The sequence below is a fragment of the Triticum urartu genome, chromosome 5A (assembly GCF_056163025.1).
Source record: "Triticum urartu cultivar PI428250 chromosome 5A, HENAU_Tu73, whole genome shotgun sequence".
Classification (NCBI taxonomy): Eukaryota; Viridiplantae; Streptophyta; class Magnoliopsida; order Poales; family Poaceae; genus Triticum; species Triticum urartu.
In genome coordinates, this window is record NC_141877.1 from 261737861 (window position 1) to 262026218 (window position 288358).

At 47.3% G+C, this 288358-nt stretch overlaps 2 protein-coding genes and 1 pseudogene across 2 annotated transcripts; 1 reads left to right on the forward strand and 2 right to left on the reverse strand.

Moving 5' to 3' along the window:
* Positions 1 to 55422: 55422 nt before the first annotated feature.
* On the reverse strand, positions 55423 to 58811 carry LOC125506908 (uncharacterized; annotated as a pseudogene).
* On the forward strand, positions 58639 to 60518 carry LOC125508343 (uncharacterized). The gene is made up of 2 exons (XM_048673043.2): positions 58639 to 58842; positions 58944 to 60518. The coding sequence occupies exons 1-2, from the start codon at positions 58810 to 58812 to the stop codon at positions 60342 to 60344; spliced, it is 1434 nt and encodes a 477-aa protein (XP_048529000.2). The 5' UTR covers positions 58639 to 58809; the 3' UTR covers positions 60345 to 60518.
* Positions 60519 to 77069: 16551 nt separating this feature from the next.
* LOC125508344 (V-type proton ATPase 16 kDa proteolipid subunit) lies at positions 77070 to 79525 on the reverse strand. The gene is made up of 3 exons (XM_048673044.1): positions 79225 to 79525; positions 78702 to 78987; positions 77070 to 77494 (listed from the first exon to the last, which is right to left on the reverse strand). The coding sequence occupies exons 1-3, from the start codon at positions 79301 to 79303 to the stop codon at positions 77362 to 77364; spliced, it is 498 nt and encodes a 165-aa protein (XP_048529001.1). The 5' UTR covers positions 79304 to 79525; the 3' UTR covers positions 77070 to 77361.
* Positions 79526 to 288358: the final 208833 nt, after the last annotated feature.

Consider the following 288358-nt stretch of genomic DNA (forward strand, 5'->3'; position numbering starts at 1 on the left):
CAGAGATGTCCCGCCACGCCATGAATGCAGCAGAGATGTCCCGCCGCGCCACGGCGGCCTGGGAAAATTTCCCGCGGGCAAGCGACGACTGTTACAGGCACATGCATGCGATCGTCCATAGCCAGATGGATCAGATCTCCGGCTCGGCGAGGTTGCGGGATGACATGATAGCCTCGTTTGAACAGGCTACCAACGTCATCCGACAACTAAGGGAGGGCAATGAGAGGCTCCAGGCCGAGCGCGACCTGCTGAGGGAGAAGATCGTCCGAAGTGCAGACCTGCAGGAGGAGACCAATGCCTTGTTGAAGAAACTTATGGATGAGAATGACATGCTCCGCAACGAGCGCCAAAGGCCGGTGGAGGAATCCGTGGATGTTCTCAAGCAGCGTCTTGAGGACACGAAAGAGCTCATCGCCGCTCGCCACGAAGACTAGTTTCCTGGTTTCTTTTGATGTAATAATCGGTTTAGGATGTGGATTGTGTCGTCGGTTGTGAAATGTTGGGTTCTAGCACGGATGTTTGGCCTTTGTTGGCCTCTTGGGATGTTGCGATTTCAATCTGGTAGCTTTTAGTCCTTCGTGTTAGGCTAGAGTTGTGTTGAACTTCTTGTGAATTGTGGTGGTTTTCATTAATGAAAATCGGAAGGGGCAAGCCCTTCTTTGATCAAAAAAAATTAATCGTCCTTATATATTCATCAGTCTTGCTATAAGTCGCAGTAGATGCTATATAGGTCCGTCGGATCTTACATCAAGATCCGTGCTTTCAGATTTTCTTTTCTCTCTCTTAAATCTCAGTCGAGTGAGACATAGCCACGCCATTAAACAGAGGCTCGGGCGCCATTAATGGAGACCTTGGGAGAGAGGTGGACGGCAGATGGAGGTCAAAGGGCTCTCCTCCCGATAAGCACGCGCAGGGGTCTGATCGCACGCCTCTCGTACTCAAATAGCTACCCTGCACGGTGCCTCCTAGCTAATAAAAAATGGGGATGCATGGCGGCACGTAAATGGTACTAGTAAGTAGAACGCCCATGGTTTCAATAATACTTGTGTTTCCAATTGTAACATCACAGCACTTGTTCCAAAACGACTGTGTTGATTGTTAATGTGTGCGCCTTCGCAAACCGGACTGCAAATTTACCACAGCATGTTGGTGCCATGTCATGGCACCAAGTCAAGTTTCATTATTTTCATGCGTGTTTTGGATTTACAGGAATTAAAAAACTAAGTTTCTCAATGTTTCCAACCCAGCCACGACGCCCAGAATTTTGAATTTCATTCCCATTTCTTGCATGGAACCTAGAAATTTACCCGAGGACACACATGTGATTTTTCAACCAACTTTGGTGCACTGAAACATGTGCTTGTATTTCAAATTTGAATTATGCACACAAAGGTGACATGTTCCCTCCCAGAACCACGAGCCTTCTTGAGAGAAGCTTCGATTTGCAAGAAGCTTATACCAAAATTTGTTCCTATTTGGCCAATTTTTTTTACCACGGCATGGTACTACCATGACATGACACCATGCCAAGTTTCATGATTTTAAAACCAAGTTTCTCAATGTTCTCGACCGAGCCACGATGCCTAGATGTTTAAATTTTATTCTCAGTTTTTGCATGGGACCTACTCCCTCCTTCCATCTATATAGGGCCTAATGTGTTTTTCAAGACAGCCTTTGACTATTGACAAGATTAATAGCACATGAGATGTATACTATGAAAATTATATTATTGGAAGCTCCTTTGACATACAAAATTGAAGGTATGCTTTGTGTAAGTTGCATGTCATATATTATTGCTCTAACGTTTGGTCAAAGTTAGCCTCGAAAAATGCATTAGGACCTATATAGATGGAAGGAGGGAGTAGAAATTCACCCGAGGACACAAATGTGATTTTTCAACCAACTTTGGTGCACGGGAGCATGTGCTTGTAGTTCAAATTTGAATTATGCACATTAAATGACCAAAAACCCAATTAATGTGTAAATAAGGCCAAACGAAGCCGGAATAATTCCAAAATTTAGCAGGGCACTCATGTAGTTCTATGTTGCCTTTGTAAATAAACTCAAGGGGGACAATGTATATCGTTTCACACTCAAAGGTGGCACGTTCCCTCTCAGAACCACGAGCCTTCTTGAGAGAAGCTTCGGTTTGCAAAAGCTTATACCAAAATCTGTTCCTATTCGGACAATTTTTTTTACCACAACATGGTACTACCATGACATGACATCCATGCCAAGTTTCATGATTTTCAGACGTGTTTTGGATTTACAAGAATTTTAAAACCAAGTTTCTCAATGTTCTCGGCCGAGCCACGATGCCCAGATGTTTTAATTTTATTCTCATTTCTTGCATGGGACCTAGAAATTCACCCTAGGACACAAATGTGATTTTTCAACCAACTTTGGTGCACGAGAGCATGTGCTTGTAGTTCAAATTTGACTTATGCACATTAAATGACCAGAAACTCAATTAATGTATAAAAACGACAAACGAACCCGGAATAATTCCAAAATTTAACAGGGCACTAATGTAGTTCTATGTTGCCTTTGTTAAGAAACTCAAGGGGAGCAGCGTATATCGTTTCACACTCAAAGGTGGCACGTTCCCTCTTAGAACCACGAGCTTCCAAATCGGCCCAATTTTTTACCACAACATGTTAGTGCCATGACATGACACCATGCCAAGTTTCATGATTTCCAGGCGAGTTTTGGATTTACATGAATTTAAAATCAAAGTTTCTCGATGTTCTCGGCCGAGTCATGACGCCTAGATGTTTGAATTTCATTCTCATTTCTTCCATGGAACCTAGAAATTCAACCAAGGACACACATGTGATTTTTCAACCCACTTTGGTGCACCGGAGCATGTGCATGCAATTCATATATAAATTATGCACATTAAAAGTCCAGAAACTCAATTAATGTATAAAAATGCCAAATGAACCCGAAATAATTCCAAAATTTAACAGGGCACTCATATAGTTCTATGTTGCCTCTGTAAATAAAATCAGGGGGGAGGCAGCGTATATCGTTTCACACACAAAGGTGACACGTTCCCTCTCGGAACCACGAGGCTTGTTGAGAGAATCTCCGGTTTTGCAAGAGGCTTATACCAAAACTTGTCCCAATTCAGCCCAAAATTACACGTATGAAAACAGGGTTTAGATTATCCCAAACATCTCGCTACCTAGACCAATAATGTACTATGATTTGAATTCAACATAAAATGGATACAAATATTTGAATTGGAGAGCGTATGGTACATGTAGTTCATAGTGAAATATGATTACTGCTATATGTATGTTTTTTGTTATCAATATAATATTTAAATTATTGTATAACTTGACAACAATCGTATTCAAATAAGGAAAATTGATTCAAATTTAGTCCATATGGCAGACAACAATATATATGTTCACATGGTGGAGTAAAATGTTCATATATGATGGAAGATCAAAATGTACGACTACATCAATTATAAACCACAAGGTCGCCTAACGATATATTTGAATTCAACATAACGTGGATTCAAAAATTGAAATTCAAGATCATGGCATCTGTAATCATATAAAAAGGGACATTACTCTTTCTTTGGTGGGAATTGATTTGTTTTTTGTTGTTGTTGAGGGAAGTGCGAATCGATTTGGTACTGTCCAGGGTAATCTTGTTCTCCCGATTTTTTTTATATTTTTCTTGTAGTTTTTTCAATGGCATCTATAGCAATATAGTAAAAGGGGACATGACTCTCTTGTGTCTTGTATGAATTGTTTTTTTACACGTTAAGTTTGTTCTGCCGACAAGGAATCCGCACCTTGTTATCCCAAAATTTTCAAGCTCGAGTATCTTTTTTCTCACCTGCTTTGAAACGCTCGCTTCTTCAACCCGCGTCGCGCCTTGTTATCCCGAAATTTGGACGCACGCGAGAACTCCCTCCTCATCTGAAATCGCTCCCGCAGCCCAGACACGCGAAATCCCCCTTCTACCCCTCAGCCGGAAATGAAGCTCCACGTCGCGGTGTCAAAATCGATGGGGGTACGCTGGTAACTTACCATACATTTCGGACAAGCGCGTCCCTAAGCTTGGCTCCCCCTCCCCCTTCGCCCCCTCCCCCCATTCGTACACCGAGGCCGCCAAAACCCGCGAAACCCCAAGCTCCTCCGTCGGCCTCCTGACCGCTGCCCAGCCGGAGACTCTTCCCCGACTACATCGGCCACCGCCACAGCTCGTCGTCCCTCATCCACCGCACCGGATGAGGATCTGTTGTCGATCTCATCGTCCCGCCGAATCAGCCACCCTGTCCTCCACCTCCAAGGAGCTGCCCCAACGTTCGCCTCATCTATCGCGCCACCTCAATCCCCACAGCGCCGTCTTGACCTGCCCCACCGGAACCGCAGCACCCTCACCAATTCCTCCGATGAAGCTGAGGCCAACTCGGCGCAACCAAGGAGGTTCTACACTCACCGCTGCATTTTATCTTTTATTCGATCTCACGGGGCTGCCGGTGCTCGATACCGAGCAGACATGGCGTGTCTCCATCGATGGCACCGTCGCCGGCCACATCATCCATGGTGTCTCTCCCCCATGTCGTTGCTTCCTCGGCGGCGACTTCCACAACGGCACTAGCTGCAGCTGCTCCGGCTCTCGCTCGCGCTGCAGCTCTGTTCTTGCTATCGGTCGCGCTGCTGCACTCCTCCTGCTTTCGTTGATGCTGCTGCTCTGCTCTTGCTCTCGCTTGCGCTGCTGCTACTGCACGACCTCCGGCAGCTACATGAGTTGCTGCTTTAGCACTCGCTCGCGGTGCTACTGCACGACTTGCTCTCTGCTAGTGTGTTCCCTGCTCGAGCGTCTGCTGATTTAGATCACTGCTTCTCTGCTACTAGTGCTCAAACGCCCTAAACATCTATTGCAATGCTCTGTTACTAGTTCAATCAGTTTCGACAGTAAAATTCAGTTTTGACTGTGAAGTTCATTTTCTTCAGTTAAGTTCAGAGTGAATAGTACTTACAGCATCTGTCGGAGCGGCCGTGGCGCGGCTGATGTGTTTTACATCTAGCACTTTTTGGTGATGTATTTTACATCATCTATTGCAGATGATATTAGGGGCCCACTTCAGATTAACGTTGTATGTCTTGTCATGCTTCAGCATCATCACCATCCTCCACGTCCAACCCAATGATGCTGAGGTCCACAAGGCTATGCCAAAGAGGTTGTACACTCGTCACATCACTTTGTTTCTCCATTCCTCTGTTCTTCCAATTCATGTGAGCCAAACACCCAGGTTGACTGAAAACCTATGTTTCCAAATGCTCTGTTTTGCACGTGCATTCCTACCCAATTCCTGTGTTTTTCCTGTCCCTGCGTTTATAGAATCCTCCAATTCTAAGGAGCCCTTACAGATTTACTTCATTTTCAGATAGGCGTCAAAGAAAACTCTGTGTGTTACGTCCTGCTCCTGTCGTGCTGTCATCCACCCCACCTGAGGTGCACCATCGACAGAAGCGTTCACTGCAGCAGAGATCCCCCCTGCAGACTTCCTTTCGCCGCCTCAGATCATCTTCCCCGTTGCCGGTAGCCACGCCAACTGCATTACCATCATCGACTGAGCAGATGAACCTGAGGACTACACAGTTCCGGAAGAGAGGTCGCAGTCTTTCGTGTTTGCTTACGTTATACATCGGTTATTATTACCTGCTACTTTATCATTCAATCTTGAGTTTTGAATTGCCCATGGGTCTCATATCGAGCTAGCAACGAATAGTACCTATCTACTATCTGGTTCATCTGGGGTATTCTATGTGGTTCATGTTGGGTGGGCAACAAACAATAGATGATCCATTGTCTATCTTTTTAAACCGAAGCTATAATCTACCTGCTATCATTAGTTTTGAATCCATCCACTCATTTGCTACCATCAGTCTTGATTTTTTCATGCACCCCTTAGGCCTTACAAAATCTAACTATTTTTTATTATTATGCATGTCAGATATTGTACACAATCGTACTGAACATGTAGAGAAAAATAGAAGACTGCTGCGTGCGAATATAATGTCATGCAGACGCTGCTCCATGGTGGGCGAAGTGCCCCCCCCCCTCCTGCATTTCCAGATTGTATTCCAGAGGAAGATAACTGTTCAGATGGAGATTCAGAAGGATCCGACCACGCCTGTTTACCACCTGAGGTGTTTGCTCTAACCTGGCATACTGATGTTGGTCATATCATGCATATGGCGCCTTGCATTGCTTACATTATACATCTTATATGTCATCATCTTAGTTTTGATTTGCTTTGTGTGAATGCCACTTGTTTGGTTTCTATAGCATACTCCCACCATTCCTAAATATTTGTCTTTTTAGAGATTTCAACAAGTGACTACATACGGAACAAAATGAGTGAATCTACACTCTAAAATGTGTCTATATACATCCGTATGTGGTAGTCCATTTGAAATCTCTAAAAAGACAAATATTTAGGAACGGGGGGAGTATATGGGAATTATGCAATGCCATCTTCTTTAGCCAGGCATCATATACGTGAATCATGCAACGCCATCCTGTTTAGCCAGTCATCATATATGTGAATTGTATCGTGCCATATTTTTTTCCATAATGTATTCCATTTGTCAACAATGTTTATACATTCATCTACTCTTCCTATGCATCATCCATTTGAGTCGGTCATGGGAAAATCTGGAGTGAAAACAAGGCCTTCTGAGCAGTCAGTGCTACCTGTCGATGCAGATTTCTTGCTGGTTACAGATAGCTCCTCGGAGGAGGATTCAGAGAGAGATGACCAGTCATATTCCCCCCACCCCCAAGGTGCATGCTCTAACTTGGCTGGGTTATATTGCTCATATCATGCATATGGTGTCTTGCATTGCCATGCCATATGCTTAGATTAGACATGCTTTGTGTGAATGCCTCTTGTTTGCTTTCTATATCAGATATGTGAATTATGCAATGCCATGTTTTTCAGCTAGTTATCATATATGTGAATTATGCACCGCCATGGAGCCAGGCATCATATATGTGAATTATCTCATGCCATCTTTTTTTCATTACGTATTCCATTTGTCGACAATCTGTGTATATTGAACTACTCTTCATGTGTATCAGCCATTTGAGCCGGTTATGGAAAAATCTGGAGTGAAAACAAGGTCTTCAGAGCAGGCAATGGTACCTGTTGAAGCATATATCTCGATGGTTACAGGGAGCTCCTCAGAGGAGGATTCAGAGACAGATGACCAGTCCTATATCCCACTTGAGGTGTATGCTCTAAGTTGCAATGTTTATATTTCTCATATGATGCATATGGTGTCTTGCATTGCTTAGTTTAGACATCGTATGCACAATATTGAATTATATCTGCTTAGTTTAGAGATCATACATGCGAGTGCCAGCTGCTTAGTATATGAATCAATTATGTCGATTATATCATGCCATCCTGTATACTTAGACAACATGTATGTGAATTATTTCATCCCAACCTATTTTAGAAAGACATCATATAGTTTTGTCATGTCATCCTGTTTAGGTACTCATCATATGTTGAATTATGCCATTATATCTTGTTAAGTTATCCATCATATATCTGAAACTGTGTCATGCTATCCTGTTTAGTTAGGCATCATATATGTGAAACTGTGTCATGCTGTCCTATTTGGTTAAACAACATATATGTGAATTACCACATCTGTCTATCATACAATGTCTGTACGTTCAATTTCTTTTCTTGTTTATCAGCCATTTGAATTGGAGGGGGTGATGGCAGTATCTAAGGGAGCAAAAACCCGTTCTTCACAAAAGACAGTGCTATCCGTCGATGCAGATAGAACCATGGTTGTACTGGCCCACAAACTAGACCCACCAACATAATCGAGACTCTTCCAGATTGCACACTTACACCGTTGGGCAGAGAACCAGCTACAACCCATCTAACCGCAACCCCAGCGGATAGTAACCCACTTATAGTTGACAAAGCACCATGTCCACCACAGAGTACCCCCACACGAGCAGTTTGTAAAGCTACTGCAGTGCCCAAAGCACGAAGACCACCATAGCTAACCCAAACTCCACGTTTAAAGCAGAAGAGCAACTGTTCTTAGGTCAGATTCCGTAGCTATGGTCCATACTCCTTTGCTGTTGCATCACTGTATTTACTCATACCAACTACTTTCGAATTTGAAGGATCCAATTGAAACTCCAATGGCGCAACAGGTATGTTTTAAACCTATTTCTTTAACTGGATTGCTGTTCTAACTTCTTGCTCTATGTTGATTTCAGTTTAAGTTGTATAAACAGTTATGTTCTCATGTGATGCACATTACAAGTGCTGCCAATGTTGTGTAGTTTCTCACACTTATATTATGTCTATGCTGCTGTGTCTTAAAAATATATGAGTTGAACTGTGTCTCTCTCTTGATTAGGGAACATAAACTAGAATGATATGGACAATACAGTGACCATAGTACATAGATATATGTTTGTTTCATGTTGTTATCCTATCCACCTTACTACTGAACCGGTTTACCAAAATGAGTTTCGTATACTACAAGTTAAACCTGTGATGTGTCTGCTTGTTTCTCTTGTAGTATGCAAACAGAATATTGGAGAAGAGCACCCCACTATGCAATGGTAGAGAAAGTAATGCATATAAGGTTCAAGATAGTGAGACAACCATGTTGGTCTCCAAGAAAGGTGATAAAAACGATCTTGTAGACAGTGAGAAAACCCCACAGTTATGCGTTGATGTAGTGTTCAAGTTACTGGCCAGTACTACTGGCACAAGCTCTTCGAACTCGCTGCCTGAATCACTTCGGCTTCTTCAGTCTCAGCTACAAGCTGAAAGGCATCAGTCAGCTGTGTTGCGGCAAGAAGCCGACGGACTGAGGAAGTCCCTGCAGAATTCAGATGCGTACTTTCTTGTGCAACAGCAAGCGCTGGAGGATTTAAGCGCCAAACAAGAGAAAGTTAATAAGCTTGCTAAGCATCTTGCCAGCATTATGGGTACCCAGGATATTGTTTCTTGAACTCTTCTGAAGTGGTTTCAGTTCTGGACTTGTTTTGCTGCGGCGTTTATATGCTGCTTTGTTCCCTATATTTGCACTGGTGGCGAACTTTGATGCCCAGTGGATGTAATATGTGTAATAGCCGTGATAGCCTAGCATAAGTTGCTTGCTTATTTATTTCCTTATTGTCTTGTTTATTTGTGTGCTTGTAGTCAGTGCAGTTCTTTTTCCGCGGTTTGCTAGTGGCTGCAATAACCTATTTTTTAAAACTAGGCCACAATAACCATGGGCTAATATTTACTGTAGTGACACCGGGCCGCCTACGGGCCGTAGAAACAGTGGGCCTTCTATGGGCCGTAGAAACAGTAGGCCTTCTACGGGCCGTAGAAACAATGGGCTTTCTACGGGCCATAGAAACAATGGGCCTTCTATGGGCCGTATCATCAATGGGCCTTATACGGGCCGTATGATTGATTGGCCAAACATGGGCTAATAACAGGCCGCATAATGGCCGTAAACGGGCTAGAGTTGGAATCGTCCGTTCATGGGACGACCATAACGGGCCATCATTAATAGGCCATATTTGATGACACTATGAAAACGGCCCAACGTATTAACGGACCACAAACGGGCCGACTATAACCACGAGCTGAATTTGGCCCACAAGCAGAAAATGATAGTAACGGGCCGTAAGTAAACGAATGCTGGAAATGAGCCCAAGAATAAATGGGCTCTGAGAAGGCCGAAAGATAACATGGGCTGGAAACGGCCCAACGGAATAACGGGCCGTTAATGGGTATAAAGTGATACACTGTTCATTATGGGCCAGTTTCACCACGGGCCGTTAATGGGTGTAAAGTGATATACTGTTCTTACGGGCCAGTTTCACCATGGGCCGTTAATAGGCCAAGAGTTACATAGGGCCTCATATGGGCCGAAAGACGTCATGGGCCATAATGGGCCAGAAGTGAAAATGGGCTGGAATCGTATTGGATGGCCCAGATGACGCTACTGGGCCTAATTCGGATAGGGCGTAACGGGCCTTGGGTTAGCAGGTTGTAAACAGGCTATATGCGAACAGGCCGTTAACATGCTTTCCATGGGCCGGCCCGCCACCTTTTGACCAAGCCAAACGGGCCGGCCTTTTCACAGGAATGGGCCTCTGTTGGGTCGTGCCACGTGTCGACGTATCATAGGCGCCTTCTGTCCAATGAGTGGATGACATCTGTCCCAACGATGAGCCAACACGTGTTTCCTCCAGCCAATGATGATTTTACACATGGAAAATCCCCATTGGTCGGGGCTGTTAACGGGTTATCGGATCCAAAACCCGACCCGATAGCTTAACAGCGTTCCATTACGGTGGATGCCACGTGTCGGTCACCCTTAACGAAAGCACTTTTGTGACGCGCGATTTATCGTCATGGAAGTGCACACTTTCGTGATGATAATTTTGGTAATGTCATGGAACACTTCTACGACAGCACAGGTATGACTATCTTGATTCTGTCATAAAATCGTCATCGATGTACATGCATGACAAAAAACGCGACCTACTTTGACAAACACGTATCATCACGGAAGTGTATTTTTTTGTAGTGCAGGTTCCGTGCCAGGCTCAAGATCGATGATGAATTCAACTGGCCGGTGAGGAGGCATTCCTGGAAGCTCTTCTGGAAAGACGTCTTGATATTCACAAACGACTGGAATCTAAGAGATGGCATTCAACTCGCCCTTCTCATTGAGAGAAAACAACCGAATGGTTTCGTCACGAGCGGCATAGATGATCACTTCCTCAGAAGAGTGTGTCAATTGAATTTCTCTAGCAGCACAATCAAGTAGAGCCTTGTGCTTAGAAATCCAGTCCATGCCAAGAATTAGATCAATATCCGAATCAACAAGAACAATAGGAGAAGCCAGAAATCTATAGTCGCCCATTTCGATACCGACATTCGGAACCATCATGGTAGATCTCAAATGCTTAGCCGGAGAAACAACTTGCAATGCTTTAGGTAATGCCTTAGTGTCAAAGTTGTGCTCCGATGCTAATGGGAATGACATGAAAGAATGGGATGCACCAGTATCAAAAAGAACTTTAGCAGGAATGGAGTTAACTGGAAGGTTACCCATGATCACTTCTGAAGAATCCTCTGCATGAGCTATGTTCATCATGTTGACCTTAGCATGCTTGGGATTATGCTTTACCATTGCATTGCTGGCAGATCTCACAGGAGGAGGAGGCGGAAAGCGCCTTTGGTTGAAGAATTTGTTTGCATAGTGCCCTTTCTGCTGACACTTGTTGCAAGTAACCTCTGAGAGTGGACGGTGATAAGGAGCACTTGACCTTGGAGTATGAGTCTGCACTTTGCTCTGATAGCCTGGGTTGGGTGGGTGGGAAGATCCATTGCCACCTTTACTCTTCTTCTGGTAAGGCTGACGGAACGGAGGAGGAGGAGGCAACCAGAACTTCTGTTGCTTAGCTGCCACTTGAGTTGAAGAATAGGATTGAGTTGCATCCCTGACTCTCTTCTTAGAAGCATCACACTTGAGCTGAGCAGCTTCTTACTTTAGTGCCATGTTGTAGAATTCATCATACTTGGTCGGCTCAAAAAGCACGAGAGCTAATTGCAGATCTTCTCTGAGGCCACCTCTGAATTGATAAATCATGCTCTTCTCATCAGGGACGTCTTGTTTAGCGAAGCAGGCGAGCCTCTGAAATAGGATATTGTATTGGTAAACAGACATGATGCCTTGCTTGAGATTGTGGAACTCCTCATGCTTACTCTCAGCAACACTTTGTGGAATGTGGTGAGCTTTGAAGTCTCGGCGGAAATCATCCTAGGTAATCACATGACCTCCTCTGGAACCTTTGTATTGTTGATACCACTCAGCAACTTGATCCTTGAGTTGAAATGAAGCAAACTTGACAAAGTCCTCAGGCCTGACATTGCTACACTCAAAATGTTTGCAGATATCCACGAGCCAGTCGGCAGCGTCTGTGGCCTCGACACAGTTACTGAAGGACTTCGGCTGGTTTTCGAGGAACTGATTGAGGGTAGCAAACTGAGGTTGATTGTTGCCTTGGCCTTGGTTGCCTTGCCCTTGGTTGCGCTCTTGCAAGAGTTCATAAGCATCTGAGTGTTGGCGTTGGTGGCTGCCATGACAGCTTGCCATGCCTCCGGAGGTGGAGGTGGTGGTGGAGATTCTGGATTCTGACGCGTTGGAGGAGCCATCCTGAAGAGGTTGACATCCGTTAGCATCTTGAAAGACATATATTCAGGCTGAATCAATGGATTGATCGCAACGTATAGCCTTAACATTCGAACAAGAATGAATGAATGAATTCCAAAGTAAACCGTTACACTTCCATAAAGTTGAGAACCCACTTAGATAAAGGTAGATGAATAAAGCAACAAGGTACGGATATGAACAAATAATTGGTAAGGATTGCCCAATCACAAACCAAGTATCTGCGAGAAGAAATACTAGAGCTACATGAATTCCCACCTATGAAACTCTCGAAACTTTCTGGTTATGCAATCAGGTGTTGGGGATACAGGGGAAGCATAATATCTCACCCAAAACTAACAAATCCTACATCCAGCTGTATCCATCCTTCAACACATAACCAAGAAACCTTTGGAAATAATTTACCTCAACCTTCGAAAAGCATCCGTCGTTATACGTGTTATGGCAATACTCCCGAACTCCCGCCCTAGTACTAGGTGGCGTCGAGGTTATCTCACCAACAACTGCATAAAGGAGATTTTCGATGTCGACGAACTCAGGTATTCCAGAACTGCAACGATAAAATTCTGACGACAACACCTCGGAGCTCAACTCCCGGGGTGTAGCGCCCCGAGACCGATGTGCCAGTTGTCCTCCGGTTATTTTGCCGTTGTTGCCTTGTCATTGCTTGCATGTCATGCATTGCATATCATGTCATCATGTGCATTTCATTTGCATACATGTTCGTCTCATGCATCCGAGCATTTTCCCCGTTGTCCGTTTTGCAATCCAGTGCTCCTATGTCACCCGGTGTCCCTTTCTACCTCTTTTCGTGTGCGGGTGTTAAACATTTTCGGATTGGACCGAGACTTGTCTTGCGGCCTTGGTTTACCACCGGTAGACCGCCTGTCAAGTTTCGTGCCATTTGGACTTCGTTTGATACTCCAACGGTTAGCCAAGGGACCAAAAAGGCCTCGTGTGTGTTGCAGCCCAACACCCTTCCAAAGTGGCCCAAACCCCACTTAAACCCCTTCCATCCTCTCGGTCGTTCGATCACGATCGTGTGGCCGAAAACCGCACCTCATTTGGACTCTCCTAGCTCCCTCTACCTATAAATATGTGATCCCCTTCAAATTCTCGCACAGATGAAACCCTAATCTCCTCCTTCACGCGCCACCGGACATGTCCACTCCGCCGCTGGACGCGTCCACCCCGCCGCCACATCACTCCGACCAATCGGAGCGTGCCACCTCAGCAGCGTCGCCGTCCCGCGCCAATCAAGGCGTGCCACCTGTCCACCACCGACCTTCTCTCTCCTCCCCGCCGCCACGGCCCGCGGAGCCCATCCGGGGCCCGCGCGGGCTCGAAGCTGCGTCGCCATTCGCCCGCGAGTATCCGCGCCCGCCGCCATGCGCCTCTGGCCGGAGACGCCGCTCGACGGCCACCGCGCCCACGCGCCACCCTTCGCCGGAGTTCTCCGCCACCGCCTGCAACCTCGCCGGAGCACCGTGCTCTCGTGTCCTCGCCGCCCGAGCTCCATGCCGTCCCCATGGCGCCGCCACCCTCTTGCTCGTCGCCAGACGGGCCGGACCTCACCGGATCTGCCGCCTGTCATCAGTCCCGGCTTCCCCGCCGTCCTCGAGCGTCCTCGCCGGAGCTCCATGGTGCGCCGCCGCCGCCCTGTCTCTCGCTCCCGATCGGATCGGGAGGAGGATGAGGAATCAGCCCCGTGGGCCCACATCGTGACCGGCCCACCTCCAGCCTCAGCCCGCTTCCTCTGGCCCGCGCCGCATCTCCGCTGAACTGGGCCAGGCCCATGGTGAGCGCCCGCTATCATCCGCCCCCGTGCGATTTTACTATTTGACGCTCACTGAAAAACTGCTAAGTCCCCAGATCTGCTACTTTTTCAAACTTATTCATCGCATCGTAACTCTGCATCCGTAGCTCCAATTTGTGCGTGTAGCATATCAAAATGCTCGACTCGACGAGTACATCATTTCATCTCATTGCATCATTTTCATTTGAGCTCATCTTGATGCCCGAAATGTTGTTGGAATAGGGCTATGTGAGTAATTTGTCAGATCTGTTTCAGCAAGTAGCTATTTGTCATTTTTGCCATGATTAATGTGTGCATGATATGCTCCTGAGCTCTACATGTGTTTTGTTATATGCCATGCCATCTTTACCGGGGTGCTTGCCACGTATTTTTGTGATCTTTGTGGTGACTAACACAAACTTGCAAAGTAGCGTAATTGGTAATGCTGATTTCAGGGACTTAGAATTTCACCAAGTCCTTGTCCTGATTTTGTTGTTATGCCATATGTTCATGTTGTTTCCTAGTGATCCGTGCCTCTTTTGAGGATGATCAGTAAGGATGTTTTGTTAATATTGTGGTGTTCTATCCATCCATGTCTTTGTTTGCAATTATGGAGCACCCTAGCTTGAGTCAATTGGGCTCTACTTTTGCTATAAAATGATCCTGGCAGATTGTTGACATGTTTAGCGATTTTGCCGAGGATGTTGCTATTGATACATGCATGATATGTTGTTGTTCTTGTCATGTCTAGCTTCTATGCCATGTCTTCTTGATGGGTGTATGCTTAGTTTGTCATGCCATGCTCTGTAGTGAGTGCATCGAGCTCGTAAACATGCCTACTCGTTAACTGATTTGCATGCTCCAGTTTTTCACTAAGTCTGAGATCTGTTTATGTTTTTGCCATGTTCCCATGCTTGCAATTGTATTTTCTGATCCCTTTTGGCTCAAGGTAACTAAGGGACTTTTGTTAAGTGCTTTGAGTAACTTCATTCCATGCCTCGCTTTGCCATGTTAACTTCTTGTAGCTTGTAGTTTTCATGCTCCAAAGTGTGCTTCCTGATGATAAATCCCAGACTTGTGTTAATTTCACCAAGTCTGAAACCAGTTATCGTTTGCCCTTTTACCATGCTTGTTTGAACCTGTTAATGGATGAATTAGCCATAGCTCAGTGTTCATCTTTTTTCAAGCATTATGAGTGGATCCCTGCCATGTATTTTTTGTCATGTTTGAGTGTTGTAGCATATTTATCTTGTTGCATTTAGATGGTTACTTGCTGTTTATCGCAGACCGGTGCCATATTTGTTTTGCTTGCCATTTCCAAACCATGCATCCGATTCCGGTGATATTTATATCGATTTCAACCAAAATCATCTCACCTTTCCAGTGGCACTCTTGTATTTCTAAGTTGAGGCCAGGTTCAATCATTCCTTTCCAAATCATGCATATGCATCACATACCGCATCCCGCATATCATACCATGTTCATGTGTTGGTTGTTTACTATGTTGTGTGCTTCTTTCCGGTGTTGCTTCTTCGGGTTGGTTCCGATGACGCCGTGTTTGTGAGGATCCGTTCAACTACGTCCGTTTGTCTTCTTCATGGAATCGTTCTTCTTCCTTGCGGGATTTCAGGCAAGATGACCATATCCTCGAAATCACTTCTATCTTTGCTTGCTAGTTGCTCGCTCTTTTGCTATGCCTATGCTACGATACCTACCACTTGCTTATCATGTCTCCCATATTGTTGAACCAAGCCTCTAACCCACCTTGTCCTAGCAAACCGTTGTTTGGCTATGTTACCGCTTTGCTCAGCCCCTCTTATAGCGTTGTTAGTTGCAGGTGAAGATTGAAGTTTGCTCCTTGTTGGAACATGGAGATGTTGTTCCTCGTTGGAACATGTTTACTTGTTGGGATATCACAATACCTCTTATTTAATTAATGCATCTATATACTTGGTAAAGGGTGGAAGGCTCGGCCTTATGCCTGGTGTTTTGTTCCACTCTTGTCGCCCTAGTTTCCGTCATATCGGTGTTATGTTCCCGGATTTTGCGTTCCTTACGCGGTTGGGTTATAATGGGAACCCCTTGACAGTTCGCTTTGAATAAAACTCCTCCAGCAAGGCCCAACCTTGGTTTTACCATTCGCCACCTAGCCTTTTTCCCTTGGGTTAGGCCAGCCCAAGGGTCATCTTTATTTTAACCCCCCCCCCCGGGCCAGTGCTTGTCTAAGTGTTGGTTCGAAACAGAGCCACTTGTGGCGCCACCTCGAGGAAACTTGAGGGCTGGTTTTAGCTGTACGTAGTGTTCATCCGGTGTTGCCCTGAGAACGAGATATGTGCAGCTCCCATCAGGATGTCGGCGCATCGGGCGGTCTTGCTGGACTTGTTTTACCATTGTCGAGGATGTCTTGTAACCGGGATTCCGAGTCTGATCGGGTCTTCCTGCTAGAAGGAATATCCTTCGTTGACCATGAGATCTTGTGATGGGCTAATTTGGGACACCCCTGCATGGTTATGAACTTTCGAAAGTTGTGCCCGCGGTTATGGGCAGATGGGAATTTGTTAATGTCCGGTTGTAGAAAACCTGAAGTTGACCTTAATTAAAATACATCAACCATGTGTGTAATCGTGATGGTCTCTTTCCGGCGGAGTCCGGGAAGTGAACACGGTGTTGGAGTTATGCTTGACTTAGGTTGTTCTAGGATCACTTCTTGATCATAGTTTCTCGAACGTGCTTGGCCTTCTCTTCTCGCTCTCATTTGCATATATGTTAGCCACCAAATATGCTAGTCGCTTGCTGCAGCTCCACCTCATACCTTTACCTTACCCTTAAGCTTAAATAGTCTTGATCGCGAGGGTGTGAGATTGCTGAGTCCCCGTGACTCACAAATACTTCCAAAACTAGCTTGTAGGTGTCGTTGAACCGAGCAGGTGACGCAACCAAGATCAAGGAGGAAGTTGTTGAAGATCTTATCCTTTGTGTTGTTTCGTTCTAGTTGATCAGTAGTGGAGCCCAGTTGGGGTCGATCGGGGATCTGTGTAGCTTTTGGGGTAGTCTACTTTTATTTTGGTTCCGTAGCCGGACCTTGTTTGTATTTGGATGATGTAATGCTTTATTCATGTATTGTGTGAAGTGGCGATTGTAAGCCAACTATGTATCTCTGTCCCTTATGTATTACATGGGTTGTGTGAAGATTACCTCACTTGCGACATTGCTTTCAATGCGGTTATGCCTCTAAGTCGTGCTTCGACACATAGGAGATATAGCCGAATCGAGGGCGTTACAAGTTGGTAATCAGAGCCTTCCCCGGCCTTAGGAGCCCCCTGCTTGATCGAATCGCTGGCGTTATTGAGTCTAGAAATGTTTTGAGTCATTTAGGAATTATATATATCGGAGAGTTAGGACTTCTTTTTACTCCCCAGTCCCTTCATCGCTCTGGTGAGGCATCCTGACATAGAGTTTTGACTCTTCTCTTCTCAAATTTCACTAAAAAAATTTAGGATCACGCGGGTATCTTGGAATCGTTCCGATGGTTTTGTGACGAGAACATTGTTCTTGGTGCCTCCTGTCATTTAGGGGTTGTGGCAGTGTCCCGGGGAGTTGAGCTCCAAGGTGTTGTCGTCACAATTTTATCGTTGCGGTTCTGGAATACCTGAGTTTAGTTTCGCCGACATCGAAAATCTCTTTTATGCAGTTGTTGGTGAGGTAACCTTGACGCCACCCAGTACTGTGGCGGGAGTTCGGGAGTATTGCCATAACTCGTATAATGGATGCTTTTCGAAGGTTGAGGTAAATGATTTCCGAAGGTTTCTTGGTTATGTGTTGAACGATGGATACAGCTGGATGTAGGATTTGCTAGTTTTGGGTGAGATATTATGCTTCTCCTGTATCCCCAACACCTGATTGCATAACCGGAAAATTTCGGGAGTTTATAAGTGGGAATTCAAGTAGCTCCTAGGATATCTTTCCGACAAATGTATGATATGAAATTGGGGTTCGACATCTAGTGGTCCGCCTATTCACGGTTGGTTTTACAGTGGTCTCGTTGTGTCTTAAAGAGTCCTTGGCTATGCCGACTCGGGGATGCTTCGTATGTCATGTGCACTGCCTTGTACATGATGGTGCTGTACGATCGAGCCCGTGTAGGCCCCACCACGAAAACTTTGGACGAAATCTCTATCATATGTTTGTTCTGGCTTATTTTGCAAGCCAATCCTTATTTTGTTTTGAGTTGTGGTATTCGAGTTGCTTCAGAGACAAATGTGGATTCCATCCCTTTTCTAAGCGGTGTTCTCATATTTCTCTATGAATACTAATCCTTCATGATAATCGAGATTGTCATGTTAATCCTTTTCAACCGGTGTGCTTCTCTTCAAGTGGATCCGATCATTTTAACATCGCAAGATCACCTCTCGGTTTTTCCCAACGTGTCTGTTTCATCCGTCCCCAAGTTGTCTTTGTTTTTCCCTCCCTCCCACCCTTTTTCTTCAAGGACTCGGAATTCTTAATCAAGTATCCTTTTATTCATATGAAGTCTCTCCATTCTTTTCCGTCAATATTCTTATCCGGCGATTCCCATGAATATTCTAATGGAGCTTCAAGCGCATCATTCTTCGTTTCTTTTATCTTCTCCGGTGGATCTAATTCAAGCCTTGGTGTTAATCATATCCCTTTTCCTCGTTTTAAATACCTTCTCATGCCGGTGCACCTTATTATCATCCACTTCTCGCTATTAAATTGTTCCGGAGTGTTCAAGATATCTCGAAGACTCGTGTTTCCACTCTGCTTTCGTTCAAGCTCTTTTGAGATTGGTTTCTTATTCTAGCCATTTAATTCAACCGGTGCAATCTCTCTTTTGAGCAATCATTTCAACGGTGTATCTTTTCAATGGGCCCTAACCCACAGGTCTTTTTCCAGGATCTTACCTGACTCTTCTTTTCCCAGATCTATCCTCAAATTTCTTTTCCATGTTTGACGTAAGTATGAATTATCATAAGTCAAATGCCTTTCTCCAAGATCCTTCAAATTATTTTCATCGTTGGCTCAACCTTTCTATTCTTCATCACGGAGTGTCTCAACAATTCATGGTGGTCTTTATCATCGTCATTCTCTGCAGCTGAAGACCGAAGAAGATTTGCTCTCAATCCTATCCATTCTCTTCAAGATTCATGGTTCTAGCTTGTTTCCTTCCTCTCATAATTGTTTTCGATTGTGAGAATTCTTTTCACCCATCCGGACCAATTCAGGAGTCTTTTTAGTTCGATCATCCGGAGCCCATCACCTCAGAAGTATTCATTCTCAGCTTTCAGCTCTCTTTCTCTAAATCTTACTGGGGCATCATTCAAGTAGTCTCTAATCAGTTCATGATCTCTTCGTTTCACTGGTATCTAAATCCTCTCAAGCATCTTCGTTCATTTCATAATTCTTCCCGGTGTTTCTTTATCTTCTATTCGTTCATTTTCAATTCTTACGGTGGTTCGTTCAAGAGTTCTCTTTCTGGGTTTTCATATCAATTCATTCGTGCTTTCCATATGCTAACGGTGGTTCGTTGAAGTCTTTTCTCAAGTTTGCAGTATATCTATCTTAATCCTTTCTACGAGAATAAGTAGTATGTCAAATCCGTTGCTTGTCATCAATTTGAATTGGTGAAGGATAAGCATAATGTAATTCTTATTCTTGTTTCATCCATATGTTAATATTTTCTTCTGGAGTTTGTTCACGATGATTAAATTCTCGGTTTCACTTGATTCATCTTTTCTTTTCCAGAGTTCCAAGTTTCAACTTATCTCATCGCAGAGCTTCATCCAGTCATCGCAAGGTTTCACCTTGTGTTTTCAACTTCTATTTCTTTTCGTTATCCTTTTGTTACCGGAGTTCTTCATGGAGGTCCTACATGATGGTTCATCAAGGATTTATTTCCTTCTCGAAGTTCTCATCGGGATTCTTTTAAGGAGCTCAAGCATTCTTCTTCTTGTAATCCGAAGTGCAATTCTTCCTTCCGTACCATTGGAGGTGATATTACATCATTCTTGATAATTTGAGTTCATGTTTCATGAATCACATGTTGTTAAGAATGAGGTATTTTAAATCCATCAATCTCTTCTTTGGAATTACCTTGGGTTATATTTCACCTAAAGCCTTCCGTAAGGATGTTGCTATTTATGGTGCTTATAAACGATCCAAGTTCTTCATTTATCCTCACGGTGAAATAGCTTTCGCGTCTCCTTGTTGATATCAATCCAATTCTTTTCCCGTAAGTGGCAGGTCATCACCTCATAATTTGATTTGTATTCCATAAGACCATATCAAGCTTATCCTTTTCGTTGTTGGTTTTCCAACAACTCCGTTCAACCCTTCTCCTAAGGATACCTTTTCAAGCTCTTTTGTAGCAGAAGTTGGCATTTTCTTCTACATTCTTTTATCTCAATGATCTATCTTCTATTTCTCTCTTCCGGAGGCATTGCGATGTTGCTCTTTTCAACCCATCATTTTGTTTTGTCAAGATCATGCTTCTTTCTTTTGCTTATCCATTTAACCGGAGTGTCATGTCCTCTGCTCAAGTTCTTTTCATCTTATCAAGTCTTGTATCACTTTTCAACCGGAGTGCTGACCGAAGTTGTTCTTCCTTGTTCCTCTTTTCTAACGGAGTGCTTTCAACTTCATTTATCTCCATTGTATTCTTTTCTCGAAATGGCTTAACCTTTTCAAGGTTCTTTGGTTTCACTCGTTTGTCAAAGAAGCAACTTAGTTTTACCTCTTCTCTTTCAATTCCGTTTTCCCTCCGGTGCCATTCTAGATCTCGGGACGAGATCCTCTCGTAGTGGTGGAGTGTTGTAGCGCCCTGAGACCGATGTGCCAGTTGTCCTCCAGTTATTTCGTTGGTGTTGCCTTGCCATTTCTTGCGTGTCATGCATTGCATATCATGTCATCATGTGCATTTCATTTGCATACATGTTCGTCTCATGCATCCGAGCATTTTCCCCGTTATCCGTTTTGCAATCCAGCGCTCCTATGTCACCCGGTGTCCCTTTCTACCTCTTTTCGTGTGCGGGTGTTAAACATTTTTGGATTGGACTGAGACTTGTCTTGTGGCCTTGGTTTACCACCGGTAGACCGCCTGTCAAGTTTCGTGCCATTTGGACTTCGTTTGATACTCCAACGGTTAACCAAGGGACCGAAAAGGCCTCGTGTGTGTTGCAGCCCAACACCCTTCCAAAGTGGCCCAAAACCCACTTAAACCCCTTCCATCCTCTCGGTCGTTCGATCACGATCGCGTGGCCGAAAACCGCACCTCATTTGGACTCTGCTAGCTCCCTCTACCTATAAATATGTGATCCCCTTCAAATTCTCGCGCAGATGAAACCCTAATCTCCTCCTCTGCGCGCCACCGGACATGTCCACTCCACCGCCGGACGCGTCCACCCCGCCGCCACATCACTCCGACCAATCGGAGCGCGCCACCTCAGCAGCATTGCCGTCCCGCGCCAATCAAGGCATGACACCTGTCCACCGCCGACCTTCTCTCTCCTCCCCGCCACCGCGGCCCGCGGAGCCCATCCGGGGCCCATGCGGGCCCGAAGCTGCGTCGCCTTTCGCCCACGAGTATCCGCGTCCGCCGCCATGCGCCTCTGGCCGGAGACGCCGCTCGACGGCCACCGCGCCCGCGCGCCACCCTTCGCCGGAGTTCTCCGCCACCGCCTGCAACCTCGCTAGAGCACCGTGCTCTCGTGTCCTCGCCGCCCGAGCTCCTTGCCGTCCCCATGGCGCCGCCGCCCTCTTGCTCGTCGCTGGACGGGCCGGACCTCACCGGATCTGCCGCCTGTCATCGGTCTCGGCTTCCCCGCCGTCCTCGAGCGTCATTGCCGGAGCTCCATGGTGCGCCGCCGCCGCCCTGTCTCTCGCTCCCGATCGGGTCGGGAGGAGGACGAGGAATCAGCCCCGTGGACCCGCACCGCGACCAGCCCACCTCCAGCCTCGGCCCGCGCCGCCTCTCCGCTGAACTGGGCCAGACCCAAGGTGAGCGCCAGCTATCATCCGCCCCCATGTGATTTTACTATTTGACGATCACTGAAAAACTGCTAAGTCCCCAGATCTGCTACTTTTTCAGACTTATTCATCGCATCGTAACTCTGCATCCGTAGCACTGATTTGTGCGTGTAGCATATCAAAATGTTCGTCTCGACGAGTACATCATTTCATCTCATTGCATCATTTTTATTTGAGCTCATCTTGATGCCCGAAATGTTGTTGGAAGAGGGCTATGTGTGTAATTTCTCAGATCTGTTTCAACAAATAGCTATTTGTCATTTTTGCCATGATTAATGTGTGCATGATATGCTCCTGAGCTCTACATATGTTTTGTTATATGCCATGCCATCTTTATAGGGGTGCTTGCCATGTATTTGTGTGCTCTTTGTGGTGACTAGCACAAGCTTGCAAAGTAGCTAATCGGTAATGCTGATTTCAGGGACTTAGAATTTCACCAAGTCCTTGTCCTGATTTTGTTGTTATGCCATATGTTCATGTTGTTTCCTAGTGATCCGTGCCTCTTTTGTGGATGATCAGTAAGGATGTTTTGTTAATATTGTGGTGCTATATCCATCCATGTCTTTTTTGCAATTATGGAGCACCCTAGCTTGAGTCAATCGAGCTCTACTTTTGCTATAAAATGATCCTGGCAGATTGTTGACATGTTTAGCGATTTTGCCGAGGATGTTGCTATTGATCCGTGCATGCTATGTTGTTGTTCTTGACATGTCTAGCTTATATGCCATGTCTTCTTGATGGTTGTATTCTTAGTTTGTCATGCGATGCTCTATAGTGAGTGCATCGAGCTCGTAAACATGCCTACTCGTTAACTGATTTGCATGCTCCAGTTTTTCACCAAGTTTGAGATCTGTTTATGTCTTTGCCATGTTCCCATGCTTGCAATTGTATTTTCTGATCCCTTTTGGCTCAAGGTCACTAAGGGACTTTTGTTACGTCCTTTGAGTAGCTTCATGCCATGCCTTGATTTTCCATTTCAAATTCCTGTAGCTTCTAGTTTTCATGCTCCAAAGTGTGCTTCCTAATGATAAATCCCAGACTAGTGTTAATTTCACTAAGTCTGAAACCTGTTATCGTTTGCCCTTTTACCATGCTTGTTTGAACATGTTAATGGATGAATTAGCCGTAGCTCAGTGTTCATCTTTTGTCAAGCATTATGAGTGGATCCCAGCCATGTATTTTGTTGTCATGTTTGAGTGCTGTAGCATATTTATCTTGTTGCATTTATATGGTTACTTGCTGTTTATCGCAGACCGGTGCCATATTTGTTTTGCTTGCCATTTCCAAACCGTGCATCCGATTCCGGTGATCTTTATATCGATTTCAACCGAAATCATCTCACCTTTCCAGTGGCACTCTTGGATTTCTAATTTGAGGCCAGGTTAAATCATTCCTTTCCAAATCATGCATATGCATCACATACCGCATCCCGCATATCATACCATGTTCATGTGTTGGTTGTTTACTATGTTGTGTGCTTCTTTCCGGTGTTGCTTCTTCGGGTTGGTTCCGATGACGTCGTGTTTGTGAGGACACGTTCGACTACGTCCGTTTGTCTTCTTCATGGACTCGTTCTTCTTCCTTGCGGGATTTCAGGCAAGATGACCATACCCTCGAAATCACTTCTATCTTTGCTTGCTAGTTGCTCGCTCTTTTGCTATGCCTATGCTACGATACCTACCACTTGCTTATCATGCCTCCCATATTATTGAACCAAGCCTCTAACCCACCTTGTCCTAGCAAACCGTTGTTTGTCTATGTTACCGCTTTGCTCAGCCCCTCTTATAGCGTTGTTAGTTGCAGGTGAAGATTGAAGTTTGTTCCTTGTTGGAACATGGAGATGTTGTTCCTCGTTGGAACATGTTTACATGTTCGGATATCACAATACCTCTTATTTAATTAATGCATCTATATACTTGGTAAAGGGTGGAAGGCTCGGCATTATGCCTGGTGTTTTGTTCCACTCTTGCCGCCCTAGTTTCCGTCATATCGGTGTTATGTTCCCGGATTTTGCGTTCCTTACGCGGTTGGGTTATAATGGGAACCCCTAGACAGTTTGCTTTGAATAAAACTCCTCTAGCAAGGCCCAACCTTGGTTTTACCATTCACCACCTAGCCTTTTTTCCCTTGGGTTAGGCCAGCCCAAGGGTCATCTTTATTTTAACCCCCCCCCCCCGGGCCAGTGCTTGTCTAAGTGTTGGTCTGAAACAGAGCCACTTGTGGCGCCACCTCGAGGAAACTTGAGGGCTGGTTTTAGCTGTACGTAGTGTTCATCCGGTGTTGCCCTGAGAACAAGATATGTGCAGCTCCCATCAGGATGTCGGCGCATCGGGTGGTCTTGCTGGACTTGTTTTACCATTGTTGAGGATGTCTTGTAACCGGGATTCCGAGTCTGATCGGGTCTTCCCGCTAGAAGGAATATCCTTCGTTGACCGTGATAGCTTGTGATGGGCTAAGTTGGGACACCCCTGCAGGGTTATGAACTTTCGAAGGCCGTGCCCGTGGTTATGGGCAGATGGGAATTTGTTAATGTCCGGTTGTAGAAAACCTGAAGTTGACCTTAATTAAAATACACCAACCGCGTGTGTAACCGTGATGGTCTCTTTTCGGCGGAGTCCGGGAAGTGAACACGGTGTTGGAGTTATGCTTGACATAGGTTGTTCTAGGATCACTTCTTGATCATGGTTTCTCAAACGTGCTTGGCCTTCTCTTCTCGCTCTCATTTGCGTATATGTTAGCCACCAAATATGCTAGTCGCTTGCTGCAGCTCCACCTCATACCTTTACCTTACCCTTAAGCTTAAATAGTCTTGATCGCGAGGGTGTGAGATTGCTGAGTCCCCGTGACTCACAGATACTTCCAAAACCAGCTTGCAGGTGCTGTTGAACCGAGCAGGTGACGCAACCAAGCTTAGGGAGGAGCTCGTTGAAGATCTTATCCTTTGTGTTGTTTTGTTCTAGTTGATCAGTAGTGGAGCCCAGTTGGGGTCGACCGGGGATCTGTGTAGCTTTTGGGGTAGTCTTCTTTTATTTTGGTTCCGTAGCCGGACCTTGTTTGTATTTGGATGATGTAATGCTTTATTCATGTATTGTGTGAAGTGGAAATTGTAAGCCAACTATGTATCTGTGTCCCTTATGTATTACATGGGTTGTGTGAAGATTACCTCACTTGCGACATTGCTTTCAATGCGGTTATGCCTCTAAGTCGTGCTTCGACACGTGGGAGATATAGCCGCATCGAGGGCGTTACACCGGGACACTGCCACAACCCCTAAATGTCAGGAGGCACCAAGAATAATGTTCTCGTCACAAAACCATCGGAATCTTTCCAAGATACCCATGTGATCCTAAAAAAAATTAGTGAAATTTGAGGAGAGAAGAGTCAAAACTCTACGTCAGGAGGCCTCACCATAGCGACGAAGGGACTGGGGAGTAAAAAGAGTCCTACTCTCCGATATATATAATCCTAAGACTCAAAACATTTTCTTCTAGACTCAACAACGTCAGTGATTCGATCAAGCAGGGGCTCCTAAGTTGGGGAAGGCTCTGATTACCAACTTCTAACAATCACGATGCGGCTATATCTCCCACGTGTCGGAGCACGACTTAGAGGCATAACCGCATGGTAGGCATGTCGCAAGAGGGGTAATCTTTACACATCCCATGTACTGAATAAGAAAGGGATAAAGAGTCGGCTCACAATCGCCACTTCACACAATACATAAATATAGCATACATCATCCAGGATACAATCAAGGTCCAACTACGGAACCAAAATAAAGAAAGACAACCCCAAATGATAGATCCCCGATCGCCCCAACTGGGCTCCTCTACTGATCATCCGGAAAAGAAACATAGTAACGGCCCGAATCCTCGTCAAACTCCCACTTGAGTTCGGTAGCGTCCCCTGTACTGGCATCATCGGCACCTGCATCTGTTTGGAAGTATCTCTGAGTCACGGGGACTAAGCATTCTCACACCCTCGCGGTCAAAACTATTTAAGCTTAAAGGTAGGAAAGGTAGTGAGGTGGAGCTGCAGCAAGCACTAGCATATATGGTGGCTAACTTACGCAAAAGAGAGCGAGAAGAGAAGCAAAGCACGGTCGAGAAGCTAATAATGATCAAGAAGTGATCGTGAGGCTACTTATGTTCAAGCATAACACGATACCGTGTTCTCTTCCCGGACTCCGCCGAAAAGAGACCATCACGGCTACACACGCGGTCGATTCATTTTAATTAGATTAAGTGTCAAGTTCTCTACAACCGGACATTAACAAATTCCCATCTGCCCATAACCGCGGGCACGGCTTCCGAAAGTTCAAAACCTTGCAGGGGTGTTGAGGGAGTCCTGGATTAGGGGGTCTCCAGACGGCCGGACTATATCCTTTGGTCGGACTGTTGGACTATGAAGATACAAGATTGAAGACTTCGTCCCGTGTCCGGATGGGACTCTTCTTGGTGTGGAAGGTAAGCTAGGCAATACGGATATGTAGATCTCCTCCCTTGTGAACGACTCTGTGTAACCCTAGCCCCCTCCGGTGTCTACATAAACCAGAGGGTTTAGTCCATAGGACACATACGATCATACCATAGGCTAGCTTCTAGGGTTTAGCCTCTACGATCTCGTGGTAGATCAACTCTTGTAATACTCATATCATCAAGAACAATCAAGCAGGACGTAGGGTATTACCTCCATCAAGAGGGCCCGAACCTGGGTAAACATCGTGTCCCCTGCCTCCTGTTACCATCCGCCTTAGATGCACAGTTCGGGACCCCCTACCCGAGATCCGCCGGTTTTGACACCGACATTGGTGCTTTCATTGAGAGTTACACTGTGTCGTCGCCATAAGGCTTGATGGCTCCTTAGATCATCGGTAGCGATGCGGTCCAGGGTGAGGTTTTCCTCCCCGGACAGATCTTTGTATTCTGCGGCTTCGCACTACGGGCCAATTCGCTTGGCCATCTGGAGCAGATTGAGAGCTACGCCCCTGGCCATCAGGTCAGATTCGGAAACTGAAACTACACTGCCGACATCCGCGGAGACTTGATCTTCGACAGATTCGAGCCCGTGTCAGGTGCGCCACACAGTCACGACGAGCACGACGTAACTCTGCCGTCGGACAGTGTTCGGGAGATCGCATCTGCAACTACTTCGACCTTCAATCCGGAGCAAATTGCGCCATCCAAGGATGGAGGGATAGACCCCGCCATGGAGGTCGCACTCTCAGTGGCGATGGAGCCGGATACTGACTTCACCCCTTACGAGAGCCGTGTCGCCAAACCACTGGATTCGTCTCCGGCCACGGACTCTGAGCCGCCTGCATCCGTGCCCATCGAATCCGACTGGGCGCCGATCATGGGTTCACCTCCGTGGATATCTTTCAGCACATCGCCTTTCGGCGATGTGCTAAATTCATTAAAGTCTCTCTCCTTGTCAGGAGAACCTTGGCCGAACTATGTCCGGCTAGAATGGGATACGGACGACGAAGAAATTCGCTGCCCGCCCACCACCCACTTAGTAGCCATTGTCGACGACTTAACCGACATGCTCAACTTAGACTCCGAAGACATCAACGGCATGGACGAAGATGCAGGAGATGAACAGGAACCAGCGCCCACAGGGCGCCGGATAGCCACTTCATCACATGACATATACATGGTGGATACACCCAAAGAAGGCAATGGCGAAGAGACAGCGGAGGATGGCCCCTCCAAGAAGCAACCCAAGCACCGACGTCAGCGGTGCTGCTCTAAGTCCCGCCATAGCAAAAACAGCGATAACAACGCAAGAGAAAATAACACTCCAGTCGAGTCCAGAGGAAACGACGACCACATTGCCCCGGCGGCAGAGCACGATAAAGCTGCAAGCGGCGAACATAGTACGGATCCGACGTTCGAACATGGCGACACCGAGTATAAACCTCATCAAACCCCCTCTGGGGAGGAAAATAGTCCGGACGAAGATGCACACATCATCCTGGAAACGCACTTGGAGCAAGAGAACCTCCGCAGAAGGCTTATTGCCACAGTGAGGAGTCTGAAGAAGCAGAAGCAAAGGCTTAAGGCCGCACAAAATACACTCAACAGCAGGTGGAACAAAGTTCTCGACAACGAAGCAAAGTACGGTGGAAGTTGCCACACAAAGAGCTATCCAAAGCGCAAGTTGTTACCTGAATTCAACGACGAGGCCTTAGAGCCCACACAGCCAAAAAATGAAACGGTCAACCAGCCGGATCCACCACCTTGTGACCGCGATAGAGCGGATAACAAATACGCACATAAGTCAACACACGATGTACGTGAGGACTTGCGCCAAAAATCCGGTACGACCAGATCCATAAAATGGATCTAGGAAGCATGCTCCGGCACAAAATCAAAAGCAAATACCACAACCATCCGAACACCATGGTACATCCAAGTACAGGGGTGCCGCACACCCCCTATGTTTCACCGATGAGATGCTGGACCACGAAGTCCCAGAAGGATTCAAACCAGTGAACATAGAGGCGTATGACGGGACCACAGACCCTGGGGTCTAGATTGAGGACTTTATCCTCCATATCCATATGGCTCGCGGAGACGATCTCCATGCCATTAAATACTTGTCAGTCAAGCTTAAAGGACCAGCTCGGCACTGGCTGAAAAGCCTCCCCAAAAATTCAATTGGAAGTTGGGAGGAGCTCGAGGACGCTTTTCGGGCTAATTTTCAAGGAACCTACGTCCGACCTCCGGATGCAGACGATTTAAGTCATATAATTCAACAGTCCGGAGAGTCCGCCCGAAAGCTTTGGAATAGGTTTCTCACCAAGAAGAACCAAATTGTCGACTGTCCAGACGCCAAAGCCTTAGCAGCTTTCAAACACAGCGTCCGAGACGAATGGCTCGCCAGACACCTCAGCCAAGAAAAACCGAGAACAATGGCAGCTCTAACAAGTCTCATGACCCGCTTTTGCATGGGCGAAGACAGCTGGTTAGCCTGCAGTAGCACCAGCGACCCAAGCACATCCGAAGTCAGGGATGGCAATGGAAAACCATGACGCAATAAAAGCAAGCGTCGAAATAAAGAAGATAGCCCAGATAATACGACGGTAAATGCCGGATTCAGGGGCTCTCAACCAGGTCAGCGGAAAAAGCCTTTCAAAGGCAGCAGAGATGGACTGCCTGGCCTAAACAAGATTCTTGACAAACTATGTCAGATTCATGGCACCCCCAATAAACCTGCAAATCACACCCACAGAGAATGTTGGGTCTTCAAGCAGGTAGGTAAGCTCAACGCCGAACACAAGGGGGGAGACACCAAGCGAAGACGAGGACGAGCCTCGCCAGCAAAGCACTGGAGGACAGAAAAAATTCCCACCAGAGGTTAAAACAGTCAACATGATCCATGTGACGAAGAGGAGGAGCAAACATGCACTCTGAGACACACGCGCCATAGAGCCCGTCACCCCTAGGTTCAACCCCTGGTTGGCCTGCCCGATCACTTTTGATCGCAGGGATCACGCGACAAGCATCCGGCATGAAGGTTTGGCGGCCTTGGTGTTAGACCCAATAATAAACGGATACCATCTCACATGAGTCCTCATGGACGGCGGCAGTGGTCTAAATCTGATATATTAGGACACAGTCTGCAAAATGGGGATAGACCCGACAAAAATAAGCCACCGTACTACTACCTCCAAGGGAGTAATACCATGCCTAGAGGCCCGTTGCACGGGCTCTCTATTACTAGAGGTTGTATTCGGTTCTTCCGACAACTTCCGAAGCGAAAGGTTAACTTCCTGCATCGCTCCATTCCGAAGTGGCTATCAGGCACTACTCGGAAGAGCGGCTTTTGCTCGTTTTAATGCAATCCCGCATTATGCTTCTCTCAAGCTTAAGATGCCCAGTCCACGTGGCACCATCACAGTTAGCGGAAATAATGAGCGTGCTCTATGCGCGGAAGAATGTGCGGCGGCTTTAGCCGCCGAGCACTAGACAGCCTCACCAACCAGGAAAAATGACAGGTCATCAAGACCACGGACACGGTTAGACGAGTCCGGTGCACCACTACATATACATGAGATTGGTTTGATGATCAAACCCTCCTAGATGGTACCAGGGGCTTCCCGCATGTAATCAGGGCTAGTCCGGCTCAACTTGACTTATCTTGAATTTTAATGGTTTATTGATAATAACCAATTTTCTGGCATGGCAACTTTCACCTAAGTTCTTCTCTTTTACAGATGACAATCGTGCTACACCCATCCAGGACACGGCACAACGGAGACACAGGCGCAGACGTGCAGCAGGGACCCACTCAAAGGTTTCTTTTTAGATTAAGACCCTGTGTAAACCTTTTTTACTGTCTCTTGTTGTTCACATCCTCCGGATACTCAATACAACCGAGAAGGATGCCGACGTATTGGCATGTGGCCACGTCAGGATATTGCACGTACCTGGTCATCCGTGGTTTATTATTAAGGGCCTTGTTTAGCCCGGCATATGTTATAAAGACCGAATACCTTAGGGAGTGTTCGGCGTCGTGAGTTTGGCCTTATATGCATCAGCTCCGAATCATGTCTTTGGTCAAATGTTGGGTTTGCCCGGCTCCCACGTTTTGGTACCTTACATTCCACTATATCGGCTAAGGTAGCACTGGGAGAACTACTGCGATTGTGCCCTGGTTCATCCGGATGAGCACCTCAGTACAGAAAGCCGAAAACTGACTGTCATGATAAAGCGTGAGACTGGTCAGCCACTTGATGACTCAACGGAATCTTCGGGATTCCTCCGCATTAACGAAGAGCCGTTTCCCGGTCATGTACGTACGCGCCCCGTATTCGGACAAGCGCAGAAGTATCAGGGGCTATATAGTAGCCCCACCGTCAAACTCCTATGGCTAAGTGAAAGTGTTAAAGCAATATAGTCTGATTGCCTCGTTCACTGCGCTACCACCTCCTTAATGGACCAAGACGTTGGATCAAGTGTGAATACGCGTTTTTTGCGAACACCCCCGCATTATATGCGTGGGGGCGGAAGCCGACGATTGCAAACTTTCAGATTATATACATATCTACATAAACGGCCGCACAGGAGGCATCATAATACTTTCACGCAAAAGTATAAATATAGCCTTGATAGCTCAATAAAACATTGTTTTTACAATGGGAGTACATGTCACTAGAACATAATATTCTTTGAGCACTGAGCCTCTATCGAACGAGCACCTTCAAGAACTTAAAAGTAGTGCTCAGCAGCCACTCGGCCCACGGCCGAACCCTGTGTTGCAACAGTGGTGGCCTCCATCTCCGCCCAGTATGCCTTGACATGGGCAAAGGCCATCCGCGCACCCTCTATGCACGCCGACCTCTTCATAGCATCGATGTGCGGCACAGCACCAAGGAATTGTTGCACTAAACTAAAGTAACTATTCGGCCTTGGCCCTCCCGGCCACAGATGATCCACAACAGACCTCATGGCAAGTCCGGACAACCTATGGAGCTTGGCCCACTCAGCCATTTGCTCATTCAACAGCAGCGGACACACTGGAGCATGGAACTGTGAACAGAACAGCTTTTCCACTTCGCGATCTTTTTGATCCTTGAAGTACTCGGCCGCATCAGCAGCGCTTGCCGCCAAATCCACATAGGCATCCACAGAACTCCATAGTTGATCAAGAGGTGCATACTTCGGATCTCCGAACTTAGTCCGCAACAAAAAGGGCTTCCTAGCTACGATATCTCCAGCTTGATGCAGCTCCTCCTTCGCCGCTCGTATTTTGGAACGGGCTTCCTTGGATGCTACCATGGCCTTCTCCAGGTCCGTCGCCTTCGCATGGTTTTCTTCTTCAAGAAGCTGGTAATGGTCGGCGGCATCTTTCAACTCAACGGCCATCTTGGCCATTCTTTCCTTGCTCTGGCAATGTGCGGCATGTTCGGCCGTCAGCTCTTCGATCGCCTTTAGAGCGGCCGCATCGCTATTTCTGGCTTGCTCCTTGGCTTGGGCAAGTTCCGCCCGAAGGGTCTCCACGGTGGCAGCTCCATCTGCAGTCACAACATATTAAAGATACTGGCATCATGCTCCTCTTACTATGTGTTGATCACCGGAGAAATCTCTTACCCTGTGCCTCGTCAAGCCGCTTGTTGACAAGCACGATGTCGGCATCGGCCGCATCAAGTTGCCGCTTTAGCTCAGCAAACCCATCAGTCCGGCTAGCCACCGGAGCTTCAGCCACCTGCACATAAAGGCGGTCTGGTCATTACCTGGGACTATGATCCTCTGTTTTCCATTGTTTTCGACGACAACCAGAGTCTCAGGGGCTACTATCTACATAGGGCACACCTAACGTGTGCGGTACTGTCAAAAACATAAACTATTTCACGTACCTCAAAGCCTTTCAGCAGACTCATAAAAGCTTCATGCAATCCGCTTTCAGCGGATGAAATCCTTTCAATTACCATACCCATTAGCATACAATGCGCTTCTGAGATGGCCGCTTGCTCCAGAAGATCCTTCAGTGCGTCCGACCGCACACTGTACAGTTCCGGACGCTTTCTGTCGCTCTCTTTAGGACCCGAATACTGAGGACTCCGGGTGGCCAAGGGATTACCCCCTGGCCTTGGCAGATCAGGAGAAACCCTCCGCGACGACACTTCAGGGTCACCCGCCTCATGAGGCAGGGTGGCAGGGGGAGGTGTTTCGCTCTCCATCATCTCCGGAAGAAGATCCCCCGAAGACAAACTCTGTCGAGAAGGGCTACGATCCGAACTACAAGATATAAGCTTCGGTTATTGTCTTCAGAAGTAAGGTAGGATATTTTCACTACAAAGTACTTTTTGATTATTTACAGCTCGGTAGAGGGTTGATTCCCTTGTGGACAATGTGCAGCAAGGGTACCCCAGGTAGGATCCTCTGGCGAAGATTTCTTCCCCCGTTTGTAAACCTCTGTTTCCGGATCTTCAGAGGTAGTCCTCTTCCTTCCTCGGGGAGAGGGAATGTTAGATTCTTCTCCTTGGTTATCCTCCTTCGCTGAGGCGCTCGTTCCCCCGGTTGGGACGAGTAGTGAGTGAGGCTCGCTTCCAGACTCTTTATTCCCCCCTTCATCTTCCTTCGGGGGCACCTGATAAGGCGTCGGCTCCAGCATTCTGTCTAGTACTGGATTTGCCAAGCCCTCGGGAAGGGGGGCGGACACCTGATCATCTTTGCCTTTGTTATCCAATCCTGGTCAAAGAGCGACTTTTCAGCATGATGTTGTGATAAATAAGAGAAACAGTGTGTTCGGCCATGGGATTACTTACTTGGGTATCCGGGCGATTACAGCTTAGACCCGCGTCCTCGGTGGTGTCCGGACACTTTATTTGTGGTCCGAAGAACAACTTGTACATCTCCTCGAGTGTCATGCCGAGGAAGTGTTGAATGATTCGCGGTCCCTCCGGGTTGAACTCCCACAAACAAAGAGGTCTACGTTTCCAAGGCGGGACCTGGCGAACTAGCATGACCTGCATCACTGTGACCAGGTTGACGTCTCTCTCAATAAGATCTCGGATGCGACTTTGCAATATCGGCACATCCTTTACTGGACCCCGGTTTAGCCCCTCACTGATCCATGATGTCCATTGTGGTGGGGGGCCTGAGCAAAAGGCAGGGGCAGCTTCCCACTTGGCACTCCGGGGAGCTGTGATATAAAAACACTCCCGCTACCACAAACTAGACACCTCTGGGAAGGAACCCTCTGGACATGGAGCATCAACGCTTTTGCTTATTACGGCACCTCCGCACTCTGCGTGCCGCCCCTCGATCATCTTCGGCTTCACATTGAAGGTCTTGAGCCACAGGCCGAAGTGAGGGGTAATGCGAAGGAAGGCCTCACATACGACGATAAACGACGAGATGTGAAGGAGGGAATCCGGGGCCAGATCATGGAAATCCAGCCCATAATAGAACATGAGCCCCCTAACAAAGGGGTCCAGAGCGAGGCCTAGTCCTCGGAGGAAGTGAGAGATGAACACAACACTCTCATTGGGTTCGGGAGTGGGGATGGCCTGTCCTCAGGCGGGCAGCCTGTGCGAGATTTCGGCAGTCAGATATCTGGCTTCTCTTAGCTTCTTGATGTCCTCCTCTGTGACAGAGGAAGGCATCCACTGACCTTGGAGGTTGGATCCGGACATGGTTGAAGGTCCGAAGCACCTGACCTGAGGCTAGCGTGTTGGAACTCGAGGTGGGGGAAGGATTCGATTGAGCACGAGAGGAAAAAGTGACAGGTCTTGGCCTCTTTATAAAAAGGGTGAATGTCAAGCGTCCTCCTCGGGCCGTCTTGGACTCGCCTAAAATCGAGGAGTCATACCAACGGGCACGAGTGGGTTACCCACGTCCGTATTGATGAGAATCCCGTAATAAGGGGGACACGATCTCTGCTTCAACAAGACATGTCGAGAAAACCGCCTCGCGATATGTGCAGTGCTGGTTGAGAAAAATGGTTCGAATAATGACCAGGCCATGACGTAACGTCGTGCTGTCAAAACGCGTCAGCAGATTAGATTTGTGGAAATATTATTCTCTCTACGGTGGTAGGTGGAAATTATTTTGCAGGGCCGGACACTATCCTTGTGTTCAAAATCTTCCATGGAGTATTTGGAGGAGGAACCCGCCATGCAATGCCGAAGACAATACTGCGCGCCGGACTCATCGTCATTGAAGCCTAGTTCAGGGGCTACTGAGGGAGTCCTGGATTAGGGGGTCTCCGGACAGCCGGACTATATCCTTTGGCCGGACTGTTGGACTATGAAGATACAAGATTGAAGACTTCGTCCCGTGTCCGGATAGGACTCTCCTTGGCGTGGAAGGCAAGATAGGCAATACGGATATGTAGATCTCCTCCCTTGTAACCGACTCTGTGTAACCCTAGCCCCCTCCGGTCTAGATATAAACCGGAGGGTTTAGTCCGTAGGACACATACAATCATACCATAGGCTAGCTTCTAGGGTTTAGCCTCTACGATCTCGTGGTAGATCAACTCTTGTAATACTCATATCATCAAGAACAATCAAGCAGGACGTAGGGTATTACCTCCATCAAGAGGGCCCGAACCTGGGTAAACATCGTGTCCCCTGCCTCATGTTACCATCCGCCTTAGACGCACAGTTCGGGACCCCCTACCCGAGATCGGCCGGTTTGACACCGACAGGTGTCCCAACTTAGCCCATCACAAGATCTCACGGTCAACGAAGGATATTCCTTCTCCCGGGAAGACCCGATCAGTCTCGGAATCCCGGTTACAAGACATTTCGACAATGGTAAAACAAGACCAGCAAAGCCACCCGATGTGCCGACAAATCCCGATAGGAGTCGCACGTATCTAGTTCTTAGGGCAACACCGGATGAGACAGGCTACGAGTAAAACCAACCCTCGAGTTTCCCCGACATGGCCCCGCAGGCGGCTAGGTTCGGACCAACACTCAGAGGAGCACTGGACCGAGGGGGTTTAAAATAAAGATGACCCTTGAGTCTGCAGAACCCAAGGGAAAGGTATATGGTGGTAGGTAGGAAAATGGTAAAACCAAGGTTGGGCCTTGCAGGAGGAGTTTTATTCAAGGCAAACTGTCAAGGGGTTCCCATAACACCCAACCGCGTAAGGAACGCAAAATCAAGGAACATAACACCGGTATGACGGAAACTAGGGCGGCAAGAGTGGAACAAAACACCAGGCATAAGGCCGAGCCTTCCACCCTTTACCAAGTATATAGATGCATTAAAGTAAACAGTATATAATAATGATACCCCAACAATATCCATGTTCCAAACATGGAACAAACTCCAACTTCACCTGCAACTAGCAACGCTATAAGAGGGGCTGAGCAAAGCGGTAACATAGCCAAACAACGGTTTTCTAGGAAAGGTGGGTTAGAGGCTTGACATGGCAATATGGGAGGCATGATAAAGCAAGTGGTAGGTATCACGGCATAGCAATAGAGCGAACAACTAGCAAGCAAAGATAGAAGTGATCTCGAGGGTATGGTCATCTTGCTTGCAAAATTCTCAGAGTTGACGAAAGCTTGATCCTCGTTAGCATACGCAACGGGTTCCTCGATGACGTACTCGTCTCCCGGCTCTACTCAAAGCAAGAACACAAGCAAATGACCCGCAATCAATCATGGTGCAATGCACAATCAACATGATGCAAAACATGACATGACATGCAGGATGTGATATGCAATGCATATGCGTGCTCCGAAGGGAAAGATTGAACAAGGCATCAACTTGGCAAACCAAGTGCTCCGCTGGAAAGATGAGTTGATTTCGGTCGAAATCGATATAAAGATCACCGGAATCGGATGCACGGTTTGCAAATGGCAAGCAAAACAAGAATGGCACAATTCTGCGATTAACGGCACGATGCCATCTAGAATGCAAAAAGAAACTAAGCTACTACACTCCAACATAGCAACAAAGCACATGGCAGTGATCTACTCAAGATGCTTGACAAAATATGAACACTGAGCTACGGCTAAAACACACTATAACAGGTTCAAACAAGCATGGCAAAAGTGCAAAAGATATCAGCTTCACAGACTTGGTGAAAATACTAACATGCCAGAAATTAACATCAGGAAGCAATGTTTAGAGCAAGCAAACAACATGCTACAGGAATAGATCATAGCAAACAAAGGCATGGAATGAATCTACTCAAAGCCTAGAACAAAAATCCCTTACTGACCATGAGCCAAAAAGGCACAGAAGATATGATGGCACCCATGTAAACATAACAAGTTTCATTAACAGATTTAGACTTAGTAGAAAACTGAACATGGCATAAATAGAGTTATGAAGGCCTCTTTACGAGCTCGATTCACTCACCACAAGGCATTGCATGACAAGATAAGCATAGCATCAGCAAGATGGCATGTGTATGAAGCTAACCAAGGCAAGAGCAAGTTCATAGCATGCATGGATCAACTACAAAAACCCTGGCAAAATTGATTAACATGTAAACAATCTGCCAGGAACATTTTATAGCAAAAGTGGAGCAAGATTGAGACATGCTAGGGCACTCCATAATTGCAAACATGGGCATGGATGGATAGAGCATAACCATATGTCCAAATCATCCTTACTGAAATAACTCAAAACAAGCATGGATCTCACTGTAGCATCATGGTTACATGGCATAAAAATAACAGCAGACCAATGACTTAGCAAAATCCTAAGTCCCTGAAATCAGCAATATCACGAAGGCTACTTTGCATGCTTGTGCTAGTCACCACATTGATCACAAAAATACATGGCAAACGCCCCTGTAAATATGGCATGTCATAGATCAAAATACATATAGAGCTCATGACCATATGATGCACACAACAAATGTGACAAATATGACAAATCCTCATAATCTGCCAAGTAACAGGAGCTAACATTTTATAGCACTCTTGCATCAATTATTTGGGCATCCAGATGAACTCAAACAAGCATGTCATAATGGAACAAAATCAAGAGCACATCATGATGAACATTTTGATATAGTATGCGCATGAAACAGAGCTACGGTGAAGAAGTTATGATGCGTTGAACAAAGCAATAAAATATGAGGGGGAAATGACTTACGGAAAATTAGACCTCCGAAATTCCCAAATCTAGGGTTTCGACTTGCATGGATGTCGAGGTTCGACTGGAGTGGATCTCGCCGGAATACGTCGCGGTGGCCGGAGTCCAAAGCGGAGGAGAAGGGCGGGGAGGCGGCGCTGGTGCGACGGAGTGGCCCTGGGTTGGCGAGGTGGCGCTGGTCGCCCGGCGGCGAGGCGGTGCTGGTCGCCAGGCAGCGCTGGTGACCGGGTAGCGGCGCAGAGGAGCAGGGAGGCGCGGCGGCGCCGGGTGGAGGAGCGGGCGCGGGCACGTGGCGAGAAGAGTGGCCGGGCAGCGCGGGCTTCGAGGGCCCGCCGTGGGCTCGGGCGGGCCGGCGGCGGTGGGCGGCGGCATTGCCACGTGGCGAGCGGAGAGTGGCTGCGGGCGGCGGCGGATCCTGTCCGACGGCGGCCGGACGTGTCTAGTGGCGGCGGGGGCGATTTGATCTAGGTTTTGACCCGAATTTTGGACGGGGGGGACATATTTATAGGTAGGAGGAGTTTGGAGTGTCCAAATGAGGTGTAGTTTTCGACCACGTGATCGTGATCCGACGGTGGAGGACATGGGAGTGGTTTGGAAGGGTTGTTGGGCCGTTTTGGAGGGGTGTTGGGCTGCAACACACACGAGGCCTTTACGGTTCCCCGGTTAACCGTTGGAGTATCAAATGGACTCCAAATGACACGAAATTTGACAGGCGGTCTACCGGTGGTGTACCAAGGCCACTTGGCAAATCTCGATCCATTCCGAGAACGTTTAGCACCCGCACACGAAAAGAGGCAAAAAGGGGGCACCAGAGGACGTGGGAGTGTCGGAATGCAAAACAGACGATGGGGAAAATACTCGGATGCATGAGACGAACATGTATGCAAATGCGATGCACATGATGACATGATAAGAAATGCATGACATGAACAAAATACAAAGCAAAGACAAAACCCAACCACGAAGGGAATCTCATAACTTAAAGCCGAAAATGGAAGAGTCGGAGTTACAAATATGGCAAAATACATCCGGGGCGTTACAACACTCCACCACTACGAAAGGATCTCGTGCCGAGATCTAGGACTGAAAGAACTCCGGATATTTGGAACAGAGGTGATCCTCGCGTTGCCAGGTGTCTTCTCGGTCAGAATGGTGTGACCACTTCACTTTTAGGAATTTGATAGACTTGTTGCAAGTCTTGCGCTCGGTTTGTTCAAGAATAGCAATGGGATGCTCATGATAAGACAGATCTTCTTGGAGATCAATCTCTTCGAAGTTGATGGTGCTGTCATGAGTCTTGAAGCACTTGCGAAGCTGTGACACGTGAAACACGTCGTGCACATTCACGAAGTTGGACGGAAGCTCAAGTTGATGGGTGAGGTCGCCTCTTTTGCCAATGATCTTGAAAGAACCCACGTATCTAGGGGCAAGATTCCCTTTGATACCGAAGCAACGAGTGCCTTTCATTGGAGAGACGCGGAGGTAGACATGGTCTCCGATCTCGAAAGCCAAGTCACGATGCTTGCTATCATAGTAACTCTTCTGGCGCGATAGCGCGGCTTTGAGATTTTCACGAATGACTTTGCACATTTCTTCAGCTTCTGTGATTAAGTCATTACCAAGAAGTTGGCATTCACCGGTCTCTGACCAATTAAGAGGAGTATGGCACTTTCTGCCATAGAGAATCTCAAATGGGGCCTTGCCCGAACTCGCTTGGAAGCTGTTGTTGTAGGAGAACTCGGCATATGGAAGACAATCTTCCCACTTCATACCGAAGGAAATGACACAAGCCCTGAGCATATCTTCAAGAATTTGATTGACTCGCTCGACTTGTCCACTAGTTTGAGGATGGAAGGCTGTGCTGAAGCGAATGTTTGTGCCCATGGCCTTCAGGAAGGAATTCCAGAACTTAGAAGTAAAGATGCTTCCACGATCTGAAGATATCAACTGCGGAATGATGTTCAAAGAGACAATCCTCGAGGTGTATAGCTCTGCCAACTGAGCTGCTGTGATAGATTCTTTGATAGGAAGAAAATGAGCCACTTTAGTAAGCTTGTCGATGACGACGAAGATAACATCATTGCCACGCTTGGACTTGGGAAATCCAGTCATGAAGTCCATCTCAATATGGTCAAACTTCTATTCTGGAATGGCAAGAGGTTGGAGGAGACCGGCTGGCCGTTGGTGTTCTGCTTTCACTCTTCTGCAGACATCACATTCCTTCACGAACTGAGCAATTTCTCGCTTCATTCGAGTCCACCAATACGACTGCTTGAGGTCATGGTACATCTTCGTACTTCTAGGATGAATGGATAGAAGGGAATTGTGAGCCTCGTTCATAATGACTTTCCTTAGGTTGCCTTTAGAAACCACAATTCAATCCTCGAAGAAAAGAGTATCTTTGTCATCAAGGCGATAGCACTTGTACTTGGGTTGGCTCTTGGCAATCCCATTTTTTACCTTCTTCACCATGGCATCAAGAAGTTGTGCCTCACGAATTTGATCTTCCAAAGTAGGAGAGACTTGGATATTGGCAAGAAAGCCTTGAGGAACAACTTGGAGATTAAGTTTGCGGAAAGCTTCCCAAAGATCTGGTTGGAAGGGCTTGAGAATTAAGCTGTTGCAGTAAGCCTTCCTGCTCAAAGCATCAGCAATGACATTGGCCTTGTCTGGAGTATATTCAATACTCCGATCGTATTCCTGAATCATTTCGACCCAATGAGTCTGCCTGAGGTTGAGGTTGGGTTGAGTGAAGATGTACTTGAGGCTCTTATGATCCGTGAAGATGTCCACTTTCCTTCCCAACAAGAGACGTCTCCACATTAATAAAGCATGGACAACTGCCGCCAACTCGAGGTCATGAGTGGGGTAGTTCTTTCGTTGGGCTTCAACTGGCGAGAGGTATAGGCCACAACTTTCTTCTCTTGCATTAACATAGCACCGAGACCTTGCAGGGAGGCATCACAGAAAACTTCGAATGGGTTGGATTCATCAGGAGGAGTCAAAACAGGAGCTGTGACTAACTTCTCTTTGATGGTGTTGAAAGCAATGTCACATTCAGGCGTCCAGACATACTTGACATGTTTCTGGAGGAGGTTGGAAAGAGGCTTTGCAATCTTAGAGAAATTCTCAATGAATCTTCGACAATAGCTTGCAAGCCCAAGGAAACTGCGGAGCTGTTTCACATTCTGAGGCGGTTCCCAATTCACAATTGCAGACACCTTCTCAGGATTAACAGCTATGCCCTTGGCGGAGATGATATGGCCAAGGTAGAGAACCTCAGCGAGCCAAAACTCACACTTTGAAAACTTCGCATAGAATTGATGTTCTCTGAGTTTGTCGAGTACCAATCTCAAAGGCTTGGTGTCGGTGTCAAAACCGGCGGATCTCGGGTAGGGGGTCCCGAACTGTGTGTCTAGGCCGGATGGTAACAGGAGGCAGGGGACACGATGTTTTACCCAGGTTCAGGCCCTCTTGATGGAGGTAAAACCCTACGTCCTGCTTGATTAATATTGATGATATGGGTAGTACAAGAGTAGATCTACCACGAGATCAGAGAGGCTAAACCCTAGAAGCTAGCCTATGGTATGATTGTATGTTGTGATTGTTGTCCTACGGACTAAAACCCTTCGGTTTATATAGACACCGGAGAGGGTTAGGGTTACACAAGGTCGGTTACAAAGGAGGAGATATCCATATCCGTATTGCCTAACTTGCCTTCCACTCCAAATAGAGTCCCATCCGGACACGAGACGAAGTCTTCAATCTTGTATCTTCATAGTCTAACAGTCCGGCCAATGGAGATAGTCCGGCTGTCCGGAGACCCCCTAATCCAGGACTCCCTCAGTAGCCCCTGAACCAGACTTCAATGACGATGAGTCCGGCGCGCAGTATTGTCTTCGGCATTGCAAGGCGGGTTCCTTCTCCGAATACATCACAGAAGAATTTGAATACGAGGATAGTGTCCGACCCTGCAAAATAAGTTCCACATTCCACCATAGAGAGAATAATATTTTCGCAGATCTAATTTGCTGACTTGTTTTGGCAGCATGACGTTATGTCATGGCCCGGTGATTATTCGAACCGTTCCCTTTAACCAGCCCCGCACATAACGCGAGGCAGTTTTTCGACACGTCTTTTCAAAGCAGAGATCGTGTCCCCTTATTACGGGATTCTCATCAATACGGGCGTGGGTAACCCAACCGCGCCATTAATTATGGCACTTGGGGGATAAGCGAGTTTTACCAGGCAAGTGGGAACGCTCAGTTTTGTCCGCCCATATAAAAGGATAAGGATTCACCTTCCTATCCACGCCTTCTTCCTCCTTTGCTCATCATTTTCGCACACTCGAGCTCTAGCGCCCAAGTCCACACTTCCCACCTCAACCTTCTCCAACCATGTCCGGAGCGAGAGGCAGGTGGATGGTCTCCTTCGTCACGGAGGGAGACATCAAGAAACTGAGGAGAGCCGGATACCTGCCCGACGACATCGCGCACCGGCTCCCAGATGAGGGGCAGCTCATCCCCACCCCCAGGCCCCATGAGAGGGTAGTATTCCTCACCCATTTCCTCCGCGGACTGGGATTCCCTCTCCATCCATTTGTCCAGGGGCTCATGTTCTATTACGGCCTGGATTTCCACGATCTGGCCCCGAACTTCGTCCTCAACATTTCAGCGTTTATCATTGTGTGCGAGGCCTTCCTCCGCATCAAGCCCCACTTCAGCTTATGGCTGAAGACCTTCAATGTCAAGCCGAAGGTGGTGGGCAGCCGCCAGGCGGAGTGCGGAGGCGCCATGGTGGGCAAGATCCCCAACGTAACATGGCTCGAGGGATCCTTTGTGGAAACCATAAAGGGGTGGCGATCGGGGTGGTTCTACATCACCGAGCCGCGCGAGCCTGTATGGGCAGCGGCCCTCGAGTTCCGATCTGGCATCCCCACGCGGCTCACCTCCTGGAAAGAGAAGTGCATGTCCTGGGGTACTTCGGAAGAGCTGACCGGACTCCACACATGTATTCAAAACATGGTGAACAAGAAGCTCAAGCTTGTCAACATAGTCCAAGTTATGCTCATCCGTCGGATCCTCTCGTGCCAACAACGGGAGTTCAACTTGTGGGAGTTCGACCCGACGCAGCACCGAACTCTGAACAGGCTCTTCGACACGACTCATGAAGATGCCTGGAGGGTGCTGTTCAAAAGTGCCGAGGTCCCCCCTCCTATTACTGAGGATCGCGGATTTGGCGCGAAGCGCCAAGCCAGTGCGGTAAGCTGCTTTACCTTTCACGGGATACTTATTTTTTTATAGATTAACTCTATGCGGGATCTAAACTCCCGTACCTTTGACAGGACTGGCAGAAGATGGCCGGACAGATCGACTGTCCAGCTCCTTTTCCTGAAGGCCCCGCAGACGCTCTTCTGGCGAAGATGTTGACTCCGGCCCCTTATACAGTGTCAGAGAAGACCAAGAAGGCCAAGGGAACCCGAAAGAGTTCCCGACACCAGATGTCGTCGGACTCACCGTTCGATGACTCTGCGGCGCACTCTTCCCCCGAAGAAGAGGAAGAAGAAGAAGAAGATGCTCCCCCACCGACTGGGGGAGACAGGAAAAGGAAGGCCGCCCCAACTGGGGAGGCCGGAGGGTCCAAGAAGGGAAGGACTCTCCTTCCGGACAGTTCCACCGCCGCCAACGAAGGCGAAGACGAGTGGTTGCCCAGGGCCAAGCCCCCGGGGAGATCGTAAGTATTCGGATACTAGAGTAACTCATGGAATTCCTTTGTCGCACTGTTTTCCCTAATCGCCAAACATAATTATGCAGGCCGCCATGAGCCAATATCGAGGTATCATCGGACGGCTCCTTGGGCTTGTCGGACATGGATAGCGATCCAGTCCCGACTGCCACCTCCCCTCATCCTGCCGACGACGCTGAGGTGTTGTCTCAAGAGGCACCGGATCGAGGGGAGACAGTCCCGGAGGCGCCTCAAGGCGACCTTCCGGACTCCGGGAGCCGAGGGGACAGGGCCCCTGAGAGCTCTGAGTTCGGCCCTCAGCCGAACACCGCGCCGGACCCTCCAGCGGTTCCGGACTCGGGCAGGCGGCCTCCTTCTAAGAGGGGCAAGACGCCTGTGCCGGTGACCTCTGTCCATCCAGAGGCGCCGGACAGTCTGCTGGAAGCGCTTCGCAGCGCTTCCATCAACGAGGAGCACCGCACTTCATGAGTGCGGTGATCCAGAAGGTTCAGTCCACCAAGAGCGGATTGACTGAAGCCTGTGCCAGCCTTCTAACAGGCTTCGAGGTAAGTGTTTTAAAATGTAGTAGAAATATTACCGCATAGACAGTAGCCCTTGATGCTTTGTTCGGTGTTCACAAAGAAAAGCCGAACAGAGGATCAAATAATATCGCAGGAGTCTAATATAAGTGTGTCAATATGCATATGCAGGCTTCGCTGCTGGCGTGCGCCGCACTGACTGCGGAGGTCGCCGTACTGAAGCAGGACCTCGAGGGGTCCAGGAAAGAGCTCAGCCTTGCCAAGAGGCAGCTCGAGGAGAACAAGGGTAAGTAATACCCTGTCTATAGATATGTATATATAAAAGAAGACGCGATTGCAAAATGACGGGATCATCGTATATTTGCCAGGGGCCATGACTGAGGTGGCGACCCTGAAGCAAGCGCTAACCAAGGCCGAAGATAAAGCGGCCAAGGAGCGCACCGAGCGGGAAAAACAAGAGGCTCGTGTGGGCGAGGTGCAGCAAGAGCTCCAGGCTCTCGTGGCGAAGCACGAGGCATTGGAGCTTGACTCAAAGACGCGGGAGTCTGAGCTTGCCACGGCCCTCGAGAGCGCAAAAAGTGCCAAGGCTGAAGCCCAAAAGGCTCTCCAAGAGATCGACGCGATGAAGAAGATAGCGGCGGGTAAGGCTTTCTATATGCAAAGCAAGCATGTAAAAGTAAATTACCGATTACTTACCCAGATCCGGAGCTCTTCAGGAGCATTCGCAGATTTGCCCCGCAGCGTGTCGGATGCCGCGCAGTTTTACCAGGCCGAGGAGGGAAGCTCAACGGAGAAGTTGTTCTGGTCTCAGTATACTGGGACCGAACACCCGATGCCTCTGAGCGACCAGCTAAAGTAGTTGGTCGAGCTGCACAAGGCGGCCGAACAGGCCATGAAGGGCCTTATAGTCCGGCTGTGGCCTGGCGACGCCCTTCCGAACAGCTACTTCGGCCTGGTGAGGCGGCTTGTAGATGCCTGCCCATGGTTGGAGGTCGTCAAGCGGTCCGTCTGCATCGAAGGTGCACGCTGGGCTTTCGCCCGTGTGAAGGTGAAGTGGGCCAAGCTAGACGTCGTGAAGCTGATCAAGGAAGGGCCGCCGCAGGGCAAGGAGCATCGCACCCCCGAAATTTATTATGAGAGTGTCCTGAAGGGTGCCCGTCTTGTGGCGGACGAATGTTCAAAGGATGTAATATTTTAGTAAACTTGCTCGTGTGATCCTGTATGATGAAAACTTGTTTCATATGCGCTACGCAACGCTTGTGTGAATTTAAAATATTACCTTCTGTTTGGTTGTTTATCCAATCTGAGAGATGGCTAGTCCTCGGCTTCTTCCCCCATGCCACTAGTGCTGAGGTGTTCGGGATAAACCTGAGCACTCTTGTTCCCATGTTTGGGTCCTTCGAGGGAGGTGCTCAGCACAACGAACCAGGCAACCGGACTAATAATGCTTTATCACTCTCACTTAGCCATAGAATTCTATAATTTTAAATTTCGGCGAAGCCCCTGGTATTCGGAAGGCCGAATTTGGGGCGCGATACACGCCTTTAAGCCGGACAGGGTCGGCCCCTCGCCCTAAGCGGCATAAGTCTTTAGGGACTCGAAAACCTCACCGAATAGCGACCAGTCTCCCGCCTTATCATGATAGTCAGTTTTAGCTTTCTCTACTGAGGTGCTCAGCCCGGCAGAACCGGGGCACAATCGCAGTAGTTCTCCTAGCGCTACCTTAGCCGATAGAGCGGAACATAAGGTGCCAAAACATAGGAGCCGGGTGACAGTGTCCTGGACTAGGGGGTACTCACCACGTCGTCTCCCGATCTATTAGATTGGGCCGAGGACCCCCGTGGCCGTATACTTATGGGCCAGTTCGGACGGCTACCGCATACAAGGAAGATTCCACAAGACTTGGCGATCAAGACAAGGACTTCTCCCCACCGGTGTATTCGGCTAGGACTCTTGTTATCCTAGGCCTCCGGTGCATTATATAAACCGAGGCCAGGCTAGTCGATAGATATACAATATATACAACAATCATACCATAGGCTAACTTCTAGGGTTTAGCCTCCTTGATCTCGTGGTAGATCTACTCTTGTACTACCCATATCATCAATATTAATCGAGCAGGACATAGGGTTTTACCTCCATCAAGAGGGCCTGAACCTGGGTAAAATATTGTGTCCCTTGTCTCCTGTTACCATCCACCTAGACGCATAGTTCGGGACCCCCTACCCGAGATCCGCCGGTTTTGACACCGACATTGGTGCTTTCATTGAGAGTTCCGCTGTGTGATCGACAAAAGGATTGATGGCTCGCCTGCAGATCAACTGCGACTTCGGCATCTTCGTCACCAGCTCGACTGGTCACCTTGGTTCGACCAAGAATTGCGCCCCGTGTTCGGATCACCATGTCCGGATGAGGGCCTTCATCAAACATCAACTCCGATCTCTATCAAGATCACGAAGGAATCATCTATGGAGCTCGGGGGCTCAACGTCAACATTGCCCTCAAGCGACCGTGCTGTTTTTCTGGACAGCGAACTCGTATCTGCCACCACCACCTCCTCGAGTATCGCTTTGACGATCGCTTTGGTGGAATTGTGCGGAATTGAGTCTACAACAACCCTGGAAAATTTCGTCGAGTTCCGATGGAGGAATCTCTGGCAATCCACGATATACCGGAGCCCTGTCAAATCTGGACGGGAATTTGGATGAGTTTAGGGCGTGGTGTCCAACTTCTAGATCGGACGTCCTTTGGAAGATCCAACCGTTGATAGGCTGCGGAATTCCTATATCTACCACCTCTCAAAATTTCGGCTCGATCCGACCGTCCAAACTCCGGGAACCTTCCGATTAGTGCATCACTTTTCGGATCTGTTTTCTGCGCGAAAACGAATCCGACCCGAGTTCATCTTTTTTATGAACAGGATTTCAGACATCCCTTTTGAAGGAAGTTTTGTATGGGGTATTGTGTTTTGTTCCTGAACACATCCCACTAACTGTAAGATCTTTTGAACATGATCTTCAACATCATGCTGGTGTCAAACCAGTCCGGCAATATTACTCCACGGCTGCCGACCTGCGCTAGACACGGCGTCACTTTGTTGAGCCGAGCTCAACTTCTTTGGATCATCATCTCGGCAAGACGAACAAGAGCCCGGCATCACGAAGGATAAATCATCACCAACATCGCCGCCCCACGGATTACACGGAGCGGGCATACCGGCATCGCCGCACGGTCGCTTCATCAAGCCGGCATCGACCACGTCACGACCTGCATCGACGGGGCCGCACTATTGCTTCTTCAAGCTGGTGTCCATCACGCCGACCTACTTCGACTCATCGGCTGACATCGAGGCTTCGACATCTCGGCTGGACCTTGGGCTTCGCCATCTCTTCATCAACCTACTCCGGACACTTCGGCGTCACTAGCCGACCAGCTCCATCATGTTAGCTGGGCCGAGGGCTTTGCCTCGGCGAGTCAACCTTTACCAGCATTGCCATGCCGTCGTTTTATCACCCATCAGGCAATGGGTGTGCGGAGCGGGTCCCAATTTTAGGAATCACCTTCCTTCGAATTGCTACAACAAATAAACCAGGTGTTATTAATCCCAGTATTTTTTGCTTGTTTGGGTTCATTTTTCCCAAGGAATTATTACTCTGTTTTGTCCGTCATATGTACACAGGTCTATCAAATGGTGGCTGCATTAACGACAGTCGCATGGTGGTTCGGTCAGTTTCCGTACATAGTCCGGCGAACGCCGCACTCGGAGCTCGGACCGACCTGCGAATTCAGGCTTTGCCACGCCTTTACCGCATCACGCCGACGCCCTGCATCGACTTGACTTCGGCGCCACGCCATATTTCTTTTATTACTCACTTTGCATAAATTATTTATTATGCAACGATTTTTTTTAATTATCATTATTACTATTATCTCCGGTTTGCACTATTTTTTGTGCACACGAAAATGACCCGGGGACTTCGGCGTCACTCTGCCGGTCTGCATTGATCGTGCTATGTCACCACTTCGGCGTGTCAAGCTCTCCGCTCCGCCACCTCGGGACCGGCTTGAGGGATGGAACCTTGCCCCGCATCAAGCTCGGACCGCGTCATCAATACCGAACACATTAACCAGCTAAGTCGCTTTCATGCTCAAAGCTTTAATTTCTAACTTGCGTTCGGTTCGACCAAGCATTATACTTTTTTGGAAAAAAGTTGCTTCTAAAAAATTTCTTTGTCCAAACTTTGTTTGTGACGCATAAATTCAAATACCCCGTTTACTTGGGGGCTTCCTTTATGAAGCTTTTCCTGTTGCATATGATTATACTTGTACGGCTTCGTTCCTTGTTCGTGTATTACGCCACAATATGCACCACATTGACTTAAGCGATTTGCAAGCTGGGTTGCCTCGCTCCTGTGTTTACCCCTACGTTCCTGAGTGTTCGGCTAGGGAGTAAAGGGAGCACCTCTGCGATTGTCACGATCGGGTCACTCGAGCCGGACCTCAGACTGGGTGAAGCCGAAAGCTAGCGCTCTTATAGTTATTCAATGATGGTCGGCACACAATGGAACTCATGAGTACAAAAAATATATTGCACAAGTCTCATAATAACAATGAGCACCGAAGAAAGGTATCGGTGGGGGTACTATTTTCTTCGAAGATGCTTCTTACTCTTCGCAGTAATATAGCATAAGTTCCCTGAGCGCGCTTTGTCTGTTACAGCCTTATGGCCTGATTGCCTAGTTATTGGAAACACCGTCGATATTCTCGACCGATGGAGTACATAACACTTTTCGGTCCTTAACCGAAGAGGGAGAAGCCGGCGGTCGGTTAAGACGCGTTTAAAGTTCGGTTGAACATAGATATGATATAAGTACTTCGGTACATGCAATCATTCTTCTACCCAAGTCACTTGGGGGCTCTTAAGTTTATTTGAGCCATTTTATAATAAGTGTTCTTCTTCTCAGTCGTTGCAAAGTTCTATTATTATTATTTATCACTCCTTTTTTTGACGCGAGTGTGCGGTCACTAGCCGGGGAGCCTAATTTCTCTCTCAAAGCCGCTAGAGTTTAGTTTGCTAAACTGGCCTAATGAGAAGTACTCCGCCCTCGGGATAGGAGGTTGAAGCTGTAGGCTGGCCCGCTCGAAGTCTTGAGATAGGATGTGTCATGTTAAAGGACGACAGAAGCACTTCTTTTTTCTAAGACCAATTTTCGGATTGGCATCGAACACTTGATCTTGTTCGGACGTCATGTTTTTACTGACGTTTCTTGGTTTTCCAAGATTTTTGGCACTTTTAAACTATTTGTGCTTTTCCAGCATTAGTCTCGCAGTGCAACGCCGGACACCTTTAGGGATTCGACAAAAACATTCTCAGATATTGCTATATATGCATCGGTTTCGAATTGTGTCTTCGGTTAATAGTTGGGTTGCCCGGCTCCTGCACTTGCTTCCTACGTTCCGTTTTGTTCGGCTAGGCGTGCAAAGGGAGAACCACTGCGATTGTGCTTCCAGCTCACATGGTTAAGCACCTTAGTGGAGAAAGCCGAAAATTGATTGTCACAATAAGCGTAAACTGGTCAGCGATCCGATGACTATGACGGGCCATTCATAACATTGGCCGAAGTGTTTACGGCTTGACCTCGACTGTCGCCGAACACTACCGGGGGCTATTAACTGGCCTCCCAAACTAAAACCTCGATATTTTGCTCTTACATTCGAGCTGAGGTTTCATGATCATGCTTAGCATGACAACCCAAAGAAAGGAATCGATAGCGGGACTATTTTCTTTGGAATACATTTCTTCTGTTAAACAGTAATATAACATATCTCTCTGCGTACCTTTGTTTATAAAACCGTGTGGCCAGATTGCCTTGTTTGTCGTAAATCTTTGCCCTCATAAAGGCTTTATAAAGTAGGACAAACACTCCTCGGCTACTGGCCAAGGAGGTGGAAGCCGATGGTCGGTCAACAAAGTTTGGTACAATGCGGATCCGAGCATTAATGACGTAAAGTACTTGGATACATAGAGTCATTACACATAATTTGTGATTTTACTATGGATATTGATCCTTAATTCGGCCACCCGTGCCCGCATTAAGGCTCGGGGGCTACTGGGCTTCGGGCTTATTATTTACAAATATTAAAGGGGCACATCGATCCCCTGATCTGGTGTTGCCACCCGACCAGTGTCTCGGGGGCTACTGCATTGCTTGTCCAATGTAGAAAATTTTATGTGCAATATAGTTTCCGAGGAGATTTTGATCCTCAGGTTGGTCGGCCGCACCCAACCTGAGTCTTGAGTACTGATCACGCCGCTTTTGTGTCCCGAAGTATTCTGCCGAGCTAGGACTTGATCCTCAGGCCGATTTTGCAAATCAACCTGAGTCTCAGCGGCTACTGGGATCAGCGGTCTTATGTCATCCTTCATGTGCATCTCGGGTTTTAGACCGATACACACCTTGAGGGCTACTGGCTATATATCTCGGCAGAGAATAAATTGCACCAATAAAAAATATTGACAAAAAATCGGCCCATAGTCGGGGTGGTGCACCACCTCGGAAGCAGTCCGGCATAAAGCTCGGGCGCTAGTGGCTGGCTCCATAGAGGGCATTTCTAGCATTAAGCTCGGCTAAACTCCTTCAACTTTTTTGAACCAAGGTGATATGACACCTCGGATATAGTCCAGCATTGGAGCCTGGACACAGTCCGGTGTTGGAGCTCGGATATATTTCGACGTTGGAGCTCGGATATACAGTCCGGCGTTGGAGCTCGGATACATAGTCCGGCGTTGGAGCTCGGATACATTCCGGCGCTAGAGCTGGGAAGCGGTCCGGCGTTGGTGCTCGGCTGCAAAAGATACCTCGAATGCAGTCCGGCGTTGGAGCTCGGACGCAAGAGGACCCTGCCTCCCGGGAACAACTTCAAACCCGAGGTGTGGCATAAAAATAAACAAGGCATTGATAAAGGCCGGAAACTTAAAGGGGCTCCTCGGATACCCGACGTGTAAACTCGTCGAATGCATTTCAGCGATCCTCAAGATCGAAGATAAAGAAGATTTGTTGAACCAGTTTTCAAGATCGGCAACCGAAGATGAAGAAAAGTTCGGAAGAATCGAGGAGCGTCCCTAACTTGAAGACCGGTTCAGGGGGCTACTGACGGTGTCCTGGACTAGGGGGTACTCACCACGTCGTCTCCCGATCTATTAGATTGGGCCGAGGACCCCTGTGGCCGTATACTCATGGGCCAGTTCAGACGGCTACCGCATACAAGGAAGATTCCACAAGACTTGGCGATCAAGACAAGGACTTCTCCCCACCGGCGTATTCGGCTAGGACTCTTGTTATCCTAGGCCTCCGGTGCATTATATAAACCGAGCCAGGCTAGTCGATAGATATACAATATATACAACAATCATACCATAGGCTAGCTTCTAGGGTTTAGCCTCCTTGATCTCGTGGTAGATCTACTCTTGTACTACCCATATCATCAATATTAATCGAGCAGGACATAGGGTTTTACCTCCATCAAGAGGGCCCGAACCTGGGTAAAACATTGTGTCCCTTGTCTCCTGTTACCATCCGCCTAGATGCACAGTTCGGGACCCCCTACCCGAGATCCGCCGGTTTTGACACCGACACCGGGCAAACCCAACATTTGACCAAAGACATGATTCAGAGCTGATGCATATAATGCTATAAGTTCGGGGTGCCGCACTTGTGAAAGTGTTAGGACTTTTCACACCATATTGTGGGGTACGCAAGCCACTAGTGTATTGGCCGTACCAAAGTGTACGGTTGCAAGGCGTCGTTATTGAACACACACATATATATAACAAGAATGCAATAATAGTCGTAATGTCATGCATTGTTTATTAAAAAATTGCGTTAAAGTAGATTGATACAGATAGTGCGATAAGCAAAGACTAGGACTATGTCCCTTCCAAGGGCAAGCTGAGGAATGATATTAAATCGAATATTTCGCTCGTTACTGTAATCAACCTGGGAATTCCGTGGTATGACGTAGCTGTCTGCCTCCTTGGTTGCTGCATCATGTGTTCGGCAATAGTGCTGCCGGACAGTGTTTCCAGAGATTAAGGTCCTAAAAAAAATAACCAAACGGGAAGCCCCTAGTGCGGTTTAAGCCGCGTCTTGGGGCGTGCCGCAGTTGTGCCCCCCTCCCCACCTGTGCCCATGGTATTTTATGTACGCGCGACACGAGTTTCGCCATTGGGCTGGGATTGGGGTGGCTATCGTATTGCTACGCGAGCTCAGATCGCGCCAGGCGGTCTATTTGCCGATTGCCCCGAGCGCGCTTGAAGGTGTCCGGGCTTTGAAGCGCCGAACTGGTTGATTGCCTTGAGAGGCTGCTTTGCGCTTCTACTGCGAGGGCCGCGGTGTGCTCCTCTGTTCGAAGAGAGCGCTCTATGTTTTCATTGACTGTAATAACTCCGCAAGGTCCTGGCATCTTGAGCTTGAGGTATGCATAATGCGGTACCGCATTGAATCTAGCAAATGCGGTTCGCCCGAGCAGCACGTGATAACCACTGCGGAACGGGACTATATCAAAGATTAACTCTTCGCTTCTGAAGTTATCCGGGGATCCGAAGACCACCTCCAGTGTAATTGAGCCTGTGCAATGGGCCTCCACACCTGGAATGACGCCTTTAAAGGTCGTTTTTGTGGGTTTGATCCTTGAGGGGTCTATACCCATTTTGCGCACTGTGTCCTGATAAAGCTGGTTCAGACTGCTGCCGCCATCCATAAGGACTCGAATGAGGTGGAATCCGTCAATGATTGGGTCTAGGACCAGTGCGACAAATCCGCCATGACGGATACTAGTGGGATGGTCCCTGCGATCGAAGGTGATCGGACAGGAGGACCAAGGGTTGAATTTTGGGGCGACTGGCTCCAACGCGTATACGTCCCTGAGCGCACGCTTCCACTCCCTCTTGGGGATGTGGGTTGCGTATATCATGTTCACCGTCTGCACTTGCGGGGGAAACCTCTTCTGTCTTCCAGTGTGCGGCTGCTGGGGCTCCTCTCGTCATCGCTATGCGGCCCCTTGTCCTTGTTTTCGGCAATTAACTTGCCGGCCAGCTTGAACACCCAACATTCCCTGTTGGTGTGATTGGCTGGCTTGTCTGGGGTGCCGTGTATTTGACACGAGCGATCGAGTATACGTTCCAAGCTGGACAGACCCGGCATACTTTGTTTGAATGGCTTTTTCCGCTGACCGGGTTTAGAGCCTTTGAATCCGGCGTTGACTGCCGTATCCTTAGTATTTTCACTGTTAATGTGGCGCTTATGTTTGTTGCGACATGACCTGCTATTGCCATCCTTGGTATCTGAGGTACCATGGTTCTTTGATATGTTATTACTGCGAGCCAGCCAGCTGTCTTCTCCCGCACAAAAGCGGGTCATGAGCGTCGTGAGAGCTGCCATAGATTTCGGCTTTTCCTGACCAAGGTGCCGGGCTAGCCACTCGTCTCAGATGTTGTGTTTGAAAGCCGCTAAGGCCTCCGCATCCGGACAGTCGACGATTTGATTTTTCTTTGTAAGGAACCGAGTCCAGAATTGCCTGGCCGACTCCTCTAGCTGCTGAATTATGTGGCTCAAGTCATCGGCGTCTGGTGGTCGCACATAAGTGCCCTGAAAGTTGTCGAGGAATGCGGCTTCCAGATCTTCCCAACAGCTAATGGAGTCCGCTGGCAAGCTGTTAAGCCAATGCCGCACTGGTCCTTTGAGCTTTAGTGGGAGGTATTTGATGGCGTGTAAGTCATCACCGCAGGTCATGTGGATGTGGAGGAGGAAATCCTCAATCCATACTGTGGGATCTGTTGTGCCGTCGTATGATTCAATATTTACAGGTTTGAAACCTTCTGGGAATTGATGTTCCATTACTTCGTCTGTGAAGCATAAGGGGTGTGTGGCGCCTCTGTATTGGGCTATATCGCGACGCAGCTCGAATGGGTCTTGCCCGCTGTGTTCGGCCCGGCCGGATTTGCTTTTATTGTATCCGACATGACGTTTATCGTCTCGCAGAGTGGTGCGCCGTTGTGATCCGTAGATCGATCTTGCATGCTTTGCTTTGTCCTCCAATATGTCTCGCAGGTCTGGCGTATCTCCCCATGCCTTTTTATTTGAATGGCGTCGGGGTGGAGGCTGAGCTTTTGGCTGGAATACCTCTCTATCGCGGCCACGAGGTGGCCGATCAGCCGTATCATACGCTTCTTCCTCCAGTCGGGGTAGTAACCTGCACTTTGGGTAATTCTTGGAGGGGCGCTCGAGTTTATATTCCTCGGCCGCGAGGACTTCAGTCCATCTGTCAGCTAGCAGATCTTGATCAGCTTGAAGCTGCTGCTGCTTTTCTCCAGGCTATTTGTCGTGGCCATAAGCCAGTGCTTGAAGCGCTCTTGTTCGACGGGATCCTTTGGTACGGCGAATTCACCGTCGCCGAGGCTTGCCTCGTCTTCGGAGGGGGGCATGTAATTGTCATCCTCCTCCTCTCCGTCTGCCGCTCTCTTAGGAGAGCTGGCTCCGTCATCCTCCTACTCTAAATCTTGCTGGAGGGGATTGTTGTTGTCTTCGGCACTATCCGGAGTGTTATTATCTCCTGTGTCGGTATCACCACTTTTGCTTTGGCGGGACTTAGAGCGGCGCCGCTGACGTCGGCGCTTGGGTTGCTTCTTGGAGGGGTCATCCTCCGCTATCTCGTCGCCATTGCCTTCGTTGGGTGTATCCACCATGTATATGTCATATGACGAGGTGGCTTTCCAGTGCCCTATAGGCGCTGGTTCATGTTCGTTTCCTACATCGCCGTCCATACCGTCGACGTCGTCGGAGTCGAAGTCGAGCATGTCGGTTAAATCATCGACAGTGGCTACTAAGTGGGTGGTGGGTGGGCGTCGAATTTCTTCGTCGTCCGCACCCCAATCCTGTTGGCCATAGTCCGGCCAGGGCTCTCTTGACAAAGAGAGAGACCTTAGTGAATTCAGAATGTCGCTGAAGGGCGAGTGCTGAAAGATATCCGCGGTGGTGAATTCCATGATCGGCGCCCAATCGGATTCGATTGGCAGGGGCGCGGATGGTTCGGAGTCCGGAAAAGAGTTCGGCACCTTGGAGTCACGGGCTGCGCAGAGGGTTAGGCTGGTGTTCGGCTCGATCGCCGTTGAGACTGCAGCCCTTGAGGCGGTGTCTAACCACCCGTCCTTGATTGGCGCAGTTGGCTCCGAGTTAAGGGTCGGAGCTGATGCGGGCGCGGCCTCTGGGGGGCGTATACTTCAAGGCATATTCAAACAATCGGCATGTTTATCCCTAGATGTAGCCAACATACTTGTAACCCTAGATAGCCCCGGGTGCCTATATAAGTCGAGGGGTTTAGCCTGTAGAGGCATGCTAGAACATTTAGAACTCACTCATACGATCTCGAGGTACATCATCTTGTACTTTGTATCCCATCCACAATCAATACAATACAAGTAGGACATAGGGTTTCACCTCTTCGAGAGGGCCCAAACCTAGGTAAACATTGTGTTTTTCTCTACCTCCTGTTACCATTTGGCCAAGACCACCAGCTCGGGACCCCCTACCAAGATCCACCGGTTTTAGCACCGACAACTAGTTTGATCACTGCTAGGGCTTGTGCAGTGGCCTTTAGTGATTGAAAGCTTAAAATTATCTAAAGAAACAAAGTAAAAAAGGATCAATATATGAAGAAATGATGTAAAAAGGATCAGTATCTCATCTCAACTGAATTATTCTTCATAGGCTAGCTAATCACAAAATCATCACTCTCTACGATGAGCAGTGTCGATGGCCCATCGAGGAGTAGCGACTCTAGTGACATCGGCATGTTGTTTGGGTTGTCGGTGTAGCCCGATGAGTCGGTCAGGTCCTCACTAGCGAGACCTGCCATGTTTGTCGGGCGGTCGTCACGGATCGGGGGCAAGGCAGTGGCACTGTCGACAGGCAGCGATGATGGATGCTCGTCATTGCTTTGCTTGCTCCGGTGCAACTCGAGCACATTATGATGGAAATTGGCATTCTTTGATGGTACAAACATGGGGCTCTCCATGGGATGATACTCTAGAAGCAGCCTCCCCTACCTGTACCGCATGTCGCACACGTTGCATAGTGTGCCTCACTCCTTTGGCACCTCCCCCACCCTAGCATCTCTAACGGCCCATAGTGCATGTAGCTCTTCCCATTATTTGTCGGCCATGGCGCCGAAGGGGATTCGCTTATTGGACGCTTCCTCTCTTATTTGAAGGCTTTCTCGGCGGGTGCACGGACGGAGGTGTCTCAGGCTCCCAGATGGGACTCTCCAGTGTGGAGTTGATGCTTGGGCGCTCCCGTAGGAATCCGTCACTGACCACCCTGCTGGACGGCACTCCTGTAGCATCATCCCCTTCTTGTACCACATTCCACAGGCGGTGCAGACCTCCCTCCGCCCCAGCAACCCTTTTATCCACAAAGGTGGCTCCACGACCCATAGTGCAAGCAGCTCGTCCCCGGGACTGGCGCTAGAGCAACTTCTGTCCTGGGAAGCCTCCTCTCCGTGGCCGACTTTCTAACGAGGTAAATAGTCCTATGCACCTTGGGCTCCCACATCGGGCTCTCCAGTGGCGAATCGACGATTGGGCTTGCTACCGGATGGTGCTCCAGTAGCGTCTCAGTCTTACTGTACCAGACCCTGTAGGCATTGCAGAGGATACCCCGCCCCATCGACCCTGACCTTCGTTGCGACATCTCCGCCGCCTTGTAGTGTAGGCACCTCCTCAACCTCTTAGGCGGCTTATCGATCATGCTTGGATCGATAAGTAAGGCCACCTGCACACGCTGAGGCGGGAGAACCTTCTCCTCTCTTCTTCCACGGGGTGGGGCCCTAACCCACGTCCACACGTCATGTTAACTATGGGGAACGAAGATGCCATGTGGACTTGTGGATGGGATTGGGTTGTGATGATAGAGGTAGGCCAGATCGTGAGCCCAAATCGAGCACGAGAATTCTTTGCAGCTAAGAATGACTACATGGGAACATTATCTGACATGCTTGCATCACGGATAAGGCAAGATACTTGTCGAGAGATGAGATGGCCCTGGACACCTCAGATTTAATCTGATAAGCCATGCTTGCCTTCGAAAGGAAGATTCATTGAACCTGTTTGAAGACTGGCGACCCAAGAAGAAGAATAGTTTAGATGGACTGAAGTGCATCTAGACTTGAAGACCAGTTCGGGGCCTACTGGCGGTGCCCGGCTGGGGGGTCTCTCAATACGCCATATCCCGACCTGTCGGGCCGGGCCGAGGACCCCTATGTCGTTCCACTAGTAGGCCATGACGAAAACGACCCATGGCGTATGAAGGGAAGGCTCCTGAAGACTTGTCGTGTACTCCAAGATGTTGGAGGTCATCCACAGCTCATCCTCTTTGTACATAGCTAGCTTAGATGCAACCCTAAACCCTCCGGTACCTATATAAACCAAGGGGCAAGGCTCGCAAAGGACACGCAACGCGCCCGCGGTAGATCATATGTACTTTGTACTCCACCCAAAACCAATAAAACACAAGCATGGCGCATGTTTTATCTCTCTGGAGAGCCCGAACCTGGGTGAAAACTTGTGTCCTTGTGACCATCGTCTCAAGAGCCTTAGTTCGGGGGCCCCTACGCGAGATGTGTCGGATTTGACTCCGTCACTACCCGCCCCCAGCAGCCACCCAGCGCCGAAGGATGCTCCTCGCAGCAGCCCCCGCCAAGGGTTGTTGGTGGTGGGGCTGCTCCTCGCCACCAGTATCTCCTCCCCCGCGAGTCGCAAGCCCCACCGCTGACTGGTGGTGGTGGGGCTGCTCCTCGCCGCCAATTTCTCCTCCCGTCAGGCCGCACTCCTGTCAACGGTTGTTGGTGGTGGGTTGCTCCTCGCCACCGATTTCTCCTCACTATCGGTGAAGGGAATGAATAAGGAAGGGAGGGGAAATAGGATGGGTCGTGCTTAATGAGTGGGTCGCTTTCGCGCAAGGATGTTTCTTAACAAACGGACTGATTGTATGACATGGCAACACTGCCCACATTAAGATTCGTGTTCAGATGATAGCCGAAGCGTCACGTCAGGAGATTAAAAATGTAACGTTAGATTTATAGTGTTTTCGAAAATCGATGCAGAAACCAGTTCCCGGGCTGCAAGATTTAAAGAACATCCCACTCTATTTGCGCAGAGGATCAAAGAGGCTCATAAACCTTTCCTCTTCACCTTTGTAGCTTCACTCCCTTAGAACTTCTAGCTTTCTGTTAGCTCTATCTTTTGAGTTTATTTCTTTTTTTTAGCATCAGTACAGACACAAGCGCTCATATACACGCGCATACACTCACATCTATGAACGCACACACGCACACCCTATCCTTATGAGCACCTCCGAAAGACTAAGCCGGCACATCATCTTGAGATTTACGAAGTCACCGTAGGCGTCTTGTCGTCGACGGGAACGTCTCCTCCCACTTTAATGCGAGCACCAGGATTTGAACCCTGGTGGGTTGGGAATATCACTGTCCATCTAACCATCTCAACCACAGGTTGATTCGCTCTTTTGAGTTTATTTCGCAACATACCCAAAGTGGTATGCCTTGCCTTGTAAAAATGTACAGTGTGGACACGTTGCAATGCAGGTAAGCAAATGGCGGTGGATGTATGGTTGGTTGCGGCGTGCGTGCGCAGGCGCGTCTTTTGCTGCAGTCGGAAAATATTCAGTCGTAGCGTGGCCGAGCATCCGACTCTAGACACTACTAGGTTGTCCGGTCACAGAAGCTGGCAGTCACGCCCCCGGGCAGATCGTCTTTTGTCTGTCATCCTGTCATCTGCTGCCGCCGCACGGTCGCAGCCGCCGTCCATGGCGACGGCGGAGGAAGGCGAGGGAGGAGAGGTACAAGTATCGGCTTATCTTTCTTCACCTTCCGTGGGTGGGCGGGTCGATCTACATCTTTAACACGGTGACCTAAAGATAGTATTTTTTTTGCTGAGCAGCCACCAGGATTAGGGAGGGGGAGGTGTCCAAGATTCCGGCGATCTGAGGCGACCCGCGGCATGGCCGGAGGCGGCGGCGTTGGGGGGAAGGAGGATGGCGGCACGGAGCCCCTACTCCTGTCCGTCCTCGCTCTCCCCGCAACGGCGCTCCCCGCCGTCGTCTCCCGCCTGGAGGCCGCCGTCCCGCGGAAGGCGCGCAGCTACCTCCCCCGCAACGTCCCGTCGGCCTGGTGGTCACTCAGGATCCCCTTCATCCAGCCGCTGCCGCCGGCTGGGGACCCGGCAAACGAAGAGGAGGGGAGAAGGTTCCCCCGCACCCAGCGCGTGCAGGTGGCTCCGTCTCTCGATCCAGGCACGGCCGATAAGCCGCCCAAGAGATTGAAGAGGTGCCTGCACTGCAAGGCGGTGGAGACGCCGCAGCGGAGGTCAGGGCCGATGGGGCGGGGTACCCTCTGCAACGCCTGCGGAGTCTGGTACAGTAAGAACGGGACACTGCCGGAGCACCGTCCGGTGGCAAGCCCAATCGTCGATTCGCCGCTGGAGAGCCCGATCTGGGAGCCCGAGGTGCCTGGGGCCATCTACCTGGTCAGAAAGTCGGCCACGGAGAGGATGCCTCCCAGGACAGAAGCTGCGCCAGCGCCACGGCCGGGGACGAGCTGCTTGCACTGCGGGTCCTCGGATCCACCTTTGTGGATAGAAGGATCGATGGGGCGGAGGGAGGTCTGCACCGCCTGCGGCATGCGGTACAAGAAGGGGAGGTTGCTGCCGGAGTGCCGTCCAGCAGAGTGCTCAGTGACGGATTCCCAGCAGGAGAGCCCAGTCAACAACTCCCCGCCAGAGAGTCCCATCTGGGAGCCTGAGGCGCCTCCGTCCGTGCACCTGCCAAGAAAGCCTTCAAAGAAGAAGAAGAGGAGGCGGTCTAGAAGCGAAGCCCCTTCGGCGCCATGGCCGGCAAATAAGGGGAAGAGGTGCCAGCACTGTGGGTCGTCAGAGACGCCACAGTGGAGGGAGGGGCCAAAGGGGCGAGCCACGCTGTGCAACGCGTGCGGCGTGCGGTACAGGCAGGGAAGGCTACTGCCGGAGTACCGGCCCGTGGCGAGCCCTACATTTGTGCCAACAAAGCATGCCAATACCCACCGCAAGGTGCTCCAGTTGCATCGAACCAGGCAAAGCAACGACGAGCATCCATCACCGTTGCCTGCCGACAGCGTCACCAACCTGCCCCCAATCCGCAACGAGCTCCCGACCACCAGCATGGCAGGTCTCGCCAGTGAGGACCCGACCGATGCACCGGGCTACACCGACAACCCAATCAATGTGCCGAGCTCACTGGACTCGCTGCTGCTCGACGGGCCGTCGGCGCCACTCATCGTAGAGAGTGAAGATTTTGCGATTAGCTAGCCTATAAAGAATAATTCAGCTGAGATGAGATACTGATCCTTTTTACTTCGTTTGTTCAGATACTGATGCTTGGAAATTTTAAGCTTTCAATCACTGAAGGCCATTGCACAGGCCCTAGCAGTGATCAAACCAGTTCTGTGAATTCAACCATTTAGGTGGAGGATTTTCGAGTTCCGTTTCTGGTAAATTTTTTCCCTTTTTTCTTTTCATGACTCCAATGGAAAATTAGTGGGCATGAACCAGCTTATGGGATGTGCATTGAGAAGACAGATATGCATAGTTTGGCAGAAGCATCAGATATTTGGCAAGATGGTTGCGTAGCTTGTTAACCTAGATTGCTCAAACCTCCCATTTCTGAAGCTCCAGATTGGGCAAGATGATGCTTGTGCTTTATGATGCTGCTTCCGGCCATACACACCAAAGGCACAAACATGTCACCCGCCTTTTACATTCTGCATGCTTCCTAAGATTTGCAAGCTGCTGCTCTCCCTGAAGTTTTTCTTTCAGTTTTGCTAAAGCACATCTAGATGTGCCATAAGTATTGCACATCTAAGTCATATGTCATTGATCTTACATTGAGATTCGTGTAAATATTTTCTTTCTCTTTTTTCTTTTTCTCTTTATACTTGATTCACTCACTTAGATGTGCAATAACTAGAGCACATCTAGATATGCCCTAGACACACCCTTTTTCTTTTGGCACAAATGCACATCCATAGGGGGGGACATGAGAGTTGCAGTAGACTGAGAAATTCCTGTGAGGATGTGTTTGACGCAATCCGTTAAGGTGGAGATGGACCTAATCTGGGTTAATCTGTCATTCCGAATCTGCATCAGCCAAAAATGTTTGTGGATTTATTTGTTTTTCAAGTTTATCGTGGCCACAGATGTGTGAAGGAATCGTGGGTTTGTTTGGTTTCCAATTTCTAGCAGCCAAATGTGTTTTGGGCGAGCATTGTGGCTTTCTTTTTATATCAGGGCGTGTTATAGGTTTGATTCTTGAGCTGCAGAACTGGGTGTTTCATGCATTGCGGATTAAAGAATGGACTTGGCCTTGGCACCCCCTCGACACCGTTGATGTCGAAGACGATCACCTTGAAGCTATCGGGACTCAGCACCTTGTAGGTGACGTGGTACTGATCTTCAGCTGGTGAGCTACGACGAGGGGGGCCATCCTTCAAGGGTGATCCTGCCGTTGACCACCTGGACCGTGATTCTCTCGGCATATAGCCCGTGTTCATCCTCAGAACGAGTTCTGGTGCGATGGTGGTATGTGCTTGATGAAGTCAGTGGGCATCGACAGGTACTCGAACATAGGTGCAAGAATGATCTTGCAGAAGTGACTTGGGCCTGAGTTGTAATGGAAATGGTCGTAACTGCGGGGCCTCTTGGGGGCCTTGCCGTCAACCTCCGCCTTGCCGTTCCAGCAGTTGGCTGAGGCTACCTCCTTGTCCGAAGCAGCACTGCCGAGGATAAGCTTCTCGGCAGAGCACTTCATTGAACTCCGGCAAAAAAAAAGCACTTCATTGAACACAAATGAACAAGATTAACATAGCTACCATGCTAGCAGATCAAATAAGTGAACAAGATCAATGGATAAAAAGACCAAGAGCATATTTTCATCCTCACTCACCTATCGCAATCACTCCTGCCCCCCCCCCCCCCCCCCCCTCTCTCACTATCACTTCAACTTCCAAAAACCCTATTTATCTATCACCGCATTCCACTTCATCTTCCACTCATCTCTATCTTGCTCTTCTACTACCTCCTCTTCCACAGCTCTCTCTCTACCTCTCTCTTTCTTACCACCGCTCGATCACCATGAACCCCTTCCCCACTGGCCATGGATAGACGGCAATGCTCCTTGAGTGCTCAAGTGGCGACTACCTGGAGTTTGTGAGGATGATGGATGTGTGCTCCCTGTTCAACACCGTGGACGAGATGATCAAGGAGGTAGGAGTTGTGCTCTTGCAGGCAACAGAGATGAAGACGCTGATGCATGACCGAGCCAAAGGCGCTATGTCAATGAACATACTGTTCTGGGCAATGGAGGAGGCCGAGTCGGCCGATCAGGTCAGAGAACTAGATGGGCCAAGTAAAGCTCTGTCGTAGCTCCTGCTGACCAGGAGATCGTTGCGGTGACGCCGCCCACAATTGTTCTCGAGGATGACGACGAGGAGGAGATGGTGGATGCTGGCAATGCCGATGCGGTCGAGATGGTGGCTTGGGTTACTGAGCCTAGCTGCTCTACAATGCCGTTGGAGGTCAATGACTACCAGCGTCAAAGCTACTATCGCTCGAGGCGCCTCCAGGCCCGTCGCGCATAGTCAAAATCAAGGGATTTAAGGGGATTGTCATTGATTTAACCTCATTTTACTCCAAATCCTTCCCGATCCCCTTGTGCGGACTAATCGAGCAAGCCCCAGATCAATGACTAGATCTCTGTGTGTGTGTGTGTGTGTGTGTTTAACAAATTGATTTTTCTCCATTTAGTCTATGCTTAAATCGAACTCTCTCTATTTAGTCGAAGGGTAATTAGATGCCTACACTGATCCCTGCGAAGGCATGGAGAGATGGCTTACCACCATTGACGAAAGCGTGGCGGAGAGATGATGAATCGGTGATGAAGATAGTGCTAGTCAAAATCAAGTGATTTAAGGATATTTTCATTGATTTAACCCCCTTTTAGTCAAAATCCTTCTCAACCCCCTTGTGCGGAACTAACCGAACAAGCGCTAAATCGATTACTAAATCGATCTCGCTCGGTTTAATCGATGCCTAAATCGCTCGAATTAATCGATGCTTAAATCGATCTTTCTCCATTTAATCGATGCCTACATCTATCTCTCTCCGATTAATCGATGCGTGTAGTTTAATCGATGGGTAAATCGATGCCTAGATTAATTCCTGTGAAGGCATGGAGAGATGGCTTACCGCCATTGACGAAGGCGTGGCAAAGAGGTGCTGAATCAGTGATGAAGGCGGTGCTAGTCAAAATCGAGGGATTTAAGGGGATTGTCATTGATTTAATCTCCTTTTAGTCAAAATTCTTCCCAACCCCTTGTACGGACTAATCAAACAAGCCCTAAATCGATCTCAATATGTTTAATCGATGCCTGAATCAATCTCTCTCCACTTATCTGATGCCTAAATCAATCTCTCTCCGCTTAATCGATGCCTAAATCGATCTCTCTCCGTTTAATTGATGTGTGAAGTTTAATCGATGGGTATATCGATGCCTATATTGATCCCTACGAATGCGTGGAAAGATGGCTTACCACCATTGATGAAGGCGTGGCGGAGAAGTGATGAAGCTGGTGTTCGCCATGCAGATCTTGCCTCCTACGATGGTCACCGCCGTCGGTGAGAGTGTGGAGAGAGGGGGAGGGGAGTGGGAGGTGAGAGGATTTATGGCCGCATCGGGCAACAACGCGACGTCTCTCGCGTGACCCTGCGCGTCTAGCCGCCGTCGGTGAGAGAATGGAGAGAGGGGGGAGGGGAGTGGGCAGTGAGAGGATTTATGGCCGCATCGGGAAACAACACGACGTCTCTCACGTGACCCTACGCGTCCAGCCGCCTGTAGTCACGTGCAGTCGCTTGCATTGTGCGGGCTTGACTTGCTGAAAACGAGCGACTTGGTTGTTCCTCCAGATCCAGACCCATCGATATTTTAATTTTCATGTCATGCAGGCCTAACAATATAAGCATGGATTCAAACAGGCCAAATTTGGTTCCGGGAGCCTGTATAGGCCTCATGCAACCTACCAAACATGACATAAATTTTAACATTTTCATGATGAGTCTAGTTGCTACTTGATGGGAATACACCCTCAGAAGAGTTGTCGTACCATGTATGCATAGTCTCCTCTCATTGTCGGGAAGGATTTTGGAATGGTGATAAGTCGGCTAACTGTTGGTTGTTGCTATAGACAATGCAATTACATATTTATATCAGGCAATATATTAGTTGCATGCGAATATTAGGTATGATATCACGTTGAGTATTCGTCATTGGAGCAATCTATGTCACTGAATTGGTGTGGATTGATGGCCGATTAGATCTGTCCCTTATCTTTTTATATTTGTATATCAATTTAGAAAAGTCAAAATAATTTTGAAGCTTTTTGGAATCAAACATGATAGGGTATTACACGTGCGAAAAGTAATTCTCAAGAATCAAACATGAACATACACTTGTGCGAAAAGTAATTCTCAAAACTTTTCATATGAGCGTAACACCTGATGATGCTTGATTCCAAAATAATTCAGAAGTTTTTACTTCTAAAATTTTCTAAATTATTTTACAGTTCTGGTGCATCGGCACCCAAGTATCAAACGCCACTATATTTGAGCCCAGTGGAGCACACCATTCCGTTTAGTACATCTCAACCGCGAAGCATTCAGACCTCCTTTGGTGTGGAGCAATTTTGTAAGACAGAATTTCTATAGGAAAAAACCATTTACTGTTTTTGAGAGCGGCGATAGAGCACACGGGCTCGCCTGCTCCCGCTAGATTTTAGGGGAGGAAAAGGTACGCAACGTGCAACAGTATCATACGGTGACTTTGCCGTTTGATATAACGTTGGCTTGACGGTACACCATGCCGTTTCATACAGACGCAGCTATTGGAGGTTCCGAGCAGTGCTGGTGCATGCATGAAAAATCGATGGATTCCAGCTTTTCCTTCAGGCATGTGGTGAAACTACGTGCATGCATAGCTGATGCATGATTTTTGTCCACTACTTCGTACTTGATCTGGTCTTGACAAGCTTTCTTTTATCTCTATCCTACTCAGGTGTTCTTCGCGTGGATTTCAAAGACGATAACGTGACTGCAAAGTTTAGCCGCTTACACCACGGACAACCTGAAAGAATTGTTCACTTTGGCAAGCCATAGTAGCCTGAAGTTCAAAGTGAGTATCTCGCCTAAAAAATTCTGTTTTACGTCAGGCTAATCGTGTTTTTAGTTGCTAACTCTAGTTCACATCTTTCGCACACATGAAAAAAAGACAATGCCGATACAATCTGCCGAACAGTTTATTAATTCGGAAGTGTGCTGAAAGATTCACAATGATGTACTGTATTTTGCTACAAATCACGCACCAGCAGGCCTGGAGTTGTCCCATGAACACCAACCTCAGTGCAGCGACCTTGTGCATCAGATATTTGGCGCCTTGATGAACATGTTGGAGTCTCGTACAATGAATTCATTGACAGGCTTGCCGCTACGCAAGGTGCCAGCCCAGCCACACAGGATGTGCTTGTTGTTGCAAGTCCATTTCACCCGGACACACTTGATCTCTTCAGGTCTGCACTGGTCGCCCCATTGCCCGCCAATGCCTTTCCACTTGCGCAATCGCAGCTACATGACAGGCACAACAGATCAACCCACCTGGACGAAAAAACGTCTGTGATCAAGCGTTACAAAGAGGCTGGATTGGAAGAAACAAAAATATCACACATATTGGTGGTCGATGGACAAACTACTGCATAAAGTAGCACGTCGGCCCCAGTTGTTGATCTTCCGATAGCTACTAACCATCAGCAAACAGAGAACACTCCACTGGCAGGTTAGTGTAGCAAAAAACTGCACGAATATACCTGAGTGTGTGCTCTCCTGTGATGTTGTGTGAGACGGTTTTATAAATTTGTCGTTGCCTTGCAAACTTGCAGTGACTGCTCATGCACGGGCCTCAAGATCAGCAGTACCATTAATTTCATACCACTGTCATCGATCTCAGCGTTCCATTTGTGCCTTGGATTTACAAAAATAAAACTTAAGTGAATCTGTGGCTTTTTGCTAAATTGGTGATCTGACTTTTACTTAAATGGTATCGCACGAAACAAATGAGGACCATGCATAGACCAGCCATGGTGCCATCAGCTTCTTATGTGAGCACACCAGCCATGGTAACCCCATCAATGAACGCGCCATTCATGGATCCAGGTGCGTAGTTGACACCTGTTAAGCAACCCGTTGCAAAATGAATCCACTGACTAACTTGTAAACCACAACGCTTGTTTTAGTTTTTATTTATGCTGACATAAGTCCCTCCCTATAACTCTTGAATTAAGAATTCCACAATAACAGGGTCTACTCGATGTTAATTAGGCGTAAATGAAACTTTAGCAAAAATCTCGTAAAACAAAAAGGATATTTAATTTATATAATATCAACTCATTAATGAAAATTGAGGGCATGCCTTATTGTCTTGATACACGGCTGTTGTTGGTGTGGCATGGAGTGAACCAATCTGGGATACGAGTCCAAGGTCAGCTCGATATGATGCAACACATGGCATCATCTTGTTGGCAGTAGGTAAATCTTGATTTGAATTATCTTTGTCTTTTGCCCACACCTGAAGTAAACAAAAAAACTTGAACATGCCAATGACAGTCACCACAAAACTAACTTGAGTGTGGCTGGAAAAATTGCATGAACAACTGTCTCGCACCTGTCTGAAACTATTGAGAAGATCTGAAACTTCTGTGGATACCTGACTATACCAAAAATCTGATGATGAGTCTAGCCTTGCATATATATGAAACTTCTGAATCAACACGCAGTTGCCACAGGCGCCTCCCCTACCCTGATCGCACCTCCAGCAAGAAGTGGAAATCACAACATGCTTGCGACTGCTGCTGTTCATGCACCATTTCCATGTGAACGGCAATAGCAACTCGCCTTTTAGCCTCCTTGGTGTACCCGGGAGAGCATGAGTCTATTGAAAAAGAAGAAGAAAAAGATGCGAACTGGGTGCCCTGCAGCGGCATTGACTGATGATGCGGACTGGGTGCCCTCCGGCGCGCTATTCTGCTGCCCCTAGGCCCCCTACGGTACGTGCGGCAGCTACAGATCTTGAACTCCCAAGGCTTGGGCACCTTGCTCCTGTGGTGGCTCGATTTGCGCCAATGGGGGTGCGGCTGGACCAAGCAAGGCGAGGTGGTCGGCGAAAGCTTGCTGCCACCTGTAGAAATCGCATCAACCACCTAACGGCTCACGTTGATCGGCGAAAAAGGCCACGAAATGAAATATTAAATGTTGGAAATATGCCCTAGAGTCAATAATAAATTGGTTATTATTATATTTCCTTGTTCATGATAATCGTTTATTATCCATGCTATAATTGTATTGATAGAAAACTCAGATACATGTGTGGACACATAGACAACACCATGTCCCTAGTAAGCCTCTAGTTGACTAGCTCATTGATCAATGGATGGTTACGGTTTCCTGACCATGGACATTGGATGTCGTTGATAACGGGATCACATCATTAGAAGAATGATGTGATGGACAAGACCCAATCCTAAGCCTAGCACAAAGATCGTGTAGTTCGTATGCTAAAGCTTTTCTAATGTCAAGTATCATTTCCTTAGACCATGAGATTGTGCAACTCCCGGATACCGTAGGAATGCTTTGGGTGTACCAAACGTCACAACGTAACTGGGTGGCTATAAAGGTACACTACGGGTATCTCCGAAAGTGTTTGTTGGGTTGGCACGAATCGAGACTGGGATTTGTCACTCCGTATGACGGAGAGGTATCTCTAGGCCCACTCGGTAGGACATCATCATATGCGCAATGTGACCAAGGAGTTGATCACGGGATGATGTGTTACGGAACGAGTAAAAAGATTTGCCGGTAATGAGATTGAACAAGGTATCGAGATACCGACGATCGAATCTCGGGCAAGTGCAATACCGCTAGACAAAGGGAATTGAATACGGGATTGATTGAATCCTCGACATCGTGGTTTATCCGATGAGATCATCGTGGAACATGTGGGAGCCAACATGGGTATCCAGATCCCGCTGTTGGTTATTGGCCGGAGAGTAGTCTCGGTCATGTCTACATGGTTCCCGAACCCGTAGGGTCTACACACTTAAGGTTCGGTGACGCTAGGGTTATAGGGAATAGATGTACGTGGTTACCGAATGTTTTTCGGAGTCCCGGATGAGATCCCGAACGTCACGAGGAGTTCCGGAATGGTTCGAAGGTAAAGATTTGTATATAGAAAGTATGGTTTTGACCACCGGAAGTGTTCCGGGCATCACCGGTAATGTACCGGGACCACCGGAGGGGTCCAGGGGTCCACCGGGAGGGGCCACGGGCCCCGGAGGCATACATGGGCCAAGTGTGAGAAGGGACCAGCCCCTAGGTGGGCTGGGGCGCCTCCCCACCAAGGCCCATGCGCCTAGGAAGAAGAGGGGGCAAACCCTAAGGCCCATGCCTGGTGCGCCTCCCTCTCCCCCCCACTTGGCCGCCACCCCAGATGGGGATTGGGGCTGCCGCCACCCCTAGGGTGGAAACCCTAGGTGGGGGCGCAGCCCTCCCTCTCCCCCTATATATAGTGGAGGCAAAGGGGCAGCCCAACACCGAAGTTCTGGTGCAACCCTCCCCCTCTCCCAAGTCCTCCTCCTCTCCCGCGGTGCTTGGCGAAGCCCTGCAGGATTGCCACGCTCCTCCTTCACCACCACGCTGTCGTGCTGCTGCTGGACGGAGTCTTCCCCAACCTCTCCTTCTCCCCTTGCTGAATCAAGGCGTGGGAGACGTCACCGGGCTGCATGTGTGTTAAACGCGGAGGTGCCGTCCGTTCGGCACTAGGATCATCGGTGATTTGGATCACGACGAGTACGACTCCATCAACCCCGTTCACTTGAACGCTTCCGCTTAGCGATCTACAAGGGTATGTAGATGCACTCTCCTTCCCCTCGTTGCTAGATTACTACATAGATTGATCTTGGTGATGCGTAGAAAATTTTGAATTTCTGCTATGATCCCCAACAGTGGCATCATGAGCTAGGTCTATGCGTAGTTTCTATGCATGAGTAGAACACAAAGTAGTTGTGGGCATCGATTTTGTCAATTTACTTGCCGTTACTAGTCTTATCTTGATTCGCCGGCATCGTGGGATGAAGCGGCCCGGACCGACCTTACACGTACTCTTACGTGAGACAGTTTCCACCGACTGACATGCACTAGTTGCATAAGGTGGCTAGCGGGTGTCTGTCTCTCCCACTTTAGTCGGATCGGATTTGATGAAAAGGGTCCTTATGAAGGGTAAATAGAAATTGGCATATCACGTTGTGGTTTTGGCGTAGGTAAGAAACGTTCTTGCTAAGAAACCTATAGCAGCCACGTAAAAATTTGCAACAACAATTAGAGGACGTCTAACTTGTTTTTGCAGCATATGTCGTGTGATGTGATATGGCCAAAGAGGATGTGATGAATGATATATGTGATGTATGAGATTGATCATGTTCTTGTAATAGGAATCACGACTTGCATGTCGATGAGTATGACAACCGGCAGGAGCCATAGGAGTTGTCTTAATTTATTTATGACATGCGTGTCAACATAAACGTCATGTAATTACTTTACTTTATTGCTAAACCGTTAGCCATAATAGTAGAAGTAATAGATGACGAGACAACTTCATGAAGACACGATGATGGAGATCATGGTGTCATGCCGGTGACGATGATGATCATGGAGCCCCGAAGATGGAGATCAAAAGGACCGAAGTGATGATGGCCATATCATGTCACTATTTGATTGCATGTGATGTTTATCATGTTTTTACATCTTATTTGTTTAGAACGACGGTAGCTTAAATAAGATGATCCCTCCCTAAAATTTCAAGAAAGTGTTTTCCCTAACTGTGCACCGTTGCGAAGGTTCGTTGTTTCGAAGCACCACGTGACGATCGGGTGTGATAGATTCTAACGTTCGAATACAATGGGTGTAAGCCAGATTTACACACGCAATATACTTAGATTGACTTGACAAGCCTAGCATGTACAGACATGGCCTCGGAACACGGAAGACCGAAAGGTCGAACATGAGTCGTATAGAAAATACGATCAACATGAAGATGTTCACCGATAATGACTAGTCCGTCTCACGTGATGATCGGACACGGCTTAGTTGATTCGGATCATGTATCACTTAGATGACTAGAGGGATGTCTATCTGAGTGGGAGTTCATTAAATAATCAGATGAACTCAATTATCATGAACATAGTCAAAAGGACTTTGCAAATTATGTCGTAGCTTATGCTTTAGTTCTACTGTTTTAGATACGTTCCTAGAGAAAATTTAGTTGAAAGTTGATAGTAGCAATTATGCGGACTGGGTCCGTAAACTGAGGATTGTCCTCATTGCTGCGCAGAAGGATTATGTCCTTAATGCACCGCTCAGTGAGCTGAACCTCGAGCGTCGGTTGTGGATGTTGCGAACATCTGACATACGCGTTTTGATGACTACATGATAGTTCAGTCCATAATGCTAAATGGTTTAGAATTGAGGCACTAAAGACATTTTTGAAACATCATAGAACATATGAGATGTTCCAAGGACTGAAATTGGGATTTCAGGCTAGTGCCCACGTCAAGAGGTATGAGACCTCTGACAAGTTTCCTAAGCCTGTAAACTAAGGAGAAAAGCTCAATCGTTGAGCATGTGCTCAGATTGTATGAGTACAACAATCACTTGAATCGAGTGGGAGTTAATCTTCCAGATGAGATAGTGATGTTTCTCCAAAGTCACTGCCACCAAGCTACTAGAGCTTCGTGATGAACTATAACATATCAGGGATAGACATGATGATCCTTCAGCAATTCGCGATGTTTGACACCGCGAAAGTAGAAATCAAGTAGGAGCATCAATTTTTGATGGTTAGTAAAACCACTAGTTTCAAGAAGGGCAAGGGAAAGAAGGGATACTTTATGAAACGGCAAATCAGTTGCTGCTCTAGTGAAGAAACCCAAAGTTGAACCCAAGCCCGAGACTAAGTGCTTCGGTAATAAGGGGAACGGTCACTGAAGCAGAACCACCCTAGATACTTGGCAGATGAGAAGGCTGGCAAGGTTGACAGAAGTATGTATTGGACATACATTATATTAAATGTGTACTTTACTAGTACTCCTAGTAGCAGTAGGGTATTAGATATCGGTTCGGTTGCTAAGTGTTAGTAACTCGAAATAAAAGGCTACAGTATAAACGGAGACTAGCCAAAGGTGAGACGACGATATGTGTTGGAAGAGTTTCCAAGGTTGATGTGATCAAACATCGCACGCTCCGTCTACCATCGGGATTGGTGTTAAACCTAAATAATTGTTGTTTGGTGTTTGCGTTGAGCGTAGACATGATTTGATTATGTTTATCGCAATACGGTTATTCATTTACGGAGAATAATGGTTACTCCGTTTATTTGAATAATACTTTCAATGGTCTTGCACCTAAAATGAATGGTTTATTGAATCCCGATCGTAGTGATACACATGTTCATGCCAAAAGATATAAGATAGTAATGATAGTACCACATACTTGTGGCACTGCAATTTGAGTCATATTGGTATAAAATGCATGAAGAAACTCCATACAGATGGATCGTTTGGGCTCACTTGATTTTGAATCACTTGAGACATGCAAATCATACCACATGGGCAAGATGACTGAAAGGCCTCGTTTCAGTAAGATGGAACAAGAAAGCAACTTGTTGGAAGTAATACATTTTGATGTGTGCAGTCCAATGAGTGTTGAGGCATGTAATGGATATCGTTATGTTCTTACTTCACAGAAGATTTGAGTAGATGCTGAGTATATTTACTTGATGAAACAAAAGTCTGAATTATTGAAAGGTTCAAGTAATTTCAGAGTGAAGTTGAAGATCATCGTGACAAGAGGATAAAATGTCTATGATATGATCATAGAGATGAATATCCGAGTTACGAGTTTGGCACACAATTAAGACATTGTGGAAATTGTTTCACGACTAATGCCGCCTGGAACACCATAGTGTGATGGTGTGTCCGAACATCATAGCTGCGCCCTATTGGATGTGGTGCATACCATGATGTCTTTTATCGAATTACCACTATAGTTTATGGGTTAGGCATTAGAGACAACCACATTCACTTTAAATAGGGCACCACGCAATTCCGTTTGAGTCGACACCGTATGAACTATGGTTTAGAGAAACCTAAGCTGTCGTTTCTTAAAAGTTTGGGGCTGCGACGCTTATGTGAAAAAGTTTCAGGCTGATAAGCTCGAACCCAAAGCGGATAAATGCATCTTCATAGGACACCCAAAACAGTTGGGTATACCTCCTGTCTCAGATCCGAAAGCAATAGGGATTGTTTCTCGAATCGGGTCCTTTCTCGAGGAAAAGTTTCTCTCAAAAGAATTGAGTGGGAGGATGGTGGAGACTTGATGAGGTTATTGAACCGTCACTTCAACTAATGTATAGCGGGGCACAAGGAGTTGTTCCTATGGCACTTACACCAATTGAAGTGGAAGCTTATGATAGTGATCATGAAACTTCGGATCAAATCACTACCAAACCTCGTAGGACGACAAGGATGCATACTACTTCAGAGTGGTATGTAATCCTGTCTTGGAAGTCATGTTGCTAGACAACAATGAACCTACGAGCTATGGAGAAGCGATGGTGGGCCCGGATTCCGAAAAATGGCTCGAGGCCATAAAATCCGAGAGAGGATCCATGTATGAAAACAAAGTGTAGACTTTGGAAGAACTACTTGATGGTCGTAAGGCTGTTAGGTACATGTGGATTTTAAAAGAAAGACGGACAATGATGGTATGTATCACCATTAAGAAAGCTCGACTTGTCGTTAAGATGTTTTCCGACAAGTTCAAGGAGTTGACTACGATGAGACTTTCTCACTCGTAGCGATGCCAAGAGTCTGTTGGAATTATGTTAGCAGTTACTGCATTATTTATGAAATCTTACAGATACGATGTCAAAACATTGTTTCCTCGACGATTTTCTTGAGGAAAGGTTGTATGTGATACAACCAGAAGGTTTTGTCAATCCTGAAAGATGCTAAAAAGTATGCAAAGCACCAGCAACCCTTCTAAGGACTGGAGTAAGCATCTCGGAGTTGGAATGTACGCTTTGATGAGATGATCAAAGATTTGGGTTTATACAAAGTTTATGAGAAATTTGTATTTCCAAAGAAGTGAGTGGGAGCACTATATAATTTTTGATGAGTATATGTTGTGAACATATTGTTGATCAGAAATGATGTAGAATTTCTGGAAAGCATATAGGGTCATTTGAAAGGTGTTTTTCAATGGAAAACCTGGATTAAGCTACTTGAACATTGAGCATCAAGATCTATAAGGATAGATCAAAAACGCTTAATGGTATTTTCAAATGAGCACATACCTTGACATGATTTTGAAGGTGTTCAAGATGGATCAGCCAAAGGAGGAGTTCTTTCCTGAGTTGTAAGGTATGAAGTTAAGACTTAAAGCTCAACCACGGCAGAAGAAAGAGGAAGGACGAAGGTCGTCCCCTATGCTTTTGTCATAGGCTCTATACGGTATGCCATGCTGAGTACCGCACCTGATGTGTGCCTTGCCACATGTCTGGCAAGAGGGTACAAAGGTGATCTAGGAGTAGATCACCAGATAGCGGTCAAAATTATCCTTAGAGGAATAAGGATATGTTTCTCGGTTATGGAGGTGATAAAGAGTTCGACGTAAAGAGTTACATCGATGCAAGCTTAACACCTATCTGGATAGCTCTGAGTAGAGATACCGGATTCGTATAGTAGAACAGTTATTTGAAATGGCTCCAAATATAGCGTAGTAGCTGCATCCACAAGATGACACACATACGGATCTGAATGTTGCAGACCCGTAGACTACAACCTCTCTCACAAGCATAACATGATCAAACCCAGAACTCATTGAGTGTTAATCACATAGTGATGTGAACTAGATTATTGAACTCTAGTAAACTCTTTGGATGTTGGTCACATGGCGATGTGACCCGTGAGTGTTAATCACATGGCGATGTGAACTAGATTATTGACTCTAGTGCAAGTGGGAGACTGTTGGAAATATGCCCTAGAGGCAATAATAAATTGGTTATTATTATATTTCCTTGTTCATGATAATCGTTTATTATCCATGCTATAATTGTATTGATAGGAAACTCAGATACATGTGTGGATACATAGACAACACCATGTCCCTAGTAAGCCTCTAGTTGACTAGCTCGTTGATCAATGGATGGTTACGGTTTCCTGACCATGGACATTGGATGTCGTTGATAACGGGATCACATCATTAGGAGAATGATGTGATGGACAAGACCCAATCCTAAGCCTAGCACAAAGATCGTGTAGTTCGTATGCTAAAGCTTTTCTAATGTCAAGTATCATTTCCTTAGACCATGAGATTGTGCAACTCCCGGATACCGTAGGAATGCTTTGGGTGTACCAAACGTCACAACATAACTGGGTGGCTATAAAGGTACACTACGGGTATCTCCGAAAGTGTCTGTTGGGTTGGCACGAATCGAGACTGGGATTTATCACTCCGTGTGACGGAGAGGTATCTCTAGGCCCACTCGGTAGGACATCATCATATGCGCAATGTGACCAAGGAGTTGATCACGGGATGATGTGTTACGGAACGAGTAAAGAGATTTGCCGGTAACGAGATTGAACAAGGTATCGAGATACCGACGATCGAATCTCGGGCAAGTGCAATACCGCTAGACACAGGGAATTGAATACGGGATTGATTGAATCCTCAACATCGTGGTTCATCCGATGAGATCATCGTGGAACATGTGGGAGCTAACATGGGTATCCAGATCCCGCTGTTGGTTATTGGCCGGAGAGTTGTCTCGGTCATGTCTACATGGTTCCCGAACCCGTAGGGTCTACACTTAAGGTTCGGTGACGCTAGGGTTATAGGGAATAGATGTACGTGATTACCGAATGTTGTTCGGAGTCCCGGATGAGATCCCGGACGTCACGAGGAGTTCCGGAATGGTCCGGAGGTAAAGATTTATATATAGGAATTATGGTTTTGGCCACCGGAAGTGTTCCGGGCATCACCGGTAGTGTACCGGGACCACCGGAGGGGTCCAGGGGTCCACCGGGAGGGGCCACGGGCCCCGGAGGCATACATGGGCCAAGTGTGAGAAGGGACCAGCCCCTAGGTGGGCTGGGGCGCCTCCCCACCAAGGCCCATGCGCCTAGGGAGAAGAGGGGGCAAACCCTAAGGACAGATGGGCCCTAAGGCCCATGCCTGGTGCGCCTCCCTCTTCCCCCCACTTGGCCGCCACCCCAGATGGGGATTGGGGCTGCCGCCACCCCTAGGGTGGAAACCCTAGGTGGGGGCGCAGCCCTCCCTCTCCCCCTATATATAGTGGAGGTAAAGGGGCAGCCCAACACCGAAGTTCTGGCGCAGCCCTCCCCCTCTCCCAAGTCCTCCTCCTCTCCCGCGGTGCTTGGCGAAGCCCTGCAGGATTGCCACGCTCCTCCTTCACCACCACGCTGTCGTGCTGCTGCTGGACGGAGTCTTCCCCAACCTCTCCTTCTCCCCTTGCTGGATCAAGGCGTGGGAGACGTCACCGGGCTGCATGTGTGTTGAACGCGGAGGTGCCGTCCGTTCGGCACTAGGATCATCGATGATTTGGATCACGACGAGTACGACTCCATCAACCCCGTTCACTTGAACGCTTCCGCTTAGCGATCTACAAGGGTATGTAGATGCACTCTCTTTTCCCTCGTTGCTAGATTACTACATAGATTGATCTTGGTGATGCGTACAAAAATTTGAATTTCTGCTACGATCCCCAACATTAAACAGATCGGAAGAAAACGCTGCAAAAACTGGACACTTACATTGTGATTTTGGCACTTGTAGAATCGCTCGCCGGCGTTCTGCCCGCGACGGGCTAGGTAGGTCCGCAGTCCAGGCAAGGCACGATTGGCAGGGCCGCCGGATCAGCACCTTCATTCGTGTTTGTCATGTTCTGCAGCTGATATTCCTTACTCCGATTTGGGGATCGATTGAGCAATTGTGCGGCTAGGGTTTCTTCCTTCGATTTGGGGATCAAGTGGGCTAGACAGAGCCGCCGTGGTGGGCCGACCTGAGCCGTTTTCATCCACCAGCCGGCGTTACGCCCCGTCTACACCTCCGCTACAAACGTCGGCACTTCCCATCCTCATCTCACATTAAATAAGTCGCTGAAATACCACGTCCATTCCGTATCCCGACGCGAGTCGACGCCCAACTATACAGTGAGCACACGAGCTCGTCCACGCCTGCGAATTTCCGCATTTACTGTTCTCTAGTTTGTAGGAATACAAATCCTATTCTTATGAAGGAATTCTGTATCTCCACATTTCATAGGAAAATAAACATTAGCAAGGACATATCATTTTCTATTCTTTGGATTTGAGATGTATGGCATCTTATTTTTACAAGTTTCCTATTTCTATGATATTACTGCCCTATTAATCAAATGAGGCCTCAATATAAGTATTAAGCGACAACTGTGATTCAGAGGATTTTAAATTCGTAGGGATAGCAAGACATAGTACTGCAATGCAATTCCCAATAGAATCCTGCAGTACTTTGGTGGCATCAATAGAAAAACAAAGGAATTTAATCCTACAAATCAAACTATTTTTAATGACCCTTTTAAACCAAAGGGTCCCATTCTACTCCCTCCGTTCCTAAATATTTGTTTTTCTAGGCATTTCAAATAACTACTACATACGGATGTATGTAAATATATTTTAGAGTATAGATTCACTCATTTTGCTCCGTATGTAGTCACTTGTTGAAATGCCTAGAAAGACAAGTATTTAGTATTTAGGAACGGAGGGAGTAGTTTCAAACCATGTGTACTTCTCCTTTGCGACACAAGAAAGGATATTGGGGGATGAATGGACAAAACTCAATTGCATTGCAAGTTCTCGCTTATTCACCAGATTACACCGTCCAGCCAGACCCAAAAGGTAAATAACTGTGCATACATAAGCATCAACCCCCTCCCAGCATCTTGACGGGAAAAGAATGGTACATCAAGGGCAAAACTCCCTTGGCTACAGATGTTTTTTTCTCCACCAAACAGAAGAATGAAAACTAGACATGATAACCTCTAGAGCTCAGTTTGCTGTCTGAATAATATAAAACAAGAGGGCACACAGGGCCGCGTGTGTGGAACATGCCTAATTGGCTAATCGGCACGAGACTGGCCAGCTCGGGATGACAGGATGATGCCGACAATGAGACCGTAGAGAGCGAGCGCCTCTGCGAAGATGAGGATGAGGATCATGCCGACAAACAGCTTGGGCTGCTGAGCATTTGCCCTGCAGACAATGACGTTTGATCAGAACGGGGTACAATTTAGGCAAGTTCCAATTGACCCTCCGATGGTAAGGCACGCATGTCAAATCAACAGTATATACAAGGAAAAAGAATTAAATTACATAATCTTTGTACTTAGCAATTATCAGGTCTTACCCAGGGAGCAACAAACCTGTAGAAAGGGAAGAGCTAACTAATAACATTGACAAATACTAAACCCTTAACAAGGAATTAGAATCAGCGTAGCTTAGTTCCAAGTTTGGGAGTTTCATTTACAGATAGCAGTACGCATACATATTGCCAAAACTTAACAAGCAGAGAGAATCATACTAGTAACTAAACATATAGGACATCACACTAATAAACTACAAAGACCAGAACAAATACAAAGTATACAGTTCAGAGAGTATCATAAATCCACAAAGGCGGTTCCACTGAAAAATGTTTTTGCCTGGTGAGCAGCATATATAAAGTAAATCCACCAATAATAGACCGACCTACACAAAATTCATGGTGAAAGAAGTAATTGACATAACAAAGGCTCATCATCTATAGTACGTAGGTGAGGGAAGAAATAGCCAGCGTCATTTTTCTAAAACTCAAGATTGTTTCCTAAGATAATTGGTACAACAAGCATATCATGCCTAGAGTGTAGTACTAATAAGAGCTCGTATATGTTCATCCTCAGATTTCAGCTTATTGATGAATTGTTAGTCTAGTCATAAACAACCTAAGTGGATTTGTGTAGAGAATGATCCATGCTGTAACTGAAATTTACTTCTGTTAAGGCTATATATTGGAGTATACGAGACAACTAAATAAATGAAACTTGAACAGCGAGCCTACAGAGATTCGAATCTCAAACAGAATCCGGCCTATGACATATTGGGTCAGAACCATCCACCTAAATGCATCCCTTCAAAGGCAACACGTGCGCCCTACTACTCCCTCCGTTCCTAAATATAAGTCTTTGGAGAGATTTCACTATGGACTACATACGGAGCAAAATGAGTGAATCATACTCTAAAATGCATCTATATACATACGTATGTGGTCTACAACAAAGACTTGTATTTAGGAACGGAGGGAGTACTATGTAGGCACAGGCGTGAGGCATGTGCATTAACAATGCAAATTAGTCATAAACAAACCAACATACCAGCAAAATCAGTGCGCATAACACAGTAAGAGATGATAAATTGAGCTTACCTGACTCCAGCATCACCAACAATGCCGATGGCCATGCCAGCAGCAAGTCCGGCAAGGCCACAGGCGAGCCCGGAGGAGAGGTGGGCGTAGCCGTCGAAGAGGTAGTAGGGCTTGGCCTTGGGGTTGATCCCGGTACTGATGATGACAGCGATAATAAGCCCGTAGATACCGAGCACTCCAGCCATGACAACGGGCACGATGGACTTCATGACGAGCTCCGGGCGCATGACTCCCATGGACGCCACGCCGACGCCGCTCTTGGCCGTCCCGTAGGCCGCCCCCATACCTGCAAGCATGGGACACGGAAAGATCTCGTCAACGATCGCAGGGACAAACCCAGACCAAAGCGCGCGCTTCGTCTCGGCTGCTAAACGAATCGAATCTACGGAATCGAAGGACCAGCGCGCTAGAAGGGACAACGCTCCGCCGATCCGGGCGGATCAGAGCTCCAACCATATTCCCCCAAACATATGTAAGCTACACAAGAGGCTGGCAAGTTTGAGAGAGATGGGAGAGGGCGTACATGAGAAGACGAGAGCCGCGGCGGCGCCGAGAAAGCCGAAGAAGGGGGCGGTCTCATCGCCGCTGAACACCGACGACATCTTCCTCCTCCTGGTGCTACTGCTGGGATCGGGGTCTGCTCGCTCGACCACCCAAGCAAGAGCTCGAGCTTTTCTGTTGTCGCTTTGGGATTTGGCCTGGGCTTCCACGATCTGATCTGAGGAGGAGGGCGTTGGAGATTGGGGAAGAAGAAGACGTACGGGGTGGGGCGGAATGTTTTTTACTGGACGGTTTTGCCCCTCTGGATGTAGGAGCCGTGTACCCCGTGGTTGCCCGGTCAGGAGGGGCACCGGTGCCCTTGCCTGGGTGTAGATTGTAGAATTGGTGTCTCGCTGCTCGTGGGCCACGTGGAAGGAGCGTTGCGTGGTTGATGTTGTTCCAGCCTCTCTCTTTTTTTTTTGCATTCATGTTGTTCCAGCCTTTCGCGTGCCCATGGGTCGTGCTCTGGAAGCATTGTTAAGAAAATCGTTAACTGGTAGTTGCTTGGTGGGCTGGTGAGTAGGAGATTAATAGGCTAATCGGCAAGTTAATCGACCATTTAATCAATTAATCGGACGATTTATCGGGTAATCGGCTACTCGGGGACCCTATGAGTAGGGATTAATCGGCAAGTTAACTGGTTAATCGGATGAATTCTTGAACAGGGTCTGGAAGACGATTTCTGGCAAGCAGGAGGGGTGAAGTTCGTGTGTCGCGAGTCGTCCATCTGCGTCAATATTCCTAAAAAAAATTAGGGTTTCAATATTCGCAAATTGATTTGTGAATATAATGTTGTGTTGTTAATGTGCGTAGTGCACTTGTAGATCGAGATGGTATACTTGTAGGAGTAAGGTCGGGTACCTCTTCGTGTGCGGTGTGCCGTCTAAATAGTGGATTACAGATTTTTTTTGAGGGGACTAGATTACAGAATCTAACCTATACAAATAGTAAGGATGAGCAAAAACGATTCATTCTGCCGATTGTTTGTGTTGTTCTTGTTACTTGTTGTATATTATTATTATTTTCGAGAGTACGCGAATGCGTATCATATTTTTATAGAAGGCAAAATTTAAAATACAAAAAGAATATAACTTGTTGCGAACAACAAGCGTAGTTTAGACACCACACCAGGCTAGTCCGAAGATAGCGACCATCGACAACACAAACTACAAAGCAAAAGGTGCTTGTCCAAAACAGAGCAACATCGCCGCGTCTCGACCATCGCCCGACACCTCCGAAGACAACACCAACTCCCGGTGAACTTCCCTCGTCGACGCACCATCCACCCTTCAATGCCTAAAAGAAAGTGGCAAGTAGATGGCAGAACTTGATCAGTTCACAAAAGACACCGTCTTGGATTCACCGGCGATGACGTACATTGCGCCACTGAAGATCGTCTTAGACAACGACGAGCACCGAAATAGCTCAACATGGAACCTCGAGACTGTGTCTTCAAACGCGATGCTCCCAACAGAGTAACGACGTAGAGGACGCCGCCATCACGCCGATTCAACCCGAACCTAGGCTTTCGCCCGGAGACCGCTACCAATCACAAGCGCGAGAGATGGAGATGCCGACACACCTTGGCGGAGCCTCCAAGGAGGGGAACGACGCCCACGGACGCCGTCGCCGCCTCACGGGCAGGAATTTCTTCCGGATCACCCTGCACCTCCATCCCTGCCCTCCAAATTGGGGCCACAACATCCAAGTTGGCCAGTCCACCGCCGCCGCACCACCTCACCATCATAGCCGAGAAGTCGTGGTCCCTCCAAGACCCACACAGCCAGGAGCACACAGCCATACCACCAACACCTCCACGGCAGAGAACTCGCCGAGCTCTCTTCATGCCCGACCAAGGGTCCCCGGACCGCACACCAAACCGTCAGGCCAACTCTCGGCAGACGGCTATGTCACGTCCCTACAACCCAGATTGGACCCATCCGGCCCACTCCACCGCCTCCAACGCCCACGACCACGAGGGCACCATGACGGAGGCATAAAGACTGCGCGTGCTCGGCCGCCACAAGCGCAGCCGCTCTTGGCCGAGCACCACCACGCCACCATGCCCTAACCGCGCCGCAGCCGCCTTGACCCGCCTAGTCATGTGTTGTCGCCTCCAGGAGGGGCCACCGCGCCGCAACCAGCTACTCCCGCGAGCCCCAGCCACGCTCCTCCACCCCACTGCGAGGCTCCGACGTGCGCCGTTACTCCAGCTCTAGATCTCGCAGCCCAACCAGCGCGAGGGGCATGCCCGACCAGCACGAGCGCCAGATCCTGCCACCGCCAGCCGCCCACGGGCTTTGCCCGCCGACATGCGCCGACGGCGGCGAGGGGGTGAGGGAGAGGGGGCGGCGGCGGCGATGTCTAGGGTTTCCACCCGAGCCTCCCCTGGGGGGCGACACGGGGGCGAGAGGTGGGGGACGGAAGGTCCCTTCTAATGTGTGGTTTCTCACGACAAAAGATACCATTGTTCTCATGCAAGAACTATCATCTTCGACCAACATTTCTATAGAAGAAATGGAAGACAACGGTTTTTTCCAAGCGATTGGAGCATATCAACAATATCAACAAAGAGGAGCAGAGTTACATCCAAGGAGTTTACTAGAAAGGTTAGTTCTTCTTGTATATTTGGTCTTGATACATGTTTCCTGTTCTAGACCCGTTAATCTCTCTAACACTTTTTGAATTTAGCACTCATGTTTATGTGCTAGCTACTCCCTCCGTCCGATGAAAAGTGTATATATAGAAATTTCAAGACAGATTATGAAGTGAAGTAAATAATGCATTGGAAAGGTGCAAGTCACTATCTCTCTACTCTTTAATTACCCAACCTCCAATGAGCTAAGTGCATGTAAAAATTAAGAAGGCCAAGTGTAGAATGTTATTGGTCTTGATTACCGTGTGATGAGAGAGGCGTATTTTTTATTTTAAAATACATTGGAAAGATAAAAATACACTCTTTTGTGGACAAATTTTAAAGCCAAACGTACACTCTTCACCAGACGGAGGGAGTATGTGTTTTTGTACTTGTTTGTTTCCTACGAATATCTCTGTTGTCGCACATATTAAGTCTGTTTAGTATGAGATATTATGATCTAGAATCTTAAGATACAAATAAAAATCATCACAGTTACTTTATGTGTGTAAAAATTGTTGCATTAAGTTACAAATGCTCAAAGTTAACATTATGATGCTAAACTTGTTAGTTACAATTAATGAAAATTTAATTAATTAATCATTTTGATTTATTTATGGGTCAACTTCACAATTAGAAATGTTACAACAATTGTGATGTAGAATTCTTCCAATTTAAATGAAAATTTATTTCAATATTTTTGTGTATGTAATTTTTTTATGTTAAGTCACTGACACACTAAAACTTAATATTGGCATATAGTATCTTACAATGGAAAAAAAAGATGGCAGCAGCTAAAAGTGTTGTGTTAAGTTACAAGGCTGAAACTTAATATTCTAACGCATAACTGCTTTTGGTGCTCCCTCCTGCCACATACCACGTGATGTAGGGTGGAACCCTAGGGGCCAATCTTTTACGATTTGGAGGGGGAATCCCGAAGAACACGACGAACACACGAGGGAAATCACGAAGGGAAACAAAAGGAATCACTCAAATCAACGAGATGTGCTAGATCCATGAACACAAAGAGGGATACATGATTCAAATCCAACAAAGAGGGATACAAATGGTAGCAAACTCTTCTCCTAGAAGGAGGTCTTGAATCCACTAGGGGATCTTCCCACAAGAGGGTCTTGAATCCACTTGGGGGATCTTCTCCTAGGAGGCCTCAGTCTCCAAACGGAGTAGTATCAAGTGGATGAGCAATGCTCTATCTGTAGTATGAGCTAAACCAATGCTAACCCTAGAAAGAGGGAGGATGAGGAGTATATATAGTCTAGAGGGACGAATGGGGTACATGGGCCTCGGCCCTAGTCATTGTGTGCACACAGGTGTCGGACGTCCGACGGGTTCCAGACGTCCGGAGGCTCGCAAGGGTCCGGTCGTATGGAGGGCACCGGTCGTCCGGTGATTCTGCGCTGGTCAGGCACCATCAGATGTTCGGAGGGCTCGGTCGTCCGGGGCTCGGTCGTCCAGAGGGCTCGCACTTCTGTTAATTTTCGTTCTGTTGGGTGGCACCGGATGTCCGGAGGGGCTCGATCGTCTGGGCGCTGGGGGTTGTCGGACGTCTGGCTGTTGTAGGACTCGCTGGCTAGGGCTTGGGCTGGTTGGTTGGTGCTCCAGTCATCGGACGTCCGATGTGGTTCGGTTGTCCGGAGGCTGTAGACGTCTGGCAGCTTCTTCTCTTGGTCCTCGTACTTGGTGTCCTCGCCATCTTGGTCATTGGGTGTAGTTGCTCCGTGGCTATCCTCTAGGTACCTGATCACACATAGGGTTTCCGCTTGAGGTAGTAGCCATGCTTCATATGAAGAAAGGGTAAGTTCGGAGAGGAACGAGTACACCTTAGTTTCAATAGCCCTCGCTCGATTTCTAGTCATTGGTTCACATGGTGTTGTAGGAGATGTAGGTAGATCCATGGGGATGACCGTAGGATGCTCCGCATCATCCCCCTCCCCCCCCCCCCGGGGAAAGGTCTGACCTTGGGTCGAAAGCCTCATCGCCATGGTAGGGAGAGAGATCCTTGACATTGAAGACATCGCTCATATTGTACTTGTTGCACGGTAGGTCGATCTTGTATGCATTGTTGTTGTAGCATGCTAGCACCTTGAAGGGTCCGTCGGCTCGAGGTAGAAGTTTGTACTTGCGTTTGTTGGGGAAGCGGGACTTGCAACGGTGTATCCACACAAGATCTCCAATGTTGAATATCATGGGTTGCTTGTTGATGTTGATCTTGGTCGCGAGGCGTTGTACATGGCGCTCGATGGTGTGCCTTTTATCTTCATGCACCTTCTTGAGATATCTCCCTCATGCGCCCGCGTCCATGTTGATGCGCTCTTGTGGTGGTAGAGGTAGGATGTCCAATGGGGACAACGGGTTGAATCCGTAGACGACCTCGAAGGGTGACTTGCCGGTAGTCGAATGTCTTGCGCGACTTTAGGCGTACTCGGCGATGAGTAAGCACTCCTCCCACTCCTTGATGTTCTTATTGATCAACACGTGGAGGAGAGTAGATATCGTCCGGTTCGTGACCTCCGTTTGCCGTCAGTTTGTGGATGGTATGCCGAAGAGAACAAGAGCTTAATTTCGAGCTTGGCACATAGGGTCTTCCAAAAGTAACTTAGGAACTTGATGTCGCGGTCCGAGACAATCGACTTTGGCACTCCATGTAGACGCAAGATTTCTCTACAAAAGAGATTGGCAACATGTGAAGCATCGTCTATCTTATTGCATGGAATAAAATGTGCCATCTTAGAGAAACGGTCCACGACAACAAACAATGAATCTTTGCCATTTCGAGTTCTAGGTAAACCAGGCACATAGTCCATACTAATATCTTCCCATGGGTGATACAGAATAGGAAGTGGCATATAAAGAGCATGGGATTGAGCTTTAGACTTAGCTTTGCGACATGTAGAGCATCGGTTTGTGAAGCGTGAGACGTCACGGAACATCTTGGGTCAAAAGTAGTTCTTAGAGAGCGTGGCAAATGTCTTGTCGCGTCCAAAATGACCCATAAGTCCTCCATCAGCCTCTTGCAAAAGTAACAAACGAAGAGAAGACTCGGGGATGCATAGTTTGTTAACTCTCATAAGATAATCATCCTTGATGTAAAAGCGTTCCCAAGATGTATGCGTCAAACATTTGGCATATGGAAAAGCAAAAGTAGGATCATGCACATACAAGCCTTTTATGTGCTCAAAGCCAATGACATGCAATTCAAGTTTAGTTACAAGCATGCATTTGCAGGATAAAGCATCCGCCACAACATTTTCCATACCTTTGATGTACTTGATAACATAAGGATAGGATTCAATAAACTCACTCCATTTGGCATGTCGCTTATTCAGTTTAGTTTGACCCTTGAGGTATTTAAGCATTTCATGGTCCATATGGATGACAAATTCATGAGGGCGAAGATAATGTTCCCACACATGCAAGACTCTCACTAAAGCATATAGCTCTTTGTCGTAAATGGGGTAGATAAGTTATGGGGCAGTTAAGTCGCTCATGAAGGTTTCTCACTAAAGTAAGCTATGGGGAACTTCTCTTGCATTAACACACCTCCTATATCGTTGCCACTAGCATCGCAATGAACTTCAAAGGTTTTGCTAAAATTGGGCAAGGCAAGCAAAGGAGCATGTGTAAGCAAATTCTTAAGCTCATGAAATGCGGTATCTTCGGATGGTCCCCAAACAAATGGTGCGTTCTTTTTACTCAAGGCATGCAAAGGAGATGCAATAGTGCTAAAGTCCTTAACGAATCTACGATAGAAACCGGCTAAGCCAAGGAAACTACACACTTGTTGCAAGTTGGTTGGTTGTGGACAAGGTTTAATAGCACCAATTTTAGCTTCATCTACATGAACACCCTTAGAAGACACAACGAAACCCAAGAAAATAAGCTTATCAACACCAAAAAGGCATTTGTCCATATTAGCATAAAGGCGCTCTTTTCTTAGAGTGTGCAAAATGGTTCTAAGATGGGTGACATGAACTTCTAGAGACATGCTAAACACGAGGATGTCGTCAAAGTAGACCACAACAAATACGCCAATGTAAGGGTGAAGGACATAATGCATCACACGCATAAAAGTGCCGGGTGCTTCGGATAAACCCATAGGCATGACCAACCATTCATACAAGCCAAATTTGGTTTTGAAAGCGGTCTTACATTCATCACCTCTTGGATGCGAATTTGGTAATAGCCACTCTTAAGATCAATCTTAGAGAAAATGGTGGCTCCGCTAAGATCATCTAGCATATCATCAAGGCGTGGAATGGGATAGCGATAACGAACGGTGATAGCATTAATGGGATGGCAATCGGAACACATGCAAAAACTACCATCTTTCTTAGGCACAAGAATAACCGAAATGGCACAAGGACTTAAGCTTTCACGTACATGCCCATTGTCAATGAGTTGTTGCACTTATCGTTGTATTTCCTTGGTTTCTTTGGGGTTGATGCGGTAGGGTGCCTTGTTCGGTAAAGGTACACCAAGGATGAGGTCGATTTGGTGTTCGATGCCGCGAAGAGGAGGTAGTCCCGGAGGTAGCTCATCGGGAAAAATTTCCTTGAATTCCTGCAATAGAGAAGACAACACTAAAGGTAGATTGTGAGAGGTGTTAGTCCTTGCCACTTCATCTTTGCACAATAGGACATAGTGCACAACACCTGATGGGTTCTCACACACTTCTCTCATCTCACTTTTGGTAGCAAATAGCACTAACTTTTTTCTTGTCTCTCATCGTGGTGGCACTCATTTGGGGCTTGTGGCTCTCACTCCCTTTTTGGTGGCTCACTCTCTCACTATTCTCTCCACGGTGGGTGGTTGCTTGCTTGTCGGTGATACGTCCATTTTGCATCATGTTTACCTACTATTATTTATAATGTTTTTATTTATAATAATGCTTTTTGGAGTAATTCTAATGCCTTTTCTATCATAATATGCAAGGTTCACACAAGGAGGGAGAATATCGGCAGCTGGAAATTTGGACCTGAAAAGGCTACGTCAGGCTACCTATTCTGCACAACTCCAAATGAGCTGAAACTTTATAGAGATTTTTTATGGAATATATAAGAAATAATGGAGCAAATAAGTACCATAGGGGGCCCACCAGGTGGGCACAACCCACCTAGGCGCGCCGGGAAGCCCAGGCGCGCCCTGGTGGGTTGTGCCCTCCTCGGCCCACCTCCAGTGCCCCTCTTCTGGCATATAAGTCATTTTGACATAGAAAAAAAAATAAGGAGAGGACTTTCGGGATGAAGTGCCGCCGTCTTGAGGCGGAACTTGGGAAGGAGCACTATTGCCCTCCGGCGCAGCGATTCCGCTGTGGGAACTTCCCTCCTGGAGGGGGAAATCATCGTCATCATCATCACCAAGAACTCTCCCATCTTGGGGAGGGCAATCTCCATCAACATCTTCAACAACACCATCTCCTCTCAAACCCTAGTTCATCTCGTGTGTCCAATATTTGTACCGGAACTATAGATTGGTACTTGTGGGTGACTGATACGTCTCCAAAGTATCTATAATTTATGAAGTATTCATGTTGTTATATTATCATTATTGAATGTTTTACAATCATTTTATAGCAACTTTATATCATTTTTTGGGACTAACCTATTGACCCAGTGCCCAGTGCCAGTTGCTGTTTTTTGCTTGTTTTTTACATCGCAGGAAATCAATATCAAACGGAGTCCAAACACCGCAAAACTTTTTGAGGAATTTTTATGGACCAGAACACTTCCAATGGGCCAGAGCAGCACCTGGGGGGTGCCCTGAGGGGGGCACAACCCACCAGGATGCGCCTGGGGGCCCAGGTGCGTTGTGCCCACCTCGGTGGCCTCCCGCACCCCCTCTTTATCCTATAAATTCCCAAATATTCCAAAAAAAAACTCGGGGTAACCCTAGATCAGAAGTTCCGCCGCCGCAAGGCTCTGTAGCTACAAGAAACCAATCTAGACGTCACTCCAGTGCCCTACCGGATGGGGGAATCATCATCGGTGGCCATCTTCATCATCCCAGCGGCCACCATGATGAGGAGGGAGTAGTCCACCCTCAGGGCTGAGGGTTTGTACCAGTAGCTATGTGTTTAATCTCTCTCTCTCTCTCTCTCTCGTGTTCTTGAGATGTCACGATCTTGATGTATCGCGAGCTTTGTTAATATAGTCGGATCATATGGTGTTTTCCCCTCTCTATCTTGTTGTGATGAATTGAGTTTTTCCCTTTGAGATTTCATTGTTATCGGATTGAATACTTTTATGGATTTGAGAGCACTTGATATATGTCTTGCATATGAATACCTGTGGTGACAATGGGGTATCATATCGTTTCACTTGATATGTGTTTTGGCATTCAACTCGTGGATTCCCGCGGTGACATAGGGGCAATCTATGCATAGGGGTTGATGCACGTTCTCGTCTTTTGTTTCTCCGGTAGAAATCTTGGGGCACTCTTTGAGGTTCTTTGTGTTGGATTGGGTATTATGAATCTGAAATTATTTTGTGTCATTTTAGTACGAACTCTTGGATAGATCGATTGGAAAGAATAGCTTCGAGGTGGTTTCGTACCCTACAAACGATTTCTTCTTATGTTCTCCGCTAGATAGGAACTTCAGAGTGATTCTTCGTTGCACATTGAGGGATGGTTATATGATCCAATTATATTAGCATTGTTGAGAGATTGCACTAGCAAAAGTATGGACCCTAGGCCTCATTTTCAAGCATTGCAATACCGTTTTTGTGCCTGTTTACTATCTGCTACCTTGCTGTTTTTATTCATTCATATTATAAAAATATATTTCTACCATCCATATTACACTTTTATCACCATCTATTCGCCGAACTAGTGCACCTATACAATTTGCCATTGTATTGGGTGTGTTGGGGACACAAGAGATTTATTGTATTTGATTGCAGGGTTGTTTGAGAGAGACCATCTTCATCCTACACCTCCCACAGATTGATAAACCTAAGGTCATCCACTTGAGGGAAAATTGCTATTGTCCTACAAAACTCTACGCTTGAAGGCCCAACACGTGTCTACAAGAATAAAGTTGTGCAGTAGACACCAAGCTCTTTTATGGTGCCGTTGCCGGGGAGGCTAGGTAAGCGGCACTCACATCCCGTCAACGAAGCTCTTTTCTGGCGCCGTTGCCGGGGAGGTGAGTGCATGAAGGTATATCCTTAGATCTTGCAATTGAATCTTTTAGTTTCTTGTTTTATCACTAGTTTGGTTTATAAAAGAAAACTACAAAAAAATGGAATTGAGGTCGCATCATATTATTCATCTTTATAATGTATTTCATGAAAATGGTGGAAAGGAAAATTGTGTTCAATTCATAGAAGAAGAATTATATACAATGTTTGACAAAAACTCTTTCAATGATGAGTATGATTGCAATGTTGTTGGTATGAACTCTTTGAATATCCATGATGCTAATGATATGCAAAGCCATAAGCGTGGGGATGCTATATTTGATGAAGATGATATTTTTAGTCCCCCAAGATTTGATGTGAATTTTTTTATAATGATTGCATGCCTCCTATTTATGATGATTATAGTGATGAAAGTGCATTTGGAGAGGTCATGACTTTATTTAGTGATGAATCGACCATTTTGGATGAGGCTTCAATTGACTATGATAACAAAGTTGCTATCTATGATGATTATGGTGATGACATGTATTCTATAAAGAATAATGATAAGCATGAAGTTTGTCATCATGATTTAATTTTCACTCTCATGATAGTTATTTTGTTGAGTTTGCTCCCACTACTATTGATGAGAAGAAATTTGCTTATGTGGAGAGTAATAAGTTTTCTATGCTTTTGTGTCATGAAAGGAATGCTTTATGTGATGGTTATATTGTTGAATTTCTTCATGATGCTACTGAAAATTATTATGAGAGAGGAACATATGCTTTTACATATTGCAAAAATATCAAGTTTTCCCTCTATGTGTTGAAAATCTTGAAGTTATGCTCGTTTTGCCTTCCTATGCTAGTTGATTCTTTCTCCCATAAATTATTAGCTCAAAAAATCCCTATTCATAGGAAGTGGGTTAGACTTAAATGTGCTTGACATGTGTTTCATGATGCTCTCATTATGTTTCAATTCTTTACTTGTATGTGAGCATCATTAAAATCACCATGCCTAGCTAAAAGGCATTAAAGAAAAGCGCCTGTTGGGAGACAACCCAACGTTTACCCCTACTATTTTTATGTGTTAACATGATTAAGCTACTGTATTAATCATGTTTTATAGCCTTTGTTTCAATAAAGTGCCAAGTACAACCTTTGGGATAGTGTGGATGATAGTTGACTTGATTCTGTGCAAAAACAGAAACTTTTGCTTCCAAAAACAGAATTGATCTAATCTGCTGGAATGTGGTAAATTATTTAATTTTTTAAAGATGATTGACATAAAAATTTCCCATGTTTTCCTAATTTTTCAGAATTTTTTGAGTAGCAGAAGTATGGTAGTTTTCCAGATCATTACAGGCTGTTCTGTTTTTGACAGATTCTATTTTCAATGCATAGTTTGCTTGTTTTCTAGTTTCTATGGCTTATATTGCTCAATATAAATTGTGGAAATGATAAGTTACAGTAGGCATTGTGTGAAAACAATTATGAATCTTCTCTTTGACAGTACCAAAGTGAAATGGTTTGCTCTTTATCATACTAACCTATCTCACGAAGTTCCGTTAAGTTTTGTGTGATTGAAGTTTTCAAGTTTTGGGCGAGACATCGATATGAGGAGAATAAGGAGTGACAAAACCCTAATCTTGGGGATTCCCAAGGCACCCCAAGTTAATATTCAAGGAAGATCCAAGCAACTAAGCTTGGGAATGCCCCGGAAGGCATCCGCTCTTTCGTCTCCAACATTATCGGTAACCTCACTTGGAGCAACATTTTTATTCGTCACATGATATGAGTTTTGCTTGGAGCGTCATTTTATTTTGTTAGGATTTTCTTTCTGTTATTTATAATAATGTTTTGCATCTTTCATTTCAATAAAATTATCAACGATAGCCTTTACCATGCTTATTTTGCAAATATACATGTTGCTGTTTCAAAACAGAAAGTTTATCGCTGTTGCAAAAAATCCCTAGAAAAGTCAGAATCTGTTAAAATGTTGAAACTTTTTGCAAAATAATCTCTGATAATTTTTCTACAGTGTGGTAGATTTTTATAATATTTGGAGTTAAAGAAGTATTGATACTCTTGCATTCTTTACAGACTGTATTGTTTTGGCAGATTGCTGTTATGTTTGCTTGTTTAATGATTCTATTTGAGGATAGGAGTATTAAATATGCAGAGGCATTTAGTATGCAGTATTGAATAAATTTTTAGTTATTTGCTATAGTAGAGAATGATAAGGTTTTTGCATTGGTTTATACTAACTTTTCTCACGAGTTCTTGTTGAGGTTTGTGTGGATGAAGTTTTTAAGACTTAGGGAAACCGTGATATAAAAGGAATTAAGGAGACACATAAGCTCAAGCTTGGGGATGCCCTAGGCATCCCAAGATAATATTTCAAGAAGCCTCAAGCATCTAAGCTTGGGGATGCCCCGGTAGGCATCCCATCTTTCTTCATTAACAATTATCGGTTAATATCGGTTGAGCCTAAGTTTTTGCTTCTTCACATGAGTTGTGCTATCCTTGAAATGTCATTTTATTTTCATTTTTGCTTGTTGTTTTCATAAAATACTTAGATCTGAAAGCTTTTAAATAAGAGAGATTCCTCAAATAGCTACCCATTTACATAAGTACTCGCTTGATCTTCACTTATATATTTTTGGAGTAGCTTGTCATTTACTCTTGTGCTTCACTTATATCCTATGAGTAAATTGTTGAATGAATTAAATATCATGAAGTTGAAATTATTGTTGGGGAACGTAGTAATTTCAAAAATTTCCTGCGCACACGCAAGATCATGGCGATGCATAGCAACGAGAGGGGAGAGTGTTGTCCACGTACCCTCGTAGACCGAAAGCGGAAGCGTTAGCACAACGCGGTTGATGTAGTCGTATGTCTTCACGATCCGACCGATCAAGTACCGAACGCACGGCACCTCCGAGTTCTGCACACGTTCAACTCAATGACGTCCCTCGAACTCTGATCCAGCCGAGTGTTGAGGGAGAGTTTCGTCAGCATGATGGCGTGGTGACGATGATGATGTCCTACCGACGCAGGGCTTCGCCTAAGCACCGCTATGATATGATCGAGGTGGATTATGGTGGAGGGGGGCACCGCACATGGCTAAGAGATCAAGAGATCAATTGTTGTGTGTTTGGGGTGCCCCCTGCCCCCGTATATAAAGGAGTGGAGGAGGGGGAGGGCCGGCCCTCTCTATGGCGTGCCCTAGGGGAGTCCTACTCCCACCGGGAGTAGGATTCCCCTTTTCCTAGTAGAATTAGGAGCCCTTCCATGTAGTAGGAGTACGAGGGAAGGAAAGGGAAGGGAAAAGGAGAAGGAAGGAAGGGGGTGTTGGAAATATGCCCTAGAGGCAATAATAAAAATGGTTATTATTATATTTCTTTGTTCATGATAATTGTCTATTGTTCATGCTATAATTGTGTTATCCGGAAATCGTAATACATGTGTGAATACATAGACCACAACACGTCCCTAGTGAGCCTCTAGTTGACTAGCTCGTTGATCAAAAGATAGTCATGGTTTCCTGACTATGGACATTGGATGTCATTGATAACGGGATCACATCATTAGGAGAATGATGTGATGGACAAGACCCAATCCTAAGCATAGCTCAAAGATCGTGTAGTTCGTTTGCTATAGCTTTTCCGAATGTCAAGTATCATTTCCTTAGACCATGAGATTGTGCAACACCCGGATACCATAGGAGTGCTTTGGGTGTGCCAAAAGTCACAACATAACTGGGTGACTATAAAGGTACACTACAGGTATCTCCGAAAGTGTCTGTTGGGTTGGTACGAATCGAGACTGGGATTTGTCACTCCGTATGACGGAGAGGTATCTCTGGGCCCACTCGGTAATGCATCATCATAATGAGCTCAATGTGACCAAGTGGTTGATCATGGGATCATGCATTACGGTACGAGGAAAGTGACTTGCCGGTAACGAGATTGAACGAGGTATTGGGATACCGACGATCGAGTCTCGGGCAAGTAACGTACCGATTGACAAAGGGAATTGTATACGGGATTGATTGAATCCTCGACATCGTGGTTCATCCGATGAGATCATCGAGGAGCATGTGGGAGCCAACATGGGTATCCAGATCCCGTTGTTGGTTATTGACCAGAGAGTCGTCTCGATCATGTCTGCGTGTCTCCTGAACCCGTAGGGTCTACACACTTAAGGTTCGATGACGCTAGGGTTGTTGAGATATTAGTATACGGTAACCCGAAAGTTGTTCGGAGTCCCGTATGAGATCCCGGACATAACGAGGATTTCCGAAATGGTCCGGAGGTGAAGATTTATATATAGGAAGTCAAATTTCGGCCATCGGGAAGGTTTCGGGGGTAATCGGTATTGTACCGGGACCACCGGATGGGTCCCGGGGGTCCACCGAGTGGGTCCACCTATCCCGGAGGGCCCCATGGGCTAAAGTGGGAGGGGAACCAGCCCCTAGTGGTCTGGTGCGCCCCCCATGGGCCTCCCCCTGCGCCTAGGGTTCAATCTCCTAGGGCCGGCGCCCCCTAGGGGTCCTATATATAGTGGGGGAGGGAGGGCAGCCGCACCCTAGCCCCTGGCGCCTCCCTCTCCCTCCCGCGACACTCCTCCCTCTCCTTGAGCTTGGTGAAGCCCTGCCGAGATCACCGTTGCTTCCACCACCACGCCGTCGTGCTGCTGGATCTTCATCAACCTCTCCTCCCCCCTTGCCGGATCAAGTTGGAGGAGACGTCTTCCCAACCGTACGTGTGTTGAATGCGGAGGTGCCGTCCGTTCGGCGCTAGGTCATTGGTGATTTGGATCACGACGAGTACGACTCCATCAACCCCGTTCTCTTGAACGCTTCCGCGCGCGATCTACAAGGGTATGTAGATGCACTCCTCTCTCCCTCATTGCTAGATGACTCCATAGATTGATCTTGGTGATGCGTAGAAAATTTTAAAAATTCTGCTACGTTCCCCAACAGTGGCATCATGAGCTAGGTCTATGCGTAGTTTCTATGCACGAGTAGAACACAAAGCAGTTGTGGGCGTGGATATTGTCAATTTGCTTGCCGTTACTAGTCTTATCTTGATTCGGCGGCATCATGGGATGAAGCGGCCCAGACCGACCTTACACGTACGCTTACGTGAGACTGGTTCCACCAATTGACATGCACTAGTTGCATAAGGTGGCTAGCGGGTGTCTGTCTCTCCCACTTTAGTCGGATCGGATTCAATGAAAAGGGTCCTTATGAAGGGTAAATAGATTGGCATATCACGTTGTGGTTTTGGCGTAGGTAAGAAACGTTCTTGCTAGAAACCTATAGCAGCCACGTAAAAACTTGCAACAACAATTAGAGAACGTCTAACTTGTTTTTGCAGCATGTGCCGTGTGATGTGATATGACCAAAAGGATGTGATGAATGATATATGTGATGTATGAGATTGATCATGTTCTTGTAATAGGAATCACGACTTGCATGTCGATGAGTATGACAACCGGCAGCAGCCATAGGAGTTGTCTTAATTTATTTATGACCTGCGTGTCAACATAAACGTCATGTAATTACTTTACTTTATTGCTAAAGCGTTAGCCATAGTAGTAGAAGTAATGGATGACGAGAAAACTTCAAGAAGACACGATGATGGAGATCATGATGATGGAGGTCATGGTGTCATGCCGGTGACAACGATGATCATGAAGCCCCGAAGATGGAGATCAAAAGGAGCAAATGAAATTGGCCATATCATGTCACTATTTGATTGCATGTGATGTTTATCATGTTTTGCATCTTATTTGCTTAGAACGACGGTAGCTTAAATAAGATGATCCCTCGTAATAATTTCAAGAAAGTGTTCCCCCTAACTGTGCACCATTGCGAAGGTTCGTTGTTTCGAAGCACCACGTGATGATCGGGTGTGATAGATTCTAACGTTCGAATACAACGGGTGTAAGCCAGATTTACACACGCAATACACTTAGGTTGACTTGACGAGCCTAGCATGTACAGACATGGCCTCGGAACACGGAAGACCGAAAGGTCGAGCATGAGTCGTATAGAAGATACGATCAACATGAAGATGTTCACCGATGTTGACTAGTCCGTCTCACGTGATGATCGGACACGACCTAGTTGACTCGGATCATGTTTCACTTAGATGACTAGAGGGATGTCTATCTGAGTGGGAGTTCATTGAATAGTTTGATTAGATGAACTTAATTATCATGAACTTAGTCTAAAATCTTTACACTATGTCTTGTAGATCAAATGGCCCACGCTAATGTTGCCCTCAACTTCAACGCGTTCCTAGAGAAAACCAAGCTGAAAGATGATGGCAGCAACTATACGGACTGGGTCCGGAACCTGAGGATCATCCTCATAGCTGCCAAGAAAGATTATGTCCTAGAAGCACCGCTAGGTGACGCACCCATCCCAGAGAACCAAGACGTTATGAACGCTTGGCAGTCATGTGCTGATGATCACTCCCTCGTTCAGTGCGGCATGCTTTACAGCTTAGAACCGGGGCTCCAAAAGCGTTTTGAGCGACACGGAGCATATGAGATGTTCGAAGAGCTGAAAATGGTTTTCCAAGCTCATGCCCGGGTCGAGAGATATGAAGTCTCCGACAAGTTCTTCAGTTGTAAAGTGGAGGAAAATAGTTCTGTCAGTGAGCACATACTCAAAATGTCTGGGTTGCATAACCGCTTGACTCAGCTGGGAGTTAATCTCCCGGATGACGCGGTCATTGACAGAATCCTTCAGTCACTTCCACCGAGCTACAAGAGCTTTGTGATGAAATTCAATATGCAGGGGATGGAAAAGACCATTCCTGAGGTATATTCAATGCTGAAATCAGCAGAGGTAGAAGTCAAAAAGGAACATCAAGTGTTGATGGTGAATAAAACCACTAAGTTCAAGAAAGGCAAGGGTAAGAAGAACTTCAAGAAGGACGGCAAGGGAGTTGCCGCGCCCAGTAAGCAAGCTGCCGGGAAGAAGCCAAAGAATGGACCCAAGCCCGAGACTGAGTGCTTTTATTGCAAGGGAAGTGGTCACTGGAAGCGGAACTGCCCCAAATACTTAGCGGACAAGAAGGCCGGCAAAACTAAAGGTATATGTGATATACATGTAATTGATGTGTACCTTACTAGTACTCGTAGTAGCTCCTGGGTATTTGATACCGGTGCGGTTGCTCACATTTGTAACTCAAAGCAGGAGCTGTGGAATAAGCGGAAACTGGCGAAGGACGAGGTGACGATGCGCGTCGGGAATGGTTCCAAGGTCGATGTGATCGCCGTCGGCACGCTGCCTCTACATTTACCTACGGGATTAGTTTTAAACCTCAATAATTGTTATTTAGTGCCAGCTTTGAGCATGAACATTGTATCAGGATCTCGTTTAATTCGAGATGGCTACTCATTTAAATCCGAGAATAATGGTTGTTCTATTTATATGAGAGATATGTTTTATGGTCATGCTCCGCTGGTGAATGGTTTATTCTTAATGAATCTCGAGCGTAATGTTACACATATTCATAGTGTGAATACCAAAAGATGTAAGGTTGATAATGATAGTCCCACATACTTGTGGCACTGCCGCCTTGGTCACATAGGTGTCAAACGCATGAAGAAGCTCCATGCAGATGGACTTTTGGAGTCTCTTGATTACGAATCATTTGACACGTGCGAACCATGCCTCATGGGTAAAATGACCAAGACTCCGTTCTCAGGAACAATGGAGCGAGCAACCAACTTATTGGAAATCATACATACTGATGCGTGCGGTCCAATGAGTGTTGAGGCTCGCGGTGGCTATCGTTATGTTCTCACCCTCATTGATGACTTGAGTAGATATGGGTATGTCTACTTAATGAAACACAAGTCTGAGACCTTTGAAAAGTTCAAGGAATTTCAGAGTGAGGTTGAGAATCAACGTGACAGGAAAATCAAGTTCCTACGATCAGATCATGGGGGAGAATACTTGAGTCACGAATTTGGCACACACTTAAGGAAATGTGGAATAGTTTCACAACTCACGCCGCCTGGAACACCTCAGCGTAATGGTGTGTCCGAACGTCATAATCGCACTCTATTGGATATGGTGTGATCTATGATGTCTCTTACCGATTTACCGCTATCATTTTGGGGCTATGCTTTAGAGACTGCCACATTCACTTTAAATAGGGCTCCGTCGAAATCCATTGAGACGACACCGTATGAATTATGGTTTGGGAAGAAACCTAAGCTATCGTTTCTAAAAGTTTGGGGATGCGATGCTTATGTCAAGAAACTTCAACCTGAAAAGCTCGAACCCAAGTCGGAAAAATGCGTCTTCATAGGATACCCTAAAGAAACTATTGGGTATACTTTCTACCTCAGATCCGAAGGCAAGATCTTTGTTGCCAAGAATGGATCCTTTCTAGAGAAAGAGTTTCTCTTGAAAGAAATAAGTGGGAGGAAAGTAGAACTCGATGACGTATTACCTCTTGAACCGGTAAGTGGAGCAGCTCAAGAAATTGTTCCTGAGGTGCCTGCACCGACTAGAGAGGAAGTTAATGATGATGATCATGAAACTTCAGATCAAGTTGCTACTAAACTTCGTAGGTCCACAAGGACACGTTCCGCACGAGAGTGGTACGGCAACCCTGTCCTGGAAATCATGTTGTTAGACAACAGTGAACCTTCGAACTATGAAGAAGCGATGGCGGGCCCAGATTCCGACAAATGGCTGGAAGCCATGAAATCCGAGATAGGATCCATGTATGAAAACGAAGTATGGACTTTGACTGACTTGCCCGATGATCGGCGAGCCATAGAAAATAAATGGATCTTTAAGAAGAAGACAGACGCGGATGGTAACGTAACCATCTATAAAGCTCGGCTTGTCGCTAAGGGTTATCGACAAGTTCAAGGGGTTGACTACGATGAGACTTTCTCACCCGTAGCGAAGCTGAAGTCCGTCCGAATCATTTTAGCAATTGTCGCATTCTATGATTATGAGATATGGCAAATGGACATCAAAACAGCATTCCTTAATGGTTTCCTTAAGGAAGAATTGTATATGATGCAGTCGGAAGGTTTTGTCGATCCTAAGAATGCTAACAAGGTGTGTAAGCTCCAACGCTCGATTTATGGGCTGGTGCAAGCATCTCGGAGTTGGAACATTCATTTTGATGAGATGATCAAAGCGTTTGGGTTTACACAGACTTATGGAGAAGCCTGCATTTACAAGAAGGTGAGTGGGAGCTCCGTAGCATTTCTCATATTGTATGTGGATGACATACTGTTGATGGGAAATGATATAGAATTCTTGGAAAGCATAAAGGCCTACTTGAACAAGTGTTTTTCAATGAAGGATCTTGGAGAAGATGCTTATATATTAGGCATCAAGATCTATAGAGATAGATCGAGACGCCTCATTGGTCTTTCACAGAGTACGTACCTTGACAAGATATTGAAGAAGTTCAAAATGGATCAGTCAAAGAAGGGGTTCTTGCCTGTATTGCAAGGTACGAGATTGAGCACGGCTCAATGCCCGACCACGGCAGAAGATAGAGAAAAGATGAGTGTCGTCCCCTATGCCTTGGCCATAGGGTCTATCATGTATGCTATGCTGTGTACCAGACCTGATGTAAACCTTGCCGTAAGTTTGGTAGGAAGGTACCAAAGTAATCCCGGCATGGAACACTGGACAGCGGTCAAGAATATCCTGAAGTACCTGAAGAGGACTAAGGACATGTTTCCCGTTTATGGAGGTGACGAAGAACTCGTCGTAAAGGGTTACGTCGATGCTAGCTTCGACACAGATATGGATGACTCTAAGTCACAAACCGGATACGTGTATATTTTGAATGGTGGGGCAGTAAGCTGGTGCAGTTGCAAGCAAAGCGTTGTGGTGGGATCTACATGTGAAGCGGAGTACATGGCAGCCTCGGAGGCAGCACAAGAGGCAATCTGGGTGAAGGAGTTCATTACCGACCTAGGAGTCATACCCAATGCGTCGGGCCCGATGACTCTCTTCTGTGACAACACTGGAGCTATTGCCATTGCCAAGGAGCCCAGGTTTCACAGGAAGACCAGGCATATCAACCGTCGCTTCAACTCCATTCGTGAAAGTGTTCAAAATGGAGACATAGATATTTGTAAAGTACATACGGACCTGAATGTGGCAGATCCGTTGAGTAAACCTCTCCCTAGAGCAAAACATGATCAACACCAGAACTGCATGGGTGTTCGATTCATCACAATGTAACTAGACTATTGACTCTACTGCAAGTGGGAGACTATTGGAAATATGCCCTAGAGGCAATAATAAAATGGTTATTATTATATTTCTTTGTTCATGATAATTGTCTATTGTTCATGCTATAATTGTGTTATCCGGAAATCATAATACATGTGTGAATACATAGACCACAACACGTCCCTTGTGAGCCTCTAGTTGACTAGCTCATTGATCAAAAGATAGTCATGGTTTCCTGACTATGGACATTGGATGTCATTGATAACGGGATCACATCATTAGGAGAATGATGTGATGGACAAGACCCAATCCTAAGCATAGCTCAAAGATCGTGTAGTTTGTTTGCTATAGCTTTTCCGAATGTCAAGTATCATTTACTTAGACCATGAGATTGTGCAACTCCCGGATACCGTAGGAGTGCTTTGGGTGTGCCAAACGTCACAACGTAACTGGGTGACTATAAAGGTACACTACAGGTATCTCCAAAAGTGTCTGTTGGGTTGGCACGAATCGAGACTGGGATTTGTCACTCCGTATAACGGAGAGGTATCTCTGGGCCCACTCGGTAATGCATCATCATAATGAGCTCAATGTGACCAAGTGGTTGATCACGGGATCATGCATTACGGTACGAGTAAAGTGACTTGCCGGTAACGAGATTGAACGAGGTATTGGGATACCGACAATCGAGTCTCGGGGAAGTAACGTACCGATTGACAAAGGGAATTGTATACGGGATTGATTGAATCCTCGACATCGTGGTTCATCCAATGAGATCATCGAGGAGCATGTGGGAGACAACATGGGTATCCAGATCCCGCTGTTGGTTATTGACCGGAGAGTCGTCTCGGTCATGTCTGCGTGTCTCCCGAACCCATAGGGTCTACACACTTAAGGTTTGGTGACGCTAGGGTTGTTGAGATATTAGTATACGATAACCCGAAAGTTGTTCGGAGTCCCGGATGAGATTCCGGACGTCAGGAGGAGTTCCGGAATGGTCCGGAGGTGAAGATTTATATATAGGAAGTCAAGTTTTGGCCATCGGGAAGGTTTCGGGGGTAATCAGTATTGTACCGGGACCACCGGAAGGGTCCGGGGGTCCACCGGGTGGGGCCACCTATCCCGGAGGGCCCCATGGGCTAAAGTGGGAGGGGAACCAGCCCCTAGTGGGCTGGTGCGCCCCCCATGGGCTTTCCCCTGCGCCTAGGGTTGGAAACCATAGGGGTAGGGGGCGCCCCACTTGGCTTGGGGGGCACTCCAACCCCCTGGGCCGCCGCCCCCTTGGAGATTCAATCTCCTAGGGCGGGCGCCCCCCCTAGGGGTCCTATATATAGTGGGGGGAGGGAGGGCAGCCGCACCCTAGCCCCTGGCGCCTCCGTCTCCCTCCCGTGACACTCCTCCCTCTCCCTGAACTTGGCGAAGCCCTGCCGAGATCACCGTTGCTTCCACCACCACGCCGTCGTGCTGCTGGATCTTCATCAACCTCTCCTTCCCCCTTGCTGGATCAAGTTGGAGGAGATGTCTTCCCAATTGTACGTGTGTTGAACGTGGAGGTGCTGTCCGTTCGGCGCTAGGTCATCGGTGATTTGGATCACGACGAGTACGACTCCATCAACCCCGTTCTCTTGAACGCTTCCGCGCGTGATCTACAAGGGTATGTAGATGCACTCCTCTCTCCCTCGTTGCTAGATGACTCCATAGATTGATCTTGGTGATGCGTAGAAAATTTTAAAAATTCTGCTACGTTCCCCAACAGGGGGCGCCCCCCTCCCTAGTCCAATTCGGACCAGCCCATGGGGAGGGATGCGGCCACCCTTTGAGGCCTTTCTCATCTTTCCCGTATGGCCCATTAAGGCCCAATACGAATTCCCGTAACTCCCCGGTACTCCCGAAAATACCCGAATCATTTGGAACCTTTCCGATGTCCGAATATAGTCGTCCAATATATCGATCTTTACGTCTCGACCATTTCGAGACTCCTCGTCATGTCCCCGATCTCATCCGGGACTCCGAACTCCTTCGGTACATCAAAACACATAAACTCATAATATAACCGTCATCGAACTTTAAGCGTGTGGACCCTATGGGTTCGAGAACTATGTAGACATGACCGAGACACGTCTCCGGTCAATAACCAATAGCGGAACCTGGATGCTCATATTGGCTCCTACATATTCTACGAAGATCTTTATCGGTCAAACCGCATAACAACATACGTTGTTCCCTTTGTCATCGGTATGTTACTTGCCCAAGATTCGATCGTCGGTATCTCAATACCTAGTTCAATCTCGTTACCGGCAAGTCTCTTTACTCGTTCCGTAACACATCATCCCACAACTAACTCATTAGTTGCAATGCTTGCAAGGCTTATAGTGATGTGCACTACCGAGTGGGCCCAGAGATGCTTGCACCAGTCCATAGATGGATCGCTGGAGCTTGCATATTTTGTTAGCACCTTTAGGATTGACAAAACTTTCTTGTTGCATCATATACAACTCTTCTTTAATAAATCCATTAAGGAATGTAGTTTTGTTTATCCATTTGCCAGATTTCATAAAATGTGGCAATTGCTAACATGATTCGGATAGACTTAAGCATAGATACAAGTGAGAAACTCTCATCGTAGTCAACACCTTGAACTTGTCGAAAACCTTTTGGGACAATTCTAGCTTTGTAGATAGTAACACTACTATCAGTGTCCGTCTTCCTCTTGAAGATCCATTTAATCTCAATGGCTCACCAATCATCGGGCAAGTCAATCAAAGTCCATACTTTGTTCTTGTACATGGATCCCATCTCATATTTCATGGCCTTAAACCATTTTGCGGAATCTGGGCTCATCATCGCTTCCTCATAGTTCGTAGGTTCGTCATGGTCAAGTAACATGACCTCCAGAATAGGATTACCGTACCACTCTGGTGCGGATCTCACTCTGGTTGATCTACGAAGTTCTGTAGTAACTTGATCTGAAGTTTCATGATCATCATCATTAACTTCCTCTCTTGTTGGTGTAGACATCACTAGAACTGATTTATGTGATGAACTATTTTCCAATTCGGGAGAAAGTACAATTACCTTATCAAGTTGCACTTTCCTCCCACTCACTTCTTTCGAGAGAAACTCCTTCTCTTGAAAGGATCCATTCTCAGCAACAAATATCTTGCCTTCGGATCTGTGATAGAAGGTGTACCCAATAGTTACTTTTGGGTATCCTATGAAGACGCACTTCTCCGACTTGGGTTTGAGCTTATCAAGATGAAACTTTTTCACATAAGCATCGCAACCCCAAACTTTAAGAAACGACAGCTTAGGTTTCTTGCTAAACCACAGTTCATACGGTGTCGTCTCAATGGATTTAGATGGTGCCCTTTTTAACGTGAATGCAGTTGTCTCTAATGCATAACCCCGAAACAATAGTGGTAAATCGGTAAGAGACATCATAGATTGCACTATATTAAATAAAGTACGATTACGACGTTCGGACACACCATTACACTGTGGTGTTCCGGGTGGCGTGAGTTGCAAAACTATTCCGCATTGTTTCAAATGTAGACCAAACTCGTAACTCAAATATTCTCTTCCACGATCAGATGTAGAAACTTTATTTACTTGTTATGATGATTTTCAACTTCACCCTGAAATTCTTTGAACTTTTCAAATGTTTCAGACTTATACTTCATTAAGTAGATATACCCATATCTACTTAAATCATTTGTGAAGGTGAGAAAATAACGATATCTGCCACGAGCCTCAACATTCTTCGGACCACATACATTTGTATGTATGATTTCCAATAAATTTGTTGCTCTCTCCATAGTTCCAGAGAACGGCGTTTTAGTCATCTTGCCCATGAGGCATGGTTCGCAGGCATCAAGTGATTCATAATCAAGTGATTCCAAAAGTCCATCAGCATGGAGTTTCTTCATGTGCTTTACACCAATATGACCTAAACGGCAGTGCCACAAATAAGTTGCACTATCATTATTAACTTTGCATCTTTTGGTTTCAATATTATGAATATGTGTATCACTACGATCGAGATCCAACGAACCATTTTCATTGGGTGTGTAACCACATAAGGTTTTATTCATGTAAACAGAACAATAATTTATTCTCTTACTTAAATGAATAACCGTATTGCAATAAACATGATCAAATCATATTCATTCTCAACGCAAACACCAAATAACACTTATTTAGGTTCAACACTAATCCCGAAAATATAGGGAGTGTGCGATGATGATCATATCAATCTTGGAACCACTTCCAACACACATCGTCACTTCACCCTTAACTAGTCTCTGTTCATTTTGCAACTCCCGTTTCAAGTTACTACTCTTAGCAACTGAACCAGTATCAAATACCGAGGGGTTGCTACGAACACTAGTAAAATACACATCAATAATCTGTATATCAAATATACCTTTGTTCTCTTTGCCATCCGTCTTATCCGCCAAATACTTGGGGCAGTTCCGCTTCCAGTGACCAGTCCCTTTGCAGTAGAAACACTTAGTTTCAGGCTTAGGACCTGTCGTGGATTTGTCATGGTAGATGTCCTTAGTGTCAGGACTTAGTCGTGAGGCCAACGCATCTATGTGGTAGCTTGAGAGGGGTTGAGCGGAATCGAGAGATGCAACACGCAAGACAAAGATTTAGACAGCTTCGGGCCCCGGGAAACATCATCCGGTAACAACCCTACATGTTGTTTGTGGCTAGGTCTCATTATCATCACGAGAGAGTCGCCGGTAAACCGGCTCTTTGTGTCTAGCCCTAGAGATTGTTTCTTCTTGCTTGTCACCCTTTTGGGAGCCATGCCCCTCCTTATATAAGTTGAAGGGGCGGGTTACATGTGGAGTCCTATTAGGATTAGGACTAGTCTACCTTCTAATACAAACCGGATACAAGTCCGGGTCTTAACTCCTTGTAAGATAAATATCCTTCATGCCTTTCCTCTTAAACCGGCCCACCATTAATATAAACCGGCCTTCTGGGCCTTGGGCCTTGTCATCCGTCTGTCCCGCCTGTCGGGTTACCAATGAATCGTAAACCGCCAGGTCCAAGCGGGTCGCCAGTGAATCGCCAAACTCTAGCCGGGTCATACATCCGGCGGTTTATACCACGAGGTATATCCCCGACAGGACCAGACTTGGGCTTCTTCACTTGAGCAGCAGCTTGCTTGCCGTTCTTCTTGAAGTTCCCCTTCTTCCCTTTGCCCTTTTCTTGAAACTAGTGGTCTTGTCTACCATCAACACTTGATATTTTTCTTGATTTCTACCTTCGTCGATTTCAGCATTACGAAGAGCTTGGGAATCATTTCCGTTATCCCTTGCATATCATAGTTCATCACGAAGTTCTACTAACTTGGTGATGGTGACTAGAGAATTCTGTCAATCACTATCTTATCTGGAAGATTAACTCCCACTTGATTCAAGCGATTGTAGTACCCAGACAATCTGAGCACATGCTCACTGCTTGAGCTATTCTCCTCCATCTTTTTAGCTATAGAACTTGTTGGAGACTTCATATCTCTCAACTCGGGTATTTACTTGAAATATTAACTTCAACTCCTGGAACATCTCATATGGTCCATGACATTCAAAACGTCTTTGAAGTCCCGATTCTAAGCCGTTTAAGCATGGTGCACTAAAATATCAAGTAGTCATCATATTGAGCTAGCCAAAAGTTCATAACATCTGCATCTGCTCCTGCAATAGGTTTGTCACCTAGCGGTGCATCAAGGACATAATTCTTCTGTGCAGCAATGAGAATAAAACTCAGATCAAGGATCCAATCCGCATCATTGCTACTAACATCTTTCAACTTAGTTTTCTCTAGGAACATATCAAAAATAAAACAGGGGAGCTAAACACGAGCTATTGATCTACAACGTAGATATGCTAATACTACCAGGACTAAGTTCATGATAAATTTAAGTTCAATTAATCATATTACTTAAGAACTCCCACTTAGAAAGACATCCCTCTAATCTTCTAAGTGATTACGTGATCCAAATCAACTAAACCATAACCGATCATCACGTGAAATGGAGTAGTTTTCAATGGTGAACATCACTATGTTGATCATATCTACTATATGATTCACGCTCGACCTTTCGGTCTCAGTGTTCCGAGGCCATATCTGAATATGCTAGGCTCGTCAAGTTTAACCTGAGTATTCTGCGTGTGCAAACCTGGCTTGCACCCGTTGTAGATGGACGTAGAGCTTATCACACCCGATCATCATGTGGTGTCTGGGCACGACGAACTTTTGCAACGGTGCATACTCAGGGAGAACACTTTTTATCTTGAAATTTAGTGAGAGATCATCTTATAATGCTACCGTCAATCAAAGCAAGATAAGATGCATAAAAGATAAACATCACATGCAATCAAAATGTGTGACATGATATGGCCATCATCATCTTGTGCCTTTGATCTCCATCTCCAAAGCATCGTCATATTTCCATCGTCACCGGCATGACACCATGATCTCCATCATCTTGATCCATATCAATGTGTCGTCACATGGTCGTCTCGCCAACTATTGCTCTTGCAACTATTGCTATCACATAGCGATAAAGTAAAGCAATTATTTGACGCTTGCATCTTATGCAATAAAGAGACAACCATAAGGCTTCTGCCAATTGCCGATAACTTCAACAAAACATGATCATCTTATACAACAACTTATATCTCATCACGTCTTGACCATATCACATCACAACATGCTCTGCAAAACAAGTTAGACGTCCTCTACTTTGTTGTTGCAAGTTTTACGTGGCTGCTACGGGCTTTAGCAAGAACCGTTCTTACCTACGCATCAAAACCACAATGATAGTTTGTCAAGTTGGTGCTGTTTTAACATTCGCAAGGATCGGGCGTAGCCACACTCGGTTCTAGTAAAGTTGGAGAAACTGACACCCGCTAGTCACCTATGTGCATAGCACGGCGGTAAAACCAGTCTCGCGTAAGCGTACGCGTAATGTCGGCCCGGGCCGCTTCATCCAACAATACCGCCGAACCAAAGTGTGACATGCTGGTAAGTAGTATGACTTATATCGCCCACAACTCACTTGTGTTCTATTCGTGCAGATGACATCTACGCATAAAACCTGGCTCTGATACCACTGTTGGGGAACGTAGTAATTTCAAAATTTTGCTATGCACACGCAAGATCATGGTAATGCATAGCAACGAGAGGGGAGAGTGTTGTCCATGTACCCTCGTAGACCGAAAGCGGAAGCGTTAGCACAATGCGGTTGATGTAGTCGTACGTCTTCACGATCCGACCGATCAAGTACCGAACGCACGGCACCTCCGAGTTCTGCACACGTTCAACTCGATGACGTCCCTCGAACTCCGATCCAGCCGAGTGTTGAGGGAGAGTTTCGTCAGCACGACGGCGTGGTGACGATGATGATGTCCTACCGACGCAGGGCTTCGCCTAAGAACCGCTACGATATGATCGAGGTGGATTATGGTGGAGGGGGGCACCGCACACGGCTAAGAGATCAAGAGATCAATTGTTATGTGTTTGGAGTGCCCCTGCCCCCGTATATAAAGGAGTGGAGGAGGGGTAGGGCCGGCACTCTCTATGGCGTGCCCTAGGGGAGTCCTACTCCCACCGGGAGTAGGATTCCCCTTTTCCTAGTAGAACTAGGAGCCCTTCCATGTAGTAGGAGTAGGAGGGAAGGAAAGGGAAGGGAAAAGGAGAAGGAAGGAAGGGGGCGCCCCCTCCCTAGTCCAATTCGGACCAGCCCATGGGGAGGGGTGCGGCCACCCTTTGAGGCCTTTCTCTCCTTTCCCGTATGGCCCATTAAGGCCCAATGCGAATTCCCGTAACTCCCCGGTACTCCTGAAAATACCCGAACCACGCGGAACCTTTCCGATGTCCGAATATAGTCGTCCAATATATCGATCTTTACGTCTCGACCATTTCGAACACCTCGTCATGTCCCCGATCTCATCCGGGACTCCGAACTCCTTCGGTACATCAAAACACATAAACTCATAATATAACCGTCATCAAACTTTAAGCGTGCGGACCCTACGGGTTCGAGAACTATGTAGACATGACCGAGACACGTCTCCGGTCAATAACCAATAGCGGAACCTGGGTGCTCATATTGGCTCCTACATATTCTACGAAGATCTTTATCGGTCAAACGCATAACAACATACGTTGTTCCCTTTGTCATCGGTATGTTACTTACCCGAGATTCGATCGTCGGTATCTCAATACCTAGTTCAATCTCGTTACCGGCAAGTCTCTTTACTCGTTCCGTAACACATCATCCCGCAACTAACTCATTAGTTGCAATGCTTGCAAGGCTTATAGTGATGTGCATTAATGAGTGGGCCAGAGATACCTCTCCGACAATCGGAGTGACAAATCCTAATCTCGAAATACACCAACCCAACAGGTACCTTCAGAGACACCTGTAGAGCACCTTTATAATCACCCAGTTATGTTGTGACGTTGGGTGGCACACAAAGTGTTCCTCCGGTAAACGGGAGTTGCATAATCTCATAGTCATAGGAACATGTATAACTCATGAAGAAAGCAATAGCAACAAACTAAATGATCAAGTGCTATGCTAATGGAATGGGTCAAGTCAATCACATCATTCTCCTAATGATGCAGTCCTGTTAATCAAATGAAACTCATGTCTATGGTTAGGAAACATAACCATCTTTGATCAACGAGCTAGTCAAGTAGAGGCATACTAGTGACACTCTGTTTGTCTATGTATTCACACATGTATTATGTTTCCGGTTAATACAATTCTAGCATGAATAATAAACATTTATCATGATATAAGGAAATAAATAATAATTTTATTATTGCCTCTAGGGCATATTTCCTTTAGTCTCCCACTTGCACTAGAGTCAATAATCTAGTTCACATCGCCATGTGATTTAATACCAATAGTTCACATCACCATGTGATTAACACCCATAGTTCACATCGACATGTGACCAACACCCAAAGGGTTTACTAGAGTCAATAATCTAGTTCACATCGTTATGTGATTAACACCCAAAGAGTACTAAGGTGTGATCATGTTTTGCTTCTGAGAGAAGTTTAGTCAACGGGTCTGCCACATTCAGATTCGTAAGTATTTTGCAAATTTCTATGTTAACAATGCTTTGCATGGAGCTACTCTAGCTAATTGCTCCCACTTTCAATATGTATCCAGATTGAGATTTAGAGTCATCTGGATCGGTGTCAAAATTTGCATCGACGTAACCCTTTACGACGAACCTTTTTTGTCACCTCCATAATCGAGAAACATATCCTTATTTCACTAAGGATAATTTTGACCAATGTCCAGTGATCTACTCCTAGATCACTATTGTACTCCCTTGCCAAACTCAGGGCAGGGTATACAATAGGTCTGGTACACAGCATGGCATACTTTATAGAACCTATGGCTGGGGTATAGGGAGTGACTTTCATTCTCTCTGTATCTTCTGCCGTGGTCGGGTTTTGAGTCTTACTTAACTTCACACCTTGTAACACAGGCAAGAACTCCTTCTTTGACTGCTCCATTTTGAACTACTTCAAAATTTTGTCAAGGTATGTACTCATTGAAAAACTTATCAAGCATCTTGATCTATCTCTATAGATCTTGATGCTCAATATGTAAGCAGCTTCACCGAAGTCTTTCTTTGAAAAACTCCTTCCAAACATTCCTTTATGCTTTGCAGAATAATTCTACATTATCTTCGATCAACAATATGTCATTCACATATACTTATCAGAAATGCTATAGTGCTCCTACTCACTTTCTTGTAAATACAGGCTTCACCGCAAGTCTGTATAAAACTATATGCTTTGATCAACTTATCAAAGCGTATATTCCAACTCCGAGATGCTTGCACCAGTCCATAGATGGATCGCTGGAGCTTGCATATTTTGTTAGCACCTTTAGGATTGACAAAACTTTCTTGTTGCATCATATACAACTCTTCTTTAATAAATCCATTAAGGAATGTAGTTTTGTTTATCCATTTGCCAGATTTCATAAAATGTGGCAATTGCTAACATGATTCGGATAGACTTAAGCATAGATACGAGTGAGAAACTCTCATCGTAGTCAACACCTTGAACTTGTCGAAAACCTTTTGCGACAATTCTAGCTTTGTAGATAGTAACACTACTATCAGTGTCCGTCTTCCTCTTGAAGATCCATTTAATCTCAATGGCTCACCAATCATCGGGCAAGTCAATCAAAGTCCATACTTTGTTCTTGTACATGGATCCCATCTCATATTTCATGGCCTTAAACCATTTTGCGGAATCTGGGCTCATCATCGCTTCCTCATAGTTCGTAGGTTCGTCATGGTCAAGTAACATGACCTCCAGAACAGGATTACCGTACCACTCTGGTGCGGATCTCACTCTGGTTGATCTACGAAGTTCTGTAGTAACTTGATCTGAAGTTTCATGATCATCATCATCATTAACTTCCTCTCTTGTTGGTGTAGACATCACTAGAACTGATTTATGTGATGAACTATTTTCCAATTTGGGAGAAAGTACAATTACCTTATCAAGTTCCACTTTCCTCCCACTCAATTCTTTCGAGAGAAACTCCTTCTCTTGAAAGGATCCATTCTCAGCAACAAATATCTTGCCTTCGGATCTGTGATAGAAGGTGTACCCAACAGTTACTTTTGGGTATCCTATGAAGACGCACTTCTCTGACTTGGATTTGAGCTTATCAAGATGAAACTTTTTCACATAAGCATCGCAACCCCAAACTTTAAGAAACGACAGCTTAGGTTTCTTGCTAAACCACAGTTCATACGGTGTCGTCTCAATGGATTTAGATGGTGCCCTTTTTTAATGTGAATGCAGTTGTCTCTAATGCATAACCCCGAAACGATAGTGGTAAATCGGTAAGAGACATCATAGATTGCACTATATTAAATAAAGTATGATTACGACGTTCGGACACACCATTACACTGTGGTGTTCCGGGTGGCGTGAGTTGCAAAACTATTCCGCATTGTTTCAAATGTAGACCAAACTCGTAACTCAAATATTCTCTTCCACGATCAGATGTAGAAACTTTATTTACTTGTTACGATGATTTTCAACTTCACCCTGAAATTCTTTGAACTTTTCAAATGTTTCAGACTTATACTTCATTAAGTAGATATATCCATATCTGCTTAAATCATTTGTGAAGGTGAGAAAATAACGATATCCGCCACGAGCCTCAACATTCATCGGACCACATACATCTGTATGTATGATTTCCAATAAATTTGTTGCTCTCTCCATAGTTCCGGAGAATGGCATTTTAGTCATCTTGCCCATGAGGCATGGTTCGCAAGCATCAAGTGATTCATAATCAAGTGATTCCAAAAGTCCATCAGCATGGAGTTTCTTCATGCGCTTTACACCAATATGACCTAAACGGCAGTGCCACAAATAAGTTGCACTATCATTATTAACTTTGCATCTTTTGGTTTCAATATTATGAATATGTGTATCACTACGATCGAGATCCAACGAACCATTTTAATTGGGTGTGTAACCATATAAGGTTTTATTCATGTAAACAGAACAACAATTTATTCTCTTACTTAAATGAATAACCGTATTGCAATAAACATGATCAAATCATATTCATGCTCAACGCAAACACCAAATAACACTTATTTAGGTTCAACACTAATCCCGAAAGTATAGGGAGTGTGCGATGATGATCATATCAATCTTGGAACCACTTCCAACACACATCGTCACTTCACCCTTAACTAGTCTCTGTTCATTCTGCAACTCATGTTTCGAGTTACTACTCTTAGCAACAGAACCAGTATCAAATACCAAGGGGTTGCTACGAACACTAGTAAAATACACATCCATAATCTGTATATCAAATATACCTTTGTTCACTTTGCCATCCTTCTTATCCGCCAAATACTTGGGGAAGTTCCGCTTCCAGTGACCACTCCCTTTGCAGTAGAAGCACTTAGTTTCAGGCTTAGGACCAGACTTGGGCTTCTTCACTTGAGCAGCAACTTGCTTGCCGTTCTTCTTGAAGTTCCCCTTCTTCCCTTTGCCCTTTTCTTGAAACTAGTGGTCTTGTCTACCATCAACACTTGATATTTTCTTGATTTCTACCTTCGTCGATTTCAGCATTACGAAGAGCTTGGGATTCATTTCCGTTATCCCTTGCATATCATAGTTCATCATGAAGTTCTACTAACTTGGTGATGGTGACTAGAGAATTCTGTCAATCACTATCTTATCTGGAAGATTAACTCCCACTTGATTCAAGCGATTGTAGTACCCAGTCAATCTGAGCACATGCTCACTGCTTGAGCTATTCTCCTCCATCTTTTTAGCTATAGAACTTGTTGGAGACTTCATATCTCTCAACTCGGGTATTTGCTTGAAATATTAACTTCAACTCCTGGAACATCTCATATGGTCCATGACATTCAAAACGTCTTTGAAGTCCCGATTCTAAGCCGTTTAAGCATGGTGCACTAAACTATCAAGTAGTCATCATATTGAGCTAGCCAAACGTTCATAACATCTGCATCTGCTCCTGCAATAGGTTTATCACCTAGCGGTGCATCAAGGATATAATTCTTCTGTGCAGCAATGAGGATAAACCTCAGATTACGGATCCAATCCGCATCATTGCTACTAACATCTTTCAACTTAGTTTTCTCTAGGAACATATCAAAAATAAAAAAGGGGAGCTAAACGCGAGCTATTGATCTACAGCGTAGATTTGCTAATACTACCAGGACTAAGTTCATGATAAATTTAAGTTCAATTAATCACATTACTTAAGAACTCCCACTTAGAAAGACATCCCTCTAATCTTCTAAGTGATCACGTGATCCAAATCAACTAAACCATAACCGATCATCACGTGAAATGGAGTAGTTTTGAATGGTGAACATCACTATGTTGATCATATCTACTATATGATTCATGCTCGACCTTTCGGTCTCAGTGTTCCGAGGCCATATCTGCATATGCTAGGCTCGTAAAGTTTAACCTGAGTATTCCGCGTGTGCAAAACTGGCTTGCACCCGTTGTAGATGGACGTAGAGCTTATCACACCCGGTCATCACGTGGTGTCTAGGCATGACGAACTTTGGCAACGGTGCATACTCAGGGAGAACACTTTTTATCTTGAAATTTAGTGAGAGATCATCTTATAATGCTACCGTCAATCAAAGCAAGATAAGATGCATAAAAGATAAACATCACATGCAATCAAAATGTGTGACATGATATGGCCATCATCATCTTGTGCCTTTGATCTCCATCTCCAAAGCATCGTCATGATTTCCATTGTCACCGACATGAAACCATGATCACCATCATCTTGATCTATATCAATGTGTCGTCACATGGTCGTCTCGCCAACTATTGCTCTTGCAACTATTGCTATCACATAGCGATAAAGTAAAGCAATTATTTGACGCTTGCATCTTATGCAATAAAGAGACAACCATAAGGCTTCTGCCAGTTGCCGATAACTTCAACAAAACATGATCATCTTATACAACAACTTATATCTCATCACGTCTTGACCATATCACATCACAACATGCCCTGCAAAAACAAGTTAGACGTCCTCAGCTTTGTTGTTGCAAGTTTTACGTGGCTGCTACGGGCTTTAGCAAGAACCGTTCTTACCTACGCATCAAAACCACAATGATAGTTTGTCAAGTTGGTGCTGTTTTAACCTTCGCAAGGATCGGGCGTAGCCACACTCGGTTCTAGTAAAGTTGGAGAAACTGACACCCGCTAGTCACCTGTGTGCATAGCACGGCGGTAAAACCAGTCTCGCGTAAGCGTACGCGTAATGTCGGTCCGGGCCGCTTCATCCAACAATACCGCCGAACCAAAGTGTGACATACTGGTAAGCAGTATGACTTATATCGCCCACAACTCACTTGTGTTCTATTCATGCATATGACATCTACGCATAAACGCGGTTGATGTAGTCGTACGTCTTCACGATCCGACCGATCAAGTACCGAACGCACGGCACCTCCGAGTTCTGCACACGTTCAACTCGATGACGTCGATCAAGTACGCGTAATGTCGGTCTGAGCCGCTTCATCCAACAATACCGCTGAATCAAGAATCAACTAGTGGCGGCAAGCAATATGTATATACCCACGCCCACAACTCCTTTGTGTTCTACTCGTGCATATAACATCTATGCATAAACCTGACTCGGATGCCACTATTGGGGAACGCAGTAATTTCAAAAAAATTCCTACGCACATGCAAGATCATGGTGATACATAACAACGAGAGGGAGAGTGTTGTCTATGTACCCTCGTAGACCGTAAGCAGAGGCGTTATGACAACGCGGTTGATGTAGTCGTACGTCTTCACGATCGACCGATCCTAGCACCAAAAGTACGGCACCTCCATGTTCTGCACACGTTCAGCTCGGTGATGTCCCACGAACTCATGATTCAGAAGAGTGTCGATGGAGAGCTTGGTCAGCACGACGGCGTGATGACGGTGATGATGAAGCTACCGGTGCAGGGCTTCGCCTAAGCACTACGACGATATGACTAAGGTGGATTATGGTGGAGGGGGGCACCGCACACGGCTAAGAGATCAATGATCAACTTGTGTCTATGGGGTGCCCCCTCCCCCATATATAAAGGAGTGGAGGAGGGGGAGGGGGCCAGCCTCTCTAGGCGCGCCCCAAGGGAGTCCTACTCCCACCGGGAGTAGGATCCCCCTTCCCTTTGTTAGTTTTAGGAGAGAAGGAAGGAGGAGGAAGAAGGAAGGAAAGGGGGGCCGGCCCCCTCCCAATTCGGATTGGGCTTGGGGGGGGCGCCCTCCTTTGCTTCTTTCCCCACTCTTCCACTAAGGCCCAATAAGGCCCATATACCTCCCGGGAGGTTCCGGTAACCTCCCGGTACTCCGGTATACTCTCGATTTCACCCGGAACCATTTCGATGTCTGAACACAGACTTCCAATATATCGATCTTTATGTCTCGACCATTTCAAGACTCCTCGTCATGTCCATGATCAAATTCGGGACTCCGAACTACCTTTGGTACATCAAAACACATAAACTCATAATACCGATCTGCACCGAACGTTAAGCGTGCGGACCCTACGGGTTTGAGAACTATGTAGACATGACAGAGACATGTTTCCGGTCAATAACCAATAGCGGAACCTGGATGCTTATATTGGTTCCTACATATTCTACGAAGATCTTTATCGGTCGAACCGCATAACAATATACATTGTTCCCTTTGTCATCGGTATGTTACTTGCCCGAGATTCGATCGTCGGTATCTCAATACCTAGTTCAATATCGTTACCGGCAAGTCTCTTTACTCGTTCCGTAATGCTACATACCGTAACTAACTCATTAGCTGCATTGCTTGCAAGGCTTATAGTGATGTACATTACCGAGAGGGCCCAGAGATACCTCTCCGATAGACGGAGTGACAAACCCTAATCTCAATCTATGCCAACTAAACAAACACCATTGGAGACACCTGTAGAGCATCTTTATAATCACCCGGTTGTGTTGTGACGTTTGATAGCACACAAGGTGTTCCTCCGGTATTCGGGAGTTGCATAATCTCATAGTCAGAGGAACATGTATAAGTCATGAAGAAAGCAGTAGCAATAAAACTGAACGATCATAATGCTAAGCTAACGGATGGGTCTTGTCCATCACATCATTCTCTAATGATGTGACCCCATTCATTAAATGACAACACATGCCCATGGCTAGGAAACTTAACCATCTTTGATTAACGCGCTAGTCAAGTAGAGGCATACTAGGGACACTCTGTTTGTTTATGTATTCACACATGTACTAACTTTCCGGTTAATACAATTCTAGCATGAATAATAAACATTTATCATGATATAAGGAAATATAAATAACAACTTTATTATTGCCTCTAGGGCATATTTCCTTCAGTATCAAGCATGGACCGATCATTATGAGAAAGCCGAGCATAAAAATTATGGATAATAATTTCTCTTGTGGGCTCATGATTGGGGCATGAATATAACATTGACTTAAGCCTCCCCCAAGCTAGAGCGATACTTTCTCCTTCATGAGGCCAAAAATTATATATGTAATTCCGATCACGATGAACTAGATGCATAGAATAATTTTTTTGGTGGAACTCCAATTTCAGTCGATTCCAATTCCAAGATCCAAGATCATCGCATAGCCTATACCATGCCAATGCTTTTCCCTTCAAAGATAAAGGGAAAACCTTCTTCATAACTTCATCTCCGGGTAAACCTGGAAGCTTGAACAATCCACAAATTTGTTCCACATATATCAAGTGCATATCAGGATGTTCAGTTCCATCTCCTCCATAAGGATTAGCTAGCAGTTGTTCTATCATACCTGAAGTAATTTCGTATTCAATATTTTCAGTAGGTGCAGTGGGTTGAGGGGTAGCTAATTTTGGTTTTGGTCGAAGTTAAGATACCCCGAACAAACCCCTCAAAGGATTGTTTTCCATAGTAACAAGTGACAATAAATTTCAGCACACTATATAAATGTTTTCTTACCAAATCCCACTTACCAAAGGCGCTTCACTCCTCGGCAATGGCGCCAGAAAATAGCTTTGATGACCCACAAGTATATGGGATCAATTGTAGCTCTTTTCGATAAGTAAGAGTGTCGAACCCAATGAGGAGCAGAAGGAAATGACAAGTGGTTTTCAGCAAGGTAATGTCTGCAAGTGCTGAAATTGTAAGTAGCAGAGTAGTTTGATAGCAAGATAATTTGTAACGAGCAAGTAACGATAGTAGTAGCAAAATTGCAGCAAGGTAGCCCAATCCTTCTGAGGAAAAGGACAGGCCAAAACGGTCTCTTATGATAAGCAAAGTGTTCTTGAGGGTACACGGGAATTTCATCTAGTCACTTTCACCATGTTGGTTTGATTTCTATTCGCTACTTTGATAATTTGATATGTGGGTGGACCGGTGCTTAGGTGCTGTTCTTACTTGAAGAAATCTCTTACTTATGATTAACCCTCCCGCAAGCATCCGCAACTACGAGAAAAGTATTAAGAATAAATTCTAACCATAACATTAAACTTTTGGATCCAATCAGTACCTGATGGAATAGCGCATAAACTGGGGTTTAAGCTTCTGTCACTCTCGCAACCCATCATCTAATTGCTAATCCACAATGCATTCTCTTAGGCCCAAATATGGTGAAGTGTCATGTAGTCGACGTTCACATGACACCACTAAGGGAATCACAACATACATACTATCAAAATATCGAACACATATCAAGATCACATGATTACTTGCAACATGATCTCTCTCGTGACCTCAAGAACAAAAGTAACTACTCACAAATGATAATCATGCTCAAGATCAGAGGGGTATATTAATCAACTACAAGATGTAATCAACACTACTAGTCACCCACAAGCACCAATCTATAGTTCCGGTAAGAAGATTGAACACAAGAGATGAACTAGGGTTTGAGATGAGATGGTGTTGTTCAAGATGTTGATGGAGATTGCCCTCCACAAGATGGGAGAGTTGTTGGTGATGATGATGACAATGATTTCCCCCTCCGGGAAGGAAGTTCCCCCGGCGGAATCGCTCCACCGGAGGGCAAAAGTGCTCCTACCCAAGTTCCGCCTTAAGATGGCGGTGCTCCGTCCCGAAAGTCCTCTCCTTATTTTTTCTAGGTCAAAATGACTTATATACCAGAAGATGGGCACTAGAGGTGGCCCTGGGTGAGCACAACCCACCAGGGCACGCCTGGGATCCCTGGCACGCACAGGTGTGTTGTGCCACACCTGGTGGGCCTCCTCTGCTACTTATTTGCTCCAATATTCATCAGATATTCCTTAAAAATCCTCCGTGAAGTTTCAGCTTGTTTGGAGTTGTGCATAATAGGTAGGCTGACGTAGCTTTTCCAGGTCCAGATTTCCAGCTGCCGGAATTCTCCCTCTTTGTGTGTACCTTGCAAATTATGAGAGAAAAAGGCATTAGAATTACTCCAAAAAGAATTATTATGCATAAAAACATCATAAATAATAGTATGAAAACATGATGTAAAATGGACGTATTAGGGAACTTCCCTCCCGGAGGGGGAAATCATCATCATCATCACCAATAACTCTCCCATCTTAGGGAGGGCAATCTCCATCAGCATCTTCAACATAACCATCTCCTCTCAAACCCTAGTTCATATCTTGTGTTCAATCTTTGTACCAGAACTATAGATTGGTACTTTGATACGTCTCCAACGTATCTATAATTTTTGATTGTTCCATGCTATTATATTATCTGTTTTGGATGTTTTATATGCATTAATATGCTATTTTATATTATTTTTGGGACTAACCTTTAACCTAGAGCCCAGTGCCAGTTTCTGTTCTTTCCTTGTTTTTGAGCTTTGCAGAAAAGGAATACCAAACGGAGTCCAAATGGAATAAAACCTTCGCGATGATTTTTCTTGGACCAGAAGACACCTGTTGGACTTAGCCTCCAAGTCAGAAGACCTTGGAGTAGACGACAAGCCACAGGGGCGCGCCCTAGGGGGTGGGGTTCGTGCCCCCTGCCTTGTGGCCTACTCCAACACCTCCTGACCTAATTCTTCATGCTATATATTCACATATATTCCCAAACCTCCAGAAGCATCCACGAAAACACTTTTTCACCCCCGCAACCTTCTGTACATGTGAGATCCCATCTAGGGGCCTTTTCCGGTGTCCTGGCGGAGGGGGATTCGATCACGGACGTCTTCTACATAAACACCATTGCCTCTCCGATGAAGCGTGAGTAGTTTACCTCAGACCTACGGGTCCATAGCTAGTAGCTAGATGGCTTCTTCTCTCTCTTTGATTCTCAATACCATGTTGTCCTCGATGTTCTTGGAGATCTATATGATGTAATACTCTTTTGCGGTGTGTTTGCCGAGACCCAATGAATTGTGGATTTATGATCAACTTATCTATGAATATTATTTGAATCTCCTCTGAATTCTTTTGTGCATGATTTGATATCTTTGCAAGTCTCTTCGAACTATCGATTTGGTTTGGCCAACTAGATTGGTTTTTCTTGCAAAGGGAGAAGTGCTTAGCTTTTGGTTCAATCTTGCGGTGCTCGATCCTAGTGACAAAAGGGGACCCGACATGTATTGTATTGTTACCATTGAGGATAACAAGATGGGGTTTTCATCATATTGCTTGAGTTTATCCCGCTACATCATGTCATCTTACTTAATGCGTTACTCTGTTCTATGAACTTAATACTCTAGATGTAGGCAGGAGTCGGTCGATGTGTGGAGTAATAGTAGTAGATGCGGGCATGAGTCGGTCTACTTGATACGGATGTGAGGCCTATATTCATGATCATTGCCTTAGATATTGTCATAATTATGCGCTTTTCTATCAATTGCTCGGTAGTAATTTGTTCACCCACCGTAATATTTTCTATCTTGAGAGAAGCCTCTAGTGAAACCTATGGCCCCCGGGTCTATTTTCCATCATATAAGTTTTCGATCTACAATTTTAGTTTCCTATTTACGTTCTTTGCAATCTTTTACTTTCCGTTCCATAAACTAAAAATAGCAAACATATTACTTTACCATTTGTCCATCTCTATCAGATCTCACTTTGCAAATAACCGTGAAGGGATTGACAACCCCTTATCGCGTTGGGTGCAAGTTGGTGTTTGTTTGTGCAGGTATTCGGTGACTTGAGCATTGTCTCCTACTAGATTAATACCTTGGTTCTCAAAAGCTGAGGGAGATACTTACTCTACTTTGCTGCATCACCCTTTCCTATTCAAGGGAAAACCCAACGCAAGCTCAAGAAGTAGCAGGAAGAATTTCTGGCGCCGTTGTCGGGGAGATCTACACCAAGTCAAGACATACCAAGTACTCATCATAAAACTCTCATCTCTTGCATTACATTATTCGCCATTTGCCTCTCGTTTTCCTCTCCCACTTCTAAAACGATTTTCAAAAAAGTTTTGCCTTTTCTTCGCCCTTCTTCTGTTCGCCCTTTCGTTTGCATTTTGCTTGCTTGTGTGTTGGATTGCTTGCTTTGTCACGATGACTCAAGAGAATACCAAATTGTGTGATTTTTTCAATACTAATAACAATGATTTTATTAGTACTCTGATAGCTCCCGCCACTAGTGCGGAATCTTATGAAATAAATGCTGCTTTGCTGAATCTTGTTACGAAATATCAATTTTCCTGACTTCCTAGTGAAGATGCCGCATCCCATATGAATAATTTCGTTGAGTTGTGTGATATGAAAAAGAAGAAAGATGTGGATAATGATATTTTTAAATTGAAGCTATTTCCTTTCTCACTTCGAGATTGCGCTAAAACTTGGTTTTCATCTTTGCCTAAAAGTAGTATTGATTCATGGATTAAGTGTAAAGATGCTTTTATTTCCAAGTATTTTCCTCCCGCTAAGATCATCTCCCTTAGGAACGATATTATGAATTTTAAGCAACTTGATCATGAACATGTTGCACAATGTTGGGAGAGGATGAAATTGATGATACGAAATTGCCCTACTCATGGTTTGAATTTGTGGATGATTATACAAATTTTTTATGCCAGATTGAATGTTGCTTCTAGAAATCTTTTAGATTCTGCTATGGGAGGTACTTTTATGGAAATTACTTTAGGAGAAGCTACCAAACTCCTAGATAATATTATGGTTAATTATTCTCAATGGCATACTGAAAGATCTTCCACTAGTAAAAAAGTGCATGCGATTGAAGAGATTAATGTTTTGAGTGGAAAGATGGATGAACTTATGAAATTATTTGCTAGCAAGAGTGCTTACATTGATCCTAATGATATGCCTTTGTCTACTTGGATTGAAAATAATGATGAATCTATGGATGTGAATTTTGTTGGTAGGAACAATTTTGGTAATAACGCGTATAGAGGTAATTTTAATCCTAGGCCATTTCCTAGTAATTCCTCTAATAATTATGGTAATTCCTACAACAATCCTTATGGAAATTATAATAAGATGCCATCTGATTTTGAGAATAGTGTTAAAGAATTTATGATTTAGCAAAAGAGTTTTAATGCTTTGGTTGAAGAAAAATTGCTTAAGATTGATGATTTGCCTAGGAACGTGGATAGAATTTCTCTTGATGTTGATTCTTTGAAACTTAGATCTATTCCACCCAAGCATGATGAGTGCAAACAAAGAACCGCTAAGATGCGTGTTAAGCGAGATTGGTTTGTAAAAGCATGTTCTTCTAGTTTTCGTGAAAATAATGGTGAAGATCCTAAAGTGATTGATGTGACTCCTATTGAATATTTGTTGTCCAATATAAATCTTGATAAATATGGGATGAAGATGAGTCAACTTTAGTTAAAAGGTGTCCCAATGATTCAGAGTTTTTAGATCTTGATGCAAAAATTGATAAAAGTGGGATCGGAGAGGTCAAAACTTTAAGTAGCAATGAACCCACTCTTTTGGATTTCAAGGAATTTAATTATTATAATTGTTCTTTAATAGATTGTATTTCCTTGTTGCAATCCATGTTGAATTCTCCTCATGCTTATAATCAAAACAAAGCTTTTACTAAACATATCGTTGATGCTATGATGCAATCTTTTGAAGAGAAGCTTGAAATGGAAGTTTCTATCCCTAGAAAACTTTATGATGAGTGGTAACATACTATTAAGATTAATATTAAAGATTATGAGTGCCATTCTTTGTGTGATTTGGGTGCTAGCGTTTCCACGATTCCAAAAACTTAATGTTATGTGCTAGGTTACCGTGAATTTGATGATTGTTCTTTAAATTTGCATCTTGTAGATTCCACTATTAAGAAACCTATGGGAAGGATTAATTATTTTATTATTGTTGCAAATATGATTTATGTGCCCGTAGATTTCATTTTTCTTGATATAGATTGCAATCCTACATGTCTTATTATTCTCGGTAGACCTTTCCTTAGAACGATTGGTGCAATTATTGATATGAAAGAAGGAAACATTAGATTTCAATTTTAGTTAAGGAAGGGCATGGAACACTTTCCTAGAAAGAAAATTAAATTGCCATATGAATCTATTATGAGAGTTACTTATGGATTTCATACCAAAGATGACAATACCTAGATCTATTCGTGTTTTATGCCTAGCTAAGGGCGTTAAACAATAGTGCTTGTTGGGAGGCAACCCAAATTTATTTTTGTTTTTACTTTTTAGGTTCTGTTTTGCAATAAATATTTCATCTAGCCTCTGGTTACATGTGGTTTTATGTTTTAATTAGTGTTTGTGCCAAGTAAGACCTTTGGGATAGCTTACGGTAATAGTTGATTTGATCTTGTTGAAAAACAGAAACTTTTGTGCTCAAGAAAACAATTCTCATTTTTATCAGGAGCGTGATAAAGTACTGATTCTTTTTGCATAAGATTAATAAACAAATTTCTTAGGTCTTCGTAATTTTTCAGAATTTTTGGAGTTACATAAGTATTCGTAATATCCAGATTGCTACAGACTGTTCTGTTTTTGACAGATTCTGTTTTCTATGTGTTGTTTGCTTATTTTGATAAATCTAGGGCTAGTATGGGGGGGGGGTATGAACCATTGAAAAGTTGGAATGCAGTAGATATTACACTAATTTAAATAAATAATGAGTTCAAAACAATACCAAAAGTGGTGATTTATTTTCTTCTACTAACGAAGCTTACGAGATTTTCTGTTGAGTTTTGTGTTGTGAAGTTTTCAAGTTTTGGGTAAGGATTAGATGGACTATGGAACAAGGAGTGGAAAGAGCCTAAGCTTGGAGATGCCCAGGACACCCCAAGGTAATATTCAAGGATACCAAGAGCCTAAGCTTTGGGATGCCCCGGAAGGCATCCCCTCTTTTCGTCTTCGCCTATCGGTAACTTTACTTGAGGCTATATTTTTATTCACCACGTGATATGTGTTTTGCTTGGAGCGTATTGTATAATTTGAGTCATTGCTCTTTAGTTTGCCACAATCATCCTTTCTGCACACACCTTTTGAGATAGACACGCTTGAATCGTGATTTATTAGATTACTCTTTGTGCTTCACTTATATCTTTTGAGCTAGGCAACATTGCTCTATGTGCTTCACTTAAATCTTTTAGAGCATGGCGGTGGTTTTATTTTATAGTAATTGATGAAATCTTGTGCTTCACTTATATTATTTTGAGAGTCTCTAAACAGCATGGTAATTTTCTTTGGTTATAAATTTAGTCCTAATATGATAGGCATCCAAGAGGGATATAATAAAAACTTTCATATAAAGTGTATTGAATACGATGTGAAGTTTGAATCCTTATGGTTGTTTTGAGATATAAATATGGTGATATTAGAGTCATGCTACTGAGTAGTTGTGAATTTGAGAAATACTTGTGTTAAAGTTTGTGATTCCCGTAGCATGAACGTATGGTGAACCGTTATGTGATGAAGTTGGAGCATGAGTTATTTATTGATTGTCTTCCTTATGATTGGCTGTCGGGGACGAGCGATGGTCTTCTCCTACAAATCTATCCCCCTAGGAGCATGCGTATAGTACTTCGTTTTGATAACTAATAGATTTTTGCAATAAGTTTGTGAGTTATTTATGACTAATGTTGAGTCCATGGATTATACGCACTCGTACCCTTCCACCATTGCTAGCCTCTATTGTGCCGCGCAACTTTCGCCGGTACCATACGCCCACCATATACCTTCCTCAAAACAGCCACCATACCTACCTATTATGGCATTTCCATAGCCATTCCGAGATATATTGCCATGCAACTTTCCACCGTTTCGTTTATTATGACACGCTCCATCATTGTCATATTGCTATGCATGATCATGTAGTTGACATCATATTTGTGGCAAAGCCACCGTTCATAATTCTTTCATACATGTCACTCCTGATTCATTGCACATCCCGGTACACCGCTGGAGGCATCCACATAGAGTCGTATTTGTTCTAAGTATTGAGTTGTAATTCTTGAGTTGTAAGTAAATAAAAGTGTGATGATCTTCATTATTAGAGCATTCTCCCATGTGAGGAAAGGATGACGGAGACTATGATTCCCCCACAAGTCGAGATGAGACTCCGGGCTAAATAAAAAAAGAGGCCAAAAAATGAGAGAAGGCCCAAATAAAAATAAAAAAATAAATGAGAGAAAAGAGAGAAGGGGCAATGGTACTATCCTTTTACCACACTTGTGCTTCAAAGTAGCACCTTGATTTTCATGATAGAGAGTCTCCTATATTGTCACTTTCATATACTAGTGGGAATTTTTCATTATAGAACTTGGCTTGTATATTCCAATGATGGGCTTCCTCAAATTGCCCTAGGTCTTCGTGAGCAAGCAAGTTGGATGCACACCCACTTAGTTTCTTTTTGAGCTTTCACAAACTTATAGCTCTAGTGCATCCGTTGCATGGCAATCCCTACTCACTCACATTGATATCTATTAATGGGCATATCCATAGCCCGTCGATACGCCTAATTGATGTGAGACTATCTCCTTCCTTTTGTCTTCTCCACAACCACCGTCTATTCCACTTATAGTGCTATGTCCATGGCTCACGCTCATGTATTGCGTGAAAGTTGAAAAAGTTTGAGAACATCAAAAGTATGAAACAATTGCTTGGCTTGTCATTGGAGTTGTGCATGATTTAAATATTTTGTGTGATGAAGATGGATCATAGTCAGACTATATGATTTTGTAGGGATAAGCTTTCTTTGGCCATGTTATTTTGAGAAGACATAATTACCTTGTTAGTATGTGAGGGAGTCCTGGACTAAGGGGTCCTCGGGCGTCCGGGCTGTTATCCATGGGCCGGACTGATGGGCTGTGAAGACATGAAGGCCGAAGACTGTACCCATGTCTGGATTGGACTCTACTTGGCATGGAGGGCAAGCTTGGCGACCGACTATGAAGATTCCTTCTTATGTAACCGACTCTATGTAACCCTAGATTCCCCCCGGTGTCTATATAAGCCGGAGGGGTTGGTCCGGAAAGGATGTACTCATTACCATAGTCATACAGGTTAGACTTCTAGGGTTTAGCCATTACAATCTCGTGGTAGATCAACTCTTGTAATACTCATATTCATCAAGATCAATCAAGCAGGAAGTAGGGTATTACCACCATAGAGAGGGCCCGAACCTGGGTAAACATCGTGTCCCCCGTCTCCTATTACCATCGATCCTAGATGCGCAGTTTGGGACCCCCTACCCAAGATCCGCCGGTTTTGACACCGACATTGGTGCTTTCATTGAGAGTTCCACTGTGTCGTCAACGAGAGGTTCGATGGACCCTCCGATCGTCTATAGTGACGCTGTCCAAGGAGAAACCTTCCTCCCCAGACAGATTTTTGTATTCGGCGGCTTCATACTGCGGGCCAACTCGCTTGGCCATCTGGAGCAGATTGATAGCTACGCCCCTGGCCATCAGGTCAGATTTGGAAGCTCGAACTATGTCGCGGATATCCGTGGAGACTTGATCTTCAATGGATTTGAAACCGCGGCGATCGCTCCCCCTTGCTCCGATGAACATGACCTAAATCGGTCATCGGACCAGGTTCCGGAGATGGTTCCGGTAACTGCTACGACCTTAGATCTGGAGCAGTTTGCACCATCCGAAGCCACAGAGTCCGCAATGTTGGAGCCGCACACAAACTCTACACCAGGCAATATCAGCGTCAACGGAATTTCGGACTCGTTTCCGGCTATAAGTTCCGAACCTTGCGCGCCCTCGGACACCGAGTTGGATCGGTTATCAATCATCGAGTTCAGCGTTGCAGATGTCTTCCAACACTCGCCCTTTGGCGACGTGCTGATTTCGTTGAAAAACCTGTCCCCGATGGGGGACTCATGGCTGAACTATGTCCAGTTCAAGCTAGAGGCTGATAATGGAGAATTTCGCTTCCCACCCGCCACCCACTTCATAGCCACCGTCAAGGACTTAACCGACATGCCCACTCCTGGCCCCGCAGACATTGACGGTATAGACGACGATGCCGATAAGGAGCAAGGCCAAGACCCGCCAGTCATTAGGCACGAGACGGCCACCCCTTCACATGACGTGTACATGATCGATACACTTAAAAAGCCTCGCGGCAAAGACAAGGGCGATCCAGTTAAAAATCCTCAGTCACAGTCTAAGTTCCGGCGCCCAAAACGCCGCCCCAAGTCACGCCGCAACAACAATGGCACTGCAGAAAATAGTACTCCAGACGGCGCCGAAAGCAATGAAGACCCTGTGGGAGCAACATACGAGCAGGAGGAACAGGAAAACGGGCAAGCCAGCCCCGACGAACAGGCCCTTCCCAACGACGGATTGGAGGACGACAACTACCTTCCACTCTCCGAAAATGAGGTAAGCCTTGGCGACGAAGACTTCATCGTATCCAAAGAGCCCCTCGAACAGGAGCGCTTCAAGCGCAGGCTGATAGCTACGGCAAGGAGCCTGAAAAAGAAGCAGCAGCAGCTTCAAGCTGACCAAGACCTACTCAACGACAGATGGACCGAAGTCCTGGTCGCTGAAGAATATGGCCTTAGTAGCCTAGCCAAAGGCTACCCAAAGCACAGATTGCTATACCAGTCCGATGAAGGGGCGTTGGAGCCCACACCATCGTCACACAATGCGGCAGGTCACCGGCAACTCTGTCTGGATAAAGAGGCAACTAAAGCCGAACACCAGACCGCCCCACCTCACCGTAAAGGCAGGAACAACGCAGGTCATGATTACCCAGATGACCTGCAGAGAGATTTGGATAATAGAGCAGGACACGCAAGACCAATCTACGGATCGCGAAAGCATGCTTCGACACGCGATGGCGGCTACCTATTCGGATGTGTCAAACCTCGCCATGTCCGAGCCGAAAATCGCAAAGGGACTCCTTCGGAGTTACGTCGCAGTGTGGCCCAACATAGAGGTGCCGCACACCCGCTTTGCTTCACTGATGAAGTAATGGATCATGAATTCCCCGAAGGATTCAAACCCGTCAATATTGAATCATACGATGGGGAATGAAAAATATTTGAAAGATGGCCTTCGGAGAATCAAATTGAAAAGAATCTTGAATTGCTCCGGATAGGTGAAAAGAATTCTCATAATCAAAAACAATTATGAGATGATGGCCTCGAACTAGAACCACGAATCTCTGAGAGAACGGATAAGATATGGAGGTAAAACTCTTCTTCGGTCTTCAAGTGTTGAGAATGACGACGAGAAACACCAGCAAGAATTATTGAGGCACTCCGGAATGAAGAATTGAAAAATTGAGCCAACGATGAAAAGAATTTGACAGGTCTTGGAGAAATACATATGACTGATGATGAATCATTCTTACGTCAAACTTTGAAAAGAATTTAGGATAGCTCTGGGAAAATTGGAAGAGTCAGGTAAGATCCTGGGAAAAGACCTGTGGGTTAGGGCCCACTCAAAAGAAACACCGTTGAATGATTTAAAAGATAGATTGCGCTGGTTGAATTAAATGGCTTGAATGAGATAACATCCTCGAAAGATCTTGAACGACTGCAGAGTGGAAACACGAATCTTCTGAGCTATCTTAGGCACTCTGGAACAAATGTATAGCGGGAGGTGAATGATTAAGAGGTGCACCGGTATGAGATGGTATTTGAAACGAGGAAAGGATATGATCAACAAAGCTTGAATTGGTTCCACCGGAGAAGAAAGAGAATGAATAATGATGAACTTGAGGCTCCGTTAGGATCTTCATGAGAATCACCGAATAAGAATATTGACGGAAAAGGATGGAGAGACTTCACAAGAATAAAAGGATACTTGATTAAGAAATCTGAATCCTTGAAGAAACAAGGGAGGGAGGGACAACAAAGACAACTTGGGATGGATGAAACGAACACCATTGAGAAAGCTGAGATTGAATCTTGCGGATGTTGAAAAGGATCTGATCCACTTGACGAGAAACACGCCGGTTTGGAAAGGATTGACAAAACGATCTCGATTATCATGAAGGATTGGTATTCACATCAGAGTATGAGAACACCGCTTGGGGAAGGTATGGAATCAACATTTGACTTCGAAGCAACTCGAATACCACAACTGAAAACAAAACAAAGGATTGGCTTGTGGAATAAGCCGGAACAAACATATGACAGAGATTTCATCCGAAGTTTTCGTGGTGGGGCCTACACGGGCTCGATCGTACAACACCATCATGTACAAGGCAGTGCACATGACATACGAAGCGTCCCCGAGTCAGCATAGCCAAGGACTCTTTAAGACACAACGAGACCACTGTAAAACCAACCGTGGATAGGCAGACCACTAGACGTCGAACCCCAATCTCATATCATGCATCTGTCAGAAAGATATCCTAAGAGCTACTAGAATTCCCACTTATAAACTCCCGAAACTTTCCGGTTATGCAATCAGGTGTTGGGGATACAGGGGAAGCATAATATCTCACCCAAAACTAGCAAATCCTACATCCAGCTATATCCATCCTTCAACACATAACCAAGAAACCTTCGGAAATCATTTACCTCAACCTTCGAAAAGCATCCGTTATACGAGTTATGGCAATACTCCCGAACTCCCGCCCCAGTACTGGGTGGCGTCGAGGTTATATCACCAACAACTGCATAAAAGAGATTTTCAATGTCGGCGAAACTCAGGTATTCCAGAACTGCAACGATAAAATTGTGACGACAACACCTCGGAGCTCAACTCCCCGGGACACTGCCACAACCCCTAAATGTCAGGAGGCACCAAGAACAATGTTCTCGTCACAAAACCATCGGAACGATTCCAAGATACCCGCATGATCCTAAATTTTTTTAGTGAAATTTGAGAAGAGAAGAGTCAAAACTCTATGTCAGGAGGCCTCACCAGAGCGACAAAGGGACTGAGGAGTAAAAAGAAGTCCTACTCTCCGATATATATATAATCCTAAATGACTCAAAACATTTTTCTAGACTCAACAACACCAGCGATTCGATCAAGCAGGGGGCTCCTAAGGTCGGTGTCGTGGCTTTGTCACGACAGATGTCCTAGAGAAAGGACTTAGTCGTGGAGCCATCGCGACGGGTTAGCTTGAAGGGGTTAAAGCGGACACAGGGACGCAAGAGAGTTTATACTAGTTCGGCCCCTTCGATGAAGGTAAAAGCCTACGTCTAGTTGTGATGGAATTAATGGGGTTTCGATGACTAGGGAGCAAACAAGCTTCGCCTATGTCTCGAGTTGTTGTCTGTCCTCTGAACCGCCGCCGGGTCGTCCCCTTATATACACGGGTGACACCCGTCGGTTCATAGAGTCCCAACACCGGTCGATATTCGTATTCCGGGTTGGTCTCTCCTTATTCCTAACTTACAATACAAGTTTATATACAAATCCCGGTTTATATCTAGAAGTCTTGAACCAGCTACGGGCCTTAGGCCCTTATCTGCCTTCTTGGGCTTTATCACTCTTGAACTACTGATGAAGTTGACCCGGCCCAGATAGGCCAGTTTACGCCCAGCAGTAATATCCCCAACATTAGGCCCCAGATTGATTTGAACGGGTTCATGTCAATCCTTTAACAAAAGCTTCATCTTCAACATCTTCTCATAAATTGGTAAACCGCCATGATGTCATCTTCTCTGATTGCTGTAAACCAGAGTGACGTCACCTGTCATAACGAAGCTATCCATTATGCTTCTTTGTTTAATAGATCTGCGGAAATCGAGGCGACAGCTCCGTTTCGTGGCCCCTTGATTGTCGTGCCTAACACATGTTCTTTTGCCTTATAAATAGGACCGAAGGGTCATTTCTTTTCTCCCCTTCGTGCCTTCTTCGTCTTCCTCGCGTCACCAGCCTCGGAGCTCCGCCGCCGCCGTCGACCTCTGCCTCAACCTTGGCCGCTGCATCAACCTGAGCGCACCAGAGCATCGCGGCAACCTTCCGTGTCTTCCTCAGCTCCGGTAAATCTTCTATCCTTTCCCCTGCAGATCTGACCTAGGGTTTCACAGTTCTTCAGTGTTCATCATCTGCCTCTTGCTCATACGATAGACACCCGATCTTGAAGCGGCTATTCCTGAGGATATACCCAACGATCCACCGCAGCAAGACGACGATCTTATTGCTGAAGAGAGACCTACTGATGCCTCAGGTCCTGTCAATCAGCCCACAGGCTCCATCCGGATTGAGAGATCCACCGGTCCAGCAAAACCTACTGACAAGCCAACAGCCCCAGTGCAAACTGGCGATACTCAGGAGGACGAGGTTGTCATTACTGGCACTGGCCATACCGAGCCAAGCAATCCTATTGCTTTGTCCAAACATTCTGCCAAGGAAGAATTTGCTGCCTTTGGTAAAGGCAAGTGGAATGCTGATCTGGCAACTTATGCTGCTCTGAACGCCCAAGATATCCATTCCGGCTACCTGAACCGGCTGTATACCAGCCGTGACTATGAAGCCAGTCTGGTTAATATGATGAAGGATAAATACGAGGTAACTTCCATATGCTCTTTCCTGCTTGTATGCTTCAATACTTGCTGACTCTCCTAGCCCCCAAGGGGCGGTTTGTAATCTTCTTTCAAACTGGGACTTACTAACATAAATCTTAATACTTTGAAATTCACCGATGTAGCCCCCAAGGGCCGGTTCAACTTAGCGTAGTTAAACCGGTACTTTTAGTAATTAAGATTGCCGCATCAGAATATATATACGAGCAAATAGCCATTAGCCCCCAAGTGCCAAGTTGAATACTTGTATTGATCTTGGGACTTTGTAAGCAATTGAAAGATGAAGATCGAATATGCATTAGCCCCCAAGTGCTAAGTGCATAACTTGTTATGTGGTTGGTACTTCAATCCTTGTACCGTTTTGTTGAAGCATATGACTGTCTGCATGCAGGCGGAGCTGAAAACGAAAGAAAGCCAACTCGCCGATCTCCAAGAAAACCTGAAAACCCAACAAGCTGAAACCTCCAAAGCAAAAGAGGAATTAGCCAACGCTTTAAGCGCCATGGAACAACTTAAGGAGAGCTTCAAGAAGAAGCGGGCGGATTGGGCCACTGAAAAGTCCGCTTTAATCAAACGAGCAGAGGATGCCGAGGCTGCACTAAAACAAGTGGCGGATGAACTGACCAGCATAAAGCGGCACATGCATGCCATGACTACTACTATCTTTTGTAAGCCGGTTTGACTTCTGAATTTGCTCTGCCTTCTTACAGAGCTGCCGGTTTATTAACCCTTTATGGTATTTCAGGGACACGCATTGGTCACTTGGGGTCAGATGTGCGGAAGAAACTGAAAGCCGCCTATACATTGGTTGAACAATTGTATACTGTTGCCTAGCGGATCATCTGTACCGCATCCCATAACAAACCGGCGCCCACTTTGATTCAAGACACTCTGATGAAACTGTCGGTGCTTCCTGCCTGGGTTGAAGAGCTGAAGAAATCTGCTGCTCGAACCAGTGCAATCAATGCCTTAATCCGGGCAAAAGCCTGGGTGCCGGATTTTGATCCTATTGAAGCGGCTCAGGGCTATCCCAGCTTGAAGGAAGACGGGTCAGAATTTGGTGAAGCGGATCTGCGAGCAATAAACCGGGAGGTACGTCCGCTAGCTTGTCAATTGGCTGAAGAAGCAGACTTGTCTCATTATCAAGCCCAATATGACAATCAGAACAAGCGAATAGCTGCACCAATCCATGAATCGGAAAATCTGATCCCTCCAATCCGTAAGCATACTTACGCTCCCGATATTGACCCGTCATTGCTGATCCATGATGAAGCTGTTTTTCAAGCATTAATGGGAATCGACTGGACAACTATTGATTTCCAGCCACTGGGTAGAGAAACGGAGGCTGAAGCGGCGCAGGATGACCCACAACCATCAGGCCAGGCTGGTGACCAAGCTTGAACCGGAAGCCGGTTTTAAAACTGCCTCTCCTTTGCGAAAAACAATGATATTATTATGGGCACCGTGTTGCCTTGTAATAGGCTAGCTGATACTTTCGATGTTGATATGCCTTCGTGCATAATTTGTTCTTCCTGTGGTGATGAATTTTCCAAAGCACTTTCTGCAATAAGAAACTCTTCAAGTGCCACCGCGGTTGTACCGTCAAGCGGAATATGATGTCTGCATATATGAAGTCAAAACATCCAATTTTTTTTAAGTATATAACCAAATTTTTGAGATACATAATACCTGCCATTGTTGAGCGTGAAGTTGGCTTGGCCAATCTTGAAGCAGAGTTTTGCAAACCCACACTGTTGGAGGAGATAACAGCTCCTGTATATATATGACGCTGGTTTACCATGTAAACCGTGCCAGGTTATAATAAACACCGTGTTACTCCATAAGAGGATGTTAACAACAAGGATCAAACCGGGCAAATAGTCTCCGGATTGATGTGAACTGTGTTCCGTCAATTGATTGGTTGAAAACTTTGTCGGTTTAAAAAGAACACAATAAAAAAGAAAAAAGTATCTTGCAAAGAAAAGTGCGAAGCAAAAGCAATGACAAAACCGTTTGCAAAAAAGGTTTATTTGAGCTGATCAAATGGCGTTACCATGGCCGAACACGACCAAGCTCCCGTTAGGTGTAACTATGGTTCTAGTCAGCCAGGTCCCCAAATGAAACCATGGCATTTATGCCAACCAAGTGGCATGGTGATGGTTCGGGTTCGACCAAGCCCCCAAGTGATTCTGTGGCCTTAGGCCGATTAAGAGGCATGAGTGGTTCAGACGTGACCAAGTCCCCAAGTGATCTGGTGGCTCTCGCCTATCAAGAGGTATGGTATTGGTTCAGACACGACCAAACCTCCAAGTGATATAACACGATGCTTTTAAAAAGCGAACTCAAGGGGTAAACCGGAGGCCGCTTTAGAACAACTCCGTGTAACCACACATGATGTAAAAGAACAGATACCCCGCTTTAGCTGAGGTTCCGGTTTATTATATTTAATCATAATATATACATCGTTGTAATATGTACATAAGTAGAACCAATGGCTCAGGTATAATAAGGCCGAAGATGAGCTATGTTCCATGGCCTGTTGGTTTCCTCCTCTGATGTACGTGAGTCCTTATGCTCTTGAATATCGTTCAGATAGTATGACCCGTTATGCAGATTCTTGCTGACCACGAAAGGCCCCTCCCAAGGTGGGGATAACTTATGCATATCAGTCTGATCTTGGATGAGCCGAAGCACCAAATCTCCTTCTTGGAAGGTTCTGGTTCTGACTCGGCGACTGTGATAACGACGAAGATCCTGTTGGTAAATCACCGATCGGGCGGCTGCTATGTCACGCTCTTCATCCAACCGGTCCAAAGCATCTTGCCCTGCTGTCTCGTTGTCCGCTTCAATATAAGCCGTCACACGAGGTGAATCATGATGGATATCACTGGGGAGAACCGCCTCCGCTCCATAAACCATGAAGAACGGTGTGTATCCTGTTGACTTGTTGGGTGTTGTATTGATGCTCCATAACACAGATGGTAATTCTTCTACCCAACAACCCGGCGGTCTCTGCAAAGGAACCATGAGCCAGGGCTTGATGCCTCTCAAGATCTCTTGATTAGCTCTTTCTGCTTGACCATTGGACTGTGGGTGTGCCGCTGATGAAACATCGAGCCGGATGTGCTCTCGTTCGCAGAACTCCTTCATGGCACCTTTGGACAAATTGGTACCATTATCTGTGATGATACTGTGTGGAAAGCCAAACCGGAAAATCACTTTTTTAATGAACTGAACCGCCATGGCCGCATCACACTTGCTAACAGGTTCTGCCTCCACCCACTTTGTAAACTTGTCAACCGCCACCAGGAGGTGGGTCTTCTTATTTTTGGACCTTTTGAAAGGCCCAACCATATCCAGCCCCCAAGTCGCAAACGACCAAGTAATCGGAATTATTCTCAATTCTTGAGCTGGTACATGAGCACGTCTTGAGAACTTTTGGCAACCATCACATCGTCTGACCAGATCCTCTGCATCAGCATGAGCAGTTAACCAATAGAAGCCATGGCGAAACGCTTTAGCCACCAGAGATTTTGAACCGGCATGGTGACCACAATCTCCCGCGTGGATCTCACGCAAAATTTCACGGCCTTCTTCAGGAGACACACAGCGTTGAAATGCTCCTGACACACTGCAATGATGCAACTCACCGTTGATAATAGTCATGGACTTGGATCGCCGGATTATTTGTCTGGCCAGAGTCTCATCCTCTGGTAACTCGCCCCGGTTCTTGTACGCCAGGTAGGGAAGCGTCCAATCCGGAATAACATGAAGAGCTGCCACCAATTGAGCTTCCGGATCAGGAATAGCCAAATCCGCTTCACCAGGGATCTTGACCGACGGGTTGTGCAGCACATCCAGAAAAACATTGGGCGGAACCGGTTTGCGCTGAGAGCCCAGCCGGCTTAAAGCGTCTGCCGCTTGATTTTTCCGCCGGTCCACGTGGTTCACCTGATAGCCTTTGAAATGACCTGCAACAATATCCACCTCACGACGATATGCTGCCACGAGTGGATCCTTGGAGTCCCAAGTGCCAGACACTTGATGAGCCACAAGGTCCGTGTCACCGAAGCACTTAACTCGACCTAGATTCATCTCCTTAGCCATCCGGAGACCATGGAGCAAGGCTTCATACTCAGCTGCATTGTTAGTACAAGGGAACATTAAGCGGAGAACATAACAAAACTTATCACCTCATGGGGAAGTTAATACGACTCCAGCCCCCGAACCTTCCAATTGCCTGGATCCGTCAAAATGGATGGTCCAATATGTGTGATCCGGCTTTTCTTCAGGTGCTTGCATTTCCGTCCAATCATTGATAAAGTCAACCAGTGCTTGAGACTTAATCGCCGTCCGAGGCACATACTTCAAATCGTGCGGCCCAAGCTCTATAGCCCACTTGGCAATCCGGCCAGTTGCTTCCCGGTTCTGGATGATATCCCCCAAAGGAGCAGAACTGACCACCGTAATTGGATGCCCTTGGAAGTATTGTTTAAGCTTCCGGCTTGCCATAAAAACTCCATACACCAGCTTCTGCCAATGCGGATACCTTTGCTTGGACTCAATGAGCACCTCGCTGATATAATAGACCGGACGTTGAACCGGATGCTCCTTACCTGCCTCCTTTCGCTCCACCACAATAGCCATGCTGACCGCCCGAGCATTAGCAGCAACATATAGCAGTAATGGCTCCTTGTCAATGGGAGCGGCGAGCACAGGCGGATTGGCCAATTGCCGCTTTAAGTCCTCAAATGCTTCATCAGCAGTAGAACTCCAGACAAACTGATCCGTCTTCTTCAACATCTGATACAAAGGGATTGCCTTCTCACCAAGACGACTGATAAACCGGCTTAACGCGGCAATCCGGCCTGCCAGGCGTTGAACATCATTGATACACTTCGGTTTAGCCAGGGAGGTGATGGCTGTGATCTTCTCTGGATTAGCCTCAATTCCCCTATTGGACACCACGAAGCCTAATAACTTGCCCGCCGGTACACCAAAGACGCATTTGTCCGGATTAAGCATCATCTTGTATGTCCTCAGGTTATCAAAAGTTTCCTTTAAATCACCAATCAGAGTCTCCTTCTCCCTGGATTTAACCACGATATCATCCACGTAGGCGTGTACATTACGGCCAATCTGTTTGTGTAGACAATTTTGCACACAACGTTGATAAGTTGCCTGGGCACTCTTGAGCCCAAAGGGCATAGACACATAGCAGAAGGCTCCAAAGGGAGTTATGAATGTCGTTTTCTCCTGGTCCTTAACTGCCATTTTGATCTGATGATAGCCAGAATATGCATCCAAAAAACTTAAACGCTCACAACCTGCCGTAGCATCAATAATTTGATCAATACGAGGGAGGGCAAAAGGATCTGCTGGACAAGCTTTATTAAGATCTGTGTAATCCACACACATGCGCCAGGTGCCGTTTTTCTTAAGGACCAGCACCGGATTGGCAAGCCACTCAGGGTGAAAAACTTCAACAATAAAACCAGCTGCTAAGAGCCTGGCTACCTCTTCTCCAATTGCCTTGCGTCTTTCTTCGTTAAACCGGCGGAGGAACTGTTTCACCGGTTTGTATTTAGGATCCACATTAAGGGTGTGCTCAGCGAGTTGCCTCGGTACACCTGGCATGTCAGAGGGCTTCCATGCAAAAATGTCCCGATTCTCACGGATGAACTCGATGAGCGCGCTTTCCTATTTCGGATCCAAATTAGCACTGATGCTGAACTGCTTGGACGAATCGCCAGGTACAAAGTCAACAAGCTTAGTTTCTGCTGCCGATTTGAACTTCAGGGCCGGATCATGCTCCCTAGTTGGCTTCTTTAATGGAGTCATGTCCGCCGGATCAACATTGTCCTTATAATACTTCAACTCCTCGGTGGCACAAACCGACTCTGCATAGGCCGCATCACCTTCCTCGCACTCCAAAGCGATTTTGCGGCTTCCGTGAACCGTTATTGTCCCCTTGTGACCCGGCATCTTGAGCTGCAAATACACATAACAGGGCCATGCCATAAACTTGGCGTAGGCCGGTTGCCCAAATAGGGCGTGATATGGACTTTGGATTTTCACCACTTCAAACATCAATGTCTCCGACCTGGAATCATGATCATCCCCAAAGGCCACTTCCAGAGCTATCTTACCAATAGGATATGCTGATCGGCCAGGTACTACACCGTGGAACACCGTATTAGATGGTTTAAGATTTTTATCTGTCAGTCCCATACGACAGAAGGTCTCATAGTACAAGATATTAATGCTGCTACCTCCATCCATGAGCACCTTGGTGAACTTGTAACCTCCCACCCGAGGCGCCACCACCAGAGCCAACTGACCCGGATTATCGACCTGGGGAGGGTGATCCTCTCTGCTCCATATGATTGGCTGTTCAGACCAACGTAGCTAACGGGGTATGGCCGGTTCAACAGAGTTGACCGCCCGCCTCTGAACCTTCCGGTCTCGCTTGTCCAAGCTAGTGGTGAAGACATGGTACTGCCCACTACTCAACTGCTTTGGGTTGCTCTGGTAACCTGACTGTTGCTGCTGTTGGTTGTAACCGCCCTGGTTGTTCTGACTATTTTGACCATTATGTCCGCCCGGATTACCATAAAATCCTGAACCGGAACTTCCTCCACCGTAACCCGGCCCGGATCCTGAGCCACCGCCAGATTCGTGATCATACCGGAAATTATTAGAATTCTTGAACTCCTGCATAATAAAGCAATCCTTCCAAAGGTGGTTTGCTGGCGCCTCCTTCATCCCATGTCTTGGATAGGGCTGGCTTAGCAGATAGTTTAGGCGGTCTGGGTTAGGGTTGGGTGCCCCATTACGATTTTTCGGTTTACCCCTGCGCCGCTGGCCATTGTCCTGTGCGTTGGTATTAGCCACAAAGTCCATGTTACCATCCGCTTTACGCTTGCCTCCACCACCATTGCCTGCCCAGTGATGCTGCTGACCTTTGGAGTTGCTGTTCCTCTTTCCCTTCCCTGTCTTGTCATCATCAGATTCGGGATCCTTGGTACTATCAGAATCAGCATATTTCACCAAAGCGGCCATGAGGGTCCCCATGTCAGTGCAATGACGCTTCATCCGTCCCAACTTCAGCTTCAGGGGCCCAAACCGGCAGTTGCCTTCTAGGGTTAATACTGCGGTGTCAGCGTTGATGCGGTCTGATGAGTGCAACACTTGTGAAACCTGGCGCACCCAATGAGTCGTTGATTCTCCTTCCTCCTGGACGCATGCAGCTAAGTCCACTATTGACATAGGCTGTTTACATGTATCCTTGAAATTGCTGATAAACCGGGCTCGTAATTGGGCCCATGAACTGATAGAATTAGCCGGCAAGCTTTTTAACCAAGTACGGGCCGTTCCTTCAAGCATCATGGTGAAGTATTTCGCACATGCCGCATCATCCACATCAAGCATCTCCATGGCCATCTAATAGCTCTCCACCCATGTCTCTGGAGGCTAATCCGCCGTGTAATTTGGTACCTTGCGCGGGCCCTTGAAATCCTTGGGCAGGCGCACATTGCGTAAAGCGGGGATAAGGCAAGGCACCCCCAAAGAACTAGAAGTAACACCAGGTTCGATCGAGATGGTTGGACGAACCGGCGTGAGCTGCCGAGCCTGATGTTGTGTGGCTAACTCGGCCTCCCTGCGCGCTCGGGCCCGGTTCACCACTTCCTGAGCGTTATCAGCACCACCCGCCGGGTTGTTGCCACGGGGTGCTCCACGTCGTTCGTTACTCGACACTGCCGGTTCATCCATATGTCTGCTATAGCTCCGCCTTGGACGGGGGGTCGAGTGGATCCGGTCACGGCTGTACGAGTATGCTTCCTGTTGGACCAAAGCTGTCCTCAGAAGCTCCTTGACCCGTCGCGTCTCTACTGCCTGTGGCGAATCACCTTCAATTGGAATGGCCTCCAGCCGTGCAGGAGCGGCAACGAGATTGTCCATCGGGTTGGAGTAGTGACCCGGAGGTGTTAAAACAGCCTGAGGTATAATAGTGTTTTGACGAGGCGGGTCCATCTGACGAGGCTGAACCGGTGCACCGGTCCTGAGAGCTTCCGCCCGGTTTCCCTCCAGCGGATTGCCGGTTCCTACTCCTGGAGTGTTGAAAAGGTCTCTGGCCTCAAAAACCGGAGGTAAACGGGATCGGTGCTTCCTCCTCATGACTTCCTGCGACGCACTCTGGTCCAACATGAGCCTGTAGGCTTGTGCGTCTAAAGCGGCCCGCTCCGTGGCCATCCTGGTGTCCTCAGCTGCCAGATCTGCCTTGGGCTGGGTGATCTGTTCCTTCACTTTTGCAATCTCGGTGTTGTGAACGCCCTGATCCGCCGGATTAGCCTCCGCCATAAGCACAGCCAATGCATCAAACAGCTCTGATAGAACTTGAGCCGGCGGGTGCACAGGGCCTCCTGCCCCGGCAGCCGTCGCTGCTGCTGAACCAGAGGTTGTTGCCGCAACGGTCAAAGAATGAAGCGCTGCTTGTGTGCCAGTCATGAATATTCCAACCCGGTTGGGCAGATCAGAGGGGTCCGGAATACTGTCGTCATCGGAACAGCCCCCAATCCGGCCGTCTTGTAGCTGATAAAGAGATTCGGTTTCTCCGGTCGATGACTCGTCATCGGAACAAACGACGGTATCGCCGCGAGATTCCGATCCATCCTCATAACTTCCTCCATGGATGACTCCCACGAAGGCACGCTTCATGGCCGGTTTAACCCGGGCGGATCGCGCACGCTGAGCCGTCTCGACGAGGTCGGTGCAGATGTCCGGCTCAGGGCCCGGTTCACCGATCTTGCCAATGAAAACGTGAATGCCTCCAAAGGGGACCCGGTACCCGTACTCAATTGAGCCGGCCTCGGGGCCCCAGCCTGCGTCGTCGATGTAGAACTTGCCGCAATGACTCTTAGTCATCCGGCCTACAGCGTAGCCCTCGAGTCCTTCAAAGCGGCCCTCCAAGAACCGGAAACCATCGTGCGATAGCCCCACGGTGGGCGCCAACTGTCGTGGCTTTGTCACGGCAGATGTCCTAGAGAAAGGACTTAGTCATGGAGCCATCGCGACGGGTTAGCTTGAAGGGGTTAAAGCGGACACAGGGACGCAAGAGAGTTTATACTAGTTCGGCCCCTTCGATGAAGGTAAAAGCCTACGTCTAGTTGTGATGGAATTGATGGGGTTTCGATGACTAGGGAGCAAACAAGCTTCGCCTATGTCTCGAGTTGTTGTCTGTCCTCTGAACTGCCGCCGGGTCGTCCCCTTATATACACGGGTGACACCCGTCGGTTCACAGAGTCCCAACACCGGTCGATATTCGTATTCGGGGTTGGTCTCTCCTTATTCCTAACTTACAATACAAGTTTATATACAAATCCCGGTTTATAGCTACAAGTCTTGAACCGGCAACGGGCCTTAGGCCCTTATCTGCCTTCTTGGGCTTTATCACTCTTGAACTACTGATGAAGTTGACCCGGCCTAGATAGGCCGGTTTACGCCCAGCAGTAATATCCCCAACAGTCGGGGAAGGCTCTGATTACCAACTTGTAACGCCCTCGATGCGGCTATATCTCCCACGTGTCGAAGCACGACTTAGAGGCATAACTACATTGAAAGCAATGTCGCAAGTGAGGTAATCTTCACACAACCCATGTAATACATAAGGGAGAAAGATACATAGTTGGCTTACAATCGCCACTTCGCACAATACATGAGTAAAGCATTACATCATCCAGATACAATCAAGGTCCGACTACGGTACCAAAATAAAAGAAGACTACCCCAAATGCTACACAGATCCCCGATCGTCCCAACTGGACTCCACTACTGATCAGCTGAAATGAAACAACACTACGAACAAGGTCTTCATCGAGCTCCTCCTTGAGCTCGGTTGCATCACCTACACGGTTTCATCGGCATCTGCAAACTAGTTTTGGAAGTATCTGTGAGTCACGGGGACTCAGCAATCTCACACCCTCACGATCAAGACTATTTAAGCTTATAGGTAGGGTAAAAGGTATGAGGTGGAGCTGCAACAAGCGACTAGCATATTTGGTGGCTAACATACACAAATGAGAGCGAGAAGAGAAGACAAAAGCATGGTCGAGAATCTATGATCAAGAAGTGATCCTAGAGCAACCTACGTCAAGCATAACTCCAACACCGTGTTCACTTCCCGGACTCCGCCGAGAAGAGACCATCACGGTTACACACGCGGTTGATGCATTTTAATTAAGTTAAGCTTCAGGTTTTCTACAACCGGACATTAACAAATTCCCATCTGCCCATAACCGCGGGCATGGCTTTCGAAAGTTCAAAACCCTGCAGGGGTGTCCCAACTTAGCCCATCACAAGCTCTCACGGTCAACGAAGGATATTCCTTCTCCCAAGACAACCCGATCAGACTCGGAATCCCGGTTACAAGACATCTCGACAATGGTAAAACAAGACCAGCAAAGCCACCCGAATGTGCCGACAAATCCCGATAGAAGCTGCACATATCTCGTTCTCAGGGCACACCGGATAAGCAATCCGTACAACTAAAACCAGCCCTCGAGTTTCCCCGAGGTGGCGCTGCAAGGGGCTCTATTTTGGACCAACACTCAGAGGAGCACTGGCCTGGGGGTTTAAATAAAGATGACCCTTGAGTCTGCAGAACCCAAGGGAAAGAAAAGGCTAGGTGGCAAATGGTAAAACCAATGTTGGGCCTTGCTGGAGGAGTTTTATTCAAGGCGAACTGTCAAGGTGTTCCCATTATAACCCAACTGTGTAAGGAACAGAAAGTCAAGGAACATAACACCGGTATGACGAAATCTAGGGCAGCAAGAGTGGAATAAAACACCAGGCATAAGGCCGAGCCTTCCACCCTTTACCAAGTATATAGATGCATTAATTAAATAAGAGATATTTCAACAAATATCCATGTTCCGACAAGGAACAAACTTCATCTTCACCTGCAACTAACAAGGCTATAAGAGGGGCTAAGCAAAGCGGTAACATAGCCAAACAACGGTTTGCTAGGACAAGGTGGGTTAGAGGCTTGACATGGCAATATGGGAGGCATGGTAAAGCATGTGGTAGGTATCATAGCATAGGCATAGCAATAGAGCGAGCAACTAGCAAACAAAGATAGAAGTGATTTCGAGGGTATGGTCATCTTGCCTGAAATCCCGCAAGGAAGAAGAACGAGTCCATGAAGAAGACAAACGGAACGTAGTCGAGCGGATCCTCACAAACGCGATGTTAACCGAACCAACCCGAAGAAGCAACACCGGAAAGAAGCAAACAACATAGTAAACAACCATCACATAACATGGCATGATGCACAATCAAGTATGATGCATGTCCGGTTTAAATATGCATGGCATGGCAAGGGTCACAAACAAAACTACAAGTTAAGTGTAGCTCAATATGCAACGAGTTGCATATTGACGGAACACCACATCAATTATTTAGTTCTCTCTCGGTTAGGTACTCAACAATATTAAATGTTGGTTAACATGGCAAGAGGTGAAGCATAACAAAACTATACCATTTAAACAATTTAAATGGGGCCGGATATAACAGACAACAAATCCGGTAAATCCCCATATGCATTAGCAATTTAATGCAACGACAATTTTAAGCATTTTAATTGTTGTTATCATGATGCAGATGGCATGAATCAAGTTTATGCAATTTTTATGAAAATGTTGATAAGAGCATATTAAGAAGCATTTGTCATCGTGGCGGAAATGAAAAGGAGTGCCACGACAACGATAACGAAACGGTGCCACGGCAACGTCCCGGTTTCCGGTAGCTCGATTGAGATGCCGGTGCAAAAGGAAAAGTGACGGGGCGTGTCATGCAAGGATGGTGGGGTGCTCCCAGATACCGGGTCCCCATGGGTTAGCGGCAAAAGAGGAGGACCGAGCAAGTGACAACTCGGACACGGTGCAGACAACGGGTGCATCTCATACAACACATGCAAACGTTCTCGGACGGTCATCTCGGGGTTATACCTTCGAAGCGTGCAAAAGGGATGGTTCTCGTTCGGTGCAAAGTAGAGGAAGTAGACGTTCTCGGGACATTCGTAGTGGAGGTAGTCTTACACGACGACGGTAGTTGTAGACTGGTCTTCAGCCACGGAAGTAGTCGTACAACGTTTTCGTAGAGGTTCGGGGTCACGAGACGGAACTTGACGTCCACGGGGTCTTCGAGGGTCGACGGTAGTGGTACTCGATGAATCCCGAAATGGTCTTAGGCGTCTTCGCGCGTAGGGGTACTTGGCGTTTCCGCGTCGTCAGTCTTGTCGGTCCCGGACTCGGCAACGTAGTTGTACAAGAGCGTCATCGGACTTGTCGAAATCGAAGTCTTCGGGGTCATCGTGTTACTTGGCGCTTGCGGTATTGATAGCTCGAAGTGGTACTTGACGGGTCCGAGGTCTCCGGCCGTAGTGGTTCTTGATGATACAGGTAGTCGAACTTGACGAAAAACGGGTCTTCTCGGGGACTTGATGCATCCGAATTCCTCAGGTTTGTAGTTGTACTTGGCTTTCGGAGTAGCAGCATGGAGGCAACAATGGCAGGGCGAGGTGGAGGTGCACTGGTGGCCATCGGGGAGGTGCAGCACGAGCGACAAGGAAGCCATGGGCGTGCAACAAAGCAAAGGGGGCACCGGGGCTCATGGGCGCAAGGCAAGCAGCAGCATCAGCACAAGTCATGGACCGAGGAGGTGCTGCCAGGCGCTGATGGTGGAGGTCAACACCGAAGGGGACGGGGCACCGGAGTTGGATCCGGCCGGGAACGGGCAATGGCGGCGGAGGCCAGCCGGATCTGGACAGGGTAGAAGGAGGACTGCGCTCCCGCGGTTGAAGACGAACGGGCGACGGCACAGCACCCCAGGAGGCAGCAGGGCGCGAGGACGGCATGGGCGTGGTAGCAGGGGGTCTCGTCCATGGCGGCCCTGACTTTCGGTGCACAACGGGGTGGCGAGGAGGGGTCTCTCCGGCGAGCTGTGGGCGGCCAGTGCTCGAGGAGAGGCTGAGGGCGGCTGGATCCGGCCGGAGGCGACGCCCTACGACACGGGGACGAGAACGAGAGGGAGTCAGAGGTGGTGCAGGGCAGGTCGTCGGCGCGCGGGAAGACCAGCTGCAGCAGGGCGCGGTATGACTTGATGCTGCGGGGTGACAAGGAGGTAGTAGCGAGGCAAGGCGCTATGGGCGAGGGAGAGAGCGAGAGGAGAGAGGAGCATGGGGATCGATCGGAGGGAGAGGAAAACGGGGACGAGGCGATGCTCTCTGGTGGCAGAGGGAGAGGGGATCGGGAGAGGTGGCTCGGGCTCCTAGGGTTAGCTGTAGGTGGGCTGGCGCGGGAGGCCTTGGACAAATGGGCCGCAGGAGGCTGCGGGACCGGGCCGGCTGGATTCAACGTAAGAAGGGGAAAAAGATCTCTCTCTTCTCTCCTTTCCTTTACAGAGAAGAAAACAAGAAAGGAAGAAGAGAGAGGAAACGAGATGGTAGGAGAAAGAATATATTCTCAAACTCATAAAAATGAGTCTAATCCAAGAAAATAGGAGTGGGCATGGATGCAAGGTTTAGATTCAAACACATTTGAATTAAATTCAAATGGGTGAATAGGAAGTGGAGGTTTGGAAGGTCCAAAATGTTCGGTTTTAGAGGAACCTCGATAAAAGAGATACATAATTGTGGACAAGATTTGAAGGTCAAACTCGAAGTGGAAATAGGCACGAGGATTATTTTTTCACGTGTGTTATGGTGAATATCAAATTAAAGAAATATTGAATATAGCTCCCTACTATCGGGAGGATAGGTTATAAAGAGAAACCACCATGTGAGTTCCCTCGATTTAAATGGACCGAAGATCCATGCAATTTATTTAGTTGAGATGCAAAAGATTTATGACATGATGACATGATACAATGCAAAATAAAAGGAGCAAGCAAAAATGAAACGCACGGAGAAACCCGGAACATATGGAAGTCTTCTCGAGCATCGGTCTCGGGGCGTCACATGTATGGATAGAAGATTTCATCCTCCACATCCATATGGCCCGTGGGGACGACCTCCATGCCATTAAGTACCTCCCACTAAAACTAAAAGGGCCAGCTCGGCCCGTGTGCCACTATCCTCACCGAGCTCCACCATAAGCTTCTACTTGTAGGTGTGAGAAACAAACCAGGTTCCAATTCTACTATTGTGGCATTACATTGAGTGACACTTGTTACATCCTCAATCATAGGAAAAGATAACTTCGGTATTGTTCTCTCATTTTCCCACTCACTCTACTTGGTTATGACGGATAGGCCAACTTCGTCGGCGAACGCCCATCTTCGGACCAAAACGAGCAATGCGAGGCATTGAGCGACTCACCGTCGATATTCAACAACGCGAAGCACGGACAAGGGACTACATCGACACCAAGTTGGACGCACAATTGGATGACATCCGACACGTGTGGGCCAACTACAAGTCTTCGTCCTCTTCGTCATCTTCACGGCGGATACGCTCAATTCGCAATTCTTTGTTATGGCCACACGATGCAAGTACCATGCAGCATCGTCATCATCTTCGAGGCAACTGCCAAGACCACAGACAAGACCATGAAGAGCGACCTTCGGGACGAGAGATGGCTTATCTGCCACCCCCATGCACATGGGCCTTGGACCCCCGTGCACATGGGACCCCGTGCACATGGCCTCCAACGACCTCGTGCGCATGGGCCTGACAGAACCACAACATCAACAACAAAGCTGTGGACTCTTCACCAAATGTGGCATCTTCGCCAAGTGTTATCAAGGCATCTTCGCCTTTCGATGTAAGGCATCTTCGCCTACCTCCGACAAGTACGCCTACTTCGACATCATCAAGTCCAAGGCGATCTCCTACGAGCGAGGGCGACACTTCCATCTTCGGAAGCCCCTCAAGGGCGATGGTTGAGCATGGGATTTTCCCTTCGACCACTGCGACATATGATGACTTGAGTGACTTGTGACACCATATTGAGAGTGAGAGTGACTTCACCACTAGCCCCATATATGTCGAGTTGCCACAATTTCCATGTGAGGAGAGCCACAACCCCCACCACTTGAGTGAGATGAGTGACTCCACCATATGTGAGTTTGAGTGCACCTACCTTGAGGGAGTGAGTGAACCACCACATAGAGAGAGTGAGATAGTTGATAGGTCATGTGAGGCCACTTTCAACTCTAACGACTTGACCTCTACCTCTATTGTGTCTTCTCATTTGGTGCTAGGTCCCATTTATGATGATGCACCGATCCTCGACGACTTCGTCCTTCTTATGGACAAGATGATGGACATGGTGGAATACGATGATGCACCCCCACATGGTTCCATCATGATAAAGATGACCACGAGTTGGTCTTCGACACTTCACCTACACCACATGAGTGGAGCTCCAAAGGTAACATAGGTGATGGTGCTTCACTTGTCCCACTAGTGGACTCTTCTCACAATGATTGCTTGCATGATGTTGACACACCTATTACCATACTTCATGCTAGTGCGACTTCATCATGTCATGACTTACCTATTTATGATGAATATGATGATGAGCATGTTGAGTTGCCTAGTTGTGATGCTATGCTCCATAGGATATCATGTGAAAATTCTTTTGGTCACATCATGTTTGACAATCCATTGAACTTGTCATATGCTATGCGTGAGATATCCCATATTGCATCATTTCAATCTCAACATAGTAACTATGCTTGCCCCATTAAAATAAATCCCATTTGCACTTATGGCATAGATGACGAGATGATGGTCATTGGCTTTTGTTTTTCATGTGATGATATTGCCATGCTTCCTTTACATGATTTGCACAATTCATCTACTATACCATGCCATGATCACATTGTTCCAAATATGCTTTGTTTTGGATGCTGTCAATATTCTCCAAGAGATGTTTCCATTAATGCTCATGAGGAGACCCCCATAGTTTCCTCATACATATTAGGAGATTTTTATGCATTACATACTTTGCATGATTATCATCATTGCTTGCACCATATGCATTCCACGCATAACAATGCTCTAGATATTTCCCATGATTCATTACATAACTTGAGTCTCCATTATGCTATACATAACAACAAACCCATCATGATGGATGACATGTTTCTCTATCATGCATCTCATTATTTGAGCATTGGATATTTTGTGCTAACCAACACAAGCACGTGCGCATCATGATGGATGATGTGTATATCTACCACGCACACACAATTTTCCCTTTGTTTTTGTTGTGTGTAGGTACTCATGTATACTTGTCAACCTCTCAATCCCAAGAGTTGACGAAACGAGCTCTTGAGAGAAATGATGATTTGGGATCCCGTGGATTGTCCTTCCTACCATTCTCTTCACGCAACGACTACGCGCATCTCTTCTACTTGGCTCTCACAAGGCTATGGGATATATATCACTTGTTATTTTATGCCCATTGTATCTTGTTCACTTTGCATGCTATGCCTCTTTACATGATTTTGCCATGCAATTGTGACCCTTGCTTGCACTTACATGTGATTCACCATTATACTACTTCTATGTGTGTTTGCATGCTTGGGGGAGATCCTTGTTGTTATTGCCATGTTTATCATGTGCCTCATGCTATTCATGCTTGTTGTGTTGGGAGAGTCATGATGTCCCTTTGCTATTTATATATGGCATCTCACCAATACAATGGTGATACCTTCATCATATCTTGGTTTCATGCTTGTGCTATGTCATGCACATTTTATATGCCCACTATTTGCACCCATGACATGATTGCCATGATTACCTCTAGTATGTTGCATCTTTGCACTACTAGGTTGCATAACTTGATGCATATGACTACTTGCTTGGTTGCATCACCCATGTTCCATTCTTGCTCGCTTTTTTGGGTTGATGGCATATATGTTCATGCCTCTCACGTGATTTGTCTTAATCATTGTCTCTTGTCTCCGTTAGTTGCACCATTGATATCAACTTGTAGTGAGTGCACCCATGCGATGCTTATCGATCTTGGAGACTTGGGCATATTACTTGTGATGCATGCTTGTTTGATTGAGCTTAATATTTTTGGTTGTAGTTGCATCATATGCTTTCATACCACACCACACCTTGTCCCTTCCTATGATGAGCATGATGCATACACTTGTTGGGCATTTCCCTTCCCAAATGATAGGCTTTGCGTTCACGCTAACCTCATGGGTTTTTCCAAGTGTTTGTCATGTTATTTCGTTTTGAAGGTCATGCAAGGTGGTACCATCATGAGCTATCATCATCATGGGAAGGCATACACGTTGCACGTCACCAACATCTTAGAGCACATCACCGAGAGACAAGGCATCAATTCCTACCATGTACATGGCGATACGGACTACGATCCAAGGTCGGATCTCTCCCAAGGGGGAGGGGATGATGCAGAGCATCCCACGGTCATCTCCATGTACACCGTCATAGTAGCTCGAGTCCCAAGTAGACCTACCGGAATTAAGGTGAACCCGTTCTTCTTCAAGAATATCATGAATATCCATTGGACTTGCTTGCTACCTCACCAAAGTGCTCTATGTGTCCTTCGATACGAAGGCCGACGACCACAAGCTGGTGAGGAACACCCCAAAGGAGTAGGAGAAGCACCACAAGGCCACGAGGAAGAAGGAGAAGCACAACAAGAGCTGGACAAGAAGTCCTAGGCGACCCCGTGCGCACGGGCCCCCGAGACCTCGTGTCCACGGGCTACACAGGGAGTTGGTGCTGGAGCACCCCGTGCACACGGTCATGTACCGTGACCACGGGACCCCCATGCGCACGGGCCCAACTTACCCCGTGCACATGGGCCCATCAGGATGGACGGCTGTGAGCTGCTGTTGGGCCTCCTCTTCGTCCCCTCCGTCCACCTACCTATATATTCTGTACCTAGACCATTTGTTAGTGTTAGCAAAGTATATGTGAGACATTTGTGAGCTTTGCTCCTTGTATCCCCTCCTCTTGGAGATCTAGACCCCTTTTGGGAAGAAAATCCTTGGGATTATCAAGCCATCCTCTTGGAGAAGATCAAGATCAAGACCTCACCTAGTGGGAAGAACTTACCTAGCGCTATTTTCCTTGAATTGTTCATGTAATCTTGTGGATCTCATGTGCGCTACTCTAGTGGATGTGATATTTGAGTTTGTTTGAGTGTTTTGTGTCTTGTGCTCTTGAGTGTTCTTCCTCTTTTCCCCCTCCAAGTGTGAAAAGATCCCCTCTAGGGTTTTGCCCTACAACAAGGGGGCTGAAGCCGACGACTAGAAAACTTTCAGATTATATCAAAACGGCAACACAGGAGGAATTCAAGCTTTCAAGCAAAACATAAATAGATTAACTATAGAATTTCCTTTTACAATTTTCATACACCTCACTCGAACATTATGTCTTTTGAGCACTGACCCTCTATAAAGTGGGCGGCCACTAGGATGTCTTCAAAATAATGCTCCGGTTCCGAACGGTCCTTGCCTTTGGGTGGACCCTTCGTCGCAACATCAATGGCCTTCATCTTCCCCCAGAACGTCTTGACTCGGGCAAAAGCCATCCGTGCACCCTCAATGCACGTTGACCGCTTCACAACGTCGATACGCGGCACCGCGTCAACAAGCCTTTGCACCAAACCGAACTAGCTATTCGGAACAGGCTCGGTTGGCCACAACAGGATTACGACATCCTTCATGGCAGCGCCGGATATCCTATGAAGTTCGGCCCATTGGGACATCTGTTCATTGAGCAACAGAGGGCGCTTTGATGCGCCAAACTGCGACAAAAAAAGCTTCTCCATTGCATATCCATCTCGCACTTGGTAATACTGCGCCGCATTGGCAGAACTCTTTGGCAAGTCCAAGAACTCGTCTGGAGAACTCCATACTTGGTTAAGTTGGGCATAGTCCGGGTCACCGAACTTAGTTTGCAGCAGAAAGGGCTTTCCAGCCGCAATCTCCCTCGCCTATCGAACCTCCTCACTGGCTGCTCTGCATTCCGACCGTGCTTCTCTCGCCTCTTGTAAGGCCTTGTCCAGATCAGCCGTTAAGGCTTTACTCTCCTTCTCCAAAAATTCACAGCGGCCAGTAGCATTCTCTAGTTCGAGCGTCATCGTGGATATCTTCTCCTCATCTTGGCGCCGTGCAGCTTGTTCGGCTTTTAATTCAGCCGATGCCTTTTCGGCAGCAGCATTTCTACACCGAGCCTGCTCCTTGGCCCGGGCCAGCTCTGCTCGAAGAACTTCAACAGCGGCAACACCATCTGCAGCCAAATCTCAGCATCATGCTTATACCACAAAAATGTATGAGGATTGCCCCGAATACATACCTTGCGACTCATCCAGACGCATATTGATTAAAGCAAGATCATCCCCTGCCACATCAAGCTTTCGTTGCAAATCGGCAATCTCCATAGTCCAGGAAGTGGCCAAGGGGGAAGCAGCCCGTGTTCCAAGTTCATCAGGTTAGTCCTCAAATGATCCTTTTCGATCCTCTGTTTGCTTCCCAGTGGAAGCCAACCTGAGTATCAGGGGCTACTATCTATACACAGGCGCATCTTTGCAAATGAAACATAGATGAAAACATTATGTCACAAACCTCGAAGCCCTTCAGTGGGTTCATGAAGGCTTCATTTAATCCGCTCTTCGCGGACAAAATCTTCTCAATCACTATACCCATCAAGGTACGCTGTTCCCCCGAGACAGATGCTTTCCGCAACATGTCCCGCAATATATCCGGAGTCTCCGGGTTTCCCGAAGCTGCTCCAGGAGCACAATCATCCTTTGAAGGAATCTGTTCACCCGTCTCCAGAATAACTAACGACTGCGAACCAGTCAGTCCGGGACCTTTGTTATCATCAGCCCTGGAATCCCGGATGGTCGGTGCTCCACCTTCGGGTACTGCCTCTTCTGTCCCCTGCGTAACTTGTTGGTCAAAAGGGACCCTCCGTGATGACACTTCAGAGTCATCCGCCTTGTTGGGCGAGGAGGTTGGAGGAGGCGTCTCGCTCTCCATCATCTCTGGGAGGAGACTCCCCGAAGAAGAGGATCGCCCAGAAAAACTCTGTGCCGACTTGTAAAAATGCATGAATGCATTACGTATATCTTTGGTAACAACAATGGAGCGGGACGCTATCAAAGTACTCCGAATTCTCTTACGGTTTGGCCGAGGGCTTGTCCCCTTGTTGGAGATGTTTAACGGCGTCACTTTCCAAACCCAGGGCGCTCGACGGTGGCATCTTGCCCTTCTTAGAAGACCGCCCCTCCCAATCTTCGGAGGCGGCCCTTTTTCTCCTGCTCGGAGAAGGGATACTGGGTCCTTTTTCGCCTCCGTCTTTGGGCGAGGAAAGGTCGATTTCTCCGGACTCAGTGTTCAACTTACCTCCGGAACCAAGGTCATCTTGGGCCTTCTCGCCCTCCCCTGCCGGTGCCTGGTATGGCGCCGAGGTCAACATCCTTGTTAACACAGGAGTAGTTGAGTCTTCGGGAAGGGGAGCCGGACACCTAATCAGTTCCACCTTCTTTATCCAGCCCTAAAAAGGATGATACTGTTGGTATCTTGCCACTGGGTATCTGACTATAAGGTATTCGGTAAACGGGTACTTATCGGAGTAGTTCGGAGGAAGGCTTCGCACGTGACGATGAACGCCGAGATAAGAAGAATAGAGTGCGGGGCCAGATCGTGTAAATCTAGCCCGTAATAGAACATGAGCCCTCGGACGAAGGTTTAAGTGCAAACCCTAACCCACGGAGGAAGTGGGACACGAACATGACCCTCTCGCCGGATATGGGGGTGGGAATAACCTGCCCCTCGGCAGGAAGCCGGTGACGGATTTCTGTGGTCAGGTATCTCGTCGCCCGAAGCTTTGCGATATCTTCCTCGGTGATAGAAGAAGCTACCCACCGGCCTTGATGGCTGGATCTGGACATGATTGGGGCTTGTGGCGACCGAAACCCGGGCGTTGGAACTCGGGGTTGCAGGGGTCGAGGAAGAGGCAAGCGTAGAAGAAAAAGACGGGTTTGTACCCCTATATAAAGGCTGCAAATATCAAACGTCTCCTCTTGGGCCTCAAAAACTTGCTTGTTTCCAAGGAGTTGTACCCCAACGACGGTTGGGTTACCCACGTCCGGGTTGACATGAATCCCTTAAAATAAGGGAGGCACGATCTCCGCTTGGATAAGACGCGCCAATAAAGCCACGTCTTGGGACGTGGGGCGACAGCCGGCTAAAACGGTTCGCAAGTAGTGGCCGGGCAGGCGTGGTGCCATATTACCAAAAAGTGGTTGATGGGTTGAACTCGTAAAATATTATGTCCTCTGCGGTTGTGTATAAAAGTCTGGATACAATCATCACATCTGAAGATCAACTGGGAGTTCGGAAGGGGGAACCCGCCTTGCAATGCCGAAGACAATCTGCGCACCAGACTCCTCGTCATTGAAGCCAGGTTCAGGGGCTACTGAGGGAGTCCTGGACTAAGGGGTCCTCGGGCGTCCGACCTGTTATCCATGGGCCGGACTGATGGGGTGTGAAGACATGAAGGCCGAAGACCGTACCCGTGTCCGGATTGGACTCTACTTGGCGAGGAGGGCAAGCTTGGCGACCGACTATGAAGATTCCTTCTTATGTAACCCGAGATCCCCCCCGGTGTCTATATAAGCCGGAGGGGTTAGTCCGGAAAGGATATACTCATTACCATAGTCATACAGGTTAGACTTCTAGGGTTTAGCCATTACGATCTCGTGGTAGATCAACTCTTGTAATACTCATATTCATCAAGATCAATCAAGCAGGAAGTAGGGTATTACCTCCATAGAGAGGGCCCGAACCTGGGTAAACATCATGTCCCCCGTCTCCTGTTACCATCGGTCCTAGACGCACAGTTCGAGACCCCCTACCCGAGATCCGCCGGTTTTGACACCGACAGTATGCTTGAAGTATTATTGTTTTTATGTCAACATTAGACTTTTGCTTTGAATCTTATGGATCTGAATATTCATGCCACAATAAAGAAGATTGCATGGATAAATATGTTAGGTAGCATTCCACATCAAAAATTCTGTTTTTATCATTTATCTACTCAAGGACGAGCAGGAATTAAGCTTGGGGATGCTTGATACGTCTCCAACGTATCTATAATTTTTGATTGTCCCATGCTATTATATTATCCATCTTGGATGTTTTATATGCATTTATATGCTATTTTGTATTATCTTTGGGACTAACCTATTAACCTAGAGCCCAATGCCAGTTTTTGTTTTTCCCTTGTTTTTGAGTTTTGCAGAAAAGGAATACCAAACAGAGTCCAAACGAGCTGAACTTTACGGTGATTTTTTATGGACCAGAAGAAGCTCCCGAAGCACAAGAGTTGGCCAGAAGAGTCCTGAGTCAACGACAAGGGTGGAGGGCGCGCCCCCTGCCTTGTCGTTGACTCATGGACCCCCCACCTGACGTGAAACCGATGCCAAAAATTCCTATATATCCAGAAACCCCCAGAAAGAAACCTAAATCGGGAGTTCCGCCGCCGCAAGCCTTTGTAGCCATGAAAAACAAATCGAGAGCCCATTCCAGCACCCTGCTGGAGGGGGAACCGTCACCAGAGGCCATCTTCATCATCCCGGCGGTCTCCATGACGAGGAGGGAGTAGTTCACCCTTGGGGCTGAGGATATGTACCAGTAGCCATGTGTTTGATCTCTCTCTCTCTCGTGTTCTTGATTTGGCACGATCTTGATGTACCGCGAGCTTTGTTATTATAGTTGGATCATATGGTGTTTCTCCCCCTTTACCTTCTTGTGATGAATTGCGTTTTTACCTTTGAGGTTTCACTATTATCGGATTGAATATTTTTATGGATTTGAGAACACTTGATGTATGGCTCGCGTGGGATACCTATGGTGACAATGGGGTATTCTATTGATTTAATTTTTTTGGGGCACTCAACTCGCGGATTCCCGAGGTGACATTGGGGTAATCTATGCATAGGGGTTGATGCATGTTTTCGTCCTTGTTTCTCCAGTAGGAATCTTGGGGCACTCTTTGAGATTCTTTGTGTTGGATTGAATATTATGAATCTAAAGTTGTTTGATGCATATCTATAATTGACCCAGGGATACTTGTGGTGACATTGGAGTATCTGTTAGGTGACATTAGGGTGTTGTTATTTTACTACGAACTCTAGGGCTGTTTGTGACACTTATATGAATAGCTCAATGGATTTATCGGAAAGAATAACTTTGAGGTGGTTTCGTACCCTACAAGCAATTTCATCTTATGTTCTCTGCCATAGGAACTTTGGAGTTACTTTTGTCGCACGTTGAGGGATTGCCATATGATCTAATTATGTTATCATTGTTGAGAGAACTTGCACTAGTGAAAGTATGAACCCTAGGCCTTGTTTCCAAGCACTGCAATACCGTTTTTGCTCACTTTTGTTACTTGCTACCTTGCTGTTTTTATATTTTCAGATTACAAAAACCTATATCTACTATCCATATTGCACTTGTATCACCATCTCTTCGTCGAACTAGTGCACCTATACAATTTACCATTGTATTGGGTGTGTTGGGGACACAAGAGACTCTTTGTTATTTGGTTGCAGGATTGTTTGAGAGAGACCATGTTCATCCTACGCCCCCCACGGATTGATAAACCTTAGGTCATCCACTTGAGGGAAAATTGCTACTGTCCTACAAAACTCTATGCTTGGAGGCGCAACATGAGTCTACAAGAAGAAGGTTGTGTAGTAGACACCAGTGCCTTGCTTGAGGAGTTGTAACTTCTTGAAGAGGTCACGGCTATAGTACGTGGGTACAAAGCGCACTCTCATGACATCTTTCATTTGAGCCCAAGTTGTGATGGGTGGATCACCTCTTGCTTCTTGCCTCTCGATGACTTGTTCCCACCAAATGAGGACATAGTCTTGTAACTCAAGATGCCATGGCGATCTTCTTCTCTTCCTCATAGTTGTGCAAGCGAAAGACTATGCCAACTTTCAATGCCCATGAAAGGTAGTCTTCGGGATCATTGCTTCCGAAGAACTTAGGCATGGTGAACTTGAGCTTGTCGTAGCATTGCTCTTCATTGTGTTGGGGTCGATGTTGATGACACTCTTGTCATGGAGGAGGATCTTGAGCCGCTTGCTCCTCATGCTCTGCTTGATTGTTTTGTCGTTGAGGTTGTGGAATTCTTGCATGGTTCCTCATTTCTTGGCGCTCCTCAAGGTGTGCGACTTCTTCTTGTCACTCGCGGCGGAGGGCCTCTTCTTGTAGATGTACTTGGCGGTGGTGCTCATTGATGGCTCTTGTTGATTCGCGTAGAGCACGTTGGGCTTCAAGTGCTTGTTCCTCACGACGGTGTTGTTCTTGTCGAAAGGCATTGCCATCTTGATGTTCTTGTTGATCTTGGCGTATTGGAGCTTGCTCTTGGACCGGAGGTTCATTAGCTTGTTGTCATAGTCGATCATGTTCATGTAGACGTGCTGTTACGACCAAGATGTGATTCTAACCCAATCACGTGATGAACTCATGATTGGGGCACAACCGCATAGCAAGGTGGATATCAGTACAACATACCATGTACTGAATAGATGAGAATACAAGATGAAGGCTTACACTCGCCACAAGCTACAACATGAATACAACAGTAGCAATCATCATACTAAAGAGTAGGATCCGACTAAGGATGAAATCAAACGAAAAAGAAGAACGACATCCACCCTGCTAATCCAAGGCTCCTGACCCAGAACCCTTCCCTTGATCAAAGAAGAAGTGGAAGAAGAACTCCAAAATAAGCAATCATCGCTCTCACGTCAAGGCTTCTCTTTACCTGTACCTGCACCTGTTGTTGTAGTAATCTATGAGCCAAGAGGACTCAGCAATCCCATTACCATGGGTATAAAGACTAGCAAAGATGAATGGGTATGGAAGGGATAAGTGGTGAGGTTGCAACAACACTAAGCATTGTATGGTGGCTAACTTACGAGTACAAGAGTAAGAAGTGTTACTACACATAACGGTTGCAAACTAGTAATGATCAATAAGTGATCCTGCACAACTTACGAGTCAAACATAACCCCACCGTGTTCTCTTCTCGAACTCACTCGAAAAGAGATGGTCACGGTTACGCACGCGGTTGGTGTATTTTAATTCGGATCTGGTGTCAAGTTCTCTACAACCGGATATTGTAAATTTTCAATCTGCCACATAACCGCGGGCACGACTTTTGATAAGATTTTGACCCTACAGGGGTGTCCCAACTTAGTCGATCACAAACTCTCATGATCCACGGAGGAAAATCCTCCATTCTGGAACAACCCGATCAAGCTCGGAATCCCCGTTCACAAGACATTTTGACAATGGTAAAACAAAACCAGCAAGACCTACCAACGTGCTGACACCCCGATAGGAGCCGCACATATCTCGTCTCAGGCCACGATCAGATTGGCTAAGTTTCCGACCGGCACACCCTTTGGTGGCCCCGACTACTGCCATTTTGGATCAACACCCATGAGGAGCACTGGCACTGGTTGTTGATTAATTATCCTCGGGGTCTGGAAAGTCCCTATGCAAGTTTTAGTTGTCATTAGGCAAATGATAAAACCAAAGTTGGGCCTTGCTGGAAGAGTTTTATTCAAAGCGAACTGTCAAGGGGGGCCCATAAACCCCGACCATGTTAGGAACACAAAATCAAGGAACATAACACCGGTATGACAGAAACTAGGACGGCAAGAGTGGAACAAAAAACCAGGCAAAAGGTCGAGCCTTCCATCATTTACCAAGTATACAGATGCATTAACTAAATAAGAAATATTGTGATATCCCATGATATTCATGTCCCAACATGGAACAACCTGCAACTGCACCTGCAACTAGCAACGCTATAAGAGGGGCTGAGCAAGCGGGAACATAGCCAAACAATGGTTTGCTAGGAAGGTGGAAAAGGTTAGAGGGTGATCATGGCAATTTGGGAGGCTGGATAAACAAGTGGTAGGTAGCGCGACATAACGATAGCATCGAGACAACTAGCAAGCAAAGATAGTAGTGGTATCCAGGGTAATGGTCATCTTGCCTGAAATCCAGCTAGGAAGAAGACCGAGTCCATGAAGTAGACGAACGAGCATAGTTGAATGAATCCTCACAATCGAACCGAAACCGGAACTATCAAGAAGAAGCACAACCGGAAAGAAGCAAACAACATGGTAAAAGATACGTCTCCAATGTATCTATAATTTATGATTGTTCCATGCTATTATATTATCTGTTTTGGATGTTTTATATGCATTATTATACTATTTTATATTATTTTTGGGACTAACCTATTAACCTAGATCCCAGTGCCAGTTTTTGTTTTTCCTTGATTTTGAGTTTTACAGAAAAGGAATATCAAACGGAGTCCAAACGAGTTGAAAATTTACGGTGATTTTTTATGGACCAGAAGAAACCCATGGAGCATCGGAGTTGGGCCAGAAGAGTCATGAGGCCACCACAAGCCTAGGGGGCGCACCCCTAGGCTTGTGGGCTCCTCGGTTGGGCACCCCCTGAGTTGTTTCTGACGCAAAAAATTCCTATAAATATAGAAACCCCCGAAAAGAAACCTAGATCGGAAGTTCTGCCGCCGCAAGCCTCTATAGCCACGAAAAACTAATCGGGAGCCTGTTCCGGCACACTACCGGAGGGGGAAACCATCACCGGTGGCCATCTTCATCATCTCTGCTGTATCCATGATGATGAGGGAGTAGTTCACCCTCGGGGCTAAGGGTATGTACCAATAGCTATGTGTTTGATCTCTCTCTCTCTCTCTCTCTCCCTCTCATGTTATTGATTTGGCATGATCTTAATGTACCACGAGCTTTATTACTATAGTTGGATCATATGGTGTTTTCCCCCTCTATCTTCTTGTGATGAATTGAGTTTTACCTTTGAGGTTTCACTATTATCGGATTGAATACTATTATGGATTTGAGAACACTTGATGTATGTCTTGTGTGGGATACCCGTGGTGACAATGGGGTGTTCTATTGATTCACTTGATGTATGTTTTGGCACTCCACTCGCGGATTCCTGAGGTGACATTGGGGTAATCTATGCATAGGGGTTGATGCACGTTTTTGTCCTTGTTTCTCCGGTAGGAATCTTGGGGCACTCTGTGAGGTTCTTTGTGTTGTACTGAATATTATGAATCTGAAGTTGTTTGATGCATATTGTATAATTGACCCAGGGATACTTGTGGTGACATTAGAGTATATAGGTGACATTAGAGTTGATTGATGTGTATCATATGGTGTTATTTTACTACGAACTCTAGGGATGTTCGTGACACTTATAGAAATAGCTCAATGGATCGATCGGAAATAATAACTTTGAGGTGGCTTCGTATCCTACAAAACTATTTCATCTTATGTTCTCCGTGATAGAAACTTTGGAGTGACTCTTTGTTGCACGTTGAGGGATTGTTATGTGATCCAAATATGTTATCATTGTGGAGAGAACTTGCACTAGTGAAAGTATGAACCCTAGGCCTTGTTTTCAAGCTTTGCAATACCATTTTTGTTCACTTTTTTTACTAGTTACATTGTTGTTTTTATATTTTCAGATTAAAAAAACCTATATCTACTATCCATATTACACCTATATCACCATCTCTTCGCCGAGCTAGTGCACCTATACAATTTACCATTCTATTAGGTGTGTTGGGGACACAATAGACTCTTTATTATTTGGTAGCTGGGTTGTTTGAGAGAGACCATCTTCATCCTACGCCTCCCACAGATTGATAAACCTTAGGTCATCCACTTGAGGGAAAATTGCCACTGTCCTACAAAACTTTGCGCTTGGAGGCCCAACACGAGTCTACAAGAAGAAGGTTGCATAGTAGAAATCAAGCTCTTTTCCAACGCCATTGCCGTGGAGGTGAGTACTTGAAGGTATATCTTTAGATCTTGCAACTGAATCTTTTAGTTTCTTGTTTTATCACTAGTTTAGTCTATAAAAGAAAACTAGAAAAAATGGAATTGAGGTTGCCTCATATGCTTCATGTTTTTAATGTCTTTCTTGAAAATGATGAAAAGGAAAAGTGTGCTCAAGTGTTAGAGGAAGAAGTCAATAAAATGTTTGGCATTAAATATTTGAATGATGAGCATGATTGCAATGTTGTTAGTATGAATTCTTTTGAATATCCTTTATGCTAATGATATGCAAAGCCATAAGATTGGGGATGCTATGTTTGATGAAGATGATATTTTTTGTCCCCCAAGTTTTGATGAGAAAATTTATTATGATGATAGCATGCCTCCTATTTATGATGATTATATTGATGAAAGTGAGTTTGAAAGATGATACGTCTCCAATGTATCTATATTTTTTATTGTTCCATGCTATTATATTATCATTCTTGGATGTTTTACAATCATTTTATAGCAACTTTATATCATTTTTTGGGACTAACTTATTGACATAGTGCCCAGTGCCAGTTGTTGTTTTTTGCTTGTTTTTTACTTCGCAGAAAATCAATACCAAACGGAGTCCAAACGCAGTCAAACTTTTTGGAGAATTTTTCTAGGCTAGAAGACACACGATGAGCCAAAGAAGTACCAGAGGGGTGCCCCAAGGGGGGCGGGGGACACAACCCACCTGGGCGCGCTTGGGGCCTGTCGAGGCAACACCAAGATGTCGACGTTAGCGGCACTGCTCAAAATCGCGTCGCGAAAAGGAAAACAATACCGTCACCAGAGATAATAACACTCCGGACGATGCCGAAGATCCCAAAGACCCAGTCGAGCCTGCATCCAAGCAGGATTGATGGGAGGAGGGACAAGTTAACCCCGACGAGCTGGTCAGGAACGAGGATTCGGAAGATAGTAACTATCTACCAATATCCGAGGAGGATGTTAGCCTCGGCAACGAAGATTTCATCGTGCCAGGGGAACCCCTCAAGCAAGAATTCTTCAAGCGACAGCTCATCGCAACTGTGAAGAGCCTAAAAAATAAACAACAACAGCTTTAGGCCGAACAAGATATGCTCAATGACATATGGACCCAGTTCCTAGCCGCCGAAGAATATGGCCTCGAGCGCCCAACAAAGAGTTACCCGAAGCGTCGGCTACTGCCACAATTCAACGACGAGGCCCTTGAGCCAATACCTTCAAGATATGACCGCGCTGATGAACCTGACCGACCACCACGTGGGCGAGACAAAGCGGCTGCTTACACCGAATACCAAGCCGCACCACCTCGTCGTAGAGGCAAAGAGGCGGCGGCTCCCGGATACACCTACAACTTACGCCAGGACCTGGACAATAGAGCTGGTCAAGCTAGATCAATCGATGGATCAAGTGTAGGGTAACGCAGCAGAAAAAAATTCGGACCTACGCACCAGCCCAGGACCACTATGGAGACTGCATACATGGTTTGATCTTTTTCGTTACCGACTCGTAGCACATCGGGAAGTAGAGTCGATGACGATCGACAGTGCAGATCCCCATAGCTAGGATTTACAACCTCCCAACTGCGAGGATGTATACCCTCATCTTCCCCTCGGACAGCCCTCCGGGAGGTGGTCGGACAGTCCCCCGGACGGTGTCGCGAACAGCCCTTCGGGAGGACCTTCGAAAGTCGGACAGTCACTTGGACAGTGATACGTCTCCAACGTATCTATAATTTTTGATTGCTCCATGCTATATTATCTACTGTTTTAGACATTATTGGGCTTTATTTTCCACTTTTATATTATTTTTGGGACTAACCTATTAACCAGAGGCCCAGCCCAGAATTGCTGTTTTTTTGCCTGTTTTAGGGTTTCGAAGAAAAGGAATATCAAACGGAGTCCAAACGGAATGAAACCTTCGGAAACGTGATTTTCTCATCAGATAAGATCCAGGAGACTTGGACCCTCCGTCAAGGAAGCCACGAGGGTAGGGGCGCGCCCCCTACCTCGTGGGCCCCTCGAAGCTCCACCGACGTACTTCTTCCTCCTATATATATCCATGTACCCCCAAACGATCAGGGACGGAGACAAAAACCTAATTCCACCACCGCAAATTTCTGTATCCACGAGATCCCATCTTGGGGCCTATTCCGGAGCTCCGCCGGAGGGGGCATCGACCACGGAGGGCTTCTACATCATCATCCAAGCCCCTCCGATGAAGTGTAAGTAGTTTATTTTAGACCTACGGGTCCATAGCTAGTAGCTAGATGGCTTCTTATCTCTTTTTGGATCTCAATACAATGTTCTCCCCCTCTCTTGTGGAGATCTATTCGATGTAATCTTCTTTTTGCGGTGTGTTTGTTGAGACCGATGAATTGTGGGTTTATGATCAAGTCTATCTATGAATAATATTTGAATCTTCTCTGAATTCTTTTATGTATTATTGGTTATCTTTGCAAGTCTCTTCGAATTATCAGTTTGGTTTGGCCTACTAGATTGGTTGTTCTTGCCATGGGAGAAGTGCTTAGCTTTGGGTTCAATCTTGCGGTGTCCTTTCCCAGTGACAGAAGGGGCGGCAAGGCACGTATTGTATTGTTGCCATCAAGGATAACGAGATGGGGTTTTTATCATATTGCATGAAACTATCCCTCTACATCATGTCATCTTGCTTAAGGCATTACTCTGTTTTTAACTTAATACTCTAGATGCATGCTCGATAGCGGTCGATGAGTGGAGTAATAGTAGTAGATGCAGAATCGTTTCGGTCTACTTGTCTCGGACGTGATGCCTATATACATGATCATACCTAGATATTCTCATAACTATGCTCAATTCTGTCAATTTCTCAACAGTAATTTGTTCACCCACCGTAGAATACTTATGCTCTTGAGAGAAGCCACTAGTGAAACCTATGGCCCCTGGGTCTCTTTCTCATCATATCAATCTCCATCACTTTATTATTACTTTTCTTTTACTTTGCTTATAATTTATTTACTTTGCATCTTTATACCAAAAATACCAAAAATATTATTTATCATCTCTATCAGATCTCACTTTCGTAAGTGACCGTGAAGGGATTGACAACCCCTAAGCGTGTTGGTTGCGTTGAGCTATTGTTTTTGTGTAGGTACGAGGGACTCGAGCGTAGCCTCCTACTAGATTGATACCTTGGTTCTCAAAAACTGAGGGAAATACTTACGCTACTTTGCTGCATCATCCCTTCCTCTTCGGGGAAATCCAACACAGTGCTCAAGAGGTAGCAAGAAGAATTTCTGGCGCTGTTGCCGGGGAGTTTGCGCAAAAGTCAACATACCAAGTACCCATCACAATCCCTATCTCCCGCATTACATTATTTGCCATTTGCCTCTCGTTTTCCTCTCCCCCAATTCACCCTCGCCATTTTATTCGCCCTCTCTCTCTATCCTCCCTCTCTATTTGCCTCTTTTTGCCCGTTTGCTTTTTGTTTGCTCGTGTGTTAGTTAGTTTGCTCGTCGTCATGGCTAGTCCCTTATCTTCTCCGTTGACCCCTGAGTTCGAAATCTTTCACTTTAAACAAAGGTTAGGAGAAAACCTAAAAGATGCCTGGTTGAGAATAATGGAATCTCATCATAATTGTACCTCTGAAATAAATCTAAGAATTTTTCTTCGCAATTTTTATGTTGGATTAAATTTGTCTCATAGACAACTCTTGGATTGCGTTGCCAAAGGCAATTTTATTGAAATCGATCCCCATATTGCACTTGAAATTATAGAAGGTATAATGGGAACACTACCTCAACAAAAGGGGCCTCATCCTACTCAGGAAGAGACACAAGTTTTTGAAAAAAATTGTGAAGTTACTAAAATCTTGCAGAAATCTCTTGAACCTCTTAAGAACATTAGTGGAAATATTCACCGCATGAATATGTTGATTACCCTTTGCAATAAGCGGTTGGATTCTTTAGATCTGAAAATTTCAGAATATGACGGGAAACGTAAAGAACCTCCCGGATTCGAGCTTGATTCCGCTAAAAAATTGAAAACTAAAGATGGCAATACCTAGTCTATTCTTGCTTGTTATGCCTAGCTAGGGGCGTTAAACGATAGCGCTTGTTGGGAGGCAACCCAATTTTATTTTTATTCCTTGCTTTTTGCTCCTGTTTAGTAATAAATAAATTATTTAGCCTCTGTTTTGGTTGTGTTTTTGTGTTTAATTAGTGTTTGTGCCAAGTAGAACCGTTGGGAAGACTTGGGGAAAGTCTTGTTGAACTTGCTGTAAAAAAACAGAAACTTTAACGCTCACGAGAACTGCTGTCATTTTTATTTTGAAAGTTCTATTTAGTTAATTCTTTTTTAAGATGATTAATAGATAAATTCCTAACGTCCAGAAATTTATTTTAGAATTTTTGGGGTTCCAGATCTTGCGCTAGCTACAGATTACTACAGAGTGTTCTGTTTTTGACATTCTGTTTTTCGTGTGTTGTTTGCTTATTTTGATGAATCTATGGCTAGTAAAATAGTTTATAATACATAGAGAAGTTGGAATACAGTAGGTATAACACCCATATAAATAAATAATGAGTTCATTACAGTACCTTGAAGTGGTATTTTGTTTTCTTTTGCTAACGGAGCTCACGAGATTTTCTACTTTAAGTTTTGTGTTGTGAAGTTTTCAAGTTTTGGGTAAAGATTTGATGGATTATGGAACAAGAAGTGGAAATAACCTAAGATTGGGGATGCCCATGGCACCCCCAAGATAATCTAAGGACACCTAAAAGCCAAAGCTTGGGGATGCCCCGGAAGGCATCCCCTTTTTCGTCTACTTCTATCGGTAACTTTACTTGGAGCTATATTTTTATTCACCACATGATATGTGTTTTGCTTGGAGCGTCTTTTATGATTTGAGTCTTTGCTTGTTAGTCTACCACAATCATCCTTGCTGTACACAACTTTTGAGAGAGCCATACATGATTTGGAATTTGATAGAATACTGTATGTGCTTCACTTATATCTTTTGAGCTTTATAGTTTTGCTCTAGTGCTTCACTTAGATTATTTTGAGAGTCTTAATAGCATGGTAATTTGCTTAAAATCCTAATATGCTTCGTATGCAAGATTAATAATAAAACTTTCTTATGAGTGTGTTGAATACTAAGAAAAGTTTGATGCTTGATGATTGTTTTGAGATATGGAGGTAATAATATCAAAGTCATGCTAGTTGAGTAGTTGTGAAATTGAGAAGTACTTGTGTTGAAGTTTGCAAGTCCCGTAGCATGCACGTATGGTAAACGTTATGCAACAAATTTGAAGCATGAGGTGTTATTTGATTGTCTTCCTTATGAGTGGCAGTCGGGGACGAGCGATGGTCTTTTCCTACCAATCTATCCCCCTAGGAGCATGCGCGTAGTGCCGAGGTTTTTGATGACTTGTAGATTTTTGCAATAAGTATGTGAGTTCTTTATGACTAATGTTGAGTCCATGGCTTATACACACTCTCACCCTTCCATCCTTGCTAGCCTCTTCGGTACCGTGCATTGCCCTTTCTCGCATTGAGAGTTGGCGCAAACTTCACCGGTGCATCCAAACCCCGTGATATGATACGCTCTTTCACACATAAACATCCTTATATCTTCCTCAAAACAACCACCATACCTACCTCTTATGGCATTTCCATAGCCATTCCGAGATATATTGCCATGCAACTTTCCATCATTCCGTTCATCATGACACATTCATCATTGTCATATTGCTTAGCATGATCATGTAGTTTACATAGTATTTGTGGCAAAGCCACCGTTCATAATTCTTTCATACATGTCACTCTTGGTTCATTGCATATCCCGGTACACCGCCGGAGGCATTCACATAGAGTCATCTTTGTTCTAGTATCGAGTTGTAATCATTGAGTTGTAAATAAATAGAAGTGTGATGATCATCATTATTAGAGCATTGTCCCAAGTAAGGAATATATAAAAAAAGAAAGAAAGGCCATAAAAAAAAGAGAAGACCCAAAAAAAGATAAATGCCATAAAAAAGAGAAGGCCCAAAAAATGAGAGAAAAAGAGAGAAGGGACAATGTTACTATCCTTTTACCACACTTGTGCTTCAAAGTAGCACCATGATCTTCATAGTAGAGAGTCTCTCATGTTATCACTTTCATATACTAGTGGGAATTTTTCATTATAGAACTTGGCTTGTATATTCCAACAATGGGCCTCCTCAAGTGCCCTAGGTCTTCATGAGCAAGCAAGTTGGATGCACACCCACTAGTTTCTTTTGTTGAGCTTTCATACATTTATAGCTCTAGTGCATCCGTTGCATGGCAATCCCTACTCCTTGCATTAACATCAATCGGTGGGCATCTCCATAGCCCATTGATTAGCCTCATTGATGTGAGACTTTCTCCTTTTTGTCTTCTCCACATAACCCCCTTCATTATATTCTATTCCACCCATAGTGCTATGTCCATGGCTCGCGCTCATATATTGCATGAAAGTTTATAGGTTTGAGATTACTAAAGTATGAAACAATTGATTGGCTTGTCATCGGGGTTGTGCATGATGAGAGCATTCTTGTGTGACGAAAATGAAACATGACTAAACTATATGATTTTGTAGGGATGAACTATGCATGAGAGCATACCTATTGACTTATACAAAGAAATTATGCATGACATTGCACCCCCTGAGTTAGAAGATATTGATGTCACAATTAAACTTGCTAATAGAGATACTATTTCACCACTGAGAATTGTTAGAGATGTTGAAGTCTTGTGTGGGAAAACTAAATATCCTGCTGATTTTCTTGTTCTTGGTTCCCCACAAGATAGTTTTTGTCCCATTATATTTGTAGACCCTTCTTAAATACTGTTAATGCTACCATAGATTGCAAAAGGGATGTTGTTACTGTCGGTTTAGATGATATGACTCATGAATTTAATTTTTCTAAATTTAGTAGACAACACCGTGAAGAAGAATTACCTAGTAAGGATGAAATTATTGGTCTTGCTTCTATTGCCGTACCTCCTAGTGATCCTTTAGAACAATATTTGCTAGACCATGAAAATGATATGTTTATGAATGAAAGAAGGGAATTAGATGAAGTATTCTTTAAACAGGAACCTATGCTGAAAAACAATTTACCTATTGAAATCCTAGGGGATCCTCCTACACCCAAGGGTGATCCCGTGTTTGAACTTAAACCATTACCTGATACTCTTAAATATGCTTATCTTGATGAGAAAAATATATAGCCTGTTATTATTAGTGCTAACCTTTTAGAACATGAAGAAGAGAGATTATTAAAAACTCTGAAGAAGCACTGTGCTGCTATTGGGTATACTCTTGATGATCTTAAGGGCATTAGTCCCACTCTATGTCAACATAAAATTAATTTGGAAGAAGATGCTAAACCAGTTTGTGATCATCAACGCCGTCTGAATCCTAAAATGAAAGAAGTGGTAAGAAAGGAGATACTAAAGCTCCTTGAGGCAGGTATAATTTATCCCGTTGCTGATAGTAAGTGGGTAAGTTCTGTCCATTGTGTCCCTAAAAAGGGAGGTATTACTTTTGTTCCTAATGATAAATATGAATTGATTCCTCAAAGAATTATTACTGGTTATAGGATGGTAATTTATTTCCGCAAATTAAATAAGGCTACTAAAAAAGATCATTACCCCTTACCTTTTATCGATCAAATGCTAGAAAGATTATCCAAACATACCCAATTTTGCTTTCTAGATGGTTATTCTGGTTTCTCTCAAATACCTGTGTCAGCCAAAGATCAATCAAAGACTACTTTTACTTGCCCTTTTGGTACTTTCGCTTATAGACGTATGCCTTTTGGTTTATGTAATGCACCTGCTACCTTTCAAAGATGCATGATGGCTATATTCTCTGACTTTTGTGAAAAGATTTGTGAGGTTTTCATGGACGACTTTTCCGTCTATGGATCTTCTTTTGATGATTGCTTGAGCAACCTTGATCGAGTTTTGCAGAGATGTGAAGAAACTAATCTTGTCTTGAATTGGGAAAAGTGCCACTTTATGGTTGATGAAGGTATTGTCTTAGGGCATAAAGTTTCTGAAAGAGGTATTGAAGTTGATAAAGCCAAGGTTGATGCTATTGAAAAGATGCCATGTCCCAAGGACACCAAAGATATAAGAAGTTTCCTTGGTCATGCCAGTTTTTATAGGAGGTTCCTTAAGGACTTCTCAAAAATCTCTCGGCCTCTGACTAATTTATTACAAAAAGATATACCATTTGTCTTTGATGTGTAGAAGCATTTGAAATACTTAAGAAAGCATTGATCTCTGCACCTATTGTTCAGCCACCTGATTGGAATTTACCCTTTGAAATTATGTGTGATGCTAGTGATTATGTTGTAGGTGCTATTCTAGGACAAAGAGTTGATAATAAACTAAATGTTATTCAATATGCTAGTAAAACTCTAGATAATGCTCAATGAAATTATGCTACTACTGAAAAAGAATTCTTAGCAGTTGTATTTGCTTGTGAAGTTTAGACCTTATATTGTTTATTCTAAAGTAACTATTCACACTGATCATGCTGCTATTAAATATCTTATGGAAAAGAAAGATGCTAAACCTAGACTTATTAGATGGGTTCTCTTGCTACAAGAATTTGATTTACATATTGTTGATAGAAAAGGAGCTGAGAACCCCGTTGCAGACAACTTGTCTAGGCTAGAAAATGTGCTTGGTGACACACTACCTATTGATGATAGCTTTCCTGATAAGCAATTAAATGTCATAAATACTTCTCATACTGCTCCAGGGTATGCTGACTATGCTAATTATATTGTTGCTAAGTTTATACCACCTAGTTTCACATACCAGCAAAAGAAAAAGTTCTTCTATGATTTGAGGCATTACTTTTGGGATGACCCACATATTTATAAAGAAGGAGTAGATGGTGTTATTAGACGTTGTGTACCTGAGCATGAACAGGAACAGATCCTACGCAAGTGTCACTCCGAAGCTTATGGAGGACACCATGCTGGAGATAGAACTGCACATAAGGTACTGCAATGTGGTTTTTATTGGCCTACTCTCTTCAAGGATGCTCGTAAGTTTGTCTTATCTTGTGATGAATGTCAAAGAATTGGTAATATTAGTATATGTTAAGAAATGCCTATGAATTATTCACTTGTTATTTAACCATTTGATGTTTGGGGCTTTGACTATATGGGACCTTTTCCTTCCTCTAATGGTTATACACATATTTTAGTTGCTGTTGATTACGTTATTAAGTGGGTAGAAGCTATTCCAAATAGTAGTGATTATCATAACACTTTTATTAAAATGCTTAAAGAAGTTATTTTTCCAAGGTTTGGAGTCCCTAGATATTTAATGACTGGTGGTGGTTCACATTTTATTCATGGTGCTTTCCGTAAAATGCTTGTTAAATATGATGTTAATCATAGAATTGCATCTCCTTATCACCCTCAGTCTAATGGTCAAGTAGAATTGAGCAATAGAGAACTCAAATTAATTTTGCAAAAGACTGTTAATAGGTCCAGAAAGAATTGGTCCAAGAAACTTGATGATGCATTATGGGCCTATAGAACTGCATATAAAAATCCTATGGGTATGTCTCCGCACAAAATGGTCTATGGAAAAGCATGTCACTTACCTCTCGAACTAGAACACAAGGCTTATTGGGCTATTAAAGAACTTAATTATGATTTTAAACTTGCCGGTGAGAAGAGGTTATTTGATATTAGCTCACTTGATGATCCCAAGCCTACAAAAATGCCAAGTTGTTTAAAGAAAAAGTTAAAAGGTGGCATGATAAAAGAATACAAAAGCGTGAGTTTAATGTAGGTGATTATGCATTGCTATACATCTCTCGTTTAAGATTATTTGCAGGAAAACTTCTCTCTAAATGGGAGGGACCTTACGTTATCGAGGAGGTCTACCGTTCCGGTGCCATCAAAATGTCACATCCCTAGCTTCTGGTTTTGCACTAAGCTAGCTTCATGTGTGCATCATGTATAAATTTTGAAAGTTGAAATGAGGAAAGTGAGAGCCTCAGAAATCATTTTAAAAGAAGGGCAAGAACCCTTTAAATTGCATTCATTGTTTCCAAAATGCCTTCATAAATGTTTGATAATTTTTGGCATGGCTTTGAGACCAAACCAAAAATAGTGAACATTTTTGAGGAATATTTTGGGCACTGAATTTAAACCACTATTGTATTTGAATTTGAATTTATATTCCTAGTATATGGAATGTATCCTCAAATGCCTCTGAAATATTTGTGTGCCTTTGTAAAACCTATCTAAGCCACATAAATATTTACAGAAAGTTTGGCACTGGTTTGAAATTGTTTTGAATTTGGAATCAGTGGGAAATAAATAAACAAAAACAAACAAAACAAAAAGGAAACAGGGAATCATAAACCTACCTGGCACTTACCGCAGCCCACCTAGCGCCCCAACCGGCCCGACATTGTGACAACCCAACCGGCCCGACTGGCCCAGTGGCCAGTCATCGTTCTCCTCTTGCCAGGAGGACGCATCACGCGTGGTCGCCGCGCGCCGGCACGTGCCTCGCCAGCTCCTGCTTGCCGCCGACGCCCTGGATGCCTCCGTGCATGCCACGCAGCCTCCCCGACGGCCTCTCACTCTCTCTCGAGCTCGTCTCCTCCTCTGTCTCTCTCTCCTGCGATCGCCGTGACCGCCCGTGAACGCCGACGAGCACCACCGCGGCCACCGCCTCTCCCTCGCTTATCTGACCGGCCCAGAGGCTCCGCCTCGACCCCCTCTTTCTTCCACCCCGAGCCATGCCACCGCGGGAGCCCCACATCGCCGCCACGAGTCGTCTTCCCCGAGCACGGCAGCGGGACTCCATCGACGCATTTGCCGTCGCCAAGCCATCCCCGAGCAAGTCGAGCCCCTCTTCGTGATCGTTGTGAGCTCCGCCACCGTTTCCCCCTCTTCCCCGCTCCGTTTGATCGCCGTAGCCGTCGCCCCCTTGCTGACCGAAATGCACCACCGCCTGAGCTCAAAGTCGGCGTGGCTCCGGTGACCTTTTGGTCTCGGGCGTGCGTCTGATGTGTTCGACGCACGCTGTAGAGCAACTCACGTGCTTTGGACTGGCCGTTTGCACACCACAACACCAACCCCGCAACCGCCCGAGCTCCGGCCACCGCCATGGCTGCCGTGGCCATCGTCTTTGGCCACCCCGCAGCCTCCCGCGTGATCCCCTGGATGCGCGCGAGGATGGGCATCCCTCTGGTGCCTCCAACGCATCGAGCCGACTCCTGTAGCGCCGTCCCAGCAACTCCGGCGACCCTCCGCCGTCGGGTTTGGTCGCCGGCGTCCAACTCCGGTGGCTAGTGACGTGGCACCTTCATTAGCGCCTAACTAACCCCCCTAGAGTCACTGACATATGGGCCCAGCCCTTAACTAAACTAGATTAGGTTTAGTTTAATTTTAATTAACCCTGTTAGTTAACTATGTCACTGACGTGTGGACCCCACACGTCAAGTTTGACCTGGACCTGGCGTGTTGACCTGCTGATGTCACACTGATGTCATGCTGACGCAATAAGCTATTTTCTGGATTTAATTTAATTCAGGAAATTCCAGAAAATGTTTAAAACTTTAAAAATTCATAGAAAATCAACCGTAGCTCCAAATGAAATAAATTATATATGAAAAATTATCAGAAAAATCCAATCTATCCATCTGTACCATTTTCATGCATGTTAGAACAACTTAAGGCCACTGTTTGGGACAAATCAATGAATGGTATTTAAATAACCACATGTGGAGTTTGAATTTGAACTTTGGGTTCAAACCAACTTCATTTAATTGTGTTGCTAGTTGCATTAGGTCAATCAACAACATATTGCCATGTCATTATCATGCATCATGTTGTGCATTGCATTGATTGTGTTCCTTCTCTGTTGCCGGTGGTTGTCCCCTCTCGATAGACGTTGTACCGACGATGTGATCGTTGACACTGATGAAGACCCAATGATATCTTCAGAAGTGCCAGGCAAGCAAAAACCCCTTGTTCATTCCGATACAATCCCACTCTCTTGCTCCTGCTCTCTTTTACTGCATTAGGACAACAACGATTCAACTGTTACATGTTGCGGTAGTTGAACCCCTTTCCTCTGCATGACCTGTCATTGCCATAGTAAATAGATGAAACCCACTAGCATGGGTAGGAGTTGTTTGAGCCCTGATGTGCCTACTCATTCATGCTTGTTTGTCATGCCTGCTATTGCTTAGAGTTGTGTCAGGTCTGATTCATCGGGGATGAATTGGAAAGTTGTGAACATGTCCTTCTGTGTGTGAGCTAAGTGTGTTGAACACGATTTGGTAAAGGTATCGATGAGAGGCCATGTAGGAGTACATGGTGGGTTGTTTCATAGGAACCGTCCTTAAGCACCGAGATCTGTATGTGTGATTTAAGAACCAGCTACTACCACGCATTGGGCCCGAAACCAATGGACCCTCTCGGCTTATTAACCACCCTAGTTCTCTGTCCAGGAGTCGCAACTAGTTTCTGGTGTTTATAGGATATGTGTTGGCAGCCGTGCGTAGCGCTGACCCTAGTGGTGGGCTATGATGCGGTAGATACACCGTGGCTGGGCATGCCGGGCGCCCGATTGGTGTCTCAGAACCCTGTACACATCATCCGGGGCCGTATGTGGAAACCTCGGCCGGACTCCCTGCGGATGGAACCTGGATAGGCGATAAACCCGGACTAGAGACTTGAGTGTTTAGGTAGGCCGTGTCCGACACCCTCGTTGGACTTCCGCTTGAAGGTTGCCGAGTACATGTCGTGTAAACGGCGGTAAGTGGTGAGAGCGTGTGTGAAGAAGTACACCCCTGCAGGGTTAACATCATCTATTCAAATAGCCGCGTTCGCGGTAAAGGACTACTTGGTTGCCTATACAGTTCATAGACAAGTGAAAGTGGATAATCTAAAATGCGCAAGATAAGCATGAGTGCTATGGATGGCGTTCTCGTAGGGAGACGGGAGCGGATCCATAGTGGTGTATTGATATGGTGAATATGTGGACTCATGTGCGCCACCTCAAAAGAGTTGCTTGTAGTCGTAGTTCAGGTTAGCCACTGAGTCAAAGCTGGCTTGCTGCAGTTAAACTCCACTACCCCTTTGTTGATACCGATGCATATGTAGTTAGTTCTGATGTAAGTCTTGCTGGGTACATTTGTACTCACGTTTGCTTAATTTATGTTTTGCAGAGAGACTTCAGAATCGCTAGTAGTTCCGCGTGGACTTTGACGTTTAGCTTGATACCTCAGCTACGATCTTGTGCCCTCGGCAGGATCTGGTAGATAGTCAGGCTTCTTAGCCTTTTTCATTTGTAGATGTCTGTACTCAGACATGTTAAGCTTCCGCATGTGCTTTGATTTGTATGCTATGATTGTTGGGTCATGAGACCCATGTTTGTATATCTCGCTCCTCGGAGCCTAATGAATAATACTTGAGTCGTAGAGTTATGTTGTGATGCCATGTTGTATTTACACATATCGAGCATATTGTGTGTATGATTGAAATGCTTGGTATGTGTGGGATCCGACAACCTAGTTGTTTATACTTGGCAGCCTCTCTTATGGGGAAATGTAGTCTAGTGCTTCCATGAGCCATAGTAGTCCGCTACAGCCCGGTTCACCGGAGTCCTGCTAGCCCAGCACTACTACTGAGGACACTTGACTGGTCGGCATGTGTTTCACTTCATCGCTGTGTCTGTCCCTTCGGGGAAATGTCATGCGGTGACATCCGGAGTCCAGCCTAGCCTGCTATAGCCTGGGTTCCCGGAGTCCTATTAGCCCAGTGCTACAACCCGGATTCACACGCTGCTGACCGACATGCTCGATGTGATTCATGTATGCTTGTCCCCATAGGTTGGTGCCGCTTTGGGTTCACGACTAGCCATGTTGGCCCGGGTTCTCTGTCATATGGATGCTAGCGACACTATCATATACGTGAGCCAAAAGGCGCAAACGGTCCCGGGCCATGGTAAGGCGACACCCGTGGGAATACCGTGCGTGAGGCCGCAAAGTGATATGAGGTGTTGCCGGCTAGATCGATGTGACCTAGAATCGGGGTCCTGACAGCATTGGTATCAGAGCCTGACTGCCTGTAGGATTACCAAGCCAAACCGGTCGAAGTTGTGTCTAGAAATGCTTTACTTATGTAGGGGAATTGATTGTGGAAGGGAACGTAAGGCTCTTTTTACTCCTTTATCTTATGGACTTCTGATCTGAGTCATCCTCTTCTCTTCTACGGGGTTTAAGAATTAGGCCTTCTCATCTATCTATCAGGATGACGTATTACTAATCCTTAGACTTATAGAATTGATAGTTTCAAGCCTCAGTTCCATTCCTACTACTTCAGTATATTGACAGTTGATCTCGGAACCTTGATATTGTGTTGTTGAGTGGTTATGCCACCATTTTGCAGGATGTCTCAAATCTTTTTGAGCATTTACAGCCGTTATGCTGTCCGAGTCATCCCAGGTTTCTAAGTAGTCAGATGCATTTTCAAACCCCTTCCTCCTGTTCCTGATGTCCATTTGGGCCTAATTAATCACACTAATCGGTGAGTTGAGGTACTCTGTTGCCTCGACATATATGTTGGAGCTATTATTATGACCCTAGGTGTTTTAGGGGGTCACCTAGTAATCTAGCCATGTTTTGTGTTCTGGTGTGATGATTCTGGCCACCATTCTGGAAAGCATCCCGTGATTCTATTTAGTAGTAGGTATTCTATTCCTGGGTTCTTGAACCCGAGATTCACACTACTTACCTCCTGTTAATAGTGTTTGCTCGTTCCTTTAGGATATTAGTAACCTTGCGACAGTCCTCGAGGTCCGTGGTATTTCTTTCTTCCAAATACCTTGAACCATTAAGGCAGAAGTTCTTTGAACCAAAATATCACAATCAGAGTACTCTTGAGGAGTTCTCCATTCATAATTGTGATTCTGCCAGTCCTACCTTCCTACATGGGTTATCTGGAAGAAACCTATTGAACTTGGTTCGACATATTAATCTATGCATCCACAACTCAGAAAAATATACGTCCACTTGAGTTGTCCCTCTTCATTTGTATTCCGACCATCGCCTATCAATTGATATTCAGGAGTAATTTTGCATCCATGTTATCGATGCTTATTATTCTTGTGGTCCGTTAAGCCATTCTATTTGAGAATGACTAGGAGAAACAAACTCCAGTACCTCATCCATATCCAGGATTGGGTCAAAGTAGTTGAGTTCTACAGATCAAATGCCAATCCAGCTTTTGCTCTGTTCTATCCTGGAGTATTACCCCCTTTATGTCAGGATTGTCATGAGAATTGCACCATCTCTTATACATTCTTGACGTAGTGATACTTCTTGCCATCATTTTTCATTCCTCGATTCCCGTGTTATTGTAACCGGAATGCCGACAAGTGAATCGTGATGTGTGAAATCAACACTCCGAGCAACTCGTTGCTTGGTAGTAAATGGACAATATTCTCATTCTTAGCGTGTTGGTTATTAAACTACCATTCTAAGATTAATCTTGCTACCTTGTCCATATTTTCTGGTGCACTCTTCGATCAATGAGTTAGGATTATTCAACCCCTTTCTTATTTGATCATATCATCTTGCCTCGAAAGCAAGATTGTTCTCGAGCATAGTAACATATCGGTGGTTCGTGATGTTCCGAATATCTTCTCGGAAGTATTACCAGGTTGTCACCTGACCGCTATGTTGAGTTCGTGATCATGCTGGTTTTCCTCCAAACCACCCATTCTCCAAGAATCTGTGTTGGATACCCCTGAGCTAGTTGGTTAAGCTAAACAACAACTTGGAGAGTTGGAAGATAAAAGCTTGTCTGACTTAGTTCGTGTCAAGGGATATCTTTTTTGTGTGTGTTGAAGAAAGATGATATCTTCATCGATTGGTCCTTGTGATCAGTTGTTGGATCTATCGTCTTGTCCAAACTTTGTTTTGAGTGTGGGCTATCCTCAAATCAAACCAGAACCAACGATGTTCGTAATGTTGTCTTACTCGTGGTTGACTCCTCGAGCATACACCATTACATCTTTGGTCTGACCAATACTATCACATTGTTCACATAATGGTGGAAGTCCAGTGATATGGAAATTCCGATGAGTTGCTGTTGAGCCCATCAGCGGCATTTTGTCTCCTCCATGATTTGTGTTGAACATTCAGCTAGTGTTGGAAACTTGTGTAAGCATTTTCTTCATACCCCGTTCATGAAGTATATGTTTGGATGAAAGAAGTGACTTCCCTTGATTCACGTGCATTTGATGTAAGTTTCCGCCGTGAATTCGAGAAAGTTTGTTTTACCTCCTCTGGAATCATCCCAAGTCAATCATGCATGTGTGAATTATTCTATGGTCTGATAGACTGATCATCTTCATTCCATACGTATCCCTAGCACACCAAGCCACTGATTGACTTGTTCAGGGAGAAGAAGTTCTCCATAAGAGCTAATCATATGACTTATGCAAGGACTTCGATATCCTTGATGATGGTTCCCAACCAGGACTCGGTAGTGTTTCATTGTAACACCACCATGTGGTCATGCTTGTCTGGGACAACGTGTTCACATGTGTTTAGCAGAACCAGCTCATGTTTTGGAGCTTACTACCATAGTCCATTTCCTAAGAATCTCGCAATGTCATCTCGTCGATTTGTGTTGCAAACTTTCATTTTCTTTCTAGACTCGATGAGTCTAGAATATCCTGACACCAACTAGATCTGAATCTCAGGCAGATGTGATGGTTGGGACGTTTTCCCAAGAGCTATAATATTGGTCTCTCTGTAACCCGGTAAAGTGGATGTTGTGGCCAACACACCCAACCGGAAGACTTATTATTATTGTATCTTGATTGAGAAAGTTGTCTACCTCCCCATAAGGATCTCGTAGAATTTATTCCAATAGTTGTTCCTTATGGATTTTTGTGTTCCCGAAGTCCGACCTTTTACTTGATGTTCTAGCTGTCAAACCATATCTATGAGTGGATTATGCTAGCACATCAAGGAGAACATTAGAAGCAGAGTGCTAAATGTCTCTCGGTCGATCATCCAGATTTTGATCCCTTGGCCTCGCTAAGGTGAAATCTGAGAAAGTGTTATCTTTCTTTGCATCTGCATCTTCCACCATTATTCATCATGGTAGCATGTTGTGTTGCCAGGATCCTTGAAACGGATATTGGTAAAACCTTGATGAATACGGAAATGCTCAAATTCTTGAGAGCACGTGCAAGCACTAGGATTTATCATCGGCATTAACTGGGATCCGTTCTCAGTTTCTTCGATTATGCCATAACCTTTCAAACAGTGGAATCTCTCTCTACGATTGGGTTTCTCCCCAGTTACTAGAATCATTCCCAGCATTTGCATTTTGTTCCCAGCTTGCACCGCCATTGTGCCATCCTACTACAGACTACCCTTCTCAGTAATTACTGATCAGGATCATCTTCAAAGTGGTCCTACCACTGGTTCCATCCATTTCCGATGATAAGCAAATCATCCATCGCATTTTCTTCAACAAGGTAGTCCACATCATCCATTCTAGCCCGAGTATGTCGTTCTCTCGAACTCCGTCAAATGATTGTTTGTGAATTGCCTTAGGTTGGTATAGAGAGTTTCAATGATCGATGTATCAAAAATAATTGTTTTTTCCACTTAAGGGAATAATTCTATGAGTCACCTCCCCTAAGGTGCCCCATTATGGAATCATGGTGATTATTTCATCGCTATCTTGAGATCTTGCCCCCACCCTCTTCAGCATGAGATTTTTGCCTACCCAGTAGAACCTTGTCATCTACCTCTTTCCATCACTCCTAATGTGTGATTCGCGTCTCAGCTCGTGAGATGTATCTATGTCTCATTCCGTGAGTTAATCCTAAGTTGCTCGATCTTCGAGAAGATCGATCCTTCTAGGGTTTCTTTTCCCTCTCGTTGTCATGTTGGTAGGAGTTCCTGGAGCAAGACTTCAAGACAATGATGGTGATCGGATCAACGTTCTTATGGGATGCACCCTGTATCGTGAAGATTGTGTTAGCTTGTGTCCCTTTGTCTTCTTACCTCACGTCTTGAATCTCGGGACGAGATTCTTGTTTAGTGGGGGTGAGTTGTCACATCCCTAGCTTCTGGTTTTGCCCTAAGCTAGCTTCATGTGTGCATCATGTCTAAATTCTGAAAGTTGAAATGAGGAAAGTGAGAGCCTCAGAAATCATTTTAAAAGAAGGGCAAGAACCCTTTAAATTGCATTCATTGTTTCCAAAATGCCTTCATAAATGTTTGATAATTTTTGTCATGGCTTTGAGACCAAACCAAAAATAGTGAACATTTTTGAGGAATATTTTGGGCAATGAATTTAATCCACTATTGTATTTGAATTTGAATTTATATTCCTAGTATATGGAATGTATCCTCAAATGCCTCTGAAATATTTGTGTGCCTTTGTAAAACCTATCTAAGCCACATAAATATTTACAGAAAGTTTGGCACTGGTTTGAAATTGTTTCGAATTTGGAATTAGTGGCAAATAAATAAATAAATAAATAACAAAAAGGAAACAGGGAATCATAAACCTACCCGGCACATACCGCAGCCCACCTAGCGCCCCAACTGGCACGGCACTGTGACAGCCCAACTGGCCCGACTGGCCTAGTGGCCAGTCATCGTTCTCCTCTTGCCAGGAGGATGCAGCGCGCGTGGTCGCCGCGCGCCAGAACGCGCATTGCCAACTCCTGCTTGCCGCCGACGCCCTGGATGCCTTCGTGCACGCCACGCAGCCTCCCCGACCGCCTCTCACTCTCTCTCGAGATCCTCTCCTCCTTTGTCTCTCTCTCCCACGATTGCCGTGACCGCCCAAGAATGCCGACGAGCACCACCGCGGCCACCGACTCTCCCTCGCTTCTCTGACCGGCCTAGAGGCTTCGCCTCGACCCCCTCTTTCTTCCACCCCGAGCCATGCCACCGCAGGAGCCCCACATCGCCACCACGAGTCGTCTTCCCCGAGCACGGCCGCCAGACTCCATCGACGGATTCGCCGTCGCCAAGTCGTCCCCGAGCAAGCCGAGCCCCTCTTCGTGATCGTTGTGAGCTCCGCCACCGTTTCCCCCTCTTCCCCGCTCCGTTTGATCGCCGTAGCCGTCGCCCCCTTGCTGACCGAAACGCGCCGCCGCCTGAGCTCAACGTCGGCGTGGCTCCGGTGACCTTTTGGTCCTGGGCGTGCGTCTGATGTGTTCACTGCACGCTGTAGAGCAACTCATGTGCTTTGGACTGGCCGTTTGCACACCACAACACCAACCCCGCAACCGCCCGAGCTCCGGCCACCGCCATGGCTGCCGTGGCCATCGTCTTTGGCCACCCCGCAGCCTCCCGCGTGATCCCCTGGATGCGCGCGAGGATGGGCATCCCTCTGGTGCCTCCAACGCATCGAGCCGACTCCTGTAGCGCCGTCCCAGCAACTCCGGCGACCCTCCGCCGTCGGGTTTGGTCGCCGGCGGCCAACTCCGGTGGCTAGTGACGTGGCACCTTCATTAGCGCCTAACTAACCCCCCTAGAGTCACTGACATATGGGCCCAGCCCTGAACTAAACTAGATTAGGTTTAGTTTAATTTTAATTAACCCTGTTAGTTAACTGTGTCACTGACGTGTGGACCCCACACGTCAAGTTTGACTTGGACTTGGCGTGTTGACCTGCTGATGTCACACTGATGTCATGCCGACGTAATAAGCTATTTTCTGGATTTAATTTAATTCAGGAAATTCCAGAAAATGTTTAAAACTTTAAAAATTCATAGAAAATCAACCGTAGCTCCAAATGAAATAAATTATATATGAAAAATTATCAGAAAAATCCAATCTATCCATCTGTACCATTTTCATGCATGTTAGAACAACTTAAGGCCACTGTTTGGGACAAATCAATGAATGGTATTTAAATAACCACATGTGGAGTTTGAATTTGAACTTTGGGTTCAAGCCAACTTCATTTAATTGTGTTGCTAGTTGCATTAGCTCAATCAACAACATATCGCCATGTCATTATCATGCATCATGTTGTGCATTGCATTGATTGTGTTCCTTCTCTGTTGCCGGTGGTTGTCCCCTCTCGATAGATGTTGTAACGACGCTGTGATCGTTGACACTGATGAAGACCCAATGATATCTTCAGAAGTGCCAGGCAAGCAAAAACCCCTTGTTCATTCCGATACAATCCCACTCTCTCGCTCCTGCTCTCTTTTACTGCATTAGGACAACAACGATTCAACTGTTACATGTTGCGGTAGTTGAACCCCTTTCCTCTGCATGACATGTCATTGCCACAGTAAATAGATGAAACCCACTAGCATGGGTAGGAGTTGTTTGAGCCCTGATGTGCCTACTCATTCATGCTTGTTTGTCATGCCTGCTATTGCTTAGAGTTGTGTCAGGTCTGATTCATCGGGGATGAATTGGAAAGTTGTGAACATGTCCTTCTGTGTGTGAGCTAAGTGTGTTGAACACGATTTGGTAAAGGTATCGATGAGAGGCCATGTAGGAGTACATGGTGGGTTGTTTCATTGGAACCATCCTTAAGCACCGAGATCTGTATGTGTGATTTAAGAACCAGCTACTACCACGCATTGGGCCCGAAACCAATGGACCCTCTCGGCTTATTAACCACCCTAGTTCTCTGTCCAGGAGTTGCAACTAGTTTCTGGTGTTTATAGGATATGTGTTGGCGGCCATGCGTAGCGCTGACCCTAGGGGTGGGCTATGATGCGGTAGATACACCGTGGTCGGGCATGCCGGGCGCCCGATTGGTGTCTCGGAACCCTGTACACATCGTCCGGGGCCGTATGTGGAAACCTCGGCCGGACTCCCTGCAGATGGAACCTGGATAGGCGATAAACCCGGACTAGAGACTTGAGTGTTTAGGTAGGCCGTGGCCGACACCATCGTTGGGCTTCCGCTTGAAGGTTGCCGAGTACATGTCGTGTAAACGGCGGTAAGTGGTGAGAGCGTGTGTGAAGAAGTACACCCCTGCAGGGTTAACATCATCTATTCGAATAGCCGCGTCCGTGGTAAAGGACTACTTGGTTGCCTATATAGTTCGTAGACAAGTGAAAGTGGATAATCTAAAATGCGCAAGATAAGCCTGAGTGCTATGGATGGCGTTCTCGTAGGGAGACGGGAGCGGATCCATAGTGGTGTATTGATATGGTGAATATGTGGACTCATGTGCGCCACCTCAAAAGAGTTGCTTGTAGTCGTAGTTCAGGTTAGCCACTGAGTCAAAGCTGGCTTGCTGCAGTTAAACTCCACTACCCCTTTGTTGATACCGATGCATATGTAATTAGTTCTGATGTAAGTCTTGCTGGGTACATTTGTACTCACGTTTGCTTAATTTATGTTTTGCAAAGAGACTTCAGAATCGCTAGTAGTTCCGCGTGGAGTTCAACCTGGGGACATGCATGTGGAGTTCAAAAAGTCAAGCCTCCCGGATAGGGTAAAGAAACCTAAGATCGAGTTTATCCCTTTCCGCCTCCTGCAGGAGAACAAGCAGGAACTATGCAAAAAGATACTGAGCTTGGAGCAGGAGATCGAGGACCTAAGGGACCAAAATTTTGTCCTCAAACGCAAATAAAGGAAGAAGCCCACGCCATCAACAAAATCACCACCGTCTCCACCAACAAAGAAGAATTGAGTATCTGGTATGGGCAGTCCACTTGGCAACTGCCAAGCTTGGGGGAGTGCCCCGGTATCGTATCACCACCACTTTTATCTTTACCGTTTTTCTTAGTTCGATCCTTTTGGTAATATATTGATCTAGTAGAATAAAAGTTCTTAGTATGATCTAGTTGTGAGTTTTTCTTTATTACCCCTCTATGTAATCGAGTCCGTGAGCTATATAATAAAGATTAGTGTTGAGTCAAGGGCTTGATTATTTTTGCCATGATCCCAAGTGAATAAAAGAAAAGAGAAAGAAATAAAAGGAAACAAAGAGATCATGTGACTCTTATGGAGAGTAATGAGCTCACATAGAAAGAGTATGGTGAATAAAAGTTATTGAGGATTGACAAACATAGTTTTGGTCATCGTTGCAATTAATAGGAAGTAATAAAGAAAGGGAGGTCTTCACATATAAATATACTATCTTGGACATCTTTTATGATTGTGAGTTCTCATTAAAATATGACATGCTAAAGAGTTGACATTAGACAAGGAAGACAACGTAATGGGTTATGTTTTCTTACATCTGAGATGAATTATATTGTCTTGGATCCTCCAACATGTTGATCTTGCCTTTCTCCCTCATGCTAGCCAAATTCATTGCACCAAGTAGAGATACTACTTGTGCTTCCAAATACCCTTAAACCAGTTTTGCCATGAGAGTCCACCATACCTACCTATGGATTGAGTAAGATCCGTCAAGTAAGTTGTCATCGGTGCAAGCAATAAAAATTTCTCTCTAAATATGTATGATTGATTGGTGTGGAATAAATAAGCTTTACACAATCGTGTGATATGGAAGTAATAAAAGCGACAGACTGCATAATAAAGGTCCATATCACAAGTGGCAATATAAGTGACGTTCTTTCGCATTAGGATTTTGTGCATCCAACCATAAAAGCGCATGACAACCTCTGCTTCCCTCTGCGAAGGGCCTATCTTTTACTTTTATCTCCCACACTGCAAAAGAGTCATGGTGATCTTCACCCTTCCTTTTTACATTTAATCCTTTGGCAAGCACGATATGTTGGAAAGATCCTGGTATATATGGCTAATTGGATGTGGGTTTTCATGAACTATTATTGTTGACATTACCCTTGAGGTAAAACGTTGGGAGGCAAAACTATAAGCCCCTATCTTTCTCTGTGTCCGATTAAAACTCCATACCCATAAGTATTGCGTGAGTGTCAGCAATTGTGAAAGACTATATGATAGTTGAGTATGTGGACTTGCTGAAAAGCTCTTATACATTGACTCTTTCCTATGTTATGATAAATTGCAATTGCCTCAATGACTGAGATTATAGTTTGTTAGTTTTCAATGAAGTTTACGATTCATACTTGATATTGTGATTGAATTATTACTCTAGCATAAGAAATCATATGACAAGAATTATATAAGTTGCTGTTCTAAGAATGATCATGATGCCCTCATGTCCGTATTTTATTTATATCGACACCTTCATCTCTAAACATGTGGACATATTTTTCAATTTCGGCTTTTCGCTTGAGGACAAGCGAGGTCTAAGCTTGGGGGAGTTGATACGTCCATTTTGCATCATGCTTTTATATCAATATTTATTGCATTATGGGCTGTTATTACACATTATGTCACAATACTTATGCCTATTCTCTCTTATTTTACAAGGTTTACATAAAGAGGGAGAATGCCGGCAGCTGGGATTCTGGCTGGAAAAGGAGCAAATATTAGAGACCTATTCTGCACAGCTCCAAAAGTCATGAAACTTCACGGATGATGTTTTCCAAATATATAAAAAATATTGAGCGCAAGATCTTCACCAGGGGGCCACACCCTGCCCATGAGGGTGGGGGGCGCGCCCCCTACCTCGTGGGCCCCCTGGTGGCCCTCCGGTGACCATCTTCTGCTATATGGACTCTTTCTATGGGAAAAATCGTAAGCCATCTTCTAGGACGAAACTCCGCCGCCACGAGGCGGAATCAATCTAGGGCTCTGGCGGAGCTGTTCTGCCGGGGAAACTTCCCTCCCAGAGGGGGAAATCATCGCCATCGTCATCACCAACGCTCCTCTCATCGGGAGAGTGCAATCTCCATCAACATCTTCATCAGCACCATCTCATCTCAAAACCCTAGTTCATCTCTTGTACCCAATTCTTGTCTCCAAGTCCGGGATTGGTGCTAGTAGGTTGCTAGTAGTGTTAATTACTCATTGTAGTTGATGCTAGTTGGTTTAATTGGTGGAAGATCATATGTTCAGATCCTATATGCACATTAATACCCCTTTGATTATGAACATGTTTATGCTTTGTGAGTAGTTACTTTTGTTCCTAAGAACATAGGAGAAGTCTTGCTATTAGTAGTCATGTGAATTTGGTATTCGTTCGATATTTTGATGAGATGTATGTTGTCTCTCCTCTAGTGGTGTTATGTGAACGTCGAGTACATGACACTTCACCAGTGTTTGGGCCTAGAGGAGGGAATTGGGAAGTAATAGGTAGATGATGGGTTGCTAGAGTGACAGAAGTTTAAACCCTAGTTTATGCGTTGCTTCATAAGGGGCTGATTTGGATCCATATGTTTCATGCTATGGTTAGGTTTACCTTAATACTTTTGTTGTATTTGCGGATGCTTGCAATAGAGGTTAATCATAAGTGAGATGCTTGTCCAAGTAAGGGCAGCACCCAAGCACCGGTCCACCCACATACCAAATTATCAAAGTACCGAACGCAAATCATATGAGAGTGATGAAAACTAGCTTGACGATATTCCCATGTGTCCTCGGGAGCGCTTTACATCATATAAGAGTTTTTCTAGGCTTGTCCTTTGCTACAGAAGGATTGGGCCACCTTGCTGCACCTTATTTACTTTTGTCACTTGTTGCTCATTCCAAACTATCCTATCACAAAACTATCTGTTACCACTTATTTCAGTACTTGCAGAGAATACCTTGCTGGAAACTGCTTATCATTTCCTTCTACTCCTCGTTGGGTTCAACACTCTTACCTATCGAAAGGACTACGATAGATCCCCTATACTTGTGGGTCATCACCCTTCCGCTATTGGCAACGCCCCTGTTCCATTTCAAGTCCTCTCAACAGATCAGGCGGTTGTGCCGAGAACGGCAAGGTGATTTGCCCGGCAGCAAGCGCCCCCCAGCAGGCTGCTAAGGATCCGTTCCTCAAGGCGCCACAGCATGGGTTTACATGCCAACAAACATGTCCAACTAGGTGTAGGGCGTGTACATACAAAGAAAGATCAAACGAGAAGATATCATGCTTCATTTCAAAGTACTACAGAGTTATACTACATTAATGATTGTCGCAGTTCTAACTTAAGATAAAAATTGTCTTGAGCATGAACTCGCGGCGGCAAGGAGAAACGAGGTGGCTAGTCCCGGCGCTGGCCCTCCACCCTCTGGACTCCGTCGACGCAGCTGATGATGGGCTCGATGCGCTCTTCGAGCACTGTGAGGTCCGTGCCCTCCGGCAAGCTCTCAAGTGCGTTGGCGAAGTCGACGTTGGGGTTCCAGAACGCCACCTTGGTGAGCACCTTGGTCAGGGCACCCCGGCAAAGCCTCCGGGACTCATTGGCCAGATAGGTCGCTGATACGTCTCCAACGTATCTACTTTCCAAACACTTTTGACCTGGTTTTTGACTCTAACTTGCATGATTTGAATGGAACTAACCCAGACTGATGTTGTTTTCAACAGAATTGCCATGGTGTTATTTTTGTGCATAAATAAAAGTTCTCAGAATGACCTGCAACTTCACAGTGAATATTTTTGGAATTTATAAAAAATATTGGTGAAAGAATCAACACCAAGGGGCCCACACCTTGTCCACGAGGGTGGGGGCCCACCCCCTGTCTCGTGGGCCCCCTGAGGCTCCACCGACCTCAACTCCAACTCTATATATTCATTTTCGGGGATAAAAAAATCAGAAAGAAGGATTCATCGCATTTTATAATACGGAGCCACCGCCAAGCCCTAATCTCTCTCGGGAGGGCTGATTTGGAGTCCGTTCGGGGCTCCGGAGAGGGGAATCCGTCGCCATCGTCATCATCAACCTTCCTCCATCACCAATTTCATGATGCTCACTGCCGTGCGTGACTAATTCCATCGTCGGCTTGCTGGACGGTGATGTGTTGGATGAGGTTTATCATGTAATCGAGTTAGTTTTGTTAGGGTTTGATCCCTAGTATCCATTATGTTCTGAGATTGATGTTGCTATGACTTTGCTATGCTTAATGCTTGTCACTAGGGCCCGAGTGCCATGATTTCAGATCTGAACCTATTATGTTTCCATGAATATATGTGAGTTCTTGATCCTATCTTGCAAGTCAATAGTCACCTATTATGGGTTATGATCCGTTAACCCCGAAGTGACATTAATCGGGACAATTACTAGTGATGACCATAGTTTGAGGAGTTCATGTATTCACTAAGTGTTAATGCTTTGGTTCGATACTCTATTAAAAGGAGGCCTTAATATCTCTTAGTTTCCAATAGGACCACGCTTCCACGGGAGGGTAGGACAAAAGATGTCATGCAAGTTCTTTTCCATAACCATGTATGACTATATTCAGAATACATGCCTACATTACATTGATGAACATGAGCTAGTTCTGTGTCACCCTATGTTATAACTGTTATGTGAGGAATCGCATCTGACATAATTATCCATCACTGATCCAATGCCTACGATCTTTTCACATATTGACCTTTGCTTAGTTACTTTTCCGTTGCCACTGTTACAATCACTACAAAACCAATACTGTTACTTTTGCCACCATTACCGCTACTTCCATATTACTTTGCTACAAAATACTTTACTGCATATATTAAGTCTTTCAGGTGTGGTTGAATTGACAACTCAACTGTTAATACTTGAGAATATTCTTTGACTCCCCTTGTGTCGAATCAATAAATTTGGGTTGAATACTCTACCCTCGAAAACTGTTGCGATCCCCTATACTTGTGGGTTATTAGTCGCTCGGTTGGAGCAGAGCCGTTCCAGAGCGTCGAGGACGCCCTCGAAGAACAAGGTCAGCCTGGCGTTGGGGCTCACGTTCGGCTCCTGGGAGTACCTGACATCTGGCATGCCGATGACGGCTAGCTGCGCAGTGAGCCTCTTGGCAACATCAGCGAGACGGCTGATCCAAAGGTTTATGCTGCCCGCATATTCCTTACGAGCGGTGGCGTCATCGCTCCACAGCTGCTTCTCGGTCTCCAGGGCCTTGATCAGGGTCTCCTCCCGGGCTGTCACCTCTAAAAGCTTCCCCTCCAATGCACCCAGCCGCAGCTTCAGATCATCAATGGAGCGGTTGGCCTCGGAGAGCAGCTTGGTCTGGTCGAAGACGGTGACCTGCGAATCCGCCAGAGAATGGTTGGTCGCGTCCCTCTCCTCCATCAGCCCTGAGACCTTCTTCTTCAGCTCCTCCTGCTCCAGCTCTAGCTTCTCCACCTTGCTGACGTGGTCCAGGGCCAGAGCATTGAATGCGTCCTTATGGTTCTGCTCCAGCTCCTATGTCCGTTGCGTGACAATCTTCCCAACCTTCTCTTCCTTGCTGCGGAGGGTGGCTACAAGCGCCTGCTCACATGCAACGAGGTCTTCCTCCTAGCTGTCCAGCAGAGCTTGTTACTGCTGCCGCGCTGCTTCATCCTTGGCGGCCTGCTCCTTCGCCGCCTCTTGGACCTTCTTGATGTCTGCCTGCATCAGGATGAGCTCTCGCTTGCGCTCATCCAGCTCACCCTGGGAAGTCCTCAGCTCTTCCCGGGCCTCGCCGAACCAGGCCTGCATCTGAGCGACGCGCTCCACAAAATCCGCATCTGCCTTGTCCACTTGCGCCATCCTAGACTTCACCTTGTCCTGGCGGGCACGGTGGAGCGCTTGGAGCTTCTGGAAGTTAGCGCTCATGGCCCAAAGAAGCTGGTCCTCCTGGGAATCACCGTCGCCGGCGCTCGGTTCGTCGACAACCTGGAGCCCGACGGTGGCGAGCACCTCATCATCAAACACCTCACCTTCGGCTGGCGCTCTGGTGCTCGCCGTCCCTGGGAGGCGGACGAACAGGTCGTCGCCCACCCTCAGCTACTTGCCTGGGGCAGGGGCTGCAGGGGAGGAAGGTTGGCCATTGGCCACCTCCTCCTCGGCGGCCTCCCCGGCAGGCCCCTTGCCGGGCTCCTCGGCAGCGGCCTTGTCGGGCTCCCCGGCAGGCCCCTAGCCAGCCTCCCCGGCAGCAGTCCCACCGGTCTCCCCAACAGGCCCCTTGCCGGCCTCCTCGATGATGGACTTGGCGGCTTCCTTAGCCGCGACCTTGGCGGCCTCAGCCTCGGCGTCCTTGGCGACCTCCCCAATGACAGTGGCGATGTCCTCATGGTCCATCGAGGGAGGGTCTGAAAACTAGAAGGTAGGACGAAGCAGGGCCAAAGTCAAAATTCAGAACAAAGAACGGGAAGAAAGCAGAGACAGGAGGCGAGCCACTTACCCGTGCCAGGCTGAGAAGAAGTGGTTCCCTCCCGGCCGACGTTCATGGCCGGGATGGAGCCGCCAGCACCTATTCTTGCCTTCCCCTCCTCCTCCTCCATGTGCGTGGGCTCAGCAGAAGGTGCCCTTGCCGGGGACGGCCCTCTGGGCGGCATGGTTGATGGGGGCATCTTGTCGGGGGTGGCCCTCAGTGGCTCCTCCTGTTGCCGCTCTACTCCTACAAACCCGGCAAGGTTAGCACCAAGGATTCATGCCCCAACGCCTGTCGATGGGGAGTGAGTAATGAACTCACACTGGGCGCTGAGGCGTGAGCTACGCCGAGGGCTGTTGTCCGGGCAGATCAACACCAGCTCCGGCATGCGTAGGGTGGTTGCCGGGGGCTTGTCGTCCGTCGAAGCCCTGGCCCTCTTCGCCGCCCTCTGGGCTAGCGTCTCCATGTCACTGCAAAGACAAGATCAAGTCAGGAAAGATGGCGCAGGCTGAGGATCAGAAATGATGAAGGAGAAACGCTTACTCATCCTCCTCTGCTTGCTTCCTCTTCCTCTTTGGGCTGAAGGACCCAAGGTCGAAGTCGGCCTCCGGGGCGGCGTCCGCGGGGGGAGGGGAGGGCGAAGGCGTCCTGCGCCGCTTGGATGAGGAAGAAGTGGGGGCCGCGGCCTTCTTCACTGTCACAGTCCTTGTCTCGTGCGCGGGCTGCGCTTGGGCCTGTTGCCGCTGCGTGGCCCTGCCAGGCTGGACCGGCTCGCCGGAGCTAGCCCGTCGTAGGACGTGTTTTCTCTCCGGGGCCGGGGGGGTCATCTGCCTCGGTCTTCTCTTCGACCGACTCCTCGACCACGTCTTCGACAAGGGGGGCCCCAGCGCCGACGTCATCGTATCCATCGGTAAACCCCGCCCACTCGGCGAACTCTTTCTCCTTTGTGGCCGTGTCAGCCTCGTCCTCCATGGTGCCGACGTTGCCGGCCTCCTTAGCAAGGGCCGCCTCCTCCGCCCTGGTGGCGATGTATGCCATCTCTTCCCGAGTAGTGTCGTGGATGAGCAGTGGCTCATCGCGAACATACCTCTCCGACAGGTTGTCGAAGAAAGCCTGCACCCACTCCGCTTCCGGCTTGGCCCAGGTTGGATCGAGGCCGTGCGCGTTGAAGTCCGTCATCATGGCGATGATGGCGGTCTGGCGAGAGTTGTGGCTCAATGGGACCACTCCCGCTGGCAACCCAAACAGAGACACACTGGCCTTGCCGGCCCTTTCGACCCCGCCGGCCTCGTCGACCTTAAGCTGAAAGAGCCTCTAGCCAAGATGAGCGTGCTGCGGCACTGTGAAATTGTGTTTCAGGCCGGGGCAGAGCCTCATGACATCGGCCGTGTTCCTGAAGTCCCAGGCTGGCCTCCCCTTGTTGTGCAGTGGGGCAATCCGGCGGCGAATGAAGTCAGCCCCAATCATCTCGAGCGTAAGCCCGGCCAGGGTGAGGCGATGGATCCTAGTGGTGGTGATCGTGAGCTTCTTGTCGTCGGCGTCAACGTCGCTCCAGTTCTTGCGGCGGACCGACGGCTTCTGGCAGACCTGGCAGAACCCCTGCGGATCTGCCTCCTCGATCCAGCACCATCGGCCCCACCACTCTTCCTACCTCTCATTCTGGGCACCCTCCGGGTATGTGCCCTTTCACTGACCCCTCGGGATCCAGGTGATGCAGCCGGAGATGGTGCCCCCTCGCTGAATGCGAGGGGTGAAGTAATGCCGGAAGAGCGTCGTGTTGGGGTGCACTCCGGTGAATCCCTCCTAGAGATGGGCGAAGAAGGCCATGCACGCCACGGTGTTCGGTGTGAAATCAAGAAGATGGAAGCCGAAGGTGTGCATGAGGTCGTTGAAGAAATCAGAGAAAGGGGGCAGAGCCCGCAGGAGAAGTAATCAACGAAGAAGGTGTACCGATTTGGGCGTCCTTGGCAAAGGCGGTGGGGATGATGCGCGTGGCAGGATGCCCCGACGTCTCCCTTCCCCACAGGGGACTAAACATGTCCCTGAGGATGAGCGTGTCGACCTTCGAGGTAAAGAGGGTGCGCTACGTCCGAAGGTCCACCAACTCGCTCTCCTGCGCCTCCTTCCCTCTGTCGTCTTTGGCCGCTCCCTTGCCCTTGCTGGTCTTGGGCGCCATGGCAGCTAGGAGGGGATGAGGGGTCAAAGGCAATGGGGGTGCAGCGGCGGTGAGTAAAGGTGAGGGCTTCGATTTGTGCTTGAGGAAGAAGAGGGGAACGACGGTTCTAAGATTGGAAGAAGGCGCGACGGTTTCCTCTTTTTTATGGGGAAGACGCGGGCCGCCTCTTTACTACACCGTGGGGTGACGCAAGCACGCTGCAGTCATTCCACGCACGACCCCCACGTCGCGCACTCAATGCGCATCGTGGGGAAGCGCAACTCGCGAAGGAGTTACCGCAATAAAAACTCTGCCATGCGTGCCCGTGCACCGTTCTGGGCCTGGCCCAACAACGCCTTGCGCTTATATGTGGCCCAGGCCTGGGCTCCTGTTGGTTTACAAAAAATTAGGGGCCCTTCTGTACTCCTTTACTTGTGCACGGGCAGTCGTAGCCACGCCTACGGTCGGGCTCGGCAGGGCAGAGGAAGCGAAGACACAAGGCTGCCGAGGAAGCACCCAAGCCAGAAGCATAAAGAGCAAAGAGACAAGATGGGCTTCCCCCGGCAAGAGCCTTGCCGGGGCAACTTGCCCAACACCAGCAAGACCGCCATCCTTGAGCCTGAGAGTCATGACGCTGTCAACAACGTCAAGACCAAGGCTCAGGAGTGCCTTGCGTGGTGATATGCAGATCTTTGTGGAAACCAAAGGCCTGCGAGCCTAGATGAGAACCAGAAGACGGAGACCCCCGGCAAGATCTTGCTGGGGACGACTGAAGACACAGTCGGATGTGGGGTTCTGGCTAACCCTTAAGGTTTGAACACTGGGGTGCGCACGAAGTCTTTCCCTCCTACTGATCTACGCTCTAGCTCGCTAAGATCTCGCGGACGAACTCGACGAACTCGCAAGACAGAAAGGCACGGGGTTTATACTGGTTCGGGCCACCGTCGTGGTGTAATACCCTACTCCAGTGTGGTGGTGGATTGCCTCTTGGGCTGATGATGAACAATACAAGGGGAAGAACAGCCTCCTGAGGTTGAGGTGTTCTTGTGTGTATGAGCTTGTGGTGTGTAGATTCCCTCAAGCTAAGATGAGATGCCATCTGATCCGATCCCCTACTATGGTGGTGGCTAGTCCTATTTATAGAGGCCCTGGTCCTCTTCCCAAATATTGAGCGGGAAGGGAGCCAACAATGGCGGGCTAATTTGAAGGGGGGCAGCTAGTACAAGCTATCCTGACAAAAGCGGTCTTCGCCTGCACAAAGCTCTAGGGTGACGCCGTCTTGGGCTCCACGATGACCTCCATCTTGCAGTCCTCCTGGTCTTGGTATCGTTGCACCGAAATGGCAACCTTTGCCTGAGGCCTCGGTACTCCGTGGCTGCGCCTGTTTCCTTAGAACCAAAGAGGAAACAAGGACCCTGTGCGCGCTGGCGCCCGCCTGGTGTCGATCGTCATGGCTCACACCATGAGAGCCTCGTGAGGTTCGCCTCTCCTTGATATCTCCGCCCCTTGCGAGCCTGCCTGACTAGGCCGCTTGGGAGGAGGTCTTGCATTGTCTGCCTCGCGAGGCTTGGACCCTCGCGAGGGTCTTGGATACTTTGTTGATGAAGATGGGTCGAACGGCCTGCTGCTTGGCCACACCGTGGGCCGCAGGCAGGCAAGTCTGGGGCCCCCTTCCCCAGAACGCCGACAGTAGCCCCCGGGCCCAAGGTGCGCTCGGGCTTGGCTTCGCGGCGAAGCCAAGGGTCAAGTTCAGAGCATCGCGGGCCCCAAAAGCCTGCGGCCTCGGTTGACGTGTGGCGCTTGATTGGACGTGGGCGTCTCTGCTTCCCATGCCGCTTCGGCAACTGCATGACTTGACAAGTCCCTATGACATGCAAGGGAAACCATCATTACCTACGATCGTGGGAGATGCCAGTTGGCCTTCTCTTGCTATAAATGGGGAGGGGGCGGAGCCCCCGTCGCCCATCTCTTCCTCGCTTGCTTGCTTCTTCCTCCTTGCTCTACTGCTTGCTCCAATGGTGCCTATCAGAAGGTTCTCCGCCGAAGAGAAGGGGAAAGCCCCCCGAGATGTCCCGGAGCCACTCCCGCCGAAGAAGAGGTCGGTCCATCGCCGCGATGAAGTGGCGATGCAGGTGGTGACGAGGCCTTGGTGCGAGCGGCCTCCTCCAGGGTATCCTCTACCCCTGTACGCCCAAGCTGAGGGCTCGGGAGGACGAAGTGACGAGCAGCGCCGCCCGCGCCGCATCCGGGGTCGCCGCTCCACGACGACACGTGCCATCCACGCCGCGGACTCCTCGAGCGAGTTGGTGCTATGGGCGCCGATGCCACCAAGCTCCTGGATCCGCTTCCCGCGGTTCTTCTCCTGTGCGATGCCACCGAGGGGGCCTCTCGAGCTCTGGCTGCAGCACGCCGACTGCAGCGCTTCGGCGACCAGAGCGGAGATCGAAGCAGTCCCCACCGGCAAGATCTTCATGACCCGTGGCTGGGGGGAGATCGCTCGGGTCTGTCGTGCGAGGGGCGCCCTCGCGATCCACTTTGAGTACGACAGCGCCTCCATGCTCTTCTTCAAGGTCTTCAACGTCGAGGGCCGTTGCCTGCAGTGCTGCTCCGGAGAAGAGCGCGAGGCTGATGCGCACTCCGCTCGTGACCACTCCAGCAGCAGCAGCCCTTGGGAGTTCAACAGCTCTCCTGAGCTCTATGAGACTCCGGAGACGAGCAACGACAGCTATGTGCCCCCGAGCTCTCGCCGCGCTCGGAGCAGGGCTGCGACGTCCGGCCACCGCCGCCGCTGATCTGGATGGGGTTGGTGCCAGCCTCCCGTGGCCCACTGTTGATGATGGCGTCTGCCACAGGAGGGTGTAGATAGGATTCCCCTTAGTATCAGCTTTTGTTTCTTGTGAAGAATCATGATTCACCCCGTGGGGGCATGTAAGGATCTGCAATGCCTTTGTACTTATCTTCCTTGTTATGAAGATTTGATGAATGCGTGTCCCGTTAAGGCTCGGTCCCCCTTTCTTTCCTCGCGATAGCTTTTTGCTCTACGCTGACGAGTCCCGGTCCCAAGGCGGCTACAGCAGTCGCTGGTATGCTAGGTCACGATGCTGTGGTCAAGGCCAGGAGGTGCACGGTCCAAGGTCCAGTAAGAGCCCCTGAGGCGCGATGCTCAGGAGGTCCCCCTTAGCGCCCAAGCGGCCATGGTAAGGAAAGAAAGGAAGATGACTTGGCCGCAACGGGGTTGCGGCATGGTGTGAGCGACTACTAGGCCTGAATATTTAGCCGATCTGAGGGCGAGACTTGTCTTGCCGACTCCATGGTGATTCCTGATGTTGCGCTAGGGCTGCGCGCCAACGTATGCGACATAGCTAGGCCGGTCCGTACGAGTTTTACTTCCCCCGAGCTCTTCTTACTGCTCTACGTCCTCAGGTCCCGGCCCTCGAGCGAGCTCAACCGCCACTGGTATGCCAGGTCGTGATGCCGTGATCAAGGCCAGGGGGTGAGGGCTGGAGAGCCAGTAAGAGCTCCTGAGTCGCAATGCTCAGGAGCCCCCCTTTTAACGCGCAAGCGAATCACACGAGAGAAAAGGAGACTCGCGGTGCCGCCTGCTATCCTTCCCGTGGGGTCCCTGTGGACAGGCACAAGAAGAAACATGGTTTGCTGTTACTGCCACCTGCCTGCTGCTGGTTGGTCTAGATGAAGTGAAGGCACTGAGGGTCGGGTGAGGTGACGTGCGTGGGGCGTGCCGCGAGCTAGACCTTGACCGCTCAGATTTGTCAACGTGGCAGGGACGTACCCATGCACCAGCGACGTGCCTGTGAGGAGGCCCCGTGGGAGGCGATGATCGAGCAGGTGATAACCGTAGGCAGGTTAAGCAGGGAGAGCATATCGACTTAGGTAAATGCAGGAAGATACATACCACCGGGCCCGACCCGAGTGGCTTGGGGATGATGCAGCCCGAGGGGCGCCCCCGGCAAGGTAAACTAAAGACTTAAGAAAAAGGGATACATGCCACAGGGACGGACCCATGTGGCCTGGGAATAATGCAGCCCGAGGGGCGCTCCCAGCTTAAATGAACTTGGAAGATGTCACCTGGTTCTGTAGACGAAGTAGAGTTGGTGTAGCTGAAGCCACGCGTTGAAGGAATGGATCCTCATGAGCCACCGGGACCCTGAGCCTCAGGAGGCTCTGGGGGCTCAGGAGGTTCCCTGAAGACCGTCCCCATATCCTCCAGAACGGCGTGGAACCTGGCCTCCTGAGCCGCCAGGGCTTGCCGCACGTTGCGCTGATAGGCCGACGCCACGCTCGGCAAGCCGAAGGGCATGTGAACATAGCTGTGTGGTGGACCCTCATAGCTGCCCGCACGTGATGGCCAAAAGCGTTCCTGAGATGCGGCCCTGTTGAGCCCTGGGGCATCGACGCAGACGCGCAGCTCGGCACCCATGCCTGGATGGTGACCCGCACTCCGTGAGCGGCTGTCGCCGCGCATGGCTCTTGCGTCTTGTAGCTCTTGGGTGGTCTTGGTGATGAACTCCTGGGTGGTGGGCACTCCTTGCCCTGTGCTCTCCTGAGGAAAGCGTGCCATGAAGCACGCTTCCAAGTGGTGCCCAAGCGACTCCCTTGTGAGGTTGACAAGGTCCGAGGCACTCTAGAAGAGAGCCCCCGAGTCCTGCCTGAGGAGGGCGCCGGGCGCGCTTTCCTATGCGGTGGAGGGAGGCACCCCTGGAGCGGGCACTAATCCTGACGAGGCTCCTGATGCGATGCCATCTTCTTGGGGTCCTGCGCGGCGCGACAGCTTCTTCTTGGGGATGGTCTCCGGAGGCCTTCACTTCTGCTGTCAGGGTTGTCGATTGCTGCGGCTTGGAAGGCACGCTCAAGGGAGCACACCGCATCCCTCACTTCACATGGGACCATGATGATTCCCCCGCTTCCTGGCATCTTGACAACGTTGTAGCCGTGGTGAGTGACTGCCATGAAATTGGCCAGTGCTGGATACCCGAGGATGGCATTATACGGTAAGCGGATGTGCACGACGTCGAAGTCGATGAGCTCGGTGCGGTAGTTCTTGCGCTCCCCGAAGGTGACAGGCAGGCGGACCTGCCCTATCGGTGTGGTGGAACCGTCGGTCACTCCTGAGAAAGGCTTGGTTGGCTGGAGCTGCTCATAGGGCACTTGGAGGTTGTCGAACGTGTCCATGGATAGGACGTTGAGCCCTGCGCCGCCGTCGATGAGAGTCTTGGTGACTTGCACATTGCTGATGACTGGGGAGCACAGCATAGGTAGGGTGCCAGCGGTGGCTGCGCACTTGAGCTGATCCGCCGAGTTGAAGGTGATGGCGCATTGGGACCACCTGAGCGGGCACGTGGCCTCGAGCTTGGGGAGCGCCGCGTTCACCTCATAAGCGAACTGTTTGAAGATGCGCTGAGAGGCTGGGGCCTGAGCACCGCCCAAGATGCAAGCGATCGCACGCGGCTCCTGGAAGCCCCCAGCCCCCTCATCTTGGTGGTGGTCGTCGTTCCTTCTTGGTGGCGGCAATGGGGGAAGACCGACGTTGCCCTGGGGCGATCCTCACGAGGCGGGTCCCTCCAGGCGCCCTCGCGAGGTTGGTCCTGCCAGTGGTCCTCACGAGGCCGGTCGTGCCACTCCTGTTGTGCTCGGGGCGTCGACCGAAGCGTCCTTCCCATATGGCTCTGTGCTCTTGACAGTCACTGGTGTTGTGGGTGTTTAGATTGTGGAAGACGCAGAACGGTCGGCCGTTCTTGGACGACTCGGGGTGATCTCTGCCCCGCTTGGTGTCGGGCTCCGCTGCGAGCACTACTGCCTCTTTGCGCTTCATGTCCTTGGCCTTGGCCTTCTTCCCCTCCACTCCTGCAGCTGGCAGCTCAAGGAGAGAGAGGCGCCCCTCCTCAGCTCTTGCGCACTTGGTCGCCTGGTTAAACAGGTCCTTAGATGTGCAAAGCTCCTCGTGGATAGCCAGCTCTTCCTTCATCTTGACGTCACGGATGCCGTCTGAGAACGCGTAGATGATGGCTTCGTCCGTGACCTTGGGGATCTTGAGGCGGGTGTTGTTGAAGCGCTGGATGTACTTTTGGAGGGTCTCTCCTTGCTGTTGCTTGATGCGGCGTAGATCGCCCGCGGCCGATGGGCGGTCGCGGGTGCCCTAGAAGTTGGCGACGAAGCGGTCGCGCATCTCGTCCCAGGAGGAGATCGAGCCGTGCTGCAGGTTCAGGAGCCAGGAGCGGGCCCCATCCTTGAGAGCCATGGGAAACCAGTTCGCCATGACTTTTTCGTCGCTGTTGGCTGCTTCGATGGTCAACTCGTAGAGCTGCAGGAACTCCCGGGGTCGGCGGTGCCATCGTATCGAGGAGGTAGATCTGGTTTGAACTTGCCTGGCCAGGCGACGCTACGCAGTTCGGGGGTGAAGGCACGGCAGGAAGCCGCGGTCGCCGGGGCCTGCTTCTGAGGCGGAACTTGGTCTTGGTGAGGTCCGCGCTGCGCCACTGCAGGCGGCACGCAGTCTTGATGAGGTGGCGCCGGGAGCGCCGGTGCAACTTCTCACGGCCACGGGATTTCTTGGCAACTTCTTTCTTCACGCACGGGCACCGGGCGCAGTGGATCACGCCACGGAGGCGCGCGCCTTGGTGCCAAGGCACCATCTTTGGGTCGAGGCGGTCGAGGCATGCCATGAGCCCTGTCGCCCGTGGCTGGTTGAGGGGGAGGCAGAGAGTAGGACGGCGTCGGAGAGCCCCCTGCGGCACGGACGAGCTCGGCGACGCGGTCGAGCCACTCCTCATAGAGGTCGTCGACGGGGCGGTAATGCAAGAGCTCGTTCATCGTGATGAGCGCGGCCCGTGCCTCCATGGGAGCGCGGTGCGCGTGAGACGAAGAACCAGCAGGGGTGAGTGATGGAGTAACGGTGCGGCCGTCCTGCCGCACCGAAGGATGCTGCGAGGACGCCTGCTGCTCGTTCCCCACCGGGTCGGTGGCAGCGTTGGCGGCGCGAGATGGAGAACGACAAGGCGGCCCGCCAACAGGAGCCGTCTGAGCGACGCGGGCGGCGAGGGCAGCTCGACGCTCAGCTCGAGCACGGCGAGCGTCCGCCATGGAGACGACGGAGCGATGGAGCAATGAACTGACAGAAGGGAAACCATGGAGCACCCCTACCTGGCGCGCCAAATGTCGGATGTGGGGTTCCGGCTAACCCTTAAGGTTCGAACACTGGGGTGTGCGCGAAGTCTTTCCCTCCTACCAATCTATGCTCTAGCTCGCTAAGATCTCGCGGACGAACTCGACGAACTCGCAACACAGAAATGCACGGGGTTTATACTGGTTCGGGCCACCGTCGTGGTGTAATACCCTACTCCAGTGTGGTGGTGGATTGCCTCTTGGGCTGATGATGAACAATACAAGGGGAAGAACAGCCTCCTGAGGTTGAGGTGTTCTTGTGCGTATGAGCTTGTGGTGTGTAGATTCCCTCAAGCTAAGATGAGATGCCATCCGATCCGATCCCCTACTATGGTGGTGGCTAGTACGATTTATAGAGGCCCTGGTCCTCTTCCCAAATATTGAGCGGGAAGGGAGCCAACAATGGCGGGCTAATTTGAAGGGGGACAGCTAGTACAGGCTATCCTGACAAAAGCGGTCTTCGCCTGCACAAAGCTCTGGTGGTGACGCCGTCTTGGGCTCCAGGATGACCTCTGTCTTGCAGTCCTCCTGGTCTTGGTCTCGTTGCACCGAAATGGCAACCTTTGCCTGAGGCCTCGGTACTCCGCGGCTGCGCCTGTTTCCTTAGCACCAAGGAGGAAACAAGGACGCTACGCGCGCTGGCGCCCGCCTAGCGCCCGCCTGGTGTCGATCGTCATGGCTCACGCCACGAGAGCCTCGTGAGGTTCGCCTCGCCTTGATATCTCCGCCCCTCGTGAGCCTGCCTGACTAGGCCGCTCGGGAGGAGGTCTTGCGTCGTCCGCCTCGCGAGGGTCTTGGATGCTTTGTTGATGAAGATGGGCCGTACAGCCTGCTGCTTGGGCACGCCGCGGGCCGCAGGCAAGTCTAGCCACCGACAAACCCCCGGCAAGACCCTTGCCAGGGACACTCGCAACCCCGCCCCGGCAAGATCCTTGTCGGGGACTCCCACGAGATCCCAGCAAGGGCGTCTACAGAGCCAAAGCCAGGCCCGCACTTACCAAAGCTTCACTGCCCCGTGCCGTTCCGACGTGATGACCAGCCTACCAACTAGGCACACACTTGCCTGGTAGCATGCATCTCCTAGGCCAACTAGCCAAGCACCAGCGTGGTGGCATGCAGATCTTCGTGAAGACCGTGCCACCGCACCAGCTCAGCAGCCAGCCCTCCAGCATGGCGCTGCATGCCTTGTCACCTGGGACGCGCGTCGAAGCATGGCGAGGCGGCGATGGACGGGACGGCCCTCTTTTCCGTCCCTGATAAATCAAGTGGACACATAGGCGGCGCATTAAATGCGTTTGTCCTAGGATGTCATAAGATAAACTTGTACACTGTACATACTTTCCACCTCCTGTATGCCACAGTGGCAACCCCTTTGACATATAAAAGGAGGCCTGAGGCATACTGAGGAAGGATTCGGACTGGGCATGCACCACAGCTAGTTCAAGAACTCAAGAACACTAAATACACACAAAGCAGGGCTAGGGTTTTACGCATCGCTTGCAGCCCGAATCTGGGTAAAAATCCCACTGTGTTGATCTTCTAGACCCACTCTTTGCGCAGCCCCACGCCCCGCAACCGTAGAAGGGATTCCGTCGAGGGATCCCATAGGTGTCATTCCAGAACCCCGACAATCTCACTCGAGTCCTTATGGACAGTGGCAGCAGTCTTAACTTGATTTATCAAGACACTATTCATAAAATGGGAATTGACCCATCAAGAATCAAGCCTAGTAACACCACCTTTAAAGGAGTGATACCCGGCATCGAAGCCTGCTGCACGGGTTCATTAACATTGGAAGTAGTCTTCGGTTCACCGGACAACTTCTGAAGCGAAGACCTGATCTTCGACATCATCCCCTTCCGCAGTGGTTATCATTGTCAGATTTCGGGTTCCGGCAGACCCTTGGGGTTCGAACACTGGGGTGCGCGCGGAGATTTCGCCTCCTACCTACCTGCACCCCTCCGCCTCGCTAAGATCTAAAATATGGAAAGAACAACACAAGAGACACAGGGTTTATACTGGTTCGGGCCACCGTTGTGGTGTAATACCCTACTCCAGTGTGTGGTGTGGTGGATTGCCTCTTGGGCTGATGATGATGAACAATACAAGGAAGAACAGCCTCGCGAGGGTCTGTTCTTGGCTGGGGAGATGAACTGCTGGGAGGAGTTCAGTCACCCTTCTCTCTTTCTCTGATCCTTTTATCCTTTTCGAACCTCCTATCCTCGTCCAACCTCCTTTCGCTCTGTCGGTGGCTGGTCCTATTTATAGAGGCCCTGGTCCTCTTCCCAAATATCGAGCGGGAAGGGAGCCAACAATGGCAGGCTAATTTAAAGGGGGACAGCTAGTACTAGCTATCCTGACAAAAGTAGTCTTCGCCTGCACAAAGCTCTGGTGATGACGCCGTCTCGGGCTCCACGATGACCTCCGTCTTGTAGTCCTCATGGTCTTGGTCTCGTTGCACCGAAATGGCAACCTTTGCCTGATGCCTCGGTACTCCGCGGATGCGCTTGCCCCCTTTGCACCAAAGAGGAAAGGAGGACACTGCGCAGGCTGGCACCCGCCTGGCGCCCTCGGTCGTCATGGCTTGCGTCATGGGCACCTCGTGAGGTACCCCGCCTTGATCTCTCCGCCTCCTCGTGAGCCAGCCTGACGAAGCTCCACGTCTTCCGCCCCGCGAGGCTTGGCCCCTCGCGAGGGTCTTGGGTTTGTGTTGGTGAAGATGGGCCACGCTGGGCCCCCTTTTGAGCCATGCCACAGGCCGCAGGCAGGCAAGTCTGGGGACCCCCATACCGAGAACGCCGACAGTAGCCCCCGGGCCCAAGGCGCGCCCGGACTTGGCCGTGCGAGGAGGCAGAAGGGCAAGAGCGAAGCGCCGCGGGCCCTAACAGCCTGCGGCCTTGGGCGCCGCGTGGCGGTTGATTGGACGTGGGCGCCTCCACTTCCCCGTGGCGCCTCGGCAACCGCACGGACTGGACAAGTCCCTGCATGCAAAGTGGGTCATGATTACCTACAATCGTGGAGGTAGGTGGTTGGCCTTCGCCGGCCATAAGTACGGAATAGCGCGCGCCCTTCTAGTCCATCCCTCCTTGCTTCTCCTTCTTCCCGATCCTTGCTCCGTCTTGCTGCGATGGCTCCGATCCGCTGGTTCTCGACGGCAGAGAAGGGAAAGGCTCCCCGAGAGGAACCAGACCCACTCCCGCCTAAGAAACGGCTCGCCCCCCATGGCCCGGACGAGGGGGCCCTTCAGGAGGTGTCGAGGCCTTGGTGCGAGCGGGCGCCGCCGGGGTTCCCGCTTCCATTGTACGCCCACGTCGAGGGCCCTGAAGGAGCTGATGCTGGCTGCCACGGGCGGCGCCACCGTCGGTGCCAACGGGTCACGAAGGTGTGGGTCGTCCCCCCTGGGGTCCACACCGAGGGCTCCTCCCGAGAGTTCGTGCTTCACGTCGCCATTCCTCTTCAGTCTTGGATCCGCCTTCCTCCCTTCTTCGCCTCCGTCATCCCGCAGGGGGAGCCCCTGGAGCTCTGGCTGTAGCACGCCGGCTGCAGCACCCTCGCGACCGAGGCAGAGGTCGCGGTCGTTGCCCCGGGCGAGGTCTTCATGACTCGGGGCTGGAGAGAGATCGCCTGGGTTTGCAGGACAAGGGGCGTCTTCGCGATCCACTTGGACTACGACGGTGCTTCGGTGATGCTCTTCAAGGTCTTCGGTGCGAGCGAGCGCCGGCTGGAGTGCTGCTCCGGGGAAGGCGGCCAGGAACCTGCCGCGATGAGGACTGGGCCCGCCAACCGCTCCCTTGGCGGCTCCTCAGGCGGTGGAGGCGTCGGAGGTTCCAGCGACTCCGGCGAGCTCTTTGCGACTCCAGAGACGAGCGACGACAGCTACGAGCCCCCGAGCCGACGCCGCTCCTAGAGCAGGGCGGGCTCATCAGGCCGCCGCCGACTCTGATCTGGATGGGGTTGGCGTCGGTGCTTGACGGCCCACTGTTGATGATGGTGCCTTTTGCAGGGACGCGCGTAGTTTGTGTCCCTTTAGGATCTGTTCCCTGCGAGGAATCAAAAACGCGTCCCATGGGGGCTTGTAAGGTGTTTGTGTCCCTTTAGAATTGTGTGAGTTGCTCATTCCGTCTTAGCTCAGTCCTCCCTTTCGAACCTCACGAGGGCTTGGTGCTCTGCGCCGACAGGTCCCAGTCCCAAGGAGGCTTCTGCCGTCGCTGGTATGCCAGGTCGCGATGCCGTGGTCAAGGCCAGGAGGTGAGCGACCCGGAGTCCGGTAAGAGCCCCTGAGTCACGATGCTCAGGAGGTCCCCTTTGGCGCCCAAGCAGCCGTCGTTTGGTGAGAAAGGAGAGCGGCGTCGCTAACACGGGATAGCATTAGGTGCGGGGATGGTGCCACGGTAGCTGGCGCTTCCGGGTGATGACTTATCTCGAGAATCTGGGGCCGCTCTCTAGTGTGTCACCGGGTCCGTGCATCGGCAGGCGCGAGGTTGCTCGGTGAGGTCCTCGTGTGTCTCTCCCCTCTCGCCTTTGCTCCCCTTTCTGCTCTACGTCCTCGGGTCCCAGCCCTCAAGCGAGTCTCAGCCGTCGCTGGTATGCCAGGTCGTGATGCCGTGGTCAAGGCCAGAGGGTGAGGGCTGGAGAGCAGGTAGGAGCCCTGAGTCGCGATGCTCAGGCACCCCCCCTTTAACGTGCAAGCGGTTCGCGCGGACAAGAGCGAAGGAGACACCGCAAGGGCCTCGCCTGACGCAGCTCCTTCAGGAGGTCCTGCAGGTCCATCATAGAAAAAACAAGGGGTTGCCATGACAATTGACAGTCAGCCGTTGGTTGCTTCCGAGGGGTAGTGAGGCACTGAAGGCTTGACGAGGTGACGCTATGCGGGGCTGCCGCAGCCAGAGCTCAGCCATCCAGGTTTGTCGGTGTTGCAGGGACGGGCCCATGCGCAAGCGTCGTGCCGTTTGGGAGCAGCTCCGTTAGTTGGCGTCAACTGAGCAGGCAACTAGGTAAAACACATTAGCCGCGAAGGAGTGGATTCGTTCAAATAGATGCTGGGAAGGCGGACATCACTGGGTCAGGCCCAAGCGACTTGGGGGGTCATGCAGCCCGAGGGGCGCCCCCAACAAGGTAAGCTAACAACATAAAGTAAAAGAAAGGGATAGACGCCGCAGGGACGGACCCACGCGGCCTGGGAATAATGCAGCCCTGGGGGCGTTCCCAGCTGGAAATGAAACTCGAAAGATGTCACCTAATGATGTTGAGGATGAAGGAGCGTTGGTGTAGCAGGTTCGGTGGGCTGCGGGAGCCAATCCTCACGAGCCCCCAGGCCCAGGGGCCCCGGGAGGCTCCGGAGGCGCTGACGGCTCCTCGCGGGCCATCTCCATCCCTGCCAGGGCTGCGGAACGCCTGGTCTCTCATGCCTCCGTGATGCCCCTCATGAGGCGCCGGTACGTGTCGGCCGCGTTCGGCAAGCCGTAAGGCATGCGAACGTAGCTGTGGGGTGGGCCTCCGCAGCGCCCCACTCGCGAGGGCCAGAGGCGCTCCCGAGAGGTGACTCGGTTGAGCCCTGGTATGTCGATGCAGACGCGCAGCCCACCATCCTCGCCTGGATGGGGATCCACTGCTGGTAGGCGGTGGCCGCCTTTCATGACTCTTGACTCCTGTAGCTCCTGAATGGCCTGGCTGACGAACTCCTGAGGGTCTGGATCTCCTTGCCTTGCTCCTTCTTGAGGGAAACGTGCTTCGAAACACGCCTCCATGTGGAGCCCAAGCTCCTCCCTCGTGACCCTAGCTAGGTCGGCGGCCCTCCAAGGGAGAGCCCCCGAGCCCTACCTGAGGAGGGCGCCGGGCGCGCTTTCCTATGCGATGGAAGGAGGTTCCCCCTGGGCAGGCGCGGGCCCAGAGGGGCCTGCCTCCTGAGTGGTCGGGCCGGACGATGTCTTCTTCTTCTTAGAGGCGGTCTCGGGAGGCCTCCTGCTTCCGCGATCCGGGTCTTCCAGTGACGCGGCCTGAAAGGCTTGTTCCAGGGAACACACCGCATCCTTCTCTTCACAGGGCACCGTGATGACTCCGCCGCTTCCTGGCATCTTGAGGACGTTGTAGCTGTGGCGAGTTACGGCCATGAACTTGGCCAGCGCTGGGTACCCAAGGATGGCGTTGTACGGCAGGCGAATGTGAGCGACGTCGAAGTCGATGAGCTCGGTGCGGTAGTTGTCGCGTGCCCCGAAGGTGACAGGGAGGCGGACCTGCCCAATCGGGACCGTGGAGCCATCGGTGATACCGGAGAAAGGCTTGGTTGGCTGAAGCAGGCTGTAGGGCACTTGGAGGTTGTTGAATGTTTCCACGGATAGGACTTTGAGCCCTGCCCTGCCATCGATGAGGGTCTTGGTGACCACCACGTTGCTGAGGATTGGGGAACAAAGCATCGGGAGGACTCCGGCTGTAGCCGCACAATTGAGCTGATCTGCTGAGCTGAACGTGATGGCGCACGCCGACCACCTGAGAGGGTGCGTGGCTTCGAGCCTGGGGAGGACTGCGTTCACTTCGCGGGCGAACTGCTTGAAGATGCGCTGAGAGGCTGGGGCTTGTGCCCCGCCCAGGATGCAGGCGATCACGCACGGCTCCTGGAAGCCCCCATCCCCCTCGTCCTGGTGGCGGTCCTCGTTTCTCCTTGGCTGCGGCGGCAGCGGTGGGAGGCCTGCGTTTCCTTGCGGGCGATCCTCGCGAGGCTGATCCCTCCAGTCTCCCTCGCGAGGATGATCCCTCCAGCCTCCCACGCAAGGTGGGTCTTGCGAGCGATCCTCGCGAGGTTGATCGCGCCACCCTTGGCGCGGGCCACGGTCTTCCCAGCGTCCTGCGTTCCTTCCTCCTCCTCGACCGTAGTCCCGGTCACCGCGGTCAGGGCGACGGCCGATTCTTCCTTCTCGCACGGCTCGGAGCTCTTGACATTTGTTGGTGTTCTGGGTGTGGAGGTCGTGGTACACACAGTACCGGCTGCCCTTGGAAGGTTCGGGCTGATCTCTGCCCCGCTTGGTGTCTGGTTCTGCCGCGAGCACGGCAGCCCCCTTGAGCTTCACATCCTTGGCCTTGGGCTTCTTCTCTTCTGGGTCTGCGGCAGACAGCTCGAGGAGGGAGAGACGCCCTTCCTCGGCCCTGGCGCACTTGGTTGCCAGGTTGAACAGCTCCAAGGAAGTGCACAGGTCTTCATGCATTGCCAGCTCCTCCTTCATCTTGACGTCGCGCACGCCGTCGGAGAAGGCCGAGATGATGGCCTCCTCAGTCACCTTGGGAATCTTGAGGCGTGCATTGTTGAAGCGCTGGATGTACTTCTGCAGGGTCTCCTCGGGCTGTTGCTTGATGCGGCACATGTCGCTCACGGCGGGTAGCCGGTCGCGAGTGCCTTGGAAGTTGGCGATGAAGCGGGTGCGCATCTCGTCCCAGGAGGAGATTGTGCCTGGAGCCAGGTTTAGGAGCCAGGTGCGGCCCCGTCCTTGAGCGCCATGGGGATCCAGTTCGCCATGACCTTCTCGTCTCCGTTGGCAGCTTCGATGCCCAGCTCGTAGAGCTGGAGGAACTCCGCAGGGTCAACCGTGCCGTCGTAGCGAGGAGGCAAGTCTGGCTTGAACTTGCCGGGCCACGCAACGCTGTGTAGCTTGGCGGTGAAGGCGCGGCAGCCTGCTGTGGCCACGGGAGGCCTGGGATGATGGGGAGCTAGGTCTTGCATGTCCCCTCGCGCTGCAGCTGGGAGCAGCGCGGGGTCTTGACGCGCGGGAGCAGGAGCATGGTTGCGACGTGCTGGAGCAGGGAGCGCCCGGGCAGCTTCTTGCGGGCGAGGGACTTCTTGACAGCTCTGCTCCTGCCGCGCTGGCACCTAACGGAGCGGGTTCCGCCCAGGGGCCACGCGCCTTGGAGCCATGGCGCCTTCCTGAGGAGGAGGCGGCCGGGGCGCCGCCGGAGCTTCATCGCCCACGCGGGGCGGGGTGCGGTGCAGCGGAACGGACGGCGCAGGAGAGCCCCCTGCGGCGCGGACGAGCTCGGCGACGTGGCCGAGCCATTCTTCGTATACGTCGTCGACGGGACGGTAGCGCAGGAGCTCGTTTGCCGCGATGAGTGCAGCCCAAGCCTCCATGGGCGCGCGGAGCGCGCGGGATGAAGAACCAGCTGGGGTGAGCGAGGGAGTTGCGGTGCGGCTGTCTTGCCGCACGGACGGATGCTGGGACGATGCTTGCTGCTCGTCCCCCGCCGGGCCGGTGGCAGCGTTGATGGCAGGTGACGGGGAACGGCGAGGACGCCCGCCGACAGGGGCCGTCTGGGCGACGCGAGAAGCGAGTGCGGCCGGGCGCTCGGCGCGGGCCCGACGAGCGTCAGACATGGGTGTGATGGTCGGAGGAGAACGGGGTGGTGGAAGACGAATCCCGGCGCTCCCCTACCTGGCGCGCCAAATGTCGGATTTCGGGTTCCGGCAGACCCTTGAGGTTCGAACACTGGGGTGCGCATGGAGATTTCGCCTCCTACCTACCTGCACCCCTCCGCCTCGCTAAGATCTAAACTATGGAAAGAACAACACAAGAGACACAGGGTTTATATTGGTTCGGGCCACCGTTGTGGTGTAATACCCTACTCCAGTGTGTGGTGTGGTGGATTGCCTCTTGGGCTGATGATGATGAACAATACAAGGAAGAACAGCCTCGCGAGGGTCTATTCTTGGCTGGGGAGATGAACTGCTGGGAGGAGTTCAGTCACCCTTCTCTCTTTCTCTGATCCTTTTATCCTTTTCGAACCTCCTATCCTCGTCTAACCTCCTTTCGCTATGTGGGTGGCTGGTCCTATTTATAGAGGCCCTGGTCCTCTTCCCAAATATCGAGCGGGAAGGGAGCCAACAATGGCGGGCTAATTTAAAGGGGGACAGCTAGTACTAGCTATCCTGACAAAAGTAGTCTTCGCCTGCACAAAGCTTTGGTGATGACGCCGTCTCGGGCTCCATGATGACCTCCATCTTGTAGTCCTCATGGTCTTGGTCTCGTTGCACCGAAATGGCAACCTTTGCCTGATGCCTCGGTACTCCGCGGATGCGCTTACCCCCTTCGCACCAAAGTGGAAAGGAGGACACTGCGCAGGCTGGCACCCGCCTGGCGCCCTCGGTCGTCATGGCTTGTGTCATGGGCGCCTCGTGAGGTACCCCGCCTTGATCTCTCCGCCTCCTTGTGAGCCAGCCTGACGAGGCCGTGCCTGAGGAAGCTCCGCGTCATCCGCCCCGTGAGGCTTGGCCCCTCGCGAGGGTCTTGGGTTTGTGTTGGTGAAGATGGGCCGCGCTGGGCCCCCTTTTGAGCCACGCCACAGGCCGCAGGCAGGCAAGCCTGGGGACCCCCATTCCCAGAATGCCGACAATCATGCATTGCTCAGACGTGACGCCTTCACCCGCTTCAATGCAGTCCCACATTATGCTTACTTAAAGCTCAAAATGCATGGACCCCGCGGCGTTATCATAGTCAATGGAAGCATGGAGCACTCACTCCGTACTGAGGACCACACCGTGGCCCTTGCAGCCAAGGTACAGAGTGGCCTCATCAAGACGAACACTTCATCGACCTTCAAGCCTCCAAAATTGTTAAACGAGTCCAGCCTACCCTGCAGAATGACAGCTTGGTCAATCCGGTGCTGGACTAGCAGTTCCGCCTCCGTCAATCGCCCTATCTAACCACGACATATGTACCACGTGCGCATAACTACGCACTTAAAATACCTTGGGAAACGGCGGAGGCACATTGCGGACGAGGTTTAGAGTGTGGCTCGACCCTATTCGGACCTTAAACATTTTTTCCTCCTTCTCTTTTTTTCTTCTTTCTCCTCTCATATCATAGGTTCGTTAAGACCTAATAACTTCACGGTCGTACAAGGGCCCTTTTCCAGGCCCCTTTTTCTTAACAATCGTCGATTGCTCCTCTCAAAGGATCTTGCACCAAGGCGAAAAGCGGCGCAGACGTGCGGCAGGGTGTCTAGGGGATCTTCAAAACAACCTTTCTCTTTTAGGCCCTGTATGCAGCTTTCCCTTGTTCACAAATTCTCGGCATGTAAAATACCCTTGATGTTCATGGCATTATCTGTAATAGCATGTTTTGACGTATTAATCGGATTAGTTTTTTACCAACCCTTGTTCGGTATTGGTTTATTTCACAATCCGTATTCCCCCTTTGCGTCAGATTGCCATGAATACTCTGGTACAGCCTAAGTTCCAGGGGCTCTATTCAGCCACATATATTTTAAAAAAAAGTCCGAACACTTCTATAGTACACTTCGGCATCCCGAACATTGCATTATATGCATCAACTCCGAATCATGTCTTTGGTAAATAGTTGGGTTGCCCGGCTCCTGTGGTTACTACCTTACGTTCTGCTTGTTCGACTAGGGTAGTAAAGGGAGAACTACTATGATTGTGTTTCTAGATCGCCTGGTCAAAAACCTCAGTAGAGAAAGCCGAAAACTGACTGTCATGATAAGGCGAGAGCTGGTCGGTGGTTTGGCGAGTTGTGATAAATCTTTTGCGATTTCTTCCGTATTATACGAAGGATTAGGCTTCATCCGGTCACGCGTCTAAGGCATCCCAGTTTGGATAGCTGCATATGCACCAGGGGCTAGTACTAGCCCCACTGTCAAACTCCTATGGCTAAATGAAAGTAATAAAGCCGCATAGTCTGATTGCCGGATTCGCTATGCAGACACCTCCTTTACGGACCAAGACGTTGGGTCAAGCGTGATCATGCATTCTACTGAACACCCCCATAGCATCTATGTGGGGGCTGAAGCCGACGAATGGCAAACTATCAGAATAATAAAATACGGCAGCACAGGAGGAAAGTAATTTCAGACAAAAGCATACACATATTACATGCCCTGGTTCATAACACAAAGTCTGGATAACTATATTACATTTACTCAAAGATGATATTATTTGAGCATTGGCCCTCTACTATTCGGGCACCCTCCAGGACATCGTCAAAATAACGCTCCGGCTTGCGGTGGTCCTTGCCTTCGGGCGGGCCCTCGGTCACCACGATGGTGGCCTTCATCTTCGGCCAGTGCATCTTGACATGGGCGAAGGCCATCCACGGACCCTATATGCACGCCGAGCACTTGACAGCTTCCACTCGGGGCAGTGCGTCGGCGAGTCGCTTCACCAGGCCGAAGTAGCTGCTCGGAATGTGTTTGGTTGGCCATGGCTAGACTATGACGTCCTTCATGGCCAATCAGGACATCCTATGCAGCTCCGCCCATTGCATCATCTGGTTGTTCAACAACACTGGACGCTCCGGCTCCAGGAATTGTGACCACAAGAGCTTCTCCGTCGTGTGTCCCTGCTGGGCTCGGAATAATTGCGCGGCATCGGCAGCACTCTTCGGAAGATCCGCAAATGTGTCTGGAGAACTCCACAGCCGAGTGAGCAAGGCATATTTTTGACCGCCAAATATACTCTGCAAAAGAAAGGGCTTACCAACTGCTATCTGTTCGGCCTGCTGGATCTCCTTACGAGCTGCCCGGGACTCGGTCCGCGCCTCCTTGGCCTCCTGGACAGCCTTGGCGAGATCCACCGCTTGTGTCGTATTCTTCTCCGCCAGAGCCTCGCACTTGCCGGTGGTATCCGTGAGCTCTTGCTCCACCTCGGTCACCCTCTCCTCATACTGGCGGCAGGCGACCTACTCGGCCTTCAAATCCGCAACCGCTTTATCAGCGGCCGCTTTGCTTGCCCTCGCCTGCTCTTTGGCTTGCGCAAGGGCTCTCTTGAGGGTCTCAACCTCAGCCGTGCTACCTGTAATCACTTCAGGCGCGTAAAAAAATCTTTGAAAATATACCTTGCGCCTCATTAAACCGCTTATTAATGCGGTCGATATCATCATTGGCCACCTTCAGCTTCCGCTTGAGTTCAGAAACTTCAGCGGCGTGGGCGGTCGCCGCCAATAGGGAAGCATGTTTATCCAATAGACAAGTACATTACCTCCTGTGATTATTACTTGATCCTCTATTCGGCCATCTTTCAAAACCAAACAGAGTCTCAGGGGCTACTATCTATACACAGGCATATTTTTTTCATATGAAAAGCAGCTAAGAATATTACATCGCATACCTCGAAGCCTGTTAGCAGGCTGGTGAAGGCTTCGTTCAGCCCGCTCTTGGCGGACTGAACCTTCTCAACCACCTCACCCTTCAGGGAGCGGTGCTCCTCCATGACGGAAGCACATTGCAGTGCCTCCACCAGGGTGTTTGGCGCCTCCGGACTAGTAGAGGTCGCCGCCGGAGTTGGCGCTTGTCGGGGTATGGGGTCCTGGCAAACCCTTAAGGTTCGAACACTGGGGTGCGCGCGAAGTCTTTCCCTTCAACCAATCTATGCTCTAGCTTGCTAGGATCTCGCGGACGAACTCAATAGACTCGCAACACAGATGGACACAGGGTTTATACTAGTTCGGGCCACCGTTGTGGTGTAATACCCTACTCCAGTGTGGTGGTGGTGGATTGCCTCTTGGGCTGATGATGAACAATACAAGGGAAGAACGGCCTCCTGAGGTTGAGGCGTTCTTGAGCTCGGTGAGCTTGTGTGGGGGGGGTGGTCTCTTCAAACTAAGGTCTGTCCGTCCCTTCTCTCATTCAGATCCGACCTCTCTCTCCACTATGGTGGCTAGTCCTATTTATAGAGGCCCTGGTCCTCTTCCCAAATATCGAGCAGGAAGGGAGCCAACAATGGCGGGCTAATTTGAAGGGGGACAACTAGTACAAGCTATCCTGACAAAAGTAGTCTTCGCCTGCACAAAGTTCTGGTGGTGACGCTGTTCTGGGCTCCACGATGACCTCCGTCTTACAGTCCATGGTATTTGTCTTGTTGCACCGAAATGGCAACCTTTGCCTGAGGCCTCGGTACTCCGCGGCTGCGCTTGCCCCCTTTGCACCAAAGAGGAAACAAGGACGCTGTGCGCGCTGGCGCCCGCCTGGTGTCGATCGTCACGCTCACGTCACGAGAACCTCGTGAGGTTCGCCTCGCCTTGATATCTCCGCTCCTCGTGAGCCTAGCTAGCGAGGCCACTCTAGAGGAGATCTTGCGTCGTCCGCCTCACGAGGCTTGGCCCCTCGCGAGGGTCTTGGGTGCTTTGTTGGTGAAGATGGGCCGTACGGCCTGCTGGCTCAGCCACGCCGCGGGCCGCAAGCAGGCAAGTCTGGGGACCCCCGTTCCCAGGACGCCGACAGTAGCCCCCGGGCCCAAGGTGCGCTCGGGCTTGGCTTCGCGGTGAAGCCAAGGGTCAAACTCGAAGCGTCGCGGGCCCTAAAAGCCTGCGGCCTCGATTGACGCGTGGCGGTTGATTGGACGTGGGTGTCTCCACTTCCCCATGCTGCCTTTGAATCTGCCTGGCTATGCGGCCCCGCTTCTTGCACAGTTATTCCTCCCCCTCCATGCCTGGCTTTCCAATCTTCCAATCTCCCTGCTTCCTCGACGCCCTGTTCCGCCTTCCCAGTCCAACTAGTGTTCCGCCCACTTTGCCGCCATGGCACCGAAACAAGCCGACAAGGGGAAGAAAACTCTGTCCTCGCCAACTGCGCCTCCATCCTTTGAGCCGGCACTCAGCTGGCCTCAGGTGCTCAACAACGAGGCCATGGGCAAGGTGTGCCCCATGCTCGCCTCCAGCTTCAACGAGTGGGGAGAGCGCTCCAGCATGGCTCAGGCAGTCACCGAGGTCCCAATCTTCATTGACGCCCTCTGGGATGGCCTGCTTCCTTCCTTCTCCGCCTTCTTCAATGCGGTGCTCGAGCACTATCAGATCCATATGCTTCATCTCGACCCTCAATCCGTGACCCTTCTTGCCATCTTTGCCTTCGTGTGTGAGGCCATGGTGGGCATCACCCCCTCTGTGGCGCTCCTCCGCCACTTCTTCTCGCTACATCTCATCGGTGCCCGGCAGAGCTCAGGGTGCATGGGCTTTTAGGCGGTGGCAGCGACGGCAAGCATGGGGATCGACTTCAAGCTTCCTTCATCCGCGAGCGAGTTCCGCACACGATGGGTGTTTGTTGATGCCGGCGTGCTCAACCCTCTGCTCCAAGCTCCGGTGGGGCCTTCCATTCCAAACTCCGGCTGGGGTCACCAGAGGCTCACGAGCCCCTGCCTTGCCCCCGTCTAGGCCAGGCTGCGGTGGTTGAAGGACCTTGGTGTGACTGCGCCCATGGTGGTGAGGGAGTTCGTCAGGCGTCGAGTTGCCCCGCTTTAGCGTCATTCTCGCTCGATGTGGGACTTGCTCAGCAGTCGGGACAACATGAGGTTTCAGGAGGAGGGGCTTCCTCTTGCTGCACGGCAAACTGTGCTCATAGTGCTATCTGGTGTCCCTCTGCCGGACAAGATGCCTAGGAAGAGCTGCATGTTGTACCGCAGTGAGAACAAGGTTACCTTTGTCGCGACCATGCCTTCCTTTGATCAATGGGGGCTACGCCCAATTGGCTTGGAGGAACCCCGCGAGAATCCCGTCATCGTGGTCCCATTCTTCGCCGCTGGTGACGAGCACGCCCCAGGTGATGGTGCGGGGGAGCGAGCTGCGACGGGGGCCGGCTGCTCAAGTGTTGAGGAGCACGTGTCGAGCAGTGATCCAGGGGCATCATCCTCGGGAGCTTATGACGCCTCTCCTGAGGCGCCAGTTGCTGATGAGGTGCGGCATGCGGCTCCCGAGGCCGAGGCTTCAGGGGCCTCGGGAGGTCACAGCGAGAGAGAGCTGGGCTGTTCGCCGTAGCCGGGCTCCCTTGAAGCCATTCCTCTTGGTTCTTCTTCGGGTCCGCCGCACTCCGGCCTGCACGTCCAGCGCTTCGGCCACCTTTGCGTGGACTTCAAGGAGCTCCTAAAGAGGAAGGGATCCCCTAGCAGTGGCAGCGTCTTCGGACCGTTGAAACGACAGAAGTACATCGCCATCGACGAGTAAGTACCTCTCCTTGGTGATCTTCTATGTGCCGCCTTCCCTTCTTGACGGTTGCCCCCTCAGGTCCCCTTCTGCTAAGGCCGCGAAACCTTCAGAGAAGCAGCTCCCTCTCGTCCCATCGTACTCGCCAAGCTCCAGTGCTTCAGGCTCAGATACTGCCCACGGCGTGGGGTCAGCCTCGGGAGCTGGTCCGTCGTCAAGGCGCCCCGAGCTTGTGACTTCGCCGTCCTTCCTACGCGGCCTTGCTTGGAGGGCAGCAGGCATGCCAAGGACTCCTCCCTTGGTCACGGTCGGTGGATGGCTAGCCTCGATGCTGGAGCCTCCTTCAAGCAGCGGGCCTTGCTCGGTCCGGGCCCCTCGCGAGGGTCAGCCGGCGCCTGGGGCCGTGCCAGCCCCAGCCCCCAACCGGGAGATGGCGCGCCACTTGATGCTCCACCCGCAGCCCCCCAGGCGGAGGACGAGATGGGGCGAGTGTTCGAGCTCGAGCGCGGGCGCAGCATGGTACGCCACGAGCTCTTCCAGGAGGCGATGGGCACGATGAACCGCCTTGGTGAAGAGCTTGCTGGCGTCGACTCGCGTCTTGAGGCCGAAGGTCTTTGGTTGGTGGAGGAGCGGCGCAAGCTGCGAGTGGCCATCAACCTTGGCCATTATCATCGCGACCTCGAGAACGCGAAGGCTGAGGCGTCCCTCAAGATTTCCAATGAGGCCTGCTCGCGAGCTTTGGAGGAAGCTCATGAGGCCGATCGCCGCCGCGAGGCTGCGGAGGAGCGCGCGTGGGAGCTCCAGGCCTGGAGCGCGTCCCTTGAGCAGCAAGTCGAGGCGCGCGGGGCCGCCCTCGCGTCGATGAGGGGGGCGCCTGCGGAGGAAGAGGATATTTGGCGGCGTGAGGAGGCGCTAGCCCTAGAGGCCGTGGAGCGCAGCCTTGAGCTCGAGCGGCTGGAGACGAGGGAGCGTCAAGTCGCTCAAGCTGAAGATGTCGTCGGGGCCCACGAGGCCACAGTCGAAGAAGAGATCAATCGCCGGGTAGCCGTGGTTCGCGCCGATCTGGAGGGAAGGTACGGCTTGAGGTTGGAGCTCGCTGGACAGGAGGGCGCGAGCAGGGCCGCCGCCCTCAGGCCCAGGTTGGACGAGGCCGAGAGGCATGCTGAGGCCACAACCGCCGCCCTGGTTACGGTGTAGGCGGACCTGGCTTCCGCCCGCACCGAGCTGCTTTCCCTCCGGAGGCGAATTGATGATGTCGGGGCCGTCGCTCAGCAAAACAGAGAAGAAGTTCTCCAACGCCGAACGCTGGAGCGCGTGCATGGCCCTATGCTCCAAGACCTTCGGAACAAGGCCAACACCGCCCTGGGCTATATCTGCGATGAGAATGCCCCGACCCCTCACTCGAGTGACTACGCCAGCCACCTGACCTTCTTCACCGAGGTGGTGACGCGCCTGGAGGCTCAATCTGCCAGAGCTCGGCAGCTTGTGGAGGAGAGGGGTCGTGGCCTGCTTCAGCGCGCCTTCTCCCGTGTCTTCAACCACCTCCTGAACGCCGACCCCAACTTCGACTTTGATGCCGCCATTGCTCCTGTGCCCATCGCCGTCCGGGGCGACTTGGCGCGTTGGGTAGAGGATCATGTTGACGCGTTGGTCAGGGCCTTCACCTCGGAGAACGATGGGGTGGTGGTCATCGCAGATGAAGGTGACGTGTTCAATGACGGCGACGGGGGCATCGCCGACAGCGGCGACGATTCTGACGAAGGTGATGACGATGCGAGCGACGCGTCCCTGGACGATGCAGCGAGCGATATCTCTGGCCGATCCCGTATTCTCTTGTTGTTTTATTCTGCACGCATAACTCGGGCGTGGCCCTTGGAAAAATTGTGAGAGCATTTTGAGAGGGGGAGCCCCTCGTGTAAGCAAATCGCGGTTTTTACTTTCCTATGCAATGCGGGTATGTGTCCTCGCGAGCTCGTGAAGGTGGGGGTGAGTTTCCAAACGTGGATTACCTTAGTCAGCGCCCGCTTAGGGCTGGGTCATGAGGCGACGAGTTCCTGAGAATCCTGCGGAGCCTATCGCCCTGTTTGAAGGGGGGTCCCGGAAAGGGTGAGCACCAGGCGTAGTGCTAGCACGTGCTCTGCGCGGTCCGGCTCGCGAGGAGCTTTGCGAGGGACAGGCGACGGGCGTGAGTCCCAAACCAAACAAGATCCAAAAGGCGAGAAACGGCTCGAATGAGAAAAGGCACCCCCCGCACGCATCGATAAAAATTCAGCTTCAACTTAAGTCCAAAATCAGAAAGCAAAGCCACAGAAAGAGAGATCCAAAGCAAAAGGCCTCATCCAGCACCTAGTCTAGTCTTCGGGTCTTCAAGTCTTCTCACCAGCGCGGAGCTAAGTGTTGTCCACTAGGCGTGGGAGGGAGCCCCAGGGCCTGAGGCCGGCGCTCCTGAGACTCGGAGGCGTGTACAGCCCCAACTCATTATTACGTGAGAGTGTCACGAGTGGAGAGCTTCACAGGCACCGGGCCTTCTTCACAGGTACTGGCCTTGCTTCATACCGCCAGACGAGGGCCCCGCCTTGCGCCACTCTCGACCTCCTTTGAGACGGCCGGAGACCAGGACGACACAAAGGACGGAAAGAGGATGCCAGCGGTTCCCTCGGCGACCACGGGTCCTCTGCCGGAGGAAGGGTCGTTGAAGCCACCCCGGCAGAGGGCCTACCTCCAGGTGTCCCCTAGTTTCGCGTGCCTTGGGGAGGGGCCTTGATCCTGGCTCACTCTCGGCGGCCCCCAGCGTGTCTCCCTTGTTGAGATGGGTGCCGCCGTGCCGGGGTCGTCAATCGGTGCTGCAACCTGATTCATCGGTAGCCCATGGTTAGCATAAGACTGTTCCTGAGAGGTTAGCGGTACCCTGTAGTTGCCGTCGCCGGCATGTTCGTTGTGGTTCTCCGCTGGCTCTTGGAAGGCTTCAACTCCTAGCGCCCCTTCTCCCCAGTCTTCTCCAACGAATGAGCCGATGTCGTCCTCTGGTGCGTACCCTTGGTCGATCATGCAGGGCACGTAGGCTTCCGGGGCCGACACCCCGAACACCTCGCCGTGGTGCCCCACACTCCATGTTGCTCCGCCCATGAAGGCGTCCTGGGGATGATAATACGGCATCGGTCTGGGGCCATGGGGGATGACGCTTGTGCTCGTGCTTCTCGAGGGCGGCATGGGGGGATTGGAGCCCCCTACGCCACCAGTCGTGCTGGTGTTGGCGAAGCCCCCGGGCATAGTTGACGGCGCGCAGATGTGGTGAGGCTCGCCGCGCGACCTTGCATTGGCCTGGGGGAGTCGATAGCTGAAGGGTGGCGCTCACGACGCCGCTGTGTCCAGGAGCTCAGCAACACGCTCAAGCAGCGTGTCCCAGCCGCTCTCCATCAGCCTGCATCGCAGCAGCTCCCTTGCCACTGTGAGTGCCGCCCGCATGTACGCTTGCTCCCGCCGTGAGTGCGGCGCTGTTGCAGCGGCATGACTTGCTGCTCTCACCATGGCTCGTGCTTGCCGCGGGGTGAGGATGGATGATGCCTGGCCGTGTTCTCCACGCCCGGCGGAGCTTGGTGACGCCCGCGCCACCTGGGGTGTGGGGTCGAGATCTTCATGGGCAGGCGGTGCCGTCCGGGCCGGCCAGGCTGCCCAGCGGTCGGACCCGGCTCTTGTGTCGCCAGACATCATAGCCGTGAACATCGGAGAGCTGATCGGCGGAGAAAATGCTCCGGCGCACCCCTACCTGGCATGCCAAATGTCGGGGTATGGGGTCCCGGCAAACCCTTAAGGTTCGAACACTGGGGTGCGCGTGAAGTCTTTCCCTTCAACCGATCTATGCTCTAGCTTGCTAGGATCTCGCGGACGAACTCGACGGACTCGTAACACAGATGGACACAGGGTTTATACTGGTTCAGGCCACCATTGTGGTGTAATACCCTACTCTAGTGTGGTGGTGGTGGATTGCCTCTTGGGCTGATGATGAACAATACAAAGGAATAACGGCCTCCTGAGGTTGAGGCGTTCTTGAGCTCGGTGATCTTGTGTGTGTGGGGTGGTCTCTCTCAAACTAAGGTCAGTCTGTCCCTTCTCTCACTCAGATCCGACCTCTCTCTCCACTGTGGTGTCTAGTCCTATTTATAGAGGCCCTGGTCCTCTTCCCAAATATCGAGCGGGAAGGGAGCCAACAATGGCGGGCTAATTTGAAGGGGGACAGCTAGCACAAGCTATCCTGACAAAATTAGTCTTCGCCTGCACAAAGTTCTGGTGGTGACGTTGTTCTGGGCTCCACGATGACCTCCATCTTGCAGTCCATGGTCTTGGTCTTGTTGCACTGAAATGGAAACCTTTGCCTGAGGCCTCGGTACTCCGCGGCTGCGCTTCCCCCTTTGCACCAAAGAGGAGACAAGGACGCTATGCGCGCTGGCGCCCGCCTGGCGCCAGCCTGGTGTCGATCGTCACGGCTCACGTCATGAGAACCTCATGAGGTTCACCTCGCCTTGATATCTCCGCTCCTCGTGAGCCTGCCTAGCTAGGCCACTCCAGAGGAGATCTTGCGTCGTCTGCCTCGCGAGGCTTGGCCCCACGCGAGGGTCTTGGGTGCTTTCTTGGTGAATATGGGCCGTACGGCCTGCTGGCTCAGCCACGCCACGGGCCGCGAGCAAGCAAGTCTGGAGACCCCCGTTCCCAGGACGCCGACAATGCTCCCCCCTCTTTCGAAGGGGGTTGCTCGCTCGATTCCGGAGCCACTTGGGTCTCCAGAATAGTGTTTGGCTAGGGGCCGGATTGGTCAGGGCCCCCGTCGTCAATCTCCATGGGGGTTGCGCCCCCCATGTTCTCGTTAGTCGAGGCATTACCCCCTGGCGCCGTCTTGGCGACCTCCCGCAGCTCTCCATGGCCCGGAGAGGCCCTTCAGGACAACATCTCGATTTCATCCATGATGGTTGGCAGAGAGGCTCGCGGAGGCATCTCTCTCTCCACCACCTCTGGTGCCAGTGAGTTCCCCTCAAATGACGATGGTTGGGGGAGGTCACGGGCCGTACTGGGACACACAATATAATATGTTACATTACAATCATAAAAGACCGGATATCTGTAATGTATCCTTTGACACTTATGATGTGTCCAGGGGCTTTTCCTTGGGGCACCTCTTGGGGGAGTGTTCGGCATCTATGTCCGAATCATCCGAGAGGGTTATCTTCCCCCTCTTGGACGCCCCCGCCTCCAGGTCTACGGAGGCGGACCTTTTCTTCTTCCTCCCCTTAAGGGGAGAATCGCTTTCTACATCCTCCTCCTCTTCGTCTTCATATCCCTCGTGGGAGGAGAGAGCTTCAGTATCTCGGGACACTGCGTCTGAAGTACCTTTACGGCGGAGGCCACCCTTGGCCTCCTTGCTCTTCTTCTTGGCCTTCTTTTATGGCACCTGATACGGCGCCGGGACCAGCATCCTCGTTAGCAGAGGAGTGGCTGGGTCTTCAGGTAGCAGAGCCGGACACTTGATCTGCTCTGCCTTCGTTGTCCAGCCCTGAATGAGGAATGAAAAAATTAGTATACCCTTCGATTGGTGAACCGAAGGTATGTTCGGAAAAAAATTACCAGAGTGGCCGGATTCACACTGTCGAGGCCGATGTCATCGGTCTTCTTCGGCCACGTCTTCTGGGCCTTGAAGAGCAGATTCTAGATCTCTTTGTGCATTGTGCCGAAGAATCACTGAGGGTCTGCGGCCCTACCAGATTGAACTCCCACATATGGAGAGGCCGGCACTAGCAGGGGAGGGTCCAGTAGAAAAGCATCACCTGAATCACGTCAGTAAGACTGGTGTCGGTGTCAAAACCGGCGGATCTCAGGTAGGGTGTCCCGAACTGTGCGTCTAGGCCGGATGGTAACAGGAGGCAGGTGACACGATGTTTTACCCAGGTTCGGGCCCTCTTGATGGAGGTAAAACCCTACGTCCTGCTTGATTAATATTGATGATATGTGTAGTACAAGAGTAGATCTACCACGAGATCAGAGAGGCTAAACCCTAGAAGCTAGCCTATGGTTTGATTGTATGTCGTAGTTGTTGTTCTACGGACTAAAACCCTCTGGTTTATATAGACACCGGAGAGGGTTAGGGTTACACAAGATCGGTTACAAAGGAGGAGATATCCATATCCGTATTGCCTAGCTTGCCTTCCACGCCAAGTAGAGTCCCATCCGGACACGGGACGAGGTCTTCAATCTTGTATCTTCATAGTCTAACAGTCCGGCCAAAGGTTATAGTCCGGCTATCCAGACACCCCCTAATCCAGGACTCCCTCAGTAGCCCCCGAACCAGGCTTCAATGATGATGAGTCCGGCGCGCAGATTGTCTTCGGCATTGCAAGGTGGCTTCCTCTCCAAATTCCGTGTACCTGTTTTAAATAGTGTCCGGCTTCTTGTGAATGTTGCGCTCCTTGGCTTCCACGCCCAATAATGGCCACTTTCCACGTGTCGAGTAAATGTGAAGAGCCAGGGTGTTTTTACTTTTACCCCCCTAGCTGCGCAAACGAGCTGCCTATTTGAAGAGGCGAGGATTCAGATCCAAATCACACCATCCTCCCTCGGCGAGCCTTCATCGAAGCGCATTCGACAGAGATCCATTTCAACATGGCCGGTCGACGCTGCTCCTCCTCTCGCTCCCCTAGCCCCAAGCCCGGAGATTGGGAGAGATGTTCCATCCCGCACGACAAATTAGTGATGCTTCAGGCCAAGGGATTTCTTCCCCCAGCATACATGGTCCCGGTTCGAGCCGGGCTCGCCACCTATAATGGCGGAGAGCAAGCGGAGAGCCTTCCCAATCCCTCCAAGGGAGAGCGGGTATGCCTTGTCCCTCATTTGGTAAGAGGGCTCGGGTTTCCAATTCATCCGTTTCTCCGGGGGCTCCTCGAGTTCTACGGCCTCCAGTTGCACAACCTCACGTCTACCTCCATATTACATATCGCGGGCTTCGTAGCCCTTTGCGAGCTATTTTTGGGCTGTGAGGCTCATTTCGCGCTGTGGAAGAAGTTGTTCTGCCTGGTGCCCCGTTCTCAGGAGGGGTCAATATATCAAGTGGGCGGAGCCGGAGTGTGGCGTATTGCCGGGACCAGATATCTATCCGGATCCCCAAAGAAGACGTCCGAAGACTGGCCTTCAGAATGGTTTTATATAGAAGACGTCCCCCTCCCGGACCCTTTTCGGATCGGCCTCCTTGAGTTCAACAACGCCCCTTTAAAGAAGCACCGGAGCTAGCGTCCACGGAGCCCCCGGAAGGAAGATGACAGGGACATTCTTTACCCGATGAGCTGGATAAGTTTGTTAGCTCGATCCGGACTAACCATGATCGAGGTCATGGCCACATGTATCATGTCGGGGGTGCAGCCGCTTCAGTATAGAGGCCACCCCATGTGGGATTTCAACGGGGAGGATGACGCCACCCGCTACGGCTGTAAAGGGCCGAAATCGGTTGCTGATCTAATAAAGATCTTATCCACTTTGTACAGGGGAGAAGAGGAGGAATTCCTCCGCGTCAACCCGCAGGGCAGATTTTCTATGTACAATCCTCCGAGCTAGGTAAGCAGACTCTTTTTCTCACCCATCCGTTTCACATTCCCATAGTTAAGTATTCAGTCTAGCGATTTCAATGCAGGAGCTGCGCCAGGTTGTAAGGGAGATGAACAGCCCTCCTCCACAACCCGAGGACCTGGAATGGTCCCTTGACCCGGCCTCCCAAGAGGATCCGGACATATCTGTGAAGCTGACTGATGGGGTGTTTTACCAATTGAGTAATGACAACGCCTTGGTGGCCATTACGGCCGATTACCCTGGGCTACTTCCAGCCTCATAGGTAACTGAGACCAAAGTCCCAGTACTTTGAAAAGGGATCCGTCCTTGCGTGTTTTTGATTACCGTATAACAACCGTGTTTTGCAGGGGAGGTCCTCGAGGCGGAAGGTCGAGCCTGTGGCGACTAGCCAACAAGGGGCCACGAGGTCAGGCAGGCTGAAGAGACATGCGGTCCGGATTGAGGCACCGGCGCAGCGGTACGGCGCGCCGTTTTTATTCCAAGGCATTATTCTCGGAGGCATACTAACACCCATGCCTTCTTTTTAGGAAAAAGAGCACTCGCCGGACTATATCCGGAGAGGCTACTAATCGCGCCTCCACCAGCCAGGCTCCAACGCAGGATTCGGAGGCGTGAACGAATACGAGGCGTGCGCCGGGCGCTCCTCTGACAGAGGATGCGGATAGACTGTCCGTCACCCATTCCGAGGTGGAAAGTGCCATGAACCACAGGCGTCGCCGGACTGTTCTTCGTGGCGTTTGTTTCTCCCAAGAGGCATTGGATGCCTTCAACTCGGGAGATGTGTACCTCCGTGCCGCTCAAAATGGTCTAGCCAGAGCCAAGGAGCAGTATGTAAAAGACATACGGGTGAGAAAATTTGGTGATTATATATATCAGTAGCCCCTGAGACTTGAAACAGTTAGAATAACTGATTTAAGGATCATTTGTTATACAGGTTCTTACAGAAAAGAATACCCAACTGTCCCAGGAGCTGGAAGGGTGCAAAACCCAACTTCAGGCCGCACTAGCCGCGGCAGGGGAGCCCAAAGAGACCCCCTCTGGTAATATATCCGTCAAATGATAAGTATCATATAAAGTTCGGCGTATATGCAGATCTGACGGTAAAATTGCAGATGACGCTGGAGTAAATCTGGATAAGCAACAGCTCCTACGCCAGCTAAAGGCCGGTGAGAGCGTGCTTACGAGGGTGAGGCAGGAGAAGAATGATCTCCTAGATGCCAACACCAAGCTGGGCGTGGAATTAACAGATGTTCATGCCAAACTGTCGGACTCTGTTAAGGAGAATCGGTGGCTTCGACGCGGCATATTTAGTAAGTGCTTGAACGAACTTTGAAAAAGAGTTCGGCGAGGAAGCTGGCTGATAGAGTTATGTCTGTAGGTATGCTAACAGGTCGTCCTGCAGAGGAAATGCCCGGTTCTACGGGTGACCTTCTTCCCGAGCTCTCACAACTGCACGAACAATTTCGGCAGGTGATGCAAGGCGTCGCCCAGGCCTTGTGGCCATCCGTCTCCATGCCCAAAGGCCTTGGAGAATTTGCAGAGAAGCTGAAGGGAGCGCGGCGGTGCTTCTGATTATGGAAGATATCGGCCTGCCGTCAGGGCGCCAGGGAAGCATGGGCCATGGTGAAGACGCGGTACACGAAGGCTGACCCAAACCACATGGCTGAGGTCGGACCTGTGGGGCCCGATGGGAAGGAGATCCCTGTGAGCTTAGTGTACGGCCAAGTAGAATTGGTCGCAAAGTATTCCCAATAGGAATGTAGACTAGACAGCCTATTGGATGGTATTGAAGAGGAATTCAACCAGTCAAATTGACTATGTAATTTTAAAGTGACATGTATAATTCCTTCTAGCCGGATTGTAGATCGTTTGTCGTGGCAGACCTTTTCGCTTCAACCTCGGGACCCGACGGTCCGAAGTGTATCCGAATACCCTCTCGGTTATGGAAGAACCGGGGCATGCGTGGAGACCAGGTGTAGGGGTCATTAGTGATTTAACAGACAAGTGCCCAACTAGTTATGTTATATTACATGGTTAGTAAGAAACATCTTCCAGGGAGAATAGTTCCGTTAGGGGTTCCTTTCCCTGGGAGGCATGCCCTAAAGTGCATGTCCGGACTGCGAGAGGAGACGCAGAAAAAACATCTGGGGGCGGATAAGTAAATAAGTGAAAAGTCATCTTTAGTTCACCGGCCGAGTATTCCCTTAAGAACGCTAGCTTTCGGCTTCACCCAGTCTGAGGTACACATCCGGCTGACCCGGCAGTAACAATCATAGAGGTGCTCCCCTTATGCCCTAGCCGAATTAACGGGAACGTAGGGCATAAATACAAGAGTCAGGTAACCCAGCTTGGCCAAAACTTAAGTCATATCGATGCATATAATGGTGAATAAAGGGTAGATGTGGAAGGATAACACATGTGTTGGGCATAAAGCCCGTATGCATAAGCTTCTGTTAAAGAAGCCCCCAGGTATAATGAGCGCGGGTAGCGCATCAGTTGCGTGCAAACAAGGCACGAATGGGTCCCTAAAGGTTGTGAGAGAAAAGAAAGGGAGAAGGAGAAAAATAGAAGACATATAGTGTATAAAAAATGGAAAGAGGAAGGAGACGAACACAGAGTCCGTCGTTAGGCGTAGAATCTTCGGAGTCGGGCTGCGTTCCATGGGTTCGGCTTGAGTCGGTTATCCGATGCATCCCACAGACGGTACGCTCCACCAGTCAGGACTTGGTCAATGATGAATGGACCTTCCCATTTGGGCTTGAGTTTGTCCTTTTTCTTGTCCGGCAGACATAGAACTAACTCGCCTACGTTGTAGGTTTTGGCCCGTACTTCTCTGCTTTGGTATCTTCGAGCCTACTGTTGATAGAATGCGGAACGGGCTTTTGCCACGTCACGCTCCTCCTCCAAGGTGTCCAAACTGTCCTGCCGATCGAGCTTGGCTTCTCTTTCTTCGTACATGCGCACTCGAGGTATCCGGTAGTGCGATTCGGCATGGTCCGCAGCCCCCAGAGTACGGAGTCGAGCTCCTCTACCCAATGTGTGTTAGATTCCTTGAGGGACCGCACTAATCTGGGTTTGATGCCGCTCATGATAAGACCATTTGCTCACTCGACCTGACCGTTGGTTTGTGGGTGATAGACGGAAGCATAATCGAGCTTGATGCCCATGTTTTTGCACCAGAGTTTTACCTCGTGGGCCGTGAAATTGATGTTGTGAGGGACGCCGTAATGGTGTACGACCCCGGATATGAAGTCTATCACCGGTCCGGATTCGGCCGTCTTAACAGGCTTGGCTTCTGATAGAGGCTAAGGTGTCCCGATGTTTCGATGAGATGGTGGCTATCGTTTTCTGTGGGAGTCGACCTTGACGATCCGACTACGAACGTGCGAGACGTCGCGCCTTAGCAATCGCTAAACCAACTTCCGAGGGTTATTGACCACGCCGGAGCACGATCAACCTGACCACGAGGGTCTGTTTCCTGCGAGCAAACAAAGAACAAGAAAGAAACTAAGATTGCAATCTGGATATTGCGAATATAAGATGAAAGCTTTATTGATCAAGGTGGGGTTCTGTGACGTCTTGGTCTGGTCGTTGGACACAAACGAAGTACGCGAAGTTGCAGCTATGGCGAACTTTTAATCTAAACAAAACCCAAAGTCTAAACGATGCCCTAAGGGCTGTATATATGGAGGAAGAGGGGGGAATTTCGTGGCCCTTGAGGGTGGGGTCCGAAACCAACCCTAACTCTTGTTTCCCCACATACGGACTCTAAAAATAGCCTATACTTAAGTATTTCGAAATTACATGGGCCTGGCCCATTAATAAGGTGACGCAGCACCTAGAATAGCCTATGGACGAATATTATGAAGTGGCATCTTGTATATTTCGTCCAAGGCTTCATGCACTCCTTATGGCGGCTTTAAAGTCCTGAAATCATCACTTGTAACTCCATTCTTGATCCCCTTGCGCATGCCATCAACTCCATGTGTGTTCTTGCTCCAATGTTCATCCTTCTCCAAGCTAGGCCCTTCATTTGTAAGCAAAACAAATGTATCCAATTTAGGCAGCATCATAATCTCATGAACATTAGAATCATTACCAAGAAACGAAAGTATCTGGTAATTTAATTGGCGTGCGCGAGCTCTAGTAATTGGTCCAGTATATCTAACAGTAGGGGCTGTGGGTGTAACGATGGTATTGATGTCCTCATCATCCTCCCCTTCTTGAAATGAAGTCGTCCTCGACGGAAGCGCATCTTCCTCACCCAAATAAGGCTTCAAATCTGCAATGTTAAAAGTGGGACTAATCCCAAAATCTACAGGTAGCTCAAGTTTATATGCATTATCATTTATTTTCTCTAACACCTTAAAAGGACCATCAGCACGTGGCATTAGCTTTGATTTGCGCAGATTAGGAAATCTATCTTTACGCAAATGTAACCAGACAAGATCTCCAGGCGCAAACACAACATGTTTTCTACCCTTATCTCCAGCAAGTTTATATTTAGCATTCATATGCTCAATGTTTTCCTTAGTTAACTCATGCATTTTTAAAATCAATTCAGAACGTTCTTTAGCATCAAAATTAACCTTCTCTGAAGATGGAAGAGGCAACAAATCAATAGGTGCACGAGGTAGGAAACCATACACAATTTCAAAAGGGCACATCTTAGTAGTAGAATGCAATGAACAATTATAAGCAAATTCAATATGAGGCAAGAAATATTCCCACGTTTTCTTGTTATTCTTCAAAACAGCCCTAAGCATAGTAGACAATGTTCTATTGACTACTTTAGTTTGTCCATCAGTTTGGGGGTGACAAGTAGTAATAAAAAGCAGCTTAGTCCCCAACTTAGCCCATAAACATCTCCAAAAGTGGCTAAGAAATTTAGTATCATGATCTGAAACAATAGTAGTTGGCACACCATGTAAGCGAATAATTTCACGAAAGAACAAATCAGCAACATTAACAGCATCATCGCTTTTATGACATGGTATAAAGTGTGCCATTTTCGAGAACCTATCCACGACAACAAATATGCTATCCCTCCCCTTCTTTGTTAGGGGTAAACCTAAAACAAAGTCCATAGATATATCCTCCCAAGGAACACTAGGTACAGGCAAAGGCGTATATAAACCATGAGGATTGAGTCGTGACTTAGCTCTTTGACATGTAGTGCAGCGAGCAACAAAACACTCAACATCCCGTCTCATCTTTGGCCAAAAGAAATGTGTAGCAAGTATATCCTCCGTCTTCTTGACGCCAAAGTGTCCCATTAATCCTCCTCCATGCGCCTCCTGCAACAACAAAAGACGAACGGAGCTAGCTGGAATGCATAGCTTGTTAGCACGAAACACAAATCCATCGTTAAGAACGAACTTGTTCCAAGTTCTCCCTTCCTTACAATTCTGCAATACATCTTTAAATTCAGCATCATCAACATATTGATCTTTGATGGTCTCCAAACCAAATATTTTAAAGTCAAGTTGTGAAATCATAGTATAACGATGAGACAAGGCATCAGCAATAACATTTTCTTTACCCTTCTTGTGTTTAATGACATAAGGGAAAGTCTCAATGAATTCAACCCATTTAGCATGTCTATGGTTCAGTTTTGCTTGACTTTTAATGTGTTTCAAAGATTCATGATCAGAATGTATAACAAATTCCTTGGGCCATAAATAATGTTGCCATGTTTCTAAGGTCCGAACAAGAGCATATAATTCTTTATCATAAGTAGAATAGTTCAGACTAGGCCCACTCAATTTTTCAGAAAAGTATGCAACAGGTTTTCCATCTTGTAATAACACACCTCCTAATCCAATTCCACTAGCATCACATTCAAGCTCAAAAGTCTTATTGAAATTAGGAAGTTGGAGTAAAGGAGCATGTGTCAACTTATCTTTCAATACTGTGAAGGCTTCTTCCTGTGCGATACCCCAAACAAAAGGCACATCCTTCTTTGTAAGCTCGTTGAGAGGTGCAGCAATGGTGCTGAAATCTCTCACAAAACGCCTATAGAAACCAGCGAGGCCAAGGAAACTCCTCACTTGTGTGACCGTTTTGGGCTGCGGCCAACTCTCAATAGCTTCAATCTTGGCTTTATCAACTTCAATTCCCTGTGGAGTAACAACATAGCCAAGAAAAGATACTCGGTCGGTGCAAAAGGTGCACTTTCCAAGGTTTCCAAACAAACGTGCATCACGTAGAGCAATAAAAACAGCACGTAAATGTTCCAAATGTTCCTCCAAAGATTTGCTATAAATCAATATGTCATCAAAGTAAACTACCACAAATCGTCCAATGAAAGCACGTAAAACTTCGTTCATTAACCTCATGAAAGTACTAGGTGCATTAGTTAACCCAAAAGGCATGACTAACCACTCATATAATCCAAACTTAGTTTTAAATGTTGTTTTCCATTCATCTCCCAATTTCATACGAATTTGATGGTATCCACTACGCAAATCAACTTTGGAGAATATTGTAGAGCCACTCAATTCATCAAGCATATCATCTAGCCTAGGAATAGGATGACGATAACGAATAGTAATATTATTTATGCCTCTACAATCAAAGCACATACGCGACGTACCATCCTTTTTCGGCACTAAAATGATAGGAACAGCACAAGGACTAAGGGATTCGCGTATATAACCTTTGTCGAGTAGTTCTTGTACTTGACGCATAATCTCCTTCGTCTCCTATGGATTGGTACGGTATGGTGCACGGTTGGGTAGCGAAGCACCGGGAATTAAGTCAATTTGATGCTCAATCCCTCGAATAGGTGGTAATCCCGGTGGCACATCTTGTGGAAAGACGTCAGCGAACTCCTGCAAAATGTTAGTGACAGCAGGGGCAAAGAGGAAGGCACGTCCTCGAATGAAAATAATGCCTCTTTGCACACAAAAGCATAGCAAACAGATTTGCTGAAATCTAGCTCATCAATATCAGATTTGGTGGCAAGTAAACATGCACTTTTCAATTTAATTTCAGAAACAATAGTAGATGGTTTATTATTAGGCTTCATTTGGTGCTCAAATTCTTTTGCCACAATCTGATTTTCACTCTTATTTGTCTCCTGTTTTGCCTTATTAGCTCTATTAATATCATCTTTCAAAATGGAATCAGGAGTCATAGGAAGCAAAGTAATATTTTTATCATTATGAACAAGAGTATACTGATTGTTTCTACCATGGTGCACAGAATTTTTATCAAATTGCCATGGTCTACCAAGTAATAAGGAACATGCTTGCATAGGTACCACATCACAATCAACATAATCAGCATATGTAGAGATACTAAAATGCACACGAACAGTACGTGTTACCTTAACCTTGCCGCTGTTGTTGAACCATTGGATGTAGTAAGGATGTGGATGTGGTCTTGTGGTCAGAGATAGCTTCTCCACCATTTCCATGCTAGCCAAGTTATTGCAGCTCCCTCCATCTATGATCACGCGAACAGAACGTTCCTTCACAACTCCCTTTGTATGGAACAAATTATGCCATTTTGCTCAGCTTGTGTAACCTGCACACTCAAAACACGTTGAGCAACTAAACATTCATACCTGTCAGCATCTTCAGGAGCCATGTATTGCGTCTCATGATCAGAATCGTCTCCACCGTGTTCGTCACGTGTAATAAGAGCCAAAGTCTCCTCATCATAGTCACTAGCGGACTCATACCCACCATCCTCAGTAACAATCGTCACACGCTTAGATGGGCATTATCTCGCATAATGACCTCCACCCTTGCAACGTCGACAAATAATATCATGTGTTTGCCCTGTTGATGCCATGGATGAAGAAGAGCTCTTTGCAGGCCCAGAAGGTGTGCTCTTGGCAGATAGTGGTGATTGTGCCTGCTTAATTGTATCACGGTTGGAGGTGGCAGCCGACGGAGGCGCTGGTGTAGCAGAACGTGTGGAAGTAGATGATGCACGTGGTGTCCATGATGAAGGTCGACCTGCAGAAAAGTTAGTCCGCGCCAATGCCTGTCGATCCTGCACTTCACGTTCAGCTTTACAAGCAAGATGGAATAAACGAGTGATATTAGTATACTCCTTATACTCTAGAATCGTCTGAATCTCTCTATTTAATCCACCCATAAAACGTGCAAGCATAGCTTCATTCTCCTCAACAATACCACATCTAATCATGCCAGTTTGTAATTCCTGAAAATATTCTTCTACAGAATTTTTTCCCTGTCTTAAGCGCTGCAATTTTTGAAGTAATTCATGTTGATAATATGGTGGAACCCATCGAGTACGCATAGCAGTTTTCAAAGCATCCCAAGTAGCCGGAATAGGATATAATCTACAATGCTCAGACCACCAAACACATGCAAAACTAGTGAATGCACAAACAGCAGCAGGAACACGTCTCTCCTCGGGATATTGTAAACATGTAAATCGTTGTTCAGTTTCTAACTCCCAAGTAAGATATATATCAGGAACATATCTACCCTCAAATGGTGGAATATTCAATTTTAGTTTAGGGAGATGGTCATGATCTCGTACCTGAGGGTGAGCCCTACCATTGCCATTATTTGCATGTGGACGACCTGGTGGTTGCTGTGCTGGTGGTGGCACGTAGTTCTGATTTTGATCAACCTCATCCTCATAATCTCCCACATAATTATCCTCCTCCACATCAGCAGTAGGAGCCACAGAAGTATCAACAGCAGCACCAGCAGTTTGGCTCGACTGAAGAGGGACACGGCTCGCTCGGCGGAGGGCTGTTTCCCGACGTGGAGGTAGTCGATGTTGTTGCTGTTGTTGCAGAGGTGCGGCAGGAGCAGCCGGTGGTGGTGGTGGAAAACGCGAAAGCAATTCAGCAAACTTGTTATCGAGCTTTGTTTCAAACGTCTTCTCCATGCCATCTATCTTCTCCATGGCCTCTTCGAATCTGTTTATCACATCTTGCACCTGTACACTCATCATTTGCTGAAACGTATCATGAAGCTCCTTGTTCGTCAAGTTCTCCCAGTCAGTCTCGTCGGATTGTGATCCTGGCATGGTTAGCAGCAATAGAAACACACAAGAATATGATCCTACAGACTACTAACAAGTGGTGGTGGTGGCAGGTGTCACAAATCCGTCAAGCAAATCTCAAATTCTTACCAGTTCTTACCCAGCAGCAGGCGGTGATCGGCAACCGTTATAGTCAAAACTCTCAAAAGCTTGGATAGAGCGATTGCCAGGGAGAGTCAAACGCACGACGTAGATGTATGTGGAGCTGGGAAGGCTTATAGTATGGTAGCAAAAAGGGTCAGCAATAATCAATTCAGAGATGCAAAGTTGAATAAACGCTCAACGACGGTACTGTGCTGGTCCTAGGCTAGACCGTGCTAGAGACGCGAGCCTAGAACACTAACAAAATCACGGCGCTGCACGTAAATAAGGGAAAAGCACACTCTGGAACTCTTTTTTTTCGCTCTTTTTTTTGCGCTCCTTTTTTTTGCGCTCCTCTTTTTTTTGCGAAAAATCACTATAATGGCGAGTGTCTCAAAACTCTTCCCTCGTCAAACTGATAGGATGGGCACGAATTTTTTTTTCACTTTTTTTCGGAAATCAGGGCAGCGACGACGAAAAAGTGCGACAAAAAATCACTATGATGGCACGTGGCTCAAAAGACTCATAAAAGCCTAAAAATAGGATAGGGAAAAAAAATTGCCCGTGAAAATTTTGGCCTAAAAACTGCCCGGGGGTCTCCAGACTCGTTTTTTCTCGAGACCTACGCAGGCAAGGAAACACGAATCGGAATTTAGATTGATCTCAAGAACAAACCTAATATGAGAAGAACTCGGATTGGTGGTGGATATATGGTTGTGGTATATGGCAGCGGTGGTGGTATATGGTAGCGGTGGTGGTATATGGATACAGATTGGTGGTGGTATATGGATACGGATTGGTGGTGGTATATGGATATGGATTCAGAGCGGTGGCGGATAAGCAAAAGTGGTAGATGGGCGATGATGATGGTGCGGCGGCGGCGTGACAACTTATGACCAGAACTCGAAACTCTAAAAGACTAGACTCTAAGACCAGCAACTTGACACGACGATGCAACCTCAAATTCAACAAAGCAAAAACCCTAAAAAGATTATGCAAAGGCTCAGATTGGTTCGGATATGATGAACTAACCCTAAAAAAAATTTGTGGCTTTTTCGTGGACTGTAGGTATGAAGAACAGACTCGATCTAATCTACGAAAAATTGTAAAATCTCACCGAGCAACCTAGAAATCTGATACCACTTGATAGAGGCTAAGGTGTCCCGATGTTTCGATGAGATGGTGGCTATCTTTTTCTGTGGGAGTCGACCTTGACGATCCGACTACGAACGTGCGAGACGTCGCGCCTTAGCAATCGCTAAACCAACTTCCGAGGGTTATTGACCACGCCGGAGCACGATCAACCTGACCACGAGGGTCTGTTTCCTGCGAGCAAACGAAGAACAAGCAAGAAACTGAGATTGCAATCTGGATATTGCGAATATAAGATGAAAGCTTTATTGATCAAGGTGGGGTTCTGTGATGTCTTGGTCTGGTCGTTGGACACAAACGAAGTACGCGAAGTTGCAGCTATGGCGAACTTTTAATCTAAACAAAACCCAAAGTCTAAACGACGCCCTAAGGGCTGTATATATGGAGGAAGAGGGGGGAATTTCGTGGCCCTTGAGGGTGGGGTCCGAAACCAACCCTAACTCTTGTTTCCCCACACATACAGACTCTAAAAATAGCCTATACTTAAGTATTTCGAAATTACATGGGCCTGGCCCATTAATAAGGTGACGCAGCACCTAGAATAGCCTATGGACGAATATTATGAAGTGGCATCTTGTATATTTCGTCCAAGGCTTCATGCACTCGTTATGGCGGCTTTAAAGTCCTAAAATCATCACTTGTAACTCCGTTCTTGATCCCCTTGCGCATGCCATCAACTCCATGTGTGTTCTTGCTCCAATGTTCATCCTTCTCCAAGCTAGGCCCTTCATTTGTAAGCAAAACAAATGTATCCAATTTAGGCAGCATCATAATCTCATGAACATTAGAATCATTACCAAGAAACGAAAGTACCTGGTAATTTAATTGGCGTGCGCGAGCTCTAGTAATTGGTCCAGTATATCTAACAGTAGGGGCTGTGGGTGTAACAGTGGTATTGATGTCCTCATCAGCTTCTATCCATTTGGTGAATTTATCCACCATGACCAGTAAGTACTTTTGCTTGTGGGTTCCTCCTTTAAGGGGTCCAACCATGTCAAGCCCCCAGACCGCGAAGGGCCAGGTGATGGGGATAGTACGGAGGGCGGTGGGTGGCATATGGCTTTGGTTTGCAAAAAGCTGGCAACCAGCACAACGTTGGACTAAGTCCTGAGCGTTTTCCCGGGCTGTCGGCCAATAAAAACATGTACGGAAGGCCTTGATTACAAGGGCCCGAGCTGCAGCATGGTGACCGCCGAGTCCGGCATGAATTTCCGCCAGAAGATTCCGCCCTTCCTCTTCGGAGATGCACCTTTGAAGGACTCCAGTGGTGCTTTTCTTATAAAGCTCTCCCTCATGGACTTTATAGGCTTTAGGTCGCCGCACTATGCAGCGTGCCTCGTTTTGGTCCTCAGGAAGTTCCTGCCTAGTTAGGTAGGCTAGGAATGGTTATGTCCACGGGGCGATGACTGCCATTATTACGTGGGCTGAAGATGTTATTTCGTTGGCAGAACCTCCAATTATGTCAGAACGTTCGGTGTCGGGTAGTGCGGTTGGGTCCGGGCTGTTATTTCTGGGTTCCCCCTCCCATACTACGGATGGTTTGAACAGCCTCTCCAAGAAGATGTTGGGGGGGACGGCGTCGCGTTTTGCGCCGATGCGTGCCAGGACATCTGCTGCCTGATTGTTTTCCCAGGCTATATGGTGAAATTTGAGCCCCTCGAACCGAGCTGACATTTTTAGGACGGCATTGCGATAAGCTGCCATTTTCGGATCCTTGGCATCAAAGTCTCCATTTATTTGGGATATCGCGAGGTTCGAGTCCCCGCGCACCTCTAGGCGTTGAATGCCCATTGATACTGCCATCCGGAGACCATGTAGAAGGGCCTCATATTCGGCTGCGTTGTTGGAGTCCGTATACATTATCTGGAGTACGTATTGAACTATATCTCCTGTTGGGGACGTCAAAACGACGCCAGCCCCCAGTCCAGCCAACATTTTGGAGCCATCCAAGTGCATGATCCAGTTGGAATATGTGCCGTACTCTTTAGGGAGTTCGGCTTCCGTCCATTCGGCGACAAAGTCGGCCAAAACTTGTGACTTAATAGCTCGCTGTGGCTTATAAGTTATGTCGAACGGGAGGATCTCAATGGCCCATTTGGCAATCCGGCCCGTCGTGTCGCGGTTGTTTATAATATCATTAAGTGGTACTTCCAAGGCTAGCGTTATTGAACACTCTTGAAAGTAGTGTCGCAGCTTCCGGGATGCCATAAATACCGCGTACGCTATCTTTTGATAATGCGGGTACCGTGACTTGCATGGAGTAAGGACAGTAGACACATAGTAAACCGGCTTTTGAAGGGGGGATTTGTGTCCTTCCGTCTCTCGTTCGACGACGAGCACTGCGCTTACAACTTGATGAGTTGCCGCAATGTATAATAGCATTGGTTCGCCAATGTTTGGCGCGGCCAGGACTGGGTTTGTTGCCAATATGGCTTTTATTTCTTCGAGTCCGGCCGTGGCGGCCTCCGTCCACTCGAAGTGTTCGGTGCGTCGGAGGAGGCGATAAAGGGGTAATGCCTTTTCTCCTAAGGGGGAGATAAAGCGGCTTAGAGCCGCCACGCATCCGGTCAATTTTTGTATTTGTTTAAGGTCCTTTGGGATGTCCAATTGTGACAGAGCTCGGATCTTGGCTAGATTTGCTTCAATTCCTCTATCGGATACAATGAAGCGCAAGAGCTTTCCGGCTGGTACGCCAAAAACGCATTTTTCCGGGTTGAGCTTGATGTCGTATGTTCGGAGGTTATCGAATGTGAGCCTCAAGTCGTCTACTAGGGATTCGACATGCTTGGTTTTGACGACCACGTCATCTACGTATGCCTCCACTGTTTTGCCGATCTGGTTTGCCAGACATGTCTGAATCATGCGCTGATATGTTGCGCCGGTGTTTTTGAGCTCGAAGGGCATTGTGTTGAAGCAGAATGGGTCGTATGGTGTGATGAATGCCGTTGCGGCTTGGTCTGGCTCTGCCATCTTAATTTGATGGTAGCCGGAGTATGCGTCGAGGAAACACAATGAATCGTGTCCTGCGGTAGCATCGATAATTTGATCGATGCGGGGGAGGGGGAAGGGATCCTTTGGGCAAGCCTTGTTGAGGTCCTTAAAATCGACGCATAGGCGCCAGGATTTGTCCTTCTTTGGTACCATCACCAGGTTTGCTAGCCAGTCTGGATGTTTTATGTCTCTGATGAATTCGGCCTCCAATAGCTTGGCTAGTTCCTCTCCCATGGCTTATCTCTTAGGTTCGGAGAAACGCCGAAGAGCCTACTTGACTAGCTTGAATCCTTTTAGGATATTTAGACTGTGCTCGGCCAGCCTGCGTGGGATTCCTGGCATGTCTGAAGGGTGCCAGGCAAAAATGTCCCAATTTTCGTGTAGGAACTCTCATAGTGCAGCGTCTACATCAGGGTTTAATTGTGCCCCGATGGAAGCTGTTTTTGTGGGGTCTGTTGGATGGACTTGGAATTTGACTATTTCGTCCGCCGGTTTAAAGGAGGTGGACTTGGATCTTTTATCGAGTATCACGTCATCCTTGTTCACCGTGGAGCGTAGCGCAGTCAGTTCCTCGGCCGCTAGGGCTTCGGATAGTGCCTCGAGGGCTAGTGCGACTGTCTTATTTTCGGCGCGGAGTGTTATGTCCGGATCACTAGCAAGAGTGATGATTCCGTTGGGCCCGGGCATTTTGAGCTTCATGTACCCGTAATGGGGTATGGCTTGGAAGATTGTAAACGCCTCCCGCCCTAATAGAGCGTGGTAACCGCTACTGAACGGGGCCACTTGGTGTTGGGGAACGTAGCAGAATTTTAAAATTTTTACGCATCACCAAGATCAATCTATGGAGTCATCTAGCAACGTGGGAGAAGGGAGTGCATCTACATACCCTTGTAGATCACTTGCGGAAGCGTTCAAGAGAACGGGGTTGATGGAGTCGTACTCGTCGTGATCCAAATCACGATGACCAAGCGCCGAACGGACGGCACCTCCGCGTTCAACACACGTACGGTTGGGAAGACATCTCCTCCAACTTGATCCAGCAAGGGGGAAGGAGAGGTTGATGGAGATCCAGCAGCACGACGGCGTGGTGGTGGAAGCAACGGTGATCTCGGCAGGGCTTCGCCAAGCTCAGGGAGAGGGAGAGGTGTCACGGGAGGGAGAGGGAGGCGCCAGGGGCTAGGGTGCGGCTGCCCTCCCCCCCCCCACTATATATAGGACCCCTAGGGGGCGGCGGCCCTAGGAGATGCAATCTCCAAGGGGGGCGGCGGCCAAGTGGGCTGGAGTGCCCCCCAAGCCAAGTGGGGCGCCCCCCACCCCTAGGGTTTCTAACCCTAGGCACAGGGGGAGGCCCATGGGGGGTGCACCAGCCCACTAGGGGCTGGTTCCCCTCCCACTTCATCCCATGGGGCCCTCCGGGATAGGTGTCCCCACCCGGTGGACCCCCGGGACCCTTCCGGTGGTCCCGGTACAATACCGATTACCCCCGAAACTTTCCCGATGGCCGAAACTTGACTTCCTATATATAAATCTTCACCTCCAGACCATTTCGGAACTCCTCGTGACGTCCGGGATCTCATCCGGGACTCCGAACAACTTTCGGGTTACCGTATACTAATATCTCAACAACCCTAGCGTCACCGAACCTTAAGTGTGTAGACCCTACGGGTTCGGGAGACACGCAGACATGACCGAGATGACTCTCCGGTCAATAACCAACAGCGGGATCTGGATACCCATGTTGGCTCCCACATGCTCCTCGATGATCTCATCGGATGAACCACGATGTCAAGGATTCAATCAATCCTGTATACAATTCCCTTTGTCAATCGGTATGTTACTTGCCCGAGACTCGATCGTCGGTATCCGAATACCTTGTTCAGTCTCATTACCGGCAAGTCACTTTACTCATACCGTAATGCATGATCCCATGATCAACCACTTGGTCACATTGAGCTCATTATGATGATGCATTACCGAGTGGGCCCAGAGATACCTCTCCGTCATACGGAGTGACAAATCCCAGTCTCGATTCATGCCAACCCAACAGACACTTTCGGAGATACCCGTAGTGCACCTTTATAGTCACCCAGTTACGTTGTGACGTTTGGTACACCCAAAGCACTCCTACGGTATCCGGGAGTTGCACAATCTCATGGTATAAGGAAATGATACTTGACATTTGGAAAAGCTCTAGCAAACGAACTACACGATCTTTAAGCTATGCTTAGGATTGGGTCTTGTCCATCACATCATTCTCCTAATGATGTGATCCCGTTATCAATGACATCCCATGTCCATAGTCAGGAAACCATGACTATCTTTTGATCAACGAGCTAGTCAACTAGAGGCTCACTAAGGACGTGTTGTGGTCTATGTATTCACACATGTATTACGATTTCCAGATAACACAATTATAGCATGAACAATAGACAATTATCATGAACAAGGAAATATAATAATAACCATTTTATTATTGCCTCTAGGGCATATTTCCAACAGTCTCCCACTTGCACTAGAGTCAATAATCTAGTTACATTGTGATGAATCGAACACCCATAGAGTTCTGGTGTTGATCATGTTTTGCTCTAGGGAGAGGTTTAGTCAATGGATCTGCTACATTCAGGTCCGTATGTACTTTACAAATATCTATGTCTCCATTTTTAACACTTTCACGAATGGAGTTGAAGCAACGCTTCATATGCCTGGTCTTCCTGTGAAACCTGAGCTCCTTGGCAAGGGTAATAGCTCCAGTGTTATCACAGAAGAGAGTCATCGGGCCCGACGCATTGGGAATGACTCCTAGGTCGGTAATGAACTCCTTCACCCAGATTGCTTCTTGTGCTGCCTCCGAGGCTGCCATGTACTCCGCTTCACATGTAGATCCCGCCACAACGCTTTGCTTGCAACTGCATCAGCTTACTGCCCCACCATTCAAAATATACATGTATCCGGTTTGTGACTTAGAGTCATCCAGATCTGTGTCGAAGCTAGCATCGACGTAACCCTTTATGACGAGCTCTTCGTCACCTACATAAATGAGAAACATATCCTTAGTCCTCTTTAGGTACTTCAGGATATTCTTGACCATTGTCCAGTGTTCCATGCCGGGATTACTTTGGTACCTTCCTACCAAACTTACGGCAAGGTTTACATCAGGTCTGGTACACAGCATAGCATACATGATAGACCCTATGGCCGAGGCATAGGGGACGACACTCATCTTTTCTCTATCTTCTGCCGTGGTCGGGCATTGAGTCGTGCTCAATCTCATACCTTGCAACACAGGCAAGAACCCCTTCTTTGACTGTTCCATATTGAACTTCTTCAATATCTTGTCAAGGTACGTACTCTGTGAAAGACCAATGAGGTGTCTTGATCTATCTCTATAGATCTTGATGCCAAATATGTAAGCAGCTTCTCCAAGATCCTTCATTGAAAAACACTTGTTCAAGTAGGCCTTTATGCTTTCCAAGAATTCTATATCATTTCCCATCAACAGTATGTCATTCACATACAATATGAGAAATGCTACAGAGCTCCCACTCACTTTCTTGTAAATGCAGGCTTCTCCATAAGTCTGCGTAAACCCAAATGCTTTGATCATCTCATCAAAACGAATGTTCCAACTCCGAGATGCTTGCACCAGCCCATAGATCGAGTGTTGGAGCTTGCACACCTTGTCAGCATTCTTAGGATCGACAAAACCTTCTGGCTGCATCATATACAATTCTTCCTTAAGGAAACCATTAAGGAATGTCGTTTTGACGTCCATTTGCCATATCTCATAATCATAGAATGCGGCAATTGCTAACATGATTCGGACGGACTTCAGCTTCGCTACGGGTGAGAAAGTCTCATCATAGTCAACCCCTTGAACTTGTCGATAACCCTTAGCGATAAGCCGAGATTTATAGATGGTTACATTACCATCCGCGTCTGTCTTCTTCTTAAAGATCCATTTATTTTCTATGGCTCGTCGATCATCGGGCAAGTCAGTCAAAGTCCATACTTCGTTTTCATACATGGATCCTATCTCGGATTTCATGGCTTCCAGCCATTTGTCGGAATCTAGGCCCGCCATCGCTTCTTCATAGTTCGAAGGTTCACCATTGTCTAACAACATGATTTCCAAGACAGGGTTGCCGTACCACTCTGGTGCGGAACATGTCCTTGTGGACCTACGAAGTTCAGTAGCAACTTGATCTGAAGTTTCATGATCATCATCATTAACTTCCTCTCTAGTCGGTGCAGGCACCTCAGGAACATTTTCTTGAGTTGCGCCACTTACCGGTTCAAGAGGTAATACGTCATCGAGTTCTACTTTCCTCCCACTTACTTCTGTCAAGAGAAACTCTTTCTCTAGAAAGGATCCATTCTTGGCAACAAAGATCTTGCCTTCGGATCTGAGGTAGAAGGTATACCCAATAGTTTCTTTAGGGTATCCTATGAAGACGCATTTTTCCGATTTGGGTTCGAGCTTTTCAGGTTGAAGTTTCTTGACATAAGCATCGCATCCCCAAACTTTCAGAAACGATAGCTTAGGTTACTTCCCAAACCATAATTCATACGGTGTCATCTCAACGGATTTCGACGGAGCCCTATTTAAAGTGAATGCGGCAGTCTCTAAAGCATAGCCCCAAAATGACAGCAGTAGATCGGTAAGAGACATCATAGATCGCACCATATCCAATAGAGTGCGATTACGACGTTCGGACACACCATTACGCTGAGGTGTTCCAGGCGGCGTGAGTTGTGAAACTATTCCACATTTTCTTAAGTGTGTGCCAAATTCGTGACTCAAGTATTCTCCCCCACGATCTGATCGCAAGAACTTGATTTTCTTGTCACGTTGATTCTCAACCTCACTCTGAAATTCCTTGAACTTTTGAAAGGTCTCATACTTGTGTTTCATTAAGTAGACATACCCATATCTACTCAAGTCATCAGTGAGGGTGAGAACATAACGATAGCCACCGCGAGCCTCAACACTCATTGGATCGCACACATCAGTATGTATGATTTCCCATAAGTTGGTTGCTCGCTCCATTGTTCCTGAGAACGGAGTCTTGGTCATTTTACCCATGAGGCATGGTTCGCACGTGTCAAATGATTCGTAATCAAGAGACTCCAAAAGTCCATCTGCATGGAGCTTCTTCATGCGTTTGACACCTATGTGACCAAGGCGGCAGTGCTACAAGTATGTGGGACTATCATTATCAACCTTACATCTTTTGGTATTCACACTATGAATATGTGTAACATTACGCTCGAGATTCATTAAGAATAAACCATTCACCAGCGGAGCATGACCATAAAACATATCTCTCATATAAATAGAACAACCATTATTCTCGGATTTAAATGAGTAGCCATCTCGAATTAAACGAGATCCTGATACAATGTTCATGCTCAAAGCTGGCACTAAATAACAATTATTGAGGTTTAAAACTAATCCCGTAGGTAAATGTAGAGGCAGCGTGCCGACGGCGATCACATCGACCTTGGAACCATTCCCGACGCGCATCGTCACCTCGTCCTTCGCCAGTTTCCGCTTATTCCGCAGCTCCTGCTTTGAGTTACAAATGTGAGCAACCGCACCGGTATCAAATACCCAGGAGCTACTACGAGTACTGGTAAGGTACACATCAATTACATGTATATCACATATACCTTTAGTTTTGCCGGCCTTCTTGTCCGCTAAGTATTTGGAGCAGTTCCGCTTCCAGTGACCACTTCCCTTGCAATAAAAGCACTCAGTCTCGGGCTTGGGTCCATTCTTTGGCTTCTTCCCGGCAGCTTGCTTATCGGGCACGGCAACTCCCTTGCCGTCCTTCTTGAAGTTCTTCTTACCCTTGCCTTTCTTGAACTTAGTGGTTTTATTCACCATCAACACTTGATGTTCCTTTTTGACTTCTACCTCTGCTGATTTCAGCATTGAATATACCTCAGGAATGGTCTTTTCCATCCCCTGCATATTGAATTTCATCACAAAGCTCTTGTAGCTCGGTGGAAGTGACTAAAGGATTCTGTCAATGATCGCGTCATCCGGGAGATTAACTCCCAGCTGAGTCAAGCGGTTATGCAACCCAGACATTTTGAGTATGTGCTCACTGACAGAACTATTTTCCTCCACTTTACAACTGAAGAACTTGTCGGAGACTTCATATCTCTCGACCCGGGCATGAGCTTGGAAAACCATTTTCAGCTCTTCGAACATCTCATATGCTCCGTGTCGCTCAAAACGCTTTTGGAGCCCCGGTTCTAAGCTGTAAAGCATGCCGCACTGAACGAGGGAGTGATCATCAGCACATGACTGCCAAGCGTTCATAACGTCTTGGTTCTCTGGGATGGGTGCGTCACCTAGCGGTGCTTCTAGGACATAATCTTTCTTGGCAGCTATGAGGATGATCCTAAGGTTCCGGACCCAGTCCGTATAGTTGCTGCCATCATCTTTCAGCTTGGTTTTCTCTAGGAACGCGTTGAAGTTGAGGGAAACATTAGCGTGGGCCATTTGATCTACAAGACATATTGTAAAGATTTTAGACTAAGTTCATGATAATTAAGTTCATCTAATCAAATTATTCGATGAACTCCCACTCAGATAGACATCCCTCTAGTCATCACGTGAGACGGACTAGTCAACATCGGTGAACATCTTCATGTTGATCGTATCTTCTATACGACACATGCTCGACCTTTCGGTCTTCCGTGTTCCGAGGCCATGTCTGTACATTCTAGGCTCGTCAAGTCAACATAAGTGTATTGCGTGTGTAAATCTGGCTTACACCCGTTGTATTCGAACGTTAGAATCTATCACACCCGATCATCACGTGGTGCTTCGAAACAACGAACCTTCGCAACGGTGCATAGTTAGGGGGAACACTTTCTTGAAATTATTACGAGGGATCATCTTATTTAAGCTACCGTCGTTCTAAGCAAATAAGATGTAAAACATGATAAACATCACATGCAATCAAATAGTGACATGATATGGCCAATATCATTTGCTCCTTTTGATCTCCATCTTTGGGGCTCCATGATCATCGTTGTCACCGACATGACACCATGATCTCCATCATCATGATCTCCATCATCGTGTCTTCTTGAAGTTGTCTCGTCATCTATTACTTCTACTACTATGGCTAACGCTTTAGCAATAAAGTAAAGTAATTACATGACGTTTATGTTGACACGCAGGTCATAAATAAATAAAGACAACTCCTATGGCTCCTGCCGGTTGTCATACTCATCGACATGCAAGTCGTGATTCCTATTACAAGAACATGATCAATCTCATACATCACATATATCATTCATCACATCCTTTTGGCCATATCACATCACACGGCACATGCTGCAAAAACAAGTTAGACGTCCTCTAATTGTTGTTGCAAGTTTTTACGTGGCTGCTATAGGTTTCTAGCAAGAACGTTTCTTACCTACGCCAAAACCACAACGTGATATGCCAATTTCTATTTACCCTTCATAAGGACCCTTTTCATCGAATCCGATCCGACTAAAGTGGGAGAGACAGACACCCGCCAGCCACCTTATGCAACTAGTGCATGTCAATCGGTGGAACCAGTCTCACGTAGGCGTACGTGTAAGGTCGGTCCGGGCCGCTTCATCCCATGATGCTGCCGAATCAAGATAAGACTACTAGCACTTTCAGAAGCATAGAGAGAAATTCTAACAAGTCATAGCATAATTTTGGCTCTCTCTAATAGTTGTGTCTAGCAAGGATAGAAGACTTAAAATAAGAAGCAAAACATGCAAAGACTCATATCATACAAGACGCTCCAAGTAAAACTCATGATATGTGACGAATAAAAATATAGCTCCAAGTAAAATACCGATGGTCATTAGAAGAAAGAGGGTATGCCACTCGGGCATCCCCAAGCTTAGTTGATTGCTTCTCTTTTAGATAATAGGGGCATCCCCAAGCTTAGGCTCTTCTTACTCCTTATTCCTTCATCCATCATGATCTCACCCAAAACTTGAAAAGTTCAATCACACAAAACTCAACAAAACCTTCGTGAGATCTGTTAGTATAACAAAACAAATCACTACTATTAGTACTATTGAAAACCCATCCATATTTTATTTTTGCATTACATATACTGTATTCCAACTTTGCTATAGCTTATACCCTCCAATACAAACCATAGATTCATCGAAATAAGGACACAATGCAAAGAAAACAGAATCTGTCAAAAACAGAACAGTCTATAGCAATCTGAAAACTTCGAATAATCTGTAACTCCAAAAATTCTGAAAAATTATGAAAACGTGGGAAATTTGTATATTAAGCTTCCGCAAAAAGAATCAGTATTTTATCACGCTTATGCTAAAAATGATAATTATTTTTCTGGCCACAAAAGTTTCTGTTTTTCAGCAAGATCAAATCAACTATCACCCAACATGATCCCAAAGGCTTTGCTTGGCACAAACACTAATGAAAACATAAAAACACAATCATAACAGTATCATAATTGTGAAAACACTCAATAATAGAAAGAAAAGATAAAAATAAATTTTATTCTGGGTTGCCTCCCAACAAGCACAATCGTTTTATGCCCCTAGCTAGCTAGGCATAATGCAAAGATTCAAGTATTGTCGTCTTTAGTTCGAGATCCATAAGATGCCCTCATGATTGATTCGTATGGTGGCTTAATTCTCGTTCTATGGAAGTGTTCCATACCCTTCCTTAGTAGAAATTGAAATTTAATATTGCCTTCTTTCATATCAATCACGACACCAATAGTACGTAAAAATGGTCCACCAAGAATAATTGGGCAAGACGGATTGCAATCAATATCAAGAACAATAAAATATATGGGCACATAATTCCTATTTGCAAGAATAAGAACATCATTAATTCTTCCCAAAGGCTTTTTAATAATAGAATCTACCAAGTGCAAATTTAAAGAACATTTTTCAATATCGGTAAGACCAAGCACATCACATAAAGATTTCGGAATTGTGGAAACACTAGCACCCAAGTCACATAAAGCAAAACACTCATAATTTTTAATCTTGACTTTGATAGTAGGTTCCCATTCATCATGTAATTTTCTAGGAATTTAAATCTCTAATTCCAACTTTTCTTCCAAAGCTTTCATGATAGCATCAACGATATGTTTAGTAAAAGCTTTATTTTGTTCATAAGCATGGGGTGAATTAATCATGGATTGCAACAAATAAATACAATCAATCAAAGATTAACTATCATAATTAAAGTCTTTGTAATCCAAAAGAGTGGGCACATCACTAGTTAAAGTTTTGACCTCTCCAAACCCACTTTTATCAATTTTCTCAACAAGATTTTCATCCTTCAAATTATCGTAATGCCTTCTAGCTAAAGTTGACTCTCTTCAGTCCCTTTATCATCAATTTTAATTCTAGTAAACAAGGAATCAATAGAAGAAACGCAAATCATGTTAAGATCTTCATCATTTTTATGAAAGCAATCACTAGAAAACGCCTTTTCTAAAAATTCTCTTTTAGCTCTAAGCATAGCCGTTCTTTTCTTACTTTCATACATAGAAACATATAGAGCTTTAATTGATTCTTCGACCTTAGGCACAAAAAATTTCATCTTGATATTTTCCACATCATGAGAAATTCTATCAATGCTTCTAGACATATCATCAATCTTACTTAACTTTTCTTCTATCATAGTATTAAAATTATTTTGAGCATTGGTAAATTCTTTAATATTATTCTCAAGATCAGAGGTGTTACTATTATTATTATAAGAAGGATTATCATAGGAATTACCATAATTATTAGAGGAATTTCCCAGAAAATATCTAGGATTAAAATTACCTCTATAAGCATTGTTATTAAAATTATTTCACGAGAGAAAATTCACATCTACGGCATCACTATTTTGCTCAATCAAGGTAGACAAAGGCACATCATTAAGATCAATAGGAGCATGTTTATTACAAACGAACTTCATAAGAGCATCAACTTTTTCACTCAAAGAATTTATTTCTTCTACCTAATTAACTTTCGGTATGCCATTGTGAATAATTTTCCATAATATTATCAACCAATTTAGTAGCTTCACCCAAAGTAATTTCCATAAAAGTACCACCCGCGGAGGAATCTAAAAGATTTCTAGAAACAAAATTCAAGCCCGCATAAATTTTTTGTATGATCATCAAAAGATTTAAACCATTAGTAGGACAATTTCTAAGCATCAATTTCATTCTTTCCCAAGATTGTGCAACATGTTCATGCTCAAGTTGCTTAAAATTCATGATTTGTGTTCTAAGGGAAATAATTTTCGCAGGCAGAAAATACTTAGTAATGAAAACATCTTTGCACTTATCCCAAGAATCTATACTATTGCGAGGCAAAGAAGAAAACCAAATTTTTGCACGATCTCACAAAGAAAACAGGAATAATTTTAACTTCACAATATCATTGTCCACATCTTTTTTCTTTTGCATATCGCATAATTCCACGAATGTGTTAAGATGGGACGCAACATCCTCATTAGGAGTACCAGAAAATTGATCTTTCATGACAAGATTCAACAAAGCGGCATTAATATCACAAGACTCCGCACTAGTGGTGGGAGGAGAAATCGGAGTGCTAATAAATCATTGTTGTTGGTATTGGAGAAATCACATGACTTGGTGTTCTCTTGAGTCATTGTGACGACACAACCAGATTGCACTCAAAAACAGATCTGATGAAAAAACGGCGAATGAAACATAGGGCGACTAAAACGGCAAATTTTGTGAAGTCGGGGAGATGAAAACGAGAGGAAAATGGCAAATAATGTAAATTTCAAGGAGATGAGATTTGTGATTAGGGACCTGGTACATGTTGATGATGTCTCCCCGGCAACGGTGCTAGAAATTCCTCTTGATTGCGGCTGGAACTACGTCGGCATTTCCCCAAAGAGGAAGGGATGATGCATCACAGCGATGGTAGGTATTTCCCTTAGTGATGAGACCAAGGTTATCGAACCAGTAGGAGAATCACGCAACACTACGTAAACAGTATCTGCACACAAAGAACAAATACTTGCAACCCGACGTTTTAAAGGTGTTGTCAATCCCTTTCGGGTAACGGTGCCAGAAATTGTCGAGTTGGCGGGATAAAAATATGATATATTGGATAAATAGATCGCGAATAAATGCAAAGTAAAATAAAGTGCAACAAGGTATTTTGGTTTTTTTGGATTAATAGATCTGAAAATAAAAGCAAATAAAAATTGATCTCGAAGGCAAATATAATAAAGAAGAGACCCGGGGGCCGTAGATTTGACTAGTGGCTTCTCTAGAGAAAAATAGCATACGGTTGGTAGACAAATTACTGTTGGGTAATTGATAGAACTTCAAATAATCATGAAGATATCCAGGAAATGATCATTATATAGGCATCACGTCCAATATTAGTAGACCGACTCCTGCCTGCATCTACTACTATTAGTCCACACATCGACCGCTATCCAGCATGCATCTAGTGTATTAAGTTCATGGAGAAACAGAGTAATGCAATAAGAATGATGACATGATGTAGACAAGATCTATTTTTTTAGAAATAGACCCCATCTTGTTATCCTTAATGGCAACGATACATACGTGTCGTTTCCCCTTCTGTCGTTGGGATCAAGCACCGTAAGATCGAACACATCACAAAGCACCTGTTCCCAGGGCAAGAAAAATCAATCTAGTCGGCCTAACTAAACCAAAGATTCGAAGAAGAAATACGAGGCTATAAGTAATCATGCATATAAGAGATCAAAAGACTCAAATAACTTTCATGGTTAAAAACATAGATCTTGTCATAAACTCAAAGTTCATCGGATCCCAACAAACACACCACAAAAAGAGTTACATCAAACAGATCTCCAAGAGACCATTTTATTGAGAATCAAGAGAGAGAGAGAGAGAGGAAGCCATCTAGCTACTAACTACGGACCCGTAGGTCTACAATTAACTACTCACGCATCATCAGAGAGGCACCAATGAGGATGATGAACCCCTCTGTGATGGTGTCTAGATTGGATATGTGGTTTCTGGAACTTGCGGCGGCTGTAATTGATTTTCGTCGACTCCCTTAGGGTTTCTATAATATTGGGGGTATTTATAGTGCAAATAGGTGTTGCGGGAGGCCACCGAGGTGGGCACAACCCACTTGGGCGCGTCTGGGCCCCTAGGCGCGCCCTCCTGGTGGGTTGTGTTCCCCTTGGAGCCCCTTCTAATAGTTCTTTGGCCCAACAAGTGTCTTCTGGTCCAGAAAAAATCTCCAAAAAGTTTTGCTATGTTTGGGCTCCATTTGGTATTGATTTTCTGCGAAGTAAAAAACAAGCAAAAAACTGCAAGTGGCACTAGGCACTATGTCAATAGGTTAGTCCCAAAAAATGATATAAAGTTGCTACAAAATGATTGTAAAACATCCAAGAATGATAATATAATAGCATGGAACAATCAAAAATTATAGTTACCTTGGAGACGTATCAACAATCAAGTATGATGCATGTCCATTTTAATAAGGCATGGCATGGCAAAGTGCAACAAACAAAACTACAAATTAAGTGGAGCTCAGTATGCAACGAGTTGCATATTAATGAAACACCACATTCAAGTATTTAGTTAGCTCTCATTTATGTACAAGACAAGATTAATTGTTGATTAACATGGCAAGAGGTGAAGCATAAGTAAACTAACTATTTAGGCAAGTTTAAATGAGGTCGGAAACAACAAACAACAAGTACGGAAAAACCCCATGTGCATATTTCGAGTTTACTACTGTTCTGACCTAAACCATATTTTAAAGTTTTTAAATAGAAAATAAAGTGCATCAAGTTAATCTATACATTTTTATACCGCATTTACATATGAAGTTTATTTAATTTGGAGCTACGGTTATTTAGTTATGAATTAAACCATTTCAGCATGTCATTTATGCAAATTAATCAAACAGAAAGTTTAAACATTTTAAACATGGATGAAACTCGCATATTATGAAACTAGATGAAATTCTAAGCATTTTACATATATAGTTTGTTTTAATCCAATGCACGATTCGTGAGATATTAAATGCATGAACATGAGGGACTTTTTTGTAAAACAGTTTTTCTCTGGATAATTAGACAAATTCACAGACGCTGAAAAAAAACATATGCGGGCCGAAACTGCCAGGCTAACCCAACAGGAGGGGAAAAAGGAGGGGCGCTAGGCAGCTCACCATGGGCAAGGCCTAGTTCGGTGGGAAGGAGGCCGGCTAGGGCACACTAGAACCTGGGCCGCGACAAGCGAGGCAGTGGCTCGGGCAAAGTCAAAGGGCACGGTCGTCGACCACCCACTCGAACCCGCCAGGAAGAAGCAGGACGACGGTAGCTGGGCGGAGCTGTGGGCAAGGAACGCCAGCGCAGCGGCGGGATCCGGCCAGGAAGGGTCGTGGCTGGAGGTGGAGGCGGATCCAGCCAGATCTGAGGCGGGGAAGAGCGTGGACGGCGTTGAAGGCCGACAGTGGCTACTGCTTGTTGTAGGGGAAGCAGAGGACGAAGGCGGACTTGTCGCGACAGTGGCGAGCGAGCGAGGCCCGGCGAGGGGTGAAGCTTAACGGATCCGGCCACGGGACACCAGTTCCTGGCGGCCGTGAGGCAAACTGGAGCTCGGGAGTCATCCATGGCAGCCGTTGGCGATGGGAACCTACGGGAGTCTCTGTTTCAACAAGACAAAGAGAAGGTGAAACACGGGAGAGAGAGATGGGGAAGAAAGGGAAGGAGAGCAGGGAGAGGGCGAGGGAGTCAAAGGAAAGATGCAGGGGCACGGCGGAGCTGCTGGTCCGGCGGCTGGACTCAGGCAAGGTGAGGTGGATATCGGTGTCAAAACCGGCGGATCTCGGGTAGGGGGTCCCGAACTGTGCGTCTAAGGTCAATGGTAACAGGAGACAAGGGACACGATGTTTACCCAGGTTCGGGCCCTCTCTATGGAGGTAATACCCTACATCCTGCTTGATTGATATTGATGAATATGAGTGTTACAAGAGTTGACCTACCTCGAGGTCGTAATGGCTAAACCCTAGGGGTCTAGCGTGTATGGCTATCATAATGAGTGTCCTATCCGGGCTAAGTCCTCCGGTTTATATAGACACCGGGAGGATCTAGGGTTACACAAGGTCGGTTACAAAGAAGGGAATCTACATATCCGGCTGTCAAGCTTGCCTTCCACGCCAAGGAGAGTCCCATCCGGACTCGGGTGCAGTCTTCGGTCTTTGTATCTTCACAGCCCATCAGTCTTGCCCATGGCTAACAGGCCGAACGCCCGAGGACCCCTTAGTCCAGGACTCCCTCAGTAGCCCCTGAACCTGGCTTCAATGACAAGGTATCTAGCACGTAGTGCTGTCTTCGGCATTGCAAGACAGGTTCCTCCTTCTGAACTCCAAAATAGTCTTCGGGCGAATTGATTGTGTCCGGACCTGTAACATACAGCCATAGAGCGTATAGTATTCTATGAATCCAATTTGTTGACAACTTTTAGTAATGTGACGTCATGCTTCTCGGTCATTATTTCGAACCGTTTCCTGTCCCGCTGTCCCACTTTTCGGGGCATGGTTGTCATTGACACGTCTTGTCGAAGCAGAGATCATGTCCCCTAATTGCCGGATTTTCATCAATACAAGCATGGGTAACCCAACCGTTCTACGGGAAAGATTCCTTAGGAATATGCAGGCTCTTAGGCTTGGGAGGAGGCGTTTAATACCCGCTGCCTTTATAAAGGAACCAAGGGTCGTCTTTTATGCCAAACCTTTCCTCAGCCTTCCTGACCTCGAGTTCTAGCACCCAAGGTTCGACTTCATCGTTTCAAGCCTCCCATCATGTCCGGACCCAGCTCCCAAGGCCGATGAGTGGCTTCCTCTGTCACGGAGGAGGATATCGCAAAGCTTCGGGCGGCCAGATATTTGACCGCGGAGGTGCACCACAGGCTTCCTGCTCAAGGACAGATTATTTCGACCCCCAGATCTGGTGAGAGGGTCGTATTCATGTCCCACTTCCTCCGGGGGCTAGGGTTTGCTCTTCACCCCTTCGTCCGGGGGCTAATGTTTTATTACGGACTAGATTTTCATGACCTAGCCCCGGACTCTATCCTCCACATCTCGGCGTTTATCATTACATGCGAGGCCTTCCTCCAAATCCCCCCACACTTTGGCTTATGGCTCAAGACCTTCAGTGTGAAGCCGAAGGTAGTCGACGGGGAACAGGTGGAGTGTGGCGGTGCTACGATCAGCCAATTCACCAGCACTCCTTGGCCAAAAGGTTCTTTTACCGAAACTTCCAATCACTCGCAGCGGGAGTGGTTTTACATTACGGAGCCCCGCAGCACCAAGTGGGTAGCTGCACCCACATTCCGTCCTGGCCCACCGTTATAGCTTGCATCATGGGTCAACAAGGGGCTGGACTGGGGATCAGTTGATGAAGTGCAGATTTTACAGAACCGCATCCGAACCCTCCTTGAGAGAGACATCGATCTTGTCAACGTGATCCAAGTGATGTTAGTTTGCCGAATCTTGTCGTGCCAGTGCAGGTCTCGCCGCATGTGGGAGTTTAATCCAGAAGGACCACAAACCCTTTGAGGGAGTCCTGGACTAAGGGGTCCTCGGACGCCCGGCCTGTTATCCATGGGCCGGACTGATGGGCTGTGAAGACATGAAGATCGAAGACTGCACCGTTTCCGGATGGGACTCTACTTGGCATGGAAGGCAAGCTTGGCGACCGAAGATTCCTTTTTATGTAACCGACTCCATGTAAACCCTAGATCCCCTCGGTGTCTATACAAACCGAAGGGGATAGTCCGGAAAGGACACCACATATACTCATTACCATATTCTTAGGCTAGACTTCTAGGGTTTAGCCATTACGATCTCGTGGTAGATCAACTCTTGTAATACTCATATTCATCAAGATCAATCAAGCAGGAAGTAGGGTACTACCTCCATAGAGAGGGCCCGAACCTGGGTAAACATCGTGTCCCCTGTCTCCTGTTACCATCGATCCTAGACGCATAGTTCGGGACCCCCTACCCGAGATCCGTCGGTTTGACACCGACATTGATCCACTGTTGAAGACCTAACCAACACGCCCGACCCTACCCGAAGACATCGACGGTTTTGACGACGATGAGGGGTAAGGCCAGAGCTTATTACCCGTTCGACACGGGAAGACCACTTCCTGGTATGACATGTGTATGAAAGACACACCTCACGACGCTCTCGAGGATGACAAGAAGGATCCGGTCAAGAACAAACCACCTGGTACACAGCCCGGAAACCGGCACCCTAGGCCACATCACCCAAGAGAAAACACTACCAACACTAGAGAAGACGACACCCCGGACAACAAAGACCCTGCTGAGGTGGAATCCGAGCAGGACGAACAGGAAGGCAGGCGGGACAACTCTGATGAACAGACCACATATGGGGACTCGGAGGACAGCAATTATCTCCCACCCTCCGAGGAAGAGGAGATCCTCGGCGACAAATACTTTATCATGCCCAAGGAACCTCTTGAGCAGTAGTGCTTTAAACGCCAGCTTATAGCCACTGCAAGGAGCCTAAGAAAGAAGCAGCTGCAGCTTCAAGCAAGCCAAGATTTCCTCAATGATAGATGGACCGAGGTCTTGGCCGCCGAAGAACACGGCTTGAGCAGCCCATTCAAAAGCCACCCAAAGAATAGGTGGCCCTCTCAATACGATGGCAGGGTGATGGAGCCCATACCACCATTGAATAATGAGGCAGGCCAACCACAGTTCGGTCCAGTCAAAGCAGCAGCCCAAGCAGAGCACCATACCAACCCATCCGACCATCAAAACAAAATAGCTCGAAGGAATACCTGCGATATCAACCAATACACCGAGGGTAGAGCAGGACGTACACGATCGACATACAGATCACGAAGATATATCCCGACCGACGATGATGGTCGCCTATTCGGACGCTACAAAGCCGACCATGCCCGGGCCATACACCGTAAACGGAACCTGCCGGAGGTGCTTCATAGTGTGGCCCAACATAGAGGAGTCGCACACCATCTCTGCTTCACTAACGAAGTAATGGAGCATGAACTCCCAGACAGGTTTAAACCCATCAACATCGAATCATACGATGCAACAACAGATCCCGCGGTATGGATCGAGGATTACGTCCTTCATATTCACATGGCCCGTGGAGACGACCCCCACACCATAAAATACCTACCTCTCAAGCTTAAAGGGCCAGCTCGGTACTGGCTAACTAGTTTGCCAGAAAATTCCATTGGCAACTGGGAAGATTTGGAAGACGCCTTTCGAGGCAATTTCCAGGGACATATGTCTGGCCATTATACGCCGAGGACTTAAGTCACATTGTCTAGGAGCCCGGCGAGTCAGCTAGGGAGCTCTGGACCAGGTTCTTAGTCAAAAAGAACCAAATTGTCGACTGTCCGGACACAGAAGCCCTTGCGGCCTTCAGACACAGCGGCCAGGATGAATGGCTAGCACGTCACCTCGGCCAGGAAGGACCCAAATCCATGGCAGCCCTTACCGCTCTAATGACCCGCTTCTGCGCGGGAGAAGACAACTGGTTGGGTCGTAAAAGCAACGATGCCAGCAGCCCGGGCACCTCCGAAATCCGAGATGGCAACGGCAAGCCATGAGCAAAAACAACAGTCACAGAAATATACGCGACACAGCGGTGAATGCCGGATTTCACAATCCGAAGCCCGGTCAACGGAAGAAGCCACTAAAGGCAAACCAGGATGGACCATGCACCCTCGACGGGATATTGGACCGACCTTGTCAGATTCACGGTCAACCTAATATGCCAGCTAACCATACCAACCGAAACTATTGGGTCTTCAAGCATGCAGGCAAGCTTAACGTTGATCACAAGGGGAGGAGGCCACCAGGTGATAAAGACGATGGATCAGCTCGCCAGTAGAACGCCAGGGGCCAGAAATAGTTTCCCTCCGATGTTTGACTACTCCGAGAACGCAAATAGCAGTCTGTCTTCCGCCACCTACGTACTGTACTAGCAAAACTTGCACCAAGCGCACATCACTACGCACTCAGGATACCATGGGCATCGGCGAAAGCATAATACGGACACCCTGCAAGCATTCCCGTAACATTTTCTATCTGCTTACGTTATTTTTGTGTATCATCCCAAAATAACAAGCGACCAGCCGGACAGCATCTACAATGGACTCTATCGGAGTCCGGATCCGTACGCTCACCTAAGGGGCTACTTCCGTTAAGGATTCCCCTCCCCGAGGACAGGCGACGCAGACATGCGATAGGAGGTCCAAAAATAATTTTTCGTGGACCGGACTCTTTATTCTGAGCCTGTACTATGCCCTCTTTCCTCTAATCCCGACCCCGTGCATATCAAATAGCCGGGTCCGCGGTCTTTTCCTTTTTATTATTATTATTATATATATACAAATTTATTATTGGCACATCGCTCCGTTCTCAGTAAGTCTCATCCGAACTAATCTTCCATACTCTCTTAATTAAGTACGTCCTTAATGGCTGCTCTGCAGATACACCTCGGCATACCCTGCCAGGGGCTCGGCATGGGAATGAATGAGCTGCCAGTAAAAGTCCGAACAGCTCTATAGCGTATTTCGGCACCGCAAGTTTGGCCTTATATGCATCAGCTCTGAATCATTGTCTTGGGTCAATAGTTGGGTTCCCCGGCTCCTGTGTTTGCTACCCTACGTCCCGCCCTATCGGCTAGGGTAGTAAAGGGAGAACTACTGCGATTGTGCCCTGGCCTAGACCGGATGAGCACCTCAGTAGAGAAAGCCAAAAACTGACTGTCATGATGCGGCGAGAGCTGGTCAACCACTTGACGACTTGTTGGAATCCTTAGTGATTCTCCGTGTAACACGAAGGATCTTTTTCAGATCAGATATGCAAGGCACCACATGCCGCATACACAAGAGGGGCTATGTCGTAGCCCCACCATAAAAACTCCTATGGTTAAGTGGAAGTGTTAACGCCTTATAGTCCGATTGCCTGGTTCGCCCCATTATCACTTCCTTCATGGACCAAGACGTTGGATAAAGAGTGATTAAATGCTTTTCTGAACACCCCCGTACTTCCTATGCGAGGGCTGAAGCCGACGACTGGAAAACTTTCAGATTATATTCAAACAACCACACAGGAGGAATTCAAGCTTTCGAGCAAAACACAAATAGATTAACTATAAAGTTGTCTTTTACAATCATCATACACCTCACTCGAACATTATGTTTTTCGAACATTGACCCTCTATCAAGCGGGCGGCCTCCAGGACATCTTCAAAGTAACTCTCCGGTTCCGAACGGTCCCTGCCCCCGGGCGGACCCTTCGTAGAAACGTCGACGACCTTCATCTTTCCCCAAAATGTCTTGACTCGGGCAAGGGCCATCCGTGCACCTTCAATGCACGCCGATCGCTTCGCAGCATCGATTCGCGGCACCACATCGACAAGCTTCTGCACCAAACCAAAATAAATATTCGACGCAGGCTCGGTTGGCCATAGCCGGATTATAACATCCTTCATGGCAACGCCAGATACCCTATGAAGTTCGGCCCATTGGGACATCTGCTCATTAAGTAGCAGCGGGCGCTTAGACACACCGAACTGTGACCAAAAAAGCTTCTTCGTTGCATATCAGGCTCGCGCTTGGTAATAGCACGCTGCATCAGAAGAACTCTTCGACAAGTCCAAATACTCGTCCGGAGAACTTCACACTTGGTTCAGATGAGCATAGTCCGGGTCGCCGAACTTAGTCTGCAGCAGAAAAGGCTTTCCAGCCATTATCTCTTTCACCTGCCGAACCTCCTCACAGAGTGCTCTAGACTCTGATCGTGCTTCTCTTGCCTCCTGTCGGGCCTTGTCCAGTTCAGCCGTTAAGGCTTCCTTCTCCTTCTCAAGAATTTCGTACCGGCCAGTGGCATTCTCCAAAGCAAGTGTCATTGTGGATACCTTCTCCTCGACATGGCATCACGCAGCTTGTTCGGCCTTCAGTTCAATCGATGCCTCTTTATCAGCAGCATCACTAAGCCGAACCCGCTCCTTGGCCCAGACTAGCTCCACCCGAAGAACCTCCACGACGACAACACCATCTGCATTTCATGCACATTTCATATAAAGCTCTTTCCTGCTTCAAGCACACTAGTGTAAAGAATGCTCGAAATACATACCTTGCGAGTCGTCAAGATGCCTGTTGATCAATGCAATGTCATCCTCTGCGATATCCAGCTTTTGCTGGAGTTCGGCCACTTCCGTATTCCGGGCAGCCACAGGAGGGGCAGCAGCCTGTATTTCAAATTAAACCAAGGTTAATACCTGAGCATATCTCTTTGATCCTTCGACCGCTTCCTTCGGAAGACAATCCGAGTCTCAGGGGCTACTGCATATACAACAGGTGCATTCTGTCAATAAAATTTAATTAACAAAACTACATCACAAACCTCAAAACCTCGTAGAAGGCTCGTAAAAGCCTCGTTCAATCCACTCTTCGCGGATAGAATCCTTTTAACCACCGTAGCCATCAAAGTACGGTGCTCTTATGAAAGGGATGCTCGTCGTAGCAAGTCCATCAGCGGCTCTGACACCCTTGGGTCTTTGGAAACCGCCACTGAAGTACGGCCTTCCTGTGAAGGAACTCGCCTACTTACCTCCAGAATCGTCTCCGGCTGTAAACCAGACGGTTCGGGGACTCCAGTCTTGATCCCGGAACCTCGAGTGAGAGAGGCGCCGCCTTCAGGTAACACCTTCTCCGTTTCTTGTACCACTTGGTGTTCGGGAGGAGCCCTTCGGGATGATACCTCGGTATCATCCCCCCTATCGGGCGATGGGGCCAGAGAAGGCGTATCACTCTCCATCATCTCCAGAAGAAGATCTCCCGAGGAGGAGAACGATTGAGAAGCACCAGGCGTTAACCTGCGTGGATGAACATATATCAGATGGTTACTTCACTAATAGGAAAAGAATGAGGTACCCCAGCCATGTTTATGTTTTGCCGTGAGGTTCGTCCTCGTCATCGTTCGCTCGGCCCAAGCCGCTCGATGACGGTGTTTTTCCCTTCTTGGAAGGATTCCCCTCCTGACTTTCGGAGGCGGCCCTCTTCTTGCCCTGGAAGGCCCCCTTTGCACTTTTTCCCTTGGGTAAAAGGGTTCTGATTTCCCCGAATGCGGCCACCTGGAATGGTGTCGAAACCAGCATCCTCGTCAGCAGGTCGGTCGCAGGGCCTTCGGGAAGAGGCGCCGGACACCAGATCAGCACCGCTTTCTTTATCCAGTCCTGTACAGGGACGGATTGTTCAATATCTTGTTAAGAGATGCCTGAATGGAAGGTGCTTGGATACGAATACTTACCAAAGTGTTCGGATGATTGCAGTCAAGGCCAACGTCTTCGGTGGTGTCCGGCCATTGCTCTCGTTCCCCGAAATATAATTTCCACATTCCTTCGTGCGTAGTGCCGAAGAAGTGTTGTAGGGTCTGCCGCCCTTCTGGGTCATACTCCCACATACAAAGAGGCCGCCGCTGACATGGCAGGATCCGGCGGACTAGCATTATTTGAACGATGTTCACAAGATCGATGCCCTTCTCGATAAGGCTTCGGATGCGACTTTGCAAAGTCTGCACTTCATTGATGGATCCCCAGTCCAATCCCGTATTGACCCATGAAGCGAGCTGAACTGGAGGGCCGGGTCGGAATGCAGGTGTAGCCGCCCACTTGGAGCTCCACAGCTCGTTGACATAAAACCACCCCTGCTGCCACAGGTCTGAAGATTTGGCGAAAGGCCCTTCGGGCCAAACCGCACCGGCCAGTTTGCCTATTATGACGCTGCCGCACTCTGCCTGCTCCTCCTCTGCCACATGCGGCCTCACATCAAAGGTCTTGAGCCACAAACCGAAGTGCGGAGGAGTCCGGAGCAAGGCCTCACACATGACGATAAATGTCGAGATGAGGAGAATAGGGTCCGGGGTTAGATCGTGAAAATCTAGCCCATAGTAAAACATGATCCCTGGACGAAGGGTTTAAGCGCAAACCCTAACCCGTGAAGGAAGTGAGACATAAATACAACCCTCTCGCCAGATCTGGGGGTCGGTATGACTTTCCCTTGTGCCGGAAGCCGATGAAAGATTTCCGAGGTCAGGTACCTCGCTACGCGAAGCTCCACAATGTCCTCCTCTGTGACAGAAGAAGCCACCCACTGGCCCTGACGGTTGGATCCGGACATGTCTAAGGCTGGTGGTGATTGGAACCCGAGGGTTGGAACTTGGGGTGGCTAGGGTTGAGGAAGGAGCAAGCGCAAGGGGAGAAGAAGAGACAGGCTCTCTATAAAAAGGCCCCGGATATAGGGCGTCTCTCCCAGGGTCTATAAACTTACCTATTACCAAGGAGTTGTACCTAGTGGACGGTTGGGTTACCCATGCCTGCATTAATGAAAATCAGGTAAATAAAGGGACACGATCTCTGCCCTGACGAGACATGCTAGTAAAACCGCACCCCGAGACATGGGGCGGCTCGCTAGCTGACGGTTGGAAATAGCAACCGGGCAGGCATGATATGATGTCATGAACAGTTATCAACGAGTTGGGCTTGTGAGTTATTATATTCTCTGCCATTATATACACAGGTCCGAATATATTTCCTTCGTCCGAAGACTATTCTGGAGTTCAGAAGGAGGGAACCCGCCTTGCAATGCCGAAGACAAATCTGCGCGCTGGACTCCTCGTCATTGAAGCCAGGTTCAGGGGCTACTGAGGGAGTCCTAGACTAAGGGGTCCTCGGACGTCCGGCCTGTTATCCATGGGCCGTGCTGATGGGCTATGAAGACATGAAGATCTAAGACTACACCATGTCCGGATGGGACTCTACTTGGCGTGGAAGGCAATCTTGGCGACCGAAGATTCCTTTTTATGTAACCGACTCCATGTAAACCCTAGATCCCCTCGATGTCTATATAAACCGAAGGGGATAGTCCGGAAAGGACACCACATATACTCATTACCATATTATTAGGCTAGAATTCTAGGGTTTAGCCATTAAGATGTCGTGGTAGATCAACTCTTGTAATACTCATATTCATCAAGATCAATCAAGCAGGAAGTAGGGTATTACCTCCATAGAGAGGGCCCGAACCTGGGTAAACATCGTGTCCCCTGTCTCCTGTTACCATCGATCCTAGACGCACAGTTCGGGACCCCCTACCCGAGATCTACCGGTTTTGACACTGAGACCCTTCAACACTTCTTCGGCACCACACACAAAGGGATGTGGAAGTTATTTTTCAGGAAGCGAAAACGTTGGTCGGACACCACCGAAGATGTTGGCCTTAACTGCAACCGTCCGGATACCCCGGTAAGCATTTTGATCCCGAACACTTTGTAATTATGCATACCGTAATGTGGTACTGAGCAAGCTATCTTCTTCCAGGGCTGGACAAAGAAGGTGGAAATAATTATGTGTTTGGCCCCTCTGCCCGAGGGCCCAGCGAATCCTGTTCTAACAAGGATGCTGGCCCTGGCACCATACCAGATGCCTATGAAGGAGGGCGAGGTGGAGAGTGAGAGAACCAAAGATGGCCCCTATTCCAAGGGTGCATCGGACATTGTGTCTAGAGGAATCAAAGTCCCCCTATCCGAAGACAAAAGTGAAGGGGGGGCCACTGTCTCCCTTCCTCCTAGGAAGAGAAGGGTCACCTCCAAAGATGGGGAGAAGCGGGCTTTTAAGCGAGGCAAGATGCCTCAGGAGGCCGGCTCGGGCTTGGAGGACGTCGAAGCGCAGTCTCATGACGAGGACAAGCCTCAGGCCAAATCCTAAGTGAATCAAGGCTGTTTTAAACATGTCACGTTCCTTTCTTATAATGCCCGGAATGTATATTCATCTTTTTGCAGTTCAGCATGCAGTCTTCCTCAACAATCCTTTTCCTCGGGGGACCTTCTCCTAGAGATGATGGAAAGCGAGACGCCCCCACCGGATTCCCCGTCCAATAGGGTAGACGGCTTGGAGGTGTCGTCGCGGAGGGTCTCCCCCGACCAACAAGTGGTGCAAGGGATGATGAAGACATTGCCCGAAGGTAATACTTCGGTGGCCCACGGTCCAGGGGACAACAATGAGGGCCCCAGACAGTCCGATATACAGTCGGATACGAATGAACGGATCCCTTCAAAGGGTGGTCGTACTCCTACGGAAGCCTCCGGAGACCCAGAGGCGCCGGATATCTTGACGAACATGCTGCGGCAGGCGTCCGTCTCAGAGGAACATCATACCTTAATGGGCACGGTGGTTGAAAAGGTCCTGTCCGTGAAGAGCGGATTGGATGAGGCCTTTGCGAGCCCACTAAGAGGCTTCGAGGTTTGTACTGTAATATGTGCAATTGCGTTTCATTCGCACAATACACCTGTGTATAGATAGTAGCCCCTGAGACTCAGGTTGGCTTCCCATGGGAGGCGAACGGAGGATCAAGAAGAAACATTCAAGGACTAATATGATTGACTTGAACACAGGCCACTTCCCCCTGGCTACTTTCCAGACTACGGATATTGCCGAGCTGCAACGAAAGCTTGATATGGCCAGGGATGACATTGCGTTAATCAATGTACGTCTTGACGAATCACAAGGTATGTGTTCAGGGCAGTCCCTTCACATACATGTTTGTGATATAAGCATAATGCTGAAATTTATATACTGTAATATGCATGGCTGCAGATGGTGTTGCCGCCGTTGAAATTCTTCGGGCGGAGCTGGCCCAGGCCAAGGAGCAGGCCTGGTGTGGTAATGCGGCTGCCAAAAAGGCATCGGCTGATTTAAAGGCCGAACGAGTTGCTCGGCGTCAAGACGAGGAGAAGATATCCACGATGGAGCTTGAACTAAAAAATGCTGCTAGCCGCTGTGAACTCCTTGAGAAGGAGAATGAAGCCAAAATGGATGAAGTTGACAAGGCCTTACGAGAGGCGAGGGAAGCGCGGTCTGAATCCAGAGCCGCCCGTGAGGAGATCCGGCAAGCTCAGGAGATTGCGGCTGGTGAGCCATTTTTGCTATAGACTAAGTTTGGTGATCCAAACTATGCTCAGCTTAATCAATTATGGAGTTCTCCGGACAAGTTTTTAGACTTGCTGAAGAGTTCTTCCGATGCGGCGCAGTTTTACCAGGCGCGAGAGGGGTATGAAATGGAGAAGCTTTTTTGGTCACAATTCAGCGCGTCGAAGCGCCCCCTATTGCTAAATAAGCAGATGTCCCAGTGGGCCGAGCTTCATAGGATATCTGGCACTACCATGAAGAACGTCATAACCCGGTTATGGCCAACTGAGCATGTTCCGAATAGTTACTTCGGCTTGGTGCAATGGCTTGTTGACGTGGTGCCACGTATCGACGCTGTGAAGCGGTTGGTGTGCATCGAGGGTGCACGGATGGCCCTTGCCCGAGTCAAGACATTCTGGGGGAAGATGAAGGCCATCGATGTTGCAGTGAAGAGTCCACCCAAGGGCAAGGACCACCAAGAACCGGAGCATTATTTTGAAGACGTCCTAGTGGCTGCCCGCTTGATAGAGGGCCAGTGCTCGAAAGACATAATGTTTGAGTGAGGTGTATGAGAATTGTACGAGATAATTTTATAGTTAATCTGTTTTTATATATTGCTTGAAAGTTTGTGTTCCTACTGTGCGGCCGTTTTAATATAATCTGAAAGTTTTCCAGTCGTCAACTTCAGCCCCCTCGTGGGAAGTACGGGGGTGTTCGGAAAAGCATTTGATCACTCTTGACCACGTCTTGGTCCGTGAAGGAGGTGTCAATGCGGCGAACCAGGCAACCAGACTATAGGGTGTTAACACTTTCACTTAGCCATATGAGTTTTATGGTGGGTCTACGACATAGCCCCTGGTATGTATGCGGCTTATTCATACAATGCGTGTACATATTTGACCGAAAATAGGTCCTTCGTGTGAAACGGAGGAATCACTAGAGATTCCGATAAGTCATCGAGTGGTTGACCATCTCTCGCCGCATCATGACAGTCAGTTTTTGGCTTTCTCTACTGAGGTGCTGAGCCAGGTGAACCGGAAGCACAATCGCAGTAGTTCTCCCTTTACTACCCTGGCCGATAGAGCGGAACGTAGGATAGCAAGCACAGGAGTCGGGCAACCCAACTATTGACCCAAGACATGATTCGGAGCTGATGCATATAAGGCCAAACTCGCGACGCCGAAGTATGCTACAAAAGTTGTTCGGACTTTGTTGGCAACTCAATTGTTCCTGTACCGAGCCCCTGGCAAGTTTAAGCCAGGGTATATCTATAAAACAACCATAGGAGGTGTGTTCAATTGCAGAAAGACGCGGATAAATAATACTGGTAATGTGAACTGGGACCTGAGCGATATGCCAAAGATTACTTGATATATATATAAAGGCCACGACCCCGGCTATTTGATATGCCCTGGGTCGAAGGCAGAGGAAAAAGGCATGTTACAGGCTCGAAAAAGAGTGCGGTCTACAAAAAGTTATTTTGGACCTCGTGTCACACGTCTACGCCACCTGTCATCGACGAGGGCAATCCTTGAAGGAAGTAGCCCCGTAGGTGAGTGTACGGATCCGAAATCTGATAGAGTCGGTTTTAGATGTTTCTCCTTTGCGCCACCTGTTTTTAAGAGGTAATGAAGAAAAAAAGGAAAGTAGATAAAAAATGTTACCGGAGTGCTTGCAGACTTGTCCGTATTATGCTTTCGCCAATGCCCATGGTATCTTAAGCGCATAGTTATGTATGCGCGGTATAGTTTTAACGGGTATATGAGATGGGCAACGGAAGCTGAACTGCTATTTCTGCTTCGGATTTGATCGATCTTTGGGGGGAAATTGCTTCTAGCCTTCGGCACTTGGCTAGTAAACCGTTCCGTCGTCCCTATTGCCTGGCGGCCCCCTTCCCTTGTGTTTGGCGTTAGCTGTTTTATTGGGGTGGCCGTGAATCTAGCAGGGTCAGTCCAGTATCCTGTCTAGGTTGGATGGTCCGTCTCTGTTCGCCTTGAATGGCTTTTTCCATTGAGCAGGCTTAGGATTGCTGAATCCGGCATTGACCGCTGTGTCGCGTGATCTTTCATTATCATTGTGACTGTTGTGTTTACTTTGTCATGGCTTGCCGTTGCCGTCTCGGATTTCGGAAGTGCCCGGGTCACTGGCGCTATTGCTTCTACGAGCGAGCCAGTTGTCTTCTCCCGCGCAACAGCGAGTCATTAGAGCAGTAAGGGATGTCATGGATCTAGGTCTTTCTTGACCAAGGTGGCGTGCAAGCCATTCATCCTGGACGGTGTGTTTAAAGGCCGCAAGGGCTTCCGCGTCCGAACAGTTAATGATTTGGTTCTTTTTAACTAAGAACCTAGTCCAGAGCTGCCTGGCTGACTCTCCTGGCTGCTAGACAATCTGACTTAAGTCATCAGCGTCTGGTGGCCGGACATATGTTCCTTGGAAGGTTTCGCAAAAGGCGTCCTCCAAATCCTCCCAACTGCCAATAGAATTTTCGGGCAGACTGTTTAACCAGTACCGAGATAGTCCTTTGAGTTTTAGTGGTAGGTATTTGATGGCATGAAGGTCGTCCCCATGGGCCATGTGGATATGGAGGAGGAAGTCCTCGATCCGTATCGTGGGATCTGTTGTTCCATCGTATGATTCAATATTCATAGGTTTGAACCCGTCTGGGAATTGATGCTCCATTACTTCGTCTATGAAGCAAAGAGGGTGTGCGGTGCCTCTATGTTGGGCCACAATGCGATGTACCTCTGATGGAGTCCGTTTGCGGTTTTCGGCCCGGGCGTGGCTAGGTTTGTCACGTCCGGATAGGAGGCCGTCGTCGCGTGTCGAGGTATATCCTCGCGATCCGTAGGTCGCTCTTGGGTGTCCTGCTCTGCTACCTGGGGCCTGGTGACGGTCGTGTGCACAATCCCGAGCTATTTTGTTCTTGCCTTTACCGCGAGGTGGGGCGGTCTGGTGTTCGGCTTGGTTGCTGCTTTACCCGGACCAAGTTGTGGTTGACCTGACATCCTGTGCGATAATGGCGCGGGCTCAAGCGCCCTGTCGTCACCCTGGGGTAGCAATCTACTCTTCGGGTAGCTTTTGGCTGGGCCACTAAGGCCGTATTCTTCGGCGGCTAGGACTTCGGTCCATCTATCATTGAGCAGATCTTGGTCGGCTTGAAGTTGCTGCTGCTTCTTTTTCAGGCTCCTTGCAGTGGCTATTAGTTGGCACTTGAAGCGCTCCTGCTCAAGAGGTTCCTCGGGCACGATAAAGTCCTCGGTGCCGAGGCTCACCTCATCCTCATAGAGCGGAAGGTAATTGTAGTCCTCTGAATCTTCGTACTTGGCCTGCTTACCAGGGCTAACCTGCCCATCTTCCCGTTCATCCTGGTCATTAGCTGTATCAACGGGGTCTTCGCTGTCTTCGGCATCGTCGTCCATACCGTCAATGTTCTCGGAGACGCAAGCAAGTGTACCGGTTGAATCCTTGACCGTGGCTATGAAGTGGGTGGTGGGTGGGAAGCAAAATTCTCCGCCGCCAGCCCCTGGTTCAAGCCGGATATAGTTCGGCTGTGAGTCCTCTGTCAAGGACAGGTTCTTTAACGAGTTTAGCACATCGCCCAAAGGCGAGTGCTGCAAGATGTCCGCGGCGGTGAATTCGAAGATCGATAAACGATCAAGCTCGGCGTCCGCGGGCTCACGTGGTTTGGAACTTACGGCCGGAGACGAGTCCGGAGTTCCAGTGACCAAGACATCATGAGAGGTTGAGTCTATGTGCGGCTCCAACGCCGTGGAATCTGTGTCCTTCGTAGTGGGATCAATCCTCCCGTCCTTGGATGGCGCAGCTTGCTCCGGATCTAGGGCAAGAGCAGTTATAGGAGCAATCTCCTGGATGCGGCCAGATGACATATTTAGGTCATGATCATCTGGGTGACCGGGAGCGGACGTCGCGGTCTCAAATCCGGCGAAGATCAAGTCTCCGCGGATGTCCGCAACGTAGTTCAAGCTCCTGAATCTGACCTGATGGCTAGGGGTGTAGCTTTCAATCTGCTCCAGATGGCCAAATGAGTTGGCCCGGAGTGCGAAGCCGCCGAACACGAAGATCTGTCCAGGGAGGAAGGTTTCTTCTTGGACAGCATCATTATTGATGATCGAAGGGGCCATTGAACCTTTTGGCGACAGCACAGAGGAACTCTCAATGTCAGTGTCAAAACCGGCGGATCTTAGGAGAGAGAGATGGGGAAGAAAGGGAAGGAGAGCAGGGAGAGGGCGAGGGAGTCAAAGGAAAGATGCAGGGGCACGACGGAGCTGCTGGTCCAGCGGCTGGACTCAGGCAAGGTGAGGTGGTTGTCTGTGTCAAAACCGGAAGATCTCGGGTAGGGGGTCCCGAACTGTGCGTCTAAGGTTGATGGTAGCAGGAGACAAGGGACACGATGTTTACCCAGGTTCGGGCCCTCTCTATGGAGGTAATACCCTACATCCTGCTTGATTGATATTGATGAATATGAGTGTTACAAGAGTTGATCTACCTCGAGATCGTAATGGCTAAACCCTAGGGGTCTAGCGTGTATGGCTATGATAATTAGTGTCCTATCCGGACTAAGTCCTCCGGTTTATATAGACACTGGGAGGATCTAGGGTTACACAAGATCGGTTACAAAGAAGGGAATCTACATATCTGGTCGTCAAGCTTGCCTTCCATGCCAAGGAGAGTCCCATCCGGACTCAGGTGTAGTCTTCGGTCTTCGTATCTTCACAACCCATCAGTCCGGCCGATGGCTAATAAGCCGGACGCCCGAGGACCCCTTAGTCCAGGACTCCCTCAGTGGTCCTGGATGAGGAGGAGGTTGCGGCCTCAAATGCTAGCTGACGCAGGGGCGTGCGAAGCAGGTGGCTGGAGGCCCGGGGCGATGCTGGTTGGGTGGAGATGGATCGATTGGACGGATGGGACGGGAAGGTCGGGCGCTGCTCTGGTTGGTGGGTGGCTGAAGGCGAGGTGGATGCGGGATGGATCGAGAGGAAGAAGGGGGTTGGTCGGCTAGCGGCGGGGTGGAGGAATTGTAGGGATTTCGTCTAGGGTTTGTCTAGATAGGCATGTGGGTGGACTATATATATAGGGAAGGAGGGGAGTTTGGATCATCCAATCATAATCAGACGGTCGATATAAAATGATATGGGAAGTTCAAATGAGAAACCCAAGACGTTTTAGGGATGTTTGGAGATGATCCGGACCCATCGGTCATGACTGCCCGGGTCGGGTTCGGGACAGCTTCGGACACGCGCGAGGGTTTGACAAAAGGCCATGGAGACAAGGGGGTTTGATGGGCTCAGAGAAGAGAGCGGTCTGGTTGATCTGAGAAGTCAAAGAAGACAAAGAGAGAAGCTACAACTACGAATAACTGCGAGTTTTAAAAACAATGACGGCAAAGGAGTGCCAATGCAATGTGAATGATGCGATGATAAAATGCAACAAATAAATAAAACACACGACGACAACGACAATAAATGGAAGGCATCTGGAGCGTCGGTCTCGGGGTGTTATACGTGCTTGTAACCCATTGCCATGAAATGGATTTTGTGGAGCTTGATGAACTTCATGATCTTGGCGATGTTGTGGACGAGCTTGTGGAGGACTTGCATCTGAAGAAGATTGCGAAGAATTACGACTTGAGTGGCTCCGTCTTGAATAGGACGAAGATGTAGAAGGATGGTTGATCGACAAGGCACATTTTTCGTCCATCCTTGCATTGTTCTCCTCCTTTTGTGCGGCGAGCTTGTTGTTGAAGTAGTCTCTATTACTTTGCTCGGAGTGTCGCAAGTCAATAACAAGTAGATCGATGCGGTCGCCCAATGCTCCATTCTCTTGATGCAAAGCTCTTTGTGTGCTGAAGAGGCGGTTCTTGGTGATGTACATGTTCGGATCCTCATCTTGCTAGATGAAGAGTGGGTTCAAAGAATTAGTTGGCCTATCCATCATCTCAAGCAAATGTGAGTGGAAGAAAGAAAAGAACTAGACCAACTGTACCTTACCCGATGTTGAAAATGGATCAATGATCGCTCAATAGTGTAATAAGGAAATAGCACCATTGGTACCAGATCTCGTCAATTCTCACACCTGCACAAATAAAGCCTTTGGTGGAGCTTGGTTAGGACGGTGGCACAAAATTTGATGCAAATGTTAACAAGACTCAATAATGTTGAAAAATATTCACAAATTCACAAATGCAACAAGTAGACCAATAGCAATATGTGGCACACGGAAACACATGCACGGATAGATAAGTGGGGCCGTGCAACCAAGGATTGAGCTCAAAATGTGGAATCACGGAAAATGCTCTTGTTGCACAACACTAGGGAGACGCTAGCATGATTGCTCAATAGGCGGATACGAGACTTGTGCACAACCTACAAAGCAAAAATGCAACGACTTCTATCCCAAGTATGCTATATGTATGATGTCCCGGTGATATGATCCAAGATGATTGAGTATGACAATCTTGATGTAGTATGATGCTATGGTTCTTGCTAAATAGCTCTTTGCTTATCTTTCTCTTTTGCTTAAAAGCTTGTTGGCTCTTTTTGTTTTGAATCTTTCTTTGGACACTTATGCAAAATTTCACGCAATGACAACCTTGTGACACAAAAGATGATATCAAGATACGTGTACCAAGATGATATGGTATGTATGCAATGGGAACTATGATCACTAATGTGCACAAGTAACATTGCCAGCAATACTCAATGGCTAGTCTCGATAGGAAAGTGACACAAAAATGGGCTATCATGGTTATCAATGCAATGGCAAGGGGAATACACGAAGGTGTCATCGGAGTTACCATCCCTTGCTTACGGAGGATGGTGTCAAAACGGTGAGGTTGTCGATGTCGTTGACGAGTCCGTGGCGAAGATGAGCGGTGGTGATGTCGAGGTTGAACCGATACTATTTAGCCGAAACACCCTAGGAAACGGAGAACCACAACTCAAATTCTCAAAACAAAGCATTTCAAAATTGTCGGAGTTGGAAGCGGGTAAGCGATGATGGTTGTGAAAGCGGTGGTGGTATGCGGCAATGAAATGAGGGGTTATCGGAGTGGTGGTGCGGAAGAAGTAGTGGAGGATGAAAAAAATCGAAGGAAATTTCAGTTTCATCAGGTTCAGTCGGACGTTCGGTATGGGTTGGATGACTGGTGCTCGTCGGACGTCCGGAAGCTGTCGGATGGCCGGAGCCTAGGCAATTTCGGGTTGCGGTATAAGCTAGGATTCGTGGTGAAGGAGAAAAATTAGGGAAAAATTGGATGGATTTTGTGGATGGAATGGATGAAAAAGACGGGGGAAGGCTAGATCCACTCGTGGCAAAGCAAACCCATGGATCAGATCCAACGAAACTTCATCATACCAACAAATCACAAAAAAATTGGGAGGGCTATTTTTGTGGGGATTTTTGAAAATGGACAAAACACACAAAATTAGGCTAGAAAACGGGGTAGGGACTCCAAATTCGTGATCAACCTTGGCTCATGATACCAGGACGATGTAGGGTGGAACCCCACGGGCCGATCTTTCACGATTTGGAAGGGGATTCCCGCAGAACACGATGAACACACAAGGGGAAACAAGAGGAATCACTCAAATCAACGAGAAACGATCACACATGTGCTAGATCCATGAAAACAAAGAGAGATACATGATTCAGATCCAACAAAGGGGGATACAAATGGTAGCAAGTTCTTCTCCTAGAAGGAGGTCTTGAATCCACTAGGGGGTCTTCCCACAAGAGGGTCTTGAATCCACTTGGGGGATCTTCTCCTAGGAGGCCTCAGTCTCCAAAGGGAGTAGTATCAAGTGGATGAGCAATGCTCTATCTCTAGTATGAGCTAAACCAATGCTAACCCTAGAAAGAGGGAGGAGGAGGAGTATATATAGTCTAGAGGGAAGCATGGGTACATGGGCCTCGGCCCTAGTCACTGTGCGCAGACAGGTGTTGGACGTCCGACGGGTTCCGTACGTTCAGAGGCTCGCGAGGGTCCGGTCGTTCGGTGATTCTGTGCTGGTCAGGCGCCCTCGGATGTCTGGAGGGCATCGGTCATCCGGGGCTCAGTCGTCCAGAGGGCTCAGACTTCTATTAGTTTCCATTCTGTTGGGTGGCACCGGATGTCTGGAGGGGCTCGGTCGTCCGGGCAATAGGGGTTGATGGATGTCCAGTCCATGTCGGTCGCCGGGCCGCTGTAGGACTCGCTGGCTCCAGGCATCGGACATCCGACATGGTCCAGTCGTCCAGAGGCTATAGACGTCTGGCAGCTTCTTGTCTTGGTCCTCATACTTGGTGTCCTCTCCATCTTTGTCGTTGGGTGTAGTTGCTCCGTGGCTATCCTCTAGGTACCTGATCACACATAGGGTTTCCGCTTGAGGTAGTAGCCATGCTTCATATGAAGAAAGTGTAAGTTCGGAGAGGAACGAGTTCACCTTAGTTTCAATAGCCCTTGCTCGAGCTCTAGTCATTGGTCCACATGGTGTTGTAGGAGACGTGGGTAGGTCCATGGAGATGACCGTAGGATGATCCGCATCATCACGCTTGTATACTATCATGGGATCGGAGGCTCTTTTTTCATCAAACTAGGGAGTTTCTTACTTCAGAATCAAGCGGTTACAATTTGCTCAAAGGCACTCTACTAGGAAATCTAGACTTGCATAGATCCAACTATCAGTCTCATCTGGTGTACAAGCTAGCTTAGCACACCGATCAGCGGGAATATTACAGGCTATCCCAACATGGGTAACTGAAAACGAAACAAAACTAGCTACTAACTCCTCCAAATTTTCAAGATAGGTGTGGCAACCGATCGTGTGTTGCTGCGCGAATTCCAGAGGTCGACAAGCTCCATGCAGTATACCTCGATCACGACATGTGAAAAGCCCCGTAGCTGGGCAAAGATCACACCTTCTCTGAAAGCAAGTAATTCAGCCGTGAAAGCATCTGAGACCCCTTGAAGGGGCTTGCTCCAAGCTCCCAGAAAAGCGAGATGAGACCAAGCGACCCCGCCCGCCCCACCCCTTGGAACATCCATAGCTATCGTACCATCAGTATTGATGGTCACCGCCCGGCTCTGGCAGCCTCCAGCACTGGCCTGGCAAGCCCCTTCTCCATTTCAATGGGAGTTCCAGCAAAGATAGAGTCTCATGGACCCATTTTATTGTCTGCACAGGATTGTAACCCTCATCGTCGTGTGTCCATCTGTTTCGAGAGGACTAAATCGAGTGCTCGATGGTGATTATCTTGCGTCTATCATCATCAGAGAACATAGAGTTCAGCAAGATGTCTCTAGCCCATGTATCCGAACGCAATGTTGGTAATCAAAGATCAAAGTGGTCTCTGGCCGCCGCCTAGAAGCTCTTTGCATGTGTACAATGAACCAAAGCATGCATCGGATCTTCGTTCATAGCCCGGCAAATATCACACCTGCCAATGGGCTTGATATGCCTATAGTTGAGTGTTACTGCATCTGGTAAGATATCGCAAAGTACTCTCCACCAGAACACTCGTACCTTTGGAATCACATGGAGTTTCCAAAGCGCTGACCACAACTGCTTGTTTGACGATGAAGTGTTCATAGTCGCCCCTTCCTCTAAAGAGCCAAGCTCGTTGCGAGTCATGAGAGAACGATATGCAGATTTTACAGTATAATTTTCAGACTTTTCCAAAGACCATGCTAAAGTGTCTTCTCCACCAGTTGGGTTTAGGGGGAAATTAAGAATTGCCTCCATATCCGGCTGTAGAAAATTTTGTCGAATAAGATCCACATTCCAATTTCTAGTATAGTCGTCAATGAGGTCCGAGACCTTGTCTAATTGGGCAGAGCTAGTGTGCCCCATTAGTTTCATGGAACTGGTACCTGGGATCCATGGATCTATCCATGTTGATATTGATGTGCCATCTCCAACTCGGTGGATCAAACCCATATGTAAAGCTTACTTTCCTGCTGTTATCGCCCGCTATGTAGTAGAAGGCCGAGCAGGAACCGTAGCATGAAGAAAATTAGTGTGCGGGAAGTATTTTCCCTTCAGAACTCGAGCGCACAGGGAGGTAGGATGAGTGAGTAGGCGCCATCCATGTTTCCCCAACATGGCTACGTTGAAGCATTGGAAGTCTCTGAAACCCATCCCCCCCTTGATCTTAGGTACAGTAAGCTTCTCCCACGATAGCCAGTGCAAAGATCATTTGTCAAGAGAGCTCCCCCACCAATATTTTGCCATGCTTGATGTTAAACCCTTACAAACCTTCTTTGCCAAAAGAAAATAGCTCATGCTGAAGGTTAGGATGACCTAGATATTAGACTTTAATAGCACTTCCCTTGCTACACATGCAAAGGTTTCTTTCTAACCATCCACCCATTTTTCTTCTGCTCCGTTCACCAATGTGGTCAAACATGCCACTATGGTCCTGCCAACCACTATCGGTAGCCCAAGATAGCGTCCAGAAAACGCTTCCATAGCAAAGCCCAATGTATCTTTCAAGGTCAGGTGAAGTGTGAAGGAAATATGCCCTAGAGGCAATAATAAAGTTATTATTTATTTCCTTATATCATGATAAATGTTTATTATTCATGCTAGAATTGTATTAACCGGAAACATAATACATGTGTGAATACATAGACAAACAGAGTGTCACTAGTATGCCTCTACTTGACTAGCTCGTTGATCAAAGATGGTTATGTTTCCTAACCATAGACATGAGTTGTCATTTGATTAACGGGATCACATCATTAGGAGAATGATGTGATTGACTTGACCCATTTCGTTAGCTTCGCACTTGATTGTTTAGTTTGTTGCTATTGCTTTCTTCATGACTTATACATGTTCCTATGACTATGAGATTATGCAACTCCCGTTTACCGGAGGAACACTTTGTGTGCTACCAAACGTCACAACGTAACTGGGTGATTATAAAGGTGCTCTACAGGTGTCTCCGAAGGTACTTGTTGGGTTGGCGTATTTCGAGATTAGGATTTGTCACTCCGATTGTCGGAGAGGTATCTCTGGGCCCTCTCAGTAATGCACATCACGTAAAGCCTTGCAAGCATTGCAACTAATGAGTTAGTTGCGGGATGATGTGTTACGGAACGAATAAAGAGACTTGCCGGTAACAAGATTGAACTAGGTATTGAGATACGATGATCGAATCTCAGGCAAGTAACATACCGATGACAAAGGGAACAACGTATGTTGTTATGCGGTTTGACCGATAAAGATCTTCATAGAATATGTGGGAGCCAATATGAGCATCCAGGTTCCACTATTGGTTATTGACCGGAGACGTGTCTCGGTCATGTCTACATTGTTCTTGAACCCGTAGGGTCCGCACGCTTAAGGTTTCGATGACAGTTATATTATGAGTTTATGAGTTTTGATGTACCGAAGGAGTTCGGAGTCCCAGCTGAGATCGGGGACATGACGAGGAGTCTCGAAATGGTCGAGACGTAAAGATCGATATATTGGACGACTATATTCGGACATCGGAAAGGTTCCGAGTGATTCGGGTATTTTTCGGAGTACAGGAGAGTTACGGGAATTCGCCGGGGAGTATATGGGCCTTTCGGCCATACGGGAATAGAGGAGAGAGGCCAAAAGGAAGGAGGCGCACGCCCCCCCCCTCTGGTCCGAATTGGACAAGGGGTGCAGCCCCCTTTTCCTTGTTCCTCTCCCCCTCTTTCCTTCTCTCCTACTCCAACAAGGGAAGGAGGAGTCCTACTCCTGGTGGGAGTAGGACTCCCCCCTTGGCGCGCCCTCCTCCTAGGTCGGCCGCCTCCCCCTTGCTCCTTTATATACAGGGGCAGGGGCACCTCTAGACACACAAGTTGATCAAGTTGATCGTCTCTTAGCCATGTGCGGTGCCTCCCTCCACCATAGTCCACCTCGATAATACTGTAGCGGTGCTTAGGCGAAGCCCTGCGTCGGTAGAACATTAAAGGGAAAAAGTGATATGGTCTCACTAAAAGGGAATTTTTGAATAAGCTCAGAAGAGAAGAGAGGTAAAAGATCTTTTGAAAAGTAAAGTTTTAGAGAAAATCTTTCCTATGGGCTTGCCAGTTTCTAGGGTCACGTCCTACAGTCAACATGTGCTCTGATACCATCTTGTAGTGACCCGACCCGAATGGGTCAAGTCTCTGTGCTTAAGTGTCATCCCTGGATCGGTATGCTGACACACAGTACTCGAGGATTTATAACAGAGGTAAATCACATGTATAAAGTAACGTAAATACTATCACCTCAATCCAAAATAGCGGAAGTAACAAGGTTGTGGATTCCCATCAACACCAACGGCAAAGTTGAGTGTAGAAATCATAACCCTAACGTATCACTTACTCGTCGTAAGAAATCCTGCAACATGAGACGTTGCAGCCACAAAGGGTCAGTACATTGAATGTACTGGCAAATTCACACCATAGAGAATGATGAATAAAGGCTATCACTACATGCATATTTGGCTGGTGGAAAAGCTCTATGGTTATAGTTTTGCGTAAAGCCAATTTTTCCCTACTGCAAAAGAATACATTTTAATTAACTATCATGGTGGTTGTTGAACATTGAGAATGGTTGACAGCATTCTCAATCCCAATTAAGCATCATCATTAAACCCAACAAACTTAATTTAAAGTAACATGATGAGATTCACATGATAATCCAAGTACTAGATACTCAAGATGTCCATAACCAGGGACACGGCTAACCATGATTAGTTTATACACTCTGCAGAGGTTTGCGCACTTTTCCCCACAAGACTCGATCGCCTCCGTTTGATTTCTTGCACTACATGGTGTATGAGAAGATGGATGACCAAGACATAGTCTTTCAGAAGCGCTAGCACCTTACGATGGGTAGACCGTTACACCTACTTTCCCCTACATCTGCTAGTCTACCCTATAAGAGTTCGCATGACTTAATCAACTATGTTAGAGCCCATAATAGCTTGTGGCTGCACACGGAAGTTTCTAGTATGAAAAATCTCATGATCCCTTTGAGCCTGGGTGGCGGTCCATAAAAAAACACAGGCAATCCTGGTCTACCCAGGTGCCTAGACAGGCAATCCTGGAATAACCAGGTGCCTCAATCCACCCATATTTGTGTTTAAGTTGCCACCTTAAGTAAACCATTAATTAACAATCTCACATATGTCATGAATACTCTCAAAAACCCAATCCACGTCTACGAGCATAGCATGGCAATGTAAGCATAACATAATAGTAACTCCCAAGGGTTTGATAATAAACAGGTAATAGGTTCCTACCTCATCAACTACTTCCCAATACCCACATGTTATCAATCCTACTCATGCAATGTTTGAGGTTGAAACTAATGCATAAAACTGGGTATGAAAGGGATATGATCAAAGTGTGAACTTTCCTGCAATGTTGATGAAGATGATTCGCACTCAAAACTCTTGATAGTTCTACTCGTCACACTCCAGTCAATCTATCGTAAGCAAGCAATAGTAACCACACATAAGCAATCACTCAAAGTATCAGAAAGATCGAAGAAGATAATTCGGAAAACTTCAAAACCAAGCAAATAAATCTTGCAACATAAAACAATTTCTAACAGTACCAAAATTATGTGAATTTGGCCTTATCAGAAAGTTTAGGTCAAGAGCGTCAATTTGCAAAAAGAATCAACTCAAACGGAGCTACGAAACTCAAGTTATGCTCAAAAGAAGTTTGAATACAAATCTGGTCTAATTCAAATTTTAAAACTTTCAAAAACATGTTTGAGTTGTTTTAATGGATAGAGGGGATCATAATGAAGACGTGAGCGTTGGTTTCGTTGGATTTGGACTAACGAGTGAAAAGATGTGGTCGTTTGAAGTACATGGACTAATCTGTGAAAGAAACTACTACAAATAGGTCCCTGGACAGAAAACTAAAGAAATAAAAGAAAAAAACTAAATAGTGAACGTTCGTTACCGATCGCTGACGAACAAAAATCGTTCGCTACCGAACTCTAGCTAACGAACGCTCGCAAAATAACTAACCTAATATAAAAAAACCGTTCTAAAAAACCGATCTATAAAAAAACCGAAGAAAAACCGGGGTAGGTTAACTCGGTTTATACCGGTTCGCGACGGGTTGGCGGTTTTCGGAGAGAAAATCGGTGGCGGCGATGGCGTTCTCCGGCGAGACAGGACGGCGGCGGCGGCTCGGGTCCGGCCGGGGCGGCGGCTCCGGTCGTCCAGGAGGGCGGCCAAGGGGTCGGGGAGGGGCGGCGCGGCGAGGCGAGGAGAATGGCGGCGTCGGCGGCGGTCAACGGTGACGGGACAGAGCAGGGCGGCGGCGGCAGATCTCGCCGGCGGCAGCGGGACGCGGCGCAAGGGCGGCGGTGCGGTGCGGCAGAGAGGCGAGGCGAGGCGAGAGCGGCGCGGCAGCGGGGCGCGCTATTTATGGAGGGGCGGGGCGGCTGACTTGGCGAGGGGGCGACGGGCGCCGTGGGAGCACCGGACTCCGGTGAGTCCGTGACGCGCACGGGAGGAGGAGGGCGGCGCTGCTGGGCTGGGCCGGCCCAGTCGGGGAAAGAATTAAAAAAACATTTTCAGACAAAGAAAAATAATAAAAGAAAAATGAATAAAATATTATATGGGCATATAATATATCAAAATTTTCAGAAAAAGATTTTCTACAGCATGGACATTTTTAATGTGCCAAATAAAATCCACACGAATCAGATAAATCAAAGAGTGCTACAGGTCCAATGAAATCCAATAAAAATCATTTTAAAAATACCAAAATGATTTCAAATTAATTTTCCTCCAATTTTCTATTGTAGGGAATCATGTTACCCTATTTTCCATATATTTTATTTTTGGGGAAAAATAATTTGAATAAAACTCAAATAACCCAAATTGAAAAATAATTTCAACTGGATTTTAAATTTGAGTTTCTTTGAAACTCCCAACTCATATTTCATATAATTTGGAGAAGTCATTTTATCTCCTCTCTTGAAAATCATTAAGTTGCATAAAGTTTCAGAATTGAAATATTGTCCAAATGAAATTCAAATATTTTCAACACCCCTTGTCATTTAAATAAATGGAATAAGTCATGTCATCTTCTCTCCAGGGTTTCGTGGTGAAAAGAATTTGAATTCACGGAGATCAGAAAGCAATATGAAAGTTTGTGAAAGTCCTTTTATTCCCTCTCATTTAACTTTCAAAAAGTTCGAATTCACTCACTTTCAGTCAATCAATCAAACAATCAATCAAATCTATCTATTTAATATAACATTCCAAAATTTAGAATTTTGGGATGTTACAAACCTACCACCCTTAAAATGAATCTCGTCCTCGAGATTCGGAGAGGCTAGCAAGAAAAACGTTAGGGTTTGGGGGTCTCCTCAAAATCCATTAATCATCACCGGGGTCTGGGGTGCTACCACCCTTAGAAACATCGTTACGGTTCCATCGAAACTCATATACTTCATCCATATTGTTAACAGTGTCGGTCTTCTTAGATCTTCAGGATAATTCCTTATCCGGGCTCTTCCGGTAGTGGCATAACCTTTACCACAATTTTTCTGTCCTTTCATCTTGCTAAGGTTCTTCCATGACTGGGTCTTCTTAGCTGACGGGTCTGGCGTCAAAACTAAACAACTATCGATATCTCATGGTGGTCATCCAATTATGGTTTCTCCTACAGGAAATGGGTCTGGGTTGAACCTCACCGTATAACCTATGGTTGGCAACAATTGCCGTGTACAAGGGAAAAATTGCTATACCATTCTAAGGTTCAATCAAGGTTTAATACCTTCGTCTCTCTACTATAGGTAAGTTACTCAGATTTACCATCCCATATAGCAAGGCGAACAATAAGAGTAAGTCGGTATGGTGATCAATCCATCCCGCACCCAAATCATTACCCTGTATATGCTTTAGTGAATCTCGCATTCTAACACTCGGTCATCCTCACAAGCATCGACGAACCAAGTTCGGATAAATCCATAGATTCTGCAAGCCAAACAACCATCTATCATTCCTTCACAACTCTCAGGTTTTGCATGATTCCTATAAGATCGTATGTCGATAAACGTCGTATCTTCCTCGAGGGTTTTCCTTCAGCAAGAATGTGCTCGCTTCTTGGCAGGTCCTGGGGCCTGTGGGTTATGGCCCATCTCATTACTTGAAATCCTTGAACTCATCATCGGGCAACTGATCATTATTCCAACTTCCAACTTCCTAGTATTCTTAAATCCATCCAATTGTATTGTCTTCCTTCCTTCTATTGGCGCCAAACTAGGACATGATTACTCAGGCTCATCATGGAGTTTCCATTGATCCATATTTCCGACATCATACCTCCTTTATATCCAATAGTAATTTATCTCGTCATCCTCGTGGGATATCCCACATACCGAGATAAAAACTTATACTTATGAAGTCCATATTCCACTTCGTGGAACATCATTATCCTTTCCAGAGTCAAGCGTCCTTACAGGGGAATATTGGCCATCTCTGCATGACACTTCTTCAACTGGGAAACGTGAAACACATCATGAACTCTTGACAGTCCTTCGGGTGACTCCAACTTGTTGGCCACTTCTCCCATACGCTCCAAGAGTCGGTATGGTCCTACAAATCTCGGGGCTAACTTTCCCTTAACTCCAAATTGTTTAACTCCTCGCAAAGGGGACACACGAAGACATGCTCTGTCTCCAATTTCATAGACTACCTCCTTGCGTTTATATTTTGTCTGCATAACTCTTCTGCCTGGACTGAGCTACCTTCAGTCTATCTCGAATCAACTTAACATTCTCTTCTAACTCCTTTGATCACATTTGGTCCAAACAACTGACGGTCTCCAATTTCATCCCACACACTCTTGGGGTATCACACTTATCGAGACAAAACTCGTATTCATTTTTGTCTGAAATCCACTCAGTGGAATATCCTTACCTTTTACATGGGTCAATGGTTCTTACAGGGTACTACCACCCTTAAAATGCACAAATCTTCCCTAGGCCATATTTCTCATATCCTCAGAAATGGTCAAATTCCTTCTTCATAGAGTAATAACTCATAAAATCCATATCAGTACCAACGATGCTAACTTTATTCACTCTCAATTGATTACAATCTCTCGCTTTTCCATTACATGTCTCAACTCAACACCTCAAAGAAAATGTTCTCACTTCTACTACTCCATTTCTTTTGTTGCAAACTCAACTATCTAGCACAAGTCTCCTTCTCCTTGGGGCATTCTCTGGCAAAGTGTCCTGCTCCATTACAACTAAAACATATTACTGCTGGCAAGTATCGAGGTTTCCTTTTTGGGCAACTGTTGAGGTAGTGCCCTGACTCCTTGCACCTATAACATGTGATATGACTCAAATCCTTCCTGGAATCCACTCTGCTTCTCTTCCTGGACTTATCCATTCCAATCAGGGCTTCTATTTCCTGTGGGTCATATTCTACTTCCTCTGTCGGGAATTCTACTAGATCCCAATTCAAACAATTTTGGGAGATGTGTCCTTCTTCTCCACATGAATAGCAAGACTTAGTGCAGGGTTTTCTCAGGTCTTCTTTAGGTGTGTCCTCCACATCTTCCTTCATCACGGGTTCTTCTAAAATTTTAATGAGGGCTCCTTTCATTTCTTCTTTCTTCTGCTGGATGGTTCGTTGTACCATGGGGTAAATGTGACACTGAGCAGGATAGTGGGTAGTCCCTTCACACAAGAAACAAGTAATCTGCCTAGTTGAGCATTCTTCAACTGGGTGACTTCCTTCACAATTAGGGCATTCATCTTTGTGTTCTTTATGGGTGTGTCCGATTTCTCCACAAATCTTGCATGCACAAGGTTTCTTCATGTCCTTTCCATAAGGCTTCAACTTCTGGGACACAAGCCGAGACTTTGGTAGAGTCAACTTAAATTCTTTCCAAGTGGTTACTCCTTGCCATCCATTGATGGTTTGGTACATCCTCCACCAAGTAGCAGCACCTCTTTCAAAGCACTGAAGAGCATGCTGGGTCATATCCTTTCCGACTACAGGGTTATTCTTCATGTGATCCTCCATGTTCTGAATCCATCGGTCCGTCTCCAACTGACTCATCGGTCCAGAAAATACAAGCTCATCTTCATTCATCCTCTATTGGGTCCATGGGTTTGGGGTGAGATAAGAGAGATAGAGAGGGGCACACACAATACAAACAAAAGTTTTGAAAAGACAAATTTTATTTGTGGTTGTCGGGAAAAACATCAAACAAATGACAGCTCACAAACATCGCATCTAACGTAGGTATATAACAGGGGTTTGGTCTTCTAAAGGTCAATAAATCTTCAACGTCGTCTAACTCTTCAAGTCTTGTTCATGCCTCCAATGGCTTCTTCCGATCATGCTTGTCTTCTCAAGTTCTTTTGCCAGATCAACTCTGTTGACGCAAGGTCTATCATGACGTCCTTTAATATTTTCTGGAGTTGTATTCCAAACTTCTGGGTTTCAACATCCTTGGCGTGAACCATGGTCCTATTGTCCTTCAGTTCCTGACGAATCTTCGGTATCTCAAGGTTTTGCTCCTCTAGCTTGGCTACTTTCAACTTTTGGGTCCTGGGTTCTTCACGAAACGCTTCCTTGTCAAAATATAGCTTCCTACAGATCAACCCTAAACTTCTTGATGTACTACTCCAGATTCTGGTGATACACTTAGCTAAGGTTAAAACTTCACCTCTTGCTGATAGATGCTCCATCAGCCTTCTACCATCAAATCCTTCCATGCATATGCATGCTTAAATCAGCATGGTGACAATAGCATAAGCGGGCAATAACATCATGGATAACCGTGTTTTTGCCCTTGTCATTGCCATGAGCTATCTTCCATAGTTGATATCTCCTGCCTTAGGGTTTTCTTGACAAAACTTTGAGTTCTTAACTCTACATGCTCCGGTCTTTCTCCGATACACCTTGACCTCGGGTATTGACAACTTCCATAGTCTGCCAAGTTCCATAAGGGTAGCCTTCCTAGGTCACACAAATCTGGAAATTCTTCGGAGCCTCCAATTCTCCTAGTCTTCAGAGTCTTCAGCTATTGTAGTCTTCCTTTATCATGATGTATGGTAAAATCCTCTTCATTCCAAAGTGGTCTTAGTTGTCCGATATCTTGTACTTCTTGGAGTGGTCTCACCCGTCGAATCTTCGAGTGATCCAAAGGGAAAAGGGATATGGTCTCACTAAAAGGGAATTTTTGAATAAGCTCAGAAGAGAAGAGAGGTAAAAGATCTTTTGAAAAGTAAAGTTTTAGAGAAAATCTTTCCTATGGGCTTTCCAGTTTCTAGGGTCACGTCCTACAGTCAACATGTGCTCTGATACCATCTTGTAGCGACCCGACCCGAATGGGTCAAGTCTCTGTGCTTAAGTGTCATCCCTGGATCGGTATGCTGACACACAGTACTCGAGGATTTATAACAGAGTTAAATCACATGTATAAAGTAACGTAAATACTATCACCTCAATCCAAAATAGCGGAAGTAACAAGGTTGTGGATTCCCATCAACACCAACAGCAAAGTTGAGTGTAGAAATCATAACCCTAACGTATCACTTACTCGTCGTAAGAAATCCTGCAACATGAGACGTTGCAGCCACAAAGGGTCAGTACATTGAATGTACTGGCAAATTCACACCATAGAGAATGATGAATAAAGGCTATCACTACATGCATATTTGGCTGGTGGAAAAGCTCTATGGTTATAGTTTTGCGTAAAGCCAATTTTTCCCTACTGCAAAAGAATACATTTTAATTAACTATCATGGTGGTTGTTGAACATTGAGAATGGTTGACAGCATTATCAATCCCAATTAAGCATCATCATTAAACCCAACAAACTTAATTTAAAGTAACATGATGAGATTCACATGATAATCCAAGTACTAGATACTCAAGATGTCCATAACCGGGGACACGGCTAACCATGATTGTTTATACACTCTGCAGAGGTTTGCGCACTTTTCCCCACAAGACTCGATCGCCTCCGTTTGATTTCTCGCACTACATGGTGTTTGAGAAGACGAATGACCGAGACATAGTCTTTCAGAAGCGCTAGCACCTTACGATGGATAGACCGTTACACCTACTTTCCCCTACATCTGCTAGTCTACCCTATAAGAGTTCGCACGACTTAATCAACTATGCTAGAGCCCATAATAGCTTGTGGCTGCACATGGAAGTTTCTAGTATGAAAAATCTCATGATCCCTTTGAGCCTGGGTGGCGGTCCATAAAAAACACAGGCAACCCTGGTCTACCCAGGTGCCTAGACAGGCAATCCTGGAATAACCAGGTGCCTCAATCCACCCAGATGTGTGTTTAAGTTTCCACCTTAAGTAAACCATTAATTAACAATCTCACATCTGTCATGAATACTCTCAAAAATCCAATCCACGTCTACGAGCATAGCATGGCAATGTAAGCATAACGTAATAGTAACTCCCAAGGGTTTGATAATAAACAGGTAATAGGTTCCTACCTCATCAACTACTTCCCAATACCCACATGTTACCAATCCTACTCATGCAATGTTTGAGGTTGAAACTAATGCATAAAAACTGGGTATGAAAGGGATATGATCAAAGTGTGAACTTGCCTGCAATGTTGATGAATATGATTCGCACTCAAAACTCTTGATAGTTCTACTAGTCACACTCCGGTCAATCTATCGTAAGCAAGCAACAGTAACCACACATAAGCAATCACTCAAAGTATCAGAAAGATCGAAGAAGACAATTCGGAAAACTTCAAAACCAAGCAAATAACTCTTGCAACATAAAACAATTTCTAACAGTACCAAAATTATGTGAATTTGGCCTTATCAGAAAGTTTAGGTCAAGAGCGTCAATTTGCAAAAAGAATCAACTCAAACGGAGCTATGAAACTCAAGTTATGCTCAAAAGAAGTTTGAATACAAATCTGGTCTCATTAAAATTTTAAAACTTTCAAAAACATGTTTGAGTTGTTTTAATGGATAGAGGGGATCATAACGAAGACGTGAGCGTTGGTTTCGTTGGATTTGGACTAACGAGTGAAAAGATGTGGTCGTTTGAAGTACAGGGACTAATCTGTGAAAGAAACTACTACAAATAGGTCCCTGGACAGAAAACTAAAGAAATAAAAAAAACTAAATAGTGAACGTTCGTTACCGATCGCTGACGAACAAAAATCGTTCGCTACCGAACTCTAGCTAACGAACGCTCGCAAAATAACTAACCTAATATATAAAAACCGTTCTAAAAAAACCGGTCTATAAAAAACCGAAGAAAACCGGGGTAGGTTAACTCGGTATATACCGGTTCACGACGGGTTGGCGGTTTTCGGAGAGAAAACCGGTGGCGACGATGGCGTTCTCCGGCGAGACAGGACGGCGGCGGCGGCTCGGGTCCAGCCGGGGCGGCGGCTCCGGTCGTCCAGGAGGGCGGCGAAGGGGTCGGGGAGGGGCGGCACGGTGAGGCGAGGAGAATGGCGGCGTCGGCGGCGGTCAACGGTGACGGGACGGAGCGGGGCGGCGGCGGCGGATCTCGCTGGCGGCGGCGGGACGCGGCGCAAGGGGGGCGGTGCGGTGCGGCAGAGAGGCGAGGCGAGGCGAGAGCGGCGCGGCGGCGGGGCGCGCTATTTATGGAGGGGCGGGGCGGCTGACTTGGCGAGGGGGCGACGGGCGCCGTGGGAGCACCGGACTCCGGTGAGTCCGTGACGCGCACGGGAGGAGGAGGGCGGCGCTGCTGGGCTGGGCCTTGGCCTGGCAGGAGTTGGGCCGGCCCAGTCGGGGAAAGAATTTAAAAAAAACATTTTCAGACAAATAAAAATAATAAAAGCAAAATAAATAAAATATTATATGGGCATATAATATGTCAAAATTTTCAGAAAAAGATTTTCTACAACATGGACATTTTTAATATGCCAAATAAAATCCACACAAAATCAGATAAATCAAAGAGTGCTACAGGTCTAATGAAATCCAATAAAAATCATTTTAAAAATACCAAAATGATTTCAAATTAGTTTTCCTCCAATTTTCTATTGTAGGGAATCATGTTACCCTATTTTCCATATATTTTATTTCTGGAGAAAAATAATTTGAATAAAACTCAAATAACCCAAATTGAAAAATAATTTCAACTGGATTTTAAATTTGAGTTTCTTTGAAACTCTCAACTCATATTTCATATAATTTGGAGAAGTCATTTTATCTCCTCTCGTGAAAATCATTGAGTTGCATAAAGTTTCAGAATTGGAAATATTTTCCAAATGAAATTCAAATATTTTCAACACCCCTTGTCATTTAAATAAATGGAATAAGTCATGTCATCTTCTCTCCAGGGTTTCGTGGTGAAAAGAATTTGAATTCACGAAGATCAGAAAGCAATATGAAAGTTTGGGAAAGTCCTTTTATTCCCTCTCATTTAACTTTCAAAAAGTTCAAATTCACTCACTTTCAGTCAATCAATCAAACAATCAATCAAATCTATCTATTTAATATAACATTCCAAAATTTAGAATTTTGGGATGTTACACCGGGGATCGTCATCGAGCTGAACGTGTGCTAGAACTCGGAGGTGTCGTAGTTTCGGTGCTTGATCGGTCGGGCCGTGAAGACGTACGACTACATCAACCGTGTTGTGCTAACGCTTCTGCTTTCGGTCTACGAGGGTACGTAGACAACACTCTCCCCTCTCGTTGCTATGCATCACCATGATCTTGCGTGTGCATAGGATTTTTTTTTGAAATTACTACGTTCCCCAACAGTGGCATCCGAGCCTAGGTTTTATGCGTTGATGTTGTGCACGAGTAGAACACAAGTGAGTTGTGGGCGATATAAGTCATACTGCTTACCAGCATGTCATACTTTGGTTCGGCGGTATTGTTGGATGAAGCGGCCCGGACCGACATTACGCGTACGCTTACGCGAGACTGGTTCTACCGACGTGCTTTGCACACAGGTGGCTGGCGGGTGTCAGTTTCTCCAACTTTAGTTGAACCAAGTGTGGCTACGCCCGGTCCTTGCGAAGGTTAAAACAGCACCAACTTGACAAACTATCATTGTGGTTTTGATGTGTAGGTAAGAACGGTTCTTACTAAAGCCCGTAGCAACCACGTAAAACTTGCAACAGCAAAGTAGAGGACGTCTAACTTGTTTTTGCAGGGCATGTTGTGATGTGATATGGTCAATACATGATGCTAAATTTTATTGTATGAGATGATCATGTTTTGTAACCGAGTTATCGGCAACTAGCAGGAGCCATATGGTTGTCGCTTTATTGTATGCGATGCAATTGCGCTGTAATGCTTTACTTTATCACTAAGCGGTAGCGATAGTCGTGGAAGCATAAGATTGGCGAGACGACAACGATGCTACGATGGTGATCAAGGTGTCGTGCCGGTGATGATGGTGATCATGACGGTGCTTTGGAGATGGAGATCACAAGCACAAGATGATGATGGCCATATCATATCACTTATATTGATTGCATGTGATGTTTATCTTTTATACATCTTATCTTGCTTTGATTGACGGTAGCATTATAAGATGATCTCTCACTAAATTTCAAGATAAAAGTGTTCTCCCTGAGTATGCATCGTTTCCAAAGTTCGTCGTGCCCAGACACCACGTGATGATCGGGTGGGATAAGCTCTACGTCCATCTACAACGGGCGCAAGCCAGTTTTGCACACGCAGAATACTCAGGTTAAACTTGCCGAGCCTAGCATATGCAGATATGGCCTCGGAACACTGAGACCGAAAGGTCGAGCGTGAATCATATAGTACATATGATCAACATATTGATGTTCACCATTGAAAGCTACTCCATTTCACGTGATGATCGGTTATGGTTTAGCTGATTTGGATCACGTGATCACTTAGAAGCTTAAAGGGATGTCTTTCTAAGTGGGAGTTCTTAAGTAATATGATTAATTGAACTTTAATTTATCATGAACTTAGTCCTGGTAGTATTAGCATATCTATGTTGTATATCAATAGCTCGCGATATTGCTCCCAGTTTATTGTGTTCCTAGAGAAAAATTATGTTGAAAAATGTTAGTAGCAATGATGCGGATTGGATCCATGATATGAGGATTATCCTCATTGCTGCACAGAAGAATTATGTCCTTAATGCACCGCTAGGTGACAGACCTATTGCAGGAGCAGATGCAGACGCTATGAACGTTTGGCTAGATCAATATGATGACTACTTGATAGTTTAGTGCACCATGCTTAAACGGCTTAGAATCGGGACTTCAAAGACGTTTTGAACGTCATGGACCATATGAGATGTTCCAGGAGTTGAAGTTAATATTTCAAGCAAATACCCGAGTTGAGAGATATGAAGTCTCCAACAAGTTCTATAGCTAAAAGATGGAGGAGAATAGCTCAAGCAGTGAGCATGTGCTCAGATTGTCTGGGTACTACAATCGCTTGAATCAAGTGGGAGTTAATCTTCCAGATAAGATAGTGATTGACAGAATTCTCTAGTCACCATCACCAAGTTAGTAGAACTTCGTGATGAACTATGATATGCAAGGGATAACGGAAACGATTCCCAAGCTCTTCGTAATGCTGAAATCAACGAAGGTAGAAATCAAGAAAAATATCAAGTGTTGATGGTAGACAAGACCACTAGTTTCAAGAAAAGGGCAAAGGGAAGAAGGGGAACTTCAAGAAGAACGGCAAGCAAGTTGCTGCTCAAGTGAAGAAGCCCAAGTCTGGTCCTAAGCCTAAGACTAAGTGCTTCTACTGCAAAGGGACTGGTCACTGGAAGCGGAACTGCCCCTAGTATTTGGCGGATAGGAAGGATGGCAAAATGAACAAAGGTATATTTGATATACGGATTATTGATGTGTATTTTACTAGTGTTCGTAGAAACTCCCCGGTATTTGATACTGGTTCAGTTGCTAAGAGTAGTAACTCGAAACGGGAGTTGCAGAATGAACAGAGACTAGTTAAGGGTGAAGTGACGATGTGTGTTGGAAGTGGTTCCAAGATTGATATGATCATCATCGCACACTCCCTATACTTTCGGGATTAGTGTTGAACCTAAATAAGTGTTATTTGGTGTTTGCATTGAGCATGAATATGATTTGATCATGTTTATTGCAATACAGTTATTCATTTAAGTAAGAGAATAAATCGTTGTTCTGTTTACATGAATAAAACCTTATGTGGTTACACACCCAATGAAAATGGTTCGTTGGATCTCGATCATAGTGATACACATATTCATAATATTGAAACCAAAAGATGAAAAGTTAATAATGATAGTGCAAATTATTTGTGGCACTGCCGTTTAGGTCATATTGGTATAAAGCGCATGAAGAAACTCCATGCTGATGGACTTTTGGAATCACTTGATTATGAATCAGTTGATGCTTGCAAACCATGCCTCATGGGCAAGATGACTAAGACTCCGTTCTCCGGAACAATGCAGCAAGCAACAGATTTGTTGGAAATCATGCATACTGATGTATGTGGTCTGATGAATATTGAAGCTCGCGGCAGGTATCATTATTTTCTGATCTTCACAGATGATTTGAGCAGATATGAGTATATCTACTTGATGAAACACAAGTCTGAAACATTTGAAAAGTTCAAAGAATTTCAGAGTGAAGTGGAGAATCATCGTAACAAAATAAAAGTTTCTACGATATGATCGCAGAAGTAAAATATTTGAGTTACGAGTTTGGCCTTCAGTTAAAACAATGTGAAATAGTTTCACTACTCACGCCACCTGGAACACCACAGTGTAATGGTGTGTCCTAACGTCGTAACCGTGCTTTGTTAGACATGGTGCGATCTATGACGTCTCTTACTGATTTACCGCTATCGTTTTGGGGTTATGCATTAGAGACAGCTACATTCACGTTAAATAGGGCACCATCTAAATCCGTTGAGACGACACCGTATGAACTATGGTTTGGCAAGAAACCTAAGTTGTCGTTTCTTAAAGTTTAAGGTTGCAATGCTTATGTGAAAAAGTTTCAACCTGATAAGCTCAAACCCAAATCGGAGAAGTGCGTCTTCATAGGATACCCAAAAGAAATTGTTGGGTGCACCTTCTAACACAGATCCGAAGGCAAGATATTCGTTGCTGAGAATGGATCCTTTCTAGAGAAGGAGTTTCTCTCAAAAGAAGTGAGTGGGAGGAAAGTAGAATCTGATGAGGTAACTGTACCTGCTCCCTTATTGGAAACTAGTTCATCACAGAAATCTGTTCCTGTGACTACTACACCAATTAGTGAGGAAGCTAATGATGATGATCATGTAACTTCAGATCAAGTTACTACCGAACCTCGTAGGTTAACCAGAGTGAGATCCGCACCAGAGTGGTATGGTAATCCTGTTCTGGAGGTCATGTTACTTGACCATGATGAACCTACGAACTATGAGGAAGCGATGATGAGCCCAGATTCCGCAAAATGGCTTGAGGCCATGAAATCTGAGATGAGATCCATGTATGAGAACAAAGTATGGACTTTGATTGACTTGCCCATTGATCGGCGAGCCATTGATATTAAATGGATCTTCAAGAGGAAGACGGACACTGATAGTAGTATCACTATCTACAAAGCTAGAATTGTCGCACAAAGGTTTTTGACAAGTTCAAGGTGTTGGCTACGATGAGAGTTTCTCACTCGTATCTATGCTTAAGTCTTTCCGAATCATGTTAGCAATTGTTGCACTTTATGAAATCTGGCAAGTGGATAAACAAAATTGCATTCCTTAATGGATTTATTAAAGAAGAGTTGTATATGATGCAACCAGAAGGTTTTGTCAATCCTAAAGGTACTAACAAAATATGCAAGCTCCAGCGATCCATCTATGGACTGGTGCAAGCATCTCGGAGTTGCAATATACGCTTTGATAAGTTGATCAAAGCATATAGTTTTATACAGACTTGCGATGAAGCCTGTATTTACAAGAAAGTGAGTGGGAGCACTACAACATTTCTGATAAGTATATGTGAATGACATATTATTGATCAGAGATAATGTAGAATTATTCTGCAAAGCATAAAGGAATGTTTGAAAGGAGTTTTTCAAAGAAAGACCTCGGTGAAGCTGCTTACATATTGAGCATCAAGATCTATAGAGATAGATCAAGACGCTTGATATGTTTTTCAATGAGTACATACCTTGACAAGATTTTGAAGTAGTTCAAAACGGAATAGTCAAAAAGGAGTTCTTGCCTGTGTTACAAGGTGTGAAGTTGAGTAAGGCTCAAAACCCGACCACAGCAGAAGATAGAGAGAGAATGAAATTCATTCCCTATGCCTCAGCCATGGGTTCTATAAAGTATGCCATGCTGTATACCAGACCTATTGCATACACTGCCCTGAGTTTGGCAAGGGAGTACAATACTAATCTAGGAGTAGATCACTGGACATTGGTCAAAATTATCCTTAGTGGAATAAGGATATGTTTCTCGACTATGGAGGTGACAAAAGGTTCATCGTAAAGGGTTACGTCGATGCAAGTTTTGACACTGATCCAGATGACTCTAAGTCTCAATCTGGATACATATTGAAAGTGGGAGCAATTAGCTAGAGTAGCTCCGTGCAGAGCATTGTTGACATAGAAATTTGCAAAATACGTATGGATCTGAATGTGGCAGACACGTTGACTAAAATTCTCTCACAAGCAAAACATGATCACACCTTAGTACTCTTTGGGTGTTAATCACATAGCGATGTGAACAACATTATTGACTCTAGTAAACCCTTTGGGTGTTGGTCACATGTCGATGTGAACTATGGGTGTTAATCACATGGTGATGTGAACTATTGGTATTAAATCACATGGCGATGTGAACTAGATTATTGACTCTAGTGCAAGTGGGAGACTGAAGGAAATATGCCCTAGAGGCAATAATAAAGTTATTATTTATTTCCTTATATCATGATAAATGTTTATTATTCATGCTAGAATTGTATTAACCGGAAACATAATACATGTGTGAATACATAGACAAACAGAGTGTCACTAGTATGCCTCTACTTGACTAGCTCGTTGATCAAAGATGGTTATGTTTCCTAACCATAGACATGAGTTGTCATTTGATTAACGGGATCACATCATTAGGAGAATGATGTGATTGACTTGACCCATTCCATTAGCTTAGCACTTAATCGTTTAGTTTGTTGTTATTGCTTTCTTCATGACTTATACATGTTCCTATGACTATGAGATTATGCAACTCCCGTTTACCGGAGGAACACTTTGAGTGCTACCAAACGTCACAACGTAACTAGGTGATTATAAAGGTGCTCTATAGGTGTCTCCGAAGGTACTTGTTGGGTTGGCGTATTTTGAGATTAGGATTTGTCACTCCGATTGTCGGAGAGGTATCTCTGGGCCCTCTCGGTAATGCACATCACTTAAAGCCTTGCAAGCATTGCAACTAATGAGTTAGTTGCGGGATGATTTGTTACGGAACGAGTAAAGAGACTTGCCGGTAACGAGATTGAACTAGGTATTGAGATACCGACGATCGAATCTCAGGCAAGTAACATACCGATGACAAAGGGAACAACGTATGTTGTTATGCGGTTTGACCGATAAAGATCTTCGTAGAATATGTGGGAGCCAATATGAGCATCCAGGTTCGGCTATTGGTTATTTACCGGGGACGTGTCTCGGTCATGTCTACATTGTTCTCGAACCCGTAGGGTCCGCACGCTTAAGGTTTCGATGACAGTTATATTATGAGTTTATGAGTTTTGATGTACCGAAGGAGTTCGGAGTCCCGGATGAGATCGGGGACATGACGAGGAGTCTCGAAATGGTCGAGACGTAAAGATCGATATATTGGACGACTATATTCGGACATCGGAAAGGTTCTGAGTGATTCGGGTATTTTTCGGAGTACCGGAGAGTTAAGGGAATTCGCCGGGGAGTATATGGGCCTTATTGGGCCATACGGGAATAGAGGAGAGAGGCCACAAGGAAGGAGGCGCTCGCCCCCCCTCTGGTCCGAATTGGACAAGGGGTGCAGCCCCCTTTACCTTGTTCCTCTCCCCCTCTTTCCTTCTCTCCTACTCCAACAAGGAAAGGAGGAGTCCTACTCCCGGTAGGAGTAGGACTCCCCCCTTGGCGCGCCCTCCTCCTAGGCCGGCCGCCTCCCCCTTGCTCCTTTATATACATGGGCAGGGGGGCACCTCTAGACACACAAGTTGATCAAGTTGATCGTCTCTTAGCCGTGTGCGGTGCCCCCCTCCACCATAGTCCACCTTGATAATACTGTAGCGGTGCTTAGGCAAAGCCCTGCGTCGGTAGAACATCAATATCGTCACCACGCCGTCATGCTGACGGAACTCTTCCCCGACATTCTGCTGGATCGGAGTCCGGGGATCATCATCGAGCTAAACGTGTGCTAGAACTCGGAGGTGTCGTAGTTTCGGTGCTTGATCGGTCGGGCCGTGAAGACGTACGACTACATCAACTGCGTTGTGCTAACGCTTCCGCTTTCGGTCTACGAGGATACGTAGACAACACTCTCCCCTCTCGTTGCTATGCATCACCATGATCTTGCGTGTGCGTAGGAATTTTTTTTTGAAATTACTACGTTCCCCAACAAAGTGGTTGCGGTGTATTTCCACTAAAAAATATGCAACTCTTCTCCCGATTTACTGCTTGACCAGAACATTCTGCATAGACCCGGAGAATATCATTCAACCTCTCTGCACTTTGCACTTTTGCGCTTAGAAAAATCAAGAAGTCATCAGCAAAGAGCAAATGGTTTACCCAAGGGGCGTGAACACTCACATGTATGCCTCTGTCAATGCGAGCTCTTCCATAGTTGTTTAGTAAGGAAGTTAGACCTTGAGCACACAATAGAAAAAAGGTATGGTGACATGGGACACCCTTGCTGAAGTCCTCTCGATGGATTGAAAAAGGGCAAAAGCTCTCCATTCATCTTGATAGTAAATCTTACCGATGTCACACATTTCATAACAAGTCTAGCGAAACGATCACTGAATCCCAACTTGTACAAGATAGCTTCCAAATAGTGCCATTCTATTCGGTCGTAGGCTTTGAGCATGTCCAACTTGACTACACAACAATAATTCTTACCCTTTTTCCGCCTCATGATAGCATGGACACTTTCATAGGCCACAAGCACATTATCTGTGGTTAAACGTCCCGACACAAATGCACTTTGTTCCTCTCCTATAACCTCATCCAGGATACGTCGTACCCTGTTTGCAACAGTTTTGACCTCAATCTTATATAAAACAAGACATAGAGCTATAGGTCTATACAGTGAAACTTTCTATGGGTTCCATACCTTGGGAATTAGAGTAATTGTCGTGTCATTTAAACCCAAAGGTAGCTCCCCCCGTTCAAGAACTCTAGCACTGCATGAGTAACATCTGGTCCAAGAACGTCCCAGTGCCGCTGGTAAAAACCCGTGGTAAAACCATCGACACCAGGGGCCTTCAACGGCGCCATATCAAATAGTGCTTACTTAACATCCGCGGCCACATAGTCCTTTTCCAAATTTCGTTCATCGGCTCTGTGACTCGGGGGTGACACAATCTAGCAGTTTGTTCATAGGTTTGTATCACTGGGATGTGTACAGACTTTCATAAAAAAAAGTTGATCTCTCCTTGACCTCCGCTGGTTACACACAAATCTGCCCATTTGTTTTTTCTAATGAGCTAATCCTGTTAATCCTTTGACGCTGAGCACATTGTGCTTGTAAGTAACCTGTGTTTCGGCCACCTTCGCGGAGCCATGAAACTCCCAATATTTGCTTGAGCCAAAGTTCTTCTTGCTGCAGTGCTTCCCGGAGTTGCACTGCCATCACCTTCTCCTCATCCGTCAAACCACGACTGATAGACTGAGAACGCAAGCGACCTAAACGTTGTTGGAGCTTCCATAACTTCTTAGTTAAATTACCAAAATCTTTCTATCCCCATGCTCCCAAACTCCGCTGAACTGCACCAAGCGTATCCATAATGCCTTGTACTGATCAAGTTTTTATGTAGATGGTGGCACCTCGTATATACACAAGCTCCGGTACTATGTACGATCTAGTTACCAATTTTCCTTTGATGAATTGATGGATTTCCACCTACCAATCTTGGTTAATTACTACTTACATATGGAACAACATATTAATTACCAATTTGATATGATTAGTCTTTTCCTGCAGAAAAAGAAGATATGATTAGTCTTTTCCTGCAGAAAAAGAAGATATGATTAGTCTTTCCCTGGATTTTACTATGCCTCAAATATTAAGAGGAAAACTACAATGTTGATAACTACTTTTACAAGCCAATTTCTTGATGCTTCAACACTGCTATTGCCGAGAATATCAACTTGTATGGGTGTGATCGTTATAGCTAAAAATTATTTTACCTGCAATATTAAATTGTTTCTCTAAAACAGATATAATCTAATGAAAATGTATTTTTTGTATGATGAGACATATGTTGCCATACTTTGGTATCAATGCTATATTAAGACTTAATATACTATGACATTTTATGTATGGTGGAATCATTACTTTTTCGCCCCCCTCATGCTCAAATACTGGCTCTGCCCCTGATAAATGGTTAGTTACTAATCCCTTGATCATTTTGATTTATTTTAGTTCAAGTTCATAATTAATAATATTGTTGTAGATGTGGAATTATTTTATTTCACACAAAAAAGATGTGGAGTTGCGTTGATTGAAATGAAAATGGTTTCGGTAATTACGTGTATGTAAAAATTCTTGTGTCAAAGATTTGACACTGAAACTTACTATTAGTAGATGTCCCATTGATCCCTTGGTGCAAAAACCAAATGAAACCAAGAAGTTGGGTGAGCTATTTGAAGGATCCTATTTCTAAATTATCAGCAAATGACTATGTTCATATTATGTTTGTGTTTGTGTTGTATTTACTAACGACAGATAGTGATAAGTGTTTCTACTCACATCAATTTATGTGTGAGTAAGAATAAAGATGTCATTCTAATGCATAAACATGTGTCGTTTATAAAATAGACAGATGACCCATTGCTTCCGTGCTGCAAATGCCAAATGAAACCAAGAAGTTAAGCAAACTATATTATGTTTGTTATGGCATGTTAATATATATGACATGTTTCTTTTACCACACATAAGCCATCTGATCGAGCGGGCGATATAGCAAGGTTGTCCCGATCTTTTGATAAGAAGATAAACATCAATTTGGTGGAGCCGGCTTTGACAATCCGACTACAACCTGCGACCACGTCACCTTAATAATCGCTAAACCAATTTCTTGGAGGTTACTGACGACGCCAGAAGCAATATCAGTTTGGCCAGAAAGGTCTATTCCTACAAGCAATTGAAGAACGAGCAAGAATATGATTAAAAAATAATCTGAATATTGTGAATATAAATGAAGTGTTGATAAAAGTGGGGTTCCGATAGTG

Excerpts from the sequence above, each read along its gene's own strand:
- LOC125508343 (XM_048673043.2), top strand. The coding sequence starts at position 58,810 with ATGGCGACGGCGGAGGAAGGCGAGGGAGGAGAG. Across the intron at positions 58,843-58,943 it reads AGGAAGGCGAGGGAGGAGAG|CCACCAGGATTAGGGAGGGG; the intron begins GTACAAGTATCG and ends TTTGCTGAGCAG.
- LOC125508344 (XM_048673044.1), bottom strand. The coding sequence starts at position 79,303 with ATGTCGTCGGTGTTCAGCGGCGATGAGACCGCCCCCTTCTTCGGCTTT. Across the intron at positions 78,988-79,224 it reads CGCGGCTCTCGTCTTCTCAT|GTATGGGGGCGGCCTACGGG; the intron begins GTACGCCCTCTC and ends CCATGCTTGCAG. Across the intron at positions 77,495-78,701 it reads GTTGGTGATGCTGGAGTCAG|GGCAAATGCTCAGCAGCCCA; the intron begins GTAAGCTCAATT and ends CATTGTCTGCAG.